The sequence below is a fragment of the Rhinopithecus roxellana genome, chromosome 15 (genome assembly GCF_007565055.1).
Source record: "Rhinopithecus roxellana isolate Shanxi Qingling chromosome 15, ASM756505v1, whole genome shotgun sequence".
Taxonomy (NCBI): Eukaryota; Metazoa; Chordata; class Mammalia; order Primates; family Cercopithecidae; genus Rhinopithecus; species Rhinopithecus roxellana.
In genome coordinates, this window is record NC_044563.1 from 86,110,824 (window position 1) to 86,391,393 (window position 280,570).

The 280,570-nt window shown below is 47.2% G+C and overlaps 12 protein-coding genes and 1 pseudogene across 37 annotated transcripts; 4 read left to right on the top strand and 9 right to left on the bottom strand.

The window, feature by feature from the left end:
• The first annotated feature begins 9,131 nt into the window (after positions 1-9,131).
• On the top strand, positions 9,132-13,791 carry SMPD1 (sphingomyelin phosphodiesterase 1). 2 transcript variants are annotated; one of them, XM_010383515.1, is made up of 6 exons: positions 9,132-9,710; positions 10,188-10,999; positions 12,010-12,181; positions 12,410-12,486; positions 12,689-12,834; positions 12,991-13,791. In XM_010383515.1, exons 1-6 carry the CDS (start codon positions 9,354-9,356, stop codon positions 13,398-13,400), a joined length of 1,974 nt encoding a protein of 657 aa, XP_010381817.1. In that variant the 5' UTR covers positions 9,132-9,353; the 3' UTR covers positions 13,401-13,791. The 2 variants fall into 2 exon arrangements, with proteins under 2 accessions (XP_010381817.1, XP_010381818.1); XM_010383516.1 differs by having other exon boundaries at positions 10,188-10,960.
• A 125-nt stretch (positions 13,792-13,916) lies between these two features.
• Positions 13,917-38,229, bottom strand: APBB1 (amyloid beta precursor protein binding family B member 1). 6 transcript variants are annotated; one of them, XM_030917440.1, is made up of 15 exons: positions 37,550-38,229; positions 28,855-29,586; positions 22,484-22,659; positions 22,328-22,384; positions 22,159-22,244; positions 21,985-22,048; positions 21,392-21,541; positions 20,900-21,027; positions 20,795-20,800; positions 20,395-20,509; positions 20,166-20,250; positions 19,809-19,892; positions 14,886-15,001; positions 14,573-14,749; positions 13,917-14,491 (listed from the first exon to the last, which is right to left on the bottom strand). In XM_030917440.1, the coding sequence occupies exons 2-15, from the start codon at positions 29,570-29,572 to the stop codon at positions 14,324-14,326; spliced, it is 2,130 nt and encodes a 709-aa protein (XP_030773300.1). In that variant the 5' UTR covers positions 29,573-29,586; positions 37,550-38,229; the 3' UTR covers positions 13,917-14,323. The 6 variants fall into 6 exon arrangements, with proteins under 6 accessions (XP_030773300.1, XP_030773301.1, XP_030773299.1 ...); XM_030917441.1 differs by lacking the exon at positions 20,795-20,800; XM_030917439.1 differs by having other exon boundaries at positions 20,395-20,800.
• A 17,171-nt stretch (positions 38,230-55,400) lies between these two features.
• Positions 55,401-65,262, bottom strand: HPX (hemopexin). Of its 2 annotated transcripts, none has more exons than XM_010383526.2 (10): positions 65,084-65,262; positions 64,875-64,933; positions 64,691-64,762; positions 64,389-64,507; positions 62,595-62,748; positions 61,659-61,871; positions 61,266-61,397; positions 56,132-56,262; positions 55,886-56,048; positions 55,401-55,746 (listed from the first exon to the last, which is right to left on the bottom strand). In XM_010383526.2, exons 1-10 carry the CDS (start codon positions 65,164-65,166, stop codon positions 55,487-55,489), a joined length of 1,386 nt encoding a protein of 461 aa, XP_010381828.1. In that variant the 5' UTR covers positions 65,167-65,262; the 3' UTR covers positions 55,401-55,486. The 2 variants fall into 2 exon arrangements, with proteins under 2 accessions (XP_010381828.1, XP_010381827.1); XM_010383525.2 differs by having other exon boundaries at positions 64,389-64,510.
• A 7,694-nt stretch (positions 65,263-72,956) lies between these two features.
• TRIM3 (tripartite motif containing 3) lies at positions 72,957-97,888 on the bottom strand. 6 transcript variants are annotated; one of them, XM_030918012.1, is made up of 12 exons: positions 97,695-97,847; positions 89,527-89,694; positions 82,378-82,604; positions 82,000-82,151; positions 81,613-81,793; positions 80,609-81,341; positions 80,384-80,487; positions 75,584-75,751; positions 75,203-75,371; positions 74,878-74,948; positions 73,652-73,792; positions 72,957-73,528 (listed from the first exon to the last, which is right to left on the bottom strand). In XM_030918012.1, exons 3-12 carry the CDS (start codon positions 82,453-82,455, stop codon positions 73,376-73,378), a joined length of 1,950 nt encoding a protein of 649 aa, XP_030773872.1. In that variant the 5' UTR covers positions 82,456-82,604; positions 89,527-89,694; positions 97,695-97,847; the 3' UTR covers positions 72,957-73,375. The 6 variants fall into 6 exon arrangements, with proteins under 6 accessions (XP_030773872.1, XP_030773870.1, XP_010381829.1 ...); XM_030918010.1 differs by lacking the exon at positions 97,695-97,847 and adding an exon at positions 96,974-97,179 and having other exon boundaries at positions 82,373-82,604; XM_010383527.2 differs by having other exon boundaries at positions 72,959-73,528; positions 82,373-82,604; positions 97,695-97,888.
• Positions 97,889-100,156: 2,268 nt separating this feature from the next.
• ARFIP2 (ADP ribosylation factor interacting protein 2) lies at positions 100,157-105,209 on the bottom strand. 5 transcript variants are annotated; one of them, XM_010383533.2, is made up of 8 exons: positions 104,871-105,209; positions 103,952-104,092; positions 103,605-103,701; positions 102,775-102,893; positions 102,372-102,593; positions 101,674-101,831; positions 101,352-101,526; positions 100,157-100,907 (listed from the first exon to the last, which is right to left on the bottom strand). In XM_010383533.2, exons 2-8 carry the CDS (start codon positions 104,048-104,050, stop codon positions 100,752-100,754), a joined length of 1,026 nt encoding a protein of 341 aa, XP_010381835.1. In that variant the 5' UTR covers positions 104,051-104,092; positions 104,871-105,209; the 3' UTR covers positions 100,157-100,751. The 5 variants fall into 5 exon arrangements, with proteins under 5 accessions (XP_010381835.1, XP_010381836.1, XP_030773877.1 ...); XM_010383534.2 differs by having other exon boundaries at positions 103,952-104,052; positions 104,871-105,120; XM_030918017.1 differs by having other exon boundaries at positions 103,952-104,134; positions 104,871-104,965.
• On the top strand, positions 105,094-120,814 carry TIMM10B (translocase of inner mitochondrial membrane 10B). Of its 2 annotated transcripts, XR_004053608.1 has the most exons (4): positions 105,110-105,202; positions 105,405-105,500; positions 105,688-105,932; positions 119,025-120,814. XR_004053608.1 is itself a non-coding variant. In XM_010383532.2 (3 exons), the coding sequence occupies exons 1-3, from the start codon at positions 105,158-105,160 to the stop codon at positions 105,862-105,864; spliced, it is 318 nt and encodes a 105-aa protein (XP_010381834.1). In that variant the 5' UTR covers positions 105,094-105,157; the 3' UTR covers positions 105,865-108,263. The 2 variants fall into 2 exon arrangements, 1 of the variants encoding a protein (XP_010381834.1); XM_010383532.2 differs by lacking the exon at positions 119,025-120,814 and having other exon boundaries at positions 105,094-105,202; positions 105,688-108,263.
• On the bottom strand, positions 111,239-112,903 carry LOC104678300 (annotated as a pseudogene).
• On the top strand, positions 119,547-196,500 carry DNHD1 (dynein heavy chain domain 1). Its single transcript, XM_030918015.1, has 44 exons — positions 119,547-119,678; positions 121,824-122,083; positions 122,363-123,200; positions 126,994-127,167; positions 132,851-133,054; positions 133,133-133,243; positions 135,248-135,404; positions 143,913-144,167; positions 144,278-144,415; positions 144,549-144,600; positions 151,811-152,076; positions 152,167-152,410; positions 156,358-156,515; positions 156,978-157,103; positions 157,194-157,470; positions 162,002-162,129; positions 162,231-162,429; positions 162,824-162,918; positions 163,505-163,712; positions 166,525-166,650; positions 166,971-167,068; positions 167,189-170,075; positions 170,272-170,449; positions 170,619-170,811; positions 170,990-171,278; positions 179,297-180,905; positions 181,084-181,292; positions 181,497-181,701; positions 181,777-181,879; positions 187,667-187,816; positions 188,071-188,253; positions 188,383-188,814; positions 189,023-189,494; positions 190,359-190,652; positions 190,902-191,054; positions 191,248-191,426; positions 191,556-192,521; positions 192,715-192,901; positions 193,115-193,237; positions 193,326-193,527; positions 194,487-194,578; positions 194,725-194,874; positions 195,095-195,900; positions 196,114-196,500. The coding sequence occupies exons 2-44, from the start codon at positions 121,951-121,953 to the stop codon at positions 196,462-196,464; spliced, it is 14,400 nt and encodes a 4,799-aa protein (XP_030773875.1). The 5' UTR covers positions 119,547-119,678; positions 121,824-121,950; the 3' UTR covers positions 196,465-196,500.
• Positions 196,501-208,462: 11,962 nt separating this feature from the next.
• RRP8 (ribosomal RNA processing 8) lies at positions 208,463-212,237 on the bottom strand. Of its 2 annotated transcripts, XM_010383548.2 has the most exons (7): positions 211,957-212,235; positions 210,420-210,783; positions 209,715-210,168; positions 209,492-209,621; positions 209,235-209,341; positions 209,055-209,151; positions 208,463-208,835 (listed from the first exon to the last, which is right to left on the bottom strand). In XM_010383548.2, exons 1-7 carry the CDS (start codon positions 212,053-212,055, stop codon positions 208,716-208,718), a joined length of 1,371 nt encoding a protein of 456 aa, XP_010381850.2. In that variant the 5' UTR covers positions 212,056-212,235; the 3' UTR covers positions 208,463-208,715. The 2 variants fall into 2 exon arrangements, with proteins under 2 accessions (XP_010381850.2, XP_010381848.2); XM_010383546.2 differs by having other exon boundaries at positions 208,463-209,151; positions 211,957-212,237.
• A 16-nt stretch (positions 212,238-212,253) lies between these two features.
• Positions 212,254-219,398, top strand: ILK (integrin linked kinase). Of its 7 annotated transcripts, none has more exons than XM_010383552.2 (13): positions 212,254-212,375; positions 212,811-212,945; positions 216,574-216,739; positions 216,922-217,017; positions 217,220-217,316; positions 217,407-217,490; positions 217,594-217,679; positions 217,822-217,931; positions 218,035-218,162; positions 218,254-218,375; positions 218,462-218,561; positions 218,674-218,804; positions 218,987-219,398. In XM_010383552.2, exons 2-13 carry the CDS (start codon positions 212,857-212,859, stop codon positions 219,134-219,136), a joined length of 1,359 nt encoding a protein of 452 aa, XP_010381854.1. In that variant the 5' UTR covers positions 212,254-212,375; positions 212,811-212,856; the 3' UTR covers positions 219,137-219,398. The 7 variants fall into 7 exon arrangements, with proteins under 7 accessions (XP_010381854.1, XP_010381852.1, XP_010381853.1 ...); XM_010383551.2 differs by having other exon boundaries at positions 212,263-212,375; positions 212,765-212,945; XM_010383553.2 differs by having other exon boundaries at positions 212,317-212,457; positions 212,765-212,945.
• On the bottom strand, positions 219,366-221,193 carry TAF10 (TATA-box binding protein associated factor 10). 2 transcript variants are annotated; one of them, XM_030918133.1, is made up of 5 exons: positions 220,489-221,193; positions 220,196-220,350; positions 219,913-219,977; positions 219,714-219,828; positions 219,366-219,536 (listed from the first exon to the last, which is right to left on the bottom strand). In XM_030918133.1, the coding sequence occupies exons 1-5, from the start codon at positions 220,718-220,720 to the stop codon at positions 219,447-219,449; spliced, it is 657 nt and encodes a 218-aa protein (XP_030773993.1). In that variant the 5' UTR covers positions 220,721-221,193; the 3' UTR covers positions 219,366-219,446. The 2 variants fall into 2 exon arrangements, with proteins under 2 accessions (XP_030773993.1, XP_010381862.2); XM_010383560.2 differs by having other exon boundaries at positions 220,474-221,193.
• Positions 221,194-221,306: 113 nt separating this feature from the next.
• On the bottom strand, positions 221,307-228,008 carry TPP1 (tripeptidyl peptidase 1). Its single transcript, XM_010383555.2, has 13 exons — positions 227,931-228,008; positions 227,743-227,814; positions 227,325-227,464; positions 226,163-226,313; positions 225,838-225,965; positions 225,512-225,690; positions 225,198-225,396; positions 224,857-225,045; positions 224,537-224,606; positions 223,975-224,095; positions 223,704-223,862; positions 223,397-223,522; positions 221,307-223,218 (listed from the first exon to the last, which is right to left on the bottom strand). The coding sequence occupies exons 1-13, from the start codon at positions 227,972-227,974 to the stop codon at positions 223,078-223,080; spliced, it is 1,719 nt and encodes a 572-aa protein (XP_010381857.1). The 5' UTR covers positions 227,975-228,008; the 3' UTR covers positions 221,307-223,077.
• A 1,864-nt stretch (positions 228,009-229,872) lies between these two features.
• Positions 229,873-263,761, bottom strand: DCHS1 (dachsous cadherin-related 1). The gene is made up of 21 exons (XM_030918135.1): positions 263,634-263,761; positions 247,852-249,759; positions 242,677-242,865; positions 242,348-242,579; positions 241,971-242,207; positions 240,604-241,629; positions 240,189-240,382; positions 239,885-239,981; positions 239,627-239,784; positions 238,556-239,420; positions 238,230-238,469; positions 238,010-238,135; positions 237,181-237,390; positions 235,336-236,214; positions 235,100-235,213; positions 234,717-234,928; positions 234,473-234,627; positions 234,149-234,279; positions 233,751-234,034; positions 233,272-233,410; positions 229,873-232,932 (listed from the first exon to the last, which is right to left on the bottom strand). Exons 2-21 carry the CDS (start codon positions 249,637-249,639, stop codon positions 230,321-230,323), a joined length of 9,888 nt encoding a protein of 3,295 aa, XP_030773995.1. The 5' UTR covers positions 249,640-249,759; positions 263,634-263,761; the 3' UTR covers positions 229,873-230,320.
• Between the last annotated feature and the right edge of the window lie 16,809 nt (positions 263,762-280,570).

A 280,570-nucleotide genomic window follows, 5' to 3' on the forward strand; every position in this document is an offset into this window, starting at 1 on the left:
AATAGAAAGGAAATGTTCAGGTTAAGATAAAAGATTGTGGAGACCAAGGTTCTTTGAAGTCTCATAGTGGCTGCCCTTAGAGACAACAGTTGATAATGTTTCCTATTCAGAGCTTTAAAAGGTGCTAGACTCTCAGTTAGTCTCTTCAGGATTGGGAGGGCCCAGAAGAAAAAGATCTGTCTGTGTTATTAGAGATTCTTTACAGATGTAAATTTTCCCCCATAAAGGACAACTTTGCAGGGCCATTTCAAAGTGGCCAGGGGAGGTGGCTCATTCCTGTAATCCCAGCACTTTGGGAGGCCAAGGCAGGCAGATTACCTGAGGTCAGTAGTTCGAGACCAGCCTGGCCAACGTGGCAAAACCCCATCTTTATTAACAATACAAAACTTAGCTGGGTGTGGTGGTGGGTGCCTATAAACCCAGCTATTTGGGAGGCTGAGGCAGGAGAATCCCTTCAACCCGGGAGGGGTAGGTTGCAGTAAGCAGAGATCACCCCATTGCACTCCAGCCTGGGCAACAAGAGTGAAACTCCATCCCACCCCCCCGACCAAAAAAAAAAAAAAATATATATATATATATATATATGTGTGTATATATATATATGTATATGTATATATATATATGTATATGTATATATATATGGCAAAGAAACAAGTTTTGGGGTAAATATTTTTATTTTCTTCTTTGTCATGTAATTTTATGCTAGAGTCAGACTGAAAAGTCAGTCACAATATATAGGGTTAAATAAAACCCATCTGATGAGAATTTATGGTTTGTAGGGCATGACTAATCAGACCCTTTCAATAGGAATTTGGGCAAGATAAGAAAAAATCAGAGGTTTGTCCTCATTAGGAATTGCCTCTTTAGAAACCCACTTGTGACTTCTGCTAATTGGGAGCATATACTCAGGGCAACTTGAATCTTCGCTTCCAAGTGCAGTCTTCAAACTTGGCCCAAATAAACTCTCTATAAACAAGGGAGGAGACCACCCCTTATATTCTCTTATGCCCAATTTCTGCCTCCAAAGAAAGAAGAAGTAAAAACCAAAAGGCAGAAATGAAATCCACAAGCAGACAGCTCGGCACCACACCCTGGGCCTGGTAGTTAAAGATCGACCCCTGACCTAATCAGTTATGTTATCTATAGATTACAGACATTGCATAGAAAAGCACTGTGAAAATCCCTGTCCTGTTCTGTTCCATTCTAATTACCAGTGCATGCAGCCTCCAGTCACGAACCCCCTGCTTGCTCACTCGATCACGACCCTCTCAAGTAGAGCCCTTCAGAGTTGTGAGCCCTTAAAAGGGACAGGAATTGCTCACTCCGGGAGCTTGGTTGTTGGAGATGTGAGTCTTGCCAAAGTTCCCGGCTGAATAAAGCCCTTCCTTCTTTAACTCGGTGTCTGAAGGGTTTTGTCTGCAGCTTGTCCTGCTACACTTACATTAAGTTTGCCTTAGATTTTTCCCTTTAGGTCGACATTTCCCAGAAGTTTTAATCAGATGAAGAAAGCTCCCAGAAGGTTTATTTCTGCCTCTATTGAATCTGAAATATCTTCAGCTTAAAATAATTGTTATACCAACTCTGGTGTTCTGAATGGATCCCCACACAGCAAATAATAGAGCCAGAATGTTGCATTTGTGAAAGGAAAATAAAAACTCAGGACCCCAGTTCACTATGCCAAAAGGAAAAAAAATAAACTGAAAACTGAATCATGCAAAAAGCTGCCTTTCCTTTTGTTTCTAAGCAGATAGCTACAGACAAAAGGTTAAATATTTACAAAATTAGCCGGGTATGGTGGCGCATGCCTGTAATCCCAGGTACTCAGGAGGCTGAGTCAGAAGAATCACCTGAACCCGGGAGGCGGAGGTTATGGTGAGCCGAGATTGCACCATTGCACTCCAGCCTGGGCAACAACAGTGAAAACTCTGTCTCAAACAAAACAAAACAAAACAAAACAACAAAAACAAAAAAACAAAAGGTTAAATATCCCCAGGTTATTTATTACTTTATCCTTTTAACCTTTATCCTTTAACCTTTATTACAAAAGGTTAAATATTACTTTATCTTATGAAAAGTGCCAGACGAATACATAATTGAGTATTTCCCTACCTGCTCCTTTTCTCTTGCGACATGTGGATAACCATACCCTTCCTCTTTCCCTCCAGTTCACTTTTCCCCTTTAAATATTGAAGCCCTCAAAATCATCTTTGGAGAAAGCCATAGACCACAGACTGTTTCTGCGATTCCATGTTTATTTCTTCCAGCCATGTCTTTAACCTTGTCAAAATAAATTTCTAAATTGATTGAGACCTGTCTCAGACATATTTTGATTGACACATTCAAATTCCTGTTCCAGCATTTACTAGCTAGCTGTGGGATCTTGAGCCACTTACTTAATCCTACTTTCCTTCTCTGTAAAATGGGGATAATTATACTCCTGACTTTGTTGTGGGGATTAAGTTAATGCAGAGTCCTCAGAAAAGTACCTGTAGAGGGTTATTCAGGCCAAGGGCCAAAGTTGAGGACTGCAACCCAGGGCACACTTGCACGTTGTCTCGGGGGAGTGCTCTGGACAACAAAAGAGGGGCTCACATTTGTAAAGAATAAAACGATGAATTAGGAGAGGAAGTGATTACAAACGTTGTTCATCAGGAATTCTCATTGTTTACAGAAATAACACTGGTTCAACATTGTTTAGTGCTTGGCTATACGTTGTTGAACTATCAGGTGTATGGCATTTAATGGCTACTTAGCATAGCAGGTCATTTCAAAAGATAATTACTTAGCTCAAAGAAGAGGGAGAGTGACTGTTGTTACATTTTAAATGCCTCTCTGGGCCTGATAGTTTAAAGGGCCTCATCTTCCTCAGATAAAATGGTTTTTGTTTTGTTTTTTTCATAGTACATAATCTTAAAAATGCATGGGAATGATTACTGTGAGTACTCTATCTGAGACGATGTCCCCAGAACTGGGGGGAAAAAAAACACTTGTAGAAATTATCAAAGGAAAGAACTGACAGGACTTGATAGCTCTGAGGATCCCTCAGAAGCACTCGCCAAACATCTTACGGTTTAATTGCTGTTCTGCCACTTAACTTCTTTGTGCCTCATCCTATCTGTAAGGAGGGGTAATAATAGTAGTTGTAGTTGTTAGGCAGGACTCTAGACCCAACATGGCGGCATTACCCAGCGTAGCAGGCCTTTTATTAAAGACTCCCTTCACCCTTGTACACACCTGCAGACTTACATGCATCAGAGTTCCGGCTGGGCAGTCACACTCCCCCATGACCTGCAGCTCACCTGCATTCCACAAGTTTGTAAACAGCAGTTTTGGTTGACAGTTTGCAAAGACCCCTTCCTCATGACCCTTACTCAACTCCTGCCCTAGTAGTGTCAAGACCCCCCAGGCCCTGTTTGCACAACCAGTTTCCCTACCTCTCAGGCTATAAGAAGCCCCTACCCTCCTCCCTCAGCGCGACTTCCTCGGCCCGCACCTTCGGACCGAGGAACCTCGCCCGCAAGCCCTAATAAAGGCTATTCTCACTGCCATTTGCCTTGTCTTCATTCCCGGTTTGGCTCCAGCCTCAGTTTACCTTTACATTTGGTGCTGAAACCTGGGAGGAGACCCCCTCCCCACACTCCTGCTGGGTCGGGCAGGCTCTCGTCTCCCCGAGCCGGGATCCCCTCCTCAAGCCTGGAGCCGTCTCACCAAATTTGACTCAATTCGATCACTGCTGGGTAAGTTATCCCCCAGTCCTGAAGGCTCCCTCCGGGAGTCCCTGTCCAAAACGTGCGGCTGCATCAGGGGCTCTCTCTGGTCAGCTGTGACCTCGGCACCGCGGACTAGGAGACGTCCAATCTCCCCAGGAGCCACCGTACCCCATACTCCACGTGGCAGTGGGAGGACGCTCCCATTGCCTCCAGACTGCCTGCCTTGAGACCATGGGAACTACCCAGTCCAAACCAAACTGAAAATCTCCTCTGGGGTGCCACTTGGTGAATCTCCAGACTTTAAGTCTCAACCAAGACATAAAACGAAAGTGGCTCATTTTCTTCTGCACAATAGCATGGCCGCAATATAAATTGGATAATCAGTCTCAGTGGCCTGCAGAAGGCACTCTAGACTTTAACATTCTCGCAGATCTGACCAACTTCTGCAAGACACTAGGCAAATGGTCCAAGATACCCTACGTTCAGGCCTTTTGGGACTTGCGTTCTTGCCCAGATCTCTGGGACCAATGCTCATTAGCTCAAGTTCTGCTTGCAAAGTCTCTTCCCTCGAGCAAGGAGAGGGATGATTCCTCCTCTTTTTCTGAGCCTCCTGACACCCTATCCCGGCCACCCCTCCAGTCTCCTACCCAACCTCCTCCTTACCCTGACCCACCGTTATCCCCGTCCTCGTCAATGCCTCCCCACCCTTCCCCTGCTCCTGTGCCCTTACCAAACATGACAGATTCTGTCTCCCTTACCTCCACCTTCTCCCCTTCCTCACCTGTCTCAGCCCCTACTCGGTCCAGGTCCTGTGTCCCTTACAAGAGGTGGCAGGCACCGAAGGAGTAGTCCGGGTCCATGTGCCGTTTTCATTGGCAGACTTGTCTAAGGTTGAGGAGTGTGCAGGCTCCTTTTCAGCCAATCCTACTCATTATATCAAAGAGTTTAGGTATCTATGCCAGGCATGTGATCTCACCTGGCATGACCTTCATGTCGTTATGACCTCAACCCTGTCTCCTGAGGAGCAGGAACGCATCCTAGCGGCAGCCAGGCAGCATGCTAATCAGGTTCATTTAACTGACCCTGCCATGCCAGTCAGCACTGAGGCAGTGCCCTCGGCTGAGCCCGACTGGGACTACCAGGTAGGGCAGGCAGGCCGCTGCCACCGAGACATGATGGTTCAGTGCCTTCTTGCCCGCATGCAGGCAGCCTCTAACAAATCAGTCAACTTTAACAAACTAAAGGAGGTAGTCCAAGGCGCATATGAAAATCTGGCTGTTTTTCTTAACTGGCTGACTGAGGCACTTATTCAGTACACCCGCCTTGACCCTGCCTCCCCTGCAGGAGGAACCGTCTTGGCCTCATATTTCATTTCTCAGTCAGCCCCTGATATCCAAAAAAAAATTTTTTTAAAGGTGGAGGAAGGCCCTTAAACTCCCATCCAGGACTTAGTCAAACTGGCCTTCAAGGTCTACAACTCCAGGGAAGAAGCAGCTGAGGCCCAATGACAGGCCAGGCTAAAACAGAAGGTACAACTCCAAACCCAGGCTTTGGTAGCAGCCCTGAGACCGGCTGGCTCCAGGAGCTCCCAGAAAGGAGGTACTACCCGAGTGCCACCTGGTGCCTGCTTCAAGTGAGGCAATGACGACCACTGGGCCAGGCAGTGCCCTAACCCAAAGGAGCCAACTCGCCCCTGTCCGAACTGTCGGCAGATGGGCAACTGGAAGTCAGACTGCCCCGACCTAAGGACAGTCGTTGCGTCTCCACATGACGACCCTCCTCCAGGTATTGGAGGCGCCTTCCAGCTCCTTGACACCAATGAAGATTGAAGAGGCCCAGACTTGGGGACCCCTCTCACTCTCACCGAGCCCAGGGTTATGCTCCAGGTAGCGGGTAAGTCCATATCCTTCCTTATGGACACGGAGGCTACCTACTCTGTTTTGCCTTCCTTTAGTGGCCCCAGCCACCCCTCCACTGTCACAGTCATAGGAATTGACGGCACTCTCTCCACCTACCACCAGGCCCCTCCCCTCCAAGCTAGGGGCCTCAGTTCACTTCCAACCCAACCAGTCCCCACACCTCACGTTCCTCTTCCCCCTTCTCTCACCTGACAAACCCCACCAGGCTGACCCCCCACTCCCGTTTCCAGTCCCTATTAACCCTAAGGTGTAAGACACCTCCACCCCAATCATTGCCCAGCACCACACTCCGGTCCACATCCGGCTAAAAGACCCTTCCAAGTTCCTCTCTAGACCCCAGTTCCCCATCTCCCTTGAACACCAACAGGGACTAAAACCTATCATTACATGCCTGCTCTGACAGCACATTCTAGTTCCCGCCAACTCACCATGCAATACTCCTATCCTGCCTATACGGAAAAGCTCTGGGGCCTATCGCCTTGTGCAAGACCTACGCTTCATCAATGAGGCAGTAGTCCCTACCTTTCCAGTTGATCCTAATCCATATACGCTCCTCTTGTGCATTCCCCCGGACACCACTCATTTCACTGTCCTTGACCTGAAAGATGCCTTCTTTACCATCCCTCTACACCCAGACTGCCACTTTCTGTTTACCTTCACATGGGAGGACCCAGACACTCATGTTTCTTCCCAGTTCACCTAGACTGTCTTGCCTCAAGGGTTCCGAGATGCCCCCATTTTTTCGGACAGGCACTGGCACAGGACATCCTCCTCTGCCCCCTTACCCATAGCACCCTTCTACAATACGTAGATGATCTATTACTATGTAGTCCTTCCTGGGAGTGCTCCCTTGCAGACAGTGCTACACTTCTAAATTTTCTAGGCGACCGAGGTTATCGGGTTACCCTGGCTAAGGCTCAACTTTGCACCCCTTCTGTCACCTACCTAGGCATTCTACTCACACCCACTACAAAAAGCCTTATGGCAGATAGAATAAGCCTCATTAAAACTCTCCAGCCTCCTCAGGATGCAGAAGAGATCTTGTCCTTCCTAGGACTAGTAGGGTATTTCAGGCATTGGATTCCCAACTTTGGGGTCCTAGCCAAGCCCCTCTACCAGGCTGCCAGGGAGACACCCACGAGACCGCTGTCCAACCCCTCCTTGGTTGCCAACTCTTTCAAGAAGCTTCAGGACTATCTCCTTTCTGCCCCTGCTCTCTGTCTCCCCAACCCCCTTCAGCCCTTTCATCTATTCACCGAGGAGCACCAGAAGGTAGCCACTGGCCTCCTAGCCCAGCCGGTTGGATCCACATACCAGGCTGTGGCCTATCTCTCCAAGCAGTTAGATCCCACAGTCCAGGGCTGGCAACCTTGTCTGCGAGCCCTGGTGGCTGCCACAGAACTTACCCAAGAGGCCCTCACTTAGGTGGTGGCAGTCGTCTGTGGCCGGTTAAGTCCTACCCTTTCTAAGCCCCTTACTAATCATTGGCTTCTTGCTACTCATAGCTCCCTGTGTTCTCCGCTTCATCCAGAACCGCATGAAAGAAATCTCCCAGGCCACTTTCAATCAGATGCTGCTCCACCCCTATACCCGAGTTCCAACCTCCGAAAAACCCCACGATGACCCACACCAGCAGAAAGCAGTCAGATGAACACGTCACCCCATTTTCTTTTCTTTTCTTTTTTTTTTTTTTGAGACGAGTCTCGCTCTGTCACCCAGGCTGGAGTGCAGTGGCCGGATCTCAGCTCACTGCAAGCTCCGCCTCCCGGGTTTATGCCATTCTCCTGCCTCAGCTTCCCGAGTAGCTGGGACTACAGGCGCCCGCCACCTCGCCCGGCTAGTTTTTTGTATTTTTTGGTAGAGACGGGGTTTCACCGTGTTAGCCAGGATGGTCTCGATCTCCTGACCTCGTGATCCGCCCGTCTCGGCCTCCCAAAGTGCTGGGATTACAGGCTTGAGCCACCGCGCCCGGCCCCATTTTCTTATTAGAAAGAGGTCGGAATGTTAGGCAGGAATCTAGACCCAACATGGTGGCATTACCCAGCGTAGCAGGCCTTTTGTTAAAGACTCCCTTCACCCTTGTACACACCTGCAGACTTATATGCATCAGAGTTCCGGGTGGGTAGTCACACTCCCCCATGACCTGCAGCTCATCTGCATTCCACAAGTTCGTAAACAGCAGTTTCGGTTGACAGTTTCCAAAGACCCCTTCCTTATGACCCTTACTCAACTCCTGCCCTAGACCCCCCAGGCCCTGTTTGCACAACCAGCTTCCCTACCTCTCAGGCTATAAGAAGCCCCTACCCTCCTCCCTCAGCGTGACTTCCTCGGCCCGCACCTTTGGACCGAGGAACCTTGCCCACAAGCCCTAATAAAGGCTATTCTCACTGCCATTTGCCTTGTGTCTTCATTCCCGGTTCAGCTCCAGCCTCAGTTTACCTTTACAGTAGTGACCAAGGGAAACTTCCCCTTCACCCTCTGAAATTCTGCTGAAAAATCAACCCACAAAAAACAGATTAATTGAAGAAAAGGCATACAAATTTTATTAATGTGTCCATGGGCCACCAGAGTGACTACCCACTTCCCAACTGAGTTCAGAAGCTTATGTGCCATCCAGGCAAAGCAGGTTACGGGAGTGAGGGGAAGAGGAATTCTGCTGAGGGAGAAGGAATGGATCAGGGAACAGATTAACTAGTAGATGATCATGTGAAAGGGTCTGTTCAGGTGTGATTATATTCTTGGTTTTATAGGAAGGGGAAGAAAAAAACAATTATTCCTTTTGATGGGTCTGGACGCTAGGTAAAGGCTTTGGGAGAAAGGGGGTGGGCGTAGGAAGGTCAGAGAGACCTTGAGGCTTAACTTAGTAAGTCAAACCACCACATTTTGGGTATGGATTTCTGGGCCCCAATATAATAGGTACTTCTTAGCGCTGTTGTGAAAATTGAAGATTATTAATTATAAAGTGCCTGGATTGGTGTTTGGCACATCGTAAACAACTCCATAAATGCTCGCTTTTACTGTCGTGGATACACAGAGGTGGGAGACACAATTGGGTTCCAGCTCATGTTATTGGCCCCATGGCTATATGGTCTTTAGGGCTTCCTAGTCTCTTCACCATCTCTAAGGTTTGGTTTACTCATCTGAATCAAAGGTGAGTGATTCTCAGGGTGACTCAAGGGTGCTGGTGCCAGTGGCAGAGCATGGGAAATCGAGGGAAGGCGCCTTCCTGTCAGAGGCAACACACCCAGTGGGAGGATACTGCCGGCCCTGCTCTCTCCTACCCTCCTTTCCCGAGCTAAATGCTGGGGTCGGTCTGGCAGCTATCCCGGGAATCTGAGCTCGGATTCGGACAAAGGAGGCGTCTTTCACCAACCACATCACATGGAGCACCAAAGCACGAGCACGGCCTCCCGCGGCTGTGACCTCAAGGCCGAGCCCCTGGTGACCTCAGGGAGAGTCCCCACCCCCACGGCCCTTGCGCCCTGGGGCAGGGCGGGGGCCTGGGAGAGGGGGCGGAATCGGGGCGGTCGCGGGAGCGCCCAGCCCGCTCCGCCTCCGCAGCGTTGACAGCTGCCGGCCGCCGGGAGATCAGCTGCCGGAGATCAGAGGAAGAGGAAGGGGCGGAGCTGCTTTGCGGCCGGCCGCGAAGCAGTCAGCCGACTACAGAGAAGGGTAATCGGGTGTCCCCAGCGCCGCCCAGGGCCCTGAGGGCCAGCTAGGGCCCATGCCGGTGGGGACGGGACAAACGAACCAGCCCGGTGTAGGAAGCCTGACAATGCCCCGCTACGGAGCGTCACCCCACCAGAGCCGCCCCAGGTCCGGCCGGGAGCAGGGACAAGACAGGACCTCCGGAGCCCCCGGACTCCTTTGGATGGGCCTGGTACTGCTGCTGGCGCTGGCTCTGGCTCTGTCTGATTCTCTGGTTCTCTGGGCTCCGGCAGAGGCTCATCCTCTTCCTCCCCAAGGCCATCCTGCCAGGTTACATCGCATAGTGCCCCGTCTCCGAGATGTCTTTGGGTGGGGGAACCTCACCTGCCCAGTCTGCAAAGGTCTATTTACCGCCATCAACCTTGGGCTGAAGGTGAGCGCTGAAGGGGTTGCAGTGGAGGAGGCCGAAGAGAGTGCTGGGGCTGGGGACTGGGGCTGATGCTGATGCCCTGGGGTCAGAATGCATCCCTGATGGAGAGGATGGCATCTACAATCCGTCACTGAGTTTGCTCCCCTTTGGGGACACCTGTGGCTACATGCCACCACCACCCCATTGTGACCTTTGTGAAGTAAGAAAATAATGCAGACAGTGCCTGAGAAAGTCAGCTTGTCAAGCAAAGGCCTCATGCCACAGGCTGCTGAGCTAAAGAGGAAGTGATGGCCTGGTGCTGCCTGAGTTACAGGGTAATATCTGGAAGGCAAAGGTGTGCACTGAGTTTTCTTCACCATGGTGCACTGAGTCCTGCCCAGCCCCAGTTTGGAAATGGAAGCCCAAGGGGTGGTGGCCAGGGGTTGGCCTGGTTCCTCTGCTCTGCCTCTGATTTCTCACCATGCACTCCTCCCACTGCAGAAGGAACCCAATGTGGCTCGCGTGGGCTCCATGGCCATCAAGCTATGCAATCTGCTGAAGATAGCACCACCTGCCGTGTGCCAATCCATTGTCCAGCTCTTTGAGGATGACATGGTGGAGGTGTGGAGACGCTCAGTGCTGAGCCCATCTGAGGCCTGCGGCCTGCTCCTGGGCTCCACCTGTGGGCACTGGGACATTTTCTCATCTTGGAACATCTCTTTGCCTACTGTGCCAAAGCCGCCCCCCAAACCCCCTAGCCCCCCAGCCCCAGGTGCCCCTGTCAGCCGCGTCCTTTTCCTCACTGACCTGCACTGGGATCATGACTACCTGGAGGGCATGAACCCTGACTGTGCCGACCCACTGTGTTGCCGCCAGGGTTCTGGCCTGCCACCTGCGTCCCGGCCAGGTGCTGGATACTGGGGCGAATACAGCAAGTGTGACCTGCCCCTGAGGACCCTGGAAAGCCTGTTGAGTGGGCTGGGCCCAGCTGGCCCTTTTGATATGGTGTACTGGACGGGAGACATCCCTGCACATGATGTCTGGCACCAGACTCGTCAGGACCAGCTGCGGGCCCTGACCACTGTCACAGCACTTGTGAGGAAGTTCCTGGGGCCAGTGCCAGTGTACCCTGCTGTGGGCAACCACGAGAGCACACCTGTCAATAGCTTCCCTCCGCCCTTCATTGAGGGCAACCACTCCTCCCGCTGGCTCTACGAAGCGATGGCCAAGGCTTGGGAGCCCTGGCTACCTGCTGAAGCCCTGCGCACCCTCAGGTACTTATCATCCATGGAAACCCAGGAAGGGAAAAAAAGGTGAATGAAAGTGAAGGGAGAAGGGAACCTGGGGCATTGTCTCTGATTGCTCTAGCATGAGTCCTTAGTGCTCTTCACCTGGCTCCCCTAATCTGACTCCACCTTCCCTTTCTACTCTTGCCAGACCAGGCTATTTTTTTTTTTTTTTTTTTTTTAGTTTAGTTTTTGTAGAGACAAGATCTTGCTATGTTGCTCAGGCTGGTCTCAAACACCTAACCTCAAGCAATCCTCCCACCTCGGCCTCCCAAAGTGCTGGGACTACAGATGTCAGCTACTGCTCCCGGCCCTCCTTTTGTTTGGAGGGGGGCAGGGATGGAGTCTTGCTCTGTCACCCACACTGGAGTGCAGTGGCACGATCTCAACTCACTACAGCTTCCACCTCCCAGGTTCAAGCCATTCTCCCGCCTCAGCCTCCCAAGTACCTGGGACTACAGGTGCATGCCACCACGCCCTAATTTTCGTATTTTTAGTAGAGATGGGGTTTCACCATGTTGGCCAGGATGGTTGTGATCTCCTGACCTCGTGATCTGCCCACCTCAGCCTCCCAAAGTGCTGGGATTACAGGCGTGAACCACCGCACCCGGCCTTCCAGCCCTCCCTTTCTACTCTTATCTCCAGCCACCCTCCTTCAAAGGTCTGGCAGCATAACCTCTCCATGCCCCAGCTGTGTCTTTGCTCATGTTGGCCCTCTGGAATTGATTTCCTGTTTTTTAACTGCTCCAATTTTTCCCACCTTATCCATCTCATGTCATCTTCCCACTGTGTGGCCCTTGCTTCCCATTCTAGCTCACTCTTATACCTCCACCATACTCCTGGAGTCCTCTGCCCTCAGAGCCTTTCTTTTGTGTCACACAGACCCAATAATTAGAACTGTTTGGTCTCCGGCTAGACTGTGAGCTCTTTGCAGGTGGGGAAGATGTCATGTATGCTTTTACCCTCCACCCAAATGCCCAGCACAGGAGGAACAGGATTGGAACAAGTGTTGACCTCTCATGTTTACTTTGTTTCAGAATTGGGGGGTTCTATGCTCTTTCCCCATACCCCGGTCTCCGCCTCATCTCTCTCAATATGAATTTTTGTTCCCGTGAGAACTTCTGGCTCTTGATCAACTCCACGGATCCTGCAGGACAGCTCCAGTGGCTGGTGGGGGAGCTTCAGGCTGCTGAGGATCGAGGAGACAAAGTGAGGGGGAAGTGGTGGGAACACAGTGGTGCTGGGGGACAAGCAGGCTTCTGTTGAGCTGGAGCACCTCTGGGCAGAGAAGTTTGATTTTCCTGGCATTCCCAACAAGTGTTCCCTGGGGGTTCAGCCCATGGTCACTGTTGAAAGCCTTCATTCAGTCCCCCTCTCTAGCTAGGGCTGCCTGGACCCCTGGATGCCCTGATTACCATCCTTAACTCTCCCTGCTAGGTGCATATAATTGGCCACATTCCCCCAGGGCACTGTCTGAAGAGCTGGAGCTGGAATTATTACCGAATTGTAGCCAGGTAGGAGGGAGATGAGGGTGGGAGTAGGGACAGGGTGAGTGTCTGAAGGCTGAAGATTCCCTTGAGCATCTCACCATCCCTGTTGTCCCATGGAGTGGGGAGACTCCTCACTAGAACAGGTTGGAGAAAGAGGGCATCCTATCTCCCCAGATCTCTTCCTACCCCTCCCTAGAATCTTCTGAATGTAGTATCTTCTGGCCAGGTATGAGAACACCCTGGCTGCTCAGTTCTTTGGCCACACTCATGTGGATGAATTTGAGGTCTTCTATGATGAAGAGACTCTGAGCCGGCCGCTGGCTGTAGCCTTCCTGGCACCCAGTGCAACTACCTACATTGGCCTTAATCCTGGTGAGTGAGGCAGAAGGGAGCTTCCCTTATCCTGGAGTTGGTGGGATAGAGGAAGGAGGTTAGAGCCAGAGCCTGCAAAGCATGGGCAGGATGTGTGGCCCCTCCCTGGAGTTGCCCTTGCTCCTTTCCCCTCCAGTCAGTCCCATTTCCTTGCAGGTTACCGTGTGTACCAAATAGATGGAAACTACTCCAGGAGCTCTCATGTAGTCTTGGACCATGAGACTTACATCCTGAATCTGACCCAGGCGAACACACTGGGAGCTATACCGCACTGGCAGCTTCTCTACAGGGCTCGAGAAACCTATGGGCTGCCCAACACACTGCCTACCGCTTGGCACAACCTGGTATATCGCATGCGGGGCGACATGCAACTCTTCCAGACCTTCTGGTTTCTCTACCATAAGGGCCACCCACCCTCAGAGCCCTGTGGCACGCCCTGCCGTCTGGCTACTCTTTGTGCCCAGCTCTCTGCCCGTGCTGACAGCCCTGCTCTGTGCCGCCACCTGATGCTAGATGGGAGCCTCCCAGAGGCCCAGAGCCTGTGGCCAAGGCCACTGTTTTGCTAGGGCCCCAGGGCCCACATTTGGGAAAGTTCTTGATGTAGGAAAGGATGAAAAAGCCCAAATGCTGCTGTGGTTCAACCAGGCAAGATCATCCAGTGGAAGAACCAGTCCCTGGGCCCCAAGGATGCTGGGGAAACAGGACCTTATCCTTTGTTGGAGCTGGTTTAGCTGGATATGGGAGGGGGTTTGGCTGCCTGTGCCCAGGAGCTAAACTGCCTTGAGGCTGCTGTCCTTTCACAGCCATGGAATAGAGGCCTAAGTTGACACTGCCCTGGGCAGACAAGACAGGAGCTGTCGCCCCAGGCCTGTGCTGCCCAGCCAGGAACCCTGTACTGCTGCTGCAACCTGATCCCGCCAGTCTGTTAAAATAAAGATAAGAGACTTGGACTCCAGACCCCTGTGTGACTGTACCAATTTCTTCCTTCAAGCAGGCAGGGCAAGGAGATGTTTGGAGCAAGATCATAACTGAGGCACAGGGTAATGGGGTTGATGGTGTGGTACAGGCATAGAAGGCACACAGCAGTGCAGACAGACTTTATTAGTGATATCAATACAGTAGAGGTGCCCACGGAGCAAAGGGAAGGGACCCATGCCTGGACCAGTCCCTTCCTCCTGCCCCTGCTGGGTCCCAGGAGGATGAGGCCTGGCCTGGGCCAGTTCCTCCTGTTCCACCTGAAACACATGGGGATGGAGAGCCAGGGCTGGCCTTGCTTCCTACTCCTCTTGTTACCACACCAGTGTTATGACTTCCTTGAAGGGATTAGATCTCTCCCTCCCCAGCTCCTAGGCAGGGAACCCTAGCTACTGGGGAGGGGCATATTTGGGAGGCCTGACGCCTAGGAATAGCCTCTAGACCCCTACCTGACCCACACCCTTTAGTTCCCTGGGGCCCGACACAAGCAGGTGGAGGGAAGGCAGAGGCTTCTTCATGGGGTATGGGTCCCCAGCCGTTTGGGCTTCAGGGAGCCCCACAGCGACTGAACACCCCTGCGGACAGTCCACCCTACACGCCGTGCCACGGACTCAGCAGGGGGTGCTGGGAGGCAGGAAGTGGAGGCCTGGGAACGGGCATCCAGACACTTCTGGTAGCGAAGCTGTGGAGGCAAGCGGGGCAGTCACTCTCCAGCCTGCCTCACATGGGGCCACACCACCACCACGCCACCCTACCGGCTTACCATGCACGCAGCCTGCACAGCCTCTGAGAGGCTGGCAGCATTGGGCTCGCACCAAAACATGTGGCAGCAGAAGGAGGCTGGGCCGGCAGCCATGATGAATGCAAACGTGTGGACATCTCTGCCCACGGCCAGGAAGGAGAGGAAACGCACCCGACACTCTCCCAGCACTGCCTCTGTCTGCATGGAGGGAACTCAGTTAAAAAGGAACACCACCCCACACTGTGTTCCACATCCATCTTAGCAGCTCTTCCCTTCACCCCCTGTCTCCCCTCCACGGCAAGGCAAAGCCACGACTTCTACCCCAGCTCTTTACCTGCTGGTGCAAGATGGTGAGGGTAGCAGGAGCCACACTGACATGACTTGGGGTCCACTGCTCACGGCTGCTGGAGGACAGGACTGACTCGAGGGCCCCATTAATCACATCTACCCCTAGAACATATGGACACAAGACACCACTGAGGGTAGAGAGAGCATACCCCAGCTCTACCCTAGAACTCTAGCTCCACCCAGTCAAACCCAGGGCCTTTGCCCCATCCCCACTTTGCCAGCCTACATCTTGGACAATGCTGTCCAAGTATCCCTTCCCTGGGGCCCCTGGCTTCAGTAATGGACATTTTCCTACTTTTTAAAATCTTGAATCCTAGGCTCGATATTTTCACTGGCTCTGCCTATTCCTCCACACTTGTGAACTGACTGACCTCCCAAAGTTCTGACTTCCCCAAATTGTGCTCTCTCAGCGCTCGTCACACTCAGACACCACATTGCTTCACACCACAATAACTCCCAAGTCAGCCCCTACAGGCCAGTCCTCTCCCAAGACCCAATTATTTTTTAAGTTAATCTATTTGAGGAGTGATTACTCTGTATCACACTGTGCTAAGTCATCACAGTGTATTATCTCATTTGTGCCTACACAACAACTTCACAACAGATTATTTCCATTTTACAAATAAGGAAATGGTAGAGATAGGTAACATGCCTTAGGTCACATCAAGGAATGGGGACCTGAGCTCAGGCAGTCTGATTTCAGAGCCTGGGTTCTTAGCCATGCCTTTCTCCTACCTCTTCTCTATATTACTAGTTTTCAGAACTACAAAGGCTTTCAAGATCTTAGTTCTACTCAAGAATGTCTATAATGTGCTCAAGGGCCAAGGAACCCAAGGTTCCTGACTTTTAGATCAATCAGATTTCCCTTATAATGCATGTTCTCCTCCACCTCAAACTGCTGTTAAACATTTCCCCTCATGGATCCCACTTTTGCTTGCACTCAGCAAAGCACCAAGGCAGGAGCACATGGTGTGGTGAAGGCATCAGTTCTAGTCCCCACACTTATAAGCTGGCCATGTGATCTACCGTCTCTGCGCAATGCCAGTGCAAAAGGCATATGCCTCCATGGTCCACTCCCAGGCCCTCTGCCCCTTTTAGTGCCTCTCAGCTCCCACTAGGAGCGGACCATGTAGACTCTTTGTGGGCAGAGGACAAATGTCTTCCTTGAATGTCTTCTCCCATCTTGGCCTTGCTCATCTTACTTCTGGCTGGAGCAAGGCCAAACTGCTCCCAAAAGCATGCGAGTCTTCCAAAAACTGGCCTCCCCAGAGCTGTCAAGCCTCATATTTTACTGCTCCCTGAGCTTCAGATGATTTGTGTAGCATTATTATTAACAAACAGTCTTGGCAAATGGCCTGCAAGGCAGATGGGGAATACAAAGCAAGAGAAGATAATGCCCTTGAGGGACACAGACTGCAACTGAGGGAAAAGCCTCTGTCTTGAGTGCCCTTTCCCCGCTGGACTGAGAAACTCCAGACTGTCATCCTTCAGGGCTCTGACTAGGTGTTCTCTAGGAAGCCATCCCTGCTGCAGGGCAGGGAGAAGACAACTCTGAGACAACTCTTACCACAACATCTTGTAACTGCTGGCAAACTTTTTTCCACCCTGGGCTTTGGCCATCTCAAGAACAGAAATGGAATTTAATTAATCCCTCTGTCCCCAATTCTAACACAGCGCTTATTTGCTGAAGAAATTCCAGATGCATGAGCAAGTCACTCTCAAGGCAACATGAGCAAATGCACCCAAACTGGTAAAACCAAGTGTCACAGAAGTGGATGGGCCAGGTCATGTTGCAGAGCGCTTAAAAAGCCAGGCAGAGGGGTGTGATGTTTATGACATTTAGGCCAAGGCAATTGGAAATCTCAAAGTTCAGTTGTGTGAAAGGGACATCAAAGTCAAACTGCTGAGTAGATGGGGCAGTGGGAGATGGAGCCCGGCCTCAGAGTCTTAGGAGGTTTGGCAGGGAAGCAGTGAAAGCAGTGGAGCAAGGTATGGAAAAAGGCGGTCAGATTTGATAACAACTCAGGACTAAAACCTACACCGTGACCTTGACCTCCAGCCCCACATGCAATCCCCCTTATCCTGCTGTGCTTTTCTTTTTTCTTTTCTTTTTTTTTTTTTTTTTTTGTATCAGTTGTTGCCTTCTAATATACTCCATGGTTTACTCATTTTATTGTCTGTCTCTCCTTGCTAGAATGTAAGCTAAATAAAAGCAGGGATCTTTGTCACTTTTGTTCATCAATGTATGCCAAGAAGCTAGAATAGTGCCTGACTCGCATCAGGCATTCATTACCACTTGTTGAATGAATGAGTGATTAATGAATGAATACTGCAGCTTCTGGAGGGGCTAATGTTAAAAAAAGGAGGTTAAAAAGGAGCATAAGATAAAGCAGGAAGTAAGTTTAGAGGCCACTTGTCCAAAAGTGTGGAGCTGATGGAGCAGTCAAGGGTCACAGGCAGTTGATCTGGCATAGGGAGGACCTGAGTCAAGTGGTAGATGGAAAGAAGCACATATGGGAATGGGGGTAACAACTGGAAGAGCCAACAAGGGTTTAGAAGTTGAGGATGAGAAGGAAGAAAGCAAAGGCATAAGGGTCAGCATGCTTTTCTCAACTCTAGCTCCAAGTCTTTGGCAGTGCTACTGAATCCAAATGAAATATCCACTCCACTCTGCAAATCCAAGCCTTCTTTCAAAACCTCAGTTCAATCCCCACCTTTTCTAAGAAGGGTCCCCTCTTTCAATGTAAGATTTTGGACATGAAAGTCAGCACAGTATGAGGGAAAGTGCAGAGAATTAAAGATGACCAGGGTTTGACTCCTAGGTCTAGCTTTCCTGGCCATGTAATCTGAAGCTAGTCTCATTTATTCATTAATTCATTTTTTTAATTCATTCATCAAAAATCTGTTGAGTTCTTCCTATGTGTCTTTTGACATGATACGCCACCACTTCTTCAAGTAGCCTCTTTTCTTCTTCCTGCCTCTCTCCTGTTGTCAGTATCCTTGGCAGTTTCATCCTCCACCCATCCACTGAATGTTGGAGGGCCTCAAGGCTATGACTAGCCTCATTTCCCTTCTCACTTCAGGATGCCCACTTTCCAGGGTCAAGCTACTCTACATCCATGGCTTTGATTACCTCTACAACCCAATAATGCCAAAACTTCTATCTCCAGCCCAGACCTCTCCTCTCAGCTCCAGATCTGTGAATCTAGCTGCCAACCTGACTTTGCCTCTCAGTTTCCCCAAAGGCACCTCACACTCAGCATGTCCAAATGTTAGCTTACAATCTCCACACTCAAATTGGCCTCTTCTAACATCTGCCACCTTGAAAGAAAGAATCCACTATCCAGAAGGTCCAACAGCCAGGAACCTAGGAGTCACCCTTAATGCCTCTGTCCCTCACCCACACTGAACCAATCACCGAGGCCTGTTGACTATACCTGTCGAAACAGCTCTGGAATCCATGCACTCCTCCTCAGCTCCATTGTTGTCCAAGATACTCTCATTACTGGCCAGGACTACTGCAAGGGCCTCCTAACTGAGCTGCTCACATCCACCTCCACCGGCCTAACAGTCCCCTCCATGAAATAGCCAAAGTGAGCTTTCAAAATTCAAATCTGATTAAGGCAAGTGCACTCTTGGAGACTTCAATAACTCCTTGCTGCTCTTAGGATGAAGAAAAAATCATTAACATAATCCCTGAGATCCCTGACCTGGTAGCCTGGCCACTGCCCGGCTCTCAGCCTTATCTTGCATTGGCCTTCTTTCAGTACCTTGGAAGTGCCAAAGTGCCTCCCACTGTAGATCCTGATCTTCCCCCATCCTACGCCCACCTCCATTCCACTTGACTGCATTCACTTCTATTCATTTTTTGGATTTCAGTTCAAATGTCACTTTCACAGGGAAGTCTTTTACGACCCCAGACTAGACGAAATTCCTCTGTTATATCTTGCTACTTTCTCTCAAGGAATAACTCACACATTTATTTGTGTGCTTATTTTATTAATTCCTGGTTTTTTTCTACCACAACCTTCTATAACCTCTATGAAAATGGGACTGCGGCCACTGTTCTCCCAGCGCCTAGTCCAGGGCCTGCCACATGGTAAGCTTCAAAGGTATTTGTTAAGTGAATGAACAAATAAATAGCAGATACTATGACAGCACTGAAATACAAGAGTTAACCAGATCAGGCCAGGCACAGTGGCTCAAGCCTGTAATCCCAGCACTCTCAGAAGCCGAGGCGGGTGGATCACTTGAGGTCAGGAGTTCAAGACCAGCCCTGGCCAACACAGTGAAACCCCATCTCCACTAAACATACAAAAATTAACCAGGCCTGGTGGCGGGAGCCTGTAATTCCAGCTACTCAGGAGGCTGAGGCAGGAGAGTTGCTTGAACCCGGGAGGCGGAGGTTGCAGTGAGCTGAGATCATGCCACTGCACTCCAGCCTGGGGTACAGAGCAAGACTTGTCTTTAAAAAAAAAAAACTTATTTGCAACAATAATGTATGTGACAATTATGCTCACTGTTTCCTTCTCCTGATACTCCCAGCCCACAGCTCGTGCTGTAACACTTAACCCAGCTACAGGCTGCTGTCTGGTGTCTCCAGTCATCTAATAGCTGCCTCCCAATCCCACCAAAGCTTTTCCATGGGATGAAGGAGTGGGGTCTCCCTCTGTGCCTGGTTCAGCACCACTCACGTGGCTGATGCTCAGCGAAGGCATGCTGACTGCTGCTATAAGCAGGACAGTGAATATAGCTAGGACAGAAGTACAGGGAGGTGGGATGCATTTTAAAGGGTAGGGAGACATGAACCATGAGGAAGGTCTGGTAGAAGAAGTATTGGAAGGCAGAGGGTAGGGGCAGAGCTTTAGGATCAAGGTAGCAGCCCCTGGGTACAGAAGGACATACATACCAACAGGTTTAGCAACAGGTACATTCCCCAGGTAATAGACTTGGAACTTCTGGACCAACTCATTCTTAGGCGCTGGGAATTCCACTATGGGAAAGAAGAGAAGGTTGATCATGGTGGCAAACCTTGCTCACACCCAGTCCCTACCAGCAGGGCATAAGCTAGACACTTGCCCAGCCGAGGTCCTACTTCCATCTCGTCCCCTGCCTCCCTTTAACCGGAGTCCCTCCACTTATTGGAGTATTCAGTCTTCATGTGTTCATTTTTCTATCAGCGCTGTCCAGGAGCTCATGCCTTTCCTTGAGTCGCCCACCTTTGCCAACAAATTTGAGCTAGACCTGGAGGGGTTTTGACACTGACCTTGGAAAGGGACATCCACAAGTTTAGAGTGGTCCAGGGAGAGTCCATTTACCAAGCAGCGGGCATTACGCCGATCGGCCATGATCTGAGGAAGGAAGGGAGGCAAGGAGCCAGGGAGAATCTATTAGAGCCTCATTGCCCTGGGGCCCCCCCACCCCACTCAGTAACCCCACCCACACCCTTGTAGTGTGAAGGTGGCAGCTAGTCCAGGGAGTGGAGGGGGCCGTGCCTTAGAGCAGATCTCATGCAGGCTGGTGGCGATGTTCTTGGCAGGTGCCTCACAGCGAAACACGTGGCACTTGAGCATCTGGGTCAGCTTATCACGAGCTACGTAGGCAAAGTCCCTGTTGGGGGAGGGGCACCTTAGTGTCTCCCAGTACCATCCAGTGCCAAGCCTGGTCCCCACCCCACCCACGTCCTCCCTGCCCGTCACAGCTCCTCCAGGGCTTCTGCCCACAGCTGGTCCCCCATAGGTGCTGTCTTCTGGAGGGAGGGTAGATAGGCAAGCATGCTGAGATGGAGGGTAATGGTGGAGCATAGCGGGTCGGAAGGGGCAGGGCAGAAGAGGGGAGCTTGGGTGCTTCCAGGCATCTGGTCCAGGTGCAGGAGGGGGAAAATAGGCACAGTACCTCTCTCTGGGTCCAGCAGCACAAGAGAGGCAAAGAACAGAGTTAGAGAGGAGGACTCTGATGCTGGATGAACTCCCACCCTGGAATCCCAGGCCCTGTTCCCACCTTCCACTGTCCCGCCCAACGCCCCACACGCGGATGCTGATGATGGGTTGGGCGTGCAGCAGTGCCTGGCTCTGTGGCTCCACTAGCTTTAGCGTCTCGTCCTCCAGCTGTAGTAGCAGATCCTTTCCCTGCAGGCCCAGAAGCAGGCACTCAGTGGGACTCCAGCCAGGATGGTGGCTGATCTCTGACTCCTGCAGCTCAGGGGATGTCAGCCACAGCTCTGGGGCCCCTGCTTTGGTGTCAGACCACCCGCCCTGCAGGCCTCACTCTAGTGGAGGTCACGTGTCATCTCTCACATTGACTCCACTGTTGTTAGGCTACCAACTCGCAAGGTCCTAGCCTGGGGTCACTCATCCATCCCACAGGGCTGCCACTTAGGGAGGGCCAATATGCCCCTTTCCCAGCCTGCTTGTGGGCAGGTCAGACCTCCCATCTCTCATAATTCCCTTCACACTCTCTCACAGTACCACCCCCGCTGGCTCAGGTCCTTACCTCCCCCCAGCCCCCAGACATGGGGTCATGCAGGTTGTTTTTGTGGTAAGAGAGCTGACGGATGCAATTGTTGACTGCCACACTGCTGCGTCCAGGGGCCAGCTCCTCCTCGGTCATCTCTACCCAGCCTAGGGAGCGCACGGCGAAACACTGCCAGACACAGAAGAGGGGCAGGAGGTAGAGGATCGGAGTCAAAACTGGAGAGCCCTCAGCATAGGACACAGCAGAGTTCCTGAATACAGAGTATGGCAGGAGGCATGGTGTTCTGAACTAAGATGGAGAAGCTCCCCAAACAGGATGTGGTTAGGGAGAGGGGGATGTGGTGAGGGTGACGGAGATATCATATGAGACCCTGGCTAGTACTAAAAAGCATCTGAACCAAGACTACGAGGGCCCCCAACGTGTCTGTTGGGCTGGTTGATTTAAAAATTGGAAGTGCCTCCAGCTCACTCACAGGGCTCTTTGCTGAGACTGGAAGAACTCCTAACTCAGGACCTGGGGACTGCACTGAGACCCCTCAGAGCACAATATTAGGGGCTGTCCTACACACAAGAGGGCCCTGGTCTCAGAATGGGTGTCAGTCTTGAACAAACCTTGATCCCTGGGTTGGTATTCCGTGGGGGAAGCTTCTCCTCCTCTTGGGGCAACGGTTCTGGGCTGGAGGCAGATGGTAATACTTGGCACAGGGCCCCCATAAATGGAGCTGTCCCAAGGCCCCTTCCAGACAGATCCATCCCACTGCCAGCCCACTGCATCTAGCAGCTCACCTGAGGCTCTGAGCTGGGAAGGTCAATGTCCCCTCCTCAGGTTCCTTCAGTCCCAGCTCCACTGGGGCCTCATCACTGGGTTCATCCTTGGGAAGGGGATTGAGGAATCAGGATCAAAGTGATGTACCTCCTCCAGCTATCCCGTGGTAAAGCAGGTCCCCTTACTCACCTTCCAAAACTCTCCATCCTCAAAGCCTTCTCCGTGAGCAAAACCTGTCCAGGTGAGCTAGGAGGAGGGAAGGGAGTAGTGAGCGAGTGTCCTATCCTACTCCAGCAGCACATACTCCCTCCCCTGGCCCAAAACCAACAGGCCTGTGAGCCTCACCTGGGACTCCTCTTGGGGGCTGCTCCCTTGTGAGGGGGAGGCCTGGCCGGGGGGTTCCCACTGGGTGGTCCCTGTTGGGATGTGCCAGTAATAGGTCCCTGAGGTGTCTTGGACCCTCATCCATCCAGCCGGCAGGTCGGAATCCGTCTCGAAGGCGGTGGGGTTCCAGAAGGAATCTGCCAGGTGGGAGGCTTGGTGAGGGTCAGCCTTCCTAAAGAGCAGACAGCTGGTGCCTATGCCCGGTCCCCTCTGAGACCCCATGGTTGAGAAGGGGTGGAGGAAAAGCTATACCACAATACAATTCCTGCTTCTGCCTAGAGCCTATAGTCTGGAGTCACCACATGTGGGGCCACCAGTAGAGGACATGGCTCAGGTCTCCTTCTGGGCCCTGTTGTTGGCTAATGTGGCCACACTGCAGAAAGGAGGAAGGCAGGGAAGGAGGAAGGAACGGAGCAAGGAAGGTTGGGTGACCCCAATTAACCACCTTTCATACATATCTCTATCTCAGTGAACACGAAGGGGAACACTTTTTAGCTCCTGCACACATACATGCACACACAGACACACAACACATACAAGCCCTACCACACACCTGTGTAGCCACAAACACCAGGGTATGCAACACAGAAAATGCCAGCACAGATGGCAGGTATCACACACAGGTGCACATGTACGTGCATGGGCAAACACACACACCAACCTTAGCCATACACTTATGCAGACACCACAGAGGCATGCACATGCAGCTAAACATACGAGCCCCTGTCACACAGGTGTGCAGATACCACACCACAGTGGCACCTAACACATGTGTGGGTACCATACATACAGGTGGACCCACACTCAGACACACGGCATACATCAAACCCTGCCAAATGTGTGCAGACACCACAGACGCTCACTTCCTGACCCTTGCTGCACACAGTTGCAAGCAAACATGTCATGCACATACACACACACCTCGCATCTGTGTCATACACCCTTGTCTGCCGGCAAAGCCACACCACTCCATCCCTGTAACCCGCTCATGCGTCCTCTAACTCTTCTTTCCCTGTCAGCACCACCCCACATGATGCCCAACCTCATGCTGCCCCTCACCTGGGCTGCTGTCCTGCAGGATGATGGCCAGGAAAAAGTCCTGGGAGAACGTGGCGCTCATTCCTGGCCCCTCCTGCCTCCACCCTCCCTCCTCAAAGCCCCTCCAGCCCAGCCAGCTGGGGCTCACAGCCTGGTGCTGGGCTGCAGAGAAAAACTCATCCCGCCCCCTTCTCACCAGGGCAGAGCGTCTGCCAGGCAAGATCCTCCCCCGCTTGAAGCTTGCTAGGGAGGGGCCAGGACCACCGTGCTAGGGAATCTCCTTGAGGGGGTGGGGAAGGGAGGAGAAAGGGAGGTTCATGAGACCCCAGCCCCTCCTGCTCACACCTCTTCTTCCTCACCCTGGCTCCCCTCCCCCAATCCTGAATCTCCATCCCACCCTCCAGTGGTTATCTCAGTGCCTAAGCCAAGCCCCGTCTTAGGGATACCAGGAGACAGCCCCTCAGGAATACCCCACCTGCCTGGGGCCCTGGTGGGCCTATAGCTCTCAGCATAAATAGGGTGTGGTTTCAAGGCCTTCGGGGATCCTGCCCCTGTCCAAAACCTGCACAGCAGTTTGAACCCAAGGGTGGGCTTTGAGCTCCTGAGCCCCAGCAAGCTTGAGGCTGGGCTTGGGGCTTCCCAGCACCACCCCCCACCCCTCACCTGCCAGGGCCCAGCTAGGCTGCAGCGTCTCCTCGGCAACCGCAGCACCAGGACCGGCTGGGAGCGCCCAGACTGCTGACGTGCTTCCCGTTACCAGGGAAACCAGGAATCCTGACTGGTCCAAGAGGCAGCACTAAGGGACAGGCAGTCCCAAGACCCTGGCTGCTGGGCAACCAGACAGAGCAGGGCTGGAAGTGGGCGTCATTACTCCAAGGTGGCTGCACTGGCTGCACACCTGATGAGTTATTCAGGCAGGGTGCTTCACCATCTTCAGCTTCCAAATGACATGGGCCCACAGACACCCAAAGAGGAGTGGCTCTTGCCCATCCACCTTCTAGGCAGCCATCACTGCCTCTCCCCGCCCCCACTTCCCCCTAACTCACACCCTATGGAATAAGGTTTTCAATAGGTGCCTGAAACTTAACTGAGGCTCAGGGAATACCTGCTGTTCCCCAGAGACCCTCCATTGCCTCAGGACTCTCATGCTAAAACCCTCCAGGAACACCACACCTAAGGCCTCCATGCCCTCCACAGCCACAGTCTGCTTCAGGAGGGCTGGACACTTCTGGAATCTGGGGACCAGTTCACCATCTCCTGAGTGACACACACCAACCCATCTGCCATCCCTGACAGCCTGCACCTTCCTGCTTCAAAGAGCTTCATCCTTCCGATCTGTCCTGGAAGGGCAGCTTCTCCCCGCTTGGCCATCTGGGAGGCCCTTCTGGAGCCTGGCACATCTCCCTCCAAGCACAGCCCACCCAGGCCTTTGCTTTCACATACATGCATTTATTCCAGAACGTACACCTTCACTCCTGCATCGATTCATGCAGACACTTACACATAAAATATATTAAATGTTCACATATCATTCCTTCCTTCCTTCATTCATTCATTCACAAATGCCTTTAGTGGCAAAGCCAGGTGTACTCACTTGCTCAGGAATCAGTGATTCACTTAATGCTCTCCCCTTCTCTCCACCGCACATAACTAACATAGCCCAGGCTACTAGCATTTTTTTACCTGGATCATTGCAAAAACATCATTAACTGGTCTTTCTCTTCCTGTCTGGTCTTCTCCAATCTCAGCTGCACACTACAGCCCAAATGATTCTTCTGAGATGCTAAACTAATCAAGTAATTTTCCAACTTAATCCTCTTAATTGTTTTGCACTGCCCTCAGGATAAAGTCCAAATTCCTCCCCAGGTTTTATGTGTTGTCATGAACCCCTGTCTGCCTCTCAGACTTAACCTCTGGCCACTCCCCTTCTCTCTCTTGGCTTGGGACATGCCCCTTGTCCTCTCCCAGCCCACCTCCCTTTCTCGGGATTTTCACCTGGCTATCACCTACCTCTCCTTCAGACATCAGTATACATGTCCCTTCTAAAACTGACCCATTGCCCTCTCCCCCACCACTCTCACAGGCAGGGTCAGGGGCCCCTCCTGGACTTCCCCAGCCCTAGAGAGCTCATCGTACTGATCATAACCTCCGGTTTCTTTCTTTGTCTCCTCACCAGGATGTCAAGGCCAGGAGGGCAAAAACATCTTTGCCTCACAGTCTACATTTCCAGCATTTAGGACAAGGCCTGGAGCAGAGTATGAATTCAACACAGGTAGTAAAGTTTATTCATTTATCATTCATTTAATTCATGAATTCATGCATTTATGCATTCAATCCATAGCTCTATGAATATCCTACAATAGGAAGGAGAAAATAATTTTTGTTCAATTCTAGCCTCATTTCTGCAGAAGCACAAACCTTCTCTGCAGCCCTCTTGGTCATAGCAACACAGTCATAAAAGAGTAATCAGTGACTTGGCCCCTTTCCTGGGCTGGCCCCCACCTCTATCCTCAATTCACAAAGTTTCCACCAGTGCAAGATCCTTGAGAATCCTCTCGCCCCTCCAACATCCTTGCTGAGGTCACTGCCCAACAAACCCATCCCAGCTCTTCAGCAATATTATCCTCCTATTCCTAGAAGCTTCATAGGTTATTCATAGTTGCAGCCACCACAGTGACCAACCCAGGGGCAACTGAGCAACTAGGCCTCTATCTGGTCACTGACTCATACCTCCTAGTCTTGCAAACTTGCAACCTACAACCTGCAGACTGATGCAAGCCTCAGACAGACTGTGTGTGGCCTGCACCGTGCTTTTTAAAAAATAGAATTTGCTGTTAACGTTTAGAAATTGGGCTATTTTACACCAATATCTAGTTTTCAGTTTCCCTTTAACTGGCTGCATTGAGACTACATTTTTCCTCACCCCAATCCCACATGTAATCAGCTGGAGTGCAGGAGGGGCTGTTCCTTTTAAAAGGAGTTGAGGCAATGACTGCCAAAGGCCACTAACATCACGAAAAGAGAGGCAATCAGACTTTGCCTTTGGTAGAAGTATTTAATACCACCTATGAAATATTCTTGCAAAAGCAAAACACAAAAATGCTCAAATCTGAATCTGATCAAGGCTCTAGAACTAACTACCAATTTACAGGAAATCCAGGGGAAGAGGAGCATGGTAAATATGACCACAGGAGAGAGTCTGAAAAATCCAGACCATAGAAAACCCAGGACAAACAACATGATTCTTCAGTTAAAAAACAAAAGCAAAACTGCAAGCAAAAAACAAATAGACAGAGGGGGAACTTGATCAAACGAACCTTTAAGAGATAGATCAGGCCAGACATGGTGGCTCACGCCTGTAAGCCTCGTGCTTTGGGAAGCCAAGGTAGGAGGATTGTTTGAGAACAGGAGCTCACGACCAGCCTGGGCAACATAGTGAGACACTGTCTCTACTTTTTTTTTTTTTCTTTTTTTTGAGATAGAGTCTCACTCTTATTGCCCAGGCTGGAGTGTAATGGCTCAATCTCGGCTCACCACGACCTCAGCCTCCCATGTTCAAGTGACTCTCCTGCCTCAACCTCCCGAGTAGCTGGGATTACAGGCGCCTGCCACCATGCCCAGATAATTTTTGTATTTTTAGTAGAGATGGGGTTTCACCATGTTGGCCAGGCTGGTTGTGAACTCCTGGGCTCAAGCAATCCGCCCACCTGAGCCTTCCAAAATGCTGGGATTACAGGTGTGAGCCACTGTGCCCAGCCTCAATCCAGCCTTTTTAAAAACATAAATATCAACTGGATATTTAATGAGACTAAGAGATTATTATTAAATTTTTGTAGGTACATTGATATTATGGTGGGTTTTTTTAAGAGTTTTATCTTTCAGAAATGCAAAAGTAAACTTTGTTGTTGTTGTTGTTGAAAAAGGGTCTCTGCCATCCAAGCTGGAGTGCAGTAGCACAACCATGGCTCACTGTAGCCTCGACTTTCTGGGCGCGGGTGATCCTCCCAGGTCAGTCACCTGAGGAGCTGAGACCACAGCCGCTGATGCCACCACTCCTGGCTAACTTCTTTGTATTTTTTATAGAGGCGGGGTTTTGCCATGTTGCCCAGGCTGGTCCTGAACTCTTGGGCTTAAGCAATCTGACCATTTTAGCCTTCCAAAATGCTGGGTTACAGGTGTGAGCCACTGCACCCAGCTGTAAACATTTATAAATAAAAGTATTTGCTTCAGAATAACCTACGCTGGGCCTAGGAATGGAAGACAGCCTGTAGGTAGCAAGATTAGTTATGTATTGATAATTGGTAAAACTGGGTCATGGGTAAATCAGGCTCATTATTCTTTTCTCCCTACTTTTGTATATGTTTGAAAATGTCCAGAATGAGTTTTTCGAAAAGGGACGGTGTGCAGCCCTAGGCTCATCTGAACTGCACGTTCTCTACAAAGATGGCACAGTTTGGGGTATGGGTATGGTGTCCGCTGCCTGGTGAGGATGGGGGTCTTTCCTAATCTTTCTTAGACCCCCATCTACAGAAATCCAGGGTCTCTGGATTGCCCATTATCTCCACCCTTTGTTCCTCAGCATTTCCTGTATTCTCTCCATGACATTAGAAAATGTGGAGACTCAACTGATTTAAATGGGACATATTTAATTATTGAGCCCTGGAATCCTAGTATCTATTCTCCTCCCCCTACCCAAAGGGTTTTCTTTTCTAACTTTTAGTCAATATCCTACTCCTGACAGCAGCTCCCCACAGACGTGACCTGTTAAAACGGGGCAGACTGTCCCAAGTGCACCTAAGTGCACTGTGCTCTGTGCTGTGGTGGCAGTGTAACACAGGGCCAAGAGCTCAGACCTGGACCCAGACCTGGTTTAGATCTCAGCTCTATTGTGATTTCAGCCTGTCTGTGGTCTTGAGAAAGCTACTAAACCTCTCCGGGTTTCTTTTTTGTTATCTGTAATATGGGGATAATCATAGTATTTACCTCACAGCTTTACTGTGAGGATAAAGCCTGAAAATGCTGAGTAGAGGGCCAGTTACCTAGTCAGTGCCCAGTAAACAAACTAGTCCACTTATCAACCATGGTGGCATGCATAATGAACAGATCCATCCATCCGGGCATGCATGATGGTCAGATCTACCAGAATGTCCAAGCACTCTCTGAACGAGAAAGCCTGCTGTGGCCTCAGGACATGGGCTCTCAGCTCACATCAGGCTGGCACTGGCCTCTATATAAGAGGCCTAACCTCTGCCCTCACACCCTCCCACATGCCCATGTCAAGTTCCACAAGGTACCTGTGTCCTCTGGGGAGCCATAGGAGGGGCTGCCCTGGGATAAGGTAGCCCAGCTTGAGTCCTCGTCACTGGCTGCACTGTTCCGCATGCCAAACAGCAGGCTGGCACTCTTGCTGTGTTCCCGGGGGCCATCTGTAAGGGCTTGGGGCCTGGGAGGGGCCTCCACACTCTCCAGGGGCTCAGGCAGCCCTGGGGGAGAAGATAAGTCCTCCTCCTCCTCTTCATCATCATCCTCCTCCTCCTCCTCAGCCTCCCCTGCCGCCTTCTCCTCTCCCTCATCTGGCCCCTGCTCTTGAGTGCTGATGATCAGGCCAGGTCCTCGTAGGCCTCGGTTGGCCGCGTTGTGGGCTGAGAGCTCCAGCTCAGAGTACAGGTGTATCAGGCCTTTGGGGCCCAAGGGTGCCATCTCAGGCTCCTGGCTGGCCTCCTCCGCCAAGGTCAAGGTCACATTGCGATTCTGGTCACGGTGGGCTGTGGCAGCCCGCCGGAGTTGGTTCTGGCCCTCTTTTAGCCACTTGGCATTGGCAGGGCCTGGCTCAGGCCCACCACCCTCCCCCATGGTGCTACGCAGGTCCTTGGGTCCCACAGCTGTGGCCTGCAGCTTGGCGTTGAGCAGCTGGTTATGGGCAGCGTGCAAAGGCAGGGGTAGGCTCAGTGTAGGGCCTCCGTGGCTGTTGGCATTAATGGCCGACTGGCTCAGTGATGATGGAACAGACATGGCCTTGGCAGCTCCTGTGGGGTGGGGAAGGGAGATGCTGTTGAGCCTCTGGTCCAGAACAGCAGCATCACAGCTTCTGCCCCAGGGCTATGTCCTGTGCCTCCTCATCTCCCTGCACTAAGCAGGCTAGCACCCATGGCTCTCTATCCTATGAGAATGACTGGGCTCATCTTCTCCAGCACTATCGTCCCCATCACAGGCCAGGCCCAGGTCTGAGGCCCACCCCATCCCTATATCCCCTGCCCTGAGGTTTCTGGGATGGCACAGCTGGTGCCTGCTCTGCCCTCGATCCCACCAGCAGGGCCTCCACACAATGGCTCTCTGTGCCTCCCCACCCCCCAGCTCATCCACCCAGGGCTTACTGTGCCAGGAACACCGCTGGAGTGGGACTGACTTGTGTGTTTTGGACACTGATCACTGACTGCCCCTCTCCTGCTATACTTCCATCCCAAGCCCCACCACTGTAAGCTCCTCCGGCTGTGTTCCTATTCCCATAAATCACTCAGCTCAACCAGCCCCAGAGCCCACCCCATACTAGGGACTGTGAGGACAGGAGCAAACAAGCTGCAGAACCAGCCCTACAGGGCATGGCCCAGGAAGGCAGGTCACAGAGGGAGGGTGCTCGGCTGCAATTCATGGCTCCTCTGGCCAGATGAAGCTACATCTCGGTGACAATTTCCATGAAGTAGCTCCCCTTGGGCACCGGTCCCTCTGCCAGCCCTTATAATGCCCTGTCCTGGATCACTATGGCTGCCTTTCCCCTGGGCCCTTCAGCCTTTCAGATCTTTGCTTTTTGGGGTTTTTGTTTGTTTGTTTGTTTTTGTTTTTGAGATGGAGTCTTGCTTTTGTCACCCAGGCTGGAGTGCAATGGTAGGATCTCGGCTCACTGCAACCTCTGCCTCCCGGGTTCAAGTGATTCTCCTGCCTCAGCCTCCTAAGTAGCTGTGATTACAGGTGCCGACCACCATGCCCAGCTAATTTTTGTATTTTTAGTAGAGATGGGGTTTCACCATGTTGGTCAGGCTGATCTCAAACGCTGACCTCGTGATCCGCCCGCCTCGGCCTCCCAAAGTGCTGGGATTACAGGCGTGAGTCACTGCGCCCGGCCCAGCCTTTCAGATCTTTGACCAAATGTCACAGCCTCAGTGAAGCCTTCCCTGAACACCCATTTTAAAACCACAGGCTACCTCGGTCCCTCCTCAGTAATCCCTAATTCTTCCCCAGCACCTGTCACCATCTGACAAGCCAATTTGTTATTTACTTTGTCTAATGATTGTCTCCTCACGACTACAATTCATAATCTCCGTCTTGGTGAGGATTTTGCCTTTTTGGTTAAAGGCCTAGTGCCTAGCGTAGTCCTGGCACAGAGCAGGACCTCCATTAATATTTGTTGAATGAATGTATGAATCAGTCCCCATTTCCTCCAGGCTTCACTTTGGCCTCTCCTCTGCCAGTGTCAGAAAACACTTTGGTTGTGTTACTGCGCCTCATGGTGCCCCACACAAACTCCACCTGCCTTTCAGGGAAGTGGACGTCCTGTTCCACAAGGCCAGCTCCCCTCCCGACCCCTCCCTCTGCCTCCTCACAGCCGTTTGTGGCTCAGCTTCTCGCAACCATTTGAGTCCCAACTACCCTTCCAGCCCGCCGCCCAGGGACCCACCCTCGGCCCCATTCTATCCTCCCCACTCTCCCTGACCTTCCAGCTGCTCTGCTGCTCTCCTTCCCGGACCCCCACAAGAAAGTGCTCTCTCCCTGGACTCTCACCAGCCCCTGATTTCAGTTATTTCTCCCTGACCAACCACTGCCCACTTCTCTCTCATCCTGAGCCCTCCATGCAAGCCGTCCTTCAGACAGCCCGTAACATTACTCTCTCCTCCCTCGATGGCCTGATTCTCTCTTCCTACCCGACCCTTCCACCAACACACAATTCTCCCTCACTGACCATCCCAACAAACACTGCACTGCGCTCTTTCTAATTCCCATTGTACAGACCTTTCTCCTTGATGTCTTATCTGAGAGTTCCCTATCTCCCTGTTCCTCCATAAAGGAGTTCTTTCTTTCCCCGACTCCCCGCTACCTCCCTTCCCTCTGTGTCCTCAGCACTGAGCTCAGGTGTTGCAGCTGCCTGAGCAAGGCTTGCCCATCTCTCCAGGCGCAGTGCGCCCAGGCTGGAGTGCAATGGCATGGTCTCGGCTCACTGCAACCTCCGCCTCCTGGGTTCAAGTGATTCTCCTGCCTCAGCCTCCTGGGTAGCTGGGATTACAGGTGGCCACCACCATGCTCAGCTAATTTCTGTATTTTTATTTTTTTTAATTTTTTTTTTTAGCAGAGATAGGGTTTCACCATGTTGGCCAGGCTGGTCTCAAACTCCTGACCTCAGGTGATCCATCCACCTCAGTCTCCCAAAGTGCTAGGATTACAGGCTTGAGACACTAAGCCCAGCCCCATAGCTCACCTTTCTATGTCTCTAGTTCCTCAGACCCTAGTGCGATGCTGCCCATACATCTGTAAAATGAAAAAGGTTTATGCGCATGTGTCTGCCTCACGTGTAGCTGTTGATCTGCTCAGTGTGACTCCTCCTGGCCAGTGAGAAAACTCATGGCCACTGGAATAAATGAAGAAAAAAATAGATAGCTCTGCCTCCTCCCAGAACCACAGTAATCTTCCAAAAATGGAAACCAGATTGTGTCACTCCCTGGTTCAGAAAATTGGAGGGCTCACCACTGCCTTTCGGATAATGTCTGCACTCGTTAGCAGAACACCCAAGAGCCCCCTTGAGCCAAACTCTATAACCTGTCAGACCTCTCCCCACCTCCCACCTCCTTTACACCTTATACTCCAGCCACAAGAAGTGTGGCAGATTCTGGAACATGTCGCACACTCTTAAAGCCCTGGGTCTTTGTTTATACTGCTCCCTCGGCCTGGAATTCTGTCTCCCCTTGTGAGAACCTCTGCTTGTATTTCAAAACTAACCTCAGCAGTCACAGCTCCTAAGCAGTCTTTCCTGTTCTCTCCCCACCATCAAGTGACTATTCTCTCCTTCGTGTCTCACAACATCCAGGACCACATTCGATCAGAATATCTGAGACGGTGTCTTACTCTATTTCACATTCCCATTACCAAAGAGAGTGCGCCGTGTGCCGCCACAGACTGGGCTGTCACGCAGAAGGAACGAAAGGATGAACAGGACAGACACAGGGGCTGGGAGGATCTATGAAGCTCAGAACTGGCTGGGAATAAATACCAAGAAAGGCTGTGTGGCCCAATGGGCTGGAGAGGAGCAAAGGGAGCATTTGGGAGGGTGTCAGAGAATGCCAAAGGGTCCCTGAGAGGGAAGTAAGATGGGACAGGAATCCTGGAGAGGTGAGGGCTGAGATCTAGGAAAAGGGAGTGAGGGAGGTAGCTTAAACCAACATCTTGGCTCAGACACTGTTCAAGAGTGGCATCTCCATGGGTTTCAGGAAGTAGAAGACTCCATGACTCTGCCATGCTCGGAGGACCTTAAGGATGGCAAACTCTTCTCTGAAGCAGTGGTGTACAGAGCCAGGTTTCTCAAAGGCCAGGCTGAGACTGACCTCCTTGGCATTAGGAGTTATGATCTGAAAAGGGTGCATGCGCTGTGAGGCTGAAACAATGAAGAGCCAAGTTGACTTCAGGGCAGCCCTGCCAATCTGGTCACCAGGCCAGGAAGTATTAGAGGAGGAACGGGGAAACTGTTTAAGTGCTGAAGCCTTAGCATCTAGCCTGAGGTGGTGTGGTCACCAACACCCCACTGCTCGAGGTCAAAAAGATGACCTCAGTCCAATTTTTTTAGAGAAGGAACACAACCTAATCTCTCCCCTCTCACTGGAGTTACCAAAGGATGCAAAGAGCCAAATGGGTTCTGGCTCAAGGCAGGGAGCTGGGCAGGGGCCTCAGGGCAAGAACTGAAAGAAGTAGCCACTAAGCCTGAAGATCCTGGTATCAGACCACAGGGGTTGGGGTTAAGTCTTGCTCCAAGTCAGAAGTTGTCTAATCTGACAGCTTACCATATGCCAGGCTCTGTGCTAGACACAGGTGAGAGTGATGAATAAAAAAGAAATGGTTCTTCCTCTGGAGGAGTTCTCAGTTTAGGGGGAAACAGTCATTGAATAACTTGTTACAACACAGTGTAACGCCAACATCTAGAACAGTGCCTGGCACCCAGAGCATTCCCTATTTGTTGACTGAATATCATGAAGGAGGAAGAGGAGGGCATTACAGGAACCTGGGGCTTGCTATAGCCAAGACATCAGCGAAGGCCTGCCTGGGACAAGGACATAACTCTCTGTGGGCCACCCCTCTCAGAGGATGATCTCCCCTCCTAATTCACAGAGGAAAGGGAAGCCATCCAACCGGGGAACATCTTGAAACATAAAAACCTAACCAAACTTCAGCACCTATCCCTTTCTTTCCTTCCCAAAACCAACTGCTTCACCTATCATTTGGATTCTTCCTATGATGCCTTTCCAGGAATTTTATACCACTGTTTATCTATTTTCTCCTCTATATAGTCAACCTCTCCTTCTCAATAGGATCCACTATCTCCCAACTTGACCTGACACTCCTCTAGAGCCACTCACTGCTCTTTCCTCCCCCATACAGGCAAACTTCCTGATAGAGTTGTCTCTACTCACTGTTGCTACTTCCTCACCTCCCACTCACTCCTCAACTCTTTCCAAATCTGCTTCCACTCCCAACACGACTCAGAAACAGCTCCTAGCAAGGTCAACATGACCCCTGTGTCATTCAATCCAACAGACACAGTCCTCATCTTGGTTGTTCTCCCAGCAGCATCTGACCCCATGAATCTCTCATCCAGCCTCTATTCGTGGCCTCCACACTCTCATCTCCACACTCCTCATCTCATCTCATCTTTTACACTTCTTGTTACTGTTTGCTGGGTTCCTAAACTCCTCTGCTGGCTCATCTTCCTCTATTGGCTGTTACATGCTGGAGTTTCTTATGGCTTATTCTCATGCCTTTTCCTCTTTCTTATCCTATAATCAGTATAAATAGTCATTCATGCCCACAGTTTCAGTTATACACTGATGATTTCCCAATTCAAATCTCCATTTCAGACCCCTCACCTGAGCTCCAGACAAGTACATTAAACTTTCTACTCAACATCTCCACTTGGATGTCTCAAGCTAATATACCCACTCGTGTTTCCCACTCCTACACACTAACTGGTCCTCTTTCAGGATCCTGCTTCATGGAATGATACAATCCATCCTATTCTGTGAATCTGAAGTAGGGGTACATCTTGACATGTCCTTCTCCAGCACTTGCTATGTTCAGTCCATCCATAGGTACTGATGATTGCCTCTCTGAGAAAAATTTCTGAACTGCATCTACTCTCCACATCCACTACAACCAAGGACAAAGACCTTAAGACAAAATTCTTTTTTTTTTTTTTTTTTGAGGTGGAATCCTGCTGTGTCACCTAGGCTATAGTGCAGTGGCAAGATCTCAGTTCACTGCAACCTCTGCCTCCTGGGTTCAAGCGATTCTCCTGCCTCAGCCTCCTGAGTAGCTGGGATTACAGGCACACACCACCGTGCCCAGCTAATTTTTGTGTACTTTTAGTAGAGATGGGGTTTCATCATGTTGGCCAGGCTGGTCTTGAACTCCTGACCTCAAGTGATCCGCCCGCCTCGGCCTCCTAAAGTGTTGGGTTTACAGGCGTGAGCCATTGTGCCTGGCCCTTAAGACAAAATTCTTTTTTTTTTTTTCTGAGACGGAGTCTCGCTCTGTCCCCCAGGCTAGAGTGCAGTGGTGCGATCTCGGCTCACTGCAAGCTCTGCCTCCCGGGTTCATGCCATTCTCCTGCCTCAGCCTCCTGAGTAGCTGGGACTACAGGCGCCCGCCACCACGCCCGGCTAATTTTTTGTATTTTTAGTAGAGACGGGTTTTCACCGTGGTCTCGATCTCCTGACTTTGTGATCCACCTGCCTCGGCCTCCCAAAGTGCTGGGATTACAGGCGTGAGCCACTGCGCCCAGCCAAGACAAAATTCTTAACATGGCCTAAATTTCCTGCTCAGTCTGGTGCCTGCCTTCCTCCTCCCTGCCCCTGGCTTTGGTCACTCTGCTCTGCAGCCTCAGTAACCTTCTTCCGATTCCTCAAAGACATCATGTGTTTTCCTTCTACAAGGTGTTTGCACATGATTTTCATACTGCCTGGGACCTCTTCTCCTACTCTCTAAGCTGAATCAACTTCTACTCACCCACTATATTTTAGTTCAAATGTCACATTCTCAGAGAAGCTGACCTCGACCCTCTCTCCCTATCCCCGTGACCAGTTTAGCTGCTGCTCTTGTGCGTTCTCAAGGCACCATACAGCTTCTCTTCATGGTATATATTACATTCATAATGTTATTCTTATTTGATTTTTCTCCTAGATTGTCAGCTCCAAGGACTCAGTCTCTTTTGCTCACAGTTATATCTTCAGGACGTATATAACACAGTGCCTGGCATATATTAGGTGCTCAAATCATATGTGTTGCATGAATAAGTGAGTAGAAGCATTTTTTAAAGGATCATTCTGGGTGCTGTGTTGAGAACAGTTAAAGGGAGGTAGGCAAGAGGGTATGCTATTAAAGTAGTCAAGGAAAAAAACAAAAGGTGGTGGCCCAGATTAACTTTGGTGGCAGTGGGAAAAGAGCAAAATGAATGGATTTGAGAAATATTTAGGCAGTGGTGACAGAACTTGGTGAAATGGGATGCAGAGGGTGAGAGAGGGGTTAATCTCAAGTCTTGCTCATGACTCCACATTGGCAAATAGCCATTTCTGAGATATGAAGAAAGAACATATTTGGAAGTAGGGTACAGAGAAAACCAGGGCAGATAATTTAGCTTGGAATCTATAGGTTTGGAATTCCTGTTTGTCTTTCAAGGAGATGTCAAGAGAGCAGCTGAATATATGAGTCTGGATTTCAGGAAAGAAGTCTGGGCTGGATATATAAATTTGAGAATCATTAGCATATATATGAAATTTGAAGCTTTGGGAGTGAATAAAATATCTGGGGAGAAAGAACAGAGAACGAGAGAAGACAGCTCGGGACAGAGCCAAGAGCCTTACCAGCATCTAAAGAGAGTAGGAGAGGAAGCAAATGAGAATGAGAAGAGCAGACAATGCTGTAGGGCAGAAAGCAGGAAAACGCTTCAATGAGAGTGAGTTGACATACCCCACCGAATACTACTCAAAGGTAAATGAGATAACAGTGTCTACTGGAGTTCTCCACAAGGAGGTCTCCGGTGACCTTGTCCTGGACAGTTTCAGTAACTGTCAGGGACACAGAGTGGAGTGATTTTAAGAATGAATGGGAAGTAAGGAAGACAGCAAGCGTAGACTCTGAAGGGTAGAGAGAGCTGGGACTACAGCTGGAGGGGCTCAGAATGCAAGAGATACACAGGCGGATACAAAACAGGTTAGGAATTGGCAGTGGGAAAACTGCTCCTACTGAGTATTCCTGCTAGTGCTAGGCCTCCTGGCTGAGCTGTGGACACAGCCGCCCCAGGGCACACCCCTCGGTCGCCGAGGGCAACAGAATGCGGCTTGACAGATCCAGGGCCTGGGACCCCTGCTGGAATCGGCGCGGCCTGCCAGCCCACTCCACTCCACGTCCCCTTCCCGGCCCTGGGCCTCCCCTCCCCCAACCCCCACCGCCCCTGGTTTCGCGTCCTCCATACCCGCCCCTAGTCACCCTGAGGGGCAGGAGGTAAAGGGCAGCGGAGGGGGCAGTGTGAGGGCCCGAGTGGACCCTGCGATGGTGGGTATGAGGGGACGCTCCGTAGGCGCGTGGTGAGAGGGCAGCCCGGGGATGGGGGATGGGGGATGGGGGATGGGGCCGGCCGGGGGACCCGGGCTGCCGCGGGGTAGGGGCTGTAGGGTCCGCCGGCCGCTGGGGATCGGGACGCAGCCACTGGGGCTGGGCCGGGGCAGGGACAGCTCCTACCTGCGCGGCGAGGCCCGGGCCCAGATGACGGAGGTGGCTCAGGCTGCGGGGTTCGGGCTCCGCAGCGGCTTCTCCATCACAACATCCCCCGCCCAGGAGCGCGCGGGCCGCGGGGCCGCGCCCCGAGCGGCGGAGGCGCGCGCGGGGGGAGGGGGAGGGGCGCCATCTTGGGGCGGGCGCGGGAGCGAGCTCGGCGGGCGCGGCACTTGCCGCAGCTTCCTGGGGACCTCACCCTGTAGGAGACCCTAGGACCTCTGCGAACCGCGCGTTCCAGCCCTTGCAGCAGATATCCCTGCAGCCGATTCCCTGGGACCCCCGCCTAGCGCGGCGCCATCCTCCACTACGATTCCACAGACTCACCCTGCGCGCCCCGCAGGGCCCTGGCCCCGCACCCCCGCCGGGAGACGCGCGGACTGGGCTGGAGCCCGAATGGCGGTGGCGGTGGCGGTGGCGGTGCTGGTGCCGGGCCGCTGCCGCGCCGGGAGGGATTCCGGGGAGGCAGCCTGCTCCGGTCCTGCTGCACCGCTACCCGACGTCCTGGTGGGGAGACTCTGAGGACACAGCGTTGCTGATAATAATAGCTGGTATTTATTGACCACTTACACCTTGCCGGTCTCGGTGTTAAACTGTTGACGCGCATTAATCTTCACATCAGCCCTGTAAAATCACCAGAATTATTATCCTCATTTTTCAGAGGCTGATGCTAAGATTAAGACAGGTAAAGCGACTTGCCCACAGTCACAATTAGTGATGAATTTAGACTGTAACTCCAATGTTTCTTGACACTGAAAGACCTCTGCTGCTGAACATAAAGCTGATATCAAGGCCTGGAAAATATCAAGAATACATTGCTCCCCCGTAGAAATTCACAAGGAAGGGGATATTGTGAATGAAAAGTGTAAAGATGTAAGGAAAGATGGTGGGGTGCAATATTTACTACAGGCCCTCCCTGGATAGTGGGATACATCCCAGTGGTCAGATCAGTGACCCAGAGGCCATCAAGGATAATAAGAGGTTATATTACCATCCAGAAAGCCCTACGTGCTAATCCCTCTAAGGTGCCTAAAACTAAAGATGTCCAAATCTGAGTTCGTTCTTTCTTTTTCTTTCTTTCAAGGCAAGGTCTCACTCTGTCACCCAGTGGCAAGATCATGGCTCTCTGAAGCCTCAACCTCCAGGGTTCAGGTGATCCTCTCACCTCAGCCCCCAGAGTACCTGGACCACAGGCATGTGCCACCGCGCCTGGCTTTTTGTATTTTAGTAGAGATGGGGGTCTCACTATGTTCCCCAGGCTGGTCTGGAACTCCTGTGCTCAAGCGATCCTCCCACCTCGGCCTCCCAAAATGCTGAGTTTACAGGCGTCAGACACTGTACCCAGCCTGAATTCATTGTTTCATCCCCCTTCATTAGTCTTCTAAGGAGTTTCACTGGGGTGAAAAAGAACCCTCTTCAACACACACACACGACACAACACACATCCCACACTGGACACAGCTCCATTCCATCCATTCCAGTGAATGACACCAACTACTGGTGGCTTCTCAAGCCGGAAGCTTCAAAGTAATCTTTGAATATACTTTTATTTTACTTGAGGTAAATATAAATGTTTTAATTTTTTATTATGGAAAATTTCCAATATATACTAAAGTAGACAGAACAATATAATGAACCCTCATATACCTATCGTTCAGTTTCAACAATTATCAACTCACGGCCAATAGTTTATAATGATTTGACAAATGCCTATGATATATGAACTGTGTATTAGGTCCCAAGCCAGGTGCCAGGGATCCAAAGACAGAATCAGATTTGACTGCATCTCACCTGGAGGAGATGACATCTGACCTGGGTTCTTGTAAGATGAAGAATTATCCAGAAAAACAAAGGTGTCTTCATTCATTCATTCATTTTCTTTCAGAAAATAATTACTACGTGTGAGGTACTGTCCTTGGTGCTAGCAACTGGTCAAGAAACAAGATAGTTCCGTCTCTCATATAGCTTGAAATTTAACAGGGGAAAGAGACATTAAACATGTAATTAGGAATGTGATGAGTATCTTGAAGGAGACGTACAGGGAGCTATGTGAGTGGGTTTAATTTGGCCTGGGAAGTTTAGGAGGCTTTCATAGGAAGTGACAATTCAGTGAGGGAAAGGGATGAAGGGTCAGCCAGGAGAAGAGAAAAGTATTCCAAGTAGCAGGAGAAGTACAGGAAGGTCAGTATGGGTGTTGATATAGCTTGGATATTTGCCCCGATCAAATCTCATGTTGAATTATAATCCCCAGTGCTGGAGGTGGGGCCTGGTGGGAGGTGTTCGGGTCATAGGGGCGGACCACTCATGGCTTGGTGCTGTCTTCCCCATGATGAGTGAGTTCCTGTGAGATCTGTTATCTAAAAGTGTGTGGCATGGCCGGGCGCGGTGGCTCAGGCCTGTAATCCCAGAACTTTGGGAGGCCAAAGAGGGCGGATCAACTGAGGTCAGGAGTTCGAGACCAGCCTGGTCAACATGGTGAAACCCCATCTCTACTAAAAACACAAAAAAATTAGCCAGGCATGGTGGTGGGCACCTGTAGTCCCAGCTATTTGGGAGGCTGAGGCAGGAGAATAACTTGAACCCAGGAGGCGGAGGCTACAGTGAACTGAGATCACACCACTGCACTCCAGTCTGTGCATCTCAAATAAACGAATAGTGTATGGCACCTCTCCCCTCACACTCTCTTGCTTCTGATCAGCCCATGTGGGATGCCTGTTCCCACTTTGCTTTCTGCCATGAGTAAAAACTCCCCTGGAAGCCGAGCAGATGCTGGTGCCATGTTTCCTGTATAGCCTGCAGAACTGTGAGCCGATTAAACCTCTTTCCTTTATAAATTACCCAGTCTCAGGTATTTCTTTATAGCAGCACAAGAACAGCCTAACGCAGGTGTGATAGTGGAGAATCGCATAAGATGAAATAGGAAGGTGGGAAAGTACCAGATCAAGGAGGGCCTTGTATGCTGGGCTAAGGGTTTGACCTTTATTTTAAGGGCAATGGAAAATCATGGAAGGGTTTGAAGCAGGAGAGGGGCATGTTCACAGTCGCATTTTAGAAGATCGCTTTCAGCTCCTGAGGAAGAATAGATAGGAGGAAAGCAAAATTGAAAGAATGTAGACCAGTTAGGAAGCAAGAGACCAGGTTAAAGATGATGATGGCTTGGACTCTAGTGGTGGGACTAGGGATGGAGAAAATTGCATAGGTTTAATAAATATTCAAGAGGTAGAATTCCCAGAAATCAGTGATCAATTGGTTGATTAGCTATGGAATTGTAGAGAAAAAAATGATATCCAGATTTATTTTTGATAAAATAAAAAAAAATTCAGAAGTATCACCCATTTACAGATAGCACGCCAAAATATTTGTCTTCCCAATCTCATTGAGCAGGAAGGCTGCAGTATTCAGGGAAATCTCTTCAGGTAAGAAGGACACAGATTGCATGATGAGGTTGAAGGGAGGAGTCTAATTAGCTAGGGATGCCCATGTGCAGTTCACATGGGCATCTTCTTCCTTATGTGTTTGACCCACAGGCAGTCTTACTGAATTCCTGATCTTCTCTGAGGTCTGCAAAGTCTCCTGACCAATGGGGAATCAACCTGTGCCTTTCACCCATCCTTTCTCTACTATAATCTCTTCCCTCTTCTGATGCTTTCTATGCTATGGGAGCAACCAATGAATAGCCTATGAGCCACTTCAGATGCTGCATATGGTTCTGACCAATGTGGGTTCCTCTGAGGCAGCAGTTTTGAAAATTATTACTTTGGACCTATCAGGAAAAAATTGAATTATAAGCAAATCCATCTAGAGTCACTTACCAAGAGTAGTGGCTTTATGCTATTTGGTTTGGCAGTCTAGCTAATTAGCATTACTAGACAGTTGGCACCCAAGTCACCTATATGAAAGTATAGAGCTTTCATCTCTATTAAAAGTAAAGACACTTCTGGAATGAAGGCAGCGTTATCCTCCACTATATATAAATACTGCTTTGGTATTGTAATTTTTCTTATGATTGATCTGACACACCTCTTTTCTTCTTGATGGTGGTTTTCATTTGGAACATGTATAAGGAATAAAGTCTTCCCACATACTACATGAAGTGGAATTCCTCAGTCAAATTCAAGACCTGGCAAAAATTTTCTCAATCCAATACCCTTCTTCACCAGAACTATTCTTTTGTTTGTTGGTTATGAAGAGATGGGGGTCTCACTGTGTTGCCCCAGCAGGTCAGGAACTCCTGCACTCAAGCAATCCTCCCACTGTGGTCTCACAAAGTGCTGGGATTACAGGGGTGAGCAACCAAGCCTGGTTCAACAGGACTATTCCAACAACCACCTAGAAGAGTATAGGGTAAGAAGAGAAAAGGAATGAGAACTGAATTCTGGAATGCCAGTGTTTAGGAGCCAGCACAGAAAAAGACAGTCAAAAAGAAACCTGAGAATTAGCAGAACGGTAAAAGAAGAATCAGGAAAGAGTACTGTCATGGGAGAAATCCAAGAGAGGAAAGACTTTCAAAGGTGAAGAAGTGGTCAACAACATCAAATGCAGAAAATATTTCCAATAAGGTCAAGGCAAAAAAAAAAAAAAAAGGTATCCTTTGAATTTGGCAACATGGAAGTTATGGATCCCCATGATTTGATCTGTATTAGCAGAAAATGGAGGCAGAAGCCACAATGCAATGAATTGAGCAAATGGAAAATGAGGAATTAGAACAAATAAGTGCAGAGCCCCCTTTTGAGAAATTTGGAAGAAAGAATAGACAGTAGTTGCAGAGGGATGTGAGATTCTCCTACATGAATCCTTGAAACAAAAAAAAGATTCAGTTTTTGCAGTGTGGAGGTTCCTCAAAAAACTAAAAATAGAGCTACTATATGATCCAGCAATCCCACTGGTGGGTATATATCCAAAGGAACTGAAATCAGTATGTTGAAGGGATATCTGCATGCTCATGTCCAAGACATGGTATCAACTTAAGTGTCCATCAATGGATGAATGGATAAAGAAAATGTGATTATAGACACAATGGAATACTTTTCCATCTTTAAAAATGGGGATATCCTGTATTTGTGACAACATGGATGAACTTGGAGGACACTATATTAAATGAAATAATCTAGACACAGAAAGACAAATGCTACATGATCTCATTTATATGTGGAATCTAATGAAGTTGAACTCATAGAAGTAGACAGTAGAATGGTGGTTGCCAGGGGCGTGGGGGTGTGGGAGGGGCAGGGGTGGAAGGGAATGGGGAGTTGTTGATTAAAGGGTACAATGTTCCAGGTAGACAGGAGGAATAAGTTTCAAGATCTATTGAACAACAAAAAGGCTAAAGTCAATAGCAATATATTGTATATTTCAAAATAACAAGAGAATAAATTTCAAATGTCTCACCATAAAATACTGTAGGTAGGTGAGGTGAAGGATATGTTAATTAGCTTAATTAATCATTCCACATTGCATACATATATCAAAACATCACATTGTACCCCATAAATATATATTATGACTTGCAATCAAAAATAGTATTAATAATAAAAAAAGGAAATTGAAAAATAAAATGAAATTTTCTGGTAAAATGAATCTCTCAGGTAAAAGAAAATATTCTGTTTTGTCTTTTTAATAAAAAGATAGTAGAGACTTGAACATTGGGTGTAAACTACTAAAAGATATCAATAGATATGATGGATTTGAAAAAAAAGAAAAAAGATGAGAGATCAGGGGATCCTGGAGGTGATGAGAGAGGGTGGGATCAAGGGCTCACATAGGAGAATTGGACACCTTACCTTCACAGACTGAAGGGAGAGGGGTGAGCACAGGGGTGCATGTAGAGCAAAAGGTGGGAGTAGCAGAGGTTGAGGTATTTAATACCTAGCGATATCTCTTTTTTTTTTTTTGAGACAGAGTCTCGCTCTTTCGCCGAGGTTGGAGTGCAGTGCACAGCCCTGGCTTACTGCAATCTCTGCCTCCCAGGTTCAAACAATTCTCCTGCCTCAGCCTCCTGAGTAGCTGGGATTACAGGTGCCTGCCAGCACACCTGGCTAATTTTTGTATTTTTAGTAGAGACAGGGTTTCACCATGTTGGTCAAGCTGGTCTCAAACTGCTGACCTTGTGATCTGCCCACCTTGGCCTCCCAAAGTGCTGGGATTACAGGCATGAGCCACCACACCAGGCTGATATCAATACTTTTAAACTCTTTAGCTGAGGAAGAGAAGGAGGGTTGGAAGGGGAACAAGAAAACCTTCACAAAGTAAGTATTATCCCATCATGAACATCTGTTGTTGCCATTATTATCTGCCCAGTAACCCTTCCCCCTTTTACTGGTAATAGCACATCTGTTGTCTTTGGAGACCCATCCCCTCCCCACTCTTTGTCCATGTGGTTCAGATGGGAACCATTGCAGTCCCACAACCCACTCAGTGCTCCGTTCCTAACCCAGGATTGGCCTATCTAAGTTAAAGTGATCAATTCAGAGATAGGCACATGACAAAATTTGAGCCAGTGAAAAATCAGATCCAGGAATTTTCCTGGAACTATTCGGCAAGAGGTACTGATAGAACATAAGCCTGAGGGACAACTTGCCACAAGGAAGGATGAACCTTCCTAAGAATGAAGCTAACTCAAAGAAAGCAAAGCAAGGGATGGAGACAGGTGCCTAACAATATGAATTTAACCTGTAGATTTACCTTTTCCATGAAGTCGACATCTGCCCATAGATTTTTTTTAGCTCTTTAAATCAATAAATTCCCTTTTTGCTTACATCACTTTAATTTGGATTTTTTTTTTTTTTTTTTTTAACAGCGTCTCGCCTTGTTGGCCAGGCTGCAATGCAGTGGCGCAATCTAGGCTCACTGCAACCTCTGCCTTCCAGGTCCAACTGATTCTCCTGCCTCAGTCCCCCAAGTAGCTGGGATTACAGACGCCTGCACTACACCCGGCTAATTTTTTGTATTTGTAGTAGAGACAGGGTTTCAGCATGTTGGCCAGGTTGTTCTCAAACTCCTGACCTCAAGTGATCCACCCGCCTTGGCCTCCCAAGGTACAGGGATTACAGGCATGAGCCACTGCGCCCGGCCTAAGTTGGGTTTTACTACATGCAACCAAGAGTTATAATGCATGTGAATACACATAGCAGATATTGTCTATTGGTGCTCATTCCCACGGAAGATTTTCTATAATCTTCTCTGCACCGCCAGGGCTGGAAATCTGAAAAACACATTTCTCAGACTCCCTTGTCAGCTTGGCTCCAATTAGGTCTGAAGGGAAAAGAAAGGAAAAAGCCCTTCTGTTTCTGGCAGTGCCTCTGGCACCATCAGCAGCAGTGGTTCCTGCCTAGCGAAAGTGGAGGTGGTTGCATAGCATCAGCAATACAAACCCCAATAGCATCAGTAGCTGGTGCAGATTCATGGGCTCCAGCTTCTGGATCTTTGAGTGATAACTTTTCTCCTATTTGCTCCTCTAAATCCAGATTTTGGGGTAACTGCTTTCCCTGGTTATGGTCTCCAAACCTTCTTGCAACTTTGTAACAAACTCCTTGCATTAAATCTTTCTCTACTTAGATTTTTAGAGTGGTTTCTGTATTCTTATTGAACACTGATTGATACAACATACATTCTTATTTGCATACTCATACACACACACACAGAAGCTGAGCGGTTAAAATTCTCATATCTAACCAGTAAGTGGCTTGGCTGGGATTGGAGCTCAGACATGTCTGATTCTAAAGTTCTCAAACTTTCTGACCTACAGTTGGTTTTTGTTGTTGATTTCTTTTTATTTATTTTATTTTTTTTATTATACTTTAAGTTCTAGGGTACATGTGCATAACGTGCAGGTTTGTTACATATGTATACTTGTGCCATGTTGGTGTGCTGCACCCATCAACTCGTCAGCATCCCTCAATTCATCATTTATATCAGGTATAACTCCCAATGCAATCCCTCACCTCCCCCCCCACCCCCGGCCATGATAGGCCCCGGTGTGTGATGTTCCCCTTCCCGAGTCCAAGTGATCTCATTGTTCAGTTCCCACCTATGAGTGAGAACATGCGGTGTTTGGTTTTCTGTTCTTGTGATAGTTTGCTAAGAATGATGGTTTCCAGCTGCATCCATGTCCCTACAAAGGACGCAAACTCATCCTTTTTTATGGCTGCATAATATTCCATGGTGTATATGTGCCACATTTTCTTAATCCAGTCTGTCACAGATGGACATTTGGGTTGATTCCAAGTCTTTGCTATTGTGAATAGTGCCACAATAAACATACGTGTGCATGTGTCTTTATAGCAGCATGATTTATAATCCTTGGGGTATATACCCAGTAGTGGAATGGCTGGGTCATATGGTACATCTAGTTCTAGATCCTTGAGGAATCGCCATACTGTTTTCCATAATGGTTGAACTAGTTTACAATCCCACCAACCGTGTAAAAGCGTTCCTATTTCTCCACATCCTCTCCAGCACCTGTTGTTGCCTGACTTTTTAATGATTGCCAATCTAACTGGTGTGAGATGGTATCTCATTGTGGTTTTGATTTGCATTTCTCTGATGGCCAGTGATGATGAGCATTTTTTCATGTGTCTGTTGGCTGTATGCATGTCTTCTTTTGAGAAATGTCTGTTCATATCCTTTGCCCACTTTTTGATGGGGTTGTTTGTTTTTTTCTTGTAAATGTGTTTGAGTTCTTTGTAGATTCTGGATATTAGCCCTTTGTCAGATGAGTAGATTGCAAAAATTTTCTCCCATTCTGTAGGTTGCCTGTTCACTCTGATGGTAGTTTCTTTTGCTGTGCAGAAGCTCTTTAGTTTAATCATATCCCATTTGTCAATTTTGGCTTTTGCTGCCGTTCCTTTTGGTGTTTTAGACATGAAGTCCTTGCCCATGCCTATGTCGTGAATGGTACTACCTAGGTTTTCTTCTAGGGTTTTTATGGGATTAGGTCTAACATTTAAGTCTCTAATCCATCTTGAATTAATTTTCATGTAAGGAGTAAGGAAAGGATCCAGTTTCAGCTTTCTACTTATGGCTAGCCAATTTTCCCAGCACCATTTATTAAATAGGGAGTCCTTTCCCCATTTCTTGTTTCTCTCAGGTCTGTCAAAGATCAGACGGCTGTAGATGTGTGGTATTATTTCTGAGGACTCTGTTCTGTTCCATTGGTCTATATCTCTGTTTTGGTACCAGTACCATGCTGTTTTGGCTACTGTGGCCTTGTAGTATAGTTTGAAGTCAGGTAGCATGATGCCTCCAGCTTTGTCCTTTTGACTTAGAATTGTCTTGGCAGTGTGGGCTCTTTTTTGGTTCCATATGAACTTTAAAGCCGTTTTTTCCAGTTCTGTGAAGAAACTCATTGGTAGCTTGATGGGGATGGCATTGAATCTATAAATAACCTTGGGCAGTATGGCCATTTTCACAATATTGATTCTTCCTATCCATGAGCATGGTATGTTCTTCCATTTGTTAGTGTCCTCTTTGATTTCACTGAGCAGTGGTTTGTAGTTCTCCTTGAAGAGGTCCTTTACATCCCTTGTAAGTTGGATTCCTAGGTATTTTATTCTCTTTGAAGCAATTGTGAACGGAAGTTCATTCCTGATTTGGCTCTCTGTTTGTCTGTTACTGGTGTATAAGAATGCTTGTGATTTTTGCACATTGATTTTGTATCCTGAGACTTTGCTGAAGTTGCTTATCAGCTTAAGGAGATTTTGGGCTGAGACAATGGGGTTTTCTAAATATACAATCATGTCATCTGCAAACAGGGACAATTTGGCTTCTTCTTTTCCTAACTGAATACCCTTTATTTCTTTCTCTTGCCTGATTGCCTTAGCCAGAACTTCCAAGACTATGTTGAATAGGAGTGGTGAGAGAGGGCATCCCTGTCTTGTGCCAGTTTTCAAAGGGAATTTTTCCAGTTTTTGCCCATTCAGTATGATATTGGCTGTGGGTTTGTCATAAATAGCTCTTATTATTTTGAGGTACGTTCCATCAATACCGAATTTATTGAGCGTTTTTAGCATGAAGGGCTGTTGAATTTTGTCAAAAGCCTTTTCTGCATCTATTGAGATAATCATGTGGTTCTTGTCTTTGGTTCTGTTTATATGCTGGATTACGTTTATTGATTTGTGAATGTTGAACCAGCCTTGCATCCCAGGGATGAAGCCCACTTGATCATGGTGGATAAACTTTTTGATGTGCTGCTGAATCCGGTTTGCCAGTATTTTATTGAGGATTTTTTCATCGATGTTCATCAGGGATATTGGTCTAAAATTCTCTTTTTTTGTTGTGTCTCTGCCAGGCTTTGGTATCAGGATGATGTTGGCCTCATAAAATGAGTTAGGGAGGATTCCCTCTTTTTCAATTGATTGGAATAGTTTCAGAAGGAATGGTAACAGCTCCTCTTTGTACCTCTGGTAGAATTCAGCTGTGAATCCGTCTGGTCTTGGACTTTTTTTGGTTGGTAGGCTATTAATTGTTGCCTCAATTTCAGAGCCTGCTATTGGTCTATTCAGGGATTCAACTTCTTCCTGGTTTAGTCTTGGAAGAGTGTAAGTGTCCAGGAAATTATCCATTTCTTCTAGATTTTCTAGTTGATTTGCATACAGGTGTTTATAGTATTCTCTGATGGTAGTTTGTATTTCTGTGGGGTCCGTGGTGATATCCCCTTTATCATTTTTTATTGCGTCTATTTGATTCTTCTCTCTTTTCTTTTTTATTAGTCTTGCTAGCGGTCTGTCAATTTTGTTGATTTTTTCAAAAAACCAACTCCTGGATTCATTGATTTTTTGGAGGGTTTTTTGTGTCTCTATCTCCTTCATTTCTGCTCTGATCTTAGTTATTTCTTGCCTTCTGCTAGTTTTTGAATGTGTTTGCTCTTGCTTCTCTAGTTCTTTTAATTGTGATGTTAGAGTGTCAATTTTAGATCTTTCCAGCTTTCTCTTGTGGGCATTTAGTGCTATAAATTTCCCTCTACACACTGCTTTAAATGTGTCCCAGAGATTCTGGTATGTTGTATCTTTGTTCTCATTGGTTTCAAAGAACATCTTTATTTCTGCCTTCATTTCGTTATGTACCCAGTAGTCATTCAGGAGCAGGTTGTTCAGTGTCCATGTAGTTGAGCGGTTTTCATTGAGTTTCTTAGTCCTGAGTCCTAGTTTGATTGCACTGTGGTCTGAGAGACAGTTTGTTATAATTTCTGTTCTTTTACATTTGCTAAGGAGTGCTTTACTTCCAATTATGTGGTCAATTTTGGAATAAGTGCGATGTGGTGCTGAGAGGAATGTATATTCTGTTGATTTGGGGTGGAGAGTTCTGTAGATGTCTATTAGGTCCGCTTGGTGCAGAGATGAGTTCAATTCCTGGATATCCTTGTTAACTTTCTGTCTCGTTGATCTGTCTAATGTTGACAGTGGAGTGTTGAAGTCTCCCATTATTACTGTATGGGAGTGTAAGTCTCTTTGTAAGTCTCTAAGGACTTCCTTTATGAATTTGGGTGCTCCTGTATTGGGTGCATATATATTTAGGAGAGTTAGCTCTTCCTGTTGAATTGATCCCTTTACCATTATGTAATGGCCTTCTTTGTCTCTTTTGATCTTTGATGGTTTAAAGTCTATTTTATCAGAGACTAGGATTGCAACCCCTGCTTTTTTTTGTTCTCCATTTGCTTGGTAGATCTTCCTCCATCCCTTTATTTTGAGCCTATGTATGTCTCTGCATGTGAGATGGGTCTCCTGAATACAGCAGACTGATGGGTCTTGACTCTTTATCCAGTTTGCCAGTCTGTGTCTTTTAATTGGAGCATTTAGTCCATTTACATTTAAGGTTAATATTGTTCTGTGTGAACTTGATCCTGCCATTATGATATTAACTGGTTTTTTTGCTCATTAGTTGATGCAGTTTCTTCCTAGCCTCGATGGTCTTTACATTTTGGCATGTTTTTGCAATGGCTGGTACCGGTTGTTCCTTTCCATGTTTAGGGCTTCCTTCAGGGTCTCTTGTAAGGCAGGCCTGGTGGTGACAAAATCTCTAAGCATTTGCTTATCTGTAAAGGATTTTTTTTCTCCTTCGCTGATGAAACTTAGTTTGGCTGGATATGAAATTCTGGGTTTAAAATTCTTTTCTTTAAGAATGTTGAATATTGGCCCCCACTCTCTTCTGGCTTGTAGAGTTTCTGCCGAGAGGTCTGCTGTTAGTCTGATGGGCTTCCCTTTGTGGGTAACCTGACCTTTCTCTCTGGCTGCCCTTAAGATTTTTTCCTTCATTTCAACTTTGGTGAATCTGGCAATTATGTGTCTTGGAGTTGCTCTTCTCGAGGAGTATCTTTGTGGTGTTCTCTGTATTTCCTGAATTTGAATGTTGGCCTGCCCTACTAGGTTGGGGAAGTTCTCCTGGATGATATCCTGAAAAGTGTTTTCCAACTTGGTTCCATTTTCCCCCTCACTTTCAGGCACCCCAATCAGACGTAGATTTGGTCTTTTTACATAATCCCATACTTCTTGCAGGCTTTGTTCATTTCTTTTTCTTCTTTTTTCTTTTGGTTTCTCTTCTCACTTCATTTCATTCATTTGATCCTCAATCGCTGATACTCTTTCTTCCAGTTGATCAAGTTGGTTACTGAAGCTTGTGGATTTGTCACGTATTTCTCGTGTCATGGTTTTCATCTCTGTCATTTCATTTATGACCTTCTCTGCATTAATTATTCTAGCTATCAATTCTTCCACTCTTTTTTCAAGATTTTTAGTTTCTTTGCGCTGGGTACGTAATTCCTCCTTTAGCTCTGAGAAGTTTGATGGACTGAAGCCTTCTTCTCTCATCTCATCAAAATCATTCTCTGACCAGCTTTGATCCCTTGCTGGCAATGAGCTGTGCTCCTTTGCAGGGGGAGGTGTGCTCTTATTTTTTGAATTTCCAGCTTTTCTGCCCTGCTTCTTCCCCATCTTTGTGGTTTTATCTGCCTCTGGTCTTTGATGATGGTGACGTAATGATGGGTTTTGGTATAGGTGTTCTTCCTGTTTGATAGTTTTCCTTCTAATAGTCAGGACCCTCAGCTGTAGGTCTGTTGGAGATTGCTTGAGGTCCACTCCAGACCCTGTTTGCCTAGGTATCAGCAGCAGAGGTTGCAGAAGATAGAATATTGCTCAACAGCGAGTGTACCTGTCTGGTTCTTACTTTGGGAGCTTCCTCTCAGGGGTGTACTCCACCCTGTGAGGTGTGGGGTGTCAGACTGCCCCTAGTGGGGGATGTCTCCCAGTTAGGCTACTCAGGGGTCAGGGACCCACTTGAGCAGGGAGTCTGTCCCTTCTCAGATCTCAACCTCGGTGTTGGGAGATCCACTGCTCTCTTCAAAGCTGTCAGACAGAGTCGTTCGGGTCTGCACAGGCCTCTGCTGCTTTCCCTGTTGTTTTTTTAGCTGCGCCCTGTCCCCAGAGGTGGAGTCTACAGAGACAGGCAGGTTTCCTTGAGCTGCTGTGAGCTCCACCCAGTTCGAGCTTCCCAGCGGCTTTGTTTAGCTACTTAAGCCTCAGCAATGGCGGGCGCCCCTCCCCCAGTCTCGCTGCTGCCTTGCGGTTAGATTGCAGACTGCTGTGCTAGTAATGAGGGAGGCTCCGTGGCCATGGGACCCTCCCGGCCAGGTGTGGGTATAATCTCCTGGTGTGCCCGTTTGCTTAAAGTGCAGTATTGGGGTTGGAATTACCCGATTTTCCAGGTGTTGTGTGTCTCAGTTCGCCTGGCTAGGAAAAGGGATTCCCTTCCCCCTTGCGCTTCCCAGGTGAGGCAATGCCTCACCCTGCTTCAGCTCTCGCTGGTGGGGCTGCAGCAGCTGACCAGCACCGATTGTCCGGCACTCCCCGGTGAGATGACCCCAGTTCCTCAGTTGAAAATGCAGAAATCACTGGTCTTCTGTGTCACTCACGCCGGGAGTTGGAGACTGGAGCTGTTCCTATTTGGCCATCTTGCTCCGCCCCTCCTTTTTTTTTATAGCTAGATGAAATAGAGGTTAAAGGGGGAAAAGAAATAAAAGTATTGTCAAGAAAGTTGTTCAAATAATTATAATTGTTTTTAATAGAGACAGTTTTCCTGTGTCACCCGGGCTGGAATGCAGCGATGCAATCATAGCTCACTGTGGCCTCAAACTCCTGGGTTCAAGTGATCCTCCTGCCTCAGCCTCCTAAGTAGCTGGGACTACAGGCACATACTACTACACCCTTCTAATTATTTTTACTGTTTGTAGAGACCAGAGTCTTGCTTTGTTTCCCAGGCTGGTCTCAATCTCCTGGCCTCAAGTGATCCTCCCAATTTGGTCTCCCAAAGCACTGGGATTAGGCATAAGCCACTGCACCTGGCCCAGGTAATCAATGTTGATGTTTAATTTGGGTAGGAGAAAAATAGCTCTTAGGGAATGGAAGACTGTGAGAGTAACAAAGTCAAAGAGCAGGAATGTGGGAGTGAAGTGAGGGAGGCACAAGGATAAGGGGCTGCACTCACAAGAGAGATACTGGAATTTAAGGCATTTCTTCAACAGGTGGAGCAATTGTGAGTGATGAATAGGTGAATAGGATTAAAATTGTGGCCGTAGTAATTGGATAGCTGGTGTGGGGACATCAGTCTGCAAAGCCTTCAGCAACTGAGAGAACATAGGCGGCGTGTAGATGATGGCCATTGGAATAGTAGGGAGAATGATATGGCTTGTATCCAAGAAGCTGAAGGAGAAGGAATTTAACAGCACAAAAAGGGGCAAAATGGTGCAGAGGTGCTGATACAGCTTCCCATCCACTGGGGCAGTTACAGGGGAAGAAAGAGGGGCCCTAGGGTACAACCTTTTCTCAAGGCTGGAGGTAAAGACGTAGAGATGTTTGTACCCATGGAGTATGTAAAGGACATAGGGAAGCTTGTTAGATATGGAGTATGACTCTGAAAACGTACCATGGAAAATCAGGGAAGAAGAGGCATGATGATGAGCCGGGAAAAGGGGCCATAGAGCAGTTTGGAAATGAGATTCCGCTCTCTCTCACCTTCATATCCAATCCATTGGCAAGTCCTATAGATTGTGTCTTCTAGATATTTTTGATCTGCCCACTACTCTTCACCATTGTCATGTGTCCAGGCCGCATGATCTACCAGACTAGCCATAGCACCACCCTCCACAATGGTCTGCCCATATCTGCTGGGGTCTTTTTTCACCCAGTATCCACTCTGCAGCAATCAGAGAGATCTTTCTCAAATGTAACTCTCATCACCTCACCTTCTTCCTTCTTGTCTAAAATCCCTCAGTTGGTCTCTAGTGCTCCCAAAATAGACAATATCCACGCTTCCTAGACTGCCATGGAAGGCCTCCTGTGAACTGGTATGTTCCTGTCTCCCTCTTCAGTCTCATCTCACCAGTCCCTCACACATCCCCTGTACTCCAGCCCTGTGGGCCCGGTTGCAGTTTGCACTCCTTGTTATCCCTTGTCTCCTTTCCTCTGCTCACAATGCTCCCTGGTATGGTAATGCATAGTAGGCAGTGAATATATATTTGCTAAAGGAATTGCATAAATTTTACTCATCTTTAAAAATTAAACTAAGTGTTTATCATATATGAAGCCTTTCCTAACCCCTTCTTCATCCTAAGTATTGCTGGCTCCACTCTCCTTTGTATATTGAGTCTTCCATCTTAGTGTCTATCTCACTTTATTGCATTTACTCAATGCTTTGTCTGTGTTCCCCTCCTGACTGTGATAGAGTGGCAGATTATTGAGGGTAGAATGGCACAATGCTCTGCACATAGGAGATGCTAAATGAGTGAATGAAAGAAGTATAAGTTGGACCTTTTTATGGTCTGAATATTGGCATATCCCCCAAATTCATATGTTGGAACCAAATGTCACTAATGTGATAGCATTAGGAGGGGGAGACTTTGGGAAGTGATTAAGTCACATGGGTTTCAACCTCATGAAAGGGATTAGTGTCCTTATAAAAGAGCCCAAAGGGAGCTACTTGTCCCTTTTCCACCATGTGAGAATACAGCAAAAAGGTGCCATCTTTGAAGCAGAACAAGCACTCAACAGACACTGAACCTGCTGGAGCCTTGATCTTGGGCTTTCCAGCCTCTAGAATTGTGAACAATAAATTCCTATTGCTGCTAGATTACCCACTCTAAGGTACTCTGTCATAGCAGCCTAAATTGACTCAAACCATTTCTGGGAGTTCCCTGGAGAGAAGCTAGAGGATTCCCTGCAAGAGAATAGGTGGGAGGAGAGGAGAAAGGGGAGACTTAGTACTCCTGCCTCCATAAACAAGAGGAAGTTAACCTTGGGTATCGGAGTTGCTGGATAACTGTTTAGACACCTCTAGGCTCCCTGGCATGATGCAGCAGTGGCCCCAAGTGTAGTACATGAACTTGATAAGGCCCAGACCTGAAACTCTGGCCTTGTCTCCACCCCTTAGACTAGCAGCCAACCCCATAAGGGTAGCCATCCAAGACACCATTAGGAAAGAAAAGTAAAGCTCAAGATGCTCCTAAGGAGTAGACCCACAACCCAGCTGCTTGGCCCCTAACCTCTGTTCTCAGCTTCAGTCAACTTCCTAGTTAGACCTAATCTGAGACGCTGTCCCCCAGCTCCCAGCCCTTCAGGCTGGAGCCACTCTATAGCCTGGCCTCCCAGTACAAAGCCTTGTGTGACAGTCAGAGCTTGTTAGCTTCTACTCTACCCATCAAAGTCCTACAGAGCAAAGGGCTGACAGGTTGGGAGGGGCTGACCCTAGATCACATGAGGCCATGAGCCACAGTCTAGGTCTATGTCCAGAGCCCCTTCCCAAGAGAGTTCAAGGGATGGGTTTGAGTCTATATTCATTGTCACTGGAAGGTGGGTGGCATTCTATCTATTTTATAGGAAAGGAAAATGAGGCTAGGACATGGAAGCTCAGAGTAAGGGCCCTCTGCTAGAATCTCAGGCTAATATTTGAGCCTGAAGCAAGCCAGCCTCCAATCTCAGCTGGGTTGTAAAGGCAGTGGAGGAATAGGGTCTTGTCTGAGACATAGCTACCTATAGTCTAGGCCCAATCCCCAGTTAAATCGTTGTCAGCAAATTTGGAACCCAAAGCCTTCACCAGTTTATGACCAGAAAATAACCAAGCACTGCAACCTCCTTGCAGGTGACATGTGCTGGTCTAGATGGTGCAGATATCCAGGAGGCTAATTGGGTAGGCCAGATCCTCTGTGCCAGCAAAACTCCTGAGGCTCCAGCAAGACTCCCAGGAGCCGTGCTCTGCAAATGTGCTTCATGGTGCCAGGTCCCTAAATCATTATTTCTCCTCTCTCTCCAGCTTGCCTCTGACACACAGCTGGTGTATTTCTGTTTTCCCGCTTCAACTTCATTCCACTTGTCATGCCTAACTCATGGCAACCCAAGCCATGAGTGGTGTTACTTGAATCACCCGGAACCACAATTTGAGGTCCCCCAGACTGGAGATCCTCCCCTACAACTCTGAGCCAATCCTCTTTGCACATGCTTAGTTGCCCCAGGCCCTGTTGTTTCTGATGCCTTGCGGCAGGGTTGTGGTCATCTATTAGCAAGCTGAATCAGAGTCCTAGCCCCACCTCTTACTTGCTGTATAAACTCAGCTGTTTCTCTTCCTACTGTGGTTCTCTTTCCTCCCACTATGTGTAGATAGTCTGCAAAAAGCCAGTTTATGATCTGGACCTAAGAATCATCTGTGCAGAGATGAGGTTTGCCCTTTAGTCCTCCCCTTCCTTGTTTCTCACAACCTTGTTTGAGCTCAAAAGCCTCAAAGGAGAAGTTGCTAACTTTTCAACTCAAAGAAAGACGTAAGATTGTTTCACAACCAAGGTCCCTTGATTCAAGCGAAGAAGCAATCTGTCTTTATTATGAGGAACGGGGGAGGTGAGGCCAGGCCAGACTCATGTCAGAAGGCCCCTCAGTGAGTGCAGCCCAGGAGACTGGTCACTTTCTGGGGCTGCGGAGGGGACTTGGCTGCATTCAGTTTCTCCACATCACTGTAGCAGTACAAATTGGGACCATGGATGAGGTACAAGCTGGGACCATTGGCGGAACATGAGTTAGGGCCAAGGGACTTTTCCAAACACAAGGCTCCGTCCACCTTCTCATGGGGCCAAGGAAGCTCTGTCCACGTGGCTTGAGCTCCTGACTTCAGGTCCAGCCACCACAGCCGCCGTCCTGGGGAGAAGGCACCAAACATAGCATGGCTTCCATGTCATGGGGATCCTGACCTAGGCCTTCTCATGCCCTGGTGGGGATCTATGCTACAGACAGGTAAGAGAACAAGCTGCCCCCTAAGCACCCAGAAACCCCTCACCTGCCATGATATGGAGCCGAGAAGACCCAGGGCAGACAAAGGCTGCATCCACAGAGTCCAGGATAATCCCATGAGGGCTCCCGACTTCCTTCTCCAGCCGCTTTGGATAACCGCTTACTAGGGTATAGCCGCCCTTTGTCAGGAAGACATATACCTGAGTGCCCTGGAGGACAAAGGACAGTAATCAATACAGAGTTGGATATGCTTGTCCCAGTCTCCACCTCAAGCCTCTTCCCCAATACACACCTGAACCAGATAGAGTTTTTCTTCCCAGGAAAAGGCAGCATCCACTGTTGAAGGACCCTGGGGCCACTGATGAGCAATGGGCCAGCTATGCCAGCCATCCCGGCTGGTGTCCAGACGCCAGTAGTGGGTCCCTGTAGAATACCATAGGTTGCTCTAGGGCAGCTGGCAGAAGCCCAGGCAGAGAAGAGGCTAGTGATGATTGCAGAAATGAGTCATGAGAGGGAGAGAATGCATCCAGAGACCAAGATGGAAGAGGCCAGGTGAGAAGGAGAAATAGAGCAAGACTTGGTCAGTAATGTTGGGCACTGTGGCCTGGTTGGAACTAGAATCAGCAGGTGCCTGAAAGAAAGGCAAGTGTGAAGAACAGTGGCTAAGTTTCCAGGTAAGGCCAACATCATGGGGTTGGCGGGCACCCCCTAAGGATCTCAGGTGTCCATGTGCAGAGATGCTGTTGTAGATAATGAGATACAGTGTCCAAAAGTTAAAAAGGAAGCACTGCTTCTGCTGAATGTTCTCACTCTGGCTGTGTTCTCCAGTCCCTCCCTGTGAGGTGGTGGGAGAGTGAGGGAGTAGCTGGGCTAGCACCCCATTTTTCTTCTCCTCTTTTCACAACAACTTATTAAGGAATTATCTAGGCTCCCATTTATCTTTTTTCCTCAATCCTCTTCTATTACACTTCTGTTTCCCTCAACCATTGAAATTGTTCTTATCCAGGTTGCTAGTATTCTCCAGTTTGCCAGATCTCATGGTCAATTCTCTGTTTTCATCTGACCCCACCTCTCATGAGCACTTTACTGCTCGCTACTTCCTTCTCCTGTAAATGTCTTTTTCTGGAACTTGGTTTCTGTGACACCAGGCTCTCCCAGTATCCCTCTTATCTTTTTTGACTACTCTTTTCTTCAACCTGATATCTAAATATTGGAATCCCCTAGTTTGGGCCTCTTCTCTTCTCTCTCTACCCTCACTTCCTTGGCAATCTCACCTAGTCCAGGGGCTTTAAATGCCATCTATGTGCTGATGACTTCCAATCTGTTCTTACCAGCTCTGACTGACCTCCCCTTTGAGCTTTAGGTTCCAAATCAGTGCCAATAGGCACCCAAAACCTAATATGTCCAAACTGATTTCTGCTCCCAACACATACACTCCCTAGTCCTCCCCAATTTTAGAAAACAAAGCCACCAGCCTCTCAGTTGCCGAGTCTGCAAAAGCTGAGTCATTCTTGAAACCTCTTTTCCCTGATTTATTTTTAAATAAATAAAAAAATCATTTATTTATTTATTTATTTAGAGACGGAGTTTCGCTCTTATCCCCAGGCTAGAGTGCAATGGCGCAATCTTGGCTCACTGCAACCTCCACCTCCCAAGTTCAAGCGATTCTCCTGCCTCAGCCTCCCAAGTAGGCTGAGATTACAGGCATGTGTCACCATTCCCAGCTAATTTTGTATTTTTAGTAGAGATGAGGTTTCACCATGTTGTTCAGGCTGGTCTCAAACTCCTGACCTCAGGTGATCCACTCGCCTTGGCCTCCCAAAGTGCTAGGATTACAGGCGTGAGCCACTGCGCCTGGCCTATCCTATCTATTAGTTAATGCTGTCAGCTCTACCTCCAAAATATATCATGCTGACTCCTCACTACCTCTGCTGCTATCATCCTAGTCTAAGCTGTCATCACCTCTAATTTGGACAACTGCAGGAATTGCTAGCTGGATTCCTTGCTTACATGTTTGTACCTTTATAACTTATATTCTGCAAAAAGTCAGAGTGATCTTTTATAAAAAATGAATTAGAATATATCACAGCCCTGTTCAAGACCTTCTGATGATGCCCTTTTATGGCTGAAAACCCTTACCAGGTCTAGGTAACCTGGCCACTGCCTTCCCTGCTCTTTCAAGTCACCCACCTGCTCTTTCTCTGTCTTCCAGCTTCACCAGGCTTCCTTCTTGATTCCTTGAAGTATGTGCTGCTCACCCTCCCTAAAATGCTTTTCCTCCAGCACACTGTGTGGCTAATTCCTTCTCATCACTGAAGTCTCAGCTCAAAAATTATTTCTTCAGAAGAGGGCCCTCATTCTCCTCACCTCTATGCCACTATCCTGTCTTATTTTCTTTACAATCCTTAATATTACCTAAAAGTATTCTCTTTCTTCCTTTCTCTTTATTATTGTCCTCTCACTTTAGCAGAGCCTATCAGGGCAGGCATCTCATCTGCCATGTTGACTACTGTATCTCAGTGCCTAGGACAATGCCCACTACTTATCAGATACTCAACAATATTTGTTGAGTAAACACCTAGTGTTCTTGCTGCAACCACAAGTTCTCTTATTAGCTGTGTACTGAGTATATACTGTTGACTGATATATCCACCTCCCCTGGGAGGTCTCCCACTGAAATTACCCTGCTCGGGAACCGTATTTATTTTATTTTATTTTATTTTGAGACAGGGTCTCAATCTTCACCCAGGCTGGATTGCGGAGGCGCAGTCATGGTTCACTGCAATCTCTGCCTCCCACACTCAAGCAATCCTCCTACCTCAGCCTCCTGAATAGCTGGGACTGCCAGTACATGCCACCACACCTGGCTAATTTTTTGTATTTTTAGTAGAGATGAGATTTTACCATGTTGCCCAGGCTGGTCTAGAACTCCTGGACTCAAGTGATCTGCCTGTCTCAGTCTCCCACAGTGCTGGAATTATAGGCGTGAGCCACCACACCTGGCCCAGGGGCCCTATTTTGAGAACCAGAGCTATGCTGCTTTGTGCAGTGAAGTAAGTGATGAGTCCCCAATCCATTAATGTAGCCAATACATAGGCTGGCAATCAACCACTTGAATGTGGTGTGGTCTGAAAATATGGACTGGGCCATTCAGATTCCCTCTCTGGAAATCTTACTAGGAAAAAAGAACAACTGAGGGAGGTATCAGTTAGATCTGAGACTGAAAGACCATGAAGTAGTGAGAAGGTGGAAAGAACATGATGGTCCATGTGCAAGCCAAAGTTGTGAAGAAGCAAAGAGAATACATAAATACCTATGAGGGGCCTGGCACCGTTATTTATGCCTGTAATCTTAGCACTTTGGAAGGCCGAGGCAGGCGGATCACCTGAGGTCAGGAGTTCAAGACCAGCCTGGCCAACATGGTGAAACCCCATCTCTACTAAAAATGCAAAAATTAGCTGGGATGGAGGTACGCGCCTGTAGTCCCAGCTATTTGGGAGGCTGAGGCAGTAGAATCGCTTGAATCCGGGAGGCAGAGGTTGCAGTGAACCAAAATTGCGCCATTGCACTCCAGCCTGGGCCAGAGAGTGAGACTCCATCTCAAACAACAGCAACAACAACTACTACAACAACAACAACAAAACTATGAGGCAGAGAAAGAAAAAAGATTTACCATGCTGTAGCTGGGTCATGTTGGTGTTTTTACCAAGATAGTGCATTCTCACCTCAGGTAGGAATATATATATATATATATAATATTATATAATATAATATATTATATTATACTATACTATATATATTATGTTATATATATATTATATATATATATGGGTTTTGTTTTGTTTTTGTTTTGTTTTGTTTTTTGAGACAGCGTCTCACTCTGTCACGCAGGCTGGAATGCAGTAGCATGATCATGGCTCACTGAAGCCTTGAAGTGGATGGGACTATAGGAACGCACTACCACACCCAACTAATTTTTACATTTTTTGTAGAGATGAGGTTTTGCCATGTTGCCCAGGCTGGTCTCGAACTCCTAGGCTCAAGTTGCTCAAGTGATCCACCCACCTCAGCCTCCCAAAGTGCTAGGATTACAGGCGTAAGCCACCATGCCCGGCCTGGATATATTTAATATAAAGTGTTCTCTCTATGCTGTGTGTTCTCTCAACAGCAATGGAACATACATGACAACACTTTTCATTTAGGAGTTCGATAGCATTCTCATTATGGCCACATCGCCTTGAAGTTCTGTGATCTCTAAATGTCTTGGTGTCTCTCTCTATTTCTGTGTGTTTCCTGTGGCCCTGCTTTCACAAGCTCTCACTCACTCTCTCTCTTTCTGAATTTCATGTTGTCTGTGTGTCCTCCCAATGGGCTCTCACCATGGCTGCGTGTTCTCTTGATACTTATATGTTCTTACTATGGCATATGTTCTCAGTTTAATGTTGTATTTTCACTAGAGGTGTGTGTTTCACCTTAGCTGTATGTTCTTATTATAGTGTGCGATTGCACATTCCACTGCTGTGGAGATTTGCTCTCCATGTGGTTATATATTTTTCAACAGAACTTGATAGTCGTAACTGGTCAAATTTGTCCAAGGGTCAGGAGCCAGAAAATTTTTGTGTGAAAAAATATTTTCACTATCGTATATTCTTACCACTGTCCTAATTATACATACATCTTAGGTTGGATATTGATGTGCTTGCTCACTACTCTTGGGGATATTCTCAACTGTGCAGCATGACTATTTACTGCCTGACTGAACTCAGAACAGCCCCTAGGTATTATTAGATGGTTTTTACCATCTAATACCATTGATGCCACAGGTCAAGGGAGGAGTATCTCCATTGGCTACTCAGAGGAGAAACCTCCACAGGCTAGTGAAGCCAGCTTCTAAAGGTCTAAAGTACCCAACACTTCTCAGCTGGTTCTCAGCAAGGAGAACATCTCATCCCCAGGCAGTGAGATACCCAGGGGTCTGGACATAGGAACCAGGAACCTGGAACAAGATGGAGTTCTGAAGATAAACAGGGGGAGTCAGAGGACTCAGAAAGATATGCAAGAACAAAGGGAGGCAAGGAGGTACAGAGACACATAGAAGTCCAGGGAGCAAAGGAGAGCCAGAAGGCTCAGCAGGGCATTGAGCAAGGAGAACACAAAGAGTCATAGGGGCCCAGAGAGGTCCACAGATGGCACAGCCATAGGAGGAGATGGCAGACAGGTGGATGAAGTTAGGGGCTTGGGCAATGACAGAAAAGATTGAGAAATATGCCTCAGAGATAAGGGATGCAGAAGGGCATGCAGAAGGATGGGGACAGAAGGGACAAAATAAGTGACACAGTGATGACAATGGAGACATGTGTCAAGGATGGGAGATACAAGTAAAAGAGATGTGAGAGCACACTGGGGGAGTTGGGGGCATCTCTCACCACTGAAGGCATAGGTGGCACCATGGTTGTCAGACATCAGTGCAGACAAGACTAGATGTGGGCTACAGCGCATATATTCAGGGCCATGGTGGGTACCGTTCCCATGGCCAGTCCCATTCCTGTGTCCATGGCCTAGAGAGAGAAATGGGTGAGGAGAACACAGAAGGAGGCCAGAGGTCAGAGTGAGGTCCAAGGTGGAAGAGATGGCTGGGGTTAGTGGGGTGTGAGTTTTCCCATATGAGGGCAATGGGAAAATTCAGAATGGAAATGGGGCTAGATTAAGGGCCAAGGTGTTGCACATGGAGTTAAGGTGAGAGCTAGGACACATGAGATCCACAAGCTCAGGGAAGGTGGATGAATTCTGACAGGTCTCAAGTGCTAGGACTTTCTCACCTCTGCCAGGGCAGGGCATGAAGTAGTCTCGGACATCCAGCGGGTACCTGGGAGGCACCTCTCCCGTGACAGGGTTGAAGCGCAGGAATTGGTTACCCTGGAAGCAGTAGTAGCGGCCCAGCCATCTCAGGGCAGAAGAGCAGTTCCCAACAGCTGACCAGTAACGCTTCTTCATGGTTCCCGTAGCCAAGTCCCAGAACCATTTGTGGTCACCTTTGTCCAATCAATCAACAGGCATTCGGTGAGACCAAGTTATACCCTCCTTTGTGCTTTCTCTGGGTCCCAGGATGGGCCAGATAATGGTACTGACCACATGGAGCTCACAACCATCAGAGAGACAGCTAAAGGAGAGTGATCATACACCAAAATTCAGCAGCAAAGCGCACAGGATCAGTTCAGCAAAGGCAGTGGGGGAGACTCAGGGAAAACTTCCCAGGGAAGATGATACTTCAACTGAAATCTGAAATAGGAGTTAAAAGGCACACAACAAGGAGAGATGGAACCCCATAGAGAGGAAAGATTCCAAAGCAGGAAGGAAACTGAGTGTACAGAGAATAGCGTAGGGTTTCTGGAGCTTAGTGTTAAGGTAAAGGTATGATAAAAGTCAAAGCTGAAGGGCCAGTAGGGATTTAGCCATGGAGAGCCTTGTATGTAAGACTAAGGAGGGTAGATTTGTCTTAAGGGTCATGGGGAACCACGAGGTTCAGTGAACCAAGAATGTAATTCACATAGAATCACACTCAGTTACCTTCACCAGAATGACTTCCTCTCCTTCCCTCACTTGACCTCTAGACCATAAGTGGCTTCTCTATTTCCCTTCCTTAAAAAGCCACATAGTGGCTCCACCACCACCATCACTACCACTATTACCATCACTACTGTCATCGCTACCAACCCACCACTACTCCAGGTTCTTGGATTCCAGCCTGGACTAACCTTGGAAGAAGAGGATGCCTTCAGCTTGACATTCTCCATGGTGACATTCCACGGCTGCATCCAGTGGGGATGGGATTCCAGGAAATTTGTCTTGGAGCAACTTTGGGTATCCTTTCTCCTTCTTTTCAGGAGGGTATACCCAGACTTTGTCCCCCTGCATTCAAAAGTACTCTCTTTTTGACTGTACATCCCCAGACACTGCCACTCTGCATTTACACACATTTTTTATCTATTGTGCTTATACAATATCCTCCTGTGGCCCCACACATTCTCAGTCCATCTGTGGACAACAATGTTCTGTCCTTTTGCACAATACACACCCTCAGTTTGTGCAAATCCAGTCACTATTCCTATAACACACACACCTCTAGCTCTGTACCCAGACACTCCTGTGGCACATTTATCTGCAACACCATCAGTGTTGACAAACATATCCACAAATGTTCATCCTGCAATCATCCATACATTAGTACATTCATTTCTTCATTCATTCATTCATTCATTCAAGAAACAGTCACTGAATAACTACTATATGCCAGGCATTGTGAGAGGCACTGAGGATGACAAGACTCTGTCTTTCACTTCGGGAAGTTCACTGTACAAAAGCAGAAAGGACTCCTACAATCCTAGCCATGCAACAACCAAGGTGTAGTGTAAAGAGCGCACTGAGAATATAAACGGAGTGCCTAAGTCTGCCTAGAGAACTTGTGGAAGGTTTCACACCACAGAGGAAGCACTGGGCCCAAGAGCTGAAAAATCAGCAGGAAGTTTCCAGGTTGACAAGTGAGGAAAGGGTGTAACCAGCAGAGGGAGCAGCATGCAGAGCCCAAACATGAGGAAGCAGTGTGCTCCAACTTCATGTAGATTTGTATGGCTGGCACACAGTGAATGTGGCCGGGGGAAGAGATAAACCTGAGAAGATAACCAAGGCCCAGATCATGAGACCCTGTGTGCACTTGGTTTGTAGTAATCAGGCACATTTTGGGGTCATTTACTGAAACAGGAAACACAGGAAGAAAGGTTGGTTTGTAAAGAAGATGCAAAGCTTCGTTTGGGGGATGTTGAATTTTAGATGCCTGTGGAACATATAATTGGAAAGAGATGTCGGAGTTCAGAAGGTAGATCTAGATCCAGTGTCCACAGCATAGATATTCCTCAGAGCCATGGTGATGATTGAGATCACTGAGGGAAGGTATATGGAAAGGCTAGGATGGATCCCCAAGGAACATTAGGGAACTGGCTGAGAAAGAATGAGACATTTGAAAAGAGAGAGAAAAGAGGCAGGAGGGAAAACAAAGTCAACAGTCAGGACTTCCCCAACCACACAGCACCTTTGGCAAGGTAGGAGAAGGCACCCCTTCCTCTGAGCAGACACAGCCTGGGTCACATGGGACTTCGCGAGCACAGCAGACTGGATTTCATGCTCCATATGCTCTTCTGGCCAGGTGCCATTGTGTTGGGAACAATTTGCCTTGCCCTTTGAAGAGGACTTGATACAGGGTCATAGAAGGCAAGGGAAGAAATTGCCAGGGAAAAAAGGATGGCCAGCAGTGTGAAGTACAACAGAATGGTGTAGAACTAAGACTAGGACTGAAGAATAGCCACTGGATGGTGTACCTGCCAGGCCCACATGCATGCACACTCCCCTAGCCTGAGCTTTTACAGGAAAGGAGGGCACATGGGAAAGAAATCTGCTACCTATTGCTATGGGCTCCATGCCAAGGCCATTTGGGGGAAGGGTCAGTGTCAATTCTAGACCTCTCCAGCCTGGCCCTGATTTTGGCCCAGCAGTACCTTGATCAGAAAGACACTGTTGTGACCACGACGGAATGCAGCATCCACAGGGCTGGTGAAATTCTTCCATGTCTCTGAGATTAACTCCCGGGCCCATTTGTGACTCTTCCAAACAAACTCTCCTGAAAAAACCCACACTCACTGAGGGGCCCAGTGAGAAAACTTTGACCTACTGAAATAGCTTGAGAGAAGCTGTCAGTGATACCCTCAGATAATTCCTAAGACCTCCCACAGACAGGGATACCCTTCATGAAGGAGAATAAGTCTAAGGTCCTAAATACCCCAACCTCAGTCCCTCCTACCTTTAAAAAACAGCATGGTTCCATTGTCATCCAGGGTGGTAGCATCAAAGCTCCAGCCATCTGAGCAGCGTTCTGGGGCGGAGGTAGGGAGATGGTAAAGTAAAAAACAAACAAACAAATGAAGGTGATAAAATGCAGAGACACAACCAGACAGATAGATAGACTTTGAAAGTCAGGGCCTCACCAGTCACGTCTGGGTCTGGCTTGGTCTCGCCTTCAGCAACATTCCCATGGGCACTAGTCCTAGGGAGAACAAGATAGATATCTGGGTCCATTGGGATTGATTCCTTTCCCATAGCTCCTGACCCCAAATTTGACTGAGGCCTAAAAACTGGCCCTACCTTACCCTAGCCCAGAACTCAATCCTTCACTTCTAGTCCCAGCTTTACTCACGGAGGAAGAGGGTTGGCAATGGCCAGAGACCAGCACAGGCTCCACAACCCCAGTGCAACGGGTGCTCCCAGTGCCCTAGCCATGCTGAGCTGCAGATGCCACAGGACAGCTCTGGGTGACCAGTTGAACTCTCTATATAAAGTTGGCAGCAGCACCACCCCCACCTCCAACTCCACTGGGAATGAGCTGTCTCCCAGGACTAAGCCAATATTGGCTGATTACATCACTGCAAATAAGGTCAGGGTCTGGACAGAAATCTGAATCCAACACTCCCTTTTCCTGGCAGCTGCCCCCCAACCCCCTTCAGCAACTTTCAAGCAGTGACTGGGTTACACTGCTGATGTCCAGCTGTGACTCTCACACTGGCAATGGGTCCAGGTGCCCACAAGAAGCGAGTAGACTGAGGATCACCTTTTATGACTGAGTTTATCTCCACAATGGGGGAGGTGAGAAAAGGAGGGAACTAATGTTTCTCTGTACTGTGTCAAGCCCTGCTCTAAGGCAGCTAGAGACAGCAATACTTACTACATTTAGTAACCACACACACAGATAAACTCACTTAGAAATGCTCAGAGAACAACTTTTTCCAAGCTTCATCAGGGGACTTTCTGGGGCATGCTCAAGCCTCTTCAGCTTTATCCTTGGGCTAGTGAGTCTGGGGACAATAATGTCTCACTGTTGTCAAATGTCCAAGCCCCATGCCCAGCCTCTCACCTTCCCTGACTGGCAAAGAGCTTTGCAAAAAGTGCCTGGAAGTGAAGGGTTGACAGTAATGAGACAGGAAGAGGAGGTGTCTCTCTTCCAGAGAGTACCACCACTACTAGTAATTAGTCTTTCTTGGTAGTTTCCACCTTGGGGGAAAATGTTTTATTTACCCAACACAGAACAAATAGAACTGTAACTGGGGTTTCACAATATTTATAACTGACTCCTGTTTAAATGCTACCTTCTCAAATGAAGCCTTTCTTGATCACGTTATCTAGCCATTTCAGACCCTTGCTTGTTTTATTTCACTTACTAAAACTTGAAATTCTTTCATCTGTCTACTTATTTGGTGATGGTTGTTGTTGCTTTGCTTTGTTTTGCCTGTCTTGTTTACCATTATATATCCCTGACTCCTAAAATAGTGCCTAGCATATAATAGTTGTTCCAGAAATATTTGTTGAATGAAAAAAATGCAAAAATGCATTTCAAGTACTGAGTAGTGTTGCTAGTGTTACAGTCAAATTTCTGACAATTTTCCCCTGTCTAGGGTAGGAGAATATTAGGAATTGGGGGTAGGTTATGGTAGTAGGCATAATGAGATCTAAGAGTCACAGACGCCCTTTATCTGACAGTCATGTTTCTCTCTCCAGTGTCTCAGCCCCACATCCATCTCTTCCTGGGATCTCCCCTGCTATCCTCAGTACTTCCTGGGCCCACTCCCAAAGCTGACCCATTTCTATGTGAGATTTGCCTACTGAGTCAGAAAAGAATTATGGGCAGACTCAGCTATGGGTCAGGATGAGGTTCCAGGACCCCTGCTCCTTAGCCAAGGCTGAAAGAACCCTGATCCCTCACAAATGGCTCCATACCCCTGACAGTCCCATATATAATCTTACCAAAAGTCTCAGATCCCTTTTCTACTCTGCAAAGTTTCCTTCCAACAGGAAAACAAAGATTCCGGAACCTCTGGAACAACATGTCACCAGGCCTCTACCATTAGGTTCGATGTCCTCTCATGACTTACAAATGAAAATGTGCTGTGAACATCATTCCCTCCTCATAGGTCAGTGGGCAAGGCTGGACTCTCTGAGTCCTTGGCAGCCTGGGCAATGCCATCACTGCTACAGCCAATGTCTCACACTCACCTTCTCCCCATTGCAAGGTATGTCTTGTTTCTGGGTGTTAGGCAATGGGAGCCACTATTCCAAGACTCCCCCTTACCTTTTCTTTCCCTCTCAGCCTCTGAAACCTTATATTCTCCCTCCTGAGCACTCCGTAACCCTCCATCAGGAATTTTCTCAACAACTTGTCTCCAGCTGTCAGAACCCTGCCTGAATCCCACAGATTTTGCTGGGCCTGCCTGTGGAGAGGGAAGCTTTCACCCCAAGAAACAAACACCCCACAGAAAACCCATAGTGAGTCTTTAATAGTCCTACTAGCTGACTTGCCAGTCCAGGGATGCAGTCTCCTTCTGGCCTAACAGGGCTGTTCTGAAGGCATACAGCACATATACTGGATGATCATTTTTCAGCTTGACCCCTTCCCCACACGGCCCTGGTCCGCCTCACAGCACGCCTGGATCCATCTATCCCCGAATACTACTTTATGGTCCCTTTTCACTGCTGCTTCCTAATTCACCTGTGTACCCCAGAATGGCTTAGATACCATTACTGGAGCTTCCTGCTCCACCCAGGGACTAGACCAGCAGAGTCATCTGCACTGCAGGCAATCCAGGTTGAAGTCAAGTTTTGGGCAGGAGTTGAAAGTAGAAGATTGTACGCATTTGGGAACCGAGGGCTATGAATATGTTGGCCACCCTGGTGTTGGTCACAGGGTACAAGCCAAGACTTCTCAGGGTACTCAAGACTCAGCAGCCTTGCTTCTCTTCCCTTCACTACAGGAGGCCCCTTCTGTGGGTTCTCAGTCCTTCCCAGGCTTCCTGCCTGGGCTGAGGAAATAAGCTTGTGGGTACTTGGGCCTGAGCACCCCCTGGAGGCCGCAGGAATCAGTGCACTTCCGCCCTTCAACTAGAGGCCAGAGCCCAGGAGTTTTTCCTCTCTGAAACTGGCCTCCATAGTGTTCGTCCCTCACTGCTCTCAGCCCTGTCTGTGCAGCCTTAGTGGCATGCACCCTTCTATGCTTCTTTCCCTTCCTCTGCAAACCTTGCTTCCCAGAATGGATTTGGGGACCCTAATGTCTTGCTTCTCTGGGAACTTGAGCCCGGAGAAATTCAACCGTCTCTTTTCCTGTGTAGTTTTCTCAATCCTCCTAACCAGCAGCTTTTTGACTTCTCCCAGAAGGGGTCTGAACATGAATCTGCAAATGTTTTCATGGACAGAGCTTCCTCCTGCGTTGCCAAGAGTCATAAGCTGGACACTGACCTACTATCCCTTGGAATGGCTATGTCCGTGTCCAGCCTGCTCTGCTGTTGATGAGTTCTCTGACCTTAGCCATTTCTCCTGGGTCCACTGAGTGCTAGGTGTGGTGGGCCTGAAGCCTGTGAGTGTATACTCCAGGGAGCAGGAATTGAATGTCCCCTTTCCTCAGGGGTAGGAGGCTTAGGGATAAAGCTCCAGGCAGCCAAAGAGCTTGCTAATCCCAGCTGACCCCTCCAACATAAACATTTCCTCTTGCTCAGTCTATAATGGGCCTTCTGAATAGTCCATTCTTGCTTCTCTATCAATAAATAGTAATAATTTGCTCATATCTATTGGATACACATGTCTGACACTTGATATGAATGATATCATATAATTCATATCATAGCACTTGCTATGGTTTGAATGTTTTTGTCCCCTCCAAATTCATGTGTTGGAAACTTAATTCCCAATGTGCCAGTGTTTGGAGGTGGGGACTCATGAGAGGTGTTTAGGTCATGAGAGCTCTGCCTGAGTAATGGATTAATGCTGCTATAAAAAGGGCTTTCAGAAGTGGATTCTCTCTCTTCTGCTTTTCTGCCACGTGATGAACAGCATTTGTCTCCTCCAGAGGATGCAGCATTCAAAATGCCATCGTAGAAACAGAGACCAGACCCTCACCACACACCAAACCTGCTGGGCACTTCGATCTTGGAATTCCCAGCCTCCAGAACTGTGAGAAATACATTTTTGTTCACTATAAATCACCAGTCATGGGCATTTTGTTATAGCAGCACAAACAGACAAAGGTCGTACTATTAGTCCCATTTTATGAACGAGGAAGCCAATATTAGGTATCTTAGCCACATCACATTGCTAGCAATTGGCAGAGCCATGATTTAAAACTTGGGTGCCTGACTGCTAGGGGTGTGTTCCTACAAGGATAGTGTGTTCTTAGCAAGGGGTTTGCTGGTAAATATTTAACAACTGCTCTCTAGAGGGGAAAAAGCACTGATTTGTAACATTTGCTGATTTTTGTGATATAAATACTCCTACCATGGCCAACTTTAAGCTACCAACAAGACATCACCAAATGTATAGTTGGGAAGGGATATACAGTAACACACTGCATGCAATATTCCTACCATATAGATATAAATAATCATAAGAGCACAGGGGATAGTAAAATAATTAGGAAGTAATTAGTTTTAAGTACCGATTATCCTTGGTTTTAATAGAATATATTTAAGTTTATATAGTTTGATTTTAAATAATAGCTGTGTTTTAACAACCAGCTCTCAAAATTCTAAATTTGACAATCAGCTCTCATGAGCCAGCTCCAGCACCCCAGTTTACCATGCTGCCTTTGTGTACAGGACAAGGATCCTACCTGCTTTAGTCACTGCTATATCTTCAGCACTGAGAACAATGCCTGAAATACTGTATGTATTTAATAAATATTTAATCCTGTTATTCCTATTTCCTAATTATACATAAAATCTGTCCATTTCTCTCTGCCTCTTTAGTAATACGAACACCATCTTTTCTTGTCTGACAATTGAAATAGCTCTTCTACAACACATTCTTTATAACAACCACAGTGATCTTTAAAAATGTATCTGAAATCACCTTATGCTCCTGCCTAAAATGTTTTCTTGAAGTCAGCTGTAATTTTTTTTTTTTTTTTTTTTTGAGACAGAGTCTCGCTGTCACCCAGGCTGGAGTACAGTGGCACAATCTCGGCTCACTGCAACCACTGTCTCCTGGGTTCAGGCAATTCTCCTGCCTCAGCCTCCTGAGTAGCTGGGACTATAGGCGCATGCCACCACACCTGGCTAATTTTTTGTAGAGATGGGGTTTCACCATGTTAGCCAGGATGGTCTTGATCTCCTGACCTTGTGATCTGCCCATCTTGGCCTCCCAAAGTGCTGGGATTACAGGCATGAGCCACTACACCCGGCCTAAGTCAGTTGTAATTCTAATGTATACACAGTCTTCAAGAGGAACAGTTTAGAGATGCTGTTTTCTGATTTTCATTCTCAATTCTCTCCCTACCCCACAGAATCACTGTCCAGTTTAAAGTTTGTTTCACAGGGTATCTCTTTCATTCTTATCACTTAAACTTTTTGGTGGTTTACTGTTATACTCCAAACCAAATCCAAGCTCTTTACCTTAAATGATCCAAGGCAGGCCTAATTCTCCAAACTTGTTCCTTTCCTCTCTCCCTCCAACCTCCTTCCTCTCTAGCCACTCCTGGCCTCCTTTCAGATTCTCAAACACATCCAGATCTCAACCCCTCAGGACCTTTGTACTTGTTTTTCCTTTGTCTGAAAATCTCTATCACCTCTTCTTAACACAGCTAGTTCCCTACCCACCCGCTCCAGCCCTACAGGTCACTGCTTAAAGAGGCCTTCCTTATTCACTCTACTTAACACTATATTCTCTATCATTGTATTCTATTCATTTCCTTCACAGCTTGAACTCAAATTGTTATTACACATTTAGTTCCTTGTTGCTTACTTGTCTGCCTTCTCCACTAGACTGTAAGTTTAATAAGGGCAGGGACCATTTCTCTGTATTCCCAGGGCCCATTACTCTGTCTGACTAATAGTAAGTACTCAACAAATACTTGTTCAATAAATAAATGAACCTGCAGACCACAAATGGCCATAGGGCTGTTCTGATCACCAGACAGCCCTATATGAGCAAAGTGTGAACGCTTGCAGGACCACAACATTCTGACAGCAGGGGCTTTGCTGTGCCCCCCAAATCTGTGACAATCATTCAAGACCTGGCCTCCACTGTCAGGCACTACTTTCATCTACTTGGCCCCAAGGCCTGAATTGGAAAGAAAATGCCCACCACGGCTGGATTTAGAAGGAACAGAATGACTCCACCTTGATGTACCTTTTCCATGGCATAGGAAGACTACCTAATCTGAATCTATGGAAATCAGCCCTAGCAGCCTGTTCTTAGGCTAGTAGAAAAGCCATTTGTGGCATCCCACCCAAGGAAGGTCACCCTTACCGCCTTTTTATTCCCCTGCTACTTTTAGGTGTTCACAATGTAAACATGTGAGAGGTTGAGAGCTGGAAGCTTTGAGTTTCCATTCTGTATTACTGCTGGTGCCTTGCTCAAGATAGGGATGGAGAAAAATAGAGCATCACCTGAGAGCTCTTGGGGAGGACTCCACTGGTGCTGAGCGACTGATAATTGAGCACACCATCTCTGCTGGCCAGGGCATGGGCTTAGGCAATTCCACTCATAATCAGAGCCAGAAGGGCAGGCTCCATCAGAGCGCCTGCACTAAAATAAATCTTCAGGGAGCTCATCTGTCCCTCCACCTATCTATCAGGTTTCTTTCTTTTGTGTGTGTGTGTGTGTGTGTGTGTGTGTGTGTGTGTGTGTGTGTTGAGGTAGAGTTTTGCTCTTGTTGCCCAGGCTGGAGTACAGTGGCACAGTCTTTTGTGTGTGTGTGTGTGTGTGTGTGTGTGTGTGTGTTGAGGTAGAGTTTTGCTCTTGTTGCCCAGGCTGGAGTACAGTGGCACAGTCTCAGCTCACTGCAACCTATGCCTCCCAGGTTCAAGTGATTCTCCTGCCTCAGCCTCCCAAGTAGCTGGGATTACAGGCACCCACCACCACGCCTGGCTAATTCTTATATTTTTAGTAGAGACGGGGTTTCACCATGTTGGCCAGGCTGGTCGCAAACTCCTGACCTCAGGTAATCCATCCACTTTGGCCTCCCAGAGTGCTGGGATTACAGGTGTGAGCCACTGTGCCTGGCCTATGTATCAGGTTTCAGCCAGTGGGCCAGAGAGGACCAGGGAAGTAAATATAACCAAGATTTCCATATAGTCCAAATGGGACCCCCTTGATCTCTACAAAGCCCCCATGGTCTTAGACAGATCCATGGATAGTCCCTCTTATCCTAGCCCCAGGAATTGTGCTATACCAGATCGATGTCTTGATCTTTTCCATGACCTCTCATGATCTACCTTCCCAGATCCAACATTCCTCAAATCTTGTTGAGTGCTTTCTCTGCCAGCCATCATGCTAGGTGCAAGGGGCACAAGGGTGAACAGGGTGCTATAACTTTACCAGTTAGGAGTATGACAGCTACAGATTCAAATCTGGGCTCTGCTCTTCATCAACAGTATGACCTATTTCTGTGAGCTTCAGTCTTTTGTAGAGAGAAATCATAGTACCTGTTTGCCAAATCATCACTGACTGCTCCTTTCAATTCTCTCCGGAGATGGCAGCAAAACCCTGGCAGACTAGAGCCCAGCAGAGAATGTGAGGACCCTCATTCCACTGCAGGGAAGGGGCAGGAATCTTGGAAAGGTGAGAAAGCGGATACATCAGGGCTCCAGGGATTCAGGGATGACTTTTAAAATTAGCCATGGAGTCTCCTACACATAGCTACCACCTGGGCTAGCCTCAATTCCCTTGCCCAGACTTGGACTTCAAAGTTGCTTTCATACCCTGAAACTGTTCTCTCTGCACTTATTGGCTGTGTGCTGGGCAGAGGTCATTCCCTCCCCCTACAACCCCACAATTCTTCCCAGCCCCAGGGCAGATAGGCAAAGGACTTGCCTACTTCTGTAGGGTCTGGGGATGGGGATATGGCAGGTGGCTCAGGGTCCCATGGGTTCACCCTTTCTTGCTTCTCTCTATGCAAGTTTCAAAACATCAGGACCTGCTTGGGAAGCTGGGTCCCTTGCCTGCCTGCTTGCCTACCTTTTAGTCCAGAGCTAGTCCCACCATCCCATCTCTTCACTGCAGCCCTGCCCCACAAGAACCCAGCAAAAACATCTTGGTGAAGACATTTATTTAATACGGGGGGTGGGGTATTGCTGTCTCTGTCAGTGTGTATAGGGTGGTAGGGAGACAACTAGAGGGACTTCTGTCCTGGAGTAGGAGGCTGTTCTGGCCCCAGGCTGGGGGATGGGGAGCAGACTGAGAGGGGAGGGGAGGTGTGAAAGAAGGGTAGGGTGAAGCTCTGCACACATCCTTGGGACCACAGTCCAGGCTCACCCAGTCACCAAAGCAAGAACCGAATAAATAAAGTGCAACCGTGGGGGTGGGGGTAGGAGAGGGAGGGCACCGGGCGCACCACGCCCACAGCCCACATTCAGTGCTGCCAGGTCTGGCCCACCTCCCAGCCAGACCCTCTTTTGTCCAATCACCCCAATGTCTGTCCCTCCACAAGCCAGGCAGGGCCTCTGTGCAGCTACTGGAGGTAGCGATAGGCTTTAAAGCAGTGGTTGCCAGCATCAGCCACCACCACGTGGCCATCCGAGGTCAGTGCCAGGCCCTGTGGACCATACAGTGGTTCTGCAGATGTGTTGATATAGGACAGGAAGGAGCCAGAGCTGTCGAATACCTGGGGAAGGAGTGGAGAATGGAGGGAGAGGCAAGATCAGGCAGATGAGTCTGTTTTGGGGGAATGGGCATATGGGACACAGCAGGAATCCTCCCCCTCATGTCATTTCCAGGCCTTACTCACCTGGATGCGGCTGTTGCCCCAGTCAGCCACAATGATGTTTCCATTGGAGTCCACAGCTACTCCTGTGGGGGCGTTGAACTGCCCATTGCCTTCGCCATGGGAGCCAAACTTGAAGAGGAACTCTCCATCGGCACTGTACACCTGGCGGGGGAAGGGGCTAGGGACTGGGGACCTGGCCTCAGGCCTTGGAGGAGGACAGGGTGAAGCCCCAGGGCTGAGGACCCCCACCCAGATCTATAGCTACAGCCCAAATCTGCTTCACAGGCTTCACATCAATGTGTCCTACTGCCTACTGGACAACTCTTGCTGATGTCTGTTGGGAATATCAAATCTAACAGCTCATTTTCTCTGGGAAATCAGTTCTCTCAGTTCTCTATCTCAATGACTGGTGCCACCCAGCTGGCCATGAGTCACTCTTGACTCCAATTTCTTCTCTGCTTGATAAGCCAATGAATTAACACAACCCTTGATTCCATCTCAAATCTCTCTCTCAAATCTACACCCTATGCATACACTGCCATGTCTTTCTCATGGTCCAGGCTCACATCATTTCTCATCTGGATCACTGCAAAAGATTGATCTTCCTGCCTCAGTCTTGCCTCAGCCTGAGTGATCTAAGACACCCAGGACTGCATCACTCCCCTGCCTGCAATACTGTGACTCTCCATAGCTCTTGGGAGGAAAGTAAGCCCCTTAAGGGGGAACACAAGCCTCATCCTCAGCTTTCACGGTCTGCTCCTCAAGTTGAGTCTAAACTACTTGTGATTTCTCAAACACACTATCAAGGTTCCCACCTCCATTCTTGGCTCTTCCTGTGTCTCAAACACTCTCGTCCTCCTCTGCCTTCCATTTAGTTCCCACTTGTGCTTGAGGTCCTCCTCACATAGTCTTTCCTGAATCATACATTTCAGTATCCCTTCCCACAGTTCCCTGTACCTTCCTATCACAGAATCTATTACATCATATTGAAATTTTTTGGTTACCTTTTTCTATTCCCTAGTAGACTATAATCAAGAAGACACAGAATACATTTGCCTTGTGCATCACTGTATCTCCAGCTTCTAGCATACTGCCTGGGACAAAGCAGCCATGCCATAAATGTGTAAATGTGTATTGTTTGAGTGAATGATCTCAAGGGGGAAAAGGAGGAGGTAAAATAGAGAGGAGTCTTGTGGAAGAGGAAAGGATGTTGGGACAGTGGTCACGGAGGGAGGGAGGACACTGACCTTCACTGAATGGTTATGGAAGTCCGTTACTACAATCTCATTCTTGTTGTTCACAGCCACAAAATGGGGCCCTGAAAATACAAAGTGGTCTTCAGGGCAGTAAGCTGGGACACCGAGTGGCATGGGGAAGAGTATCTGGGAAGATAAAGCTAGGGAGTTAGGAGAGGGGTGGGATCTCTAGGACTGAGATGACAGGGCTAAAGTATAGGGAAGTGGGATCTTCAGAGCCAAGATATAAGAGGAGAGGGCCTTTAGAGCTAGGGTATCTAGTGGAGGTCTCTGGAACAGGGGTATCAGCATAAATCTTGGCGCTGTCCCCCCATACCTGCAAAGTGGCGGTCAGTGGCCCCACGGCCCCCAAAACGGCCAACCAGTTTGCCATTGGGCTGGAAGGTAAAGACGCAGCAAGACTTGTTGTCGACCACAATGATATGTCCATTCCGGTCTACGGCCACTCCCTTGGGGCCCATGAGGCGGCCAGCTCCAATCTTGGTCTAGAGGAAGAGAATATCCATAAGAAGTTTTATTCTGACTAGTGGGGATAGTAGTCCTAACCCAGCATCAAAGCAGAACCTTGGGCTAGGGAAAGAACAGCGAGGAGGAGGAGGTAGGTTTGGATCAGTCCAGACCCTGATCACCAAGAGGCACTAGACTGGTCAGTTCAAGCTGGACACCAGGGTAAGTAAAGTGACAGCAGGCCTCTCACCTTGAACTTGCCCTCAGGGGAGAAGATGCTGACCCAACGGTTGTCATAGTCTGCCACAATAATGTCTCCATTGGTGTCCACTGCCACACCTGTGGGGCGCTGCAGCTGCCCAGGTGAGCGTCCTCGGACCCCAAAACGGAACTTGAACTGGCCCTCATTGGAGAAAACCTGGAGCAGAGGAGCAAGGGAAGGGAACAGGTAGGAGGGGTGACACTGTGGGCGCAGACAGAAGGGAGTAGGATCTTGAGGGAGGAGACCCCCCACCACCATTTATTCAGTCATTCAACAAGCACTTACTGACAAAAATCAAACATGGCAGCAGGTATGGGGGAATGCAACAGAGATGTGAATGGGGTTGTGAGAACATGAAGGGATGAAGGGGAATGGTGAGAAAAGGCTCCAAGAGAAGATGTCTCAACAAATAGCCTAATAAGGATGCCACATAAACCAAATTCGGCCAGAAAAGGAAAAGGAAAGGTATTCGAGCAGAGTGAGCAGATTGTAAAAGGCACAAAGTCAAGTATGGGCACCACTTGAGGACCTGTCCAGTGTGGCTGGACTGCAGGGAGCACCCAGGTGAACAAAAGAAGGAATTATGTTTTATCCTGGGTGTAATGAGGAGTCTCTAAACATTTCTAGGCATAGCAGTGACAAGATCAATTTTGCTTTTAAGAAAGAACATTCTGGCCGTAGGGAGGAGTCAAGCTGCCCAGTCAGAGGCTGTTGCAGTATTCCAGTTGAGAAACGATGATGGATTGGACCAAGGAAATTGGCTGGAGGGAAGCAGATGGACTCAAGACACATGTAGGAAGTAGACTCATGAGACTTAGTAGCAGACTGGAATGGGGTAGGTGAGAGAGGAGAATCTATACAAGAATTAGTTCATTCAGGCTATGGGGCTGACAAGGAAACCTTCCTCCTAGACAGAGTGAACCTTTCAACCTCTCCCTTCTCCAACCTCCTCCACTTTAGCTGCCCAATATGCTCAGGTCTCTCTGTCCCAAAAGCACCTCCTTTAATCCTCCTTCCCGCTTTAGCTAAGCTTTCTGGCTTTTCCTTCACAGTCAAAACATTACGCACTACGTAAGTCTCATACACTCTGCTTTGTTATAGGCTCTGGGGACACAAGATGAACGAGAGCCAGGAGCGGCCTTGGAGAACTCAAGTTCTGGGCATTGGCCTTGCTCTTGGATTCAAACCTGTGCCTTCCTTAATGGACTGGTCTCCCCGTCCCTGCCCCACACCAACCCCATCTCTTAGTCCTGAGGGCTGTTTAAACTGGTACCACCAACAGGCGTCCCTTTCTTCTAATGTGGGCCTTCTACTAAGCTCTTCTCTGGCTGACCAGCACAGCTCTTGGGTTCTGCAGTGGTCCCCTGTGGCAGGACAGCACTCATCAGTATGAGAAGGGAGATACCACGAGCTCCACAAGCTAAATAGAAGTGAGGGGGACTAAAAGGTACAGGTTCAGCAGTGAGGTAATGCCTCTCCAGTTTGAGCAGCTCAGGTTCTGGCCCAATACTGATGAGGCTTTGGGATATCTTGTTCTTCCAGTCCAATTCTATCCCACCCCTGACACCTGGCCAACTCTTACTCATCTTTCCATTCTTAGAATTTCCAGGTCACTTGTTCAGAGAAGACTTTAATGACCACCCTCCACCCTACCAAATCAATATGCACACATCAACTTAGGTCACCAGCATATATGCTTTACAGCTCTCTTCATAACAATTATCTTTTTGCAGCTAAGTAACTATTAAATATCAGTGTCCCCTTCTAAGGATGTAAGCCTCGCATGGCATAGGGACTGCATCTATTTTGTTTGCTGCTGCATTTACAGCACTGATATGGCATTTGGCACATAGTAGATATTCAACAAATGAATGAACTCCCCAGCTCAATCTCAGACCTGAACTGGACATCTCCACTTGAATGCTGCATAGCTATCTCAAACATCTGCAAAAGCGAATTCATCAACTTAAACCTGGGCCTGCTCCTGAACAGCAACACCATCTACCCAGTTCACAAAGTCCTGCCATTCTTGACATTTGACGACTCAGCAAAATCTGCCATTCTTGTTTCCTTAATATCTCTAGAATCTGCTGGTGTCCTAGTTTGGTCCTTAACATCTCTTTCCTATACCATGGTATCTGAAAGTAGATCCCTGACTTCAGGGATCTCACAGTCTAGTGGGGGAGAAAGACTTAAACCAAAATAAAACAAAACAAAACCAGACAAAAACAAAAACAAACCAGTGATTCCAGTAAAGTATGAAAAGTACAGCAGCAAAAGGCTGAGGGAACTGAGAAGAATGTGATTTAACATTCTGCCTAAGGGAATGAGGGAATTTTCACAGAAGAGCTGATAAAACTGGGAGCTTACACAATTACACAAGAATATAATATATACAAATCAAATCATTCATTCAGAATCACAAAATGTTTTTTGTCTTCTGTCAACTGATGCTGGTTCCACTCAATGAGGGGGTCTGCCTCATCCTCCAACATAGAAGGATCCAAAAGAGAAAACGGTCATGTCGTGAGGATCCCAATCCCTATGTACTGAGAGGAGGAGGCGGGGGGTCAGACCTCATCAGGGAGCCCAGCCCATGCCAGCCCTAAGGACTCCAGAGTAAGAGAAGCAGAAACTCAACTTAGAAATCTGAGCCAGGCTCCTAGCAGTGGCGACACAGAGGACAGGTGGAAGTAGAAGCAAGAGGAGGACTGCCATAGAAGTAGCAGGTGTTTGGAAGAGAGTGGAGCTATACCAAGTGTTCCCTCTTGATTGCCCACTCTGAAACAATGGGGAGGCCAGGTGCAGTGGCTCATGCCTGTAATTCCAGCACTTTCAGACACCAAGGCAGGAGGATAGCTTGAGCCTAGGAGTTCCAGACCAGCCCAAACAATACAATGAGACCCTGTCTCTACTAAAAATAAAAATAAAATAAAATAAATTAGCCAGGTATAGTGGCATGCGCCTGTAGTCCCAGCTACTTGGGAGGCTGAGGTAGGAGGATCGCTTTAGCACAGGAGGTCAAAGCTGCAGTGAGCTGTAATCATAGCACTGCACTCTAGCCTGGGCAACAGAGACCCTGTCCCAAACAAACAAACAAAAAATAATGAGGAAGCTCAGCCCCCTCACCAGGACAGACAAAGTGGCATTTATCTGTGCATGTGAGCAGGGAGCACACCTGTGTGTGCGCACAACAGAGAAGGGGTCCCAAATCTCAACTTTTATGCCAGGAAGCATTCCCAGCCTAGGGAGTTGGAAAGGAGCTGGAAGGTGTAACTGAGTAGGGACTCAGCACCACCTCATTACTCCCCTGCAATCCCCTCCTCACTATTCAGGCTGGACCCAAATGCCTTTTGTGCTGCACAGGGCCTCTCCATTCCTCTGCTCTTAGAAATAGGGTAGGAGTAAAGGCAGACTGGACAGAACTGGGAATATGGCCACAGAAGAGTCCCTGGCACTTTTAGACTGTTAGGTGAAAAGCAGGGGTCAGGGAGTAGCCATCACTGAGGGAAAGGACCTTAGCACAGCTGGATCAATGATATGAGTACTCAAGCAGGGTCAGGAAGTTTAAACATATAGGTGTTGAGAAGTAAGGATCTTCAGCAAAAAGTTTTGCTACCCAGTAAAATGTTTCAAAGAAGTAAAGTGCATGGTAGTTAGAAACAATCCCCTATAGGATAAAATAAAAATTCCACACTCCATCTCCAAAACCATTTACAATCTGACCTCAGCTACCCCCAGCTTCTAATAGTAATCTACCTTCAAGCCTGCTGGGCTCCTTCCAGTTCCCTGAACCACCTCCTCCAGCTCTTTCACACCTGCTTGCCTTTGTTTACAGCCTCCACCTGGATGATGATATTTTTAACAATAGCTAACATCAGAAGTTTCACTAGATGTCAAGTACAGTACATCATTTAACACTCCCCACAACCCTATCAGATATACTTTTCCTAATTTTACACGAGTTAACTGAAGCTCAAAGAGGTCATGTGACTTGTTAGTATGTGACACAGCTAGATTTCAAGTTCAGGTGTCTGGTTTCAGAGCCGGAGCTTTTAACTGCTCTGCTGTGTCAACTACCCTGGTACCCACTGTACTAGGCTCTGAGTTTTTACTACAAGAAACAGAAAGAAAAAGGCATATTTCCTGGCTTTGAAAAGGAGCTCACAGTGCAGCAGAAACCATGTCCATTCGGTGTGGTGGATGCTATAATCAGCTGTATGAGGTTATGGGAGAGGCAGTGGGAGGAACACCTGTGAGGTTATGCTACAACTTCTAGCCACTGAAAGATACCTGCTTTGGCCAAGATACCCCCATGTGACTGTCTAGCCAACCTGATAACTGCAGAGACTCCAGACAGACTACATACATTCAGGAGTCAGGCAAGCATGTTGGAAGACAGCAAGGGAGGGCAGGCCTGCATCCTGGCCACCAGGAGGAAAAGGGAGAAAGTAAGAGGCTCAAGGAGAGGCAGAAGGGAAGGAGGAATGAGCCAGATCTTTGCAGTCCAGGAGCTGACCTGGCCTAAGCCATGGCCTACAAAGTAGAGGCTACAAGCATAGTAAACTCTGGTTTCTGACTGAAGGTGCTGGTTACAGTTGTGGCCTATGGGAATGGGGTGGCCGGTGGGTGCATAAGGGGTGATCCTTTGATTCACCGCTCTTAAGGAACGGTACTATCTGCAGGGTTCCATCTTCCAGGAGGTGACCTGTGCTTTCTATCTTTTCAGGAGGCTGTAGCTTGAAAACTCTTATTTTGGTGGTGGAGTCGAGCGGTAAAGGTGCTTACCTGAATACACTGGTTGTTGCTGTCTGCTACCACGATGCGGCCGCTGCTGGCTGCGGACACACCTTGTAAATTGGTGAATTCACCTTTCTCCCTTCCACGACTGCCTGTGGGACGGGATGAGAGGGAAAACAAAAGAATTCACTCAGAGGTCATTTTGAACCTCCCTTCCCTCCCCACCCACTACCTGAGCCTGGCCCATCTGGCTCTGCCCTCGGCTGTCTGTACCAACACGGAAGACGAGCTCATCCTCAATTGGGTTGTCCTTTCGTTTGCCGCCTGTGCTGTACATGGAACTGGGCCTACGCACTGCCTTCTGGCGCACATGGCTGCCGGGGCCGCCAGGGGACTTGACACGGCGCTTCACATCGTCAGGGGAAGGTGGCAGGTCCCCAGGACGCAGGGCACGCACGCGGAAGGGGCTGCCGCGCACTGGCTGCCCGTAGAGCAGCACTGAGAGGAGCAGCTCGCCTTCCGTGCGCGCTGTGTACACCAGCTCATATGTGCCATTCTTGTGGTCCACCACTGGCACCGGAAGGCGCGTGCCGTCCGGACCGGTGATCTCTGCGCGCAGCTCAGCGCTGCCTGTGCGCACCAACCGCCCATCCTTGTCTTTGGTAGTGACAGTGAGCGAGGCAGGCTGGCCCACTAGCGCCTGGCGCAGGCCCTCTCCGGTGGCCACCGTCTCGTGTGCAGTGGCGCTCGTGGTGAGCAGTGCGCCCAGATTGAGCACCGATCGCCGCAGCCCGTCCACCTCAAGGACCAGTTCCAGCTGTGCATTCTCGTGTGGCCGCTCCGGGAATGCCTGTGCCGCCAATGCCGCCAGCCGCTCTCTCATATGCTTGCGCACCAGCAACACCTCCGGGGCCGAACCCAGGCGCAGTGCCTGCTCTGCGAAGCTGCAGCTACTGCCGATGTGTTCCTGACCCTGGCGCAGAGTGTCCAGCTGGGTTTGCAACACCTGAGGAGGGGTAGGGGGAGGAGTGGGTGAGCAGACTGGCACAGGGGGAGTCTCTGTGATTACTGAAGTTGTAGCACTGTGGCATAAAAGAAATACAGGAGGGTGCCTGTGGACAGAGGACACAGATGCCCACAGCACCTACTGAGGGCATGTGAGGAGGCAGAATATCTAGGCTGGGGAATGGGGAGCTGGTGTGGAAGACAGAGGAACAATGGAGGCAACAAAACCATTACAAAGGACGATGGTAGGGAAGGGTGAACACAAGACACACCTTCTGTTTGGCCCCACAAATGGTCTCCAGATCTCTGACCAGAGCCTGCTTGCGCTGCTGCAGTGCTTGCTCCAGGTCTTCGAAGGCTGCACTGATCTGGGCCAGGGCCTCTGCCTTGCGCTCCTGCAGCTGCTGGCTGATGCCCCCAACTAAGGCAATTGCTGCGGACAGCTGTGGCAATCTGGAGGGGGAACATCTCATGCCAGAGTTGCTGAGGGTGGCTTTGCAGAAGTTTCCCTTCTCCCTGGGGACCCTATTGCTGCCCTCGTGGAGATCTCCTTCCTGAGACCTCCCTGTGACTTCTATGTCTGCCCTTCCCAGACCCTTTATTCCCCTCCCACACCATCCCTGTGGCCCCACCAGCCCAGGACCCTGCCCAGTGCCTACCGGCCACGCACAGCCTCAAGCTGGCGCTGCAGGGCCGCCTTGTGCTGCTCCACCACATCCCTCAGCAGCACTGTGCCGTGCTCACGATGCTCCCCGGCACGGCACTCACCACACATGGCTGTCTCACAGGCCTCACAGTAAAACTCCATTGTCTGTAGTACAAGGACTCCAGTTGGGTAATGGCTAGACATCACACTTCTTTGTCTCCTCCCCTCCCCACCTGCCCTCCCTGCCCCTTACTTTCTAAGTGCACCCCCTACCTGGACCACTCATCCAGAGCAGTACCCTTTCACCCAGCCACTCGGCACCCCCCAGTGCCTCTCCTCTCCTCCCACCCCAAGTCCCGGCCTCACTGGGCCTCGCTTGGGCCCACCTTGCCTTCATGGTTGGGGCAGGAGAGAGGGCGGCCAGCCACTGCACTGAGGGGGTGAGGGTCCTCTGGGTCGTGGGACCCATCAGATGCCTGCTGCATTGCCTCCATGAGGCTGCTGATGAAAAAGTTGTTCTGCAGTGCCGAGACACCCTGCTCTGGGAGGATGGACGTCTGCCGGCATACTGGACAGGATAGCGTCAGGCTCTGGGCAGGGATATAGTTTTGGAGACACCTGTCCAGGAAGAAGGAGAGTCGAAGACCAGAGTGAATGTGGTAGCATAAGTGCACCCTTCCTTATACTTCCCATGGGTGCCGACCCCTTCCCTCACAGGTGTGCCATTACACTTCATTTTAAAACCTCTCTGCTTGACACATCTCATCTGCCAGCAGGTATAATGGCCTTGCCTCTTACAACTGAGGAACACATCCCTGACCCCTCTTAGAAGAGCAGACTATCCACATTCCTCACAGTGTGCACACAGGCTCAGCTTTCACAGGTGTTCACAAATGCTTCTCATAGGAATGTGCAACTAGGCACCCCCTGCCCAACTTCTTTAACTCATTAAACATTTACTATCTACTCTTGCCAAATTTATGCCAAGCTCTGGGGACAAAAAGATAAAGCACAGTGCCTACCCTTAAAATACATCCCACCTACAGAGAAAAAAGTCACAGGAATAGTACAGAAGTAAATAACATGATGATTAAGGGAATGGGTCCTGGAGCTAGGCTGCCCAGGGCAACACCCCGTCGGTCACCTGTTATACTGTGTGACTCCTGACAAGTTACATAACTTTGGCAAGTGAAGGACTCTTCCTTTGTAAGATGGAGAAGTACAGACTTCACAGAGTGTTAGAGGATTACATGTAAAGTACGTATTTATATTTGAAGAGAATTAAATGTAAAATGCCTGACTCACAATAGCACTATATATGGTAGGCTACTTGTATTACTTATTGTTAATATAAGGAATGATAGATACAGTGATAAGGAAATGCATCTGGCTCAGGTAGGTGAAGAGGGTGTCCAGGAAAGTCTTCAGAGAAGTTGATGTAAACTAAATCTTCAAGGATAAATAATTGTTAGCCTGACCAAAGAAAGGTGCAGGCAGAGGGGGAAGGGTAGTCCAGATACAGAAGACAGCAAGAAGCAGCATAGTATGAATAGGGAACTGTGAGCAGTTTGATGTGGCTGGCTAGAGACAAAGTCCAAGGCAAGGAATGGTGAGAGAAATCAAGGAGCTTAGAAGTTATCCCACCAGCAATAGGAAGCTGCCACAGAGTGGTATAGCCAGGTATGCATTTTACCAAGCTCCTCTTCACCACCTCTGTGTGGGGAGTGAATTTAAAGGGAATGAGACAGCAGATGGGGTGGAGGGGGGCGGGGGGGAGGGCAGCGAGGGCAGTGGCATCATCAGCTAGTTACCATTTATTAAGTGCATATGTGCCAGATGCCATGCTTTCTGATTTGTGTTTCTGTTAGCAGGAGGAAGGGCAAGTGGCCCAAGGTAACAACAGCAGTGGGTGCTGAAGCCTGTCTTCAAATGCAAAGTATGTGTTTAACCAGTATACTCTTATAATAATCTAGGCAGGAAGTGAGGAAGACCTGGATTTAGGCAGTAGTAATGTAGACTATGAGGTGGAAACAAATTTGAGAAGTGTTTAAGAAGGAGGGAAGGTGGGAGGTGTTGTCTGATTAGATATGGGGAAAAGGAAGGTGATGAGTCTTCATTGACTTCCAGCTTCCTAGCTTAGATAACTGAGTGGATAGTGGTGACATTCACTAAGATGAGAAACATAGAAAGAGGAGTAGCTATAGGAAAGTCCAGCCTTGTCCTGGTTGAATTTACTGTAACAATAAACATCCAGGTTGAGGTCACCAGTAGACAGTTAGGAGAATGAAGATTAGAGACAAGAGATGGGTATGCCATCAACATTTAGATGGCTTTGGTAGCACTGGGAGAGGATGAGATCAGCCAAGAAAGCATAGATGGTGATAAGAGAGAGGGACAGAGCACTCAGCAAAAACCGAATGAGGACGACAAAGAAGACCAGGCCGAGAGGCAGGAGGAGCAGCAGTGTTAGGGCAGAGAAGTGAGTGGTACATTTCCAGGAGGGAATGAGTAGTCATCAGTGTCAAAAGCAGCTGAGGAGTTGGGTAAGGTAAGGACAGAAAAATGTCTACTGAATTTGGCAAATGCGAGGGTACTTTGTCTGTAGGGAAAACAGGGAGGGAGTGGCAGAAGAAGGAAAGCTTGACTGCTGGAAGTTGAGTGAAGGGGAGCTTGAAAGTTCGAATGAGAAGGAGGTTGAGGGGTTGGATGGTGCTAGAAAGGGACAAGGTGACAAAGGGTTTTTATCTGTTTGGCATGGGAGTTTTGAGCTTGCTTATGCATGGAGGAGTCAGGAGAGAAGAAGGGGAAGAGACTAGAAAACTGAGAGGACAAGATCTTGAGGATTGGGGAGTGCAGAGGATTGAGGAGTGCCTCTGATTGGCCTGAAGAGGAGGACTGGATGTCAGTCTCTGAATGGAGGGAAGGAGGAAAGGAGAGGAAGATGTAGAGGGGTACAGGGGACACAGGAGAGTGAACGATGGAGGATTCAGGGGCCTGATGATGGCTCAGATTAGTCACTGATGGGAGGGCAGAGGACACTTACTAGAAACAGATATGAGAACTGAAGGCAGCTGTATTTGGGGACCTCAAATTTGTGGAGTGAAGATCTGCATTGTGCAAACTCTCCCATATCCTCAATCTCATGCCTTAATGTTTCCTATAACTTAGGATCTTAATTAAAATCTGACAAACACTATGTGCCAGGCATGATTCTAAGTGCTTCACAAGTATTCACGTATTTAATTTTTTTTTTTGTTTTTTTGGTGTTTTTTTTTTTTTTTTTTTTTTTTTTTTTGAGATGGAGTCCTGCTCTGTCACCCAGGTGGGAAGTGCAGTAGCACAATCTTGGCTCACTGCAACCTCTACCTCCCAGGTTTAAGCGATTCTCTTATCTTAGCCTCCCGAGTAGCTGGAATTATAGGCACATGCCATCATGCCTGGCTAATTTTTGTATTTTCAGTAGAGATGGGGTTTCACCATGTTGGCCAGGCTGGTCTTGAAGTCCTGACCTCAGGTGATCTGCCCATCTCGGCCTCCCAAAGTGCTGGGATTATAGGTGTGAGCCACCATGCCCAGCCTAACTTATTTAACTGTGATTTACTTTTCCCTGCAGTCCTCTCAAGTAGAGTGGTTTTTGTCTCACACTCCACACTCCTTAGGGCCAGAAGGTGGGCTTGAGCCCTCCCTCTTCCCAACTGGAACATTTCTAAACTATTCAACTCTAACTCCTTTGAAGCTCATGCCTTCTACCTATATCACTCCTTGTTATTGTCTCTGCTAACCTAATGGTTGCCCCCACCTCCATTTGTGGACATCTTTCTCTTAGCTCACTCTCTTCCTTCCATTACCCCCACCACCACTCTGTCATCATTCTCAGTGGCACTAACATCCATCCCCCATTGTGATTTCTTAATTCCTTGACCTTCTCATCCTCAATGATCTTTTCCCCCTTCTCATGCTCCCACTAACACCCATTTCTCATCAACTATCACTGCATTTCAACGATTCCACTCTATTCTTCAGCAGCTTTCTTCCCAGCTCACTGAATCTAGTGTTTCCCCATGCAAAATACCTTCTAATTCAGCAATATCCCCTTCCTATTTGTCAAGTGTACCTGGCTCTTTATAATCCATTCTCTCTATAACAGCTAGGGTGAACTTTTTACATCAGATTATTTCCCTGTATGTGTGTATGTGTGTGTGTGTGTGTGTATATATATATATATATTTTTTTTTTAAACTCCAATGGTTTCCCATTGCACTTAGAATAAAATCCAAACACTTTCCGAAAACCTACAAGCTCCCCCTTAAACTGCCCTTATTCTCTGCAATTTCACCTCATCCCACTTTCCTCCTCACTTGTCCACACTGGTTTCTTTTCTGGTATCTGAACATGTCCTGTCTACTTCTTCCTCAAGAACTTTGCACAGATTTTTCTATTGCCTGGAACAATCTGTCTCCTTCTTATCCTCAGAACTCAGGTCAAATGTCACCTCCTCAGAGAAGCTTTCCTTGATGACTATATAGAATAGTTCTCGCCCCGAACACCCCTACTTCTCTCTGTTTATATCCTGCAAAACATTAATACAAGCTGCAGCTCTCGTTTTCTTGATTGCTTACTGTCAGTGACTGCCCACTAGAACATACTCTGAGAGCAGAGACCAAGGGATACAGTGAGAGCTCTGCAGTGAAAACTGGATTCAGACCTCAGCCATGTACTTGCTGTGTAGCTTGGAAATATTTCTTTTATTTTTTTATTTGTTTATTTATTTAATTTGAGATAGAGCGTCTCTCTGTCACCCAGGCTAGAGTGCAGTGATGTGATCACAGCTCACTGCAGCCTCTACCTCCCAGGCTCAAATGATCCTCTCACCTCAGCCTCCTGAGTAGCTAGGACTACAGGTGCATGCCACCACACCCAGCTAATTTTTAAATTCTTTTGTAGAGACCACATCTCACTATGTTGTTTCTCAGGCTACTCTGGAACTCCTGGGCTCAAGTGAACCTCCCCCCTTGGCCTCCCAAAGTGCTGGGATTATAGGCATGAGCAACTGCACCTGGCCAGAGATATTTCTTAATTACCTACTGACTTTGAACCTTAGTTTCCTCCTCTCTAAAATGGGGATACCTGGGTGTGGTGGCCTGTACCTGTAATCCCAGCTACTCATGAGGCTGAGGCAGGAGGATCACTTGAGCCCAGGAGTTCAAGTCCACCTTGGGCAATACAGCAAGACCCTCATCTCTAAAAAAATAAAATTAAATTAAAAAATTAAAACAAGCTGGGCACGGTGGGCCTGTAATCCCAGAACTTTGGGAGGCTGAGGCAGGTGGATCACAAGGTCAGGAGTTCAAGACCAGCCTGGCCAACATGGTAAAACCCCGTCTCTACTAAAAATACAAAAATTAGCCAGGCATGGTGGCATGTGCCTGTAATCCCAGCTACTTGAGAGGCTGAGGCAGGATAATCACTTGAAACCGGGAGGCACAGGTTGCAGTGAGCCAAGATGGCACCACTGTACTCCAGCGTGGGTGACAGAGAGAGACTATGTCTCAAAAAAAAACCAAAAAACAAACAAAAAAAATTAAAATCAAATAATAAAATGAAGTTAATAAAGTATCTGTTGCAGGGATTAAGGAAATCAGTATGTATAAATCACTTAGCCAGTCTCTGGCAAACGGTAAGCATCAATACATGGTAGCTATTGTTATTAAAATTTCTCAGCCACTGATTTTCTCCAGGTGTGCTCAGTGATCTGGGCACAGGAGAAAGTGCAGAGATATCCAATTTTGGCTCTGATCCAACATTGAGCTTCTATTGCATGGGCTTTGCAAAGGATAAAGATGTGAAAGAACTGCAGGGGAGCCAGTCGGTCAGCCACACGGTCCAGGATGGGCAGGAAAGAAAGGGAGGCCAGCATGCAGTTGGTGACTGGGAAAAGAGGGAGCAGTCAAAGGGGCTAGACATTTATATTGTTATCAAAAGTGGTGTAATGGGAGTGGTGTAATGGGAGCCAGGAGTGGAACGTTGGAGTTTATGACTACAGATAAGATTCTGGATGATAAGATTCAGGGCATGGTTGGGAGGGAGTGTTAAGTGAGGTGGAATGGGGGACAACCCTGAAGAAACAGTTAAGAACCAACAGGCACAAGAGGGTGGTTGTCCCCAGGTTGACAGAAGAACTTGAATGGACAAGAAAACTGAGGCCATTTCCAGTTGATAAAGGAGAGTGGGCAGTGGAGCTGGAATCTCAAAGAGCAGGGCTGGCAGGGAAGCAGTATCCCTGGTGCAGAGCCAGGTTTCAACTGGAGCAGAAGGCAGAGGAAAAGTGTGGATAGAGGCAATGGTGAGAAGACCCAGGGACCAGGCCATCCAAGAAAGAACAATGAGAGATGAAGGCCCAAGAGAATACTGTCAAAATACAGATGCGATCACATATAAAACCCTGCAAAGGCTTCATGTGGCTCTCAGGGTAAAGGCAAAATTCCCTAACAGGTCTACAAAGCCCTAGATGGTCTGGCCTCCACCTACCTCTCCAGCTTCATCCCATGCTACTCTCAGTCACACTCACTCTGCTCTAGCCCCACCAGGCTTCCTCCAGGCCTCTTACCTGACTTATTTTCTCATGTCACATGGGTTTTTCCAATGGTCTTCCTTCTGTGCAGAATGCTCTTCCAACTCCCTTTACCTAGTTAACTCCTATTCATCCTCTGAATTGCTCCTCAGGGAAACCTTCCCTGATTCTCCAAACCATAATAGATTCCATATGCCAATCTCTCATAGCTCAGCACTTTATTTGCGGCACTTACTAAAAGTTCTATTTATCTATAATCTGGCTATATGATTATTTGATGACTATCTTTTTCTTTCACTAGACTGTTAGCTCTTTAAGAGTAAGCATTATAAGTGATGGGTACCTTAAATACCCTACTTGATTGTTACCCATTCTATGCTTGTAACAATATATCACATGTTCCCCGTAAATATGTAAACTATTGTGTATCCATTTTTAAAGAGTAAGAATCATATCTGTTTTTGCTCATCACTGCATACCCAATGCCTAGGACAGGGTCTGGCACATAGTAGTTGTTCAATAAATGAATATTTGTTAAATGAATAAATGATTGATAGAAGCCTAGAGGCTGGGATGGGTTGCCATTCACTCAGTACCTGAGGACAACAATGAGGACAAGCAGGGAAGGACAGACCTAGCTTCAAATATCCTCCTACTAGTCATAAATTGCTGATGCCAAAGCTGGTTGAGTCTCAACACTGTTTGATTTATCAGGTGGTGTCAAAAGCCGCCTTGAGGTTTGGGAAAGGGCAGAGAAGGCCCTATTCTGGACAGGAACCATGGCCCAGTGTTACAAGCTTATGGTTCTCTCACAGGTTCTTGCCCCCACAACCTCATTTCCTGCAGGTTGGGGTTCACCTGCTCTCCTCCCAAGTAAGCATGTTGCCCTCACCTACTACAGGTTTACACATGCTCCCTCAGGGGAGCCCACAGGATCCTCATCCCTCCCCAGTACACACATCCCCTCACCTCTCACAGAAGGTGTGCAGGCAAGGAAGAACCTTGGGGCACTGGTACCGATCCAGGCAGATGCTGCATACCAGGAACTGCTTGTCCATCGGCTGGACCTCTGGGCCAGGGCTGTCCTCCCTCTTTGCCATGGCGCCCACGGTTGGCTCCTGCCACTCACACCAGCCTCTGTACGGAGAGATGGTCAGCACCAGGGAGTCCAGCACTTCTTCTCCCCACCCAATCCCCGCCACTCAAATCCCCTGCAAAGAACTTGCCCCCACCTCTTCCCTGCTAGGGGCAAGACAGGGCAGTGACTGGAAGGATCAGGGTGATGTGACCCCTGAGCCTGGTGTTCTGTTTAAGAGCACAGACGTAGGATTAGACTGGGTTTCAAACCTGGCTCAGTCTCTCACGAGCTGTGTGAGTTTGGACAATTCATATAACTTATCTGGACCTCGGTGTCTTAATTTGTAATTACAAGAATAATAATTTGAAAATGTGACATAGTGTATATTGAGTGCATGGTACAGAGATGTCCATTTTCACTGACACACTTACCCTTCATCTCCTCTGCCTCCCCCAAATCCTCCTCCAAGAGACCTGAATGGAGTGTCTCTCCTTTGACTACCTGCAGCTCTTCCATTTATTCCCTGACCCACCTCTTAGCACAACTACCTGAAACTGCACTCTTTTTCACACCCAGTTGGTATCCAGTTCAGGACTGCTTCCTGAATATCTTAAACCATTGTTTCCAATCCCACAGCTACTCCCCCCCCCTCCAATTCAGGCGACCATCAGTTCTCTCCTGGAATACAGCAATAGCCTCTTAACTGGTGTTCTTGTCTCCTCACTGATACCTTTCCATCTATCTTCCTTGCAGCCAGAATGAAGCTTTTAAAATAAAGATTTGATCTTGTCACTACTCTCTGTTTAAATTCCTTCAATGGTTCTCCATTGTCCAAAGTCCTTAAATTGGCCAATGAGGCTTAACTTTGCCCCATACCTTTTCTACAACCTCATGTCTCATGAGTCTATGATCAATCATTCTTGCTGGTTTTTTGTTTTGTTTTTTTGTTTGTTTGTTTTCCTAGTTCCTGGAAAACTCCTTGTTCTCTTTTGCTTCTGGGAGATCACTCATTCGTTCTCTCTGTCCTGAGATCCTCTTCCTGGCCCCTTTTCCTGGCTGATGTGACACCTATGCATCTTTCAGGTCCCCATATAAATGTCACCTCCTTTAGAAGACCTTCCATGACTACCCAGAGTCTGGCTTGGGTGCTCTACCTCTGTGTCCCTCAGCACCCTGTATTTACTCCATCCTAACTCTTAGAAGCTATGCTGTGATTTTCTTGCTACTTCTCTGCTTTCTCCATTCCATGCAGTGTTCTTGAGGGTAGGCATTTTATTTATGTACTTACATTTTATTTTATGTTTTCATTCTTAGCACTTAGCACAGAGTCTGACATAAAGATTGACCTATACTTATTGAACTGATTTCAGGAATTCAATAAATATTTACTGCCTACTTTGCACAGGTGTTAGGAATGGAATGATAAAACAGATATGGTCACTGTCCCTGTGGTGGGGAGGTGGTGGCTAAAAGTAAACAATGGTGGCAGGGAAGTGATATAAAGAAAAAATGGATGCTGTGAGAAAGAACACTTTTGATTGGGTCATCAGGAAGGCTCTCCAAGGAGGTAACTTTTAAGCAGAATTCTGGGTGTATGGGAGAAAAATGGTATGGGTGAGGGTGAGAAACAACAGGGAATCAGGAAGGGAAATCATTCTAGGCTGAAGAAATAGCATAATAAAGGTCGTTATGCAGAAGGCTCATGGAGAACCTGAAAGGACTGTGTGGTTAGAGCCAAGTCAATAAAAGCAAGAGGTGAGTTTGGGAAGACAGGTGGAGATGAGATCATGAAGGACCTTATAACCACCATTAAGAATGTGATTTTGGCTGGGTGCAGTGGCTCATGCCTGTAATACTAGCACTTTCAGAGGCCAAGGCAGGAAAATCGTTGAGCCCAGGAATTGGAGACCAGCCTGGGCAACATAATGAGACCAATATCTACAAAAAATTTAAAAATTATCTGGGCATGGTGGCACCCACCTGTAGTCCCAGCTACTTGGGAGGCTGAGCTGGGAGGATTGCTTGAGCCCAGGAGGTGGAGGCTGCAGTGAGCCATAATCGTGCCACTGCACTCTAGCCTGGGATGAGACAAAGTGAGATTCTGTCTCAAAAAAAAAGTGATTTTATTCTAAGTTGGAGGGGGGGATGATGTGGTTTATAAATCAGTGAAAATAAATTAGAAAGCTACTCTGGCAGCTGTGAGAATTGAAGACAAAGAGAAGCAAGAGTGGACTCAGAGAAACCAGTTAGGAAGCTACCAAAGTTCTTTGGGTAAGATAATGCAGGGTATCATCTGAGCTACAAGCAAAAAGCTGGACTGATTTGAGAAATATTCATTGACCAGGCAAGATGGCTCACATCTGTAATCCCAGCACTTTGAGAGGATGAGGAAGAAGGTTCACTTGAGCTCAGGAGTTCAAGATCAGTCTGGGCAACATAATGAGACTCCATCTCTATAAAAATAAAATAAATAAAAGAGAAATCAAAAGGACATCAAGATGAACTGGGTGTGAGAGGGATGTCAATTATGACTCCTAGCTTTCTCATTTTAGCAAATGATGGGCCATGAATAGAGACAGTGAGAGCTGAGGTGGAGCTGATTTGGGGCATTTTGTTCTATGTATGCTAAGTACAATGTGTCTCTGTGATGTCCAGGTAAAGCTGTCAAGTGAGAAACAGAATACAGGAGCTCAAAAGTCTGGGCTGGTTACTGATTTCGGATCACTGGCATATAAATGGCACTTACAGCAATGAAAACACGTGAGACCACCTAGGGACAGAGGGCAGACAGTGATAAGAAAAGGGCCTGGCACAAGCGAGAGGAGCCAGCAAAGGTGACTGAGAAAGAGAACCCTGAGAAATGGTAGGAAAACCAAGAGAGTGTGAAACCAAAGAAATCAATAAAACAGTGCAAGAAAAAGAAGGGGTGAAATAAGAAACAGACTGAAAAGTGTCCACTAGATTTGGCTGTGGTGGGGTGACAGGGGCAGAAGCCACGTCAGAGTGACTGAAGAGTAAATGGGAGATGAAGTTAACACAGCAGATGTAGACAATGCATGTCAGGGATTTGGTCATGAAGGGTGGCCGAACAATAGCTGAATTACTCCAAAATAGGCAGTGAATAGGACCAGGTCACCATTGTCTGTGCTGTTAGATGCATTATGAGCCTTTTTCTAAAGACTGTGAATGAATGAATGAATGAATGAATGAATGAATGAATGAATGCAGGACGGAGTCTAGATTTGGGGAGGGATAGAAGGGCTGAGTTGCTGTGCCTTTTGTTTGTGTAAGAGTGGACCTGGGTAGAGTGGGAAGGGCATGCCTGAAAGTATCCTCTCCTGATGTGGACACTGGCATTCTGATGTTCTCTCTACAGTTGTAATGGGTTCTGGAGTCTGAAGACTTAATACCAGGAAAACATAGCAGGAGGGAGGACAGATTGAAGGTTGGCAGAAGGACCAGGAGGCGGGAGGCAAGCTGAAGCTTCTGTCTGGTGAAGGGAAAGGCTGGGAGGAAGAGTGGGAGTGGTCTGCTGGGTCCTGCTGGGGTAGCTGGATGCCAGGCTCCACCTCTCTCCAAGCCTAGGGGCTCTCCCAGACTATCACACAGGGGCGGGGATTGGGCTACGTCCAAGGACCAATAGCTCCTCCCCACCTCCTCCCCTTCCTGCTTCAGTTCCCCTCCCAGACTTACTGGGCATGCAGCCGCTGAGGCCACACCCCTGCCTGAATCTGAGATTCTCTTCCTCCCGTGGGGTCCTAGCTCTTCCATCCCACTGTGCTCTAGAGATTTGCCCCCAAGATCCTATAGGTGGTGGTTCAAGTGGACTGTTTATCACAGCGGACACTTATAAGGCCTTGGTCTCAGAGTTGGACTTCACTCTTCTTCCTCAGACTGCCTTCTGCTATCCCTGCATTGGTTATTCCCACCATCCTTTATGGCTTAGTTCTCAAGGCACCTCATTCCCTTATTCAGCATTCACTTGACACTGCTGCTAGGCCTGGGGACACAAAGACAAATAGTCACAGCTCAGCCTTCATGGATTCCACAATCTAATAAATAGGTTACTGCAATGCAAAGTGGTGAAGACCATGATGAGGAAGCACCAATTGTTCCAGGAGTACAAAGGTTACCTAACCTAGATCTGGAGCAGGGATGGGTCCAGAGGTTGGAGGCCAACCTTTCTCCTAAAGAAAGTAACTTTAGTAACTCCTAAAGAAAGTTACTTTCTCCTAAAGAAAGGACAGACACTGTGATGGGAGGGCTAAGAAACAAGATGGAGAGGTAGGCAAAAGATACATTATGCAATGCTTTGTTGGGCTTATCAAGGAGTTGAGACTTTACCCTTACCTGCTAGGGGATGAGGGATTTATCCAAAAAGCAAAGGAAAACCTTGGTAGTGGTGAGGGCTATTATGTACAGAGTGACAAAAGTACATTTTTGGCTGCTGTGTGGAAAATAGTTTAAAGGGCAAGGATGGAAAATTAAGAAACTGCCTTGATTAGGAGAATAGCAAAGAGAGGCCAAGATAAATGAATTTTGCAGGAGGATAGCAACAGAACTTGGTGGCTGGGTATTTACATATGAAGAGTTAGGGGAGAAGAAGGAATTAACAGACGATTCTTTGGAAACTCTCAAAGAAGAGCAGTTTGGATGAGAGGATGATAAGTTCGGTGTTTATCTTTTAAGGTTTTTTCATTTTTATTTTTAAGAGACAGGGTCTTACTCTGTTGTCCAGGCTGGAATGTGGTGTTATGATCATAGCTCACTGCAGCCTCAAACTCCTGGGCTCAACTAATCCTCCTGCCTTGGCCTGCCAAAGTGTGGGGATTGCAGGCATGAGCCACAGCACCCAGCTAGAGTTCAGTGTTTAATGTGATGAATCTGAGGTGCCTATGGGATGTAATTCAAGTGGAGAGGTCCAGTTGGCAAGATACGCTGAAGCCTAAGAGAGACATCTGGCCTGGAGACATGAATTTGGATGTTAGTGTAGAGATGGTTCCTGAAGCCATGGAAGTGGATGACATTACCCAGAGAGGGTAAAGTGAGAAAGGAGGGCCTATCCCCAAGGAACCTCAATATTTAAGAGAGAGGCCCAGGAAGCAGAGTCTGCAAAGAAGATTGAGAAGGCACAGCCAGAGAAGCAAGAGAATCAGGAAACAGAGATGTCATGAATGCCAAGGGAGACGAGAACTTCATGAACAAGGGAGTGAAATGCTGCAGAGGTCCCATTATTTAAGCCCAGAGAGGCTCTCATTAACCTCAGAGTGTGTGGTTTTCAGAGGTTGGAGGACAGGAAGCCAGATCCAGGGAGTCAAGCAAGAAGCTGATTGTGAACAAATGAAGACAGCCAGTGCTGACTCCACTAGATCCTGGACATCTGCAAAGCATGTATTTCAAGGCTTTTCAGTTTCTCCAAATTCTCAAACAGCATTAATTTCCCCCAGGACTTCCTCCTACAATCTCACAGGATTCCCAGTATACATGAATTACACAGCTGTGAACGGAGGTAACCAAGGCATTGTTGAAAATGGATGTGAGAGGCCAGCTAGGCTCACTTGCTTGCTAAAATAACTCACGTCTACTCACTAGCTTCCAGGTTTATCTGATCATTTGAGACCTCAAAAAAATGACAAATGACTGCAGGTTACAGTCTTTGGGCTTTCTCTGAAACAAATGAAGCCTTGGATGAGGCAAAATCCTTAAAGCCAATGAATCCTTTACATAAGATTGGCAGGGAAGCAAAGCAATGAAATTCATGGCCATCTCCCCCAACACTGCCAGACTGAGTAAAGTGAATGAACCATTCAATCAGACTTCTCTGGGCACATTGTGGGCCAGGTCCTTCAGCTGAGAAATGAAGACACAAAGCTGAATCAGACACACTCCCTGTCTTTCACAAGTTTTTAGACTAATGTGAGAAACAGAAATGGAAACACGTAACTACAATGTGATAAGTACCATGATATTGACATGTTCAAATTGCTAGAGCAGCAAACTGGAGGAAGTATCTAACTCTGAGGGTGGTGTAGAATAAAGAAGGCTTCCAGAGGAAGGGGTATTTGAGCTGTCTTGAGGGACAAATAGGACATGGATACGTACATTGGGGAAACAATGAGTAAAGAAACAGAAACAAGAGAAACTAAGAAATATGGACCAGATGGACAGACTGCAAATCTCAAAAAGGCAGAGGTTACACATGATGCTTTTACATCCTAAAAGCATAAAAATAAATAAATCTAAAAAAATAAATATAAGACACCACCACTCACCTACCCACACAAGCCAGAACCCTGGCAGTCTTCTCAATTATGCCTTTTCTTTCACCTTTCAGATACAAGCTATGACTACATCCGCAATTCTGCCTCTGAAAATGTGGCTAGGTTTAAAAAGTGAGGAGATCTAGGATCTAGTCTTGACACTGTGGCTAACACCACTAACACAAGGTGAAACTCTAGGCAAGTTCTGACCCCATTCCCTTACTTGTAAATTGGGAGAAGAGGGGTGCTTTCTCAAAATCTGAGACTCCCAAGGTTCCCTCTCAAGCCAAGAGTCTCTACAGATACCACGAGCCCATGAATAAATCCCATCTTGTACTACCTTGATGATTTGACTTCTAGTTTTCACTGTTAGGCTAAACGTGTTAGAGGATGGTCTTAGTTCCCTCCCCTCCACACTCCCCTATCACACTCCCCCCCCCCCCAAATAAATGTTTGCTGAGTTTTAAGTCACCTGTGACACTCTACGAACGCTCTCTATTCTAACCATAGGGTTTTTCTGCTTTTTCTGAACCTGGGCTACACTATCTCAACTATGGACTTTTTGCTCAAGTTCTCTCAGCAAGAATGCCATTGTCTCCTAAGTGGCTGTGGCAGTACCTGGCATGCAGGAAGTACTCAGTATATGTTGGTTACAGGAGAGCCCTGTTTACATCTCTGCAGTTCCCTTTCATCAGAGAGAGATGCAAAAGTAATGGCAGTAACAAGACAGTGAATAAAGTCCCAAGAAGAGAGACCTCTGCTTATATAAGGAAGCTTTTCCACAGCAGAAGGTAGCAAGTGCTCTGTCACTGGAGGCATACAAGCCCAAAGAAGCAGGGCTCCTGTCAGGCCTGCAGCTCTGATTCCAATTCTGCAGCAAATCATCCCCTGCTTAGGGGATGAATGGGCACCAGTGAGCTAGACAGACTGGCCAGGAGAGACCTGTGATATTTTCTGCACCTGCTCTGACCTCCCAGATGTGATCTTCCTGCTAGGGCCAGTCCTGAGTTTCTGTTGTCCACATCAGAGAACCCCCACACCAAGAACAAACCCAGGGCCTGCCCTCAGTCGAACTGACCTCCCTGGGGTGCAGCCTGCCCCTCCAACCTGCAACCATCTGTCCCTGCAGGTTTGCAGCCCAGGATCTGAAGCCAATTCCAGAAGGGAGGAGGTCAGAACCAGGGAGGGGCCTGGGGTCCTCCAGGCAGGGCTCAGGCTACAGGAGAACCAGAGGGGTCCTTTCCCACAAAAAAACAGCCTCCACATGAGGCTTCCTGTCCACAGAGCAGTGCATGGGGAGGAAAGGGCGTCCTCCATCCTGACTGGTGGGCCTGTGGGTGCCAGAGGATGGAAGGGGCGGGGGGTGGGGAGGGTGGGGGTGGGGAAGCAAGGGGTGGAGGTGTCTGCGCCAGGGAGAAAAGAGCCCTTCAGACAAGCTGGGCCACAATATTCCAGAGTCCCACTTAGCACCCACCACCACCACCACCACCACCACCCCCCCCCTCGGCCGCAGCGTTCAGCACCCTCCGCCAACACACACAAGCTCCCAAACCCCGCGCTCCTCCAAGGAACCATCACCCATCCACCCGCGCCTCCCCGCCTCAAAACAGGGACCTCACGTGAGCAGCCACAGCCCGCAGAATCCCCCTGCTGCTCTCACGGACATGGACACGCCTCACGTGGGCAGAGAGAAGCACAGCTTTTGAAAATCATCCGTGCCCCCACCCACAGACGCTCGGACCCAGACCCGGGCTGACAGGAATACAAACGCACCCTTGGGGCCCGCCCGTCGCACTCACCGCGTTGGAGCAGGATGCGAGGGCAAAGCCTGGACTCCGGCCACTCTGAGGGGCCCGCGGCGCTGCTACTGCTGCCAGCGCCCGTCCGCCCGGCCCTGCCTGCGCCTCCGCCTGTCCCCGCGCCGGCGCCGCCGCCGGACTAGCCGCACAGGCCGGAGGGAGGGGCCGGGGCGGGGCTGCGGACCGGCCGGGGGAGGGGGCGACTCCAGCAGGGAAGACCCACCCACACCCCGCCCACCGCCGCGGAGGCCCCGCCCACCTACCGCACCGGCACGCCCCTCCCCAACGTCCCAATCTCCTGGGGACTCTGCCTTCTTGGTGCTGCTGGGGAGCCGGCGAGACGGATCCCGGATCTCGGATCCCGGATCTCCGCCAGCTGCCTCCGGCTCCAGGAAGGGCGGTGTAGTCGGTCTCAGGGACTGAGATGAGACTCAGTCAAGAAAAGGCAGCTGGGGCAGCAGGGATTTCGGACTCTGGGTGCCTGTCCGGGCCTCCTGCCTCCTGGAGGCGTCCTTTCCGTCTTCCTTGGAGTGCTCCTATGGAATATGCTAGTCTATCGCCTGACCAGGAATATGTAGAAACCGTCTGTACCTTAGCACGATCTCTGGGCGGCAGAAGGGCAGTACCCAGAACTCTGGGAGGAGTTAAGGGGTAGAAAGGTGGGGGATTTGATTAGGCTTTGGGTGCTTCAGGAGCCACCTCCTGAGGAAATTCTGGTTCAGACCATCCAGCGACTCCCTTCCTCACACCAAAGACACTGGGCAATTCTCAGAATCATCACCTTGTGCAAAAAGCAGCCCCAAGTGGAAACTAATTACAACGGTTTACAGGGTTATTATGTGCCAGACACAGAACTAGCCACTTTACATATATTATTCAATAGTCAGTAGGTAGCGTCTTTTATTGGCCTTATTTTACAGTGGAAAATATAGGGATCTGGCTCCCCAGACATTAGCCCTCATCACTCAGCTAGAAAGTGGGCAGAACCTGGAGTTGAGCCCTGTTTTTAGGCCCTACAACCAGCATTTGGAGACTCAGTACCTTACATGTTGAAAAATCCCCAGTGGCCCGTTAAGTGGCAGCTCATATGAGGACCACCTTCTTTGCCCCAAAAATCAAGCTCTTGTCAGATGACTGCAGGCTGACCAAAGCCCAGAAGACTGCCTGGGAGCTGCAATATCCATGACAAAGGGCAAACTCAGGCCTGTGAGGATCCCTGCACTATGGGAATCTGCTGAGTGGGTCGTCCCCTTCCTCCAACCTTCCAAAGTTGGGGAGAATCCTGAAAAATTCTAGTTTCCTTGGCCAAAGGGTATTCAGGTGATGACACCTGAGCCCTGACAAAACCGAAGTGCTGTTAGGGAGCTTTCTTGTGACCTCTCCACAAGGTTCAGATTTAAGCTAAAACACCTGATTGCAGCAGGAGCTTTGGGAACCGGGCAAAAGTCTTTAACCAGCCTGCAGTCTTCACCTAGCCATTCCCTCTTCATTTTTCATTCCAAGCAGTTCCTCCTAGTTCCTATTCAGAGCCTTCATTATATGCTGGCCTGTCTGCCTGGGATGCTCTTCCCTTTACCCTGCCTGTTTGTCATCTACTCACCCTTCAGGTCTCAGCTTTTTTTTTTTTCTTTTTTTTTTTTTTTTTTTTTTTTTGAGACAGAGTCCTGCTCTGTTGCCCAGGCTGGAGTGCAATGGCACAATCTCAGCTCACTGCAAGCTCCACATCCTGGGGTCACACCATTCTCCTGCCTCAGCTTCCCAAGTAGCTGGAACTACAGGTGCCCGCCACCATGCCCAGGTAATTTTTGTATTTTTAGTAGAGACGGGGTTTCACCTTGTTAGCCAGGATGGTCTCGATCTCCTGACCTCGTGATCCGCCCGTCTTGGCCTCCCAAAGTGCTGGGATTACAGGCGTGAGCCACCGCGCCCAGCCCGGTCTTAGCTTCCAAACTGACATCCTCATTTCCACCCCAGTCCATGCCAGATGCCCCTCCTTGGTGCTCCCATAGCACCCTGTACTTCTGTATCCTAATGCTTATCACTGTTTTGTAGTTGCCTGGTTATCTGTCTCTTTCCCCCAATAGGCCCTAGGCGCTTGGGCAGGGACCGTGTTTTATTTACTGATGTTTCCCCAGGGTCTAACGCAGTGCCTGGCAAATGAAAGCACTCAGTAAATATTTGCTGTATGAATCAATGCATTATGGTCAGCAAACCCAACCCCCTCTGGATCTGGTGCTCTTAAGATCCATAGCTATCTTGGTGCTGGCTAAAGGACAAATAAAACTTTGGCTCCAACTGGGGGTGGGAGAGAAGACTGGGCCTTCAAACCATCTGTGAAACCTGTCACTTCAGCTGCCTGGCCCCAGCTCTTGACTTGATAGGGTTCTGGTGTATGATTAGACTCAGCATGTTTCCACCCAGGCCACCCTCCTAGAGTCCCCCACAAATTGACCTCGCTGGGCCTGCTTTTATGAAAGGTTTATTCCTAGTGCTAGATCCCAATCTTCTTGGGCTCTAAGCACAATTAAACTGGGTGGGTGGGTGAGGGTAGGCCTATTCAGATGCAAGGCCAGCAATGGGGCTCCCCATTATCCCCACCCCTTTGGTCCCAGTCCCCTTCTCTGCAATGGGCACGCATAGAGGAGAGACAAAGGGTATTAGACGCAACATCATTGGCCCAGGGGAGTCTGAGAAGAGCTGCCATTGGCTGACAGGGCATTTTGAGGCTCTGTCATTGGTCAGGGGGCACACCCCAGCCTTAAGAGTGATGCCATTGGCCAGGGAGTGGTTTTGTCATAGCCGTTGGCTGTGGAGTGGAAGGAAAAGATCTGGGAATGAAGCCCTGTGGCCAAGAAGATAGACAGGGCAACAGCTTCTGGGCCTCCAGGCCCTCTTCCCACCATAGCAATGTGGGCAAAACTGGTGTCAGGCCCCAGCCAGAAAAAGGAGCCCAAGCCAGAGGGCAAGTGACAAGGGATGTCCCATGTCCAATCTCCCACACCCTGGGGCTGCCCTTCCCAATGTCCTTCTTGATAGCCGAGGTGGGCTGGGAGCAGCTCACTGCTCCTCTAGCCAGGAGGGTTTCTCAGCTCCTGGAGGCCGCAGCTTGATGTTGAACTGCTGCAGGGTCTGCTCCAGCTGTTTCTGGTTCCCAGCAAAGTAGGCGGACACGGCATTGTGGAAGAGCAGCAGCTGCTTGTGCATCACCTTGATCTGGGGGTCCAGCAGGGTCAGCTAAGGCTGGACTCAGGCGCCCTTTTTGAGGGTCTATGAGCCTGAGCCCAGGCACAGACCAGGGGCACAACGACTCTGCTCTGATGGTGCTTTTGGGGTAGGGGCTGAACTCTACCCAGGGAGTCAGAGAAGGGTCAGTCTGATGGAAGAGACCTCACTGGATTTGTTGAGCCTAGGGTTTTGGTACCCCAGCTCAGGAGGTGATTTTTCCGTTATGTTCCTGGGACCAGTAGCCAAATCCTCCAACGGGAAAGGGCCAGGAATTGGAGGGAGGGTGATCTGGAAAGGCCCAGGGGTTGAGGGGGTAACATTCTACTCCCTAGCTAGGCTGCATTTCCTCATTCAATAATGGGGAGGGTCTGAGGGGAAGGTTAGTGTCACAGATGGAAAGGTGGGCTAGGGTCAAGGGGGTGGGGTAGGCACCTTGTTTTCTTCCAGGAACTTGAGCTTGATGGCCACATCTCCCCGCAGCTTCTCATACTTGTCCCGATGGGCCTGGAAAGTGGCCTGGGCACTCTCGAGTCGACCACGTGTCCCTGCATCCCGGGGGCCTAGGCTCAGCTCCTCTAAGTCTGTTCGGTAGGCATCATATTCCAGCCTGGGAAGGGGGTGATAAAGGCTGGTCTCCACCCCTTTATCCTCAAGACATACTCTCCTTTCCTTGCTGAATTCTTATGCCCCAATGCCCAAATTTCCACCCATGCCAGCCAACTCCCCAAACCCTAAGCCCTGCCAGTGCCCACACCTGGCAGCCTCATACTGTTTCACAGTCATGAGCGTGTCTTCCATGGTCTTGGTGACCAGTGTGTTGATGCTAGAGACAAAGAAGTTCACAGCTCCTAGCAGCGTTTCCCCATTCTTGCATAGCAGTTTCTGTGTTTCTGCATTGTAGCCAAACTCCTCCTGAGGGCAGAAGGGAGGAACAGACCTTGAATAATACTACCTACCTGACTGGAGCTGTAGAGCCCTTCATTCCCCTCCTCCCCGGGCAGGAAACAGCCAGCAAAACTGGAAGAACCAAGGACTGCCTCCAGCAAGGCTCTTTTAGCTAGAAAGTCTGTGGGGTCACCCTGGGGATACCTGGGGTAGGAATGTGGGTGGTGGGCATTCTTGGATAAGTTCACAAGACTGGAACAGTCTAAGAGCTAGTGTGGCAAGCAGGACAGGGGCTCTGATTAGGCTGAGCACTGAAGGCATTCTCCCCAATGCAGAGAGGGGTTATTTGTGAAGCACCTAGTGTGCCCCCTCCCCCACCCCCTCCAACTTCTGGACCTCTGTACAAACCCTTAGGCTGCCTCCACAGGTGAGTGCTGCTGGGGGTAGGGCTGGGCCCACCCTGAAGGGGTTCTCCCTGTGGGCTGCAGGAGGGAGGGAGGATGAGGAATGACTGCCTGGGAGGGCCCATGCCCAGTTCCCCCACCCTCTTTGGTCTGGGTGAGGCACCTGAAGCTCTGGGGACTTCTGGCTGAGGTCAGCAAAGGCATCACCCAGTGCATGCTGGGTCTGCAGCAGGCTGTAGAGGTGGGCTGTCAGTGCCCGGCCCAGCTGCAGGACACTCTCATACTTGCGCTTCGTCTCACGCAGCAACTCAATCTGCAGCTCTAGCTCCAGGTCCACAGTCCGTGAGCCTCGACCAAATCGTTCTGATAACAGTTGCTTTGTGCACTGATTGGGAAATGGGGGAATAGATCAGAGATCCTAATAGCCTCCCCACACAACAGGTATCTACCCCAGCACCGCCCAGGCTCCTACTCTCAGCCACAGATGGGATATTACGATCATGAGGAAAGGGGAAAAAGGTACCCATTAACGAGTTCTGAGGAAGTGAGAGGTGCTCAAATCCTACCTTATAGGTGTTGATGCCCCATTTCTTGACGATGTCAAACTTTTCTCCAGCAATGCCCCGAGCCACCTCATCTCCAGGGCCAGCAGGAGTGGTGCTGTGAGATGGATGGCGGCCAGACCCTAAAGGATCAAGTTCTCTGACACCAGCCTCTCTGATACACCAGACACCTCTGTGGCCCCACCCATGCTTCTCTCCCAGCACATGAAATTGACTTCCCTGAAGGAGATGCTAGAGACAACTGGATTCTCCTGTTTACTAGGAGGAACTCGGACCTTGCACAGTGATAACCAAATCCTGATATACATATGGCCTCCTTGGAGGCCAGAGGAGGGGTTTGCAGGGAGTTGTTGGTGTATAGGGGCAGAGGAAACAGAAGAAAATACACTGAGTTTGGGGGCAGCAGGAGTCAAGGATGGTGGGTCATGATAACAAGAAACCTGGTTGCATTCCCATGTGGAATCTTAGTGTGAGATTCAGGGCTGTTTGTTCCTCTAAACTTTAGAATCTAAAAATTCTGAGAAGCCTCACAAAGTTCCAACTCGGCCTCAAGCTGTAGAGCAGGGGCATTCCTGTGAAGTAGGTCTTAACTTGACACAGGTGGTGGCAGGGAAAGGATGAATGAGCCATTTCAGGGGCCAAGTGGCAAAAGGGAAATGGATGGACAATGCTGGGAGTTGCTTTTGGGCTGAGGAGAGTCCATGGGGTTCCTACAAGCAGAAGTTCCTAAGATCTCCAGACATAATTCAAGCTTTCCTAGACAGATCCTATGCTTCCCCAAACCATTCCTGTCCCCTCCTCCACCCAAGCTTCCTGTTTCTGAACATTCATACCTGTGGGGATGAGTCCATCACCAGAGCCCCCATAGCCACCAGACACAATGCTGGTTTCATTGAGGTTGGGTCCTGACACCATCACTTGCTGGAGGTCCTATAGGCCAGAGAAGAGGGGTTGCTTCAGGAACATAGGGACTGCAGAAGCATTTTGGAGGTGGGAACAAGTTTGGATTCAAGCATCATAAAGACACTACACAAGGGAAGTCTGCACAGAATCAAAATGATATGTAAAATTAAGGGAGTCAGATAAGCCAGGGGAAGGCTACTGGAATGGAGGGTGAGAACCCAGGATTTATAAATTGGATTCCTAAATTGAAACAATTAGAAGAATCAAACAGAAGCACCTGCTCCAGCCCATCATCTTCAGGAAGCTGCCTGGCTTCGCCGTTCCCGTGGATAGGGATCTCCATTGTGGCTGCCTTCCCTAGGATCCCGTCCGTCATGGCTAGGAAAGGTATTGGAGTAAAACTCTCCACCCCAGCACCCTGCAAAGCCCAACACAGAAGTTCTGGGCACTGGCCAGCACTCTAAAAGAAGAAGGCCTCCTCTGTCATTTCTTTAAAGGCTGTCCCAGGGTTTGAGTGTCCCAGCGTTTGGTCATCATTCCTTTCTTCAGGTATATGTATTTCTCCCCTCCAAAATGCACATTTGTACACAGGCACACCAAAGCACGGTGTCTTCTCACAAGCCCCCAACCTCACCAGGACTCTGGTGATTATTCTACACTCATTCAGTCATTCAGCAGACGTTTAGTGAGTGCCTACTATGTGTCGGGCACTATTTGTGACAATGAAAACACAACAGTGAAGAGGGAAAGTATGCTCTCTTAGAACTTATCTCCATGCAGGCGTGTTTATGCTGAGCAGGAGATGAACCCTTTCCAGGGCTCAGGTCTTCACCCCCCATTCAGGTTTGTTCTCCATTGCTTGGCCTTTCTCACTCCTTTAGTGTTTCTTCCCCCTTCCTTCAGGGGGTCTCCCCTCCTCCGTCTCATACACCTCCTCTTCCTCGGGCCCTCCCCACCAGACCTTAGTTAGATCAGTTGGTGTATGTTCCCAGTCTCTGGCAAAAGCATGTCTTTCCCAGGATATCGGTGATCCCTTCCACAGTCAGTTATGTCTCCCAGGTATGTGAGTCCCCGCCCCCACCCCCATACACCTGGACATCAGGTGTGTCCTCATCCTTCCCCAGGGCTCGGGGCATCTTGCCCTCTGGACAGGTTTGTGCGTTCAACTTCCCGTCGCCCAAGCATGTCCCTCTCACCTCGGGCCGGGACGCTCTTCCCCTCAGGGCGCCAGGCCCGGGCCGCGCGGGGACCTCGGGCTCCAGTTCCCGTCGCGATCCTAGCAGCAGGTCAGGGACTCGGCGGAAGTGACGTCCTCTCCGGGCAGAAGAAGCCGGCCACGTCGCAGATTATAAGGGCGGAGGTGACGTCGCAGCCGGGGCAGGGCGATACTCTACCTTGGTTCTCGAGAGCAGCGAGAGGTTACTTCCGGGGCGGCACCGAGAAGCTGAAACGGAAGTGGCGTAGGGCATGCGCCCGTGGCGTGATGGAGCAGCAGCAGCAGCAGCAGCAGCAACAGCAACTGAGAAACGTGAGTGAGGACTAAGTCATTTCGGGGCCAGACGTTCAGCTCGCATTCCTGCACACATCGCCTAAACCCCATAGAGCCAAGGATCTGAGGGCTGGAAACTTCGGGTTATGGTTGCGCGGTCCTGGGAAACTTTGGGCGGCGCGACCTTGAGTAGAAGTGTGGGGCACATATCGCTGAGTTCGTGGTCCCCGTTTTCTCCCAGCTGCGTGACTTCCTGTTGGTCTACAATCGGATGACAGAACTCTGCTTCCAGCGTTGTGTGCCCAGCTTGCACCACCGAGCTCTGGACGCTGAGGAGGTGGGGGACTGTAAGGAGGTTACGCTGCAAACAGTTTAGCGGTAGACTGCTTCCCTCCTCACCCCACTTCCCCTACCTCTGGTCCTGGCCTTCCCAGACCCTCACCCCTAGGCTGTGCATGGGGAAGGAAGGAGGCGGGCCCGACAGGACACCTTTATCCTCTGCTTAAACCCTATCTTCCTTCTAGGAGGCCTGTCTGCACAGCTGTGCTGGGAAGCTGATCCATTCCAACCACCGCCTCATGGCCGCTTACGTGCAGCTCATGCCTGCCCTGGTACAGCGCCGCATCGCAGACTACGAGGCTGCCTCGGCTGTGCCAGGCGTTGCTGCTGAGCAGCCTGGGGTCTCTCCATCAGGCAGCTAGCGATCACCAATCCCAGGAGGGAAGGCCCTGGATGGACCCCCAGATTGAAGGACCCAGTGGACCTTAGGGTTGGTGAATCCTAAACGGAGAGAATTCGAGGTTGCCTGAAAGCTGGGTGTCCTTGCTCCTTTTCCTGGAGCCAATATAGTCGCTTTTTACTCTGTTTGATTTATATTCTGGGCAAGGAAGCTTTGCATGCTTTATTGGCATAATCCTTTGTTCTGTCGTTTAGCCATATCTGCTGGCTTCAGCCCTGGCAGCTGATAAATTGTCTTCTATATGTAGAAGGAAAACCTGAGTATTTGCAGGCATCTGGTTAAAGCAGGGTCTGTGTGTACAATTTTAAAATGAGTAATATGTCAGGCTTTATCTTAGTTTATCTTTACAACAAAACTACGAGTAAGCGGTATTAGCCTCACTAAACAGATGAGGAAGCAAGATTCCAGAATGTACCAGAAGGCCATTTGATACAACAGGAGATTGGTTCCTGCCCAGGTGACAGAAAATGGGAGCTCTGTCTAGTTGTCCTTAAGTCTGACTGACTTCAATGGCTTATAACCATGAACCAAGTATTTGTTGGTTCATAACTGTTGTTTTGTGAACTATGTCTTATATGTCTAGAATTCTGCTGGATCTAGGGAAAGGAGAAGCTGTTGAAGTACAACGGATCAAAAAACCACAGGGCTTTTGGGCACTGCCTCCTTGAGAAATTAGTGGCCACAGAAGAGAGATGAAACCTGTAAGAAGTCTGGAGTCTTGGAACTTCAGCCATTTCCCCAGTTTGTTACTTTCTTAGTATGTACAGTCTTCTCAGGATGAGCAGTAAAACCTTGGAACAAAGGTCTGTGTGCTTGTCTTCACGGGCAATCAGGAAGGGAGAAAGTTGGGGACCATATTCTGCAATACAGCCAAATCTGAGGAAGAGAAACGAAGGGAGAAGTAGATGGCAATGGTTATGATAAAAAGGATAAAACGAAATCTTCGGGACTTCCTTAATGCTACCTTAATGTTTCACTGCTTGTCTAGAATCTCCTAATTCCAGCTTTCCATCATCCGCCCCACATTGGTCTCATTGAGTAATTCTGTGATTTCTAATTCCAGCCTCTTCATTCTTTTCTCATTATTGCCTCCCCTGCCCCCCAACTTTGTGTAATTTACTTCTGTATTCAGCAGCCTGAATAGCATATCATTCCATCACCCCATTTTCTTGCCACCCTTGGCCACCTTTTTGTATCATTCCACTTATTCTGTCTTTTCTATTCCTGCTAGAGAAAAACAGTTGTGTAATGAATGCCACTAAATACTCAAGGCCTCCAACCTCGGCCTAGTCCTCACACCAACACGCACCTTTATGGGTTCCTGGTCCATTTCCTTCTCTAATTACCATGGCAGTTATTTTACACCTTCACGGCTGTCTTTAATCCCATACCCCACCCTCATCAGGTGACCCTGTTTCGTGATTTAGAGGAATTGAAGCTCTTAGACATTGGTTTCCACAGTAATAATTTTAAAATTTCTTAAAACTACCCACAAAGCAGATGTTCTATCCTATCTACAGAGCAGAAAATTGAAATTCTCAAGTAGGGTATTAAAGTACAGATCTGACTTTAAAGTCCATGTTCATTTTAACACACCAGGCTGCCTCTTAAGATAGTATTTATTGAGCACCCACTTTGTGTAGGTTCTGATTTTCGTAGATATCATGCTTTATCTTAATCTTTACCACAACTATAAGTAAGAGGTATTAGCCTCACTTAACAGATCAGGAAGCAAGAATCCAGAATGTGCCAGAAGGCCCTTTTATACACAGTTTCTTTTTCTTTTTCTTTTTTTCTTTTTTGAGACAGTCTCGCTCTGCTGCCTAGGCTGGAGTGCATTGGCGCGATCTAGGCTCACTGCGACCTCTGCCAACCGGGTTCAAGCAGTTCTCCTGCCTCAGCCTCCCAAGTAGCTGGGATTACAGGCATGCGCCACCACTAATTTTTTTGTATTTTTAGTAGAGACGGGGTTTCACTATATTGGTCAGGCTGGTCTTGAACTCCTGACCTTATGATCCGCCCACCTCAGCCTCCCAAAGTGCTGGGATTACAGGCATGAGCCACTGCGGCCGGCCTATACAAAGTGTCTTATTGAGAAAAGTGGTTCCAATCATGTTTTTTGCTCCCTTTAGCTGCCATCTCTTGAACAGAGATGTTAGGAAGGTAAAAGTTGCTGACCAGGACCTTACCCACTGAGTGGCATTCTGTCCTTGGGAAATATAAATGCAAGTAAAACAGGTTTGAACTTCTTAACTTCCAGAAGACAGGAGGATGGGACCTGTGATAGTGTGCTGCTGGTGAGAGGACCCTTCCACATCAACATGTGTGTGTATCCTTGGAATCAACTTCCATTGTGAATTATCTGCTCCCGTCCTTCCATGTCACATAATAGTAATTGCTAAAAAAGAGCTAGGAGCATATATCTGTCTGACTCTAAAGCCTTTGCTCTTTGAACTTTGAGAGCTTCTGTCTGTACTTAACCTGCCTCTAGGCATGAAAAAACAAGTGTCCATCAGTCTGACCTATCTCTTAATCCCTTTCTTAAAATCTCAATCTCTTGTCCTGGTTCTTTCCTGTTTCTAAAAATGTTCAATGTTCAGGAGAAAAACTTTATTCCTACCACTCTGCCTTCCATAACCTGGTCCTCAGGTCTTGCCATAAAGTGATAGCCATTGGCATAATGGGAGCAATGTGATATTCCAAGCACAGCACTAAAGAATAGATGTTAACAAGCTTTATCATATTATCATAAACATAAACATTGGAGATACTCTGGTGTTCCTGCCATTGTGACTTCAGAACTGCCCACTCCTTTGCGAAGTCTCATTCTTTTGAGGCTGTTCATCCATACAACCCTTTCATTACTTGTCTACCACTCTCATTTAGTACTACTCTCCTGCTACTTTACTCTGAATAGCTAGCCCTTGGTCTTCCTATCCACTCCTTGATATTTTAACATTTACATAGACACTTTATTTGGTGTTTTGTCTCTTAGTTATTTGGCCCAATCTTTGATGATTTCCACTCTGTCTTGGCCACTCACTCTGTTTGTCATGTCTTGGCCATTATCACCACCACAAACTGCTCTATCTTCAAAATACTTGCACCTTATTTATTGACCATATTCCTTCCACTTGGTTTGTTGAACTATTCCATCATTCTCTGATTTCACTGCAACCAATGCTTCTACTTTCCATTAGTACCTTCCTTCTTTAGATTCCTGTATAGTTTAAACTAGTGGTTTTCGTGCAATAGGCTGAATTTCCTTGCCTTTCATCTCTTTTTGAACCCTTAAATAAAGTGAAACTTACCTGTACCTGCATTTGGACAGCTAAATGCCACCCAAGGAAACAACTGTGGAGCAGATTGATATCACTATGAATCCATGGTTTTCAGCTTCAAATGTAGTCTCAGCCCCATAGTCCTAGATTTTTCTAGTCATTTTAACTTTTCCCTGCAATAACTATTTCAAACCAACATTCTTAAATCTCTTATCACTCCCCCACACCATTATCTTCACTTTATGCAAGTAACTATTTCTTACCTCATAGACAAAAATAGAAGGTATCGGTAATTCTCTCAACATCCTCCAACTTACCCACACGTATGCATCATTGTTTTTCTTGTCTAAACAAGGCAAGCATACCTCTGCCTAAGGCCAGTGCTTATTCCTGTTTTCGGAATCTTAGTCCTTCCCTCTTGGAGGATCTTTGACTTCCACTTTACTGAATTCTTCTCATCGGTGTTTAAACATGCTAAAGACCCCTGTTAATAAACCACTTCATATCTCATTTCCCCTCCAGTTATGCTTCCATCTTTTCTACTTTACAGTTAAACTTCTCAAAACAGATAGTTTGGGCCTCTCCATTTTACGAGTCATTTTCCATTTGCATTCCTCAACCCAGTCCATTTTGACTTCTACAACCCTCATTCTATTGAAATGGTTCTTACCAAGGTCACCTTGGTGATCACCTTCCAGTGGTTATTTCCCAGTCCTCACTACCTCACTTTTCAGTAGCATTTGGTGTAATTTTCTAGTTTCTTATCATTGATACTCTTCCATTGGTATCTTATTGTACTGTCATGGTTTTACTACTACCTCTTTGACCACAGCTGCTTAGCATCCTTTGCAGGCTCATCTTCCTCCCAGCCTTTAAATTTAAAAGTTTCTCTAGGTCCTGTTCTTCTCAGTCTAATTTTCCTAGGACAGTTTCATCCCCACTCTGAACTTCAGTTACTGGTAACTTCCAGATCTCCTCCAAGCTGTTTGACATCTCCACTTAAGTATCTCAAAAACATCCCAAATTCAACATGTTTCCTAATAAACTATCCTATGCCTGGTACTCATCCAGTTGGGGAAGATAGAAGGCATTTCCCTTTTTTTCCTATCACTCAATTGCCAAATCTTGTGAGTTTACATTTCTAAATATCTCTGGATTCTCACTACCTCTCTCCACCCTCACCGTAATCTCCCACTAGGATTATTGCAGTTGCTGTGCTTCCAATACACACTTTTGTATCCCTTCAATCTTTTCTTCACTCAAGCCATAAAATAAAAACTAATGCTTAACCTTTGTAATAGCTTTCCATTCTTAGGATAAAAACTGAGATTCTAAATATGACCTACAGAGCCCTGCATGATCCAGCCTCTGTCTACTTCCAGCTTTATCTTATCGGTAACAAACAATGGACTGTCAATACTATTTGCTGAATTTATCAAATCACACTTCACTCTTTCCTTCTGTGCTCTAGCCACACTGGCCTTCTTTCACCTCCTCTAAATTGTCATATACTGTTTCATCTCAAGGCCTTTGTATGTGCTGCTTCCTGGCTTACAATGCTTTCCGCCTTTATCTACTTCTCATTCTTGAGATCCTAGTTACTATTTCCTCAAATAACTCTTCCCCAGACTCCAGCTCCCATAATTCCTCATGCTTTTGGTATATCACACTTTTTTCAATATATTTTTCAAATTTTACTTTGAATGATGTTCATTATAGCATTTGAAGGGGAGGATCTAAATTCACACAACATGGAAGACTCTAAAATACACCCATTAAACTGCTAAAAAATAAATTGAGTGGTGAGAATACAGCAGAAGTCCAGTTTAGATTCTGAGTGTTGTCACCATGTGATTCTTCCAAACTTATATCTGGAACTCCTGGAAGCTATTTCATATTCTGGTGGAGGGGCACAAAACCACAACATGAGAAGGAATTAAGTCCTGAATTACTGGCTTCATCACATCCACTCTCTTTACCCCGGAATGGCACAAAACAAACAGTTACCACACCCTGCAGACATTTCGGTGTAAAAGAGGTGATGATTAACTGGGGTGGAAACAGATCATGAAGATGTGTCTAAAAGAGTCCCTTTCAAGTGAGTTTGCACACACCATCAAGCAACAAGCCTATCATTAATTAGGGTTAGGAAACCAAGGTTCAATTCTCAGGAAGTCACAATTTCATTCATTTACTCAATATGAATTTACAAAATGCCTACATATTATCAACTTCCACGTGCAGTCATTTCTAGATAAAAAAGAAAACTGGCTTCTGAGGAGGGGCCACCAAGTTGCCTCCCCAAGTCTATAGCTGAAAGGACGTTTTTTTGAATTGGGTTTCTTCTCTATCTGAAAGGGTAACATTTTAAAACTGAATTATCTTTAGCCTGGAAATCTAACATACTTAGCCTGAAAGTCTAACATTTAGCAATGCTTGCATCCCAAACATACAGTAAAAGATACACTAAATTCTAAAGGTAGCTCTGCTGCAAAATAATGTAAAAGTAAATAATTGTACAGTATTTATGCTCGAAATTTCAGTTCCAGACCTAGTGTGTAACCACTGGCATTGTTATTCTTGCCATCCAGGACAGCTGACAGTGTCATTTTGATACCTGGCTTGAGGGTCTCAGTGTATTCTAAACCTATTAGGCAAGAGTTGTTCACTTAGCCAAGAAGGAGGTGTCAGGGTTGATCAGATACTTGGGTATTCCAAAGTGAGTGTTTGTATTAGTCTGTTTTCACACTGCTGGTAAAGATATACCTGAGAATGGGTATTTTATAAAGAAAAAGGTTTAATGGACTCATAGTTGCACGTGGCTGGAGAGGCCTCACCATTGTGGTGGAAGGCGAAAGTCACATCTTACATGGTGGTAGGCAGGAGAGAAAATGAGAGCCAAGTGAGAGGAGTTTCCCCTTATAAAACCATCAGATCTCGTGAGACATTCACTACCATGAGAACAGTATGGGGAAACTGCCCCCATGATTCAGTTATCTCCCACCAGGTCCCTCCCACAACACATGGGAATTATGGGAGCCATAATTCAAGATTAGATTTGGGTGGGGACACAGACAAACTGTATCAGTGTTACTGTTTCCTGCTGTCCATGTGAAATTGACAGTGGTCTCCAACTTGTTATTTACCTTCTGGTAAATGGAACCACCAAACTCTCCCATTTTCACATTAGTGTGAAGCTGGAGTTCATCAGACTCGTAGCCAACTGCAAAGTTGCTCTGGGTCACTCAGGAGTTTGCAACCTCAAAATTTATCTGGTAGCCAGCCAGCCACCCTTGTAATCCAGCACCAGAGCGCCCCAGATTGAAGGCCGAGCGATGTCAAAATCCAGGTTACAGCCCAGGTTGATGTGTTTCTGCTTGTACCTGGTGTTGATGTTAGCATTTTCCCCCACTGTTAGGTGACAAGGATGAATCGAGGGTCAGCTTCAGTCCACTTGCAAGATGATCTTCCACAGTAATCTCAGTCCTAGTGTTGTTTCACTTCGTAAACATCAGCCCATATTCAGTCCATCTGTACTTGGTCTCCAGACTGCCTGTCACTTTGGTGAATTTCAGTGTTGGTTGAGCCTAAGCTTACAAATTCCAGTGCATTCTCAGATTTTGTTTTCAAATCAAGTTTTATTAGGCCATATCCATAGCCCTTGGTGAAGACATTCCTGGCAGATTTGCCAGGATTGGCATACTTGGGTGGCACAGTCATCTGCTCAGAGGTGGTGGTGGCAGGCTTGGCGGCAGCTATGACAGGGGCTTCGTTGGGGAGGCATGGAGCAAAGCAAGCAGCCGGTGTGTAGTGCTTTTAATGGTGTTTCATTGTATACCTCATAAAGTCAGAGTCCATGACTGTATTGCTCACCATTGTGTCCTTATCACAGTGCTTGGCATATAATGTGTGCTCAACAAATATTTGTTGAATGAACATCTTTGAATCTTCTCCCAGCTCAATTTACTATTAATATAACTAAGAGAAAGGCTTTTTATCAGAAGAGACAGAAGTGAACCTGCACATCTAACCTTTGATGTTATGTCAATGATTTAAAGATGTTTTACACCCAAAATCTCAGTAGGTGGTATCTTCTACCCTTAATAAAGTCACAGATCAGCCAACATCTAAAAGACCCCATCTGGAGCAAATCACTCTGCCATTCTAGTTTCCATAGTTTCCACCTAATTTCTAAGTCCTATAGTTCTGCTTAAATATCTCTTGAACCCTTTTCCTTCTCTCCATCTTCATTGTTATTACCTTAACCAAACTTTTTATCAGCTCTTCTTTTTTTTTTTTTTTTTTTTTTAAGATGGCGTCTTGCTCTGCCCAGGCTAGTGTGCAGTGATGTAATCTTAGCTCACTGCAACCTCTGCCTCGCCTCGCAAGTCTCCTGCCTCAGCCTCCCAAGCAGCTGGGATTACAGGTGCCCATCACCACACCCAGCTACTTTTTGTATTTTTAGTAGAGATGGGGTTTCACCATGTTGGTCAGGCTGGTCTCAAACTCCTGACCTCAGGTTATCCACCTGCCTTGGCTTCCCAAAGTGCTGGGAGTACAGGTGTGAGCCACTGCGCCCGGCCCCTTAAAATTTTATCAGCTCTTATACAGATTACAGCAGCAGTCTCCTAACAGCTTTTGTTGTTGTTACACTTTAACATTTTTTTAATTTAATTTTTAAAAAAGGAGCCCCTCCAGCTCCAGCACAGAGACACAGGCTCAACAGAGTGCTTCCTAATAGCTTTTTGTCTTGAGTCTGGACCGCTTTTGATTAGATAGGAATTAGCTTAGTTACATGTAATAGAGATTCTGTTTTTCCTTTTCTGGGTATGCCCCCACATTCATCTATATATTCACATATTCCACAGATATTTGAGTGACTGGTTTTACCAATTTTAGTGTAAGCCCTGCAGATACAGAGCTGAACAAGAACATTTAATCCATGTTCTCTTGGAACTTAACGTAGTTATGTGAAGGTTAATATAGGACCAGTAATCACAACTGTGATGAATGTTATAAAGAAGAAATGTGTCTTGTAATGGAAACATACAGTAGTGCAAACTTTTTCTGTTTGAGGAATGAAGGAGAGCTTCACTGGAAGTGATTTTGAAGCTGAAACCGAAAGGATGAATTAAAATTAACCAGACAGACCTGTCATGGTGACTCACACCTATAATCCCAGCACTTTGGGAGGCCAAGGCGGGAGGATCGCTTGAGCTCAGGAGTTCGAGACCAGCCTGGGGAACATAATGAGACCCCCCCCCCATATCTATAAAAAAAAAAAAAAAATTACAAAAACCAAAATATGCTGGGCATGGTGGCACATGCCTGTAGTCCCAGCTACTTAGGAGGCTGAGGTGTGAGGATTGCTTGACCTCGGGAGATTTGAGGCTACAGTGAGCCGTGGTCACCTCACTGCCCTCCAGCCTGGGTGGCAGAGCAAGACCCTGTCTCGAAATAAAACAAACCAGACAAAAGACAGGGAGAAGATCTGTCCTCCTTCAAGTCTTTGCTCAGATGTCACCTTTTTATTAAGGCTTACTCTGATTATCCTATTTAAATGGTAACCCATACTCCTCTTAGACATTCCTGATTCCCTTTGCTTTGTTTTTTTCCATAGCACTTATCACTTCTCACATGCTATGTAAGTTTATTCATTTTATTCTTTTTTGGTTTTTTTTTGTTTTTTTTTTTTTTGAAATGAAGTCTTGCTCTGTTGCCCAGACTGGAGTACAGTGGCTTGATCTCGACTCACTACAACCTCCATCTCCCAGGTTCAAGCGATTCTCCTGCCTTAGCCTCCCAAGTAGCTGGGACTACAGGCACCCATCACCACACCTAGCTAGTTTTTTGTATTTTTAGCAGAGATGAGGTTTCACCGTGTTAGCCAGAATGATCTCAATCTCCTGACCTTGTGATCTGCCCGCCTCAGCCTTCCAAAGTGTCATTTTATTCTTTATTATCTGTCTCTCCCACTGGAATGTAAGCTCTGTAACTCAGGAATTTTTGTCACTGTTTCTGTTTTGTACACTGATATAACTGAACATTGTTTTGTACACTGATATTACCAAACACTGAAAACAGTGCCTGATGCAGTTGATACTTAGTAAATGTTTGTTGAGTGAAAGGAAGCAAGAAAGAATAGTCCCAGAACAAATGTATAGAACTTGCCTTTAGAGAGAGAAAGAGCATCTCTAATTGGTAACAGGAAGGAGGGAGGAATGGATAAGAGCAGATCTAAATGTTTTTAAAATTTGGCATTTGGAGATTGAGAGAATTCCTTTTATTTTATTTTATTTATTTTATTATTTTATTTTATTTTATTTTATTTTATTTTGAGACAGAATCTCACTCTGTTGCTCAGGCTGGAGCGCAGTGGTGCCGTCTCTGCTCACTGCAAGCTCTGCCTCCCAGGTTCACACCATTCTCCTGCCTCAGCCTCCCGAGTAGCTAGAACTACAGGCGCCGGCCACCATGCTCGGCTAATTTTTTGTATTTTTAGTAGAGCTGGGGTTTCTTTTTTTTTTTTTTCTTTTTTTTTTTTTTTTTGAGACGGAGTCTCGCTCTGTCGCCCGGGCTGGAGTGCAGTGGCCGGATCTCAGCTCACTGCAAGCTCCGCCTCCTGGGTTTACGCCATTCTCCTGCCTCAGCCTCCCGAGTAGCTGGGACTACAGGCGCCCGCCACCTCCCCGGCTAGTTTTTTGTATTTTTTAGTAGAGACGGGGTTTCACCATGTTAGCCAGGATGGTCTCGATCTTCTGACCTCGTGATCCGCCCGTCTCGGCCTCCCAAAGCGCTGGGATTACAGGCTTGAGCCACCGCGCCCGGCCGAGCTGGGGTTTCACTGTGTTAGCCAGGATGGTCTCAATCTCCTGACTTCATGATCCGCCTGCCTCGGCCTCCCAAAGTGCTGGGATTACAGATGTGAGCTACCACACCCGGCCCCGAGAATTCCTTTTAAATAGCATGTGATGGTTAGTTTTGTGTGTCAACTTGGCTAGGCTATAGTACCCAGTTATTTAATCAAACACTAATTTGGGTGTTACTGTGAAGGCATTTTTATAGGTATGGCTAACATCTACACTTAGTTGACTTTAAATAAAGGAGATTACTCTTGATAATGTGGGTCAGTTGAAAGCCTTCAGAGTAAAACTGAGGTTTCCCAGAGAAGAAGAAATTCTGCCTCAAGACTCCAGCATCGGGCCAGGTGCAGTGGTTCACACCTGTAATCCGAATGCTTTGTAGGCCAAGATGGAAAGATTGCTTGAGTTCAGGAGTTCAAGGTTTCACTGAGCTATGATCTGCACTCCAGCCTGGGCAACAGAGTGAGGTTTTGTCTCTAAAAAAGTAAAAATTTAAAAAAATTAAGAGGAAAAAATAAGACTGCATCATTAACTTCTGCGTGAGTTTCTATCATGCCAGCGTACCCTACAGATTTTGGACTTACTGGCCCCCACACATGTGTTAGCCAATTTCTTAAAATGTATCTCTTTATATGAATGCATATTATTGATTCTGCTTCTCTGGAGAATGCTGATTGATAATACAGCATCTCCTTTTTTCAAATAGAAGATAAAGTCATCATCTGAGAATAAAGCAGAAGGAAATGGAAGATGAGAGAGTACAAGAGGTTTGAAATACTCATTGCCCAGAATGGAGGAGTGAACTGACAAAAGAAACAGAGTTTTAGGCAGTGTTGAGGGTTCAGCAGAGCTTACTGAACAGAAATCCTTTCTGTCTTTGTCTGAAGAGCTTTGATTTTGTTTTGTTGTTGTTGTTTTTGTTTTTTGAGACAGGGTCTTGCTCTGTCCTTCAGGCTGGAGTGCGGTGGTATGATCACGGCTCACTGCAGCTTTAACCTCCTGGGCTCAAGTGATCCTTCCACCTCAGTCTCCCAAAGTTTTGGGATTACAGGAATGAGCCACTGCACCCACCTTTTTCTTGTTTCAGGCCTGTTGTGACTCAGGTACTCTTCCTTGCCCTTTCATGAAAGAGTTGTCCATGCTCTTTATTCATGCCCTCACTGAATCCTTTGTCTTGTTCACGGTTATGTCAAGATGAATAACAATCAAATACTAAACAATTATATCAAATGTCAACTGGCTCTATTCTAGACTCTATTACCAGGCTCTATTCTAAAGCATTTTGTGTGCATTAATTCACTTAATCCTCACAACAATACTATAAGGTAGACATTATTATCTTCATTTTCAAAAAGTGAAACTGAGGTAAAATATCCCATGACTAGTAAGTGATGAAGTTAGGATTTCAATCCAGGCAGTCTGATTCCAGAGCCTATCTTCTTACTCACAAATGAAGATTGTTATACATTCATGTATTTTTTTTCCACGAATATTTTCTGATCACGTACTCATGGTGCCTAGTATAGGAGCTGGGGATAGAGTAGGCAGCAATCAGAATCTCTGCTACCATGGAGCTTATATTTCTAGTCAGGGGAAATAGGAAATAAATAAGTGTTTATATGAAATGGTAATAAGTGCTATGGAGAGAAGTAATGCAGGTAAAGAGAATAAAAATGTTGGGGAGAGAGTTGCTATTTTCTGTTGGGCAGTTAGGAAAGAACTCACTAATAAGGTGACATTTGAGCAGAGAATTAAAATGAAAGAGTAAGCCTTGAGAGCATCTTGAAGAAGTGTTCACTCTTCTACTGTTCAACTAGTTGTGTAAGCCACTAGTGGTTCCCTAGTATCCACTGTCTCCCTCTTTCTTTACGAAAAGAACCTCTAAATTTTCTTTTGGCATATGACCACTGAAAATAAAGATTAGATTTTGTAGCTTTCCTTACAGCTAGGTTTGATCATGTGATTGATGTATGCAGTTGCCAGGCTGTGCCCTTAAAGGGTATGCCTTCTCCTTTCCTTTTCCCTCCATCTTACTAGTTGGGATGGGACCCGGCACATGGTGGTAAATTACTCTGGACCTTAAAGATGAGAACTACTTCCTTCGAGAAGGCAGAACAACTAAAAGCTACCATGGTAGCCTCAGAGTACTTATATTTGGATGGTTATGTGAGAGAAAAAAATAAACTATCATGTTTAAGCCATGATATTTTGGGTCTTTTTATTACAGCATTTGTGTGGTAGGTAGAAGTTTTAGATCGGGGTCCCCAACCCCCAGGCCTCAGACTGGTACCAGTCATGGCCTGTTTGGAACCAGGCTACATAGCAGGTGGTGAGTGGTGGGTGAGCAAATGAAGCTTCATCTGTATTTACAGCCACTCTCCATCACTCACATTATTACCTGAGCTCTGCCTCTTGTCAGATCAGTGGTGGCATTAGATTCTCATAGGAGCATGAACCCTATTGTGAACGGCCCATGCTAGGTGGCATGCTCCTTATGAGAATCTAATGTCGGATGATCTGTCACTGTCTCCCATCACCCCCAGATGGGATTATCTAGTTGCAGGAAAACAAGCTCAGGGCTCCCACTGATTCTACATTATGGTGAGTTGTATAATTATTATATATTACAATGCAATAATAAAATAAGTAAAGCTCACAATAAATGTAATGCATTTGAATCATCTCAAAACCATTAACCCCTCCCCTGGTCCGTGGAAAAATTGTCTTCCACTACACTGGTCCATGGTGCCAAAAAGGTTGGGGATCACTGTCTCTGAGATTTCCTGCTCTCTAGTATATATCTCCCTAATATATCCTGCATATTCCATGGGATTGTGAATATGACAAATTTTTCTTACGTGATTAGATTATAATATATGGCATAGTTGACTGTAAGAGCGATTGTCTGGGTGGGCCTGATCTAATCACATGAGCCACATGAGCCCTTTAAAAGCAGAGTGTTTTCTTTATGGTTGCAGAAGGGGACATCAGAAAAGTGTGAAGCATAAGAAGAGTTTGAGGCACTATTGTTGGCTTGAAAATGGAGGAACCACATGTCAAGGAAGACAGGTGTCCCCTAGGACCTGAGAGTGGCTCCTGGCTAATGGCCATGAAGAAAACAGGGACATCAGTCTTACAACTGCAAGGAACCGAATCTTGCCAACAACCATAAGAGCTTGGAAGTGGATACCCCCACAACCCCCACCCGCTAGAGCCACCAGATGAGTAGCCCGGTCAACATCTTGACTTCAGGCTTATGATACCCTGAGCAGAGAATCCAGTCAAGTCATGCTGGACATCTGATCTACAGAACTATGAGATACTAAGTAGGTGTTGTTTTTAAGCTGCTTAGTTTGTTATAACTTGTTATGCAGCTCCAGAAAACTTGTGTATTAGTGAGGGTTCTCCAGAGAAACAGAACTGATAGGCTGAGAAGTCCCACAATCTGCTGTCTACAAACTAGAGAACCAGGAAATCTGGTGGTGTAATTCAATCCAAGTTTGAAGGCCTGAGAACCAGGAGCACTGATGTCCACGGACTGAAGATGAATGTCTCAGCTGAAACAGCAAATCCACCAGCTGCCTGTTTAAATTCTGTTTAGGCAACAGATTGTACAATGTCCATCCACATTGGTGAGGATGATCTTTACTTAGTCTACCTATTCAAACACTAATCTCTTCCAGGAATACCCTCAAAGACACACCCAGAAATAATGCTTTACCAGCTATCTGAGCATCTCTTAGCTCAGTCAAGTTGACAAATAAAATGAACCATCACGGCCAAGCATGATAGCTCGCACCTGTAATCCCAGCACTTTAGGGGGCTGAGGTGGGAGGATTGCTAGAGGCCAGGGGCTCGAGACCAGCCTGGGCAACATAGTGAGACCCTGTCTCTACAAAAAAATAACAATCATAACTTGTGTATCTCCAAACTGATACATAAGCAGACAGCACAGCATGTATGTAGTCTGTGAGGTGGGAGTATGTCTGGTGTGATGCAGGCACAGCTGTAGTAGAGTGTGAATATGGACAGAGAAGGCTACAGAGGTAGCAGGCAGTTATCAGCAATTTGTAGGCCATGATAAGGACTTTGGCCTTCAGTTGAAGGAATTAGATAAGGGGGCATTAGTGAGCTTTGAGCAGAGGAGTGATAGGATCAGCCTATATTTGAAAAGGATCACTGGCTGCTCTAAAAAGAATAGATTATAGGGGCAATGATGAGAAGCATGAGAAGGGTTTGAGGCAAGGAGAACAGTTCGAGGGCTGTGGAAAACCCAGGTGAGAAATGACAGCAGCATAGACCAAGGTTGTCATACTTAAGATTGTGGGAAATAGTTGGATTCTGGATATATTCTGAAGGTACAACCAACAGAATTTCCTGAAGGATTACTGATGGAGAGAGACAGAGAGAAAGAGAAAGGGGGGTAGAGAAGGGGTTTGGAAGAGGTCTCAAAGCTGACTCTAGGGTTTTGATGTAAGAAACCAGAAAGGATGGATTTGCCATTGACTGAAGTGGGGCAGACAGTGAAAGGAGCAGCATTTCTTCGGTGGGGAGAGGGTGGTTAGGAGCTTGCTTTTGGACATTTTAAGTTTGAGATACCTATAAGCTCTCCAAGTGGAGACATTAAGTAGGCAGTTGGATATGGTAATCTGGATTTCAGAGGAGAGGTGGGGCTGAATTTGTTTTTTTTATTTTAATCATTCACTTTTTTTGTTTGTTTGAGACGGAGTCTCAGTCACTCAGGCTGGAGTGCAGTGGCGCGATCTCACCTTCCGGGTTCACGCCATTCTCCTGCCTCAGCCTCCCGGAGTAACTGGGACTATAGGTGCCCACCACCACGCCCGGCTAATTTTTTTGTATTTTTAGTGGAGATGGAGACGGGGTTTCACCGTGTTAGCCAAGATGGTCTCGATCTTCTGACCTCGTGATCCACCCGCCTCGGGCTCCCGAAGTGCTGGGATTACAGGTGTGAGCCACCGTGCCCGGCCTCATTCAACTTAATTTTTAAAAAGCCCCTCCATAAGCTCTCCCCCCAAAAATCCCTCCCCCCGTGCCAAATAGATGTTGAACTTCTTGAGATCAAGGATTTTGTTTTATTCGGGCTTCTCGTGGGGAGGTGGGATAGGGTAGATGGATACGTTGGGGGTGGGGATGGGGAAGTACCAAAGACATACCAAAGACCTGGCACTAGTTTAGGCAGTGTATGGATATAAACACCTGCTTACGACACCCTCTGGATTGCTAGTCTCCTGAGTCAATCGTGCTGCACGTTCAGACCCGGCCTGGTCCCCTGCAGGTCCCTGTCCCAGGCAAGCCTCAGCGCACAGGTTCGGCCTCGTTCGGCCCCTCCTGGCTCGGGCTCTCCCCTCTCGGCCCCGCCCATATCGGACCCTGGCCCCTCCTCTTTCTGGCTCCCCCGGATGTTTCTGGCAAAGACTCAGTCCTTCTGGGATCTTGTAACGGTTCTAACTGCTGGGTGCGGGTGGAGCTGCGGGGTGAGTCCTCGGCTCGGGATCCGTTTCTCTTTGTTCCCCAGGACCCGCTCTCGCCCCTGCGCTCAGGACCCCCTCCCACAGAGTCCGCCTCCTCTTCCCCGCGTTCCCAGCCCGCCTCCTTTGCCCCTTCTTAACGTCTTCCCCTACCCGCATCCTGACCGTCATTTGCCGTGCCTGCTCCTCGACTTTGTGTCTTCACGACCTCCTTAGCCTGTGGGCGAAGATGTCATGGGACTGGGGCTTTGCAGCCTCTGAGTGACGACCTGTTAACCCGTTTTTCAGGCGATCGCCAGCTCCAGTGCAGATTTCTTGCTGTGACTGAGGTTCAGAGTGAACTCTGTCGGTGTGTCAGTTTGCCTCTTCAGGTGATTGCACGTGTGTGTGCCAGTCTCTCCGTGTATGGGTGGCTATGATTAGGGTGAGCCTCGGACTGGAACTCAAGTCTAAGTTCATTCACTGCTCCAACAGGCACTCTTCCATGAAACCTCATCAGAAGATCGGGCTCTCTTCCCTTGCCTTGCCTCCTAAATCCCCTAGGCCAGGTGAGGGGGACAGGGTATTGGGAGTTAAGAAGGAACTCTTCTGCCAGAAGGGCTCTCACCTCTGTCTTAGGCCTGCTCCTTACCAGAGTCTTTGGGGAAGCAGTAGGGAGGACCTGAGGGTCTCAGGAAAGGCTCTCGGCTGATCTGGCTCTGCTCTGTAGCTCCATCTATTTCCTTGTCCCAGGTCCTTTCTTCTTCCTAACCCCATTGACTCTGACCATCCCCTGCCCAGAACTTGAGGTCCCTTCTCTGGCCCCTCTCCTGGGCTGTCCCATGCAGGTGAGGCCTGGCATCTGGCATCCTGGAACTGGCAGTTGGAGCCTGAGCTGTGGGCAAGGTCACTTCGACAGCAGTTGAATGCCCAGCTCCTCATGGTCCCAGAGGAGAAGAGGGTAGGTTTGTCTTCTGATGAGACATCATCTGATGCCCTTAAGTCTTGGCACTCCTTATGTGTCTTGGACAGCAAAGAAGAGCCCTTGGCTTGTCAGCAGAAACAGAGGCAGTTCGTGAAGCCAGCGACTGAGTCAGAGCAGCCCACAGTGCTGGAACTCCTGCTAGCTGAGCTCCGAACTCTGTTCTCAGCTGTGTTGCAGGACAGTAGCCCTGCAGCTTGGCGCTATCTGCATGCAGTACTGGGTCTACTGCCTCCATATCGTGAGTTGCTAGTTGGCCACCTTGATTTTCTGCCCTTCCTGGAGCAGCTGTACTGCTGGGCACCCTGGGTCCAAACCCATCTCCATCTGGACCTGCTAGGTGCCATTAACCAGGCCTTTCCTCCAGACAGCTCTTTGTTAGACAGTGCTTCCCATGCTGACTGCTGTCCCCAGAAGCAGAGGCTCCATCACAGGCCCCCATGCCCAGCTTGCCCTTTTGTGCAGGCCCGGTGGAGTAGGCAGCAAGTAAAGGAGGAGCTGGCCACCTGGCTGCGACCATTGACACTGCCCGAGCTACAGCGCTGCCTGGGCATTGTTGGTGCTCAGGTGGCCCTAGAAGAGGCTGTGTGGCTGGATGGACTTAGTCTCCTTCCCTTGGCACTGGCAACGGACATCCCTGTACAGTATGAAAGCAGTGACACTGACAATGCAGAGGAGGAGCCTGTTGGAAGAAAAGAGACCAGGTAAGTGAGGGACTCAGTCTAGGGCTTTGAGCAGAGGAGAAAAAGGAGCTGTTTTATGGGTGCCTGTAGGGCCACTTGGAAATTTAGATCCAGCTCTCTGTTGATCATAGGGATTAGCCCAACTCCACGCAAAGCTAGTGTAAGGCTACTTTTCTCTTCCTTTTTCTCTGCAAAATAAACCCAGTGGTGTTAGTGTTAATCCCCATGGAGAAATACAGAAATTAATGAAAATCAGAAGTCAGCTATGAGGCAGCCAAAGCTTTAGAATAACAGCTTGACTTTTCAGTTTCCAGGCTTCTTTCTTAGATGATGTCAGAAGTCTCCTTAATTCTTTTTCTGTAATTCATTCATAATCACTTAACATTGCCCAGGCCTACCGTGAGTTGATTCCTGGATGCTGGGTCTTTCCCTCAAGGTACCCCTAGGGAATGCATGTCTGAGTGTCCTTACCACATGTATGTGGGTTAAAACAGCTCCAAGGCAGAGTGGAGTTGGCAGCACTACTGGATAGAATTTCATTTTGACCCTTCCAGAGTCTTCTTGTCCTGCCAATGTGGGCACTCTGGCCCCTTGAGTGATTATTTTTTTCTTTTGTTTCTTTTTTTTTTTTGAGATGGAGTCTCACTCTGTTGCCCAGGCTGGTGTGCAATGGCGTGGTCTCGGCTCACTGCAACCTCCGCTTCCCGGGTTCAAGTGATTCTCCTGCCTCAGCCTCCTGACTAGCTGGGACTACAGGCATATGCCACCATACTCAGCTAATTTTTGTATTTTTAGTAGAGACAGAGTTTCACTATGTTGGCCAGGCTGGTCTCGAATTCCTGACCTCATAATCTGCCCACCTCTGCCTCCCAAAGTGCTGGGATTACAGGTGTAAGTCACTGCGCCCAGCCCTGTTTTTTTCTTTTTAAAAATATCTGGCTATCAGAGCTCTCTACAGGATTTCAGAATGCTTACAGAGACCTTCTCTTCTCAGTGTTCTTTAACTGTAGATTTTTTTTTTTTTTTTTGAAACAGAGTCTCACTCTGTCACCCAGGCTAGGGTGCAGTGGCCTGATCTTGGCTCACTGCAAACTCTGCCTCACAGGTTCAAGTGATTCTTTTGCCTCAGCCTCCCGAGTAGCTGGGATTACAGGCTCATGCCACCATGCCCGGCTAATTTTTGTATTTTGGGTAGAGACAGTGTTTCGCCATGTTGGCCAGGCTAGTTTTCCAACTCCTGGTCTCAAGTGATCTGCCCACCTCGGCCTCCCAAAATGCTGGGATTACAGGCATAAACCACCGCGCCCAAGAGAGTTCTTTAACTTTAATCTTGGAATTCTCCTTGTCCTCTGACCTCATTTTCTAGACAATGCTTTGTAGCTGTCTGTGGCACATTTACTGTTTGGGAAGAAGGCTAATTTTACCTTTAATTAAGCTTGACTTCCTCAGTTTTTGCTGTTAGTTTATGGCTAGGTCAAGTCTTTCCATTAAAGCCTAATGTTGGATAGATAGGTAGGCTTCTGGGGTGCTGATGGAAGGTGGCCAATGCCACAAATTTATGGTAGGCCTATCGGAATCTTTTCCTTTTTCAAAGAGCTGCCCTGTGCCCTGAGTACAAGTTTCATTTCCTAGGGGAACTTAACTGAATTGGCATGGGCTGAGATGTTGGGAAGGGATCAAGTTCTTTGTCCTACCTTTGAACCTGGCAGTAAACCTCTAAGGTCTAGCTAATATGGCTTCATTTGCATTACTTTCTCCAGGAGTGGCTTCCCAGGCATTCATTCATTTAATAAGTGTTGGATAGCTACATTTATTAGGAACTGCAAGATTCTAGGGATACAGAAGTGAATGAGACAGACTCAATCCCTTCCCTTGAGGTATTACAGTTTAGTTAGGGAGAGATAGTTAAGTTGATAACAAGTAAAATATAATTACAAATTGTAATAAGTGCTATAAAACAAAAGAATACTGTCTTTTGCTTGGCTGCTCCTCTGGGGGTGGGAGAGAGAGAGAAAGAGAGGGAGTGTAGTTAGGGGAAAGTACTTGTGGGGAATGTTCAGTTCTAGATTAGATTAACAAAAACATTGTTGCAGGTTAGGAGGTGAAACAGAGTTTCAAGGAGGAGGGAGCAGTCAGTAGTATTACATGTTAAATGAGACAAGTAAGAAGAATAAAAGTGTTCATTGGCTGCAGTAATAAGGAAGAGGTTAAGTTTTGTGGGGAGGAAGCTAGATTGTGGTGCATTGAGGAGTGAATGGAAGATGAAGTGGAAATCGCATTTTACAATTTTTTTGTGAAGCTTAGCTTGAAGGGAAAAGACAAATAGCAGGGCAGCAGCTTGAAAGAATTTTGGTGTCTGGGTAGGAATTTTTTTTTTTTTTTTTTTTTTTAGAGAGAGATGTTGATAGCCCTTAACATAGTGCTTGAGAAGTAGGTGCTCAATAAATATTCATAGACTAAATTAATAAATAGACTCAGGTAACAAGAAGAGTAGATTAAAAATATGTCATAGAGAATTAGGGATCCAGAGCACTGATGGAGGAATCAATCTTACAGAGAAGAAAGGATACCTCTTCCTCTGAAATTGGGGGACAGATAAGTGTGTGGGAAGGCAACTGAAGTTGAGGGAATTGGCTAATGGCTAAAAACTTCAGCTTTCTCCAGGCAGGGAAGGAGACAGAGAATGGGGTGGAACTGGGAGCTCAGCAGGGCTTGCATGGGGTTAGGGATAGCAGTTTGAGAGGCCTGAAAGAGGTAGCTGCCTGAGGACTTGTGTGAAGACATCAGAGCAGAATGAGCCCACAGCAGATTGGACACCAGGAACCTGTAGAGGAGCAAATGTCCTTGGTTTTGTGATCTTCTGAATATACCATATCATATAGGACTTTGTTGAGAAAATGAACCTATAAGAGCAATTATACCATTTAAGATGTCCTGATCTAACACAACAGTTCATCAAGGACATATTTATAAAGGTTATAAACCATATTGTTGATATGAATTCTAGAATAGGATTGCACTGTTATCCCTGGGGAAATTTGTGTTGATCTAAGTTTGGGTCAGTTAGTGATACTGGTATATTCTGACTGGCTAAGTCTAAGTTAAATCATTCCCGAGTTTTTTTGTGTGCGCTCTCAGGTCACCCTGACTAAAAATTATTAGTCATTCGCTTTTGAGTTAATGGTAACATACCAATTTTCTTGACCAGAATGCAGAAGAGTAAGAGGATGAGCGTATTGGTGCAGGCTTGAGGGGGCCACCATTAGATCTTGGCAGGAAAGGAAATAATATGAAGCTAGAGGTTGGGTAATGGTGGGGGAAGAGCAGAAAATGTAACAGGCATGGAGATCATTCAGGGTTGGAAAGCACGTATAATGGAATCAAAGATAGAATATTAGATCTGAAAGGCTAAGAAGGTTGAGCTGGGAGGGGAAATCCAGTACTGTGGGCTTACATAGCAATGAGTTGCGAAAATAAAGTCTTCCCGTTATTTGTACATAATATTATGTAATACTGACTTTACGGTAATTACAATCAATCTAGAATGATTATTTGTTTATCAGAAAGGGAGAGGTTGCTCACACACACGTTTGTGTCAATATTGTTGCCTAACTGTGTTGCATAATGCACTATATTTGCCCAGTATGTGGTATCTTTGAGTATAGATGGTAGTCAGGCTCTGACAATGCCATGTCAGGTCTCCTCAGGCACCTGATCTAGCTCCTCCTTTCACTAGTCAACAGTGGCAAGGCCTCCCTCTAAGGTACTTGACCTTTTTGCTCTGCCTTTTCTCTCCTGACTTTTTGTCATACAGGTCTCAGCTTGACTATGAAGTTCCCAGGGAAAAGACCCTCCAAAAGAGCGGCACTGGCTTCTCACCTGAGACTTCCTTCCTGGGTAGCCAGGTGATGACTACTCTGAAGACAGAGAGATACCTGAAGAAGATCCACTTCCTCTATCTCAATGTGGCTCCCAGCCGGTACTTTAGGTGAGAAACCTATGTCCAGGCCCCTTCTCCTCCCGCTGCCTGGTTTCCTTCTGTGCTATCTTCCGCCTCTTCTTTCTCCGCGTGTGCACCCCTCTCCCTGTCCTTTCTCCACATACTCCTCCTCTGACTCCAGTGTCCCTCTCTCTTCCCTTCTCCTCAGCCTCCTCCTCCTTTCCACTCTCTACCTCCCCTTCACTCCCCTTTGCTTTTGCAGCCTTTTGTCTTACACATCCTTTTGTCACATTTTGCTCTTCTTTATTCTATCCTAGAATGATAGAAACATTTGTTCATAGCCTCAGAAGTAAATTTTATGATGATCTCTTCCACCTCCAATGGAAAAATCATGTGTTTGTTTAAATCTTTGCAGTGTCAGGAAAATTTTTTTCCAGGCATCTTGTTCCTTAGACTGAATCAAAGTCTGCGTTCTTTTAACTTCTACCTCCTGGTTCTAGTTTATCTATGTGGCTGTGAAAACAGGTCTCCTCCTTCCCCATGACTCAAGAGGCATTTATTCACTTCCTCTCATTAGATCCAAATCACACCTACTTTTAAAAATTTATTCTTCTTATTATTATTTTGAAGCAAGGGCTCTATCACCCAGGCTGGAGTGCAGTGGCACAATCATGGCTCACTGCAGTCTCAATCTCTCTGGCTCAAGCAATCCTTTCACTCAGCCTCCTGAGTAGCTGGGATTATAGGCATGAGTCACCACACTCGGCCAGTTTTCTAAAATTTATTTTTTGTAGAATGAGGTCTCACTATGTTGCCAGGCTGGTCTCAAACTCCTGGGTTCAAGCCTCAGCCTCCCAAATTGCCAGAATTACAGGCATGAGCCACCATGCCCAGCTCAAATCTCACCTATTTTTAAAAGCCCTATTCAAGTCCATCTGCTCCCAGAAATAATTGTAGTAATTGCCTTTAACCAGGCTCTTCAATATATTAGGCACTGTGCTAATAAACTCATGACATGGGTTACCTAATCCTCATCTACCAGGTAGGTGCTATTATTATTTCAGTATATGAGATGAGTGGACTGATACATAAGAGAGGTTGAGTAATTTATCCAAAGCTACATAATAAGTGGTGTAACTAGGATTTAAACCCAGGATTATCTTAATCCAAAAGTTTATGCTCTTAAGCAGTATCTAATACAGTCTCCCAAAGAACCTTATTTCCTGCACACACTGATCTCTTGAACTTAGGTAGCACTAATGATCAATATCATTCATTCATTTACTGATCAATTCATTTAATGTTCACTAAGAGCATCTGCCAGTTATTAATTGATTGTCTGTTGATTCTAATTCTCCTCCTCCCTCTCTGCTTTGTGATACTAGGGCTGAGATTCTGCAAACTTTTTCTCTTTTTTCAGCTGGCCTCCTATTAGGTTTGATTAATGGAGAGTGCTAGGATACTGGACAGCAAGATAAGAGGGGAAGGGACTTGCTGCTTCGTTTGCTTGCTTTTTCTGCCATCATCGCCTCAGCAATGGTCTTTCACCCTGGCATCAGCACTTTCTTTTTTCTTTTTTGAGACAGAGTTTACTCTTGTTCCCCAGGCTGGAGTGCAATGGCACGATCTCGGCTTACAGCAACCTCTACCTCCCTGGTTCAAGCGATTCTCCTGCCTCGGCCTCTGAAGTAGCTGGGATTACAGGCATGTGCCACCACACCTGGCTAATTTTGTATTTTTAGTAGAGACAGGGTTTCATCATGTTGGTCAGGCTGATCTTGAACTCCTGACCTCAAGTGATCCACCCGCCTCAGCCTCTCAAAGTGCTGGGATTACAGGTGTGAGCCACCGTGCCTGGCCCAGCCAGCACTGTCTGAATCAGCCTTTTCATAACGCTGAGAGGTACCAACACCAGTTGGTAGCCCCTTTCCTTCAGAGTTCTTTTTGTTGTTGTTGTTTTCTTTTTTTAGACAGTCTTGCTCTGTTGCCCCCGCTGGAGTGCAGTGGCAGGAACACAGCTTGCTGCAGCCTCTACCTTCTGGGCTCAAGTGATCCTCCCACCTCAGCCTCCCATGTGACTGGGCCCACAGGTGCCCACCACTTTGCCTGGCTAATTTTTAAATTTTTTGTAGATATGGGATCTCACTTTGTTGCTCAGGCTGGTCTCGAACTCCTGGGTTCAAGCTATCCTCCCTTCTCAGTCTCCCAAAGTGCTGGAATTACAGGCATGAGCCATTGCACCCAGCCCCATTCAGAGTTTTGAGTCTCAACTCTGCAAGGCCCCTCCTCCAATCTCAGCTTCTAATAACCCAAACCTCTTTCATTTGTTCCTCTAGTTCTGGAGCTTTTTTTTTTTTTTTTTTTAAATGGAGTCTCGCTCTGTCGCCTAGGCTGGAGTGCCATGGCGATCTTGGCTCACTTTAATCTCCGCCTCACAGGTTCAAGTGATTCTCCTGCCACAGCCTCCCAAGTAGCTGGGATTACAGGCACCTGCTAATATGCCTGGCTAATTTGTGTATTTTTAGTAGAGTCAGGGTTTCACCATATTGGCCAAGCTGGTCTCAAACTCCTGGCTTCAAGTGATACACCCACCTTGGCCTCCCAAAGTACTAGGATTACAGGCATGACCCACCGTGCCTGGCCTCAACATCTTTTCAAAAACATATTCTCTTTATTAAATTCACTTTGTTGAAATGCCTAGTATGGTTTCTATTTTACTGCCTGGACCCTGGCTAACACGGTATCTGGTATTATGAGTGGCCCCAGGAAACTAGCCTCTAATATAGGATCTTCTTTGATTTGGTAATGTCCTTGGCCTAAAACAGTATTGAATTCCTTGCTAATGGGAAATAGGATACTAGTAATCCATGACACATAGTGGCATCACAATTAATTAAATTATCACTTGTGGTTGAATGTGATACTGACACCTAGTAGCTGCTACACTTGACTGTCATGGCTGTAATGATAGTAATGGTGACAATGTGGGATGGAATGCCTACAAACCATAGTGGAGAGCTTACAGAAAGCAAATGACAAGCATAGGGCTTTAAACTATTAGCATCTTTTATAATCAGAGAAGCATCACGATCAAAGACAATGAGGCACATAAAGAGACAAGAAACTATTGACAAGAGAACTAAAAAGGCAATGGATGATTACAGGGCCAGGATCTGCCAAAGAAGGAAACCCGTTGCAATGAGTTCAGTATTTGGTGCTGCTTTTCCCCAAACAGAGGCACCTCTCAATTCCTCTCAATATAAAGGTAGTTAAATGTCAATTTTGCTATACGTTCCTGAGATACTGAAAAGAGGAGCCAAGCTTTCAACAGACTCAGGGAACTAAATGAGCAAAAGTTGCAGTTCAGGTCCCATACCAAGGAGGAGGTATATTTCTGGTTCCACTTTACTCATGTGTTGTAGCCATTTGGGGTCTCGACCCGAAGCCTGGGGGATTACATTTTTGGGTTCTCTGATGTGTTATACAGATATTATATTTCATGTATTATCCAGTTTCATATGTTATCCAGATAGTTGGCCTAGTTTTTCTAGTTGTTCTCAAGTGGGAATGTTGGTCCAAATTTCTAGTGCACCATCAATAGAAAGAACTTTTTCACTTGTTTCATTTTATTTCTTTATTTGCTATGTAATAGGTTTTTTAAATGTGTTTGAATTTATCAACATTTTAATTGCATTTTCTTCAGTGTTTGATTTACATTTAGGAATTTATTCCTTCACCTCCTTTATTCCTTGAGTCTTTGCTCAGCTGTCACTTCCCCACCCTTACCACCCCATTTAAAATTGCACTTCTCCCCTGGCACTGCCAATCTCCCTTTGCCTGCTCTTTTCCCCCCTCCCTGTTGTTAATGATGTTTATCATCTTCTCTAGTAGAATGAGAGCTCCATCGGGGAGGGGTTTGGGTTTGTTGTGGTTAATGATGTATCCTCAGGGCTTAGAACAATCTGGCATAGAGTAGATACTCAGTAATATTTGTTGAATGAATGAGTGAACTAATTGCCCAGATTAGGGAAAGATTTGGTGGGAGTAGATACTGAGTTTAGTACAGAACTTGCTGAGTTTCAGATGCAAGCAAGACGGTTGAGATGTTGTGAAAACAACTGAATGTTTGGGTCTGGGACTCAGGAAGATATTGACTTCCCCCATCTGCTCTCTAGTATCATGTCATACTCCAGTTGATTCTGAGCCCTTCGAGGACAAGGACTATATACAAGTCATCTTTATGTCCCCATCGCTGACCACAAGACTTGAACAGAGGTACAACTTGATAAATGGTTTAACTAAGTTCCATAAAGGCAGGGAGTGAATTTTTCTTGAACACTGCTGTATCCTCAGTGGCTTACACACTGCTTGCCTTATTAAACATTTGTAGAATGAGTGAATTTCCTCCAAAGGAGTAGTGGCCATTGTGAATGAGAAGGGTACTCCATAACTCCTGGCCCTACACAGAAACAGCAGCCTCCATTAAGTAGGCCATAGGAAAAGGAAATACCTCTTGGGAAGAGCCAGGGCTCAGTTAACATAGGCAGCCTCACTGTGGGAAGCTAAATGGCCCACTGATTAAAGGAGGGCATGAATCAGGTAACTTTGGTTTTAAATCCTGTATTGTTCCCTTAACCGTCTTGGGCAAAGCTTTAACTTCTCTTTGTTTCAGTTTTCCTATCTGTAATTTGGGGATATTAGTACTATACTTGAGACACTTTAGTAACTTTGTCAAAAACAAAGCAAGGTTTTAATATGACTTGACTTAGTGCGTCCATTCTGGTATCTATCTAAATGTTCTTAAGTCACTTGCTTAACAATGTTTTCTAGAAAGCTGAGAGAGATAAGAGATAGAGGAGGGCTATTTTATCTCTTAGGCATTATAGGACCTACGATACAGCTTTTAAAGTGCTAAAAATATATGTAATACTTAAAAATATTGCTGGCTCTGAGTTATATAAAGAAAACAGAAAAATACAAATAAATGCTTTATTAAATGTATCTAAACATAGCATTATGCTAACTGGCCTACTGTAACTAGATACACCTATTATATCACTACGTATATATTGCATTTAATGTGGGATATAGGTGCATTTTGCTGAAGTAAGAGAACCCAAGACCAACTAAGATTTTTAAGATGGCTCTGAAGGTACTTGTCTAGTTAACTAGGTTGCAATTTTCCTCTTTATTTGCCTGTTTCTAATTTTCTAGTCTTCCTCTGCTTTTCTCCAATCTTGGTTACTCCACCAAATAACATTCTGATTATCTCTGCATGCATACCCAAGTATGTATGTATTTTATCATTTCTAGAAATGAGAATTTTTCACATTTATCATCTCTAAAATTATGATGCATCTTACAAATTGATGGAATATCTTATTAGAAGCATTTTTATCTTAGCATTTCATAAGATAATGCTGCAGCTTATGGTGGACAGTGTCTTAGATTTGATGGGATGTAAGATATCTGCGTGTGAAGATATTAATTTCTTGGAAATGGCTAGGTGCCTTTTTCTTTCTTCCCATCTACCTTTGGCTTTGGTTTCTTAATAATATTTGTTTCATCTTTCTAGTTTAAAAATCATTCTGTTCTCTTTCCCCCTTTTTCTCCTTTCTTCTGCCTGCCTTCCTGTTTCCCTTTTTCATCTCCTCTATCCTCCTTCGGTCTCTTAAAGTCTGACCAAGTTCCCAGGGCCTTCACTGATCAGAGCTCTTTTTTTTTTTTAAAGGCCTTACAGCCTGATGGTGGTGCCACCCGACAAGGTGAATCCCGAGCACTACATCTTCTCTCCCTTTGGGATCTTGCACGTACATCCTGTGGAAGGTAGCGAGACGATGACACTGGGTACCTGGCACCATCACTGTGTTCTCTGGCAGCAGCTCCAGTTCATTCCATTCTTTAAGTATTACCTCTTACGCAAGTCCTTTACCTGGTAGGTAATGACAGATATGTGATTTGGTAGGAAATGGATGACAGCAACAGTATATTATCACTGACCTCTAATTTCTAGTTGGAAGAAGAATGTGAGATTGCAGGGGCTGCATCGACTCCGGAATTTCCTAGAGAATCATCTGCTCTTGGCTGTGCCCCACTTTGGAGCTGGGCTACTCCATATTAGTAGGTGAGGTATTAAAAACACAACTTCATTGAGTTTTTAAAAATTAGTTTTACTAAAGGTAATAGTATGTTTGTTGTAGAAAATCTGACAGATACAAAAAAGCACAAAGAAAAAAACCTTTAATCCTTCCAACCACTATGAACATTTTGTTGCATATCTTTCTAGTCTTTTTTCTATCACATATACAAAATGTGATCATACCTTACATACTGTTAAATAACCAGTTTTTTGTTTGAATATATATTCTGAATATATATTCTGAAAAGATTATATTCTATTTCATGAATAGAATATATTCTCTATGGAGAATATATGCAATATTCTCCAGGTAATTATATATCTTAAACCACTTGCTCTCACGTAATTATGTGTAATGTCAGATCTGGGGGTCTAATTCAGTTGTTTGAATCCAAACTCTCTGTTCTTTCCAAGATATTACTTGGATACTTTTTTTTTTTGGAAAAGGTTGGTTATTCCTATTTTCAGTATTTCCTTGCTTTCCCTACACGACTCCTCAGCTACTCTTAGGTATATTCTGTGATAAGAGTTGCAAATTCAGATGCCTAAAGGGCCTAAGCAGGAAGTATTGAAGGAATGCAGTGGTTTAGGTGGAAGACATTAGGGAGCATGGGAAGTGCAATCTGGAGACTGCATCTAAAGAGGATAGTCACTACTCAGTTCCAACTAATTGTTGCCATTTAGGAATATAGGTCCAGTGTGATCAGCCACCTTACATTTCAGGATTTCCTAGAAGTCCACATTTTGTTGTGAAATTTCTCACTTTTAACTCAAATTTCAACCAATTTTAACTCAATTTTTTTTTTAAACAGAGTTTCGCTCTTGTCACCCAGGCTGGAGTGCAATGGCGTGATTTTGGCTCACTGCAACCTCTGTCTCCTGGGTTCCAGCAATTCTCCTGCCTCAGCCTCCCAAGTAGCTGGGATTACAGGCATGCACCACCATGCCTGGCTAATTTTTTTTATTTTTAATAGAGGCAGGGTTTTGCCACGTTGGCCAGACTGGTCTTGAACTCCTGACCTCAGGTGATCCACCTGCCTCAACCTCCCAAAGTGCTGGGATTACAGGCATGAGCCACCACACCAGGCCTTCAAATTTTTATTAAAACACTGTATGCTAGCCAACTCTTAGTGACTCATTTTGAAAAACTTTTCCACTGAATTTAACCCAGTTTGCAACTTCTGCTCTAGGGGGTTTCATCCTCCAGTCTAGCCTAATCATTATAGTGTAATTAAGAGCATAAGGGCTTGGGAGGCTGGACAGATCTTATTTAGACCTTGAGTACTAGCAAGGGACTTTAGTATTTGAGCCTCAGTTTCCTGATCTTAAAACTCAGATAAAGATTTCTACATTTAATTCTGTAATGAGAATTAAACAAGACTGTGAATACGAAGTGCCACATTCAGTATCTCTCAGTTGACACTGAATAAATGATGCCCACTGTGACCATCCTGTCTGATAGTTAGGAGTCTTTTATCTTTTTCAAGGATGTTTACAGATGTGGAGTTCTCTGGGGCTTGGGAGGTGTGGATAACAGGATTGGGCTTCCTCAGGGATGGACAGCCCATAGAGAACTTCCAGTTTCATCACATTTGATCCTAAAATTTACCTGTCCACCTAGACTTTTAGGACCCTTAGTTTTCTCTATTCCAAGGAAGAAGGCTCGGCTCTTAGAAGAGACTTATGCTCTTCTAAGTCAGATCTTGGTACCTATTTGACCCTCTCTTCTAGCAGAGAGATCACTAGGTATAAGCACTTGCACATACCCCAAACGTTTTCTCAGCTTGTATAGCTGAGAAAGCAGCTTTCTGGGCTTATACTCTTTCAGAGAACTCTTGAGAGGGAGCTGTCACTGTTGGTCACTGTTGGTAATGTTACAAGCTCTATAACTATTTGTGCCCTCTGAGGTAAGTTAGGCTGAGAAGAGGTCAAAGGTATCCAAGGAAGGATTGGGATGCCAGCTCTGACCAGCTTAGTCCTTGATTCTAGGCTTCTACAGGAGCTACACTCTGTATCCTGGCTACCCCAGGAACTGGATCGGTGCTGTGAGCTGCTGGACCTGCAGAAAGCTCTAGCCAAGGAGAAGCATAAGGCTCTACGACTGCTCCATCATTGCCTGAACCTCTGCACATCCATTCTTCGACTGGTAAGAGGCTCTAGTTTATTGTAGACCTTTTCTCCAAGTTGAGCTCCCCAGAGTTTCAGCCTCCTTTCATTAAGTTTCTCCTGGAATCCACTGTGAGACCTGGACTCTGCAGTTGAATCAGAGCCATTTTCCTGCCCAGCAACAGCAGTTTCTATTCTCGGATGGACGAATCAATAACAGGTGTGCAGAGGCTTAGACTCAACCTTTCCCTACGGGTTGATCTTGATCTAGGAGCACGGAGGAGAAGGAATATATCAATGTTTATTTTGTCTGTTGTTTATGCCGACCTTTGGGAATTAGGGTATTTGAGAACAGGAATCCTGTCTTTTATGCTGCTGAGCTTATCTTTGAACCTATCTTGAACCTTTGGAAGGCCACTGTGGTTAGTGGAAGGATGCAGTGATGGAATCCTTCCTAATTATGCGTATGTTGCATCTGCAATGCACACCCCCTGCCTAGAATTCTGGGAGGCCCTCCTGTATACTTGCCTCTTGCCCATGGCCTGTTACCATGGTTTGTTGTCAGGTGGGGCTGGATATTCACACAGGACTATGGCTAATTACCATGTATAGATAGTCCAGTTCTGAGAGAGGAGGCCCACCCAGATTTTGTGAAAATAACTAATTAATGTGAAGGAGGTATACCTTGCCTGGCTTGAGCCAGGTTTTGGGTTCTACCTGTTGCTCTGAACTCCATCAGAGGAGGTTAATCACAAAGGACAGAACTCTGAAGTCCAAAAACGGCCTCAACTGCAAGGAATTTCTTCCTTTTTTTTTTTTTTTTTTTGAGATGGAGTCTTGCTCTGTCACCCAGGCTGGAGTGCAATGGCACGATCTCGGGTCACTGCAAGCTCCGCCTCCTGGGTTCACATCATTCTCCTGCCTCAGCCTCCCAAGTAGCTGGGACTACAGGCGTCCGCCACCACGCCCGGCTAATTTTTTTGTATTTTTAGTAGAGACGGGGTTTCACCGTGTTAGCCAGGATGGTCTCCATCTCCTGACCTTGTGATCTGCCCGCCTCAGCCTCCCAAAGTGCTGGGATTACAGGTGTGAGCCACTGCACCCGGCCGACTGCAAGGAATTTCTATTCCTAGGAGGAAGCAATAACTTCTGTTGATTGCTCTTGGATGAAATCTTATTTAAAAATACCTATAATAAAACATTTTCACAAAATTTTGAATAGTCAAATTCCTTCCCCTTCTAAGAATTACCTATCCTCCTTATCCTACTCTGTTTTCCTTTTTCTGTCTTCCTTCTCACCTTTAAAAATACTATATAATTTGCTTACTATTTTTACTAATGTCTCATGATAGATTGTAACCTCCACAAGGGTAGAGATCTTTGTTTCATTCATTGATGTATCCCAGGAACCTAGGGATATTATTGAACGTCTTTGCACAAAGACGTTCAATAACAGCTCCACAGAGTTTAAAACCTTGGATTTAACAGAACCTCTGCATATTTTACAAGTTTGTATTGATTGGACTCTTCAGTGATATCTTCTATGGATGTTTTAGAAGTGTGGCTAAAAAGGAAATTCATAGTCTGTCTTCAGGAGGTTTAGAGGAAAGGGGCTAAAGGCATCAGCAATATCAGGATCCTAAAGCCAAGGTGCAGGAGTGAAAAGGAGACAACAGCCTCTAGCCTCCAGGTAATAAATGCTGGACCTGCTGTTCTACCAAGCTGAATGAGGCAGGAGATGGGGGGTGAGCTGCTCCACAGCCTTTGTCTACCTCTTAGTTCCTCAATCCTACCTTTAATGCTACAAAAATAGTTATAAATTTTTGAAATCCAGTAGTCAATTTTTTATATGAAGGTATAATTCATATACAGTAGACAAATTTTAACTGTACAGTTGTTGAATTTTTTGCATTTGTATTTGTATTGCTATATATTTGTATACCCGGATCATGATAGAAAACATTTCCAGCATCCCAGCAAGCTCTCAGGTGCCTTTTTCACTGATACCCCCACAGAGGTAACCAGTACTCTGACCTGTGTCACCACAGGTTAATTTTGTCTCATTTTGAATTTCATATAACTAGAATTGGACAGTGTGTGCTCCTTTTTGCCTGACTTTTTTCAGTCAACATTATGTTTGTGAGATTTATCCATAATGTTGTAGGTATCAGTGGTTCACTCTTTTTGTATAGCTAGGTAGTATTTCACTGTATGAATGACCACAATTTATATATTCATTCTCCTATTGTGGACATTTGGGTTGGTTCCAGTTTTTTGCTATTATGAATAATACTGCTATGAACATTCTTGTACATGCATGTCTTTTGGTGAACATAAGCATTTATTTTTTGTGGATATATATTCCAGGAGTGGAATTGCTAGAATAGAATATATGTATGTTTTACACTGCCAAACAGTTTTCCAGAGTGGTTGTACCAGTTTACATTTCCATCAATGATGTTGATTTCCAGCTGCCTTTCTTTCTTTTTTTTTTTTTTTGCGACGGGGTCTCACTCTGTTGCCCAGGCTGTAGTGCAGTGGTGCGATCTTGGCTTACTTCAAGCTCTGCCTCCCAGATTCACGCCATTCTCCTGCCTCAGCCTCCTGAGTAGCTGGGACTACAGGTGCCCGCCACCACGCCCGGCTAATTTTTTTTGTAGAGACGGGGTTTCACTGTGTTAGCCAGGGTGGCCTTGATCTCCTGACCTCATGATCTGCCCGCCTTGGCCTCTTAAAATGCCGGGATTATAGGTGTGAGTCTGGCTGTGTCTCCCAGGCTGGAGTGCAGTGGTGTGATCTCAGCTCACTGCAACCTCCACCTCCCGTGTTCAAGTGATTCTCCTGCATCAGCCTCCCAAGTAGCTGGGATTACAGGTGTGAGCCACAATGCCCAGCTAATTTTTATATTTTTAGTGGAGACAGGGTTTCACCATCTCAGCCATACTGGTCTTCAACTCCTGATCTCAAGTGATCCACCTGCCTTGGCTTCCCAAAGTGCTAGGATTACAGGTGTGAGCCACTGCACCTGGCCTCAGTTGCCTTTCATTCTTACCAACACTTATTTTTTTCTTTTCCCTCCCTCTGTCTCTCCTCTCCATCCTTTCCTTTCCTTTCCTTTCCTTTCCTTTCCTTTCCTTTCCTTTCCTTTCCTTTCCTTTCCTTTCCTTTCCTTTCCTTTCCTTTCCTTTCCTTTCCTTTTTCCTTTCCTTTCCTTTCCTTTCTCCCTACCTCCCTTCTTTCCTCCCTTCCTCCCTTTTTCCCTTCCTTCCTTCTGTGATTTTGTATTTTGATGTAATTTAAAACTTATTAGAATTGTAAGGATAGTAAGATAAACTCTCACATATCCTTTATATAGATTATTTTTCCCATTTGCTTTATTGTTTATGCTCTTTCTTTTTGTCTAAACATGTACACATTATTTTCTAAATCATTTGAGAGTAAATTGCAGGTATCAGCTCCCTTACCCCTGTCTTAGTTTTTTTTCTGTTGCTATAATAGAATACCAAAGACTGGGTAGTTTATAAAGAATAAAAGTTTATTTGGTTCATGGTTCTGGAGGCTGGGAAGTCCAAGAGCATCTGGCAAGAGTCTCATCCCATGGTAGAGGGTCTCACATAGTGATGAGACATGAATATGAGACAGAGAGAGGAGAGGGGAAATCAGGCCAAACTCATCCTTTTTATCAGTAATCCATTCCCATGATAACTAACCCACTCCCATGATCAAAACATTGATCCTTTCATAAGGGTTGAGGCCTCTTGGCTAATTACCTCTTAAAGACTCCATCTCTTAAAACTGTTACTATGTCAATTAAGTTTCCAACACATTAACTTTTGGGAGACACATTCAAATCATTCAAATCATAGCAACTCCTATATATGTCAGTATGTTTTTTCTGTGAATGAGGACATTTTCTTTTATAACTATAGTACAATGATCAAAGATTAGGAAATTTCACTTTGATACAACTCTGTTATCTAATCTCTAATCTTTATTCAAAGTTTGGCAATTATTCTAATAATGTCCTTTATTACTATATATTTTCGTTCTTCAGGATCCAAACCAGAATTATATATTGAATTCAGTGCTCACTTCTCTTTAGTCTCTCTCATATGGAACAGTTCCTCAGCCTTTTTTCTTTTCCTTACTTGCTTCAAGGCATGACAACTCTACAGTACGACTGGAACATTCCAAAGCCTCCTTCCCCACTCCAGATCAGATCAAAAATAGAATTTAGCTGAGATCTTGCTGGGTACTTTCCCCTTCTCTTTTCTGCTTTGTTTACTCCCTTAGAGGCTCTTGTTTCCCTGAAGATCATTCCTTCAATAAATCACATTTCTCCAAATCCCTGTCTCAGAGTCTGCTTCTAGGAAACCCAACCTAAAAGAATATGTATTAGGCCAAGCTTATTCACTGTTGTATTCAAATATTCTATAGACACAATTTTTTTTTTTTTTTTTTTTAAGTCAGGGTCTCACTCTGTCACCCAGGCTGGAGTGCAGTGGCATGATTTTGGCTTACTGCAACCTCCACCCCCTTGGGCTCAAGCCATCTTCTCACCTCAGCCTGCTGGGTAACTGGGACTACAGACATGGGCCACTATACCTGGCTAATTTTTGTATTTCTTTTGTAGAGGCAGGGTTTTACCATGTTGCCCAGGCTGGTCTCGAACTCCAAGCTCAAGTGATCCTCCCACCTTGACCTCCCAAAGTGCTGGGATTATAGGCATGAGCCACCACACCCAGTCAAGACATAGTGATTTTTTAACCTCCTTTGTCTTTCAATTTCTGAGAGATATATGTTAAATATCCCTTCCTACCTACAACTATAGATTTGTTCATTTCTGCTTGCTGTTCTTTCAGTTTTTGTAACATGTATTTTAAAATCATTTTAAAATACATGTTTTCACTCTTTTGTTTTGTCATAGTACTCTAATCACTTTGTTTGTTTGTTTGTTTGTTTTGTTTTTTTTGAGACGGAGTTTCGTTCTTGTCGCCTAGGCCGGAGTGCAGTGGCATGATCTTGGCTCACTGCAACCTCTGCCTCCAGGGTTCAAGCAATTCTGCCTCAGCCTCCCGAGTAGCTAGGATTACAGGTGCCCGCCACCACACCCGGCTAGTTTTTGTATTTTTAGTAGACATAGGGTTTCGCCACATGGGCCAGGCTGGTCTCAAACCCCTGATCTCACGTGATCCGCCCACCTCAGCCTCCCAAAGTGCTGGGATTACAAGTGTGAGCCACCTCACCCCGCCAATACTAATCACCTTTTTTTTTTTTTTTTTTTGAGACGGAGTCTCGCTCTGTCACCCGGCCTGGAGTGCAGTGGCCGGATCTCAGCTCACTGCAAGCTCCGTCCCCCGGGTTTATGCCATTCTCCTGCCTCAGCCTCCGGAGTAGCTGGGACTACAGGCGCTCGCCACCTCGCCCAGCTAGTTTTTTTTTTGTATTTTTTAGTAGAGATGGGGGTTTCACCGTGTTAGCCAGGATGGTCTCGATCTCCTGACCTCGTGATCCACCCGTCTCGGCCTCCCAAAGTGCTGGGATTACAGGCTTGAGCCACTGCGCCCGGCCAAATCACCTTTTTATGTACACCATAAATTATGTATTTATTATGTTTGCTGTCTCCCTCCTCCTGGAGGGGCAAGGACTTAAGTACTCATTCACTAATATATCTCTAGTGCTTACTGTAGGGTATGCCATTTAGTAGGCGCTCAATTGAGTGAATGAATGACAAGTATGAATTTTTATCCATATCGTTCCCAAGAAGAATAAGAACCTTGGCATTATCGTACTTTTCTTTCCCTTCTCTCTTCCTCCCATTATGCTTATATTGACATCTCCTGGAATTTTCTTCGAGATTGTTATGAACATTCTTGTTTTGTAACCTACTCATTTGCCTTAGTCCACTCAGGCCTCTATAACAAAATACCATAATCTCAGTGGCTTTCAAACAACAAACATTTATTCTTGGAAGCTGGGAAGTCCAACATCAAGGTGATGACAGATTCAGAGTCTGGCAAGGGCTCAGTCCTCATAGGCAGCACCTTCTTGCTGCAGAAGGGACTAACCAGCTCTCTGGGGCCTTTTAAAAATAAAATTAACAAATAAAAATTGAATATATTCAAGGTATAAAATGTGATGACTTGATAGATGTATATATTGTGTAATGATTACCACAATCAAATTAATTAACACATCCATTACCACACAGGCGGTACATTAGATTCCCAGAACTTGTTCATCTTATAACTAAAAGTTTGAACCCTTTGAATAGAACTATCATATGATCCAGCAATCCCACTTCTGTGTATATGCCCAAAGGAAATGAAATCAGTATCTCAAAGAGATATCTATACCCCCATTTTTTTTTGCAGGATTATTCACAATAGCCAAGATATAGAAACATCGATGTGTCCATTGATGGATGAATGGTTAAAGAAATTGTGATATTAATACATATATACAATAAAATATTATTCAGTCACAAAAAGAAGGAAATAATGCCATTAATGGTAGCACATATGAACCTGGGGACATTATGCTAAGTGAAATAAGCCAGACGAAGAAAGACAAATACTGTATGATCTGGGAACTTTTTTTTTTTTTTTTTTTTAAGGGCACTAATCCTATTCCTGAGACTGGAGACCTCATGACCTAATCACCTCCCCAAAGACTCCACCTCATAATACCATCACCTTATGGGTTCAGATTTCAAAATATGAATTTTGGAGGGACACAAACACACAGGCCATAGCACTATTTAAAATTAACAATATATCTCACAAATTTCTTTACCCACCAAATCTTTTGTAGAATACTTTATCCTCTTGGATTCATTTTCCTCTGCCCGGAATATATTAATACTATTCCTTATTTTTTTTAAGGGAGAATCCGTGGATGGAAAATTTTCTGAGTCTTTGTATATCTAAAAAATGTTTTTATTTATCCTCAAACTTCAATGATACTCTGACTAGGCATGGAATTCCAGGTTTTTTATTATTTTTGAGACAGAATCTCACTCTGTTGCCCATGCTGGAGTGCAGTGGCATGATCAGGGATCACTGCAGCCTCGACTTCCCGGGCTCAGGTGATCCTCCCACCTCAGCTTCCCGAGTAGCTGGGACTACAGCAGTTGATACCACGCCCGGCTAATTTTTTGTATTTTTTGCAGAGATCAGGTTTCACCATGTTGCCCAGGCTGGTCTCAAACTTCTGAACTTAAGTGATCCACCCTCCTTGGCCTTCCAAAGTGCTGGGATTACGAGCATGAGCCACTGTGCCAGTCCTAAACATTTTTTCTTATAATTTGGATGTTATCACCCCTAGTGTTGGTGCTTTAAAAATATATACTGATTATGTTCTGTGGTATTAGCAATTATTATTGTTGTCATTGGTATGGTTTTATCCTAATAGCACTCAGTAGGCTCTTTCAATGTGAGATTATACATTCTTTTTACAAACATTTACTGTGAAACTACCCCATGCCAGGGCCTGTGTTAAGCAATAGAAAAATGAAATAAGGTGTAACAAGATCGCCTCCTAAAGGAGCTTACAGTGTAGTCGATGAGTTATATAAATAACAAAATCATGGTGCACTGGACTAAGGGTTATGAAGTGGGAAGCACTGGGTATTGGGGAGTATTTTTAGAACATGGAAGAGAACACTTCACTTAGTCTCATATACAAAATCATCATACGCATAGGGCATGTCTGTATTTGATGTCCCATGCTTAGGACTTAACTGTCTTATGCTTGGGTCTGAGAAGATTGGGGCTTGAGCTCATGGATACCAGAAGTACAATTCACAGACACCAATCAGTTCTAATCACAAGCTCTAGGGAGCATCAAAAGGGACAGGAGAGCATGGAAGACAAAGGATCCATCTGGCCAAGCATAACTTTCTGGTACCTCTTCTCTGTTCCTCAACAATGAAAGCCCAGAGTGTTGGCAATTGTCAGCAGCCTTTATAGGCTGAGGAACCTCCCAGATCTGAAAGAACCCACAAAAAGGCTCCCAGGCTCTTATTCCACATTCCCTCTCCTCTAATAGAAAGTCTATATCAGTGCCCAGAAACAGCTTCTATTGTAACATAAAGCAATATCATTCTACTCAGCAGGCCACATCACTTGGCCTAATTATTACCCAGAGTCCATATCCTGAAATTATTATTTAGCCTTATTCATCCCATCTTTTTTTTTTTTTTTTTTTTTTTTTGTCTCTTCTATGCATTGTGAACTTTTACATTTACATATACACAAATTTTCTATTTGAGTTTCACCCTGGGGGTTTTCAGTAGACAGGCCTGGCCTACCGTATTAGCACATTGTGACCTCTCAATATATGTTCTCTATTTCATATCTTCTCTGGTCACTTAAAAATTGAGGGGGTCAGGTGGGGTGGGGGTAGACTCTGCTAAAAAGGAGCCCTCCATGTGTATATCTAGGTTCTAGGTCCCAGACTCCAGGACCTGAGAGGTTGCACAGACTAGTGGGTGGCTGGTTTGCTCTCCATCCCCCATCTCTGGTGAGTTTCCACTCTATGCTTACAGGTTCACGAGGACACATACCACATGCAACAGGGCCTACAGGAGCGAGTGCAAAACTGCGACAGGATCAGGGCAGGCCAAGGCTCCATATACCTTCAGAGGGTACAGCACAAACAACTGGAGCAGAAGTTGAAGCAAGCAGAGGCCTGGTGGCTGCAGCTGGGAAAGTTTGCCCGCCTGGTCGACTACATGATTTGTCAGAGCCTCATTTCTATCTTGCAGGAGCAGATAACCTCTTTTGTGGCCAACATCCTTCAAGTGAGGTGGTGGGTGGCATATGTGGAGGTGGCAGGCAGTCCAGGGCCAGATGCTGAGGAATGTATACTGACATCTAGCCCCTCGACCTTTCCTGACCCTTTTTTTTACAGGCCCCAAGGCAGAAACCCTTTCTCTCATCACAGCTGGTCTTTGATGATCATGACCAACTGTCTCATGTGCCCCGTGTTGAAAATATGATTCAGATTCTAACTGGAGGCTTACAGTCTGTCAAGACCTCTGCCTTGCAGGTATTCTGGATTGAGCAGAAAGCTGGCTGTGGGAATTCCCAGTTCCTATCCTCTGAGTAATCAGACTCACAACCTGGTTTGAATCTCTCATTGTTTTCCCATTTCTGCCCCTTCTCCATATCCTGACATGAAGGTAGTACAGTCTGCAGACCTGAAGACCTCTTCGGATTCCCTGTATTCTGAAGGTATTCAGGGAGACCTAGGCAGGGGGTAGGAAGGCCGAAGGAGGGTAAGGGCACAAGTACGAATGGCATGGGAAGAAGACAGGAGGTCCAGGCTATAGAGTCAGGCATTGGGTGTGGATGGAACAGCTCTAACCTGGGTACTGCACATGTGTGTTGTGGGTAGAAAGGTCAGGGAGTGTTTTTGCTCACAAATTCATGTGCTTCTGTGTATGTGCGTGCAGTGAGAGGGTGTATGAAAGAGTGTGAGTATATTGTCCTTCCAAACCTGGTTCATCCAAAACTCTGTGAGGTTTTTCTCCAGTGCCATAATTGCATTTCATTTACTACTGAACTTTATTGCTAAGTAAATTTGTTCTTGTTTGAAGAGCTCTGCTTGCTCAACACTTGCTTTATGTCCTATAGCTCTCTTTCATTTCATATGGATTAATTCATTAGTATTATTGAAACATTTCATGGTTACTAATTATTATTATCAATCTTCACACTTATTAACCATCAGGGTGGAAATATATCTTCACATTTCCCTTATTTAGGATACTAATGCTGTCACAAATAAAATCATTAAATGCAATCAGTCACATCTGACTCATCGATACTTTTTAATTTCCCCATTCAACTTCTATCTGTTCATTAAGAAGAATTAAAGACATAACATTAATTTTAGGAAATAGGTGACAAGGAGCAAAAAGGTTCATTGCAAGGATTCTGTGTCTTTTACAAATTATACACCAGTTGGGGCACATTATTTTCCCCATATAAATTTAGGTTAATTGATAGAGACTATTGATATTTGTGGGGTTTTTTTGTTTTTTGTTTTTTTTTTTGAGATGGAGTCTCGCTCTGTCACCCAGGCTGGAGTGCAGTGGTGGGACCTCAGCTCACTGCAAGCTCTGCCTCCCGGGTTTACGCCATTCTCCTGCCTCAGCCTCCTGAGTAGCTGGGACTACAGGCGTCTGCCACCTCGCCCGGCTAGTTTTTTGTATTTTTTTAGTAGAGACGGGTTTTCACTGTGTTAGCCAGGATGGTCTCGATCTCCTGACCTCGTGATCCGCCCGTCTCAGCCTCCCAAAGTGCTGGGATTACAGGCTTGAGCCACCGCGCCCGGCGATATTTGTTTTACATGGCGCTGTGGAAAGAAGTAAGGCTCTGGAGTCAGACTCATTAGTTTACTAGTCTGCAAAGTGGGAATAACAAACATACCTAACCTGAAGAATTATTTTAAAGATTAAAAGAGGTCATGTGTCTAGTATGGTGCTCAGCACATAGAAATACGTGCTACAGATGTGCCTTCTTACTTTATTAGTATTAAAGATGTAGATAAATCAGACATTTCACCATATTTTCTCATCATATGCAGTACTAATTCATGTTATAAATATGCTGTAGTATTTTTTGAATGGTTAAAAGGAGCAAAAAAAACCTCTTGCATTTTTATTCTAAATTCTAGTGAAGCTGAAAATATTCACCTTCCATGTCTTAGGTTGTCCCTTCTGCTTTTAAAAAAGCACACAGACTGGTATGTTTAGGGGTGAAATGTCATGATGCTTGTATCTTACCTTCAAAATGTTTAGGGGAATGAAAAGATAGAAGGAAAAACAAATAATGCAATGTGACAAAATGTTAATTGTTGAATCTAAATGGATGGATAAGGGTATTCATAGTACCATTTTAAAACCTTTCTACAAAATTTGAAGAAAAAAGGGATCTGAATGGAAAATCAGATTAATAGAATGGAGTAATCAAAACCAAAGTTCTTTTTGTTGTTAGTTTGTTTTCGAGACAGGGTGTTACTCTGTCACCTGGGCTGGAGTGCAGTGGTACAGCCTCAACCTCCTGGGCTCAAGTCATCTTTTTGCCTCAGCCTCCCAAGTAGCTGCAACTGCAGGCACATACCACCATGCCTGGCTAATTTTTAAATTTTTTGTAGAGATGGAGTCTTGCTATGTTGCCCAGGCTAGTCGTGAACTCCTATCCTCAAGCGGTCCTCCTATCTTGGCCTTGCAAAGTGCTGGGATTACAAGCATGAGCCACCGTGCCCAGCCAGAACCAAAGTTCTGTTGTCCTTAAATTCTTTAAAAAGAAGAAAAAGTTTTGATTTGCATTTCTCTAATGATTGATGATATTGAGCTTTTTGTTCATATGCTTGTTGGCCGCATGTATGTCTTCTTTTGAAAAATGTCTGTTCATGTCCTTTGCCCACTTTTTAATGGGGGCCATTTTTTTTTTCTTGTAAGTTTAAGTTCCTTATAGATGCTAGATATTGGACCTTTGCCAGATGCGTAGTTTGCAAATATTTTTTCCCCTTCTGTAGGTTGTCTGTTTACTCTGTTGATAGTTTCTTTTGCTATGCAGAAGCTCTTAAGTTTAATTGGATCCCATTTGTCAATTTTTGCTTTTGTTGTGACTCCCACTTATAAGTGGGAGCTAAATGATGAGAACTCATGGACACAAAGAGGGGAACAACAGACACTGGAGCCTACTTGAGGGTGGAGGGTGAGCAGAAGGAGAAGAACGGAAAAAAACAATTATTGGGTACTAGGATTAGTACCGTGACAAAATAATCTGTACAAAAAACTCCTGTGACACGAGTTTACCTATATAACAAACCTGCACATGTACGCCGGAATCTAAAATAAACGTTTAAAAAGTGGAGTACATTTTGAATAAATGTAAAGAAGTAGCAGTTAAAACACTACTAGTAGTCTTTAAAAAGGATGCATCCAACTGAGAAAACTTTTACTTAAATGAGGCAAAATTCGTATGGCCTTTTAACTAAATTACAAAATAATTTCAGTAGCCCCACTTACACATAAAAGTATGAAAATTAACTCCTTTTCAATATAAATGTATACATTGACTAGATTCTAATCACTAAAAGAATACTCAGTGTATTATTAATAAAATAGTTGCAACATATTCTCCAGTCTTAAACTGTGTTCTCCAATATTTTCCAGAGAACATTTTACAACTAAACAAGAGAGTATTACTATTACTATCTGACGTCCTTACAATCTTATCAGATGTTTTCTGCAGTTCAAAACTCAGAAAGCACAATCAGATAATCACTTTTCTCATCTGTCAGATGTCAAATTCAAAAACCTTAAACTTTAATATGGCAATATCCTATTAAGATTGGAATAACTTTTTGATATTTGAGGTAAGATAAATCTGTTACACTGAAAAGAGACGAAGAATTGCTTAATTTTAATTATATAATCTCTTGATATACATTTTGGTTGGGATAGCCAACCAAATAGCTATGATTGATTCAGCCTCTCCTGTAGATTGCATGATTTATTCATAAGCTATGGCAAGGGGATATGTCATGGTGCAAAATAACTGGCTTTTAGCTACGGGCAAGGGCAGATCCTCTTAGAAGGTTGTGTATGGTGGGGGAGGTTGCAGTCTTCAGCTATGCTTGTGTTTGGCTATAAACATCTATTATATGGGCCTGAGTATGGGGGTTGATTTTGGATTAAGTAATCTTAACTCAAAACTATGTACACACCTATAACTAGAAAATTCATGATGCAGCTAGATTCAGCCACAGTGGCCTAAACAATGACAAAAACAAAACAAAACAGGAAGTCTTGAAGTAGGTGCTTCCAGAGCTTGTTCAGTGGCTCAGAAGTAGTCATAAAGTACCAGGTTCTTTGTATCTTTCCGTCACTCTTTCCTGCTTTTAGCTATATTTAAGAGCCAATTCTGTAAGAGAGGTATGTGTGGCAGAGGAGGCCACAATAAAATGGTTTTTGTTTTTTTGTTTTTTTCATTCTCAGGCTTGTTGCCTCATAGTTGCAAGACAAGCTGTAATGTCAAGCATCCCATTCTCAAGCAAAATCAGGCAGAAAAGGAGAGGCAAGATTAACAAGAGAGCTCTGTGTCTGACTCTCACTTTTTGCCAGGAAAAGGAACCTTTTCCGGAAACTCCCCGTCAGACTCACTTTTACATCTCACCATCAAAATCTGCGTCATGTGTCTACCTCTAGCTGTAAGAAAGGCTGGGAAATCAAATGACTGACATTCTCAGTGTCTTATGGAAGGCAGTTCTCCAACCATAGAGGAAGGGAGAAGGGAATAGCTATTGGATAATCAACCAATGTGCCTTCGGAGTTCCATTCTTCAGGTAGACTCTGTCCACCTGGCAAGCAAGAGAATCACCAGCAATCTCTACATCGTCATTTCATACTATACTCTTTCCCTTCTATCCCTCACTTAATCTTAGTTCAATATCTTTAAGCCCGCCAGCAGTCCTTGTGTTGAGATATTTCTAGTGATTTTGTTTGTCTGAAGGTCACTTTTTACTAAATTTCTCAGGAAGCGCTTGTAGGAACAAAATTCTAAAGTCCTTGTATGTTGATAACAATTTGTACCTTTTGAAAGTTAGTGTTGCTGAATATAAAGTTGTTGGTTTATACTTTTTTCCTTTGCATATCTTAAATATGTTATTCTGTTTTCTTAGGATATTATGAGTTGGTATCAAAAAGCCTCTGATAATCTAATTTTATTTTCTTTACAAAATCACTTGTTCTTTTTGCCTAGATTTTTTTTCTTTTTTATTGAAATCTAGTTATTTTAGTTAGAATATGTGTTGGTATTGAACATTCTGGGGAAGGATTCTCAGGTATGTTCTTTCAAAATGTGGCTTTATATCTTTTTTTAAATTTCAGAACAATTTTTCTGAATTACAATTTTTAATATTTGTTCTCTTCCCTTGCTTTGTTTTCTTCTTCAGGGAATCCTGTTACTGATACATTAGATCCTTTTCACCCATCCCCAATATTTCTCCCTTTCTCTTGAAATCTTTTAAAATTTTTAAATTTCCTTTTTAGTTGTATAGTTACCTTATTTTACCTTCTATTTTTCTTAAGAAATTATCTTTTGAGTTTGTTTGCTCTTATGTCCCATTTTAGTTAAATTTCTATTATGAAATTGTTTATTCTTTCATTTCTAATTCTTTCCATAGTTCTGTCACATAATTTCTGAGTTTTTCTAATTCTGATATGTGTCCTCTCATGACTTCTATCATGTTTCTAGTGTCTTTTAGCTTGTTTTTAAATAGGCTATAGTTTTGTGTGGTTTTCGACATGCTTTCATTGTCTCTAGGGATTTATTCTACGCCTTGCTTTGTTTTTTTCTTATAAAAGCTTGGTATGGGGTTTGATGTTGATACTTTTCTGCTGCTCATAGAAAACTGGAAATTTTAGCTTTTCTTAACTTTCAAAAGAAGACTTGGTTCAAAATAGTTCTCTGACCTCTGAGTTTCACTTTCTATTGTTTTTCTGTATTAAAAAAAAAAAAAAATGATGGCTTACTTTTTGAGGTTTTCTGGTTTTCCTCCCCTACCTTCATCTAGACTTTTCCTTTTTCTCTATGGCTGCTCAATCCTTATTCTACTCCCAGGATTTTCTCCATGACGAGCTCTGTCCCAAAAGGGAGTCCTGACTGTTTGGTTTCAAGAGTACACAGGACATAGATTACTTAAGCTTCTATAGACCTTACCTCACCTGTTCTTGGAGGGGTAAAACCCCCTTCCAGTTTTACCTGCTATTCTCAAATGGGCCCTCTGCCTCCCCGTAAATGCTTAATGGCTGTTTGGGGGTTTTCTTATTCTTAGGTCCATCTGTTGCTTCATTGTTTCCCTCTGCATCATTCATCACAAATGGTGATGTCATGTGTGTTTTGAGGTTGCAGGTGGTTTGACCCTACCTACTTGTATTTTGGGATTTATGAGGATCCCTTGTCCTCATTTGTTAAAAAATGTTATCCTTGCATTTTTGGTTTTACTATCTAATTGTTCTGTCATTTTTATGTGGGCATTTGGGGGAGATTTCAAAATGATGCTGCCATTGCCATCATCTTCTCAGAATCTCTTCTGGCATTTTTTTTAAAGGATCGTTCTTGTTCTTATATGGAGCAGACTGCAAGGTGTAGGAGGCAAGGGCCAATGCAGGGAGAAAAGTTAGAAGGCTTTTGCAATAATGCCGTAAGAGATGATGGTGACTTGGGATGGAGGAGGAGGGCAGGTGGTGGTAAATGTGGTGAGAATTGGTGGATTCTGGATGTATTTTAAAAGCAGAGACAGCAGGATTTTTAAATGGGGGGATGTGTTGTATGTGAAAAAGAGTCAAAGGTGACTATAAAGATTTCAATTGGAGAAACTGGAAGAACAGAGTTTCCATTTACTGAAATTGGAAGACTGCAGTTTTGGCGGGGAGGAATTAGAGTTCATTTTGGCTCTGTTAAATTTGAGGTGCATGTTAGACACCCAGATAGAGAAGTGAAGTAGGCAGTTATTTAAATGGGGTTGGAGTTAAGTGAGAGATCTGGGCTGCAGATAAATTTGGAAGCAAATAGATGGTACTTACAGTCATAAAGCTGGATGAGATTTCCTGGAGAGTGAGTACAGTTGGAGAAGAGAAGAGATCAGCTAAGAGTACTACAGGGCTTGGGTGTGGATAGTATGGCTCTTATTTTTGAACATTTTAATTATTTCCTTTATTTTGTGTGAAGTTTTAACACAAATACTAAACTTGTCAATTAACCTGTTCCTAAAGAGTTAATGAGTGGCTAGGTTCAAGAATATTCTTTAAGACAGGTAACTGAGGACTGGCATGTTCAATATTCCTTCCCACCAACTCCTATGTTCTGCAGATGCCGGAGACTACAAACTACACTTCCCAGACTCGCCTGCAGCTAGGTGTCATATACAATTTAGGATCCACCAGTTAGAGCTACAAAAGACTTTGATTCAGAATTGAATTAAGTGGGGGAAAATCAGGGCATATGCCATCCATTCTGTGGATCATAGCAGAGGCAGTGTGTTTTGTAGTTGATGGTGTGACAGTGACATCCCATTTTGCCAGGCAGCATGCAGCGCTAGATGCTCAACCTAGAGTGGTTTTGTATCTTAGCTCTTCTAATTATTCTGCAACCCATTTAATATTCTGTAATAAGTCCCTCCCTGCTTAGACTAGCTAGAGTAAATTATGTTATTTGCACATGAACCCTAACTAATAAATCCCCTCCATGGGTCTGGTATTTTACATTTGTAATATAGATGTATGTGTTAACTCACTCATGAGCAGAGAATGGGTGTGTGTGTGTGTGTGTGTGTGTGTGTGTGTATACACTGAGGGCAAAGAGAAGGGAAGGTTGTTTGTGGGCTCTGGAGGGTACTCACGGACAATTATGGCATGTGCTCCACTAGAAGAAGATGAAGAGGAGGACTCAAAAACCGAATTTCTGATGCCCAAGTTCCAGGGTCAGCCCAGCGATGCTGTGAGCATCTTCTGTGGCCCGAATGTAGGATTGGTATGGCCCTGGAAGTCTCACCCAATTGCTGGTATCTTGGAGGTCCACGGGTATCGGCTGCGGGGCCAGTACTTCCCCCGCAATTATAAGCAGCTGGAGGAAGACCTGAACAACAACCCTCAGATCCAGCAGGCACTGAATATACAACAGGTGCTGCTGGAGGTGAGAACAGTGGTTTAAGGGATAGGGTACTGCCCACCAATTCCCATTATAGCCACTTGCCTCTGCTCTAAACACCTTGTCTGCCCTTAGGGTGTGCTGTGGGAGGTACAGGAATTCTGCGGGGAACATCATTGGATAACAGGCATTTATGAATTCCTGCAATCCTGGGTGCCTCAGAAGCTGGAAGACATGAGAGGTGGTCCCATCAAGAACTACGTGACACTGGTGAGCCGCCTAAATGTTTGGCAGGCCCGTGTCTCCAGTATGCCTATCGAGTTGCTCACAAAAGGCAAGTTGCTGCTACTTAGCTGCCGTGATGTACAGACAGAGATGGGTAAGCACTACTTCTCTTCCCTCTCCTCCTTCCCTTTTCTGTACGTCTATTCACATGGCCTGCCTTGGTCCTGGAATGTCCTCCAGAGACCTTTCGGTGCGGGCCTCTTATTGGACCTATGAAGCCTTCCAAAGCCCGATGGCCCTTTCCTTTGCCATCCAAGGTATGCTCACTGCAGAGGCCAGCCTCTCTGTTTTGTCTCTGCTCATATCCTGTATTCCTTAGGAATCATGTTCCTGTGCTTGGGCTACTAAGCTCAGTGTCTTTACAGAGATTCTTGGGAATCTAGGGTGCCTTCTCTCTGCATGTAGCAGAGTGAAATTTATACTACAATTTGCATGTGTAAAAAGCTACTCTCTAACTGATCTTGTCTTACTCTGTAGTCCTAACTTCTACTGGTAGTGAAAGAATGTAACCTTTCCAATTAAAGAAAGCTCCTTTCATTTAAAGCAGTCACTTTTGGTCTGATTCAGTCTATTTGGGGTATCTGGGCAACTGAAAATTTATACTATAGTTCTGGGTTATTTTTACTCTCAAATGTCTTTTGCTCCCTGTTCCTTCCCAAGGTGCCACCTGTACTGGGGAAGGCTGGTGGGCTGGCTTCTGAGCTGTAATACTTCCTTGCCTGGTCTCTGTCCTCCTGACATTGCTGCTTCTGGTGCTGTTGTGTCCTGGGCTGGTAGAGCTGGGGTGTGTTTTCTTGGCCTTATAGGGACCTGGAGTGTCTATCTTTGCTGACCCGTCCTTGCCTTGGCATTTGCTGGCATAGCTGATCCTTGGGGTTTTAGTGAATCCTTCATCCAGTCTCTGTCTTAGGCTGGCTACCCCACGGCTTTTGCTTCAGGGTCCCTAGCCCCTCAACACAGGAACTTCATCCAGGCCACTGGCTATCAATTCTCTGCTATCCTCTGTATTCCCTGCCATTTGGGAGTTGTGGGAAACTGGTAAGCATTATATCTGCCCCTCTTTTTACTACAACACATAGCACTATGATTTCTACTCTGCTGTGACTATTTCATGTTAGCAAGGGGCACCCTAAAAGATAGTCTCTTCGCAAAGTTCTATATAGAAAGTGGGGCTCAAGAGCATTCTACTATCTATTTTCTCCTCATCCTATCTCAGGTTCCCTCCTCTTGCCACTTCCTACCCATACTAAGCCAATGCCCAGTTGTTGGTATCCCTGGGTCTCTGAGAAATCTGGTTTATGACCTAGTCTTTTATCCTCTTTCTCTTTTCCCATGGGAAGGATATCTCATGCTATTGTGTACTAGCTAGTGCCTCAGCCTAGGAGTTTGCCATAGAGAGGCTCACAGTGGGGTAGATTGGGAAGCCAGTGATTTGTTCTTTTCGGAAATATGGAGGTTGTTCTCTTTCCTCACCTAGCCTCAAGGATGGCAATAGCCAATAGTATCTACTTCCTGTGAAGACTAGATTCTGTTGGACCCATGGCTTCCCAGACCTGCTTTCTTTATGAAGGTTAGAAGCCACTGGGGCCTGGAAAGAGTTTGCTTGAATGCTCTGCTTGCTTAGCCTTCCCTGTCTTGGCTCTCAACAGAGGAAAACACATGTATCATTAGGTATCCAATAGGCCACTGAAACTCCCTGCTCTTGTACAAGGGGTTCGGGCTGGCAAGGCAGGAACGGGGAGGACCTATGATTGTTTTGCCTTCTCTCTGGTCCTGTTTTGGTCAGGCTTTACTTCACTGCTGCTCCAGAAAACTCATTGTTGTTCTAGTTTTTTAGCTTCTTGATCCTCAGTTCAAGACCCACTAGCCTCTTCAAGAGGAGCAGGTGGAGAGAAATAAGCACTGGATTTAGAACCCTGTCTCTGTTTTTCACTTGCTTGGTAACTTCAGATCACTGTGTTTTAGTTTCTTGATTTGTAAGCTAGGCATGATAACACAGTCACTCACAGGGTTATAGTAGGGATGATTAAGTGAGATATTATTTGCAATACTCCTAGCATTGAGTGTAGTATGCAGTAGGTGCTCAATAATTTTTTTCATTTCACCTTATCCCCTTGTGTCTACTCTCATCCTTCTTGCTGATCAAATTTTATCTAACCCTCTAACTTAACTCTGTTGTTTCTCTTCTTCCTGAGCTCGCTTGAACAATGAATGGCGTAATTATACACTCTGATGAATTAGCTTCACCAGAAACTTGGAGTCACCCTTTACTCCTCCCTCTCCTTGATGTTACTACATCCAATGTGTCACCAAATCCTTGTCATTCTTTTGCCCCCTAAGTATCTCTTAAATCTGTTTTTATCCATCTCCAGCTTCTAATCTCAAGGGAGTCCTGGTATACATATATATATATATATATATATATATTTTTTTTTTTAATCAATGCATTGCTCCTTTATACCATATGGTGTCACTGTTGAGCTCCCATCTGCCTTCATCTGCCTGTTGCTACCGGTCCAAAAGCAGCACCATAAAAAAAAAAAACAAAAAAAAAAAAACGCGGCAGCATTGCAATGGCCTAGTTACTATTATATTCCAAAGGGACAGTGTGAAAAAGGATGAGTTTAGATCTTTGTGTTCTGTCTGACATAGGTTGTCCCTCAATAGGCTTCCTCTCAGTAGGTTTTCTCAATCTCAGGTCTTAGTACCCAGTCGTCTTGGTTACTTCCTCCAAGTCTCTGAAAGTGACATGCCCAGTATGTCTCAATTATCTGTCCCCCAAACTCACTATTTTACCTTCTAGTTGCAGAGATGCTGCTAATAGAGGGTTGGCCAGTTTACTTCACACATAATATAAAATATATATTTAAATACTTTATATAAACATATTTTATATATGTTTACATTTATATTTATAACATAAACATATTTGTATTTAAAATATAATGGAGTGGAGCCATGCTGCCTGAGTTTGAATCCTTGCTCTGCCACTGTGTGATGTTAATCAAGTTACATAACCTCTCTGAGCTTCAGTTTGCTTATCTGTAAAATAATAGTATTTACTTCAATGGGAATTTGTGAGGATAAAATAGGTTAATATAATTAATGTACTTGAAATAGTGTCTGGTATGTAGAAAGCACTCTATACTCTATTTGGTGTACCAGATTTTTATATTGTATTTTCCCATCCTGTGCATATTTTAACATCTCTGAACTTTAAAGATGTCTCCTGATTGAAGATGTGTTAGAGTTTAGATGGCATCAGTTTTTTCTTTGTTAGTGGTATGTAAAATAATGGTGCTTCTTACAAGCAGATCTTAGATTTCATGAGGTATCATATGAGTGTTATCCCTGCCCTCTGAGATAATAAAGTTGTTCATACTGCCAAGGGCAACTTCCAGGATTACTTTCTAGCCCCTTTTCCACCTGAGACATTCTTTACTTTAATCCTTAAAAACAAAAGGCAGATCATACTACCTTCTTGGTCCCACTTCTTCTAGAGCAAGGGCAGTAAGACTCCAAAAGCAGAATATTTTTATCTCTGCTAGGGTATTCTGCTATTCACAAACATGTCATTTCCATACACTTGCACACACCATTCCATCTTTTTGGAGCATTAACTACTCAACACATCCAACTCCAATGTTCCTTCTCTGAAGGGGCCTTGCCCAGCCTTCTCAGGACACCCCCTGGCACCCCCACCTCTTAACTATGCTGGCTGAAGGCTCCCAGGCACTCACAGTGGATTTATCATTCTGATTTGTGATTGCTCATTTATGTGTCTGTCTCTGCCTCATATTATGAGCTTTTCAGGGTGGGGAAACTTTCTGTCTCATTCATTTGCTCTTGTCTACCGGTATAGAGCACAGTCCTCAGTGCATAGCAGCTGACTGGACATTGCGCAGGGATCCAACAAGCATTAAATGAGATAATTCATGGTCCGACCTGCCATTCAGCCTACTCCCACTCTGGATCACAGCACTGTCCCCAGCACCCCTTCTTTTTTGTGCATCCCCTCACACCTTACTCTCCTGTCTCCAGAATCCAAGCTGGACAGCATAAGGAAGGACATTCTTGCACAGGTGCAAAATGAGTGCTGGAGCCTAAGTCAAAAACTCATGACAGAGCTCACAGATTTCATGCATGTCTTCCGAACCATCAACTCAGATATTCACGCCATTGCACAGTGCACCCAGAAGGTTGGCTCTCCCCATCCATCCTTCCCAGCTTATTCAGGGCCCATCCTGCTTAAAAGCTCAGTGCACTGTCTTCAGGTCTCTGCTGAGCTCCCAGCAGGGCCTGATGCTCTTAAACTGCTCACCTAAGAGATCTACCCTTGCTAATTCTTAGCCTGTCCACGTGGCCCTCATGTCACAGGGAGGCCCTGGTGTGATGAGAGAGTTGCGCTCTCTGTGAGTCAGATAGAAAATTGTTGCCTTGTCATCAAGGTAATGGGGTGGTGGGTGAGAAGTGGACCCTTCACCAGAGAGATCTGGGTCAGAGAAGGATTTGATCCTAGATTGCCCCGGATACCAGTTGATTACAAGGCTGTAACTGGGTCTGGAGACTTTACTCCAAAAGGTGGGAGTTGCCCTCAGGGGTGGGCCCAAAGAGGCACATAGGGTTGTGGGGTTGCTGGTCTCATGCTGTAGTTCCTGCAGTTGAATGAAGCCAATGAACAGTACGTCGAGCTGGAGGAGCGAATGGAATACGTACGGGCACTCCATGAACTCATCCGCAACCATTTTAGCCTCTTTAGTGCTGAGAATGAAGCACTGGACATCTCGGTGAGAAGGCAATTCGGGAAGTCACCCATCCCTCCCCGCCCTCCTCCCCCACGACCACATCTACTCCACTGCCCTCTGCTTGCCCCACAGCTTTTGGATATGTGGGAGGCATTTCAGTTTGAGAAAAGCCAGGCTTCAGAGTTCCTGCTCAGCAAGCGACATGCCATTATACCCAAGCTGCAGCAGCTGATGGCAGCAGCATTGGCAGAGCTGGAAGGCCTGCTTGGGAAGGCCCTCTCTGGTCCCTTTATGGACCCCACACAAGATCAGAGGAGTACTGAACACCAGCTCATCTCCCTAGAGCGTCAGTTCCAGAACACAGTCAGCGACCTCAGTGAACTGCACCACGCTTATGCCATCTTCACTGGTACTGAGGATCCCCGCACCCTCCATTATCACTCTGTGATAGACCCTTCAACTGAAACAAGAGTTGGAACTCAGGGTTCTGTGTCCTGTATGATCCCAAGCAAGCCTTGGGAATCACATACCTTCATTGGTGTCTTTTATAAATGAAAATTTCAGGACAAAAACATCATATATTGACCATGGCAGGTGTTGTGCTTAGGGTGGGGGCATGGGGGCTCACAGTCTGATAAGGAAGGCAAACGAGTGAATGTTCCATCAGAATGTGATAGGGTCAGGGGCTAAAAGCATGTGCAGGAGAAATGTAAGGGTGCCCTCCTTATAGAACTTAGCCTTTGTGTAGCCCTGTTCAACACAATCCTACACCAGCCAGCAGACCCTAGATAAGAGTAGGTCTTGATGTTCTAGCAGATTACCTCCTCCAGCCAATGTGGTATAGAGAGGAGGCTACTTGAGTGCCTCACTAATACACAGGAGGAGACCAGGACATAACTATCGGTCTCAATTCTTCCATACAGTAGTGCAGGTAAGCTGGTTCCCTTCTGTTCTTAAACAACTCTGTGGGCTCTGGAAGGAGACCAGAGCAAATATAAGAACTGTTACCAAACAATTGAGACAGGATCTCAGGCTAGAGTGCAATGTCATGATCACAGCTCACTGCAGCCTCAGCCTCCCAGGCTCAAGCAATCCTCCCACATCAGCCTCCTGAGTAGCTGGGACTACAGGTGTGTGCCACGATGCCTGGCTAATTTTTGTATTTTTTGTAGAGATGAGGACTCACTGTGTTGCTTAGGCTGGTCTAAAACTCCTGGACTCAGGCAGTCCTTCTGCCACAGCCTCCCAAAGCACTGGGATTACAGGTGTAAGCCACTGCGCCTGGCCTTCCTTCCAGAATTCTTATGTTTGTTGGATTTACTGAATCTCTCTCACTGATTTTATCTTCTTTATCATCACTCATTCTTTTATTTTTCTCTGAGTTCTGGAAAAATGTTGTGAGCTTGTTTTATAAGCTTCCATTTCCTATGGCATCACTTTGTGTTTCTATTGCATTTTAAAACACACATTTTGCATGTGTATGCATGCTTATGTACACATGTATATGCATGTAACTGTATGTTTATGTGTATATACATGTGCACACATTTGCTATCTCTATCTGCTGAAGAGGACACGAAGCAAAGAAACCACTGTAGCAAGAATCCATATTGTGCTCAGGTCTTAGTTTCTTTTTTTTTTTTTTTTTTTTTGAGACGGAGTCTTGCTCTGTCGCCCGGGCTGGAGTGCAGTGGCCGGATCTCAGCTCACTGCAAGCTCCGCCTCCCGGGTTTATGCCATTCTCCTGCCTCAGCCTCCGGAGTAGCTGGGACTACAGGCGCCCGCCACCTCGCCTGGCTAGGTTTTTGTATTTTTAGTAGAGACGAGGTTTCACCATGTTAGCCAGGATGGTCTCGATCTCCTGACCTCGTGATCCGCCCATCTCGGCCTCCCAAAGTGCTGGGATTACAGGCTTGAGCCACCGCGCCCGGCCAGGTCTTAGTTTCTAATACCATTCCCCATTAAAAGGAACCAGAGCTCCTTAGAGAAATGGATGATTCCAGGGCTGTGGCGGGGTAGGTACAAGATGAACCTAGAGTGTCTTTTTATACCAGAAAGTAAGAAAGTATTAAAGTGTTTTAAAAAGTGATGGGAGCATATCGCAAGGATTCAGAAGGGATACCAACTGGCTAAATCTGGAACAATTTGATCACCAAAGTAAGTAGAGTAATAAATTCTAAGCTATTGAAGTAAAGGCATTTATTATCCCTAGTAATAATAAATAGATAATAAGAGAGAAATGAAGACTCATGCTTACAGTAAAATGCCAGGAGCTGACTGGCAAATGTGGAAGGAAGGCTGGAGTGGGAAAATTATTATTTTGTAGCCATCATGGTAATTACCAAATCAGATAAGGATCAATGGATGCCAAATCTAGGGCAAATTTGATAAGGAGCAGAATATTTGCACTATCTTAGAGAGTTTCTCCCAGAGATCACTTATTCACTGTACAAAAAAAAAAAAAAAAGAAAGAAAGAAAAAGAAAAAGAAACAACAATTAGTGGAGAAATCAGACAATTTGACCAGCTGATTAAAAATTAACATCACCAATGAAGGACATAGGGACGTCATATGCCTTCAGATGTAATACTGGAGAAGGATACAATATCATTTATGTAGTAGTCCAGCTGAGCATGAGTATCATTTTTAAAAATCATAAAAACACAACATGAGGAACTTTCTGTGAACAAAAAATTGGCAAATAGGGACTGTATACTTCAAAGATGTCTGTTACAAAAGCAAGAAAGGCTATGGAAATGTTCCAGATTAAAGAAACTAAGAGACATGGCAAATGCAGTACCTGCCCCTGGACCAGATGCTATAATTGAGGCAAAAAAAAAAAAAAAAAAAAAAAAAAGCTATCTAGGACATTATTAGGTCAACTGACAAAACTGAAATATGGACAGTAGATTAAAATATTGTGTCAATATAATATATGAAATTGGGAATTGAACTGTGGTTATATAAAAGAATATCTCTATTCTTAGGAAATGCATACTCGAGTATTTATGTAACTTGCCCTTAAATAGTTCAGAGAAAACATTGTGTGTGTAAATATGTGCATACACATGCCCATGCACAGAGCATGTGAATGCAAATGATAAAGCAAATGGGTAAAATGTCAACAAAAGGCAAAGATAAACAGTATAGATATATATCTATACCTATGGAAGATAGAAGGTACACAATTTTTTTTTTACTACTTTTTCCTACAACTTTAAAGATCGGAACTCATTTTCAGATAAAAAGTTTTAAAATGCATCGAAATTATCAAGTAGATACCACAAAATGTCCATCAAAGGACATTTGCTCTTAATCCCCAGTTTGTTTTTATCTTTTCATGTGTTTGGAGATATCATGTCTGCTCTTTCTTACAGATGAAGTTGTTTATTTGTCCAATATTTGATGTTGAAACAACTGCTGTCAAAGATTATATGGGACTCTAGCCATATCTTTGAGTTTAGACAAAGACTGGAAGAATTCAGATTTACTGTCATTTTACTTTTTGTCAGATCAGAGCTTTGATAGCCTAGTGATTCCAGCTTTTTAATATTCTGAGATCTCCAAAATGGATGATGTGCACATGTGTAAGATGCATAAGGCCCAGCGTTTGGGTGTGACTCTATCACTTTTTGTCCCACTCAAGTTAATGAGATGTCTGTTGTCTTTTAAGTAAATTGCAAACCTCGATACTATAATTATTGTTAATTATAAATTCCTTTTGACACATATCTCACAACTGACTATAAATAATTGATTTAATTGATTAAGAACTAATGTAGTACCCTGTGAGATGAAGGGGTGGAGGATAATGGCCAGAGGTAAACATGACAGGTCCTCTATGTGGGCCAGATCTTTTTTTATATTCATCTTGCTGAACTTTCTCTTGGGCTGGCAGTTCATTCACTCATTCATTCATTCATTCATTCAACACATATTTGTTGACAGACCACTGTGTACACTAGGCTTGAGGTACGTCAGTGAACAAATGACAAAACGCTTTTCTTGATGAACCCAAACTTCTAGTTGGGAGAGAAAGACAATAAACAATGACAATAACCAAATTCTGTAGTATATAAGAAAGTGATAAGTGATAGAGAAAAAAAAGTAGAACAGGGTAAGAGGGGTCTAGAATGCCAGGGAGGGTATCTAGGAATTTTTAACCAGATAGCCTGCATAGGCCTCATTAAGAAGATGCTGTTTGGCTGGGCTGGTGGCTCATGCCTATAATCCCAGCACTTTGGGAGGCCGAGGCGGGCAGATCATGAGGTCAGGAGTTCGAGACCAGCCTGGCCAACATAGTGAAACCCTGTCTCTACTAAAAATACAAAAATTAGCCAGACGTGGTGGCATGAGCCTGTATTCCCAGCTACTCACGAGGCTGAGGCAGGAGAATCACTTGAACCCGGGAGGCAGAGGTTGCAGTGAGCTGAGATCACACCACTGTACACCAGCCTGGGTAACAGTGCAAAACTCTGTCTCAAAAAAAAAAGAGAGAGAAGATGCTGTTTGAACAAAGACTTGAAGTTGGTGAGGGCATGAGCCATGTGATTCTTTGAAAGAAGAGTGTTCCAGAAAGAAAGAAACTGCCAGTCAAAGGCCCTTAGCAGGAGAGTGCATGCCTGGTGCATCTCAGCAATAGTAAAGAGTCCGGTGTCAGTAGACTAGAATGGAGTGAGTGAGATGGAGACTAATAAAAGAGGAACTCTTCCCTTTCACTGCCATCACATTTTCTCAGATGGTCTTTCCTTGGAGTAACTGTTCCTTGGATTAACCCCACCTCCATTGTTGAGCCAAACAATTTGGAACTCCACTTCCCCTATCCCCAACCATCACTTTCTGGACCCTACCTCTGTCATTATGGGCTCTTGACTGATCATTCCACCACCCCCCTACCAACACTGCAAGCAGCCCAGGTCTCAGTCAGTCCTCCCCCACAGAGGATGAGACTCCTGTGCCCTTGCCAATCTGTGGGACACGTCCTATTGTGCAGCAGCAGCGCATATGGCACCTGTACCGAGTCATCTCTGAAAACATCAGCGAGTGGAAGTGCATGGCTTTTGCCAAGGTGCTGACACCCTTCCTTGGAGCTCTTGTCTGGGAGTGGAGGACTACAGTGGTGCGGAAGGGGAAGAGTCTAAAGCTGACAGTGAGCTCTCCTCCCTGCAGTTCAGCTTAGCTATGGCCCAGGAGAAGACAGAGGGCTGGCTGACAGAGGCAGCACGGATGAGCACAACGCTGGGGCTGAACAGCCCTGTGCTGCAGCACTGTATGCGCATCCTGGGGGAGTTTCGCAGCTACCTGCCCCTGCTCGCTAAGCTGGGCAGCCTCCAGCCACAGAGTCTCAACAGCCAGTGTCTCCTGCGAGGTATGTTTGGTTAATGTCAGAGGAGGGGGAAAGGTTAGAGCGATGCAACAACTCAGTTTCCTGCTGCTCCTGCTGGAAATACCTTTCCTCCCCAGGTTTGTCCCTACCTTTCCCACATATTACAATCTCTTTTCCTCAACTGGGACAAAAATTTTTAACTTCCCTTACTACCTCCTCTCTGCTGATGGTGGCTGGGCTTGGGCTGGGGCCTTACCTCTGGGCTCTGAGTTGTGCTCTAGACCTTGGGTTCTAAACTGTTGACTCTGTGTTGTGCTCTAAGATCTGCTATCTGGGGTCTGAGCTGGGCTGGGCTGGGCTGGGCTTGGGATATGGGATATGGGCTGGACTCTGCCACATACTGGGTGTTGCTCTGACTTGTTTTCTCTACCACCAGCCCTTGGGCTGGGCAGTCTCCAAACTATAGAACTCCTAACGCTGGGCCAGCTGCTTACTTATCCACTGCTGGAGTTTGCAGATCGAATCAACCAGGTGGGGCCTGCAGTACGGGGGCGAGAGAAGTGGTCCAAAGCCAGGACCTGTAATAAAGCCAGTCAAGGCCCAGCAGTCCCTTTAGACAAGAGGGTGGTGGGTGTTTGGCATGTGATTTAATGGGGGTTGAGACTGCTAACCTGCCTGAAGGGCAGGAGCAGTTTCTTTAAATCTCCAGATGGGGATTCCCTGGGTGCTTCCAGACTCCCTGTGACTGAGAGTATGTCCCTGATGGGGGAAGGAAGTGGGTGGCAGCCCCGAAGTTGTGGGTGAACAGAATGGCAGGTGCCCCCCAACACTTATCTTGTCCCCAGAGGGCATGAGCTGATTGACGTATTTGCTCAGCTGGAGCCTTGCAAAAGTAGGTGGGGGTTCCAAAGCAGTGACCCCAGGGCAAGGTAGTTAGATGCTACTGATGGTCTATCTTTGAAGCCTGATGGTCCCCCTCTCCCTTCATCTCTGAGACCTCCACTCTCCTGAGCCCTGACCCTTGAGTTCTGCCTCAGATCCAATCCCCAAGTCCCAGCTCCAAGCCTATCCCCTAATCAGTTACCCAATCCTGGTTCCTGAGACCCAGCTGTTCCAGGTCTGGCAAAATGAAAACGAACGAATTCATGCCCAAGAGACTATACGGCAGTTGCAGCGGTACTGGGAAGTGCGCCAGCTGCGCCTGCTCAACTTCATCCTGCATGTACCCTACGAGCCCCCAGCCTCAGAGCGCTCCAAGAGGCAGGTGCTCCGCAGCCCCCAGTGGGAGGTAGTGGACAAAGATAGTGGCACCTTCATCCTCTCAGGTGAGACTCAGTCCTTGTGACCTAGTGAAAGCCCCCTGCTGGGGGCCATTTTCATCCACCATATCCATCAAGCCCTGGCAGATCTGATTCTCTAGCCAGGGCCCCATCCTTACTAGACAGCCTGAGACAGTCTGTTCTGAGACAGTGTCTTCCATGTAGCCCCCTACTGTCTTAATCTCCTTGTGATCCCCTTCCCCTAACCTGTCTCTACTCAATGCCTGGGTCCTTCAGCAAAGGTCCTTCCTCCCCTTTCTGCCTACACTCAGAAATTCCTCATGGTCAGTTATCTACACCTTTCAATGCTCTGTCCTCTAGATTGCACCCTGCTGTCTAATTTTATGCCTCATTCATTAATTCATTTCTTTATTCTCTCCCTCATCAAACCTGCATCCTCTGTGCTAAACTTTACACAGGAGACCTTGAGACTTACAGACAGTATCCCTGTCCCTCAGAGATTTCTGAGTCCAGTGAGAGACAGACAATATTATAGGGATAAACAAAATGGAGCACCTTACCGAGGGCAGTAGAATCTCAGAGAGAGGACCAGCTCAAAGAACCAGAGAGAGAATCAGAGAAGTCTTCTTTAGGTAGAGGCCTTATGCTGACTCTTTGAAGGAGTAAGAGTTTGCCAGACTTGCCAGGTGAGAAGGGCAGACCAGACAAAGGGAACAGCATTTACATAAGCATCCGAGATGATATAGCTGGGGCATTGCCAATAGAGGAGAAATTTTCTTATTCAACACAACTGGAACCCAGTTGGTGAATCCAAAATCTAATGATGCACACATAGTTTAAGATTTTTATTTTAGCAAAATATATGCATGTACATTTACTAACCTTTTAAGCTAATGACAAGAGCTTTTATTTGATTTGATAGTTCCTCACTGCCTTTCTTGCATTAATGCATTGTCTACTATTTCTGCTTTCACTTTCTGTAAAGCTGGGCAGCAACATGAAGACACTTTTAAAGTCCCTATGAAGGGAAGGGCCTTAGCTGCAGGAGCTGGGCACTGTATGGAGAGTGGGAGGTGGGGAGAGGACTTCCAAGGAGATTGAGACAGTTGGGAGTTACATAGAAGACACTGTCTCAGAGTCCAGAGCTTTTCTAGATTTTTATTATAAGTTCCCAGTTTATAAAAAATTGATTTGCCTATACCTAATAGCATATGTTTAATCAGTTTGCCTTTACTGAAGCTTTCTGTGGTTTCCATAGAAACAGCAACTTTTCCCCCACCAATGTGTCAGTGGTTGTTACAATATTAGATTCAACTCTTTACTTACAATCACAACATAATTGACATAAATAGATTTGCAAACACACTCTTATTCTTAGTGTGCACACACTTTAACTAGTGGAAGCAAAAATGTTTGTATCTTCTAAAGAATAGCTTGAAATCTGTGAGTTTCAGTTCAGTTAGGGCTTTAGTCGGTATATTTGATGGTAAGAATGGGGAGCATGAGCTTCTGTTTCTATTTCTCTGTGGCTGGATCCCAAATAATAGTGGAGGAGGAGATGGAGCAGATGGAACTGGAGAGGATCAGATCATGCAAAGTCTTGTGGGTCACATTAAGAATTTACTCAATAACATGAAAACAATAGAGAGTCACTGTATGTTTTTTGTGGGTAGTAACATAATCAGATTTTAGTTTAACAATGTCATTCTGGTTTCAGTATGGAGAATGGATTGAAAGGAGGCAAGGAATGGCAATTGAAAGATCAATTAAGGGATGACTGGTATAACCCAAGTGAAAAATATAGAACTTGAGGTCTGTGTGGATATGCAGAGGAAAGTACACTTACACAGGTAGCTGTGTGGAGGGCTGTGGCCTGCATCATATCCCATAGGGCATAAAAGATGGGCCTCTTTGCCTTCTCACATGGGGAAGAGTAAGGGAAGGGGATAGACAGTTTTCTTCCACCAGGGATGTCTGGAGAATTTTACATCTGTCTGAGTAAACCTCCTTTCTTGATTGTTCTCTCATTTTTACCCCAATTAGTGTCCCTACCTCATTTCCAGCTCTAGTCTCACCAAGCACTTGTGGCATGAAGGGATAACTCTTTAAGCAGCACCAGGGAGCCAAGTGCTAAGACTGGAGAGAAAAGTTTGTTCTCAGCTTCTCTACCAGGACCCCTTTTAAGACAGAATGGGCATTTTTGCTATAGAAATATGACGTAGGGTCTTGGAGCCATTGAGCCCTCTTCCCAGGCTACAGGCCCTAGTTCTTACAAAGCACTTCCATGGAGTTAGCTTGATACTCACAGCAGCTAGTCAGGGAACTCAGCTGGCCTGGAGTCTGCCCACAGTGCCTTGGGAAAGGAGGAGCTTCTTTTCTCACCATTTTGAGACCCAAGTGCTTTATAGGCTCTACATATTGACTGATGGAATCCTTAAAGGCAGAAAGGGCAGCTGGGCATGGTGGCTCACCATGGTAATCCCAGCACTTTGGGAGGCCGAGGTGGGTGATCACCTGAGGTTAGGAGTTTGAGACCAGCCTGACCAACATGGTGAAACCCCATCTCTACGAAACATATAAAAAATTAGCCAGGTGTGGTGGCACACACCTGTAATCCCAGCTACTCAGGAGGCTGAGGCAGGTGAATTGCTTGAACCCAGGAAGCATAGTACAGTGAGCCGAGATCGTGCCATTGCACTCCAGCCTGGGCTTTTTTTCAAAAAAAAAAAGGAAAGAAAAAAGATAGCAAGGGCATCAGGGTCTCTGTAACTGCCTCTCCTGGAAGGTGCTCCTGGTCTGCTCTTCTCTCCCCCAGCCCCGGCCCTTGCCCCTGCCAGTTCAGCTTTTTCTGTCTTAGATTACAGCAACCTGCAGGATTCCATCCAGGAAAGTCTTCAGGTGTTGTCCAAGATCCTGGCCATCCAAAAGTCAGGAGACTTAAACAAAATAGCTTTAGAGTGGATGGCCATCATGCATGGCCTGGGTAAGTGCAGGCCTCTAGTCGGGCTGATGGGTGAGACCTGAGGCAGGATGTCCCAGAGGGATGGGAGTGAGAGGTGGAGGTTGGGTGGGAGAAGATATGAAGAATAGAGTGAGGACCTCCTTCAGGGCTGTTTCTTGGGATGAAGAGACCAGGTTTTTATTCACAGTGAAAATTTTTTCTCCCTCAAGCAGAGTCCCCGAGTCCTGCTGGGCAGAGTATTTTGCTTGGGCTGGCGGGGCACCTGAGAGGTCAGGAGCAGGGTGGACTCCTCTGCAGAAGGTAGAACCCTAGTGTAAGCATTTCTCTGGCTGCTTACACAGGTGCCCTGCTGGAGGTGTGGCTGACTTTCCAGCAGAAGTGGATTTTTCTGAATAAAGTTCTGCATGAGATGAAGATCCAGTTTCCTAATGCTGACCTGGTAGGGAAGGGGGTTAAGGCAGAGAGGGCAAAAAGGGTTCCTGAATAGCAGGGCTCTGCGTGGGAAAGGGGAGCTGCCACTTCATATTGGCCCTCACTTTTATCCTCTCCCCCACCACAGAACTCTCGTTTCAAGGTCATGGACGACCAGTATCGAACCCTGATGCGCATCTCTGTAGCTGACCCCATGGTTCTGTCACTTGTAGTGCCCAGTGCCAAGAGGAGCCCTTACTTCCAAGGCCAGCAGCTGCAACAACTGCTGCAAGCAGGATCGGTGGAGCTGGAGGGCATCATCATGACTCTGGAGAGCGTGCTCTATGGAGTGTGTGCTCACTTCCCCCGCCTCTTCTTCCTTAGTGACAGTGAGCTGGTAGCCCTGCTGGCTGCTCGACTGGAATCATGCGAAGCCCAGCTATGGGTACGACGCTGCTTTCCTCATGTGCATGGTGTGAGGTTCAAGTCTTGCCCAACTGGTGAGAAAAACATGGATGATTGGGAGTCAAGCCCAAACGCACAGACTCAGGTGGAGGCACTTGCAGTGCTAGGGGCGGGTGGGGAGGAGGTGAAGCTGCAGGGTCCCCTTCCTCTGCATCCAGATCTCCCTAAGTGGCTGGCCTCTCTGGAGAAATGTCTGCGCTTGGCACTGGTGCACATGCTGCAGGGCTGTGTGACTGCTCGCCTTGCTCAAGGCCCATCTCTAGGTGAAGCCCTCAAGCAGCTGCCCAAGCAAAACAAGTTGTACCTGCAACTGTATGTCCAGCACTGGATCGATTTAGTCCAGACCTTCCCATGGCAATGTGTGCTGGTGGCAGAGGAGGTGGTATGGCGGGCCGAGATGGAGGAAGCTCTGCTTGAGTGGGGTACCCTGGCCATGGTCTCCGTGCATATGCGCAAGCTTGAGGTACTAGTGAATTTTATGCGGGCCCAGAGGGCTTCCCAAGGTGGACAGTCCCTGCCTTCTGTCCGCCAGACCAGCCTGCTCAGTGCCCTGCTGGTCATGGCAGTGACTCACCGGGATATAGCACAGCTGCTGGAACAGCACCAGGTCAGTGATCTCACAGACTTTCACTGGGTCCGCCAACTCAAGTATCACTTGGGTTCACCTCACATAATCCCCAAAAGCCCCCTACAGAGTCTTAAGACTACTGCATCTTCTGAACACTCTCTGTCACCAGCAGCATGCTGGATAGATGTGCTAGGCAGGTCCTTCCTGTACAATTATGAGTACTTGGGACCTAGACTAGGGCCTCTACCCAGCCTCCTGCCTGAACGGCCAGCACTGGTACTATTATTGGCCCTAGAGGAGGTGGCCTGTGGGACCCTACTGGGTCCTAATGGTGTGGGCAAGAGAGCTATAGTGAATAGCCTGGCACAGGCCCTGGGCCGCCAGCTGGTGATGCTGCCCTGCTCACCTCAGATAGAGGCTCAATGCCTGAGCAACTATCTGAATGGTGCCCTGCAGGGTGGTGCCTGGCTGCTGTTGGAGAAAGTTCAGCAGCTTCCCCCTGGCTTGCTCTCTGCCCTGGGCCAGCGCCTGGGCGAACTACACCGCTTGTATGCCCCACTGTACCAGGAGGCTTCCCGAAACACAAGCACCATAGACCCCACCCAGCCCCAGCTCCTTGGCAGTGGCTTCTTTGAAAAACATCACGTGTCTATGCGCCTTGGCTATGGCTGTCTCCTGGTACTGCGTGCCCTGAGCTCTGCTGTGCCTGCCAACCTGCACCTGCTGCTGCGGCCTGTGGCATTGGCATTGCCTGATCTGCGGCAAGTGGCAGAGCTGACTCTGCTAGGTGCAGGGATGCGGGATGCCTTCCAGATGGCTACCCGCCTATCCAAATTCTTCTCTCTAGAGCATGAGCTGGTGTCTGGGCCCCTGCCCTGCCGCCTGCCACTGCTCAAGCAGATACTGGAAGACACAATACAGACACTAAACGTGACCAAGGAGGAACCGAAGTGCCAGCAGCCTCGCAGCCTAGCTGCCATTGAGGAGGCTGCCCTACTGCATGCCCTACTGCGCTCACCACTGTTTAGCGTTCTCAGTGGTCTCCACCTGCACAACCTCCGAGGGCTGCTGTGTGTGCTTTTCCCTAGCGCCAGCCAAGTGCTGGCAGAAGCTATGAGTTACAAGCTGATGAGGGCACTGGTGGTGGAGGAACTGCAGCAGGTAGGTCTGCATCCCAGCCCTGACATTTTGCGGTCCTTGGAACAGTTGAGCCAGGCCCTGAGCCGGGCCTCAGGCATTCTGCTCCTAGGCCCTGCAGGCAGTGGCAAGACCACTTGTTGGCACAGCTTATTTAAGATCCAGAATCGGCTGGCAGCCATGGAGGACACCTCAACCCAAGGCTGCCAGCCTGTGGAAATTACCCACCTGTACCCCAGTGGCCTCAGCCCCCAGGAGTTCCTGGGATGGCTAGAGGGCTCCTGCTGGCATCATGGCATCTTCCCCAAGGTACTTCGTGCAGCCGGCCAGTGTAACAACATGGGCCAAAAGAGGCAGACAGAGGAATCAATGGGGATCCAACACTGGATAATATGTGATGGAGCCTCCAGTTCTGCTTGGCTAGACTCCATCACTTGCCTCCTGAGTGAGCTGCCGCAGCTTAGTCTCCCCAGTGGACAGCAGATAGCACGACCCCCAGGCACCTTTCTCTTGATGGAGGTGGCTGATGCAACAGGCATGTCCCCCACAGTGGTAGGCTGTTGTGCTGTAGTCTGGTGTGGTGGAGAGCAGACTTGGCAGTGTATACTTAGTGCCCTGATGGCATCCCTTCCCTATGAGTACCGCCTGCAGCACCAGACAGTCGCTGAGCTCAACCACATGGCTGAAGTTCTGGTGCCTGCAACATTCCGATTCCTCGCGCGCCAAGGTGTCAGCTCTCTGCTGCAGGTACACGGGCAGCAAGCTGTTTGTGCAGGTGTGGCAGAAGTTACCAGCATGGCACGCATCTTGCATAGTCTGCTTGACGCCCACCTGCGCCTAAAGGAGGAGAAGGCCCCTGGCCCAGGTGGGAAGATGGAAGGGCTGGCTTGAGAGAGATGGAGCCTTAAGGGTAGCTGGGGTATATGGCTGGAGCCTGGGGCATGTGTTCTTTGGTGGACCTGGGCCAGGAGTGAGAAGTAATAGTGTCAACCTTTTTTCTTTCTTTCACCTTCCACCTTCTTCTACTGGGGCTCCTATCGTGGCCCTGGCAACTTTTGCAGAGGACCTCAGCTGTAGTGATCCTGTGGCCCAAAGCTTCAGGTCTTCAAAAAGCAGCTTTCTAAATCAGTCCCAGGTTGACAGTGACGATGTGCCAAATAAGTGCAGGGAACACTTGCTGGCTGTCAGCAGTTTTCTTTTTGCCTTGATCTGGGGCTTTGGAGCCCACCTTCCCTCCAGGTACCTACCGGGATGGGGGATGGGAAATGCAGAGGGCTGAGATGGACTGGCCCATGGAAGTAAAAACCCACATGACATCACTGTTAGGGTATGGTGGAGTGTGTGAGTGTGTCATAAATGGAAGTGTTGTAACTGTCTGACGCTTTTGCCTGTGTGTCCATCTGAGCAGGTTCTGGCCCGTCTTTGATACCTTCATAAGGGATTCTATTAGTCGCCTCTCCAACTACCCAGAGCCGCCACCCTCAGCCTTGGTGTTTGATCTACATGTAAGCCCTGAAGATGGAACACTGGTCCCCTTCACTGGCCAATACCTGAGCAGCCACATCAAAGGAACTTTGGGCACCTTTCACCCTTCTATCCAGGTATGAGGACAGTAAGGCAAGAGCTAGGGTTAGAACTTCAGGACTTACTTTTGGGGGTAATCCATGTTCGAAGATCAGCTGAGGCCCACTCTAGGACAAGTCCCCTAGACTTTTATTTTCAGCTAGATTACTGTCTTATACTGGAGGTGCTGCACTAAGTCCCACTTCTGTCCTGCAGACTGAGCGGCTCTTGTATGTGGTGGACCTGCTTCTGTCAAGGGGGCAGCCAGTGCTGCTGGCTGGAGAGGCAGCAACAGGGAAGTCAGTCTTTGTGGAGGTGCTGGTAGAGCCACATCACCCTTACATATACAGCCCCATCCACCCTGCCCTCAGTTCCACACACCTCCGTCTCCTGCTGAGCAGAGGAATCCAGGGCCAAACACAAGCCAGCCCACCGCCTGGGCATCACCAGGATTCTAAAGCCTCCCTCCTCTTCTTGCTGGAGGATCTGCACCTGGCCACTTCTGGTGAGGAGTTGGGAGGAGGGAAGGAAGGAGCTACTGTCATCTCTTGAGATTATAAAATCCCTAGCAATATTCACTGATTCTCCAATATATGTCTATAGATCTAACTTTAGTGTTCTGTTCTTAATATCTTCTCATTCTACATATGCTCCCTGAATAATCCCATCCACTCTCGTGGCCTCTTCTCTGCTTTGACTGCTAAATCTCTGTCTCCAATCTCGCCTCTTTTCTAAGCACCAGATCTGTATATCCAGCTGTCTACTGTACGTCTCCGCCTTGTTGTCCTGTTGGTACCACAGATCCAACCCTGAGCTCATCATCTCCCCGCTGCCAAAATCTGCTCCTGTGTGTCCTCTTAGTTTCACCATCCAACCAGTCATGTAAGCCAGAAATCTTGTTGACATCTCTTTCTTCTTCACCAATATCCAGTCACCATGTCTTTTCAATCCTACCTCCTACATATTTCTTGAATCTTTCCACTTATTTCCATGGTTCAGATGATCTTTACTTGGAAATCTGACAAATGCTCTTACAAAGCTTTCTGTGATGAGGCTTTCTTCTGTGTCCTCTTACACTCTCTCTAATTGGGCTCAACAGGTCAGGCTTCCTTTACACCCTGGGATTGCTGTCTTCTCTGCCTTCTTTATGTGGATAAATCCTACATATTCTTTCTAAATTACCTAAGGCAGTAGCTTCTCCAGGAAGCCTGATCCATAGGCTCGGTTAGATATCCATCCTGTGCTCTGTACAATAACCTGTGATAACCATGATTTCATGATTGTATGCTTGCCTGTCTGTCCCTTTCGCCACACTTGGAGATTTATGAGAACAGAGAACAGAAATTTGTCTCATTCATTTTGATAGACCCAATAGGAAGTAAGTGCTCAATAAAAGTTTGTAGAAAACAAGATAACAAAGGAAAGGAGAAAAATCGTGATGAAAGTTTGGGATACTAAAGTGTAAAGTTTCTAAAGTGGTGTGCCTCTAGATGATGACAGCTTCTAAATATGGCCATGGGATTGGGAAGTGAATTTTAGGTAGAGGTTGTTGGAGTCAAGGAAGTCAATGGGCTAAAGCATTGGATAGTCTATCCAGTTAAACAGCGAAGTCTCTTATGAGATGTAGAAAACTTGAACCAGATGTATTAGTACTTAATAATAGCTGGTACAATTTATTGAATATCTACTATGTGCTATATGATATGTCTGTGTCATCTTCAGTGCTCATAAAAGCCAAGTAAGATGGAGAATTTTTGCAATTATTTTAAAGATAAAGAAACAGACACAGAGATTTTATAACTTGCCCAAGATACCCTAGCTATTAAGTGTCAGAACCAAGATTAAAATTCAAGTGTATTTGGTTCCAAAACCTGTAGTTCCTTCCAGCTATATTATTTGGTCTTTGTAGTGAATTTGCACAAAATTAGAGACAATAGAAGGAGTAAAGAGTGGTACAGTCAGATACGTGAAGAGATTTCAGCTGAGAAGAGACTTCAGCAACATTGTAGAGTGAAGAATATTACTACTGGCAGAATGTAAAAGATGTCCTTGAGTGACAACCACCAAAACATCTAGTATAAAATAAAAAATGAATAGACATGCCAACAGAAACCCCCAGAAAATAATGTGACCTGCTGTCAAGAAGAAGCAAGCAATAGAATAGAAACTCACCCTGAGATCTAGCTATATGCTGTCCAAAAGATGCACTTTAAATATTAAACACAGATAGATTAAAAGAAGTTTTGTAATGCAAAATATTTACTGCAGAAATAGTTTGCATAAGGAAGTTGATGTGGCAATATTAGTACCAAAGCACTTTAAGACAAAGGATATTACCAGAGATAGAAAAGGACATCTCATAATTAAAAGATTCAACTCATCAGAAAGACAAAAGTCTTAAATGTGTCCACACCTAAAACAGACATTTAAGTATATGAAAAAAAGCCAATAGAAACAAAAGCGAGACAGTAAATCTGAAAACATAGTAAGAAATTAATATGCTTCTCACAATAACTGGTAAGACAAGGAGCAAGAAAGTATGGACTTTAAAGATCTGAATAACACTAGCAACACACTGACATTTACAGAACATTATACTCACCAACTGCAAAGTGCACCTTCTTTTCAAATGCACATGAAACATTCACCAAGATAGACCATATGCTGGGTTATAAAATAAGTCTCAACAAATTTCAAAGCATTAACATTTTAAATATTTTATCTGACCATAACAATACAAATATTGATAAGATGCCTAGAGAATTTCCAAGTTATTTAAAATTAAAAAACACACTTCTAAATAAATTACATACCAACAAAGAAATTACAAGAGAAATTAGAAAATGTTTTGAACTAAATAATAATGAAAACAAAGCATATAAAAATTTGTAAGATGCAACTAAAGGTTATAGTTCTAAATATCTATCTTAGAAAGAAAAGCTTGGAATCAATGACCTAAATTTTCAGCTTAAGACTCTAGAAAAAGAAGAGTAAGTTATACCCAAAGCATTTAAAAGGAAATCAATAATAAAGATCAGAGCAGAAATCAGTGAAATAGAAAAACATACAAACAATGGAGAATATCAACAAAGCCATATTTTGTTTCTTTGAAAAAGATAAAATTGACAATCACCTGTTAACACAAATCAAGAAATAAAAAGGAAAACATAAATTTTGAATATCAGGAATGAAAGAGTTTTTATTAAAGATATTTAAAAGTATACAAAGGGAACCAGGGCCAGGCAGTGTGGCTCATGCCTGTAATCCCAGCACTTTGGGAGGCTGAGGAGGGCAGATCATGAGGTCAGGAGATTGAGACCATCCTGGCCAACACGGTGAAACCCCGTTTCTACTAAAAATGCAAAAATTAGCTGGGCATGGTGGCATGTGCCTGTAATCCCAGCTACTCGGGAGGCTGAGGCAGGAGAACTGCTTGAACCAGGGAGTTGGAAGTTGCGATGAGCTGAGATCACACCACTGCACTCCAGCCTGGCGACAGAGTGAGACTCCATCTCAAAAAAAAGAGTGGGGGGAGCCATGCATGATGGCATGTACCTGTAATCCCAGCTACTAGGGAGGGAGGCCTACGCAGGAGGATTTCTTGAGGCCAGGGGTTCAAGACCAGCCTGGGCAGCATAGTGGGACCCTCATTTTTAAAAAAAAGAGTTTTAAAAAATGGATAATAAGGGAAAATTATGAAAAACTTTATGCTAATAAATTTAGTAACTTAGATAAAATGGATACATGCTGTATTAGTCTGTTTTCACACTGCAATAAAGAACTCCTTGAAACTGGGTAATTCATAAAGAAAAGAGATTTAGGCCGGGCGTGGTGGCTTACGCCTGTAATCCCAGCACTTTGTGAGGCTGAGGCAGGTTGATCACTTGAGGTCGGGAGTTTGAGACCAGCCTGGCCAACATGATGAAACCCCATCTCTACTAAAAATACAAAAATTAGCTGGGCATGATGGGGGTCACCTGTAATCCCAGCTACTTGGGAGGCTGAGACAGGAGAATCGCTTGAACCTGGGAGGCAGAGGTTGCAGTGAGCCAAGATCGCGCCATTGCATTCCAACCTGGGTGACAAGAGTGAAACTCCATCTCAAAAGAAAAAAAAAAGTAGGTTTAATTGACTCACAGTTCCGCATGAATGGGGAGGCCTCAGGAAACTTAAAATCATGGCAAAAGGCGAAGGGGAAGCAAGGCACGTCTTACATAGCAGTGGGGTGGGGGTGGGGGGATGAGGAGACGTACCATCAGATCTTGTGAGAACTTGCTCACTATCATGAGAACAGCATGGGGGAAACTGGCCGCATGATCCACTCACCTCCCACGAGGTCCCTCCCTCAACATAGGGGGATTACAATTCAAGACAAGATTTGGTTGGGGACACAGAGCCAAACCATATCACATGCCTTACAAAAACATAACTTGTCAAAGCCTGACCAAAAGAAGAAAAATAATAGAAAATGAACAGCCTCATACCTAAGAAAAGTTTGAATGCATAATAATAAATGTTTCCAGTCCCAGATGGTTATACAGTTGAATTATATCAAGTATTTAGAAAAGGAAGTACAACTTACACATACTTTTTCAGAAAACGGAGAATACTAAGCCATGACGAAGACATTTCAAGAAAAGAAATAAACTGTTATCTTTCATAAACCTAAATGCAAAAATAAATCCTCACTGAAATATTATTAAATAAAATTCAGCAACATACAAAAATAATAGCATCTTAAGACCAAATGGAGTCTATCCTGGGAAGGCAAAGCTGACTAAACATTGAAAAATCAATCAGTGTAACTCACATTAACAGAATAAAGGAGCAAATGAGTAAGTAATGTTAGTAGATAAAAATCACTTGACAAAATTCCAACACTATTCCATAACTCCCAGGATATTAGGAATAGAAGATAACTTTCTCAATTTGATGAAGACCGTCTATTATACTTACAGCTAAATACATACTTAATGGTTAAATATTGAATACTCTCCCCCTAAAATCAGTTAAAAGGCAAGAACATACTCACTGATTCTATTCAATATTTTACTGGAGACCACATCGATGCAATTAAGAAAAATAAATAAAAGCTTTTAAAATTAGAAAAGACAAGTTAAAACTGTCTGTATTGGCATATAATATGATTGTCTACATAGAGACCCCAAAGAAATATTTGTCTAAAACCCCATAAAACTACTACAATAAATAAGTCATCAGGGTCACAGGATACAGAACCAATCCATTGAAATCGTTTGTATTTCTATATCCTAGTAACAAACCATTGGAAATTGAAATTTTAAAATATTACTTAAAAGTCATTTAAAGGCCGAACGCGATGGCTCAAGCCTGTAATCCCCAGCACTTTGGGAGGCTGAGACGGGCGGATCACGAGGTCAGGAGATCAGGACCATCCTGGCTAACACGGTGAAACCCCGTCTCTACTAAAAATACAAAAAACTAGCCGTAGCCGGGCGAGGTGGCGGCACCTGTAGTCCCAGCTACTCGGGAGGCTGAGGCAGGAGAATGGCATGAACTCAGGAGGTGGAGCTTGCAGTGAGCTGAGATCTGGCCACTGCACTCCAGCCTGGGTGACAGAGCGAGACTCCGTCTCAAAAAAAAAAAAAAAAAAAAAAAAAAAAAAAAAAAAAAAGTCATTTAAAAGGATAAAATACTTAGGAATAAATTTAATGAAAAGCATTCAAGATCTGGACACTGAAAATGACTAAATATTGCTGAGATAGAGGAAACTTAAATAAATGGAAAAATTTATGATGTTCATGGATCAGAAGAGTCAGTATCAATAAGGTCCTCGTTCTCCCCCAAATGATCTATAGATTCAATGCAATGCCAAGCTAAATCTTAACAGATTTTTTTGGTAAGTTGACAGACTTATTCTGAAACTTATATGGTAATGCAAAAGATCTAGAAGAGCCAAGCAACTTTGAAAAAGAATGAAGTTGGGGCACCTACACTAGTGATGTTAAAACTGGCTCTACAGTTGTAATGAAGAGAGTGTGGTATTGGTATAAGGATATACATATAGACTAATGGAATAGAACAGAAAATCTGATAAGTAGTCATATATGGCCAGTTGATTTTTAATAAATGTGCCACGATAATTCAATGGGGGGAAAGGATAGCCTTTTCAAAGAATGGTACTGGAACATCTGGATATATGCATGGAAAAAAATGAACCATGTATTCTACCTCAAAATATAGATAAAAATAAATTATAGATGGATCACAGACCTAAATGTAAAAGCTAAAACTATAAAATTTTTAGAAAAAAAGTGGAGAAAAATCTGTGTGACCTTGGTTAGGCAATGATTTCTTAGGGCACAAAACCTAAATTTTATCAAAATTGAAAACCTATGTCCTTCAAAAGACACTCTTACGAAAATGAAAAAATAAGCTATTGACAGAGAAAACACTCATGATACATGTATCTGACAAAGGACTTGAACTCAAAATACATAAAAACTCTTACAACTCAATAAGAAAACAAACATCATCCAGTGTTTTAAATGGACAAAAGACTTAAACAGACAACACTTCACAAAAGATGTATGAGTGGCCAATAGTATACGAAAAGATGCTTGATACTATCAGGCATCAGTGAACTGCAAATTTAAACCACCATGTGATAATTAAGAAGACTGACAATAACAAGTGTTTTCAAAGATGTAGAGCAACTGAAACTCTCTCACTTTGATGGTGAGAATGTAAAATGGTACATCCACTATAAAAAAAATGCCAGTTTCTTAGTAAATTAAATGTTACTTAACATATGACCCAGCAATTCCACTCTTAGGTATTCACCCAAGTAAAATGAGAACCACATATCCTCAAACTTAGTATACATGAACGTTCACAGTAGCATTGTTCTGTATAATGGTAAATCCACATATACACCCAAATGGCTCCAGGTGGTGGCAAGAGATAAGAATTTAGAGGCACCTCTCTCCCACCTAGCCGACTAGTTCCCTGCTTTCCCCCCTTTCCTTTAAAAACAGGCATTTGCCTGAAAACTTAAAATGACCCACACCCTATTTCCTTATATATACTGCCAGTCCCTCCCTCCATTCCTCCTTTCCTCCCGCATTCTCTCTGTCTCTCTCTCTCTCTCTCTCTCTCTCTGACTCTTCATTGCTGCCTCAGGTGACATGAGGATGGAAGACTGACCTCCTGGCTCATTATGCCCTCCTTGCACAGGATTAAGTAAAAATCTTTGAACTTGTTTCCTGTTGTTGCGGTGTATTGAATTTGTCCTTCTATCTAAAGAATCAGAGCAAGCTTTCTGTGTGAAGGACTCTCTGGTCACAGGTCAGACAACTAGGCATTAGGCAGTCCATCAGATAAAAGAAGTATCCTGTGAAAGGCACACTGTAAACCCCCACACTCAGCTCCCCTTTATTTCCTGTTAGGGCAGGGTTGTTGGCTGCTCTGGTACTAGAACACCAGTTTAACTGGGGGCTCTCAGAAAAATACTACTCAGGAATAAAATGGAACAAACTACGGAAACACTCAAAAATGTGGATGAGTCTCAGAAACCTGCTGAGTAAAAGAAGATAGACATGATCAAGTATATACTGTATGATTCTATTTATTTGAGGTTCTAGAACAGACAAAGCTAACCTATAGTGATGGAAATCAGATCAAATAACAATGCCTGTGATGGTGGTGGCAGGGGGATTGATTGACTAAAGGAGCATGAGGAACTTTCTAGGGTGATGAAAATGTTCTAAATATCATTGGGGTGGTGATGACACAGGTGTGTGCATTAGTCAAAACTTGCTGAACTGTACACTTAAAATGTATACATTTTGTTGTATGTAAATCGTGTCTTAATAAAGTTTGTTTTTAAAATTTATTATTATTATTTTTTAGAGACAAGGTCTCACTCTGCCACTCAGGCTGGACAGTGCGATCAGAGCTCTCTCAAGCTCTTGTGCTCAAGTGATCCTCCAGCCTTAGCCTCCCAAGTAGACAGGTCTACAACACACGCCACCAGGCCCAGCTATTTTATTTTTCATTTTTTGTAGAGACAAGGTCTTGCTATGTTACCCAGGCTGGTCTTGAACTCCTGGCCTCAAGAAATCTTTCCATCTCTGCTTCCAAAAGTGTTAAGATTACAGGGGTGAGCCACCACACCCCAGCCTAAATTTGATTTTTTTGTGTGTACATGTGATATAACTCTATTCTCTTTGAGTGAAATGATTGCGCTTTCCCCCTAATTGTGGTCAGATCTGGTTTCTATCCTTCTCAGCTTCCAAATAGGATAGGGAGCTAGGATCTAGGGAGAAGGAGAAGAGATAGGAACTAGGGAGAAGGGAGAAGAAATTCCTCAATTTTAGGGAGAATGTGGGGGAGGGAGAATAGCTTACTCAAATGTGATCGAGTCTCAACATGTCAGATTCACAAAATTCCTTTAGAACCATGTGTGGCAGGAATAGAAGGAACAGACTGATACTCTCATGTGGACTTTTACATGTCCTCATTATTATTCCTCATGTCCCATAGACCCAGAGAAGAGCTGCCAGCCAGTGTTGGAGACTCTGCGCCAGGCCATGGATGGCACTGTGTATGCCCACAGCACCTTGGAACTGCAGACACTGCAGCCTACAGTCAATTTCCTTGCCACTGTCACAGTCCCAGGCTACTGTGAGCGCCCACTGTGTCCACGCCTCTTCCGACTCTTCACAGTCCTGGCCCTGGAAAGCATGACCCAGGCCACCCTGCTGGACAGACATGTGCCTATTATTCAGGCTTGGCTTGAGCGTTTCCCTTCTGTGGAGCGGGAGTGTGCTCTGGCACGAGCCCTAGTTAGGGCCTCAGTAGAGGCTTGGGAGGCTGTGTGCAATTGCTTCATGCCTTCACCCCTCCACCCACACTACCACTTCTCCCTACACTCTGTGAGCCACTTACTGAGCAACCTGCAGCTGCTGCCTAATAGAACAGGCTCCCGAGGCTTTGTGGACTATCCCAACCACCAGGAGCACTTGCGCCGGGTGTCAGGCCTGCGTGGCACTCGTCTGACCATTATGATGGCCACACGCAACGTGGTGCGTCTTTGGTTGCATGAGGCACAGAGAACCTTTTGTGACCGGCTGGACAGCCCTAGGGAACGCTCCTATTGTGCCAAGCTGCTCCTAGTAGTAGCTCAGAGTGTCTTCTGCTGTGGTCCAGGGCCCCAGAACCTGGGCAAGGACCATGAGGAGGATGAGGAGGAGGAGGAGAGGGTACCCGAAGTAGAATCTGAAGGGGAGTTGGCCCAGTGGGAGGACTTCAGCAACAGCAACAGTGAAACAGAGGAGGAAGAGGAGCCTTATGGACTTCAGGTCGCCACAAGCTCAAATTCCAGTGACCCAAGTCTAACACCATCTATAGGACCAGTAAGCAGAGGGATGAGGGAAAGCATAAGTCACAAGATAAGGCAAGAGAAAGGCACAAGGGCGTCCAACTATAGGCTCCAGGTAAGGAGATCATTCAAGACTCGGTGGCAGAAGGCACCCCAGATGGACCTGGTCTCACCCCTGTTATTACCAGTGCTACTACTACATCCCCAGGAAAAGCCCTCAGACGTGGTCTTCAGTCAGGAGCTGACACTGGGGCCTAACTCTGAAACCCCCAACTTGTACCTGGAACGGCAGTGGGAGAAGCTAGAGGAGCAGCTGGCCACCTCAGCTGCTCAACTGAAGCTGAGCTCCCACCTTGCCCAGTGTCATTCCATGGCACAGCATGTGGCCCGCCTGGTCCGGGTGTTGGCCAGGCCCCGGCAGCATGGCCTGCTGCTTTCGGGGGCTCTGGGTACTGGGCGCCACACTGCCATCACTCTGGCTTCTAGTATATGTCAGGCCCATTTCTTTCATCTACCATCTGGGTCAGAGGAGGCCATTCTCCAATGTCTACGAGATGCCAGCTGGCATGCTGGCTTGTTAAGCCAGCCAGTGGCTCTATTGGTACCCAGTGGTGTGGATCTCACTACACTTCATCGCCTCCTGGCCCTGGCAACCTCAGGCAGTTTCCCTGGCGAGTACACAGAAGCAGATTTGGACCGCATTGAAGAACACTTCCCCAGGGAGAACCTTGGTGTCAAACAGAACATCAAGAAGGAAATGGTGTTGCAGAGGTGAGGCCAAGAACCCCATACCCGAGTCTGCTCTGCTTTTACTCTGTCTTGGCCAAAAGGAATTCTGTGGGCTGCCATGAGGGCTGAGAGATTGGGGCTAAGTGGTCTGGTTGGGACTAGGGCCAAGAGGGGCAAGCAAAGGTAAAGGGGAGGACATTAGCTGAGCCCTGGCCCATAGGTTCCACCAGCAAGTGTGCAGCCACCTTCACCTGTTCTTCCTGATTGGAGATAAACAGGCCCACAAGCAGCTGCCCTCCACCCTTTTCCTGAGGCTCCTTCAACTGGCCACTGCCAGCATTGACCGCTATGAACCCTGGGACCAAGCTGCCCTGGTCAAAGTGGCCCAGCATCACCTGGAGGGTGCTCGGAGTCTACCCCTTGATGATGGTGAGCCCTTTTTACTTGTCCTTACCACTCATCTTTACCAGGCTCTAATGAGGGTTATTACCTAGATCAATCTCTCTCTCCCTCTAGAGCCTACAGAGCCCCCTTCACATTTCCTACCCTTCTTCTTGAGTTAGGAGAGGATCCCTTTCCTTTCCTGTTTTCCTACAAGCTCACGAAGTGAGGCTAAAGCCATGCCCATTGCAGGCTCCTGGAAGTACCCAGACCTCCAGGCCTCAATTCCCAGTGTGGCCAAAGCCATGGCTCTTATCCACCTTTCGGCCACCCACTACCATGAGCACCTGTGCCCTGCATTGCCACTCGTCACCCCTAAGACCTTCCTAGACTTCCTGGACACTTTCCTGATGCTGCAGCAACAGACAATCCTGAAGATTAAGAACAAGGCCCAGCGGTGAGTGGTCCTGTCCCCTGCAATGGAGCTCCTTCTGCTCCTTTGGGTTTCCTCACCAGCACATTGTATTTCCAGGGTCCAGAATGCCTTGGAGAATCTGAGAATGCTGATTAAGGAGCATGGTACCCATGCCAATCTGATCTCTGACTTGGAACAGCAGCTGAAAGCCTCCAGCAAAGTAAGGAGACGATTTTGAGGCTTCCATTATGGTGTCAAAGCAGAAGCCCAAAAGGGGACTTGAAAGGAAGCAACCAGAATGAACCTTAGTTCTTGTCCCCCTAAGCTTCCCCTTCCCCTAGGAAATCTCTCTAATCTCTGCTGCCTCCTCCTTTACAGCTTAGGTTCAAAAGTTTCCCATGACACAGCTAAGATCAGATTGATTCTTCATAACGTGTGAAATCCAAGCATCTGCTTCTGGTTGCCCCTAGTACCTTGATCATGAGAAGTTCAGTATGCTTTAGATTCCCATGGGGGTTGGGGCAGGGATTACATCTCGGTCACCACTCACTCACCTCTTAGAATTATCCTCTTTTTCCGTAGCACTTTGTCCCTATACCCTTTCTTCCACAAAAGCACCAAACAAACAAAACTGTTGTGTACAGTGAGGACATGTAGATGGGTGATGGCAGCAGGGAGAAATTTATGCTATAGCATAGAACCACAAGTAGATTTATAATGGTATACTAGACAAGAGTGTCCTGAATTTTCTTATTCACCCTCCTCTACCAGGCATTTTCCAGTGACCAACTTTTCCTTTCCTCTCTCATCTCTCTAATACCTGCTCTACAATGTTTCTGAGCCATCCCATTTTTCCTTTAGCACACTCTTCTAGTTGAAACCTCAAAACCTTTTGCTGTCCTCCACTCCTATTCAACATAGTGTCGGAAGTTCTGGCTAGGGCAATCAGGCAAGAGAAATAAATAAAGGGTATTCAGTTAGGAAAAGAAGAAGTCAAATTGTCCCTGTTTGCAGATGACATGATTGTATATTTAGAAAACCCCGTTGTCTCAGCCCAAAATCTCCTTAACCTGATAAGCAACTTCAGCAAAGTCTCAGGATACAAAATTAATGTCCAAAAATCACAAGCATTCTTATACACCAGTAACAGACAAGCAGAGAGCCAAATCAGGAATGAACTTCCATTCACAATTGCTTCAAAGAGAATAAAATACCTAGGAATCCAACTTACAAGAGATGTAAAGGACCTCTTCAAGGAGAACTACAAACCACTGCTCAGTGAAATCAAATAGGACACAAACAAATGGAAGAACATACCATGCTCATGGATAGGAAGAATCAATATCGTGAAAATGGCCATACTGCCCAAGGTTATTTATAGATTCAATGCCATCCCCATCAAGCCACCAATGAGTTTCTTCACAGAATTGGAAAAAACTGCTTTAAAGTCCATATGGAACCAAACAAGAGCCCGCATTGCCAAGACAATCCTAAGTCAAAAGGACAAAGCTGGAGGCATCACGCTACCTGACTTCAAACTATACTACAAGGCTACAGTAACCAAAACAGCATGGTACTGGTACCAAAACAGAGATATAGACCAATGGAACAGAACAGAGTCCTCAGAAATAATACCACACATCTACAGCCATCTGATCTTTGACAAACCTGAGAGAAACAAGAAATGGGGAAAGGATTCCCTATTTAATAAATGGTGCTGGGAAAATTGGCTAGCCAAAGTAGAAAGCTGAAACTGGATCCTTTCCTTACTCCTTATATGAAGATTAATTCAAGATGGATTAGAGACTTAAATGTTAGACCTAATACCATAAAAACCCTAGAAGAAAATCTAGGTAGTACCATTCAAGACATAGGCATGGGCAAGGATTTCATGTCTAAAACACCAAAAGCAACGGCAACAAAAGCCAAAATTGACAAATGGGATCTCATTAAAGAGCTTCTGCACAGCAAAAGAAACTACCATCAGAATGAACAGGCAACCTACAGAATGGGAGAAAATTTTTGCAATCTACTCATCTGACAAAGGGCTAATATCCAGAATCTACAAAGAACTCAAACAAATATACAAGAAAAAAACAAACAACCCCATCAAAAAGTGGGCAAAGGATATGAACAGACATTTCTCAAAAGAAGACATTCATACAGCCAACAGACACATGAAAAAATGCTCATCATCACTCGCCATCAGAGAAATGCAAATCAAAACCACAATGAGATACCATCTCACACCAGTTAGAATGGCAATCATTAAGAAGTCAGGAAACAACAGGTGTTGGAGAGGATGTGGAGAAATAGGAACACTTACACTGTTGGTGGGATTGTAAAGTAGTTCAACCATTATGGAAAACAGTATGGCAATTCCTCAAGGATCTAGAACTAGATGTACCATATGACCCAGCCATTCCACTACTGGGTATATACCCCAAGGATTATAAATTATTCTACTACAAAGACACATGCACACGTATGTTTATTGCAGCACTATTCACAATAGCAAAGACTTGGAATCAACCCAAATGTCCATCTGTGACAGACTGGATTAAGAAAATGTGGCACATATACACCATGGAATACTATGCAGCCATAAAAAAGGATGAGTTTGCGTCCTTTGTAGAGACATGGATGCAGCTGGAAACCATCATTCTTAGCAAACTATCACAAGAACAGAAAACCAAACACCGCATGTTCTCACTCATAGGTGGGAACTGAACAATGAGATCACTTGGACTCGGGAAGGGGAACATCACACACTGGGGCCTATCATGGGGAGGGGGAGAGGGGGGAGGGTTTACATTGGGGAGTTATACATGATATAAATGATGAATTGATGGGTGCTGACGAGTTGATGGGTGCAGCACACCAACATGGCACAAATATACATATGTAACAAACCTGCACGTTATGCACATGTACCCTAGAACTTAAAGTATAATAAAAATAAATTAAAAAAAAGAAAAAAAAAAAAACCTTTTGCTGTCTTATACAGAACAATCTTATTCTTTGAATAAACAGACTTCTTATATCTGGCTAAAATTGGTGATGATAGGGCTTATCATACCTTCTAAAGCCAAATACTCCTAGCTAAAGGTGTTTTCCCAAACTAAAGAGCAGTTTTGCTTTTAATAAGAGGAGTTCTAAAATAGCACCTTTTCTTCCTACTACACAAGATTTTGATAAATGTTCTGGTATAACTTCAGAGCAGTGAACTAGTGCCCATCTCACACTCAGATAATCTTTCTACTAGGGTTTCAGGTCTTAAGCTCCTAATACCTAGCGAGCTCTTCTAATGACTGCCCTTAGGGCTATCATCCAGTGCCACACAACTCCAGATACATGGCATATGTCTACTAATATAATTTTCATTGTGTTTGATGTAAATGGTGTCCCCTGGAGTTTTAAAGGTACTGGTGCTCCCCTACTATTTACCACCTAGGATGAACAGCTTAGATTAGACCTCAAGACTCAGTTAAGTTGCAAAGAAAGAAAACAAAGTCAAAGAGCAACAGAAATCCCCTTTCCCAGTTTTTTGCCCTACATTTTCCCAAGATGATTAATACCAGGATTGTTGATCTGGTTTAGGGGTGCTAGTATTCCTTGATCTGTGAGTCAGTTATACCAGAGCAGAACACAGTAAGCCAAAGATCTGGAGAAGAGATGTTCGTAGTCTTAGGGTCATTCAGAGTCAGATCCCTTGGTCATTCAATCAATAGCCATAATAGTGTGTACTTGTTCCAGTGTTCCCCACCCCAAGAAATGGCATTACCATCCACTGAGCCAAATCCCAGGACTCAGTCTGGGCCCCTCCATCTCTTTACTCTCTTATATTCAACTGGTTAATTTTTTCATTATTGCACTCAACAAAAATTTATTTTTTGTTCAGGCATTTCTTAATATTTATGTCTATATTAATACATGCCTACATTTACATCTAGATGGAGGGATAGATAGATAGATAGATAGATAGATAGATAGATAGATAGATAGAATCCTTGCCACACCTTTCTGAGGTAGCTATTCTTTTCTCCCTTTACAGATGAGAAAACAAAGATCCAGAAAGGTTGGGGAGACTTCCCTAACCTTGTAAGGTTGTAATGAGGATTAAGCAAGATCTTACATGTATAGTATTTAAATGTGCTGGCACATAGTAAGAGCTCAATAAATGTTAGTTACTATTAATATTAGGTTAGGCCAGGCACAGTGGCTCACGCCTGTAATCCCAGCACTTTGGAAGGCCAAGACCAATGGATCACTTGAACTCAGGAGTTCAAGACCAGCCTGGGCAACTTGGCAAAACCCTGTCTCTACAAAAAATTATTCAGGCATGGTAGCACCTATCTGTAGTTCCAGCTACTCAGGAGTCTGAGGTGGGAGGATCACCTGAGCCCGGGAGGTTGAAGCTGCAGTGAGACATGATTGCACCACTGCACTCCAGCTTGGGTGACATAGTGAGACCCTGTCTCCAAAAAAAAAAAAAATAGGTTAGGTTGCTTCCTAATAAGAAGAGATAGGGCACTATCCTTATCTTCATGGTGCTTATAGTTTAGCAGAAGATATACTCATCCAGGCAATGACAAAACCATGTTATAACGGAGTAAGTTCAGAGTGCTCTAAAATATTAAGAAAAACTTTCTAGAGAAAGCAGAGTGCCCTGCTATGCAGCACAGAGCATGTATATAACATGGTAGGAGCTCAAAAACATTCCCTAACTATGTAAACTAAGGAATAAAGTACATGAAAGTTGATTACTGAAACTTAGGTCAGATTTGATCTGTGTTTGAAAGGGGCCAGGTTGATGTAACAGCATGTGAAAGGCCTAGAGGCAAAAGAGCGTGTGCCACATTGGAGGAACTGAAAGTCAGGAATGGCTGGAAAGTAGCGTGCTAGGAGAGAGAAAAGAGATGAGATTGGAATGATGAGTAGGGGTCTGGTCATGGGGGTATTGTCAATCAAATGTAGAAATGGCAAGTGTTAATGACAATGATTCAGCTTTTAGAAAACCAGCCAGGCTGCAGTGGGGGGATAAAAGGAGGGGAGTAAGAATAAAAACTGAGAGACTAGTTAGGAGGCCAGTGCAGAAGGTGAGGAGTGAGAGGGCCTGAGTGTGAGTGACCAACGTTGGGAAAGGCAGTGTACACGAGAGGCATTTAGGAGGTAGAATTGAAGGGCCTCAAAGATGGGCTGGATTTGGGGGATACAGGAGATGGAGCCAAGCGTAACAACTCAGTTTGTTCCTTGGGAAACTTGAGTGTATCTTGCCACCATTCTCTGAGAAAAAGAATACACAGGAGAGGAGTCAGATTGCAGGAGAGCTGAGGAGGCATAACCAAATACATTCATGTGGGGACATGTGGAATCTGAGGGGCCTGTGAGACACCCAAGAGATTTCCACTAGGCAGATGAATACGTGGTATGGGGCTGGGAGGGAACCTAGCTGGAGAGAGAGATTTGGCACTTGGAACATAAGTAGGAATCAAAGCCATTAGATTAGAGAAGGCATTTATAAGTGTAGAGTAAGAAGAGAAAGGAAGCTCTGAAAAAATTGATGAGGAATAGTTAAGCTCACAGAGGAAGAGAATGAGAAAGAGCAGCCAGAGAAGTTAGAGAAAGCCCAAGGAGAACACAGTATCACGGAGGCCAACAGAGGGGGATGCCTCAAGAGGGAGGGAACTGTCTTCTGTGATAACTGCTGCTAATGGGTCAACTAAAATATAGAGTAATGTAACGTAACTGTTACACACATAGTCTTTGGGTGAAGCGGCTGCAGAAAAAGCAACCACACATTTGGGGCTGCATTACTAGATATGTAACTCACGGACTAATAAGTGACAGACCCAGAGCTCAGCCTCTCTCTGTGGCCTACTTGGAGTTCAACGTGGTCAGTCTTTCAAGTGAGGAGTATGCTAGAGTCCCGGGATCATAGGGTCTTCTGGGGTGTTTCCACATGGCTCAGGATCTGGAACTGCAGGGCCTGGATATCTCTTTGCAGAGCCTCAACATGTTTCAGCAGCAGCTAGAGCAAAGCAAGCTCCTATACAAGCAGCAGCTGGAAGAGTGTAGGCATCAAGAGAACCTCATTGAGAACCTGGCCAAGCAGCGGGATGCCCTGCAGGCTCAGCAAGAGGCTTTCCTGGAGCAGGTAGGCTCTTCCTGCCGCCTGCCCTGCACTGCTCCTCTCCTGAAAGAGGGCAATCCCTCTAAGGATACCAAGAGGAGAGGATGGAGTGACTCATCATGGAGTCTTCTGGGGGGGAGGGGACAAAGGTAATAGGATGGCTTGGGGAGTGACCTCTCATGAGGACTCCAAGGAGGAGATGATCCCCCTAGAAACACCTTGAAGGAAGAACAGAACATCTCAGGAGCTCACTTTAGAAGGTATCTCTCCTCGTTTAGATGAGCAAGGCATTTCTGGAGCCTCTGAGCCAGCTGCAGGTGGCTGACTTTGAGGAGATACGGAGCTATCGAGCACCACCAGAATCTGTGGTCCGGGTGACTGATGCAATGTGTGACTTGTTCCACCGTGAAACAGGCTGGGCCAGTGCCAAACAGCTGTTATGCACTGAGGATTTTTATCAGGTAGGAAGGGTGGAGCACAATGAAGGAGGATAGGGGAGGCATAAAAGGGAGACTTGGCAAGGCTAAACTGTTGGGTCAAGGTCCACAGCATCTGTGTCTTCCCCATCCCTTTAACATACATCCTTCCAGGAGCTGGTGTTCTTCCCCAAGGAAAAGATAACAGACTCAGAGCTGATAAAGTTACATCTAATTCTGAAAGCTCCAGGTATGAGCGATGTAGCCCTGCGGGCAGTGAGCCGACCTGCAGCCAGCCTGGCAGCCTGGCTCTGGGCTGTTCTGCACTATGGGCTGGCACATTGCCGGGGACTGCCCACGGGCCTGCTGCTGCAGCAAGTGGAGGCAACACTCATTCGGGAGCAGGCCCGCCTGGGCTACTACCAGTTTCAGGCCCAGGAGACCCTGGAGAATAATTTGGCCCTGGCTAAGATGGTGGAGGATGCCCAAGCTTCCCACAACTGTGTGGCAAAGACGCTCAATCAAGCACAGCGTGGGCAGTATCACAAATGGCCCATGAAGGCTGCACTGCTCATGCCTATGCATGCCTGGACTATACAGCTCCAGGTAACCATCCCTCTCCCAGACGTCTCCCCCAAAGTTCCTTTTATGCCACTCCCCCGCTCCTCCCTGTGCCCTCACTGCCTCCCTCTGTCCCTCTCTGCACTCCTCTCCATGTTTTCCTCCAAACCCCACCTTGCCCTCCCTCTGCCATATCTCTCCCTGCACCCTCCTCACTGGCCTACACAGCCTCTGGTCTTCCTGTCCACTCCAGAAGCTGAAGGGACGCTGCATGACTGTGTTTGGAGATGCCCTCCTATGCTCAGCTGCCATCATCTACCTGGGTCCCTTCCCACCACTGCGGCGCCAAGAGCTACTGGACAAGTGGTTAGCTCTGTGTAGGGGCTTTCAGGAGGCCCTGGGCCCAGATGATGTGGCACAGGCACTGAAGCAGAAGCAAAAATCTGTCAGCATACCACCAAAGAACCCCCTGCTGGCTACACACTCTCCCTTCAGTATTCTGTCTTTGCTGAGCTCTGCATCTGAACAGTACCAGTGGGACAGAAACCTGAAGCCACAGGCAAAGTCAGCCCACCTGGCAGGCTTGCTTCTGCGAAGCCCCACCCACTACAGTAGTTGCCGTTGGCCTTTGCTGCTTGACCCCAGCAACCAGGCCCTCATCTGGTTGGACCCGCTACCTCTGGCAGAGAATAGATGCTTGGCACCAGCCCCCACTGAGGGTAGAGGTAAGCAGACATAATAAATTCAATGCTTCCGGAGTATCTGAACTACCCATCACTCAGCCTCTTGTGGTCTTTCCCTTCATAATGAGGACACTGCATTTTTGTGATCAGGATGTCCCAGATTGCACCAGCCTATACTACAGGAATCAATTTGGTCACATTTATTTTTTCTCTTTATTACAATGATTCTGAATCTACATGACTGATTGGTCCATGATCTTCCACTTCCCTGGTCTACTCAGCACTACCCAAATGTATCCAGTGTTCAGAAATCCTGGGTAATATTTCTATTGGCTCTGTTTGGATCGGGGACCCTTCTGGGTGGAGTATTGGAAGGAACATTTTCTAGGAGAAGGAATAGAGTATTTCCCAGAAGAAGAGGCTGGGGATTGAGTTTGTGAGAAAAATGTGACCTTATTTGGAAAGGGGTTCTTTCAGAGTAATTAAGTTAAGGACTTTGAATGAGATCACCCTGATTCTTATCTGGATGGGCCGTAAATCCCACAAATGCCCTTACAAGAGGCAGAAGAAAAGGCATAGAAAATACAGAAGAGAGGCTGTGGGAAGATAGAGGATGAGTAGGATCCCTCCCTGGAATTTTAGAGTAATAATTTTGAGAGCCAACATTTATTGAGTGCTTACTATATGCACATCTAAGTGTTTTCTATGTATAATTTAATTTATTCTTCACAGTAACCTTGTGAGGTCACCACTAATATCAACCTCATTTTGTAGATAAGAAAATTGAGTCATAGAGAGCTTAAGCAACTTTCCTAAGATGTCTTCCCACAGACCTTCCCTCATGAAATGGAGCCCTTGAGTGAATTCCTCCCCTAAGAAGAGCTCCTCCGAATCTTTCTGCCCCAGGGAAAGGCCTCATGAGAAATCAAAACACAGACAGTAAAATGGACATGAAAGAGGAAGATGATGATAGTGAAGAGAGTAATGAGGCTAAGGACCAGACAAAAGAGCAGAAGGCAGAGGAAAGAAAAAATGAGCAGGAGAAAGAGCAAGAGGAAAATGAAGAGAAAGAGGAGAAGACAGAGAGCCAGGGGTCAAAGCCAGCCTATGAGACTCAGCTTCCGTCTCTTCCCTACCTCAGTGTTCTTTCAGGTGCTGACCCGGAGCTAGGTTCTCAGCTCCAGGAGGCAGCTGCTTGTGGTGAGAACTGGTCCCCACCCACCCTGGACCCCTTTTGACTCACCCCATTCTGTGACCCCACAGGCCTCCCACACCTCAGTCTAACCTCAGTTCCCATCCTTCATCTCGGGCACTAACTATATTGAAGCGTCTTGTGGAAACCCTCCTATCAGCCACAGGGAAGCTGGTCGGAGCCAGACCTCGTGGATGGGGAATGGGGATCATGGGCGCTGGCATCGTGGGTAGGGTTCCTTTGCCTCCCTCTCATAGGCCTGCCTGTGCTACTGACCAACGTGGAGCTGGGTCTAGGGTGCCAAGAACTGCAATGGCTTCTGCAGCGGGAGCAGCTGAGTCCACCCCAGGTGCAGCCTGGCTTCTGTCTGTATCTCAGCACCACCCTTTCCCTCTGTGCTATGGAAAAAGGTGAGGCCCAGAGGGCAAATTGTCCGCACAGTTGTGTGGACACACTAGGCCCTCAGCACCAGCCCTAAGAGGGCTTCACTCAACCTGGCCCAGAGCAGGCTCAGGTCTATAGCAGGGAGCCATACTCTCTGTCTACTCTACCCCCTGGCTCTGCCAAGGGGAAGAGGTTAAGCATCTCCCATGTTACCCCAAGTGCTAGGTTGTGAACTGCTAAAGGGGCTGAATGTGCTGGATCTGGGCCTGAACATGAAAATACTGGAAGAACAGATGCTGCATGAAATCTTGTGCAGAGAGTGTCCTGAGCTCGAGACCCGCTGGCAGGACCTAAAGATCAGAGCCCTAGATACCTGCAAGGCTGTGGAGGCTGCTGAGGTGCTTAGGGGCTCAGTCTGTGGGTTGAGATGAGTATTGGATGGACCTGGGTAAGGGGGTGGAGATGAATGTAGATGTTTGGGGACTGCGGGAAAGGGCCAGATTCATCCAACAAATGAGTATATGCAGGAGCGGCTGCTGACGATGCTGCTGTTCCAGAATCCAAAGCGTCAGAAGCCAGCCAAGTTTCTGCGGAACATGGTGAGGGCCCAAGGAAAGCTATGCCAGCTGCGTGCCCATTATGAAGAGCTAGAAGGGCAGAAACTACAGGAAATGGTATCATGGGCACCCTATCGGCCTGTGGTTTGGCATGGAATAGCCATGGTAAAGGCCCTAAGCCAACTGCAGAACCTGCTGCCACTTTTCCGTATGAGCCCAGAGAAGTGGCTGGCAGTCACCAAGCAGGCTCTGGATAGCATGAAGCCACGTGAGATTAATCACGGGGAGGACCTGGCCAGTCATCTACTGCAACTGAGAGCACACCTGACCCGCCAGCTGCTGGGCAGCACTGTGACAGCACTGGGCCTTACCCAGGTACCGTTGGTGGGTGCATTGGGTGCTTTGGCTCTGCTGCAAGTGACAGGGAAAGCATCAGAGCTGGAAAGACTGGCACTCTGGCCTGGACTAGCAGCCTCTCCCAGCACAGTCCACAGCAAGCCAGTCTCAGGTGTGACTCGACCGGCCTGGCTTGGGCCAAAAGCCTGGCATGAATGTGAGATGTTAGAGCTGCTGCCCCCATTTGTTGGCCTGTGTGCCTCCCTGGCAGGCCACTCCAATGCTTGGCAGGCTTACCTGTCGCTGTCATCCACAGTGCTGGGTCCTGCACCTGGGCCTGGGCCTGAGCCACTTAGCCTCCTCCAGAAGCTGATCCTGTGGCGCGTTCTGCGACCTGAGTGCCTGGCAGGTGCCCTGGCAGACTTCACCACCAGCCTCCTGGGTCGGCCCCTGGATGAAAACATGGGCGCTCCCACCTTGCCCTTTAAACATAGTCGGGCTACTCAGCCCATGCTGATCTTGTTGCCACTGCCCGGCCACCCCACAGCCACTCTGCATCCTCTGACTGTCATCCAGAATCTGGCTGCCAAGTATCAGCAGGTTTGAACCTAATCTTTTGGTCACGGAGTGACCAGGTTCCTGTAGGCTGGGGAGTGGGGACCCCCTCCAAGCATTTTCATGGATCTTTCTGTACTACTTAGGGACTTTTGGGATAATGGTAGCATTAGTTTGGGTCCCTCGGGTCACCCTAGGATCACTTTGAGTCATGCCGCCATCTCTTTTTTGGTCCCAGGGGCAGAAGCATCTGCAGGTGATAGCCCTGGGCTCTGAAGTCTGGGATCCAGTCTCAGTTGTGGTCAGCACTCTATCCCAGGCTATGTATGAGGGGCACTGGCTGGTGCTGGACAACTGTCATCTGATGCCCCATTGGCCGAAAGAGCTGCTACAGCTCTTGCTGGAACTGTTAGGCAGAGCCAAAGGTGAGTTTATTGCCTAGATTGGCTGCCAGGATCCTATCCTACACTTGGGCCTTAGCTTGAAATCTCAGGACTCATGGCCAGTGACCTAGCACCAAACCTGTCCACTTGGCCTTGTAGCTGACTCCTGACACCCCTAGCCTCAAGTCTGATCCCTAGACTTCTGCCTGACCCTCTTTACCCAAGGACTGATCTCAGACCCTTGTCTGACTCTAGTGGTTGCAGACCTGGAATCAGAACAGCTTTTAGGCCAACCTGAAAGCAGGAATGTATCCACTGTTCACAGAGATTTTCGTCTTTGGCTTATTGTGCCTGCAGAGTCTAGTGCTTCTTTGCCAGGTGAGGAGCTTAACCCCCTACAGGCTCTCAAATTGGAAGTGGGAGGGCAACTGTGCTGTGCTGACTCAGCACTGTCCTTCCTCCCCAGCTGTACTGACTCAGCACTCCATGCCTGTTTTCTGGAACCAGTCCCTGGAGCTGGGCCATGTTTTGATTGACAGTGTGGAGCTAGCCCAGCAAGGACTCTACATGCAACCCCCCACCCAGGCACTACCTCTGCTTCTCCTCCATGGCCTCCTGCTACACCGGCAGCTCTATGGAACGAGGCTGCAGGCACACAGGGGGCGTTGGTGAGCTGCTCAGTCAATCACTCAACAAACATTGAGTATCTTCCGTACGCTGGGATGAGTAAAACTAATTCATCCTTGGAAGCTCCAAAGAGCAAGGGCAAGGGGAAGTCAAGGAAGGCTTCTCCAAAGACTTTGAGATTTTACTTTGAATTGAATCTTAAAAGCAGGGGCAAATCAGGTAGAGATGAACTTTTCTGAGCAGAGGGACCTAAATTCAGCAGAAGGGAGGAGACTTGAGTGTGGTTGACATGGACATGCTGGATGTTGAGGAGGGAGAAGTAAGGCTCATTATAAAGGGCCTTTAAGACTAGGGCAAGGTAGGCCAGGCATGGTGGTTCACACCTGTAATCCCAGCACTTTGGGAGGCCGAGGTGGGCAGATCACGAGGTCAGGAGATCGAGACCATCCTGGCTAACATGGTGAAACCCCATCTGTACTAAAAATACAAAAACTTAGCCAGGCATGGTGGCGGGCACCTGTAGTCCCAGTAGAAGAAGAAACAATATCCTTTTTGTGTGTTGGAAAGATCACTCTGGATGCAATGTGGAGAATGGACCAGAGGAGGCAGGACTGGGGACAAGCAGAGCAGCTTTAGGAGACTCTGGAAGTCTCCAGGGAGGAGATTGTGGTATGGGTGGTAGGGTGGTAGCCATGGAAGGAATAGAGAATAAATATGGGGTGAGGAGGAAGGAGGAGTCAAGGATGACTCTCAGATTTTTGTTTTAGATAATTGGGTGGCTGGTGATACCTCTCACTGAAATAGGAGGTGGAACAGGTTTTATGGGGGGAAATGATGATTTCAGTTGAAAGCAAGTTGTATTTGGGGTGCCAAGCAGCAATGACTAGTGAACCCTCATGGGCCTGAAGCTCAGGAGAGAGGTTTGAACTCAAGAGAAGACTTGACAGTCCTCAGCATACAGATGATATGTGAAACCCTGCTTTCTGCTCCCCTTCTCTAGGAGTCAAGTGACCCTAACCCAGGTTCTTCAGACCCAAGACCAGCTGTGGGCAAGTCTTAGCAATCCCCATGCTGCCATGCAAGAGCTGGCTGGTAAGACCCTTCCTGTCCCCCTTGGAGTCATCAGCCCCCAGGAAAGCCTGGAAGAGGGTGGGGGTGGGATATAATTCACAGCTTTGGTTTTGGGAGTGGTGGAAACTGAAGGTACTGGAACTGAAAGGCTCTAACCTCATCTTCAGCTTCAGTTTTCTACGGGGGTCCTCTGGGGGACACTGAGGACAGGGAGGCCCTGTTTAGCCTCACACAAGCCTGCCTGAGCCCCAGTAGCAGGAACTGGGTCCAGCCACACACACCCCAGTCTTTGCTGGCCATGCTCATGCCCCTCCCAGGTAAGCTTCACTCAGTTATCTGTTTTGGGGTAAGGAATAGTACAGTGCAATGCTACCCACCACAGAAATGTGGACAGCAGTCTCAATAAAGGTATATGGGGGTAATATTCATATTGTTATGGGGGGTGATGGCAGTAAAGGATCAGAGGAAGGCTTACTCTCTGGAGTCTAGGGTGGGGAGAGTCCATCTTGTCCCTCACCCGTCACCTCTATCCCCAAGAGCTAAGGGAGCTGGATGCAATGGCAGAGTGCAAGGCCCAGATGCACCTACTGCCCTCACCACCTGAACCCCGGCTCTGCGGACTCAGTGAAGGCCCCCAGGCCTGGCTGTTGCGACGCCAGAGTCGCCTTCTCTTGAGTGCGCTGCAGCGGAGTTCACCCGTGTGGGTTCCTGAGACTCGAGGAGGCGCCCAGCTCGCAGAAAGGCGACTGCGGCATCGCCTGGTGCAAGTCAACCGGAGGCTGGAGTCACTGCAGGATCTGCTGACCAACCTGGTTCGCCAAGACGAGTCTGGCGCCCCGAAGTCAGTGCTGGGGCCGAATGCGCGGCGGCCCCTGGAGGGCGTCTTAGAGACAGAGGCTCTGGAACTGAGCCGGTTGGTGGGCACGCTACAACGCGACCTTGATTGCCTGTTGCAGCAGCTGAAGGGCGCACCCCCGTGCCCCTCCAGCCGCTGTGCTGCAGTGGCCCACGCTCTCTGGACTGGCCGCCTACCCTTGCCTTGGCGACCTCATGCGCCGGCCGGTCCGCAGCCGCCCTGGCACTGGCTGCGACAGTTGTCGCGCCGTGGGCAGCTGTTGGTTCGCTACTTGGGCTTGGGCGCGGACGCGAACAGTGATGTACCAGAGCGCGTCTTCCACCTGTCAGCCTTTCGCCACCCGCGCCGCCTGCTGCTGGCATTGCGTGGGGAAGCTGCCCTGGACCAGAATGTGCCCAGCTCAAATTTCCCTGGTAGCCGAGGCGCGGTCTCCAGTCCGCTCCCGTATAAACGTCTGGAGATGAACAGCAACCCTCTGCACCTCAGGGTATCTTCGCGCCACCCCTCGTTCGCGGTTCCAGTACCCTCAAAGTCTCTAATTACACCTCGCAGTTACCCCTGCTTGGTGATCTTGCCCCTCGGTAACCCTGCTAGCTTCTCTGATCTCGCTCTACCACGACGTCCCAACCCCCAACCCCCACTCCCCACCTGCCACCTCCCAGCTTCCTAGCCTTGCCTGACCAGCTTCTGACGCCCCCAGGTGGAGAATGGTCCAAACCCCACGGTTCCAGAGAGAGGGCTGCTGCTGATCGGGCTACAGGTCCTACATGCGGAGTGGGACCCGATAGCTGGAGCCTTGCAAGACAGTCCTTCCAGCCAACCCAGTCCTCTGCCTCCAGTCAGCATCAGCACACAGGCCCCAGGCACCAGCGACCTGCCACCCCCAGCCGACCTGAGTGTGTACTCCTGTCCTGTGTACATGGGAGGGCCCCTTGGCAACACTAAGCTGCAGAGCAGGAACATTGTGATGCATCTGCCCCTACCCACCAAGCTCACCCCCAACACCTGTGTCCAACGGAGGGTCCACGTGTGCAGCCCACCCCTGTCTTGAGCCCATCTACCAAAATAAAGTTGTAGTGATTCCATGAAAGATTTCTGAGATATGGGGGTAGAGCAGCAATCCTTTCCAGAAGGTTTTCAATTTACTTTGCCCAGATTCTTTGGAGGAATCACTATCTATAGTGGTTCCTATAGCAGTAATAGTCTTACAAAATGTATTTCTTTTGTCTTTTAAATTTTCATTTCTCTACAAAATGAATTTCTTAATAAGACTATAAGGCTATAGCAGCAATAGCCTTAGAAATGTATTTCTTAATAAGATCTGAAAGTCAAAGATCTGCCTTCTTCACACCAAGAAGGCAGAATGTGACACACTAGGGGAAAGATACAGTGTGCATAATTGAGAAAAGAGGAGGTATAGTCACACTGAAGGTAGAAGAGGGCATGTGCCTGGCAGCTGGGAAGGGGAAAGTGTGGGTACACTTGGGGTGGGGTGGGGCTTGGTATTAATCACGCATCCAAGAAGCTAGGCAGACCCAGCAGTGGCTGACACACGGAATCCTAAATCCTTGCCCCGCTCTCTACTGTGGTCTCAGCACTTGTGCTAAATCCACAATGGTATGTTTGAAAGGAGAACATAAGCACTGAAAATTCTTTCTTAAGGCATTTAGTGGTGTTCTTGGCAATGCCTCAATCCTGCCCTACCACTCGTTCCTCTCCTATGATGGATTCTCTCAGTGAGTCATGCATATGAAAAAAACCAAGTAAGATACAAGGTCCTATGTTCATTCAACAAGTATTCATTGAGCACTCCTTGGAGCCAGGTATTCTTCTGTGTGCTAATAGGGTTATTCTAATGTAGGGCAACAAGCAATAAAAGGCCAACATATAAATAAGTTTGATGATTTTGAAGTCCTACAAAGAAAACAAAATAGACGGATGCGTCAAGAGGATATGTGATGAGAGGGGAGCAGTTAGTATAATTTGAGTGGTCAGGGAAGCTTTCTGCATATTTGAAAGTAGCTATTTAAAGATCCAGAAGGAATATTCATTCAGGTAGAGCCCTCAGTAGGTACAAAAGTCTTGAGGTGGGAACAACCTTGAAGTGTTCAAGAAACAGAGTATGCAGCCAGAGCATGGTGGGTGAGTGAGGGGCAGAGTGACCCAAAATGATGGAAAGATATAGAAAGGGGTGGCTCACGTGGTCTTGGTAATGAGCCTGTATTTTTCAAAAGTATAATGAGAATGTATTGTCAAATAGTAGGTGGGAGATTATATGATCTAATTTGCATTTTTTCAAAGGTCACTCTGCCTGTTCTATGGTGGATAGATGCTAGAAAAGCCAGGGTAACAAGGCGGAGGATCTATTTAGACCCAATTGAGGTAATTCAAGTAAGGGATATTGGAGTTTGGGCAAAGGTCTTAACAATAGAGATGAAGAATTGACAGATTTAAGAAATATTCTGGAGGTAAAACCAGCAGGACTGATGGAATGGATGTGGAGAATAAAGGAAGAGGAAGAATCTAGGGTGATTTGGATTGTAAGCTTGAGAAACTAGGTGTATCATGTGTCATTAACTGAGATGGGAAATTTGAGGAAGCAAGCAGCTGGAGCTAAGGAATCAAGAGTTCTGCTGCTTTGATATTTTCTGTTATTATTAGTTGCATGACTGCATGCTATGCCAGGGCAAGCCTGTCTGACAAAACTTGAGTTAGAGTATGGCAGTACTAAAGTCCTATATGAGCTTCACTCCTTGCCCCCAAGCACCAAAACTTATGTAGTATTATTAAACTTAGCTCCCTTGCTCTTTGGCTAGGTACCAGCTACATGGTGGGAGGAAATGCAAACAGAAGTCTATATAGGCATACCTTGAAGCTATTGTGGGTTTGGTTCCAGACCACCACAATAAGGTGAATATTGCAATAAAGCAAGTCACATGAACTTTTTGGTTTCCCACTGCATATGGATTACATTTGCACTATATTGTAGTCTATTAAGCATGACATAGCATTATGTTAAGTTAAAAAAAAAAAAAAAACAAAAAACAAGGTATACCAGCCTGGCCAACATGGCGAAACTCTGTCTCTACTAAAAATACAAAAATTAGCCAGGTGTGGTGGTAGGCGCCTGTAATTCCAGCTACTCAGGAGACTGAGGCAGCAGAAGAATCTCTTGAACCTGGGAGGTGGATATTGCAGTGAGCCGAGATTGCGCCACTGCACTCCAGCCTGGGTGACACAGCAAGACACTGTCTAAAAAAAAAAAAAAAAAAAAGGTGCATACCTTAGTTTAAAATACTTTATTGCTAAAAATGCTAATAATCTGAGCCTTCAGCAAATAGTAATCTTTTTGCTATTAATCTTTTTTGCCTTAATATTGATAGCTGCTGATCAGGGTGGTGACTGCTGAAGGTTGTGGCAATTTCTTTTTCTTTTCTTTTTTTTTTTTTTTTTGAGACGGAATCTCGCTCTGTCACCCAGGCTGGAGTGCAGTGGCCAGATCTCAGCTCACTGCAAGCTCCGCCTCCCAGGTTCATGCCATTCTCCTGCCTCAGCCTCCCAAGTAGCTGGGACTACAGGCGCCTGCCACCTCGCCCGGCTAGTTTTTTGTATTTTTTAGTAGAGACGGGGTTTCACCGTTAGCCAGGATGGTCTCGATCTCCTGACCTCATGATCCGCCCGTCTCGGCCTCCCAAAGTGCTGGGATTACAGGCTTGAACCACTGCGCCCGGCCGACAATTTCTTAAAATAAGACAACAGTGAAGTTTGCCACATCAATGGACTCATACTTTCTTGAAGAATTTGTCTGTGGCATGTGATGGTGTTTTACAGCATTTTACCTACAGAACTTATTTCAAAATTGAAGTTAATCCTCTCAAACCCTGCTGTTCCTTTATTAACTAAGTTTATATAATATTCTAAATCATTTGTTGTCATTTCAACAATGTTCACAGCATCAGAAGTATAGATTCCATCTCAAGAAACCACTTTCTTTGCTCATCCATAAGAGCAACTGCTCACCCATTAAAGTTTTATCCTGAGATTGCAGTAACTCAGTCATATCTTCAGGCTCCATTTCTTATACTAATTCTCTTGCTGTTTCCACCATATCTGCAGTTACTTCCTCCAATGAATTCTTGAACTCCTCAAAGTCATCCATGAGAGTTGAATCAACTTCTTCCAAACTCCTGTTAATGTTGATATTTTGACCTCCTCTCATGAATCAAAAATGTTCTTAATGGCATCTAGAATGGTGAATCCTTTCCAGAAGGTTTTCAATTTCCTTTGCCCAGATCCATTGGAGGAATCACTATCTATAGTGGTTCCTATAGCAGCAATAGTCTTACAAAATGTATTTCTTTTTTTTAAATTTTCATTTCTTTACAAAATGAATTTCTTAATAAGACTATAAGACTATAGCAGCAATAGCCTTAGAAATGTATTTCTTAATAAGATCTGAAAGTCAAAATTACTCTTTGATCCATGAGCTGCACAATAGATGTTGTGATAGCTGGCATGAAAACAACATTAATCTTCTTGTACATGTCCATTAGAGCTCTTGGGTGTATTGCCAATAGCAGCAAAATCTTTAAAAGAATCTTTTTGTTCTGAGCAGTATAGGTCTTAACAGTAGGCTTAAGATATTCAGTAAACTATGTTGTAAACCGATGTACTGTCATACGGGCTTTGTTGTTCCATTAAGAGAGCACAGACAAAGTAGATTTAACATAATTCTTAAGGGCCCTAGGATTTTCAGAATGTTAAATGAGCATTGGCTTCAACTTAAAGTCACCAGCTACATTAGCCCCTAACAGAAAGTCAGCCTGTCTTTTGAAGCTTTGATGCTACAATAAGTCGTAGATGCCATCTCCTTCCAACAGAAGGGTGTTTCATCTATATGGAAAATCTGTTGTTTAGAAATTTTACACATTTCTCAAAAGAAGAGACACAAATGGCAAACAGGTAAATGAAAAGGTGTTCAGCATCATTAATCATCAGACAAATGCAAATCAAAACTACAATGAGATATCATCTCACCTCAGTTAAAATGGCTTTTATCCAAAAGACAGGCAATAATGAATGCTGGTGATGATGGGGAGAAAATAAACTTTTGTATAGTGTTGGGGGAATGTAAATTAATACAAGCGTTGTGGAGAACAGTATGGAGGTTCCACAAAAAAGTAAATAAAGAACTACCATATGATCCAGAAATCTCACTGTTAGGTACCCCTCTCCCCAAAAAAGACAAATCAGTATATGGAAAATGTATCTACACTCCCGTTTATTGTAGCACTATTCACAATAGCCAAGATACGGAAGCAACCTAAGCGTCCATCAAAAGACGAATAGATAAAGAAAATGTGGCACATATACAGAATGAAATACTATTCAGCTATAGGAAAGAATGAGATCCTGTCACTTGCAACAACATGGATGGAACTGGAGGACAGATATTAAGTGATATAAGCCAGGCACAGAAAGACAAACTTTGCATGTGATGGCAGCGTCAGGCCGTCTGGAGTGGCCGCTGCCATCACTCTGGCTGCACAGGGAGGCACAGCCAGGGCTACATGCTCCATGGAGCCAGCGGAAGCTCCCCAGGTGCTGTTACAGCCGCCCAAGCCACAGCTGTGGACCCAGGCATCCCTGTGCTCTCGGGACCAGGAGCAGGCGGGAGCCCCGCCCTCCTGGGCACAGCTGCAACCACCCAAACCAAGGCTATAGATCTGGGCCTCGGACTCCAAAGAGCAGGCAGGAGCCCTGGTCTCCTTGCGTGGCTTTTCCCTGCTGTCGGCACTTCTCCGATCTCACAGCACAGTAGGAGCCAAGCCCAGACATTGTTGTCATGGCCCGGCCGGGTGTGCACATGCTCAGGGCAGTGCTGCCACGTCAGCCCCCTGCTTCCTCGGCCCCCTCTGGGCTTTGGGCACCAACCAGCATAGAAGGGAAACTGAGGGAGGCGCTGAGAGCAGCTTGGTGCTGGCCTGCAGGCGCCCCTTGGCACCTATAGCCTGGGCGCCATGAACGGTAGCACTGGACCAGCTACATGGATTACACTGGTTTTTTATCTTTTTTTTTTTTTCCAGCTGCTAGCCTCTCCCTATCTCCCCCTGCAACTCCCCCAATTCCCTCCCCTACCCACCCCCACCCCCACATTCTGGCTGTGTTGCTATAGCCGGGATTCTACAAACATTTCCCAGAATCCATTGCCAAATTTCCTGTTAGGGTCTGCCAATAGGATGCCCTAAAGAAACCCTGAAAGAGAGGAGACTTCATTCCTGTTTTCCAGTTGTCACATGTTCTCAGCTGCAGACATCTGGCTTCTGCTAGCCAGTTCTGCACTCAACATCAACTTGCCACACATCTCAGAGATATTAGCAGCAGTCTGACTACCCACTTGGCAATCTGAGATCAGTCATCCCTTGCTTTCCCACCCCCAGGGCCATGCCTTTCCTCAGAGTTCGTATAAGCACCAAGATACCCAGAGGGAGCTTCTCCCATAAAAGTCAGTATCAGTCAAAGAAGACCCCTTCTCTGAGCTCCTAGTTTCTGGTAATCACATCACCTCTTCCCTTTTGTTTTCCCAGGCCTTGGAATATTCTGATTTCTGCAGTTACTAATTTTTGAATTACAACAGCAACTTCTTTCTACTCTTTTAGTCTTCTAATACTTGTAATTAAGTCTCTGTATTAAAAGTCCTCCTCTGGAAATACTTAGTGTGGTTTCCATTTTCCTGACTGGGTCCTGACTGATAACATGAATGAATATTAAAAACACAGTTGAGTGATTTTAAAAAGAAGACAAGATTTGTAGACAATACTCCATAGAAATAAAGCACACACAAAAAAGGAAATTTCACATTTAACAAGAATATCTGTATAAAAGAGGAAGTTAGAGTTTTTCAGTTGCCTAAGATCTTTGGACAACATATCGAAACTAATGACAAGAGGTGATAGGAACCAACACATTCCAAATAAAGGTACTAGATATATCCACATGAAGTTTATTTTAAGATAGTAAAGCTGATCCAGAAGATGGCTACACTTTCTATTGTATATGAGATTAGAAATAAAAGATTCATTGATGGGAATCTTTAGGAATAGGGATAACTTCTCCCTGCAAGACAAAGGAGTAGTATGCTCCCTTCATTCTAGTGGAGCCCTCCTGAGTGAGGAGGGCTCCAACAGAACCATTTGTAGATATTAGTGTTCCCATGTGAGGGAGAGGCATTACATTCATTCAGCATTACATTCTCTAGATAGAGACTTGCTAAGCTCAGAAATGTACAGACCCATCTCCATTTGGCCACCAGGGTGGAATGTGGCATGGAGGATTCTTGGGAGAACATAACCTGAATCACTTATTAGGATTTGGAGCCATGTGAATTATAGAGACTGGCACTTCTCACATATGTAAGAGTCAGGCTGGCTGGGACAAGGCAGGGTGAGAAAAGCAAGCCGCTGGCTGGGTTGCACTTATAGTTTGGCAGGACAAATATGTATGCATTTCCTGTAGGTTCCATGAAAGGTAACCAGTCCTGAGGGTTTGCTGGGGCCATTCCCAGGAGGGCTGTGTACGAGGGTGAGGCACTTTAGCACAAGGAGGCTGTGGATACATTGTCAGAGTCAGGGGCTGAAGAGCTGAAGGGCAGTGTGGGCTGTGCATCAAAAAGAGGCAACCAAAGTCAGTTAGTGCTCCAGTCCTCATGGAGAGCTCCAGAGAACCCAAATAGCTCAAACAGGAGTCAACATTTAAATGCTTGTCTGCACAGAACACACCAATGGTACATTAATCACATAAGTTGAGACTTTATCCTCTAATATGCCCTCCTCCATTCCAATCCTAGAGGAGACAGAGGAGGTAAAGAATGAGTGAAATAATGACCATGTTCTCCCAAACCATTGAGGTAGAGGAACAGCAGCTTTAAACTGGATGAGTTGCTGGCAGGTCCCTGAGATGTGGCAAAGGGTGGGGATGAAAAACATACATACATACATATGTATCTGTAATATTATATATTATACATATAATTGTTTTATTTATTTATTGAGACAGGATCTCAGTTACCCAGGCTGGAGTACAGTGACACAACCATAGCTCACTACAGCCTGAAACTCCTGGGCTCAAGCAATCCTCCCACCTCAGCCTCCCTAGTAGCTGGGATCACAGGTATGAGTCACTGCACTTGGCCCAAAAACATATTTAAAATGTTAATACTTTAGATTGGTTTCAGTCATGTTATAGGGAATAATGGAACTTATTTATACCGGAGTATTAACAATGTAGAAGGACCCTTGAAATGAAGCCAAAAAAAGGGGGCTGTGGCAATTAGGGAGACTTCCAAGAAGTCTAATACTAAATAGGGCATCCCTGCTTAATCAATAACACTTCATTTCGTGACTGTGAGACAAGAAAACTACAGAGACCTCATCCCTAACATCCTTCAGCTCCTGAACCAATGCCAAGTCACCTAACTCCAGGTTATATGAGAAAAAAAAAAAAATAATCTGCTTAGGGCATTCTTTAGTGGGATTTGTTTTTCTGGTCACAGACACAATGACTGATTTTAAAAGAGTATCTCAACTCCCTATTGGGAGTATATGTTTTCCCCTGATTTGAAATTCAAGGGACAAATAGAAAGTGTTGACTGGCATCTAGCAAGATAATTAAATATTTGAAACACCCTGAAGGAAACAAAGAGGGTATTGTGGTCAAGAGTAAGGTGGACAGGATACCATAGAAGATATATCCAGTGTATATAATAACTGCTAAAACACCCTCAAAACTCACGAGCAAAATGTAATCAGGTTTATTTTCTTGTTCAAAGTCCAACATGGATATTCTTGGTCAAGTAGCTGTTATGCTGTAAATAGTAACTCAGGTATTCAGACTTCTTCTATGCTATGACTTCAACACCATCAAAACATGTGCTTCAAGGTCACCTTGAAGAGGAAGGAGGAAGAGAACATGGAAACGGCTCAGCCACCCTTTAACTGCCTTGGTCTAGTATTGAAACATCACTTCCACTCGTTTTCCACTGGTGAGAACTACTCACACATGCCTAGATGCATGGAACTGGGAAATGCAGTTTACCTGTGTCCACAAAGAGGACATTTCGGTGAGCATCTGCCAGTTTCTTCCACAGAAGCAAAGGTAATAGTGGTATGAAGTCAGGAAGATGAAAATGAGCTACTGGGGAAACAGTATTCAAGGAAGTTGGAGCATGTGCAAAGACTCTCAGTACAAACAGTTTGGAAAGCTTGAGGAGTACAAAGCAAGTCTGTGTGGCTGGAGTTTTGTGAAAGGGGAGGAGTGGGTTAAGATGCAGATGGTGATGGTGATGGAGGCCTGGGCAAGATCACATAGGGCCTGAAGAGTTTGTCTTTTGTTCTCGAGGCAGTGAGAATCCATTGAAGGACTTTAAGCAGAGAAGTGACATAAGCTGATTTGCATTTTAAAAAGATCACATGGCGTGTGGAAAATTAATTGCTTTGGGGACAGGAGTAGAAGCAATTAGACCAGTAAGGCAGTTACTGCAGGAGTTGGGTATCCTAAAACCAGATGGCTGGTCAGAGAATTCACCTGGATGAGAATTCATCTGGAAGGAGGATGACCTACGGATCAAAGGTTCTAATTACTGGTCTCTGTGAAAAGCTGTAGAGAGTTTTGTGCAATTACATACATGGTTGGGTTTGGAGCTGAGTGGTGTCTCTGCCAAGATCATGTTGTTTCTTTTAGAACTGTGTTCCCTTAGGACTATATTACGGGAACAAAAGCTGGAGCACACCAGTAACTGCAGAAGCAGTAACTTTATTTGGAGAACTCTAAAAGGGACGCTGAACAAGCATGAGGCACGGATAACCAAACCCAATTTTATTCTTGTCTCTTACCACCCCTCCAAATTTTATTCACTGGGAGGTACTCTCCCTGCTATGGAGAAAAGTTGCAGCTAGGTTGTGATGTTCTTGATAGTCCTGTGATCAGTTTAAGGAGCAAACATCTCAATTAGAATGTCTAATCCTGTGTAACAATAATCTGCAACTGTTGTAGTTTTAAATCTCTTCCCCTCCCAGCTCTGCCCCAGCTAAGTCTAGAAGCCTGCATTGGGAAAGGGCGGAGGGATTGGTATGCTCTTTGCTCTCCTCAGCGCCTCTCTACCTAATCACTGCTGATTGCTCTGGGCCCAAGTGATGAGGAGAGGTAAGGAAATAAATCAGTCTGGCCTGACTGGGTATTTCTATGCCCTGTGGGCCTGGAAGATACCTCCTCTCCCCCATTCTCACTCTCAAATGATAAACTGGCTTCCTGCTTCCTGAAAAAAAAAAAAAAAAAAATCAAAGCAACCAGAAATGAATTTCTGGGGCCCTATCAGGAACTCTGGAAGAGGGCTTTCACAATGGAGCAACCTCTTACCACTCCCATTTACCTCAAACAGGCCCTCCACATTACTCAGCAATCCTTACCCCACTGCATTCTGAGTTCTCTCTCATCTCAACAGCACTCGACAGCTAACAACCTGCCCATCCTCCCATATTAAAAAAAAAAAAAAAAATCGGCTGGGCGTGGTGGCTCACGCCTGTAATCCCAGAACTTTTGGGAGGCTGACGCAGGCCGATCACTTGAGGTCAGGAGTTCGAGACCAGCCTGGCCAACACGGTGAAACCCTGTCTTTACTAAAAATACAAAAATTAGCTGGGTATGGTGACTTGAGCCTGTATTCCCAGCTACTCGGGAGGCTGAGGCAGGAGAATTGCTTGAACCAGGAGGCAGAGGTTTCAGTGACCCGAGATCATGCCACCGCATTCTAGCCTGGGCCACAGAGCAAGACTCTGTCTTAAAAATAATAATAATAACTCTCCTGGTTTTACTCCTACATCTTTGGGTGAACCTTCTCCTCTTCCATCACCTTTACTGGTTCATTTTCCTTTATCCATCCATGACAGGCTCCTCAGTTCTAATCTGAGCCATTTTCTCTTCTCATTGTCTTACCCTGAATATCTCATCTATTCTGACTTTAATTACCACGTCTAGGCTGCTGATTCCCAGACCCCTAGCACAGATCTCACGCATGTCCCACTTCCTGAAATCCAACATTCTGAATGGCATCACCAGCCTACCCACAGTTGCTCAAGCCAGAACCCTGGAACTTACTTCAGATTCCTCTCTTACGATCCTCGGCATCCCACCAATTCTACCTAATGAAGTTCTCCTGTCTGTCTACTTCTTCCATCATGACTAGTCAACAGTGCCCTCATCTTGTGCCCTAGAACCTGGGTTTCTATAACACCCCTGTTCTCATCCATCTCACTCAAGTGGACCCTGTCATTTCTTATCTCTCCCTAGGTGAATAAGTACACTGGCAATGTCTCAAATGACAAGCTTTGGGAATATAAAGATAAATACAGCTTGAGAAAACTACAGCCAAATGCACAAATGAATCACAATGCAATATTTAGAAGTTGAGTAGCACTCTTCACATAGTACTTTCAGAGTACAGATGAAGAATTGATTTTGCTTTGGGAGTAGAATAGGAAACAACTAGGTTATTTGGAAAGGTGAGCAAACTGCCAGTCAGATGAGTATTCAGCAGAAAGAACAGTACATGTAGAGGCACTGTGCAGTGCCTGCTTAATGATTCACAGCCCAGCCTCCAAACATGCCCTCTGGCCTACAGCCTGTTTCAAAACCTCCATCCCCTTATTAAAGGCATCCAACTGGCTTTAGGGCCATAGAACCTAAGGTCTCCCGATGGGTACTGTCAGGTATTCCTGGAAACAAGTACAAGAGACCATATCTTTACACCTAGACACATGGCAGATACCTTCTCGGGGAGGCCTAGAATCTATCATTCAAACTCACCTTCCTTCAGCACCTTGCCTATAGCTTTCCCAGGACATGCTGATCTGAGTCCACTGCAAGGCAGAAACAATGGACAGACTCTTCCACCAATGAACAGCCCAATGCCCCGAACCCCACACGGCATCAACAAGTTGTTTATGAACAGAGACCCAGCTCCCTCACTACCCCTCCAAAGACAGAAGCTCAGAATCTATTAAGAGTCATTAAATAGCCTATGAAGTAAGCCTGCTGAAAGGCCTAGCCTCTCCCAGAGGCTTCCTTAGTCAACAAATCCATTCTTTACCCCTCAGCCTCCAACCAGCCTAGGGAACATCTTCAAAAAACAATAAGGCTTACAACATATAGTAGTCATAGCTAGTTTACTGAGCACCTCCTATGTTCCCAGCCCTGGCTACAAATTTCCCCAGTTAATCCACACAACCACCTTGCAAGATAGAAATTCTACCATTTTCCAAATAAGGAATGTGATACACAGAGATTAAATGACTTTAAGTGCCTCTAGGTAGCAGGCCAGGAATTAAATCCAGGTCTACCTGATTCCAAAATCTGTGCTCTCAGCCATAAACATTCCAAAGTCCCACAGGATAATTCGTGTTGGGAGTGCCTTGATGCTATATGGTTCCAAAGATGGAGATGAGGGGAGAGGGGAAAGATAAACCACTAGAAATGCTCAGTACAGGGACATCCAAACAGTCTCAAGCTGGTGGCTCAGACTGATGTGTTGAGCCAGGATGTTGGTGGACTACCAGTTGCCTCAGGGTCAAGCAGCAACAGCTGCCTGTCTGCAACCTTGAAGGCCTGGGCAAACTGAAGCTGAAGGAGCAGAAACTATGAGTGAGCAGAGGAAGCTGATCTGTAGACAGATCAGATGACAGCAGAGTGGAGATGGCAGGACAGAAAGGCCATGTGGCTTCTTACTTGGAAAGAGGAGCCAAACCTAAAGATGCCTTGAATTCCAAACCATCTTGAATTATAACCAAGAAGGCTACAGTAGAGCAAGTCTGAGAGGTTTTTTTTTTGTTGAGACAAAGTTTCGCTCTGTCACCCAGGCTGGAGTGCAGTGGCTCAATCTTGGCTCACTGCAAGCTCCGCCTCCCAGGTTCACACCATTCTCCTGCTTCAGCCTCCCAAATAGCTGGGACTACAGGCGCCTGCCACCATGCCCGGCCAAGTTTTTGTATTTTCAGTAGAGACGGGGTTTCACTGTGTTACCCAGGAGGATGGTCTTGATCTGCTGACCTCATGATCCGCCTGCCTTGGCCTCCCAAAGTGCTTGGATTACAGGCGTGAGCCAACGTGCCCGGCTGAGTCAGCGATTTTATCACTTTGTCCTGGGGGTCCACCAGGAACCAGGTCTTGGCTTACAGCCAGGCTGCAAACAGTCCTCACAGTTCTGAGCCTGGAGTTGGAGCTCTGCCTCCCCTTTCAAGGAAGATCCAGAGGTCACCTGTGCTTGTAGAGACATGGATGAAGCTTCAGGCCTGAAAGTTGAGCCTTGGGTCCTACCTGAGGGGGCCCAGTCTTTTGGAAATCAAACAGGAAGAAATGGCTGTTGGTCAGGTCCTAGGGGCAGAAAAGACCCAGTGAGAACCAAATCCTCATCCCAACTCCTTAAAACACCTCCCTCTACGTACTGCCTCTGCTCAGAAAGCTTCCAGGGCTCCCACCTCCGTTGGGGAGCAAAATGTCTGTTCCTGTGCGTGAAGCCTCCTTCCTGAACACCAGTACCCTGAAAAGGGCCACATGAGACAAAAACAGGTACAGACTTCTTGGGGCCCTCACCTTGGAGACAATCTTGAAGCCCAGCTTGGTCATAGCCCGAAGAAAGGTCCAAACATCCTCAAAGCGGCTGCTGACCTCAGCCACTTTCAGGAGACCCCTGAGGACAGAAAGTTCTGTGTAAATGCACAGAGCCATGCATGCACACTTACATACATCCATCTGTGCCCTGGGGGCTCTTACCCTGGCTTCAGTACTCGATTTGCCTCCTCTAAGAAGTCCCTGATGTTGGTTCCCATCAGTGAAAGGCAAAACACAGCCACATCCACAGACTCATCCTCCAGAGGAACCTGTGGAGAGTGAGAGTCTTGTATATGGCACACAGTGCAGAAGAAGAAAGCCAGCACTGAGACATCAGGATGGGAAAGGGGAAGGAAGGGTTAGAGATTAGCATATGGAGGTTGGGCCTAGAGCACAAGCCAGGTAACATGTAAGTTTACCTGGGCCATGTCACACACAGTGACCCGAGGATCCAGAGAAGCCAAGTCAAAGCAATGCACAGGGTTCCGGATACTTGAAGCCAAGCGGCAATCCCCACAACCGAAGTCAGCCACCACTAGGGATGCAGGCCTGAGAGTGGAAGGCAAGGGTCACATATTGGTCTGATCTGAGCCTATTACTGACCCACCACATGGCTTCTCACAGTGCCTGACCCCCATTCACCGCTGGCGAAGATCTCTGGCGATGCAGTCCACTGGCTGCAGTGGCCACTTCTTCACCTGGCTCTGGAAGCCGCGGTGGTAGACAAGAAAAGCCTCAGGGTCTTCCTGGAAGAGACGCTGTGCAGCACTGCTGGGCCCTGAGTACAGCTGTTCATTGAGGTAGCGAAATCGGGCGCCATCCAGCCGCTGTGCCATGCGGGCTCGCAAATCCCCTGCCCGAGCCTCATGGCTGTCTGTCTTGGAAACAGGAGGCACCTCTGTCTTCTCTGTGGGGGCCTCAGCTGGAGCCTGGCCTGGCACCTGAGGTGGCCGAAACTTGTTCTTATGTCTTCTTTTGTTCTTTTGCTGGTTCCGCCACTGCTTGCGGCTTAATGTACGAGGGGGTTTAGGGGAAACGGACCCAGGGCTTTGCTTCGGTGGATCATTTGTAGTACTACCCTTCCAGGCTTTGGGACCTGCAGGGAGGGAGATGGGAAGGTGCACCTGAGGCAAAATCTCTTACATTCAGAGTCATGGCAAGTCATCCCAGCCATACCTCTGTCTTTGAAACAGTGACTGTGGCCTGCATAAAAGTACTTCTTATTGCCTGAGTACACCATTAGCCCCAATTCTAATGGCAGTCGATAACCTCTGTTGTATGTAGAATCAGTTGACCTACTCCCTACCCCCGCCCCCGACACACACACATATACACATCCAATGGTACCTGTTTGGTCAACACCATCCAGGTGCTGGGCTGAATTTATAGGGGCATGTTTCTGGTACTTCCTCTTTCTTTTCTCTTTTTCAGCAGAGTCACTGCCAACAAGAGCCTGTTTGTGGCATTTCTTCTTCCTTTCCACTTCTTCCTCAGAGTCACTGCAAGGTGGGCCCTGTTTTTCACATTTCTTCTTCGCTTTCTTCCCCACTTCAACAGAGGCACTGGCAAACGATGCCTTTTGGGGGCATTTCTTCTTCCTTTCCTCCTCGTCCTCTTCAGAGTCACTGCTAGGTAGGCTGGGGGGATGCTGGGAAAGAGATGCTCCCTCTAGAGCCCGTAATGTGGCCAAGAGCTGGTGGTCCTTGGAGCCCTGGGGGAAAACAAGGGGTGACAGTGGGTCTAAAGAGAATGGATGAGGCCTAGAATAAGAAGGGAGAGATGTCGACCTGATTCAGACTAGCAGAAGCAGCTGAGTTCTTCCCAGTCAAGCCTGCCAGAATCCAGAACTTTCATGTCACCACCCCAACTTCTGGGAAGCTGGAGAGCAGAGAAACCACCTATCCCACTTTTTTCAATGTGTAAATGAGTTAATAGAGGTTTTCCCAAAGGAAAGTGCTAAGGCCACAAGCAACAAGACCAAGGCCAGAGACCAGGAGTTCCAAACCTTCACCTTGAGCTTTTGCCTCCAGTTGATACAGTCCCAAAAGAGGTAAGGAGGTTTCTGAACAGGAGGTACATGATCACACACGTATATTAAATATTTAACATGTCGCTAACTGCAGTGTAGAAAAAAACGGAAGGGGAGAAATTGCAGAGAGGCCAGCGGCTTGGACAATGGTAATGGGGCTAGGGGATGAAAAAAGAGGAAACAAAGCAGGTCGATTCCAAGTTGGAGGCGGACTGAAGCCTAAGAAAAGCCTGAGGAAGTACGGCCCTCACATCTGAGAGGCTCAAAGGAGAAGGTGTACTGTCGAGAAGGCTGATTCTGTGTTGAAGTCCTACTGGGTAATCCTAGGCCAGGCACTTACCTTGATTTTAAGTTTCCCACACCCTCCCCTGAACAATGATACTGACAACTCTTACTTTCTCCAATCCATCCTCCACACTGTAACCAATGATCCTTTCAAAATACAAATCTGAAGAAATAATTCCATTGCTTAAAACCTTTCATTGGCTTCTATTCTAATATATGCAAAACTTCTAATCTACCTCTTGAACTTGAACAGCATCCCTTCTCATTTACTCTGTATTCCAATCACAAGGATCATTTGTGTGTGTGACTCTAACAGAACATACTCTCTTGCCCCAGGCCCTTGTATGTACTTTTCCCTGTCTGAAGAACCCTCTTCGCTTCCCCAGCTTCTACTCAACAACTCTCTCTGACCCAACGTCAGTTTCTTTTGGAAATTCTCGGATCTTCAGATCAGGACTCGCCCTCAACGGTGCCACAGGTGTCCCTCCCTGCAATACACACAGCGCTGGGATCCACCAGCGTCCGCTTCGCGGTCTGAAACAGCTCCCATCGCCTCTGAGGGTCACTCACTCTGTATTGCAAGGCAGCCGCAGGCTGAGGTCGTGAGATTACGGGCCCGAGGCCCGCGGCTACTGGGGCCGCCTCGGCCCACTCAGGCTCTTCGAACATGAGGGTCGGGAGGGCAGTGTCGCGGAGTCCCCGGTCTTTTCCACGTGCAGAGCTCTTCTCTGGGAGTCGGAGCGCTCAGACCCGCCAGAACGGAGCCGGAAACCAAAGCGTGACACCGAAGGGTTGCTAGAGCGGCCGGCGCGGCGCAGCGAACCATCGAGTTTAGCCAGCCGCGGCTAGAAGGGCAGGGAGGCGGTGGGAGGGGACGGACGGAGGCCCGCGCTGCCCAAGAGCACCAGGGGCGGGGCGGGGCCGGCGGCAGGCTGCGGGCGCGGCCGGACGGGAGTTCCCCGGAGAAGGAGCCTGCAGCCCGAGTCCCGGTGAGTGCGAGAGGACCCGCGCCCCCTGCCCACGACTAGGGGTCCTGCCAACCTGTCACCCATCACTTCTCCTGAGTTCCAAGTAAGGAACGGAGCCAACCCTGGGGAGGACCCCCCCAGTCCCCTCCCCCAGCGTATACGGATCCTGAACCTCCCCACTTCCCCCAGCTCTATTCGCGGATAGGGTCTAGTTGCCTACTCTCGGACATCCGTTAAGGAGACACTACCTCTTAGGAGACACTACCTGCCTCCCCTGACCCGCCTTTACCTCGCCCCTAGAGGACACAGCCGGGTATCATCCCGCAGCCACAAACACCTTCACAGACCCCCACTAGCCGGGGACGCAGCTCAGGCCCCTTACCCCCAACACAAACACTTCTCTCCTGTAGAGGATAAAGCTTGGAGTTCATCCTCCTTCCCTGGATCACCCCACAGTCCTCAGGCTTCCCCAATCCAGGGGACTCGGCGCTGGGACGCTGCTATGGACGACATTTTCACTCAGTGCCGGGAGGGCAACGCAGTCGCCGTTCGCCTGTGGCTGGACAACACGGAGAACGATCTCAACCAGGGGTGAGCTGAAGCGGTTGGTGGATGAGAGGAAGGCTAGATATCTCTTGGCTACGTGGAGTGGAGTGCTCATGTCTGGTGGGGGCTCCTGCCTTTGCTAGCCAGTGTAATGAGTGCTAAGCACAGCCTGTGGGGGGCAGAGGGTCTGGGCAGAGGGTCTTCACAGAGGACGCAGTTTGAGCTGAATCTTGACTGCTGAATGAGAGTTTCACAGGGAGAGGCTCCAGCCTCAGTAAACTGCATGGGCAAAGGCTAGGAGGCAAGGCACAGAGCAGAGAGAACAGGAAATTGTCTGGAGTTCCATATAGCTGGAGGATAGATGATCTCTGTGGGTCGGAGCATTGGGTACAAGAGGAGAAGAACAGGACATAAGACTGTAGAGGTCTGCAAGGATCAGCCAGATCATGCAAGCATATTTAGGCTATAAGAAGGTCTTTATTTTAAAAGCAAGGTTTTAAAGCTGTGTACTGACATAACGAGATTGTCCATGTTTCAGTATCATCTTGGATGCTTTGTGAAGAGCAGGTGGAAAGGAGGCAGTTGCCTAGTTCATCGTAGAAGTAATGATGTCTTGGACTAGAATTAGGGTGAGTGAAAAAGAGGAGTGATCAAATTCCAGAAGTCTTTAGGACAAAGAATTGTGGAACTTGGTGGGGAGTAAGGGCAAAGATGAGGACCAGGGTTCTGGCTTGGGAACTTGGATAGATGGTGGCTGTTTTTACTGAGATGGAGAAAACTGGAGGATGAGGCATTCTGTTTTGGACATGTTAAAGTAAAGGTGACAATGCAGTAAGGTAGAAATGTTGAGTGTGTTGTTACGCAGATTTGCAATTCAGGAGAGGAATCTGACTTGGAGACACAGATTTGAGAGCTATTAGCATATAGATGATACTTGAAGACATGGGTGTGAAGGAGAATGTCTCAGGAGCGTGGAAGGCAAGAGGTCAGGGGACAGGAAGCCTGCACGACTGAAAAGGAGCAGCTGTAAGTTGAAAAAGAAATAGGAAAATGTGTCAGTAAAGCTTAGAGAATGTTTTAATGAAGGGGAGGTGGTCAACAGCAGTTCAGGCTACTGAGAAATCAAAGAACATTAATATTTTAAAATAGCCATTGAACTTACAATTGGGATTTTTTTTTTTAAGTTCAGGGGTACATGTGCAGGTTTGTTATATGGATAAACTCATGTCATGGAGATTTGTTGTACAGATCATTTCATCACCCAGGTATTAAGCCATAGTACCCATTAGTTGTTTTTCCTGATCCTCTCCCCCTTCCTATCCACCCCACTCTGGTAGGCCCCAGCGTCTGTTGTTCCCCTCAGTGTGCAGTTAGGATGTATTAGATGATCTGAGTATTGTTTCAGAATAAGGGGTGGAGAAATCAGACTACATTGGGTTCCTTCATTTAAGAGACTATGATGAACACCTTCTGTGCTGGGTGCTAGAGTCCAGAATCTGACATAATCTCTGCTCTCAAGACAGCAGATTTGTGGCAGATTGAAAAGTAGGCCAGTTGCGGTGGCTCATGCCTGTAATCCCAGCACTTTGGGAGGCCGAGGCGGGTGGATGACGAGGTCAGGAGTTCGAGACCAGCCTGACCAACATATTGAACCCCCGTCTCTACTAAAAATACAAAAATTAGCTAGGTGTGGTGGTGTGCGCCTGTAATCCCAGCTACTCGGGAGGCTGAGGCAGGAGAATCGCTTGAACCCGGAAGCAGAGGCTGCAGTGAGCCAAGATCATGCCACTGCACTCCAGCCTGGGCCACAGAGCAAGACTGTCTCAAAAAAAAAAAAAAAAAAAAGAAAAGAAAAGTTGGGAGGTGAGCAAATAGTGAAAGGGAATGTAGACCAGTTCTACAAGGTTGGCTGAGATAGGAAGGCAAGAAGAGCAGTAGTGATGGTGACTCAGGGTGGCAGATTCAAATTCTTTATTTTTTAAGATTGGTAGAGTTTAGTTTTTAGGTTTGACAGGTCAGGATCACCTGTCATCTTAGTCTAGACTTCACTGGTTCCCATTAGGTTCTACACTATTTCTCTTTAATACTTTGCAAAGTCATTTGTTCCATTTTTCACATAATTCTCAAAGGGTACCCTGATAAAGACAGTAAGCACTGTTACTGTTTTGTTGGTGAGGAAATACAGGCTTAGGCAGTTGTCCAGTGGACCTAGCATCTAGGAAGACTCTAGGAAGATGTTGCCAGAAGGAAAAGGGGTGGCATTAATGAAACTGGATGGTTGTGGTGCTGGTTTGAGGGGTAAAGTATGGGGGCCTAAGTTGGCTGTATGCTGGATATGAAGAAGGGGTTAATTCCTTGCAGGATTCCTTGAGATAAAAGTCCAGCCCCTGAGGTGGCAGGCAGCTTGATAGTGAACAGAACCCTTGTGCCCATACTTTTGCCCCCAGAGTTTGGCCTGCCCAGTACTGGAAGCTGATAAGTCAGGGCACAAATTAAAGGTCTAGGAGGCAAGACCAGCTGATAAACAGGGGGTGTAATGCTTCCTGGGGATATCCCACCTCTAGGGAAAGCTTTTGGCTATTTCTGTGTTAGCAGATGCCAGCAAGTTGTGGAGGAAAATGATTAAGTAAAAGGCCACACCCCCAACCCCTTCAGCTGTAGGGGCATCTGGATGGCCAGACCCCTGATCAGCTCCAAGCCTTGCCTAGAGTCGCACACAGGAAGTGACCACAGCTCTAAGGCATCCGGAGGCTGCTGGCCCAGACCACGGACCGCCCCCTGTTCCACCCCTTGAATCTGCAGCCCCGAACTAGAGGGAATTTCCTTTTATGGCCCCAGGCTGTCAGGCAGGCCCAGCTCCAAACCAATTGTTTTGTTTTGTTTGTATACTTATTTTACTTTATAAAATACATATCTCTTGGAAAAGAAAAAAATAAGGTATCGTTTTCATCCCAAAACAGCCATTCTCATTTTCTTCTGTTTTCTGTGCACAGGATTGCTAAGTAAGGGAATCCTGCTTTGCATGGTGGTTTGTTATCTGCCTCATCAGTAGTCAAAAGGATTTCTCCTTTTCAATATAAACCCTTCCAAAACATCATTTAAATTCCATTCCATTTTTAGATGTTAGTTACAGTACCAGAGCCAAATAGTAAGTTTGTTCCCTCTCCTTTAAGTTGTGGCCTGCCTTCTCCAAGACACCCTACTCCCCAACTAACATGCACCAAACAGCTGCTGTCAATCCATTCCCTCACGAAACTTAAAATCTAACAGACAAGACAGTCCACTAACAGATTTTTACAATCCAGTGCGACAAGTGCTGAAGTAGGGGGATATATAAGATGTGGTGGAAAACGGAAAGAACCAATAGATGTTGCAGAAGGGGTGCAGGAGAAACCAGGGGAAGAGCGCTACGACCTAATGAAATGAGATGTGGGATATGGTGAAGATAACAAAATTTTTTATAGAGGTTGTTGAGGTATATAGGTGGTTGGTTTGGTTTGAAGCTCAGGGGAAGGTCTGAAATGGACAGCTTTGGGAGTTGCTGGCGTGAATGAGAATCACAGTCCTAGAGAGGTAAGCCTTCCCAGAGAGTATGTAATTATCAGTTTTTCAGGAATCAAAACCTTTGCCCCATCCCACCTCCAGCTCAATGACCATTGCCCCTTCCTCAAAGGGACGATCATGGCTTCTCCCCCTTGCACTGGGCCTGCCGAGAGGGCCGCTCTGCTGTGGTTGAGATGTTGATCATGCGGGGGGCACGGATCAATGTAATGAACCGTGGGGATGACACCCCCCTGCATCTGGCAGCCAGTCATGGACACCGTGATATTGTACAGAAGGTACGTACAAACCCTTTCGTCATCCACATCACATACATGCCATGAGGATCAGTCACAGGCACTGTAACATACAGCAGAAAGTATGTGTACTCTTCCCCCTTTTCCTGTGCCCTGACACCAGTATCTCATTTGAGACTGACTGTACCTTCTGCCTCTTCTTTTTGTCTGGCCATGGGGTCCAGCTATTGCAGTACAAGGCAGACATCAATGCAGTGAATGAACATGGGAATGTGCCCCTGCACTATGCCTGTTTTTGGGGACAAGACCAAGTGGCAGAGGTGAGTACTCAGCCCTCAAGTCCTGAGATGGGTAGGAAGTAAAGTCAGCCTGGGTGGGAGATTTTGGAACCCTCAACCCATTCTGTCAGTACTACTGTGTGACACTCACAGGATTAAGTACTACATTTGTGCATTCATGGTTGGTTCATTGACTGCCAGCGAGGCAGCAGCGGCTCTCATCATAATGGCCTTTTCATTCCAGGACCTGGTGGCAAATGGGGCCCTTGTCAGCATCTGTAACAAGTATGGAGAGATGCCTGTGGACAAAGCCAAGGCACCCCTGAGAGAGCTTCTCCGAGGTCCATCTCCCCACCCCCTAGCTTGTGTCTTGTCCCTTCCCACCTGTCTTCCCCCTCTGTACCACAGCTCACGTTGGTTTTCTTCCCTAGAGCGGGCAGAGAAGATGGGCCAGAATCTCAACCGTATTCCATACAAGGACACATTCTGGAAGGGGACCACCCGCACTCGGCCCCGTGAGTCACCACTGTGGGAAGAAGGGTTGTAAAAGGAGATAATCCTGGCCTCTTGGGCCTGGGTTAGGGTGAAGCTGGGTACCTGACCTGCCCACACTCTTAGGAAATGGAACCCTGAACAAACACTCTGGCATTGACTTCAAACAGCTTAACTTCCTGACGAAGCTCAACGAGAATCACTCTGGAGAGGTGACCCCTGCCCTTCTTGCCCTTCCCTCACTAAACCCCCATAAATTACCTGCTTTGTACCTGGTTTAAGTTTTTCCTCCAGTTAGTGGGCAAGGAAGTGGTAGCAACAGTAAAAGCCTCCTAACCTCTACCTGTTCTTCAGCTCTGGAAGGGTCGCTGGCAGGGCAATGACATTGTCGTGAAGGTGCTGAAGGTTCGAGACTGGAGTACAAGGAAGAGCAGGGACTTTAATGAAGAGTGTCCTCGGCTCAGGTAGTGCAAGGCGTAACCTGGAAGCTGCTAGTTCCAGGGAACCCTGAATAGCACTGAAAGAGATCTTTTATACTGGGTCTCAACCACTCGCTCCCTCTTCCAGGATTTTCTCGCATCCAAATGTGCTCCCAGTGCTAGGTGCCTGTCAGTCTCCACCTGCTCCTCATCCTACTCTCATCACACACTGGATGCCATATGGATCCCTCTACAATGTACTACATGAAGGCACCAGTGAGTAGGGATGTTGAATTTCCTTGGGGAGGAAATGGGAGAGAGGGTGCATGAGCCTCTCTGAACTATTTGAACTTTTGCCTCCTCTCAGATTTCGTCGTAGACCAGAGCCAGGCTGTGAAGTTTGCTTTGGACATGGCGAGGGGCATGGCCTTCTTACACACACTAGAGCCCCTCATCCCACGACATGCGCTCAATAGCCGTAGTGTAATGGTGAGGCCACAAGCTCACTCCTGGCCCAGGCCCCAAAAGCCCTTTGCCTATCTATGACTTATCTCCTTCTGTTTTCTCTTCCTCAGATTGATGAGGACATGACTGCCCGAATTAGCATGGCTGATGTCAAGTTCTCTTTCCAATGTCCTGGTCGCATGTATGCACCTGCCTGGGTAGCCCCTGAAGGTGGGTGAAGTCATCATGTTGGGAGGTGAAAAAGGACCACCTCAGAAGTAGTGGAAGGGGGCAGAGACAGGAAAGGCCAGGGGGCCAGAACAGACAAGCCCTATCCCTCTAGCTCTGCAGAAGAAGCCTGAAGACACAAACAGACGCTCAGCAGACATGTGGAGTTTTGCAGTGCTTCTGTGGGAACTGGTGACACGGGAGGTACCCTTTGCTGATCTTTCCAATATGGAGATTGGAATGAAGGTGAGAGCAGAACAGCATACATTTGTGTTGGGGGAGTGGTTGGTTTTGGTGAAAGTAACTGTAGTGGCCTGGGCTCCTCCCATATTTATTCAGATATACAGTTATCCTGTCCCAGGGGCCAGTGGCTTCTCTCTACATGACAGACTCAAATTGTGAGGCTCAGTTTTTTCTTGTATTCACAGGTGGCATTGGAAGGCCTTCGGCCTACCATCCCACCAGGTATTTCCCCTCATGTGTGTAAGCTCATGAAGATCTGCATGAATGAAGACCCTGCAAAGCGACCCAAATTTGACATGATTGTGCCTATCCTGGAGAAGATGCAGGACAAGTAGGACTGGAAGGTCCTTGCCTGAACTCCAGAAGTGTCAGGACATGGTTGGGGGAATGCACCTCCCCAAAGCAGCAGGCCTCTGGTTGCCTCCCCTGCCTCCAGTCATGGTACTACCCCAGCCATGGGGTCCATCCCCTTCCCCCATCCCTACCACTGTGGCCCCAAAAGGGGCGGGCTCAGAGCTTTGTCACTTGCCACATGGTGTCTCCCAACATGGGAGGGATCAGCCCTGCCTGTCACAATAAAGTTTATTATGAAAACAGGCTGGTATGGGGACATGGGGACAGACAAGTACATTTAGGTTGGGTGGTTCAGGTGAAGTAGTGCGGCTTCTTCACATTGATGCCATACTCGCTGAGGGCAGGGGTCAAGTCCTCCATGGTTAAAGTATACTTGCGGTCCTGAGGGAAGAGGGAAGAGCACCAACTGAGCACAGGAATCCCAGCCTTCAATCCCAGATGGGTGACCCTGAGTAAGTCTTACACCTCCCCTAGGATTCAGTTTCCCCAAAGGGGTGGCAGGATAAGCTTCCACTGTTGTGGAAAGTTATTAGTGATTCAATGAGCCTCCCCTCACACCTTGCTCTTGCTCCGGGAGCTGCCAGAGGCTGTGCCCTTCATTTTGCAGTGCTGTAGGGCATCATTGGCAATATCTGAGATGAATTTCTGGGCAGCTAGGGAGATGAGCCGAATTCTAGAGAGAAAAAACTTAGATGAGAAGGAGATGGACAACACACTGCACAAGCACCCAAAACTAACCTGCGCTGGGTTTACTCACATGCGTGGGTCTGAGGCCTCAAAGCCAGCACGGTTCAGGTAGTAACCAGTCACTGCATCTGGGATCTAAGAAATCAATTAAGAGAACTGTCAGCAGAGTGGGAGGAGGGTGAGGGAAATGTCGGATAGACCTGGTTATCAGGAAGCTCACGGTTTGGGTGAGCAGAGGGCAAAAACAGAAGAGTGACTAGGGGAGCAAACATCAGAGGATGCTGAAAAGCAAGGAGATGTGGCTGAAAAGTTGTGACAGCAGGCTAGGTGGCCTTGTTGGGGCGGAAGCCCACCGTAGGCGTGTAATCCTCCAGCTGCATCAAGAAGTCCACCAAAGGCGTGCTGGACACCACCGGCTTCACGTCTCCGTTGGCCGCGCTCGGCAGTACGTAAATCCCGTTAGACATGGCCCCCTCTGGGGGCGCCGCGCCACCCGCCGACACCGGAGCTGGAGGAGAACCAACAAAATGAGACACAGAGGTGGGTGGCGCAGGGTCCCAGCGAGGTCTGTCTATATCCTCTGCCCTCACCCGCTGCTGGGCCCAGTCCAAGACGCTTCCCTTGCCCTCACCCGTCCGGCCCTCACCCGCCCCACGCCGCTCAGCTGGCTCCCCGGCCCGCGCCGCCAAGGGTCCCGTGCCCCCAGCAGCTGCTCCAGCCCCAGGCCCCCCGGCTGTCCCCGCGGGGCTGGCCTTGTTCTCCGCAGCGGTGCTGGCGGGCAGCGCGGCGGGAGCCGAGACCGGGGGCGCCGGGCCCGGGGCCGAGGCGGCGGAGGCCGGCGCCGCCTCGGGGTCCGCGCCGGAGCCGCTGCAGCTCATCGGGCCGGTGGCAGAGGCGGCGAACAGAGCCGCTTCCGCTTCCGCTCGCGCCGCGCACACCCCGGGGTGACGTCACGCGCCCACGACTCGCCCCGCCTGTCACTGTTAGTGCTCTCCAGCCCGCTCCCCGCCTCCTCCGGTAGTGGGTTTGCGGGTTAGAGGAAATAGGCTGAAGGGCGGAGACCAAGCCCTGGCGAACTGCGCTGCCGTCGCCATTCCGCCCTAGCCTCTGCCGTGCTCGGTGGCGATTCCGTCGAGACCGGAAGCAGCGTGGGTCCGGGACTTTTCCGCCGCTCTGGGACACCTCATTCTGTCTGACGCTGAAGACCTTGCTTCGAGGTTTATGGCCCTACATCCCTCTACTACAGGTTACCTGCCTGTCTGCATCGTTTCAAGTTCCCTTATTCAACCTTGTAAGGATTCATAGTGGATTTGGAAAGCCCCCCGCCCTTCTCCACCAACTGCCCCGAGAGGTGGGGGCAGCAGTGGGGCGGCACACAGTGCTGCTGTAGGAGGAGGAGGGGTTTCAATCTGAGTCAACAACGTGTGCAAAAATCACAACGAGTGAAAGGCGTGAGGTTTTCAATGTAGCAGATATTTAATTCTTATTTGCCAACTCCTAAGCTAGGACCTGGGAATACAAAGTTACATAGAACACGATTCTAGTCCTCTAAGCACCAACGGTCTTGGAAAGGAAGCCAGACGAGTAAAGTGGCTATTTCAATACTATGTGGTCGTTACAATACTAGAGGTAGACACAGGGGTCGCAGTGCAAGGGAGGAAGGGCGTTAACATTTGCCACCTACTTCCAGGTGCCAAGTACTCTTATCAACATTATTCCACTTTATTCCCTGGTGATTATGAAAGGCAGGTATTAATATTCCCACTTAACAGACGAGGAAACAGCCTCAGGGAGATAAACTTGCTCGACCCAGTCTCTCTCCTAGTCCATATCAGAACCAAGATTCAAACAGGTTTTGTTTAGAAAATCTAGGATTTTTCAGCCATACCAAAATAAAGTAGCCTCAGGGAATCAAAACATTCACGAGAGAAGGTGACTTCTGAGCTGAGTCTTGTAAGAATTCTGGAAATTAACCAGGCAGTTTGTATCGGGGTGGTATTAAGGGGACAGAACAGCTTGGGGTTTGGGGAGGGAGGAGGAAAAATGATTTGTTACTTAGGAACAAATAGCAAGGAAGGTTTGTGAGCTATGATTGGGGGAAGAAGAAAAAAAAAAAAAGCCTGAGCTCTATCCAGTAATCCTTGAAAGGTTGTCATCCAAGTGGCCTGATGGGATTTGCATTTTACTCTGGAAGATGATTTGGGGATTGGCCAGAAGTAAGGACACTGTATTTTTCAAGAGAATGTAGCCCTAAACTAATGTAGTAGCAGTGGGGATATAAGTGGATAAGTTCTAGATATACTTGGGAAATATCACTGGAAGGACTTGTGGACTGATAAAGATATATTTAAGAGGTACGAGGTGCAGTCAGTAGGACTTGTTGATTGAGGACTTGTTGATTGAAGATGCGGTGGAAAGATGACACGGATTCTGGCTTGTTTGGAAAAAGCATACCATCATTTACCAAGAAGAAACCAGAGATGGAATTGTTTGGGTTTGGGAAGGTGGAAGATGAAATGTTGAGTATCACACATCTTACATTTGAGGTATCAATCACTATTGGATAGAAAGTCTTATTTAGTGAGATGGTAATGGTTGTAGATGTCAGTGATTTGTTCCAGGGGACAATGAGTAAACTGAGAAGAGCAAAAACCTACAAATGGAGCAATGAAGGTCAGCATTCCATGAAGTAGCAGAAGCTGATGAGGGAGGAAGACAAGAGTGGTCAGAGAAGTTAAGGCATGGAAGCTAAGTAAGGAGAGGGAGTGGGCAACTATGATGGAGAGGCCATAAAGCAAAGATTGAGAAGTATGCACTGCAGGCCATTGTTTCTGGATGTCAGGGTAGGAAAGAGTAAAAGGTGAGAGTAGAGGTCTCCTTGCAGTGAATTGGGTAGTGAATATGAAGTGAAATAGTGCACAGAGTCTGTACACAACCCTTTAGAAAAGCCTGATTGAAAAGAGAAAGATGAGATGCAGAGGGAGCTGCATTCAAAAAAATGCTAGTTATAGCATCTTATTGAGGAATCTAAGGCAGGAGTAGGGAGACCTGAGTATGATGGAGCATGGTAGGGTTGGGAGTCAAGTCAAGCTCACAGCATTTCAGGGTTAGGCAGATAAGCTGTCTGCAGCAGTCAATAGTTGAGGGTTCAGCAGGGCTTCCAATAGGGCAGAATAAGGGACTGAACTGCCAGCTTCAGGGCAGGGGACAAGCCATCTCTCCTGATAGGAAAAGGTCAGGGGTTGAGTAGAGTCTTCAGCAAAGCTGGGAAGTTGGGTGTTCCCCAGCCTGTTACAGGATCCCAGCCAGGGCCAGAGCAGAAACCCTGGCCCTCCACCTCTTCATCCAGACAGGATGCATGGCAGCCATGGGTTACCTAGGGAGGAGACTGGCATCAGATCTGGGCCTGCTAGTACCAATACTTAAAGAGTATACCTCCTCATCCTGTATTCATATTTCAGAGGCTGTTCCATACCACCCAACTGCCCCCAAGTCCCCCTTAGTACTCCCCATAGTTGTATGAAAATGTCCACACCCTTCCCTTCCATACTCACATCAAAGAGTCCTGCCCCATGCTGCTGGTAGAGCCTTGGGTTGAGAAAGCCAAGAGGGGGGCGGCCACTGAGGATTCTGTGCTCATTGATCAAGGATAGAAGCCCCCCAAACACTGGAGTAGAGGCCTGCAAGAGTGAAGGTACAAGTAAAGGTCAGGGGTTCAGAGTGACTGGAATTTTTAGGGGGGTGATGCTTTAAAGTATCAGACATCTTTAAGGAGTCAGGGGTTCTGGGTGCAAGGTACTCAAGGTGTTAGGGGGTAAGGATAGTTCCTGAGTTAGAGTTTGGAGATGGGCTGATTCTCACCGAGGTTCCGGACACCCATGGAATGGGCACTCTGTTGCTGACCACCCAGTAGCCATCGGAAAGTGCAGCCACATCTGGGTAGGCACGGCCACTGGCATTGAAGTAAGTGGATGGTGGAAGGTGGGGGCTAGAGCTCAGGAACTTGGCTACAGCTTCCTCCTGAAAGGCATTTTTGAGTGAGTATTGGCATGTGGCCTGCCCAGCAGTCAGCTGAACTGAGCATCCCCCATCCTCACTCTTACCCTGCATCTATGCACATAAACACATGTACCTGGTATGAAGGCCGTGGGAACACATTGCTGAAGCCACCACCACTGATATAGTCAACGATTTCATTTGTGATGAGGAAAGGTTCCTGGAAGGATGTGCCTCCCACTGTGGTGACATAGGGGCTGAGGGGAGAAGACAGCATTCAGATAGTAGGGGACCCAAGGGGACCTCCAAGATATGTGGGGAGGGTTGAGTATAGCCCAGATCTTGCTGGAGGAACTAGACTCTATGGGGAAGCATCTATATAGGATTGACTAAGAGATTTTGAGCCTTCAAGGCATGGTCCGAGGTGACTGTGCACACGTTTCTCTACAGAACATCCACCAAATCTTCCACTAAAATGCCTGGGGACTGAGGAAAAGGAACAATGGGAGCTATATCCCACACAAGAGATTTGGGGCCTGGACCTACAGGAAGAAGAGACAGGAGTGCAGCAACCAGGGCAGGCAAACCTTAAGGCTGAACCACAGGAGCACATGGTGGGGTCAAGACAAAGGTTCTACATCATGAGATCACAAGTGAAAGGTGGTGGTTATACTTGAGTGGTAGGCTAGAGTACTTACCTGGAGGCAGGGAAGGTAGGGCGGAACTGGTGTCTTCCAGAGACAGACCAACACCCGGCCCCACTGTCACCTAAGAGAGACCAAGTGTAGCACTCATATTAATTGGTCAGGGCTTAGTATGTGGGTTTGATGTCAGAGAGGAAATTTATGTGTCAGCTGTTACTGCAGGAGGTCAGAGTGTAGAGGTCAGGTCAGTGGTCCCTGTTGGAAGGTCTAAGTTCAGATTATGAGTCAGAGACCAGGCTCAGGGGTCACTGTGGGGTCAAAGCTCCCAGGTTGCAGGGGTGGAAGGGTTGCCTAAGTTTAGGGTAGGAGGTCACCTGAGGCGAAGAGCAGGGTGAGACCCCGAGCAGCAGCCTTCATGAGCTCCGTGTTGACCCGCTGGATATAGGCGCTGCTGAGGGAGTCCTCCTCATCTCCATAGCTCACAGTATGCACATGTGGCAGGGCTGACTCATTACTGAGCAGTATGAGCCACTGCAGGAAGGGCTCCTGTCCCTCATGCCGGCCTGGATTATTATTTTTTTTTGAGGGATGGGCACAAAGATAGTCATTGAGGGTTGTCAGGATCTCTCTCCAGCTTATAGCATTCCCTTGAGGGGGCAGGGATCAATACCCATCTCCCACCCTCTTCCCCACTGTCCAGTCCTCTTGGCAGTACCAGGGCTACTGTAGACCCAGGTGGAGATGTTGGCGCCAGCACTCATCAGGTACTGCACATCTAGACTGGCCTCAATCCCGGCCCGGCCCCGGCCTTGTTGTCCAACCACACGGGTTACTGATGCCTGATGTGCAAAGTTGCCACCGAAGAGGCGCATGAACTGAGCCAGGTCTGAGTCATGGAAATACTGCTCCAGGAACTATGGAGGGAGTCAGAGCAGAGGTCGTGGGTCCGAGGGTGAGTCCCAGTGTGGCAAGGCACTGAGGACACTGTGTGGAGGCTCTGAGGACCCTGGGACTCTTTGCTTGGCTCACCTGGGCACAGGCTTGGCTGTTATTGCTGGTGCCAGAGCCCACATCTTGTGAGGTCAAGTTATATCGCTTACGGATCACAGAGGGGGTCACCCCCAAATGCAGGCCTACAGTCCCTGTCACCTGCGGCTCAGGACGTTGCCTCAGGGATGATGTTGGGGGAAAACGGTGCAGTCCCCCCACTGTAGGGAGAAGTCAGGCTTGAGGAGATCTTATAGACTGTAATGCCCACCTTACTACTCACCCTACCCCCAGTCTCCAAAGGCATCTAAACTTCCCCAGCCCCTGGATCTGTCTGCCCCAACCCCCATTCACCCCATAGGTGTTACCAAAGTCCACATGGGGGGCCAAGGCCTGTGGAAGCTGGTAGGGATGTGGGGACCTTACAACATGGGTCTCTGTAGGTCCTCCCACATAGTGATGAAACTCAGCCCCAGGGAGTAGCAGCTCTGCTTGTCTGGAGGTCAGAAAACAGAGGTCAGAAAGCTCAAAACGGAACAGAAGAAGCTGCCTCTGAGCATCCCTGGGCAGTCAGTCACTGTCTCCCCATGCATCAGCTCCCACCCACAAGCCCCAGCAAGCTCTCAGCTCCCTCCCATCCATCTCACTGAGGGGATGACTGGTGCCCTCCATGGTGAAATCATTTCCTCTCACCGGATGCTCAGCCAGCAAGTCAGAAAGTCCTGTGTGATCACAGAATGGCACTTCTGGGCTCCGGCTGCCAAGAGCCATTTTTGCACTGTGTGGAGGGTCAGTGGGGATGGCCTCACCAGATCAGCCACATTCTCTAGGGTCAGGTATTTTCCTGCAGGGATTCAGAAGAGGCACTTGCCCTTATTCATTGCTTTCCCAAACTCCCCGTTTTAGACCTCAACTATGAAACATCAGGACTTCCCAAAGCCTGGATCAGGGTAAAGGAGGGTTGTGTGTACAGGTGTAGGGTGTACTTGGGGAGCAGAGGAAGAAAACGTTGGAGACACTTGAAATGCCATGGCCAAGAATATGGATTTACCCTAAAGGCCAGTAAGTTGCAAATGTCGCACCACAGCATGTATTGCCATGATCATGAAAATGAATGAGATTAATACATACAAATTTTCCATTTTAATTTTAAGCTTATGTCCAGTAAATGTTTTCAAATCTTTTGGCACTAGTTATCCATTTTAGCTCAAATTTGCATACTTGTTGATTTAAAGCTTAACACGATGGTGAGTCACTGTTTCCTGCCATGCACACTAGTGTCACACTGCCCTGTCCCCAGCCTCTGCAGTTCACATGTGCACACTCCCCCTGCTGTGAAGGGCTTTAACCAGGAGAAGGAACCAATCCATTCTGACTGTTGGAGAGACTGTTTTGAAGCAGAGTGGGGGAGTACAGTGAGGGGTGGGTTGGAGGGAGGAGACTGCAGATCAGTTGGGGAGCTGGGCAGTAGTCCAGGAGTGGGAATAAATGAGTGAGTTGGTAGTAACAAAGGACAGCAAGAAGTAAACTAATCCAAAGGCTCTTTGGGAGTTAGAACTGGCAGCCTTAGTATGTGAACAGAAGAAATTAGAATGGATTCGAGGGTAGGGGAAGGAACTTAAGTTGTACTAGATGCTATTTTCCCGTTTGCCTGGTAGCTAGTAAGTAGCAGAGTCAGAATTTGAGTTCATATTTGATCATAAAGCCTATATGCTGAACCACATCCCCTTTTAGGTTTCTAGCCTGAGGAACACAAGTGTCTTGTCAGGCCCTGACATGATCACCATCCCATGCCCAACCCAGCCTTCTGTCCCTCCACTGCATCCCACATCCTGTCCTCAGTCCTGAAAGGCACCATATTGAGGAGAGTTGGGATCCGACACAGCCTGCACCAGCTCCGAGAGTCTTTCCAGGTTCTGCTGTCTCAGGGCAAAGGTGAGACTTAGCTCTTCCTCAGGGTCCGCACGGCCCAGGGACACCCAGCCTGGGGGCAACCTGTAGGGTCAGGGGTCAGGGACATGGCTTTGGTTAGGGTGGAGATGGAAAATATTGGTCATGGAAGGTTCCAGATTAGGAGCTGAGACCTTGGGTAGGATCCTAGGAGCAGATACAGATCACATGAGGTGAATGATAGGGGACTGAGCCTAGGAACCTAGAGATGAAACTATGGAGTGTGTACTAGGAGCTGGCATGGGAGTGAGAAGCTAGGACCAGGACAGTGAGAGACAGAACAGGGTATGGGGAAGGGGGTGGTCTGTGCTAAGTCAACTTACGTTCTCCGCTGGTCGGGCTCCGGGCTGTAACTGCATTTGCCAGAGAGGATGAGGGCAAAGAGCCCCAGGAGGCTGTAAGGGCAGCAGGTGGGTTTCAGTGGGAGCTACATTGTCCTTGTGTTCCCACCCTCCCAATGTGTGCTCCCCCCAACGTGATCCCTTTCTCCCCAGCCCTCTCAATTTCTCACCAGGCTTGGAGTCCCATTCTGCCCTTCCGCAGATCTGCTGTCATGTGACAGATCACATGAACCCTATATTCCACCACCACTAACCCTCTGCCTAGTAACTAGTGACGGTGCTGGCTCCTCCCTTGTGTGGGTGGTCCTGAATGCTAGGCAAGGGTGGGGCCGCCACTTGGATTCTCCCCTCTGGCCAGTCAAGCGCTGAGTAAGCCCAGGGCTCCCCACCTGCGTCCTGAGCCTGGTCCCCTGGGAATCACCACAAGTGAGTAGGCTCTAGAGACCTACAGACTGGGGTTCTTCCTAGCTATATGATATCAGCAAAATAACCTCTCAGAGCCTAGGTTTCTGCATTTACAATATGGAGACTTATATAAAAGTGATCTGCCTTGAAATATTGCAGTGAAAAAATTTTTTCCTCCTTTATCCTCTATGTCCCCATATTATCAATTTTGTGTTCATTTTAGGACTACATTTATGAACAGAGTAGAGTTTTTGCAAGACCAGGATCCTTTTATTCAAATCAGTTTCCAGTTTTAAGTAGCTTCCCAGGAGATCTACAATCAGCTGGGGTCCTGTTTATTATGGGTTCCCAAGGTTTTCAAGGAAATCAACTTTGTTCCAAGGGCCACGGAGGAATCTTGCATCTTGTTTAGTGGGCTCAGGTGGATAAAATGGAAACAGACCTTTGCTTCTTTCTAATGGTAACTCAAAGCCCACAAGGTCTGAGTTTACTCCTTCGAATTGGGGTCATTACAAGAAGATTTTCAATGAGAGTTAAAACCCTGAGGATTCAGTTCCCTTCCAGTCTTCCTAAGTATTATTTTCCCCAAAAAATCCATATGGAAGATGGTGTCAGCAGTGTCATTTTAACTTCCAAAACCATTAATCCTATACTCATGTGAAATCCCTTGTTCTGACCTCAATACTTTTTAGATAGATCCCTCTACTCTTGCTGTTGTCCTACAGGCCACTGACATCCATTAACCTATAGATCATATCCCCACGCTGAAGATTATGGCACTTCACTTTTCTCTCCATCCCAATTCCTGCGATCATTTGACCTAGATGATCAAATTATCTAGGTAAAAGACCCATTCAACACCCTAACCTTCCATTTCTTCATCTCATTAAACCCAAGGAGCATTACCTTCACTTCACTGAAGCAAACCAGTCCCATGGCTACACTTGGGCTTGCTATCTCTCAAAACTGCTCTACCTTTGAAATTATAATTATAGAATCCTTTCTTAGACTATAAACTTCTGTTTTTTCAAGCTATTGTTTTTCCTCACTCCTATTAATCTGACTTCCTCCTGTCCATTGATTCCTCCAGTTTCCCACTAAGCTTGGATCCTAGAGCTGTATTTACTAGCGTCATGCTCAGAAACATTTCTCTTTGACCACTTTTTTTTTCTTCTAATTTCCTCAGTCCCATGAACTTCTCAAACATTGGCCAATCGCCTTTCCCTCACAGCCTGGCTCCCCCAAAGAACGGTCTACACCAGTGGTTCCCAAATCCCTTTGTATGACTGTGAAAGTTTACACTGCGATAAAGCAAGACAGCCACCTGCAGAAAGCCTGACATGACAAAGGCTCAACAAATTGAGCTATTATTACAATGTGGATATTTAGTGGCCCCAAGAAAAACAAATAAACCCCTTGACTGCTCTTGTACCCACCCCGACTTATTTTAAAAAAGAATTTCGGGCCTAGAGCTGGTCATCCCCAAGATCCCCTCTCCCACTCAACTGATCCCTCTCAAGGCCCTGCTGGCCTCTTGCCCATATTAGAAGGAAAAGATTAGCTGCAGAGAGATGTGATCATCAGCCTCAGGCTAGGCTCCTGAGCTCCCAGTGCCATCCCCACCCCACCACCCCTCTGTGTCTCCTGAGGCATCCACAATACTCTGCCAGGTGTCTTCCAGTCATCCCTATAGAACAAAGCTGGAGACTGGATACAAATTGCAGTTTATTAAGGCTCCAGAGTGAGAATTGGCACTTGGTTCTGGGCAGGGGCAGGGGTGTCAGTGGAACCCAAAGGAGCTAGGTCCAAACATGTTGGAGGGACCTCCTCCATCCCCCTACCCCCAATAAATAAAGTCTCAGCTCCATCTCAGGGTGCTGGTGCAAGGCAGGGAGCCCTCACTGAGGAGAACCCAGGGCTGCTACCTCCTTCATATTTCTCCCCACATTGGATCTGGTCACAGGTCAGTGACCAACAGGACTTCTGTGGTCCTAGTGCTCTGAGGGGGCTGGGGAGTTCAGGGTGGAGAGCTGGGGCCTGGTGGTGGCCTCCCCATAGCCAGTCATAGTCCGAGGCTGCCCAGGGCAGGCTCAGAGTGGGACCTGCATTGGGGACACTATGCGCATCCCAGGTCGGGGCCCAGCCTGGGCCACAGCTAGATGTGCAGCTCCGTGTCATCAGGTGGCTCCAGGCCAGACTCTGTGCTGAGTGCCGAGGCTGAGGGACCCTGGGCCACCCCAAATGGTGAGACAACGGGTGAGCGAGCAGCCAGAGGAGACAGAGAGGGTGAGAAGCTGGGGGACATGGCAGCTGAGGACAGGGAGCCTTCATGGCTGATGGGGGAGCGGTGAGAAGCTGGTGGGAAGATGGCCCGGGCTGCAGCTGTGTTTGCTGGCTTGGGGGGCACAGACTTGGCTCCTGGGTGGGCCACGGCAGTGATGAGGGGTGGTGGGTCGATACGGGGAGCTGGGGGACATGGCCGAGCTTCATCCTTGAGCCGAGCGATCTCTGTGAAGACACTGGCCAGTGGTTGGAACTGAGGGCACCAGCTCAGCAGGTAGTCCCAGTTATAGCTGCCACGGAGCTCCTCCTCACCTGCCACAATGGCTGTCAGTGCACCTGCCACACATGGCTTGCCATCTGCTGGGAAGCCGTAGTCCCCAGTGGGTGCAGGGCTCAGGCCACAGCCCCCCAGGAAGGCTGTGGCAGTGGCTGGGGGCCCCTCCTCTCGATAGAGAGTGGCTCCTGCACCTGGCAGCAGCAGCCCTGCCTTTCGGCCCTTATACCAGGTGTCAGGGGCAGGTGGCTCGCAGGATGTGTCACTCAGTCCATCTGCATCCTGCTGGATGCCTGAGTCAGGGCCACGGGCAGCCAGAGAGGAGGCCACACTGGCCACACGGGGGAACTCATTGATCATGCGGATCTCATCATCCTCTGCAGCCTCTGCTGAGCCTCGGCCACTTGAATGTGAAGGGTCCAAGGAGCCACCACGGGGGTAGGGTCCTCCAGCTCCTGGCCCACCATAGCTGGGAAGAGTCTGGTGATAGAGGTGCTCAGAAGGTGGTGGACTAGGTGGCTCCCGGCCCACTTTGTGCAGTGAGCCACTGGCTAGGGGTGCCGCCTGTGACATTGGGCCAGGGGCTGCCTCAGCCTTGCGGCTACGGGCCCGAACAAGTCCTAGGACAAGGGCTGCCAGTGCAAGCACCACCACAACTCCCAAGGAGGCTGCTACAGCCCCTACTAATAGCAGGTTGAGGTCAGGTGCCAGGCCCAGTGCGGTGTGGGTGATATCCACGGTCACAGGCACTGTGGCACTCCGGGAACCAGGCAGAGGCCCCCGTGCTATCACCTCCAGCCTCAGCTCCCGTGGTGCTTCCCGCCGGGTCCGGCCCCCACCCCCAGTGGTGGCTGTTCCACTGCCTGGTGCTCGACTGTCCACCCGCAGGTACAGGGCACCTGTTGTCTGGTTAATACCAAAATAGGGTGAAGAGGTGGCAAGGGAATACAGAACCAGGCCATCGGCACCCCCATCCTCGTCTGTGGCCTGCACATGACCCAAGCTGTGGCCACGCCGGGCACCTTCGGGCACTTGGAAGTGGAAAGTTGGTGCCAGAAATACCGGGTCATACTCATCCTCTCCAGTCACCAGCACTGACACAGTGACAGAGGCTGAGAGATTCCCAGCATCAGCAGCACCCACCAGCAGCCGGAAGCTTTCTGTGTGCTCGTAGTCAAAGGGCACTCGTGCACGCAACTCCCCTGTTGAGCTGTTCAGTGCAAATGCCTCACGGCCCTCAGGCCCTGGCCCAGCCTCCAACAGGCTGTAACGGAGCTTCCCAAAAGCCCCAGCATCCCCGTCGATTGCATGCAGAGTGGTCACGAGAGTGCCTGGAGGCTGATTCTCGGCCAGGCTGGTGCTGAGTAAGTTCAGTGGGAAGGCTGGGCCATGATCATTCACATCCTGGACCTCAATTGTCACTGGTGCCAAAGCAAAGTGTGCACCAGCAGGGTCAGCAGCCTGTACTACAAGCTGATGTTGAGCCTGGGTCTCACAGTCCAGGGCATGGGCCAGTCGCAAGGTGCCTGAGCTCTCATCCAGTTCAAAGAGCCCTGATGGGTCGCCTGAGCTGACAGTGAAACGCACGAGGCCATGAGGGCCAGGGTCAGCGTCAGAGGCCTCTACGTGCAGCAGCTCAGCTCCAACAGGTGTGTCCTCAGGTACTGCCACACGGTAGGATGCTCGGGTAAAGACAGGTGGGTTGTCATTGACATCTAGTACAGTGACAGTGACTGGCACGACTGAGCTTTGGGGTGGCTGCCCACGGTCAGCTGCAGCCACTGTTAGATTGTACTGTGTCAGGCTTTCAAAGTCTAGAGGTTCAAGCAACACCAGGCAGCCCAGTGCCTGGGGCCCTGGTCCAGCACTCTCCCCAGCCTCAGCCAGCCTGGGTTCCAGCTGGAAGACTCGGCCCCAGTTGCCACTGATGATGCTGTAGTCCACAGCGGCATGGGTGCGGCTTCCATCAGCATCTGTAGCCTCCAGGGTGAGCAGAGTGGAGCCAGGGGGTAGGTCCTCAGTCACAGCCACACGGTAGTGTGGCAATGTGAAGCTCGGGGCGTGGTCGTTCTGGTCCTGCAGTTGCACATGCACTGTGGCTCGTGCTGCCCGGCCTGGAGTCCCGTGGTCTCGTGCTTCCAGCACCACATCCACTGCTCCTGACCCGTCATGGCCCAAGGCCACTGTTCCCACTATTGTGAACAGGGTCCCTGAGATGCGAATGGAAGGGAAAGAAACATATTCAGCAAAGGCTGTGAGTGAACAGAAGAGTGACCCTTCAGGATCTAGGAAATGGTTTTGGAAGTTAGACTCAGGGAATGGCCTATCTGCTGGGAGACAAGGGGATGGCCTCAAGGATTCACAGCTTAGGGAACAGCTTCTAGACATGCACTCAACAAGGGGCTTACAATGAAGACAGAAGGGAGGAAATGTCCTCCCTGGGACAGACATCCAGGAGTTAAAGAGTTTGAGTAACAAATTCAAGGAATGAGGTCAGATTATAGCGTAACACAGTCAAAGGCAAGTGGCAGATCCTGGGAAAGACGCACCATTGTTGGGGTCAACACTGAAGCCATCAGCAGGGGAAGCCAGGTGGTAGGAGATGTGACCATTGGCACCTGAGTCCCGATCAGTGGCAGAGACGGAGAGAATGGCACTGCCTGGGGGTGTGTGCTCAAGCAGCATTACCTGAAGTGTGAGGAGAAGTGCTTACGGCCAGGCTTCCCATTTGCCCTGCTGTCCATGCAGCCTGTTCTGGAGCTCGCTTCCTTGAGCCCTGCTTGGTGTCCATTCCAATACTTGGAATACTTGGAGCCCCTATTCCTAAGTATTCGAATGGGAAATGCCCACCTTCTCCCCTTTGTGGGTACAGGATGCAAAACCAGGATGTAGTTCACAGGACTTGGGACCCTCCCATTCCCAGATCAGCTCCAACGTCCAGCCCACCTCAGCAGCTGCTAGCTCTGATACTTCCCTCCAATAGGAACAACCCAGGCCCAGGTGAAGGTGGATCCAGGGGTGTCAATACCTGGTAGAGGCTCTGTGAGAAGGCAGGTGCATTATCATTGACATCCTCCACAAGTACTGTGAGGTTGGCACGGCCCTCATGAGGCCCATCATGCGCCAGCAGCTGCAGCTGGTAGCGGTCACACTGCTCAAAGTCCAGGGGCCCCGTGAGGGAGACACGGCCTCCATAGCGGCCAACACTGAAGGGATCCTGGGGCCCAGATGGGCTCAGCACATACCATAGCACCGGTCCTGAGTCCACATCATTCCCTGTTACCTGTGCAATCTCTGAGCCCAATAACGCATCTGAAATACACAAGACAAATGTGTTTGGCATGGACACAGCCCCACCTTGAGCCGCAGGGTGGAGAAAAATGTCTCTCTGCCACCCTTTATGCCACCCACTTTACCCAGTCTCACCTTCTGACACTCGGAGCTCCCAGGGCTGGGGGATAGTGGGGCGATTGTCATTGGTGTCGATGACCATCACCGTCAAGGTAGCTGAGCCCACCAGGGCTGGGCTCCCTCTGTCTGTGGCCATCAGTACCAACCTGGGTACAAAGCACAATCATCGGGTGGAGCATGGCAATAAGGGGGAACTCTGGGCAGGGCCAGGAGGACTCAGGACAGACCTTAGGGCTGGGGAATTCAGGATGTGGCCAAGGGACTGAGATGGGTTCAAGGCAGGGCTTTAAACTGGACAGGCCCAAGATAGGGTCTTGGGTCCACAGGGCCAGGACTCACCGTGTTTCGGCCCAGATCTCACGGTCCAGGATGGCTGTGGTAGTGATAGTGCCTGTGGCTGGGTCTACGTGGAACAATCCACGTGCCAGCTGGGATGCAGCCAGACTGTAGGAAATCTGTCCTCCAGAGCCTTGATCCAGGTCATCTGCCTCCACCTGGTGAGGGTAGGAGGCTGCTGGGACTGGTCTGGCCATAGACAAGTCTGACTAGCCCTGCTCCCCCATCTTTCCATCACACCCCACACCTGCAGCAGGGGCCCCTCCAAGGGCCGGGACTCAGGAAGGAAGGCCACGTAATGGGGCCGCAGGAAACGGGGAGCATTGTCGTTGGCATCTTGCAGGGTCAGGGTCAGCACAGTGAAGGCAAAGGCTCCTCCACTCTCTGCCTGCAGCACCAGTCGCAGTCGTGGACTCACCTCGAAGTCCAGCCCCTCTGCTGAGAGAACTGTGATGGCACCTGGGGGAGGCAGAATGCATCAGTGACAGCTCCCTTTGCTTGCCCTGGAGCCTCCTTCTCTGAGACCCCTTACTCAAGGATAGCCCTTCACCCATCAAAGGCTCCTCTGATGCAAAGAACCTGCTTCCGCAGTAGCCTGTCCCGCACAGAGCCCCTGCTCCTATTCCTTACCTGTACTAGGCTGGATGGAGAATGTCCCTTTCTCATTCCCACTGAGAATGCTGTAGGTGATGGGTCCATTTGTGCCTCCTGCATGGACAGCCCTCGGGGAGACAATAGGAGTCCCTGCAGAAAGAATGGTATTGTTGGACTGCGAGCGTGAGACTGGGAGAGTTTGGGGACATTTTCAATGGGCAACCCCGGCCCATTTGGGAGTTTGAATCTGGGAGAAATGGCTGGGAACCCACCTGGGGGCGCATTCTCACGAATCATAGCCTCACTGCTAGTCCGGGGAAAGCGGGGTCCATGCTCAGCTTCCCCCTGCAGTCCAACAATGATCACACCAGTGGCAGAGCGAGCTGGACGGCCAAGATCAGTGGCCACAATGAAGAGGACACGATCCCGGGGGCCTAGAACTACAGGAGAGCGGGCCACACGGATTTCACCAGTGTAAGAGTCCACAGTAGTGCCAGGAGGTGGTGTGCCCGCCAGTCGGTACAGAATGGAAGCATTGGCACCAGCATCACGATCTTCAGCTCTCAGTGTGGCCAGAGCCAGAGTTGGGGTACTGAAGCTGGGGCCTGGGCGGGGCAGGCGTAGGCGCAGAGGACTGGTGGGGAAGGTGGGTGCATGGTCATTGACATCACGCACCATGATGGTGACAGACACTGTGGTGCTTAGGGGCCCAGCAGCTGCACCATCCACTGCACTCACAGCAAAGGTGTAGCTGGGACACTGTTCTCTGTCCAAGGCTGCAGCTGTGCGCAGTTCTCCAGAGCTAGGCTCCAGCAGGAAGGCTCCTGCTGTACCGGCACCCAGGTAGTAAGTCACACGGCCATTGGCTCCAGCATCAGGGTCATGAGCTTGTAGCTGCAGCAGCAGGGTCCCTGCAGGCACATCCTCCGGCACCTCCACAGAGTAGGCAGGCACAGGAAAGGCTGGAGCATGGTCATTGGCATCCAGCACTGTCACTGTCAAAAGCAGCGTGGCACTGAGAGCTGGCTGGCCTCCATCCCGGGCCTCTATCCTCAGCTGGAAAGCTGGTTCCACCTCTCTGTCTAGTGGCCTCATGGTGCCAAACTCTCCAGAAGCAAGGTCTAGGACAAAGGCTCCTGATGGGTCCCCATCTGCAGAGAAGGGCATGCACATATAAATATACATGTGTCATGGGGATGGGGGTGATTGACAGACAACAGCAGAGAGAGTGAGCATGTGCACAAAAGCAACTGAACTTATGAAAGAAAGGAAGAAAAACAGAAAAACAGAAATGGAAAGTAACAGAAGATACTGTAAAGCAGCTGGTATCATCTGTGTGTGGTCTGGGAACCCCAGGAGTCCCCCAGGTCCTTTTCATATGCATAAGATCAAAATTATTTCATAGCACTACTAAGCCATTATATCGCCTTTTTATTCTCATTATCTCACAGATGTACAGTAGAATTTGCAGATGCTCTATGACATGTGATGACATAATGTCTTGGTTAATGGAATGTGTGCTTATGTATTCTTGTGTTTTCTAGAATATTCTAGATAGAAAGTTTAGAGCATGAATGTGTGTGTCTTCAGAGATTCAGTTTGTTCTGGCTATCTTCAGTTATACCTGCTTTAATCTCTGAAATTAATTACTGTCCAACAAATTGTTACTTGAAATCTTAGTATTTCCTTGTGCTTACACAGAAATACCGGCAAGCTGTATACTTCATTGGCTTGTTTCACAATCATATTTAACATCATCTCAGTTTTATTACCTAATACAGTAAATACTGATATAATCCACATAAAAACTCTTTAGGGTTCTCAAAAATTAAGAGTGTTAAGGGTTTCTGGGACCAAAAAGTTTGAGAACGACTGCTCTACAGGGAGAAACAAATGAGAAAGAAAAGAAATAGGAAGATAGAAACAGAGACACACAGGGAGATAAAGGGCATGGAAAGAGATACCCAGATACACTGGGTGTAAGCATGAAAGAAAAGGTGGACGATATCACGAGGGAAAAGGAGACCCAGACACATGCACTGAGGCTGACAGTAGCCAAGGAGGAGCAAGAACCAGGCAAGTGGGTGCTGAGTTAGTGGGAGTGGGAAGGTTCTCACCTAGGATGCGGTACTGCAACTGCCCATTGGCTCCCACATCTGGATCAGAAGCTCGAAGCATGGTAAGGGTTTGGGGGTCCTGGCCCTCAGGCACCTCCAGAGAGAGATGGGTACTCCCAAAGGTTGGTGCATGGTCATTCTCATCCTCCACAGCCACTCGAACAGTGGCATGAGTTAACTGGGGAGGTGAGCCCCTGTCCTGGGCATACACTGTGGGAAAGCAAAATCAATGATCTAGTCTGCTCTCATCACATGGAGAAATCCACACCACATAGTGGTCATATACGTTCATTAGGCGCACACAAACCAGAAAATGTCCATCTCTCCATACTTCCCAGGCACACATGTGTCATGCATACATAAACATACATGTGTCCTACCTCCCATGCTTGGTGCATGCAAGATATATCTTGGACTAGTGGTGGTGTAACAGGAAAGGCACTAAATGAGGTATGAAAAGATCTGGGTTCAAGTCCCAGCCCTGCCACTTCCAAGCTGCATGAGCTCGAGCAAGTCACTTGACCTCTCCAATATTCAGTATCAATATGCTCCTCTGTTAAATGGCTGCGGTATCTGAGGGAGGCCTGGAGGGCATAGCTGTGACATTATGCATTTTAGAATTTGTATGGTCACAGTTGTGGCAGTCTAGAATTCAGTTCACCTTGCACCCTGCCAAACTCTTGACTCCCCAAAAGGGTCCAAAAACGTAACAGAAGCTTTGTGGCATTAGGCAAAAACTTCTAGAAGGTAGTACTTTGGGTATTCTGTCCAGGTAATACTGGTGTTTACAACACCTCACTCAGGCTTTTGGGGTGCTGTCAACATGTACCTGTCAGGTTGATCTCCTCCTGCTCCTCTCGATCAAGGGCCCGAAGAGTCGTGAGAACACCAGTGTCAGGATCCAGAGAAAAGCTTCCGCTAGAGACGCCTCCATAAGTCACTTGCCCGTTGGCCCCTGAGGAGGGACAGCATGGAGGGCGATCAGAGGGTAAAAACGCTCTTTCTTGCCCCAGTCCATCCCACTCATAATTCATCCCCCGAGGTCTTACCCAGGTCGGGGTCGGTTGCTCGCAAGGTGAGCAGAGATGTGCCAGGCGGGCTGTTCTCACGCAAGAGGACGCTGTACTCCTGCTGCTGGAAAGTAGGCGCCTCGTCGTTGACGTCAGCGACACTGACGGTCAGCACCTGAGTGGCCGAGCGCGGCGGGGAGCCGTGGTCTGAGGCCACCACTGTCAGTACGTGCTCAGCTCGTTGTTCGCGATCCAACGGCTGCACCACGGACAGCGCTCCTAGGTGAGCAGTAAGGCAGGTTGGTGGGGACCTCAACACTCCACATCAGCACCTTCCTCGCCCTCACCCTCAACCAAACTCTCACCAGTGCTTGAGTGCAGCCGGAAGTGTCCGTCCCCGCCAGATGCCAGCCGATAGGACACGCGTGCGGCCTCGCCCAGGTCCGGGTCCCGGGCTACCACGTGCAGCGCCGCGGGCCCAGGCGGCTGGTCCTCTGGGAGGCGCACGCGTGAGGGCGAGGCGAAGACAGGCGCGTTGTCATTCTCATCCGTGACGAAGACGCGCGCAGAAACGCGCGCTGCACGGCGGCGGCTGGCGTTGGCTGGGCGATCGATGGCTTCCACCAGCAGCAGCAGCGCGGGAGTGGTCTCTCGGTCCAGGCCGCGCGGAGCGCTGAGCGCCCCGGTGCGCGCGTCCAGGCGAAGCGCCGGCACGGGCGGCTCCTGGCGCAGCAGGCGGTAGCGCACGTCACTATTGGGGCCGGGGCCGTCGGCGTCCGACGCGCGGAAAGTGTACAGCGCTGCGCCGGGCTCCGGGTTCTCGGGCAGCGCCAGCGCCAGCGGATCGCGCGCGAAGGCGGGCGCATGCTCATTCTCGTCCTGCACGCGCACCTGCACTCGCAGCAGCCGCGCTCCAGCGCCTCCCGGCCCCTCAGCGCGTACCGTGAGCGCGCGCCACGGTGGGCCTGCTTCGAAGTCCAGGGGCCGCGCCAGGTACAAGCGCCCTGAGGCCGCATCCAGCGCGAAGGTGCCCTCGGGATCGGCACCACCCACCAGTGTGTAGGTGAGTGCGCCCAAACCTGCGGGCTCTGGCGGTGCCACCGAGCCCAACAGAGAGCCAGGCCGCAGCCCCTCAGCTGCTGTCACCGTCAGCACGACAGGCACTGGTGCCGCTGGGTCCAGCTCTGCGAGATCTGGGGGCGGCTCGGCCAAGCGAGCTGAGGGAAGCACCTGTTGTGGACCGGGGAGGGAGAACAGAATTGTGAGGGCCAGTGTAAAAGGAGATCTGGGCTGGCTTCCCAGGTGGTAGGAAAGAGTGGTCAGAGTAACCTTACTACTACTGGAGCCCAAAGACTCCCATGAAGCTGGAGCTACTGAAGGGGACCTACAGCGGTAGCCAAGGGGAGGTGGGCAGACTGTGGGAAGGGCAGCCATACCTGCACCAGCAGCTGGAGGCTGGCACTTCGAGGAGGGCTGCCTTGGTCGTGAGCACTCAGTGTCAGCACATAGTGGGGCCGCTCTGCTCGGATCAGGGGAGCTGCAGTGAGCAGCTCCCCTGAGTGAGGGTTCAGAGAGAAAAGTTCTGAGCCGGGACCTGGGGACAGGCAGAGGAAGATGAGGGCTTGGGGCCCAGAGTTGGGCAGGCCATGAGGGCATGCCATCACCCACCAATTCTCTTCTCTCCACTCCCATACCAGTTAGCGTGTACAAGATGGTCCCATTCTCTCCCTCATCTGGATCCCTCGCTTGCAGAGTCGTCACCAGTGTTCCTGGAGGCACGCGGTCTGGTACCTGTGGGAACACAACTCACCTAGTTGTCTCTTTCCTGTTCTTCAGACAACTCAGGATAAAGCTTCCCTCACCTGTGGGCAGGCAGAACCTCTTTTCGGCTCTCACACCCGATCCAGGAGGCAGTCTCTTACCTACGTCTACAGCTCTATGGGGAGATCCCTATTCTCTCTCACAGTTTTCAGGACAAAGTCCTGCCACTTCACATACCTGTATAGGGAGGCCGCCAGCAGCAGCTCCTGAAGCCTGCAGGAAGGTGGGGCTGTTGTCGTTGAGGTCAAGCACTGCAACATGCACAGTGCCTGTGGTGCTGTGGGATGGACTCCCTCCATCCTGCACCTGCACCAGGAGCTGATAGGTGCTTTGCTGCTCACGGTCCAGGGTTTGGAGTGTGGTCACTTCTCCTGGGAGTGCAAGAAGGGGATCATGTATGAGATATTTAGGGATGCAGAGCCTGAGGCCTGCACCTAAGAAGCTGGGGTTTGGGGAGTGGGGGAGGGAATGCCAGGGCTAAATCCTCATTCTCAGGGGTGAGATGGGAGCTGGGGGTTGGGAATACTGTCTGGATATTCACCAGGCTGGGGATAAAGTTATGGGGTCTCAGGATTTGGGTCTCTGTGCTCACCAGTCTGAGGGTGGATGCGGAAGGCCTTGCTGTCTTCAGACAGTTGTTGCAGGCTGTAGGTCAGACGTCCATTGGGTCCCGAGTCTCGGTCAGTGGCAAAGACTCGGCCCACGCTGGTCCCTGGGGGCTGGTTCTCAGCCACAGCCAGGAAGGTGGGATCCTCAGATAAGCGGGGACTGTGTTCATTCTGGTTGAGGATGCTGACCCTCACAGTGGCTGTGCCTGTCTGCTGCCCCAACTCAGCTTTGGACCCAGACACTGCCATTACCTTCAGTATGTACAACTCCTGGGCCTCACGGTCCAGCGCTGCCCGCACCCATAGCCACCCACTCTGTGGCTCCAGGCCAAAGGGGCTACTTGCTCCCTCTGCTGCAAGGTGATAGGTGACAGGGCCCCCATCTGGTGCTTGGGCCTGCACTTGCAGGACCTGAGTTCCAGGGGTGGTGCCTGAGGGCAGGTCCACACGGTAGGTAGGGCTGTCGAATTGGGGAGCCAAACCACGGGTTCCCACATCCTGTACCACCACCCGCAGTCGAAAGTGGCTGGTGCGTGGTGGGGAGCCCCCATCCCGGGCCTCCAGCTCCAGCTCATGGGCTGGCCCTCCTGAGGGTCCCAGAGGCCTCATAAGCCGTACATGGCCTGTGGTGGGGTCCACGGTGAAGGCTCCACCACCCCCAGCAAGCAGGGTAAACGTGACTCGACTGTTAACACCTGAGTCGGGGTCAAGAGCCCGCAGTGTATAGATGGGAGTCCCTGGGGCAGTGTTTGGTGGTAGCAATACCGTGTCTTCAGGTGCAGGAAAGGCAGGGGAGTTGTCATTCACATCATCCAGCAGCACACGCACCCGAGCTACAGCGAAAGCTGGGGGGACTCCACTGCCTGCTCGCACCTCCAGCTCCAGTACCGGTCCCAGTAGCTCCCGGTCCAGAGGGCGAAGTGTTTGCAACAGCCCCGAAATCACATCTAGGGAGAAGAGTCCTCGGGGATCCCCACCTGATAGGGAAAGGGTCACAGGTGCCAAGCGACCTAGGGAGGACAAAACGGGATCAGGAAAAAGTCCCTTATTGAGTCAGGACCCAGATTCTGATCCCAAGAAGGAATGGGCAGTGCCCACACCCATGCCTTTCAAAATATTAGGAGGAGGGGTAGGGGTTGGCAAAGAAGTTGGTTGGCACTGAGGTGACATTCCTGTGCCTCATGAAGCAGTGTGCCTGCACCGTGCCTAAGGTGCTGGGCATTGGTACCAGAGTGTTTTATACTCCGGGGCTATCTGCGCTGTGATACTCTAAGGTACCTTCAGATGGTGCTGGAGGGTTATACTGGGGTATTTGGGTCTAGCACCAAGTGGGTATAAAGCTAAATGATACCTGGTGGGTTGTGTGCCTGGACTATGCCCACACTGGTGCCTGGTGCCACATCCTCTGGCACAGAAAAAACATACTGTAGTTGCTCAAATATGGGTGGTGTGGGGGTTCCAGGCACAATGCTGATGTTCACTCGGGCACTGGGTTCTGTCTGCAGGCCACCTCCATCCTGAGCCCCAATCTCCAGCTGCACCACAGAGTTGGCCCGTCTGGCCAAGGGCCAAGCTACTGTCAACAGCCCTGGGAGGAAGGATAGAAGCAGAAATATATAATGAAACTTACTAGGGCCAGAAAGGTTATGGAAGAGGTGGGTAGGACATCATTTAGGCAGGTGGGGAGGGAGACCTGGGGGAAGGCCCCAGGAATGGGAGGATCCTCACCTGATTGCTCATCCAATGCAAAAAGTGGGGGGCTATTGCCAGCCAGGATATGGTAGGTGAGTCGCCCATGGGACCCCTGGTCAGGGTCATGGGCACGCACCCTCAGCACAGCTGTGCCTGGTGGACTCTGGGCACTTATACTGGCAGCATACTCCCGTGGATAAAACTGAGGAGGGTTGTCGTTCTCGTCTGACAGAAACACCTTCACATATACCATGGACTTGAGGCCTCCCTGGTGGGACATGCAGCCACAGGTCGGGTGAGCCTTGTCTGGCCCGGGTGAGTGCTCTACCCCAACATCCCAACCTACCCATGGTCTACTGACTCACCCCATCCACAGCTGTCACTGTGAAGTCAAAGCTTGAGGGCCCCTGGTCACGGTCCAGGGTCCGGGTTGTGCACACATCACCACTGTGGGCATCAATGCGGAACGGGGGAGATCCAAAAGACCCAAGTCCAGCACCCAAGGAATAGGAGAGGAGGCCAAACAGGCCACTATCCGCATCTGTGGCTGTCACCTAGGGAGAGACTGGGGTGAGTGGTGTCCCCTCTTGTTTGCCTAGTACAGTGCAAGGTACACAGTAGGTGCTTTACCCGTATTTTTTTTCACTGAGTAAATCGACAGTCTGATCATCCCGCTTTGTAACAAAACCTTCTTTCACACTAAGTTTTATACATTGGGTACACATTAGGCCCTCAATAGTGGGTTAGCTGGTACTGACAACTGTAGCCTGTGACAAAGTGCTCTTTGTGGATATAAGGACCTCAGGGTCATGATATGCTGCAACAGGAAGCTGGAGAGTTCCCCTTTCTCAGCCAGAAAATGTGCTTAGAGAGAAAGCTGGCCAAGGACTGCTGATTGTTGCCCAGACCCTTGATAGAAATGACCTGTGCATTGTTTAGCCTCCTGAGAGACACCGAGACCCTGCCATGGCTGAACCCTGGAAACAGCTTCTGCTCCAACTCTCTACTGTGGCTGTGGGCCCGGATATCCCAGGAGACAGACTTCCTCTGCATCAATCCTGGCAGGCAGCAGTACAGCTGCGGCACCATCTCCAGAAGCTGTTAATGACCTTTGCCCTCTGACTCGCTGCAGGAAGAAAGCAATAAACAGTGGTCCGGGGAAGTTGTCAGGAAGTGACCCAAAAGGCACAGGGGCCACTGATTGGAAATGAGCAAGGCAGAAGTGAATTTCCTGGCCTGCACAACCCCTGCTCAGAGGTTTCACTGCAAATATAGTCTCCTTTTTCAGCAGATTCTCAGCTCAGCATCTCAGTCCGACCTTGGTCAGCTCCCTCTCCCCTTCTGCCCCAAAGCCATAATAAACTTCATCCCTCTCCTCTTGCCCCCATCCCATCCTTTGCTCTCATCACATACACTATTTCAAGGAGAAAAGAAAGACATTTATCTGTGAACTCTCTAAACTTCCTACCAGCCTCCAAACTTACTCCATATGCCCATCCCAACCTCCTTCCCAGGTGTACCTCCTGCTTTGACTTTTTAAAACATACATTATTTATTTAATTTTATTTTTGAGACAGGCTCTCTGTTGCCCAGTCTGGGGTGCAGTGGTGTGATCCTAGCTCACTGCAACTTTGAACTCCTGGGCTCAAGCAATCCTCCTGCCTCAGCCTCCTGAACAACTAGGACTACAGGTGTGCACCACCATGCCTGGCTTGTTTTTTTATTTTTTGCATAGACAGTTTTCAGTATGTTGCCCAGGCTGGTCTCAAACTCCTGGCCTCAGCCAGTCCTTCCACCTTGGCTTCCCAAAGTGCTGAGATTACAGGCGTGAACCACTGTGCCTGGCCTTTATTTATTTTGTAAGACAGTCTCTCACTATGTTGTCCAGGCAGGTCTGGAACTACTGGGCTCAAGTAATCCTCCTGCCTCAGCCTCCCGAGTGGCTTGGATTACAAGGATGCATCACCATGCCCATCTCTCCTGCTGTGACTTCTTGACACTACTTTTCCTGCTTCTCCACCCACTGCTTCCCCCATCACCACTGCCAGTCTTCCTCCATCTCCCCTTATCTGCCTGTTCTTAGACACTGTTCCCTGGAATCTCTCCTTGGCCTCTTCTCACTTCACACACTCTCTCAGGGCCTTGTCTTTTACTTCAACCATCGTCTATACTTTCACTCTAGACCACTCCTCTGAGATTTCCAAACTTGTACATCCAGATGGCTGCTCAGCACCTCCACTTGGATGTCCCACAGGCACCCTAAATCCAACCAGCCCAAAACTAAACTCATGATCATTCCAAACCTGCTCTAATGATTCTTCCATCCACACAGTTGCTAAAGCCAGAAATCAGTTCTTCCCTTTTTCTCACCTGCTATATCAATCAACCAGGGATTAAGTAAGTCCTCATTAACTCTATTTGTCTGTTTCTCTCCATCACCATTATCACCATTCTGACTTAGGCCTGAGTTGTCCTGAGTTATTGCTCCCCTGCATTATTTTGACTGCCTTCTTATAGAGGTCTGACCCTCTGATCTGTACTCTACACCAGGGTTTCTCAACATTGGCACTACTGACCTTTTGGACCAGATAATGCTTTATTATGGGAGCTGTCAAGTGCATTACAGGATGGTTAGCAGCATTCTCAGCCTCTACCCACTAGATGCCAATAGTATACCACCAGTTGTGACAATCAGAAATTTCTGTAGATATTGCTAATATCCCTTCTGGGGGGCAAAGTCTCCCATGGTTATAAACCACTGCTCTACATCGACTACCATTTGCATAAACAAATCTGATAATATTGCTCCTCTACTCAAAATCTTCAGTATTCCCCATAGTAAAAAGCTCAAACCCTCTGACTTGACTGAGCCTCCGTGCACTCTCTTCCCCCACCCTCCCATCTCCGGTCTTAACTCCAGATATCCTGAACCCCTAGTAGGCCCTTGAACAAGCTGGGCCCTCCCACACCTCTGTGCACCTCACCTCTGCTTGGAAGCCTTCCCCCATCTGATACTCTCATAAATTGCTCATTCTTTAAGTCTCAACTCAAGGGTCCCTTCTTTCGGGAAAGCACTCATACTGCCTATCTGTACCTCATATATATCCCCAAATGGAAATGTTTTTATTGGAATGAAACTATTTCTTTGCTCATGAATCTCCCCTCTATAAACTCCTTAAGATGAGGGGAGTGATGCTTTCATGACTGTATTCCATGTCTCTAATACAGTGACTGGCACATGGTAGACATTCAATACATTTATATTGAATAATTCAAACATTAAGACTTCTTGTAACAGCCGGGCGCGGTGGCTCAAGCCTGTAATCCCAGCACTTTGGGAGGCCGAGACGGGCAGATCACGAGGTCAGGAGATCGAGACCATCCTGGCTAACACGGTGAAACCCCGTCTCTACTAAAAAATACAAAAAATTAGCCGGGCGAGGTGGCGGGCGCCTGTAGTCCCAGCTACTCGGGAGGCGGAGGCAGGAGAATGGCGTGAACCCGGGAGGCGGAGCTTGCAGTGAGCTGAGATCCGGCCACTGCACTCCAGCCCAGGCACAGAGCAAGACTCCGTCTCAAAAAAAAAAAAAAAAAAAAAACAGTTGTAAACCCCAAATGGTCATTTTTACCCCCCATTCCCTATGGTTACTAATAGTAAAAACTCCAGGAAACCACCTGGAGAGTTGCCCTCTTGCTTCAGGCACTAGTGAGGAGAGAAGTTTGGAAGCCATAGCCCATTGGTCCTGGCCAAGAAGGAGAGTAAACACATGGAAGAGTGGGTGGTGGAGCTGCACAGCAGCAGGCGAGAAAATATGCACAGTCTGGCCAGAGGACAAGAGGTCAGCCAGGCCCAGAGCTAGCCTGGAAGTCTATGCCGTGAGGAGATGTTCAGGAGTCTGGTGGAGTTTGGTGACATAAGGACACCAAGCACCAGCCTCCTAAGAGGACTCCCTGCCCGCTATCCTCTCTTCTGCAGCCATACTCCACAGTGCAGTCAAAGCAATCTTTCTAAAAGACATATCAGATTTGCTTAGAGTCCTTCACTTGCTCCCTATGATTTTAAAGATAAAGTTGAATTTGTGACCTGGCTCCTATCTACTGTCTTGTCTCATCTCCCCTGACTCTTTCTCATCAGTACAGCTGATGCCAGCCTGAACAATACAATCTCCTGAACACGTCCTGGTATTTGTTCAGCAGCTCCTTCCTTAGGCTTGGAGTCTCTGGTCTGCACACTTCATATTATCCATTTGGCAAAGTTTCATTAGTCCTTCAAGGCCCCTCCTCTGGGCTTCCACAGCATTTATATGCCACCTGCTGCAGCACTAGTTACTGATGTGTCTCCCTATCTAGACTGTGACCACCCTGGGAATAGGACTGTCTCTTTTCTTTGTTCTCTGGGCTTAGCACAGTGCCAGGCTTACAATATGTAAATAAAATCTTGAACATATGAATGAAGGAACGATTTCTCACACACCTGCTGATCCAATCACCCTTAAAGCCAGATAGCTAACTTAATAAAACCAAACCTGATCATTCCCTTCCCAGATCAAAGAAATTCAGTGAGCTCCTTGAGGTCAGGAGATCAAGACTATCCTGGCTAATATGGTGAAACCCCATCTCTACTAAAAATACAAAAAATTAGCTGGGCGTGGTGGCAGGCTCCTATAGTCCCAGCTACTCAGGACGCTGAGGCAGGAGAATGGTGTCAACCCAGGAGGCGGAGCTTGCAGTGAGCTGAGATTACGCGACTGCACTCCAGCCCGGGTGACAGAGTGAGACTCCGTCTCAAAAAAAAAAAAAAAACAAAAAAACAAACAAAACAAAAAAAAAAAAAACAAAAAAAAGAAGTTCAGTGAGCTCTTTTGCTTTCCAAGTAGTCCTAACCCCTCAGTGCTTGGTGTTCAAGGACTTCTGCAGCCTGGTCTCAGAGTGCCTTTCCCGTTTCATGTTCCCTCCACTTTTCTAGGCCTGACTTGCAGCCAGTCTCTGTCCTTCTCAGCCTATCCGGGGTTCCTGCCTCTTCCCCTGAGAGGACTTCCTGCTCTGGATATCGAGATAATTCTTGCTATCGCTCATTCTCATGTCTCATCCAAAGTGTCCTATTAAGGCTCAGCTCTGAGGGCAGGGATAAGGATTTCTTCCAGCACAGCCCAGCACTTGACAAGAAATGGAGGGCCTCATAAATTCTGGTGTCTTCTTTGGGGAACAGAAGCCACATCGGTATGTAGAATCTCCATCTCTGCCCTGCAGAACAGCTTTGAGACTTTCACTTCCTGACAACACAAATCATTTCTCCACTAGATCCAATCTTAATTTCCTCACCTGCCAAGACTATCTGCCTCAGCTCTTGCACCTGCTTTCTCATCTTCTCATTAACCCTCACCCTCTGCACAGATTTTGGAGCTTACAACATAGGGCAGAACCCTCTAGCATAAGTCACCATCAATAGATGACCTTGTAAGACTTTGTTCCTGCTCTGAGGTCCCCTGTGGCTCTCAGATGCCCCCAACTGTATCTTGCTATGTGCCAGGCCTACCCACCTGAAGGAAGCAAGTTCCAGGCTGGGTGCCCTCAGGCAGCGAGGCATTGTAGAAAGTCCTCTGGAATTGGGGCTCATTATCATTCACGTCTTGCAGGGCCACGTTAACTGTGGCAGAGGAGGCTAGAGGGGGCAGGCCACCATCTGTGGCCACCACAGTCAGCTGTGGCTGAGGTTCCAACTCATAGTCCAGTGAGGCAGCTGTAGTGATAATGCCTGAGGTGGGGTCAATGGAGAACCAGTGGGTGTGGGCGCCAGGGGCTAGGCTGTAAGTGACCTGACCATTGGTGCCTTGGTCAGGATCCCGAGCAGTCACCCGCACTACAAAGCTGCCAGGCAGCGCAACCTCAGGCAGGGGCTCAGGTTGGTAGAACTGGTGGTCAAAGGCAGGTGCGTTGTCGTTGACATCAGTGACGTGCAGCACAAAGGCAGCCTCAGCCCGCAGCGGAGGTGAGCCTGAGTCTGTGGCTGTAACCCTCAAGTTATAGGCATCCCTCTCTTCCCGATCCAGCCGCCGAGCCACACACACCAGATAGATGACACTGTCTTGGGTGCTTAGGGCAAAGTGGCCCTCTCCACCTTCCAGGGACACATTGACATGGGCAAAGTCACCATCATCTGGGTCTGACACAGAGATGCGAGCAACGAGCTGTCCAGGTGGGGCGGCCTCAGACACTTGGGGGGAGCCATCTGCACTAAGAAAGATGACAGTCATGGAGGGCTGATTGTCATTGGCATCTCGCACATGCACGGTCACAAAGGCCGAGCCCAGCTCAGGGTGAGCCCCACCATCTCGTGCTTGCACCACCAGTTCATGGACCCGCCGTTGCTCAAAATCGAGTGGCCGCTCTAACTGCAGCAGCCCCGTGTGCGCGTCGATGGAGAAGGGTCCGTCACCCTCGCTCTGCCTCCGGTTGATCTCATAAGTCACAGCCCCATTGGCACCAGCATCGGCATCAGATGCGAACACCTGCAAGACAGGACTGCCAGGGGCCAGGCTCTCAGACACCACAGCATGATAGCGGCTCTGATTGAAAGCCGGAGCATGGTCATTGATGTCCAGCAGTGTCACGTCCAGCAGTGTCTGGGCCCTCCGGGGGGGTGAACCACCATCATAGGCCTCCAACTGTAGCATATAGTGTGAGCGGTTCTCTCGGTCCAGTTCCCCAGTAACTACCAGCTCAGGCACTGGGGCCCCATCTGGACCGGGGCGTGTCTCCAGCCGGAAGGTCTCTCCAGCCCCATCACCAGATAGTGCATAGCCCTGGGTTCCCAGATGCCCAGCATCTGCATCACGAGCAGGCTCTAGTGGGTAGCAGGTGCCAAAAGCTGTATGCTCAGGTACCTGCAGGGCAGCCCGAGCCTGTGGGAAGGCTGGAGCATGGTCGTTGATGTCAGCCACTCGCACTGTAACTTCCACGGTGGCACCATCAGGAGTGACTGCAGTGAAGCGGTAGCGGTCCCGCTGCTCACGGTCCAAGACACGGGCTGTACGGACAACCCCACTGTGTTCGTCAATGGCCAGGTCTGTGCCCACACCGCTGCCCTCCTGGGCGGAGATGAAGTACATGAGAGGAGCTGCCGTGCCTGCCGGAAGCCCCGCACTGATGTCCCCAATCAGTGTACCCGCTGGCTGCTCCTCATCAATCTGCAAGTCCAGGCTCCCAGCCTGAGCCCAGGCACCTGGCACCCCAGCTCCCAGCAGCAGCAGCAGCAATGGTAGCAGGTGGCGGGGCCTGGGGCTTTTCCTGCCAGGGCAGGAAGGCACAATGCCCGGCTCCTTCTGCATGACAAGGGTAGTCCAGCTGTGCCTTGGGCTCCAGCTCCAGGCCAGGCTCTGGGCCCAGCTTGACCTCAGACTTTGGGTCAGGTCCCACTGAGGCAGTGGCTCCAGCTCAGACTCCTTGACCTGGGAGAAAACAGAAGGAAACAGGTCATGACAGAGGAGGGATCAACAGTCCAGATAACGTGGACAAGGCCACATCAATATTCAGACATGCTCAGCCCCCAGCAGACCCTTGTGCTGACTCACACTCATCTTGGGCCACATGGATCTCTGCCTCAGGACTCTATGGGGCCACTCCAGTCTTCTCCTTGGCAGATCCCATCCTTTCCTACCCTCAGCAGATTTTTCTGCATCCTATTTTTTTTAGGTCTGAATGCCCACAAACTCCCTTCTTCCTATTTCTAGGCTTAAAAATATGGACATTCTTTTCTCATTTTCTTCTCATCCAGAATTAATACTCGCTTCTTCCAGCCTCTATAACCATGTATTTGGTAACCTTTCCTGAACTGTCAACCTTTTCCTCTCTCCTGGAGTTTTCCATCAGTACTACATATGCTCAAGTCTCTCTCTCTCTCCCCACCCCCAACTCTGCTAGAAAGGAATGATGTTGTTCCCTTAGCTCTACTTCCCTACTCCCCTCTCCATTCAATAAGAGATTGAACACCTACAATGTGGAGGCACTGATGATACCACAGTGAATAAAGGAAATGGTCTCTGGCTTCAGAGAGCTTATAGTCCATGAGTTGAACAAGTAATTACAAGTGTGATAAGAGTTGTGAAGAAGACGTACATAGAGCAAGGAGGGATATAAGAGAAGCAACACAGGCAGGGAGTCAGGGAGTCCATGTTTTGCCTAAGAAGTGACATTGAAGTTGAGATCTAAATGACTAGGCGCTAGCTAGGCAATGGTGGTCAGAGAAGGGGATATAGAAAGGAGAGAAGGACATTCTAGAAGAGTGAGCAGAATGTGGAAAGACTTAGAACCCACAGTCAAGGTGGGGCTCAGAGTGTCTGAGGGTGGGGTGGGGTGGGGTAGGGGGGCATGTGTGTGAAGCATAGTGCTAGGGGCAGAGGGTATGAAACAAGACAGGGACTTGTAAGCTGCATTAAAGATTCTGACATTATCCTAAAGGCAAATGGAAACCACTAAAGCACTTCAAGGAGGAGTGCCAGAATATGACCTATATTTTGTGAAGATGGCTATTGCAGTCCTTTGGAAAGCAAAGATCATGCAGATCGGACAGTGAGGAGGCACTTATGGGCATCCAGGAGATGACACTGCTTTGATGGTAACTTGGATGAGTGTAAGCAATGAACATGGCAAGAAGTGGATAGGTCTGTGGTGGGGTTCAGGAGGTAGAGAGGCCAGGCCTGCTGACTGCTTGAAGGCAGAGGATGAAGGATTGGGAGAAGTCAAGGATGATGCCCACATTTCTGACCTGAACTACCAGCTGGATAAAGGTGTCCTTAACTGCTCAGAAAGAAAAAGAGGCAGGGCAAGGGACCAAAGAGGGGTGGTTCCTCTGGGTCCAAAGGGAGCCAGGGTTTCAAATGATGCTTAAGATCAGGAAGGAAACACCCTAGAGCCCCTTAATTTAGTGAGTAAGTGAGAGAAGAATCTGTGGATAAGTGAGAGCAAAGACTGAAGATGGGACGTAGTCACCAGAGGGAAGAGGGACATTCAGAAGCTACAGCCCTTTCTGAAAGGTTGTTTCATTTCCCCCATTTTCTCACTTCTCACACTCTCCTCCCTTTATGCAGTGAGGCCTCCTCTCTTGTGACACTGCTTTCACTAAGCTTCCAAACATCTTCATGTTCTACGTTGGCGGCCACCTTTTTATCTTCCTTTTATTGGGTCATTCTGGAACACTGAAACACTGATCACTGGCTCCTTAAAATCTCTTCTCTTAGGTTTCACATTGTGACCCCACCTCTTATTTCCATCATGCTTCCCTGCCCACTCCTCCATCTCCTTTGCAAGTTCTTTTTCCTCTGCCCACTCCTTCACAATTGGTGCTCTTGGGGTTCAGTCCTGGGCAGCGTCTTTTCCCACTCTCCACACTCTGCCTGGGTGATCTTACCCACTCCCATGCCTTCAGTTCAAATGTATCAATCATTTTTTATGTGCCATCTATTTGCTAATGACTTTCCAATCTCCAGCTCCAGCTCTGAAGAGCTCTGGAGACACATGTCCAGCCATATACTGGGCTTTAGTATCCCCAGCCATCACCTCAAACTGCTTCTCCTCCATTCCTATTCCTGTGAATAGGGCCACCATCTATCCAGGTATCCAACTAGCAGTCCAGAAGCTCTCCTTGTGTCCTTGCTTATCTTCAGTCCTGATTTCCAATTAGTCACGTAAACCCCACCACTTCAACTAGACATGTCTCAGGTCTTTCCTGTTTCTCCTAACTGCCACATCCCAGTCCGAACATCTCTCCTTGTGATTCCTGTAACAGCTCCTCACTGGTCTTCCGCTTCCTGGCTTGGGCCTTCTGATCCATCTCCACCTGACTGGAGATACCTACAAAACTCTCACCAAACCACTCCTGATGAAAGGTTTCCACTGGTTCCCATAACTGACGGCAGAAAACAAATGCCCCTCTACAGAAAGAAAGGCAACCACACAAACTTGTGTCTACAGTGTCAAGAGGTTCATGGACACTAACTAGGTATAGAACTTCTGATCTACAAGATAAAGTCCAACTTCCTTAACATGTCTTCATGATCTGAGCCCTGCCAACTTCTCCACAGTCCCTCACCTTTACTTCCCCCACCATACCTTGCACTCCAACATGAAATCTATTACCATGCTCCTTCCTTGCTGCTTCCTAACTCCTTGCCTTGTATTTGCTACTGTTTTGTCATGAGATATCCTCTAAAAATCCTCTCCACATAATCACTCCCTCCTGCCCATGCAGTGCCTATTATACACACTACTGGGCTCCCATTACTTTTGGTAAACACTGACAATAAATGGCACAGCAGCCTCAATTTGTTCATGTGTCTGCCCTCTGCACTGGATTGAAGACTCCTTGAGGGCAGTGACAGGTCTTGGTTAGTCTCTTGATTCTCCAGGATTTAGTAGAGTTATAGCAAGAGCAGGCAGCCCGTGCTAAATGAATGGTCAGAGTCTCATGCTTCCACACCATCACACTCACATAACACACTGATAGAGACACATCCATGGTCATGCCAACTGAGACAACATACACAAACATGTGAGCCCAGGACCCTGAGGCACCTTAGTCAGTCCTGTGACTACACAAATGTGTCCTCAGGTCTTTACAGATTTGCTGTGCTGTAGGACCTCCTTTCCACAAAGAGAGGTGGGCTTCTGACTCCCCTATTTACACTTCTGACCCACCTCCTCTCTCCCATCTGTGTGAAGCAATAAAAAGAGCAGGGGCTTTGGAGCTTGGACTGGGTTTGAGCCCCAGGCTGGGCATTATGTCCGTAATCTGTAAAATGGCTATGGTGACACCTATCCTGTGGGGTTTTGTGAAAATTAGAAACAATGTAAGAAAGGAACACAGAGCTGGGTATTTGCTAGACTCTCTTTCATGAATTCCCAGCACCATCCCCTGATAGGCCTCCTCTCTGCCTTCATCCCAGCTTCAGAATGCTGGGGTTGTATGTGTGCCGCATGGAATAACAGGTCAGAGGGATTCAGAACAAGGAGGTCAGGTGAACCCAGGCCTGATTCGAAGAGGGGAGAGGATGAGAGTACAAGGATGGTTCCAGGGCCCAGATCAGGGGTCTAGGCCCAAAGGCTGGGCTAAGAGTCAAGGGGTAAGAATGGCCCTATTGATTTAATCAGTTAGTGGAGAGAAAGCAGTCATGGTTTGGAGGGAGGGAAGATAATAGTGAGGCCAATGTGATTATCATACTCTGTATTATAGTTACCTGTCTTCCTACCCAGACAAGTAGCTGTTTGTCAGCCCAGACTGTATTTTATTCATCTTTGTGTAGCATGCAGCATAGCATATAGTACATAATAAACACGTTTTCTGAATGAAGAAATCTATGAATGGTATGAGATAAATCTCAGGTGAATGATTAGCCTTCAAGAGGAGAGACTCAGGTCCAGGCAGATGCCCTGTATGAAAACAACTCCTTCTCCCAACCTGTGCTCCTTCCACTGCAAACTCTTGCAGATCTCTTTCACAGTGGACACACAAAGGTGCACACTCACAAAGTCACAGCCCCATGCACTGCCTGGCACTCCCTCTCTCACGCTGTCAGGCTTACGCAGATGCATTCTCATGCAGGCAGATTCACATGCACACAGGTACATTCAACACATGCTCATACACACGTGCACAGAGGCTTGCTTTAACATATACACAGCCAGCGCACACACACAGAGACCGTTTCCCATATATATGCAGAAGCACATTTTCCACACAGATGAACCTATTCCTTCACGTGGAACCCACCCACACATATATGCAGGCTTACATACACACACACAGAGAAATACACACACAGAAAGACACTTTCTCACGGCCCTCACACCAAGAGGTATGTTCACACCCTCTGTTATGCCCCCACATACACACACACACACACCCTCCACATACACAGGCCCAGTGTCACGTATGCACAGACTGACAAGGCGAGCATGCATTCACACTTGAAGACCCACCCACACACAGGCATGCTCTCACACATGCTGCTGGGGCACTCGTGGTCAGCTCTGCGGCTGCAGCTGTGACCTCCAGGTCCCTGGGGCCTCTGTCTGGACTGTGCCTCATCACTTCCTGCTGCAAGGCTTCCAGTTCCAAACTCGAACTCCAGACTCTCTCCCGAGACCGTCTCATGCTCACTCCAGCTCTCCTCTGCACCATCTCCCCAAGTCCGTCCAGTGTTTCTCACTCCTCTTCTCTGAGACTGGCTCCTCCTCCCTGCTCTTGTCTCTTTCCCTATCCAGGTCTGTCCCGTCACTTCCCCCAGATCTGGCCTGCCCCTCCGTCTTGTCTCTTTCCCAGTATGTGCTGCATCCTGCCTAGATCTGTCTTCTTCCTTCCCCCAAATCTGTCATGGCTCTTCTCCCACCTGATTCTGCCTTGCTACGTGCCCTCACTCTGTCCCCAGTCCTGCTACTTGGTCCTCTGACTCCATCCTGCTCTCCTCCTCCATCCCCACATCTGGGCCTCTGGAACCACAGCTGGTTCTCATTAGGAAGGGGAGGGGCAAGACTGTTCATTGGGGCCTGAAACGTGATGTCAATTCCCCCTCCCTCACTAACAGAGCCCCCCTCACACCCCCAGCCTCTGTGTCTATAGGACCTGGAAGCAGGGTGAACATGGGAGAGGAAAGAGAGGTGGGCTGGTGGGGAGGAGCAGGGGGACTACAAGGGAAGGGGGTGCTCCAGGAGGAAGTAGAGGAGTGACCCGAGACGCTGAAGGGGAAGCAGGCTGGGGGAGCTGGCACCACCCAGGCCTCTTCCCTCAACTTCCTGTCCCAGGGCCAGCAAGGGGCAGAAAGACAACAGGGGTGAGGAGGGGCGCCACGAAAGGCAGATAGGCTAGAAGTGGAGGAAGAAGAGGGTAGCCTCAGTGAGCAAAGGGGTGAGGATACAGGGCCAGGCATAAAGGAAAGAGGAAGTGGGAAGAGGTTCCGGTAGGGGGATGACAGGGAGCAAGACTGAGGGAGAGTGACTGTGTATGGCAGAGGAAAAAGGGAGCGGCGCTAACTCAGAAAGGGGAGGTGAGTTGAGGCAGGAACAGCCCCAGCCCCACCGGTGCGTGCTGAGCCAGAGCTGGAGGAAGGAGGAGGGGGCTCAGGAGGGAGGAGGAGACAGCTGACAAATTAGCTTCCCTGGATATCCCTGGGACAGCCCCATAGGACGGTGGCCAGAGCAGTGCCTGGGCCTGGCTCTGTCCCTCCTGAGGACTAGTTCCCAGGAAGTACTCCAGGGAGAGGCTGAGGACAGATGTGAGCAGAAGAGGCAGAGGAAAAGTCTATTTTCTGAGCTTTTATGGTGTGCTGGGCCCTGTGCCAAGCAATTCACAGACAGTATCTCATTTAATCACCATAACAACCCTGTGAGGAAGGAATCCCGGCTTCCATTTTTAAACAAGGAAATTGAGACTCAGAGTGAAACAATTTTCCTGAGTTAACACAGCCTTAATTTGGTCCCAGGACTATGTAGTCTATGTTGCCTGAGATTTCCCTCCTCCTCAGGGAGGAGGGATAGATGGAGAGAATAAGAAATTACAGGGAAGTTGAGGCGACAGAGTCCTGGCAGGACAACAGAAGCCTGAAAAGGAAGATAATCTGGAGGAGGGAGGTGAAGAATGAGGCTTCTGGGAGAGTCTGGGTTGGCAGCGGTAAGGCTGAGGATACAGATGTGAGGAGGTGAAGGTGAGAAGACTTGGTCACTGACTCTCCAGGAAGATGAGGGAGTGGAAGGACTCTAGACTGCAGCCTGCCTACCAGGGTTCCGGCCAGGTTACTAAAGTGGTTCCATTCGGACACTGCAGAGGAAAAACCATTTTGGGGGGTGACTGTTGGGATCTCCATGTGGAGATATTCAAGCACAGTTGGGTTTGCAAGCCTGCAGCTTAGCATAGAGACCAGGGTTGGAGATTTGGACGTCATGGGGTAACTGAAAGCTGTGGCCTTAGAGACTCCATCAGATAGAATGTGTAGCGTGAGAAGAGAGTCTTGGACAGAACCCTGAGAACTAGTTACATTAAGCGGCAGGTTGAAGAGATCTTTATTTTTCCTGGGGACAGTATCACAGAAGTTAAGGGGGAAAACATTTCAAAAAAAGAAAGGGATCGATAATGTCCAATGTTGCTGAGAATTCAAGTAAGATAGGGGCTGAGAAGTGGACACCGAATTTAGCAGTGAGGCAGTCTCTAGTGATCATGCAGAAAATTGTGTCAGAAGAGTACTAAGGGTGCAAGCCTCTTGCAGTGGGAAATGAGAAAGAATGGATCAACCAGTAGCTAGCCATAGACCAGACATCAGCACGGATTCATTCACCAATACATGCTTACTACACCCCTAGAACAGGGAGACAATATATCATAGCAAGGCAGGACAGGATAGTGGTTAAGATGCAGACTCCAGGGCCAAGCCAGCTGGATTTGGTTCCCAGTTTCACTTACTGGCTGTGTGACCTTGGGCAAGCCACTTAGTTTCTCAGTGCTTCCATTTCCTCATTTATAAATAAGGACAATAATAATACCTACTACATTGTATTTGGCTGTTAGAGCAGTGTCTGGCACATAGTAAACTTCATAAGTATGTGAGCATGAGATATTATTATAGTGGTTAAGAAGGCAGGCTTGACTGTCAGGCTGGAGTTCAAATCCTGACTCGACCACTTAAGCATGAGTCTAGGCAAGTTACTAAACATTCTAAGTGTTAGTTTCCTCTTAAACCTCTGGGGTTTAAAGTGCTTACCTTAAATGGTTGATATGAGAGTTAATGAAATAATTCTAACAATAAACATAGCACAATGTCCAGCAACAGTGAATGCTCATTAAATGTTAGCTGCTGCTGTTGTGTGCCACACACACACAGTAACTCTGCAATGTGTTATTTCAGAGATGAGGAAACTGAGGGCTCAAAGAAGGTAGCAGAGAGATATTTAGAATGATCTAGAATGCAGTTCTGACAGACTCCAAAGCTAGTGCTTTCTATTAGACCACATTGCTGCTCTGCTGGAGGGCTCAGGATGCCCAGATAAAAGGTCATATAACTGGTCAGGCAGCAAAGCAGGGAAGGAGAATGATCAAAGTTCTGTTTTAGGAGAATACATCTGGCAGTGTGTGCAGGGTGGGTGAGAGGAGGAGGAGCTCAATGTTGAGAAATTGTCAGTCCAGGTAGAGGGTCAGGTGAGCATGGGGACAGGTGGTAAGAGAGGGGACGGAACATGGAGGATGACTGGAGGCCTCCAGGAGACAAAGAAAAAATGGAGAGGGGAGAGGAGGTCCTAGGGTATGCATGTGAAGTGATTCAATGATAAATCTGTTATTCAACAAATACTTGTTGAAGACTTACCATGTGCCAAATGCCATACTAAGCACTAGAGATAGAAGTGACATGGACAGATCAAGTCCTTTCCTTCATGATGTTCACAGGTAGGGAGACTTGGCAGGGATAGGCAGGGCAGGGTGAGGGAGCTGGGGCACGGGGTAGTGACACTCAGCAAGGTGCCCTAAATTCTGACCCTGACAATCAGGGTCTAGGCTGTAGAAGAGGTCAATGAGGCCAGAGCTAGCAGAAAAGTTGGAGATGTAGCAACCAGAGATGTCAAAATAGAAGAACAAATTTGGAAAAGTGGGAGGCTGAGGGTAGGACAGCATAGTAGAGGGGCTGAGATGTTAGAAGTAAAATTAACTAAGTTAATAGTTGAACACTTAATAATTTTCCTTCTGAATCCCCAAAACAACTCTCTTAAGGAGATACTACTACCTCTCTTTTCACCTAATGAAAGGGGAGCTCAAAGAAGCTAAGTCATCCAGGCCATAAATAGTGTGGCTGGAAAGTCTAAAGTGTGGCTCCCTCTCCCTTCTTTCTTCTCTTTCCTCCTTCCCTTCTTTCTTTCTCACCATCCATAGAGAGGTGTGATCTAGGCTCTGAGAGATAACAAGCTTCTTCCATCCAGTAGCTTAGAAAGAGAAAAAAATAACAAGGACATCGCAGCATACTAAGTGAGCAGAGAAGGGCTTGGAAGTTCTAGGTGGACCTCCTGGAGGAGGTGCCCTCTCACCAGGAGACACAGGGAAATGGAAGCCCCTCCCAAGTGGCAGTGGTTGAAAGTGCCCGGTGTCAGAAGGTTACCTAGGGAAGATGGATACGGGAAGATGAAGGAAGGAGGGTCAGCAGGAAGCTGGGAAGAAGCTGGGAGACAATAGCGTGAACCCCTGGGAGGAGCTTTTGCTAGCAGATACCAGGGCATCAGAGAAGAGAGAGTCCAGTTTTGCCTGTGTTGCCACTGACAGGCAGGACAGGGAAGAGGAAAAAGGTACAAGAATCAAGGAACCTAATATGGGGAGGACTGAGGCCAGGATGCCAGGAGTTGGAGGGCTCAGGGCGGGTGAGTCCGCAGGGTAAAAGGGCATTTAAAGGAAGGAGCAGTCTGGGACACCTCTGGGGAAAGAATCTGGTGAGGCACTGTAATGCCTTGTAGCCTGGCACAGCTTCTGTGACAGGTCACAGTTTCTGCTTCTTTCATCCCTTCCCAGAGCCCCAGTAGACACCTGGCTCAATGGATTTGGGTCTGCAAACTTCTGGTACTTCTTAAATATTTGCTAACTGAATGAAAGATAAAGTACAGATAAGGGTGAGGAAGAGGTTTGAGTGAGACGAAGGAAGGATAAGTTGTAGGTGAGGGAAGTGGAAGTGTCTCCAGCAGAGTAAGTGGGTAGTGTGAAAATTTCTTAATTATGTGGGCAGCTCAGACTAGGTGTCAGTCTTCTGAAGAGTGAACGCGGGTGAGGGATGTGCTGTGAGGTACCCATGTATTCATTCATTTTGTTCACAGCAAAGCACCTGTGTGGGACCCTGAGTTACAAAGATGAGTAATATGCACTCTTGCCATCAAGGAGGTCCCAGCGTGGTTTAGGGAGACAAGACAGGGAAGAGGTAATGACAACAATGAAACACAGAGTTCAAGCCTGCCTGGTGGAGTCATTAAAGGCAGGGTTTGAGACCAGATATGAGGAAGGGAAGGGATAAGCCAGGAGGAGAAGGAAGTGAAGGGCCTTTCAGGCAGGCAGAGCAGTATTTGCAAAGGGCCAGAAGCATGGAAAAATGTAGTGTCTTTAGTGAACTACAGGAAATTCAATATGGCTGAAACTCAAAATGTGAGGGGGCTAGGGAAATGGGACAGGTGATGAGACTAGGAGGCTTGGGGAGGTCAGGCTATGATCTCATAAGCCTCATTAAAAATAAAAGATTTTGTTCAAGGAAAATGGAAGGCATTTGAATAATGCTGAGCAGGGAGTGACATAGTTGGATTTGTACTTTAGGAAGCTGTCTATTACTGCAATGAAAAGAATGGATTGAAAGAGGGAAGAGAAGTGTAGAAAGAAAAGTTAGGAGGCTCTTGCAAAAATTCATGTGAAAAGATGGTAGATGAGGGCAACAGCAGATGTTGATGGAGAAAGGGGATGGGATATCAGAGATTGCTGGAGAGAAGATAGAACCAACAGGTTCCAAGGGATTTTTGGATTATGGGATATGTGGAGAAGGGAATGGTTATAGTTAATTTCTGGGATTACAGCTTGCAACTGAGTGGGGATGGTCATTTGAGGGAGGAAGGAATGATGAGATCAGGTTTGCACATGATAAGGGGTCTGCGAGCTATACAGTAAACAGCGGGCATGCAGCAGGTATGCAGAAATGGGGCCTAGAAGAGAGATGTTTGTGAGTCATCAGCCTATAGATGTTAATTAAAGCCTTGCAAAATGAATGAAATTGATTACCTAGAGGTGTGTATACAGTGAGACAATAAGAAGGTCCAAGTCAGAACTTTAAGGAACAGTGACATTCAGGGGGCATACAAAGGATCCCTCAAAGCAGACTGAGACAGAATAGCTAGGAGGAGCTCCAGGGGAGACATGTACCATACTGTAACTTTCCGCTTATTTGCCTGTTAAATGTTCATGGAATAAAATCATGGCTCAGAAGCCAAACGACAAGAACAACTCAAAGAGAAAAGAATGGTCAATAATGTCAGCTCCTCCCGAGAGGTCAGGCAGTTAGGACTTTTGAGAAGATCCTCCAGATTGAGCAGAAGAGATGCTACTTTCTCCTAGGGAAAGCAGTTACATTTGAGAGGCAGGCACAAATGGGAAGTGAGGAAGTAGGAACAGCTATATGCAGAAGACTCTTTCACAAAATGTGACAGTGAAGAAAAGTGAGGAAGCCTCTTAGCTAATGAGGTATTACAGGGTTGGCTAGGAGAGGAGATAGGAGAGGCTGGAGGATCTTTATGTCCTTCCAGGAGGAATGGGAGAAAGGAAGGAACTGGAGACATGGGAAACACATGGAATAATCAGTTGAGTGAGGTCCCTGTGGAAAGGGAAGGGGATGGGATCTGTAACACAGGTAGAGGATTGGCCTTAACTCGAAGAGACACCACTTCATTCTTATAGGAAGGAAGGAGAAAAGATTGAAGAGGATGCAGATAAAATTTGAGGGAGGAGGCAGAAATCTGAGGGAATTCAAACCAGATGGCCTCAATTTCCTCAGTGAGCCAGAAGACCAGGTTGTCCACTCTTAAATCCTTCCTTTCCTTCACCACCCCCGCCCCACGTGTGCTTTGTCACTGAGCCCTGCTGATCCCACTGCCTAAAGAGCTCTTGAAACCATCCACTTTCTCCTCTACTGCCACTACTCCAGTTCAGGCCAGTGTTATACCCTCCTGAGTTTCTGCAAGAGCCAACTGTGTTCCTTCTCAGGGTCCTTCTCCAGTTGCCTCATGGCAGTCAGAGTGGTATTTCTAAAATGAATCTGATCATATCGCTCCACAGCTTCCAATGATTTGGTAACTCTCCATTATTCTTGGGTTAAATGAATTTCTTTCTGTGGTCTCCTGGACCCTGCATGGTCTAAGCCTCCATTTACCTCTCCCACAGACTCTCTCCCTCTCGTCACCTCATGTTGTAAGTGTCAGGCTCACTGAACTGCTTTATCCCTCACATGCACACTATTTTCCTTTACATGGGCTTTTACATGCTGCTCCCTTGGCTTGGCATATTCTCCACCCACTCCATCAAGTTTAAGTTTAAATGCCACTTCCTTCAGAAAGCCTCTTCTGACTTCCTTATATTGGCCTAGGTTACTCTGCTGTGTGCTGCTATATTACAACACTAACTTCACAGCCTGTAAGCTCCATGAGGATAAGGACCATGTCCATTTTGTTCATCCTTGTGCTGCCAACTCCTGTCACAATGCCTAGCAGAGTAGGTGCCTAGTATGTGTTTGTTAAATGAATGAATTAGTGTATTGATTAATTAATCTATTGAAAATAATGGTGTGAGGTATGTGGGGTAATGAGTGTGAAGAAAATAGAAAAAATTTCATCTATGTATTTATGAAGGGCCCAGTTGAGGTTGGAATTTTTTAGAAGTATGAATTTATAGAAGCATCCCCTCGTGTAGTTGAGAAATCATTCTAGTTAGGGGCAATAATTTGAGGGATGAGTTTGGAAGACAAGGAAACACAGTGGCCAAGGAGTGGTTAAAGGGATGATCCCTCGCATATGAGCTGGAAAGAAAGCACAAAGTCAGAAAGGAATGGAGTAGGAGAAAAAAAAGAAGTCAAGGGCAAGAGGTCATTATGAGGTTAAAGAGTGTGATAGGAGTGAGAACATTTGAAAGTTGGAAGGATATAGGAGGCTGTGGGTAGAGAGGGGAATGCAAGAGTTTAGAATTTTAAAAGTGGAATAGTTCTACAGAGTGGTCCTGGGAGGGAAGAAGAAGGTAACAGGAGCTACAGAGGTCGAGAATCTGTGAGGCTGTGGTGTTGAGGGACACTGAGAAACCATGGCAGGATACACTATCCAGATCTCGAAGTTTTCAGGGAACAAGAGGGTGTGCCTGGGAGATCTGCGTATGAGAAGGGGTGATGGTGTGAGCATGATAAGTTAAACACAGTTTATTCAGCAGGTGGGACAGTTCTTCCTGTGGTGTGCATGTCATCCAAGACTATCTCCTGGGTTTGTACAAGTGGCTGTGTGGTAAGGGCAACTGTGGCACAGCCTCCTGTTAGTGACAGGCCTCTGGGACATCCACTATGTATGTGCAGCTCCAAGGAAGTAAACCTAATAAGATGTGCTGTGACAGTGCTTCCAATGGATGTGGATTGCAGTGACAATGTCTCCTGAGAGGTGCTGGTCTATTTGTTTGTTGCTGGTGACAGTGTCTCTGGAGAGTGTTGGCAGTAACAGTGTCTTCCATGGTATGTGTTGGCCTTGACAATGAGCTGGTGGGAGTATGTTGGTTGCAACATTTCTGCTGTGGGTGTGTGTTGTCATGAGAGCATTTTCCATAGGTGTGTGTTGGCTTGATAGAGTCAGCTGTGGGTGTGTGTTGGTTCTGACTGGGGGTGCTTCCTGGGGGTGGGCTTCCTGGAAGCGTGTGATGGTTGTGAGGGTATCTCTCGAGGATGTGTGTTCCCTGGGACTGTGTCCTCTTGTGGCTTGAGTAGGGCTATGACTGTGTCCCTATGGGTATTTGAGAAGTTGACATAAGCGACAATATTTTTCTGGCCTATGACCTTGTGGCTGTGGGCCCAGCCTGCCACACTGAGTTCATTGTGCTTCTAGACCTCCATCTCCCCACCCCCTCCACGTGGGACCCACGCCTGTGGTGACCTTGCTCTGTCCCCTGCACGGGATTCTGAGCTGGGTATCCCGGACACAAACTCCCAGTCGCTCGAATCTCCCACTGCGTGACCCCCCTGCATCCACTTCAGGCTGTGCCTTCCTCTCCTCTGCTTCTCTGTACTTCTCCCCGCTCAGTTTCTTTGTCTCTGTCTCAGTTGGTCTCTGTCACACACCCATCCTCCACATTCTGACACATGGGCTCCCGCAAAGCGGGCAACACACCCTCACAGGGACTCCCTCACCATGACACACGCTCCTTCTGACCCTCACACCCTCTGAGTGACACGCACATGCACATACAGTCAGAGAGACACCCAAGGACACACAACCTCACAGTGACACGCACTGACACACTCCGACGATGCACTGGCACATAACACTGTCGCACCCCACAACCCCGGCGCACGCTCACGCCGCCACCCTCCCCGACTCGATGACACACGCACACAAAGACCCCCAGGCCCTGCCCCCACGCTCACGTTCACGCCTGCCCGGGTCCCGCAGGCCCAGGCCCCCCCCCTCCCCCATTGTCTCCGGCTAAGAACAAAGCCCCCGGCTCCGCTGCCGCAGCCGCCGCAGCCCCGGGGAGGCCGGCAGGCAGGGCGGGCGCGGCCGGACGGGCTGGGCGGGCGCGGGCACTGACCTCCGCGCGACTCCGGCTCCCTCGCCCGGTGCTGGGGCGCCGTCCGGCCGCGGTCAGCCCCCTGGGCAGCGCCCGCCCGCGCGGGGCCTGGGGGCGCGCATCGTCCGCAGTCGCTGTCTCCGAGGCCCGCGATCCCCTCCCGGCAGCCGCCGTCTGTCCGCGCGCCCTTGGCCGTCGATCGGTCAGTCCGCTGACGCCCGGGCGCCGCCTCCTGCACAGCAGCCCTGCAGAGGATGCGAGCCTCGCCGCCGCGGCCCCGCGCCCCCTCCCCCCCCCCCCCCCCCCCCCCCCCGCCCTCCGCTTGGTAACCCGAGCCCCCGCCCCTCCGCCCGCGGAGCCCCGGCCCCCGCCCCCACCCGCGCTCCGCGCCGCCGTCTCCCGCTTTTCCCCCGGCGCCCGCCCGGCCTCCCTCCGCCCCTCCCCTTCCCGGCCCCAGGCCCCGGCTCCGGATCCGGCCCCAGCGCCGCGCCGCGCCGCGCCGCGCACCCGTCCCGGTTCCCTTCCCTTCTCCCTGTCACTTCTCCCGTCCTCTCCTCCGATTCGGTTCTCTACGCCCTCTAGTCTCTTCCCCTTCTCTCCGCTCCCTGCTGCTCACCTCCTCCTCTTCCATCTTCTTTCCATCCCCTATTCCCCTCTTCTCCCTCACTGCCCTGGTCTCCCTCTCGCGCCTTCTTTTTCCCAACCGTTATCTCCATTCCCCTCTGCCTTTCTCCCATCCCCTTCTTCTCGCCCCTTCTCCATCCTTTTCTCCCCACTTCTCCCCTTTCTCTTCTCTTTATCCCTTCTGCTCGATCTCTCTCCAGCCTCTTCACATCATATTCTCTCCATCTCCTTCCCTACCTCTTCTCTTACCCTCTTATTCCTATCCCTTTCTCCCCGTCTCTCCTCCCCACCTCTTTCTCCCCATCCCCTTCTCCCTGTGTCTTTCGCCTCACCTCATCATCCCCTTTTCCTCACTTCTCCCCATTCCCTTTTCTCACCCCTGCCCTTTTCCTTACCCGATTTTGCTTCCCCTTCTTCCTTTATAACCTCGGCCTTCTCCCCTGTTAGTCACTTTTCATTATCCCATGATTTCTATCTCTTTTCTCTCCTTCACCCCCAGGCTCCCTTTTCCCCACTTTCTCTTTATCCCAAATTTGAGGGTAGAGATCGGGAGGTATTGGAAAGAAGAGCTTCGGGGATGGTGGTCCCACTCACAATATACTCCCTGGAAAATAAAGTGAGGAGGAAACCGGGCAGGAAAGTGGGAAGGGGCTCAAAAAACCAACTTGGGAGAGAATATGGGGAGAGGGGAAATCATACAAAGACAGAGAGCAAGCAATCTTAAAGGAACTGGGAGAGTTCTGACTCCTGTCCGTCCTTCTTCCTTAGGACTGCGAGTAGACTGTAAGAAAAATGGGTTTTCTGGACCTGAGATGTGTACAAATGGCACAAAGAAAGCAGGAATTTCTGTGGAGAAGGAACAAAGTTTCAGTTGAAGAAGAAGAGAGTGTGATTTTGGAAGAGGAGTGAGGGAGAGGTTGGGGTCCTTGATCATATCCATGGCTCTGGCTTGGGCAGCTGGGTGGATGGTGGTGAGGCTGGCTGTGCTCCACAAAAGGAGCAGGAGGAGGCTGCAGGGGGTTGGTATGAGGAGATGATGACTGTGACTTGGAGCTGCTGACTTTGAAGTGCTGGTTGGGTAGGTAGGTCTGCAACTTAGAGGAGCGGTCTGGGATGGACATAAATATTTGGGAGTCATCTGCAAATGCCGTATAAGCTTGAATATAGGGTGAGGTTTTTGCTTTTTTATTTTTCCAAAATCATCCCTCAGGAAAGAGGGAGTAACCTTATATTTGAGTCCTTACAAAGTCTCTCATATTACAGGGTTTGCTCTCATTTACTTTATTTTGAACAACAAACCACTGGATAGGGAAGTATGGTATGGTGACTAAGCTTGTGGACTCTGGAGCCAGACTCCCTGGCTCGGGGTCCAGACTCTCCTATTTACAAGCTGTGTGGCTTTGGGAAAGTTACTTAACTTGTCTCTGCCTCAGCTTTCTCATCTATAAAGTGGGCCTAAGGATTAAATTATGTAATATATATAAAGCACTATATACCTGGCACTATATAGTAAGTTCCCAATAAATGCTAACTATTTTTACTGTTTGGGTAAGACCCATTAACCTGAAATGTCCTCAACAATGCTATTTTGGATGTATTGTAGTCAAAGAAATTTAACACAGCTTTGGTAACTATTCCTGGTAGTATGACCTCATAACTGCATGTGTTGGATGTCTCAAAATATGCTTTTTAAAGATTGCTTTAAAAAGCAATACAGTAGTACTTGGAAGAAGTTTCTGGGATGCCGAAAATGTTCTATTTCTTGACCTGAGTGGTTATATGGACCTGAGTGATGTTTCACTCTGACAGTTCATTGAGCTGAGCACTTATGATGACTTGTGGCCTTTTCTGTATAGATGCTATATTTCAGTAAAAAAGTTAACAGAAATATAATTTTTAAAAGGCATTACATTAAGTGATGTTTTGAAGTCATGAATATACTCAGGCAGGGTGCATGCAAAAAACCAACTGCCCTAGTGTGATGCAAATGAAACTTGGGACTTAGGATAAAGTTTCCAAGGACTGCATCCTCTGTGAATTCAAACTGTGCTGTGGCCTCTCCCAAGCCCTTCGCTTAGACTGAAGAGGACATCTGTTCTGGGAAAACATGTAAGACGGCTGAAAAAGTGATCCTAATGATGAGAAAGACACTGCCTGTGTTAAGAGTATGCATAAAATTGTTTAATAAGTTATAAGAATGGAAAAGACAATATCAATTATATATTTTTATATGATATATGAATTTAAATATATGTACAGTAAAGTCCATTAACTCATAGAAGTACACTTTTGATTGTTTCATCCTCATCCTTAAAGTTTTACATTTCTAGGTTGGTTGAAAAACTTTTTGGATCTTCTCACTGGGAAAAAATAAAAAATTACTCTTTGGGCAAGACTCATTAACCTGAAATGTCCTCAGCAACCCAATTTGGGTTGCTTTGTATACGGTAAGCTATATTGTCTAGTAAGTGTGACAAATGGTAAGTGAAGGTAAGGGAGTGAATGATATTGCTGAGGGAGAACATATACATTAGGAAGAAAAGAAGGTCTAGGACAGATGCTGAGAAGCTCCAACATCCAAAGGTTGAGAAGAGAAGGAGCCCTCAAAGGAAAGTGAGAAGGCGTAGCCAGACATGGAGGAGAAAGAAAGGGAGGTGAGTGGTGCCACTGAAGCCCAGGGAATGGCCACGGAAGAAGCCATGAAGTGAAGAGAGGTCATTAGTGTGGAATGACACAGAGGAGGCCAGTGAGGTAAGGCTGAAAAGTATCCACTGGATTTGGCTGGGGCCTAGGGAGCAGGCTGGTGACCTTGGGGACAGTGTGGTAGATGGAGTGGTAAGGATGAAAGCTAATTAGTGCTCAGTAATTAAGGAGTGAATGGAAGGTGAGGAACTGAAGACTTGGAGTAGAGCTTATTCTTTAAGGAGGCCTAACTACAGGGGTAGAGAGAGACCTATAACTGGGGTAAGGGACAGGAGTTTCAGGGGATCAGGAAGCTTTTCAAATAGGAGCATCTAAATTCATTTATTTTCTTCCTTCATTTATTGAAGACACATTTAAGTGCCTGCTATGTGCAGCTTTATAGTTAAAATATATAAATTAAGACATGACTAAGGAACTCACGGTAAGCTGTAAAGACAGATCTGCCAACTGAGAACAGAAGGTACAGTAGAGGAGAGCATGGGGTTGTGGATATAGGGGGTTTCCTAATCCAGACAGGGGCTAGGACATCAGCAAATAGTGTCACAGAGATGACAATGGAACTGGATTTGAAGGATTAGAAGCATAGCGGAGAGAAAAGTTAGAGAAAGGACTTTTAGGCAGAATGAACAGTGACATGTTCAAGATCACAAAAGCATGAAAGAAAATAGCTCTGGCCATGAAGTGTGGCATCCAGGCTTCAGTGGTGGTGGTCCTGCGCAGACCGGCTTGGCTGGAGTGTTGAGCATATGGGCTAGTGTGGGAAGCAAAAATAGGAAAGCTAAATGGAGCCAAATCACGGAAAATGTGTCATGCAAATGGTCCAGGCTCTGAGGAGCCATTGAAGGGTTTATTTAATAAGATAAATGAAATGGACAGGTTATGTGTCATCAACATAATTTTGGCTATTTCCCAGCTTATAATGAGGGTCTAAAGTAAGGTAGTGATAGTAGGATTAGAAAAGAGGAGTAAGATAAGAGAGAAATTACAGTTTAGAAAACTACTACAAGTAAAGGGTGTAGCATGGGAGGATTCTAAGATGGCTTCTATGTTCTTGGGTTGTACATTAGTAATGCTACTTAGGAAGCTGCGGAAGCAATAGAGAAGCAGGTTTGTGGGGAGAAGGTAAGATGATGAGTTGGATTTTGGATATATGAGTTTAAGATGCATGTGAGATATCCAAATAAAGATGTCTAATAGGTGATTGAGTATAAAATTTGGAACTCAGAAGAGAGTTGAGCTGAGGGTAGATATTTCAAAGCAGTTAGTATGCAGGTGGTAAAGTGGTATCGTGCAAATGCATGTGGCCTCCCACAGAGATTATGAAGTGAGAAGAGCATCTAGGCAGCCTTTAAGACATGGGCAAAAAAAGAAGAGTCATGAAAGAGATTGAGAAAAAGCAGGCAACAAGGTAATACTTAAATAAAAGTAGTATCTTGGCCGGTTCAGTGGCTCATGCCTGTAATCCCAGCACTTTGAGAGGCCAAGACGGGCAGATCATGAGGTCAGGAGTTTGAGACCAGCCTGGGCCAACATGGTGAAACCCCGTCTCTAAAAATACAAAAATTAGCTGGGCACAGTGGTGCATGCCTGTAGTCCCAGCTACTCGGGAGGCTGAGGCAGAAGAATCCCTTGAACCCAGTAGGCGGAGGTTGCAGTGAACCCGAGATCATGCCACTGCACTCCAGCCTGGGCGACAGAGTGAGACTCCTTCTCAAAAAAAAAAAAAAAAAAAAAAAAAAAAGTAGTATCTGATGTGTTATCATAGAAAGAAAACGAAGAAACAACCACTAGAATGAGAGTTCTCATCAGGGTAAAAATATTGCAGGAAGATGAGTCTGAGAGGTCTTCATTGGATTCTGGAATCAGGAGACAGCCAATGATCTTCGTATCAAAGGATAGGAGGGGAAAGACACCAGACCACAGGGAGGAAAGGTGAAGTGAAAGTAAAACAATAGTGATGTGTGCGGAAGAGTGAAAAGTTGATTGCACATGAAAGAAACCCAATTTGAATTCATTTAGGAAGGAAAGGTATATTTATTGGCCCAGATAGCTAAAGTTGGGAGACGATTGGCTAATGGAACAAGAAACTGAAAGCCCATTAAGACTTTCTCTGTGTCTTTGGTTTCTGTTTTTCATTTCATTTTATTTTGTTTGTCAGCTTCATTTTCTCCTACTGATTTTTTAATGAACTTTTTATTTGGGGATAATTTTTGATTTATAGAAAAGTTGCAAAGATAGTACTGGGAGTTTCCATATACCTTCACTGAGCTTCCTCTAAACATTGGTATATTGTTATTATTATTACTATTATTATTATTATTTTGGAGATGGAATGTCACTCTGTCACTGAGACTAGAGTGCAGTGGTACAGTCACATCTCAATTCAACCTCAAATTCCCAGGCTCAAGCAATCCTCCCACCTCAGCCTCCCAAGCAGCTGGGACTACAGGCACACACCACCACACTCGGCTAGTTTTTGTGTTAACAAAGGTCTCCCTTTGTCACCCAGGCTGGAGTGCAGTGGTGTCATCATGGCTCACTACAGCCTCAACCTACTGGGCTCAAGTGATTTCTCCCACTTTAACCTCCACACACCCCCCACCTCCCTCCCCTGAGTAAATGAGACTACAGACACTCGCTACCACCTGGCTAATTTTTTGTATTTTTTGTCGAAACAGAGTTTCATCATGTCGGCCAGGCTGGTCTGGAACTCCTGAGCTCAAGCAATCTGCCCGCCTCGGCCTCCCAAAATGTTGGCATTACAGATGTGAGCCACCATGCCCAGCCTAGTTTTTTTATTTTTTAATTTTTTGTAGAGTGTAGGGGTCTCACTATGTTTCCAAGGCTGGTCTTGAACTCCTGGCCTCAAGTGATCCTCCCACCTTGACCTCCCAGAATACTGGAATTATAGGCACGAGCCACTGCACCGAGCCAGTACGTCATTATTAACTAAATTCTAGACTTTGTTCTGATTTCACCAGTTTTTCCACTAATGTCCTTTTCCTATCCCAGGATTCAATCCAGGATACCTTGTATTTAGTCATCGTGTTTAGTTAGTTTCCTCTGGTCTGTGACAGTGTCTCCATCTTTGCTCTTTTTTTTAATGACCTTGACAATTTTGAAGAGTACTGGCTAGGCAATTTGTAGAGTGTCCCTCAATTTGGATTTCTCTGCTGTTTTCCATGTGATTAAACTGGGGAGAGAGACTACCACAGAGCTGAAGTGCCTTCTCTATATTTCATATCAGGGGGTGCATGATATAAATGAATTTTCACGGGTAATGTTAACCTTAGTCACTGCATTAAGATCTCTCCCTGTAAGGCTACTTTCCCCCTTACTGTATTCTGTTCTTTAGAAGTGAGTCACTAAGTCCCATACTCAGGGAGGGGGAGATTAAGCTCCATCTCCTAGAGGGGGTACGTATGATATGTATTATAACATAATATACTTTATTTGGAATTCTTCCCTATGCAGATTTGGCTCTTCTCCTCTTTCTTACTGATTTTTAAAATTAGTTTTCTAATCAATATTATGTATTTACTTAGTTTAAAAAATAGGCCTTATAACAAAAACCACAGATCAGAAATCCTGGGGAAAGAGTCTGGATGGCCTGGGGCCGGAGCTGACTTATATGCCCATCCAGATCAATCTTGGGAGCAGGGGGCCAGGTCACTTAAAAGACAGCAGCTCCCATTCAGACTGATTATTAAAAATGCTTTGGCATACACGTGCCCTTTTGTTTAGGGCATACTTTCATCCGTTCTTCTGTTAATTGACCTTTCATTTACCCTTCAGATCTCAGCTGAAGCACCACTTCATCACAGATATCTTCTTTGACTTCTTTAGGGCAAATCCCCATATTGTCATAGTGCCTGGTACTGGCACACTGAAACTCTGTCTTGACAAAAAATACAAAAAATTAGCCAGGTGGTAGCAAGTGTCTGTAGTCTCATTTACTCAGGGGAGGGAGGTGGGGGGTGTGTGGAGGTTAAAGTGGGAGAAATCACTTGAGCCCAGTAGGTTGAGGCTGTAGTGAGCCATGATGACACCACTGCACTCCAGCCTGGGTGACAAAGGGAGACCTTTGTTAACACAAAAACTAGCCGAGTGTGGTGGTGTGTGCCTGTAGTCCCAGCTGCTTGGGAGGCTGAGGTGGGAGGATTGCTTGAGCCTGGGAATTTGAGGTTGAATTGAAATGTGATTGTACCACTGCACTCTAGCCTCAGTGACAGAGTGAGATTCCATCTCCAAAATAATAATAATAATAATACTAGTAATAATTCCCATATTGTCATAGTGCCTGGTTGTCATAGTGCCTGGTACTTCTCCTCTGTGGCAGTTATCACAGTGGCAAGTTTACATTCATTCTAGCATGTGAATATTTGGTTAAATGTCTATATACTCCACTAAATGGTAAAGCTGGTTTGTTCACCACTGTAGCACATACATGCACATAGGTGATGTTCAGTCAATATTTGTTAAGTGAATGGCTGACATGAAGGGGGTGGTTGTTTCAGAATAAAGAAAGGATGTTAGTGAGACAACAGAATCAAGTACCGTTACTCAGTGAATGCAAGAGAAAAGAGAGAGGATAGATAACCTAGGTGGGAGGGTGGGGTGGGGTATTGGCAGGAGGAGTGGGAGCAGAAAGGGTTGACAGAGAGCTCTTTGGAAGAAGGCAACAAGAGCATGTTTAATATCGCAGGTAAGGAGCTCAGAGAGAGAACGGAGCAAGGCCCCAGAGGAGAGAGGAGGGACTGAAGAATTAAGCATCACAACAAAGAGGGATTGGTCTTTGCCAGGAAGAGAAGTACCTCCTCCTTCAAGACTGAAAAGGAAGAGGAGTGGGGTGCAGATAAGGGCATGTGTATAAGTATGTGGTAGTTGGGGAGGAAAGCGGACAGGGCAGGAATTTGAGGCCATTATACCTGATGATCTCATTCTCTCTAGAGAGGAGTTGGGATTTTGTGAAAAATGGGCACGAGGGAGGCAATAATGTTAGAAATCTTGAAAGTTTTAGAGGAGTGAAGACACTGTTAAGGGGAGTGATAGCTGGTGGCCTTACAGGCCTAAAAGAGCAAGGAGTTGAGGATACTGGCAAGAGAACAAAGGATAGAGACACACCTACACCTAAGTCCTTGATGAAAAAGAGGGAAAGTCATTTCATGACAACACTGAGGAGGGTAGAGGCTTGTGTAAGATGGCATAATTTCAAAGGCTGAGAGGTGAGGATGGAGATATAGTTGTCTCTATTTAGGCCTTGGGAAGCCTGGAGAGTCGTGACTCCTTCCCTCTTCCTTCCAAGATACATGGAAATACGTGCAGAAGGGCAGTACTTAAGCAAAGCCAGTTCTCTTACACAGGAAGTGGAGGCTCAGAGGTATATGAAAGGCCTGAGAATTCAGGAATTTGTCACCATGAAATGGAGGTTTCAGAATAGGAAAGATTGAGGGTGAATCTATGATGGGAAGGGCTAAAAGGCAGGGAAACAGTGGGAGGGCCAGTCAACTAGGGGCAGGGAAGGGCACATCAATGTGGCGATGACCAAATGAGAAAGGAGAGATGACCTGAAAGGCCTACCTCGTGAATGATGATCCTGAGTGACAGGATGGAAAGCAGACAGTTTTCAGTGGTTCTGTTAATCTTTTGTTCTTTCCTAGTGAGATGGAGGCACTGGGTAGCATTAGTACTTGGTTTCAGACTGCTCCAAGCTTTAGTTCAAAATACTTGTAAGTTACAAGTCATTAAACTCCTTGGTACAGCCCAGCCCTGGAAGAAGTGAGCAGGGGTATTACAAAAAGAATGGCCAGAGTCCAGCACTGTTTGAATTGGGATCTTTCAAGAGTGAGGATGTTTTCTAGGCTCTGAAGGACTTCAACTCCCTGTAGAGGCTCTAGGAAAGGAAAAGGAAACTCCCTATACTCTCCCACAGAGCAAGAGCCAGAGAAAGTAGAAGGAAATGGAATCTAGAACATAGGTGGAGGACTAAATATGGAGAAGAGGAAGGACTCCTATCCACTGGGATGGGAAGTAAGGAAAGCCAGTCCTGTGGATTTCAATTTCAATCAGAGAGTGATCAGTTTGTTGGAACTTACCAATTTTGTCAGTTTACCAAAAGTTGGTTTCTTTTAGTTATGTGTGAAGTTTACAACAATTTGCATGGTTGGGCTGATTTTAACTACTTTTAATGATTTCTACAAAGTATCAGTTTACAATTTTTAGTTTAGTTTAGTTTAGTTGCACTTTTAATTTATTTGCAGCTGTTTCACTGAAATCATTTTGCCATGGCTTGCCAAGGTTCAGTGTATTCTAAGTTTTTCCTTATTTTGGATCTGTGACTTTGGGGAATGGGAATTTCTTGTGCATTTTACTCTGCAAGTGTTGTACAATGACTCAAATGTCAAAAATTTCATATACAATCTGGGAGGGGGGGAATTCTCTCTTCCAAAATATTTTCAATCCAATAGTTTTCCTTTTTCTTTAATATTTTTTGTGCATTTGTACTTTCAGTAGAAATGGAGATATGGGCTGAAACATAGCCATACTGTATTTCCATACTTGTTGGTTGGTAAATCATATAATAGTGACTACAACAAGTGATAAAATTAATAATATAAATTATATTATAAACTAATTAGTCAAAGACAATTTTTCTAAGATACCATCATGGCCATTGATAAATGGGTCTCCTGCTATAGTGACATCTGAGAAACATTTGCAAAATTTCTGTCAGTTCCATTTGTATCACAGTAGGAATACTGCACTTTAGGAGCATCCCTGCTTCTCCTTACTGTTGATTATGTAGTTGTTACTACTTCTAAGTAGTCAGGTTTTTACTTTGGCTTTATTACTTTTCAAAGTAACAGCTTTATTGAGATATCCTATATATACCATAAAGTGTATCCTTTTAAAGTGTACAATTCACAGTAATTTTTAGTATATTCACAGAGTTGTGCATTATCACCACTATCACATTTCAGAGTATTTTCATCACCCAAAAAGAAACCCCACACCCATTAGCAGTTACTCCATTCGCTCTCCCCTCAGCTCCTCGCAACCAATAATCTACTTCCTGACTCTATGAATTTGCCTATTCTGGACATTTCATATAAATTGAATCATACGACATGTGGCCTTTTGCATCTGGCTTCTTTCACTTGGCATGTTTTCAGTATTCATCCATGTCATTGCATGTATCAGTACTTCATTTCTTGGCCGAAGATATTCCCTTGTATTCATGTCACATTTTGTTTTTCTTTTCATCAGTTGATGGACATTTGGGTTGTTTCCACTTTGGGGCTATTATAAGTAATGCTGCTATGAACACTTGTATATACATTTTTGTGTGGACACATCTTTTCTCTTCTTGGGTAGATACCTAGGAGTGGAATTGTTGATATGGTTATAACTCTATGTTTAACATTTTTAGAAAATATTTGAGAAAATTTGCCAAACTATTGCTAAAGCAGCTGCACTATTTTACACTCCCACCACCAGTAAATGAGGGTTCATTTACTGGTCAAACAAGTGTCAAACACTTGTTGAGAAGGATGTGGAGAAACTGGAACCCTCATTTACTGTTCATCATTTTGCTGTTATCCAGGTGGGTATAAAGTGGTATATTGCTGTGGTTTTGATTCCCATTTCCCTAATAACTAATGATGTTGAGCATCTTTTTTTATTTTATTTATTTATTTATTTGTTTATTTATTTATTTATTTATTTTTTGAGACAGAATCTCACTCTGCCACCCAGGCTGGAGTGCAGTGGTGCAATCTCAGCTCACTGCAATCTCTGCTTCCCAGGTTCAAGCTATCGTCCCACCCCAGCCTCCTAAGTAGCTAGGATTACAGGCATGCACTACCACGCTCAGCTAAATTTTTTGTATTTTTGGTAGAGACGGGGTTTCACTATGTTGGCCAGGCTGGTCTCAAACTCCTGACCTCAAGTTATCTAACCGCCTCAGCCTCCCAAAGTGCTGGGATGACAGGCATGAGCCACCATGCCCAGCGGAGCATCTTTTTAAAATATGCTTATTGACTATATGTATATCTTCTTCTGTGGTTTCTTTCAAGATTTTCTCTTTGTAGTTTCAATATGATATGCCAAGGCATAGATTTTTTTCAATATTTATCATGCTTGGTATTCTTTGGGCTTTCTGGGTCTGTGGCTTGCTGTCATTAATTTCAGAAAATTCTGAGTCATTATTACTTTAAATATTTATGTTCTTGCTTGCTTGCTTTCTCTTTCTTTTCTTTTCTCCTTCTTTTCTTCCCTTCCTCCTTCCCTCCCTCTCTCTTGCTTCCTTCCTCCCTTCCTCCCTCCCTCCCTCTCTCTCTTTCTCTTTCTCCTCCTCCTCCTCCTTCTCCCCCTTCTCTTCCTCCTCCTCCTCTTCTTCCTTCTCTTCCCACTCCCCTCCCCTCCCCTCCCCTCCCCTCCCCTTCCCTTCCCTTCCTTCCTCTCTCTCTCTTTTTCTTCTCTGGTGTTCCCATTACATGTATGTTACACCTTTTGTTATTGCCCCACACTTGGATAGTCTGTTTCATTTTTTCCCCCATTCCTTTTTTCTCTTTGCTTTTCAGTTTGGAAAATTTCTATTGATATATCTTCGAGCTCACTGATTCTTCCCTCAGCCTTGTCCACTCTACTGATGAGTCCATCAAATACATTATTTATTTCTATTACACTGTTTTAAATTTCTAACATTTCCTTTTGATCGTCTCTTAGAGTTTCCTTTACTCTGCTTACATTATCCATCTTTTCTCGTATGCTATCCAGTTTTCCCACTAGAGCCCTTAGCATATAAGCATACTTATTTTAAATTTCCAGCCTGATAATTCCAAAATCTGTACCATGTGAGTCTGGTTCTGATGCTTGCTTTGTATTTTCAGATTTTTTTTTTTTTTGCCTTTTAGCCTGTCTTGCAATTTTTTTTTTTTTTTTTTGAAACTGGATATTATGTATCAGGTAAAAGGAACTGAGGTAGACACGCCTTTAATGTGAGATTTTATGTTTATCTGGCTAGGAGTCAGGCTGTGTTTATTACTTGTTGTAGCCGTGGTGTCAGAAGCTAACACCTAGTGTCCTTATTTTTGTCTTGCCTTTTGCCTTTGGGTTTTCCTAGAGACTCCTTCTTTTTTTTTTTTTTTTTTTTTTTTTTTTTTTTTTTTTTTTTTTGAGGCGGAGTCTCGTTCTGTCGCCCGGTCTGGAGTGCAGTGGCCAGATCTCAGCTCACTGCAAGCTCCGCCTCCCGGGTTTACGCCATTCTCCTGCCTCAGCCTCCCGAGTAGCTGGGACTACAGGCGCCCGCCACCTCGCCCGGCTAGTTTTTGTATTTTTAGTAGAGACGGGGTTTCACCATGTTAGCCAGGATGGTCTCGATCTCCTGACCTCGTGATCCGCCCGTCTCGGCCTCCCAAAGTGCTGGGATTACAGGCTTGAGCCACCGCGCCCGGCCGAGACTCCTTCTTAAATAGGGTCTGAGGCTTGCAGTTCTTTTAGCTGTAACACTTGTTATTATTATTCAGGAGCCCACTGATGCAGTGAGAAGGTTGGGGTGGATATATAGTCTTATAATTATGTCTCAGTCTTTGAATGAGCCTATGCCCTTGGGCTATGACCTTGCCAAGTGTGTCTCAGCACTTGTCCACTCCACCATAGAGAGACAGGAAGGCTGGATAGGGCTGAGGTTGGGTATTTCCCTTCTCCCATGTTGGTTAGGCTTTGGTAAAACTCAAGTTGGTTAGGCTGTGGTAAAACAGTTTTCTTTGAGGGCAGGCCTTGTTAAGGAAAACAGAGAGCTCTGGGTATATTTCACATTTGTTACTTTTTCTGTCCCCCTGCTAGATGCATGAGGAAATTTTCTACAGTCTTTACAGTGAGAACCTGGTGGGGCTTCCAGTTCTTGCTAAAGCAAAAAACTGGCTATATATCTTCTTTGGAAAAAAATCTCTATTTAAATCCTTTGCCCATTAAATCTTTTTTTTTTTTTTTTTTTTCTTGTTGAGTTGTTGTAAGGATTCTTTTTTTTTTTTTTTTTGAGATGGAGTTTCACTCTGTCACCCAGGTTGGAGTGCAGTGGTGTGATCTTGGCTCACTGCAACCTCCGCCTTCCAGGTTCAAGGGATGCGCCTGCCTCAGACTCCCAAGAAGCTGAGATTACAGGCACCAGCCACCACACCCGGCTAATTTTTTTGTATTTTTAGTAGAGACAGGGTTTCATCATTTGGCCAGGCTGGTTTCAAACTCCTAACCTCAAGTGATCCACCCACCTTGGCCTCCCAAAGTGCTAGGATTACAGGCATGAGCCACCATGCCAGGCCGTAAGGAATCTTTAGATACAAGAATTATATACCTAGATACAAGTTCCTTATCAGATGTGTGATTTGCATATATTTTCTCCCATTTTGTGACTTTTCATTTCCTTGATAGTGTGCTTTGAAGCAGAAACATTTTTAATTTTAATGAAGTTAGATTTATCTGATTTTCCTTTTGTTGCTTGTGATTTGGGTGTCATATCTAAGAAATCATTGTCCAAGGTCAATAAATTTACCACTGTGTTTTCTTCTAAGAGTTTAATAGCTTCAGCTCCTATATTTATTAGGTAAATGATCCATTTTAGTTAGTTTTGGTATATGGTGTGAGGTAGTAGTCCAATTTTATTCTTTTGCATGTGGATATCTAGCTATCTGAGCACCATTTGTTGATAAGACTTCTCTTTTATTTAATTTTCTTATCATTTTTGTCAAAAATGAACTGAACATAAATGTAATGGTTTACTTCTGGACTCTCAGTTCTATTCCACTGATCCATACGTCTACAGATGCTGGTACCACACAGTCTTGATTATGTTGTAGTAAGTTTTAAGAATTTAAGGATTGGTTTAGCAATTTCTACAAAAACATAGCTGTGATTTTGATAAGCATTATGTTGAATCTGAAAATCAATTTGGCATCTTAATAATGTGATATTTTCTAATTCCCGAACATATAATGTCTTTCTATTTATTTAGGCATTTTAACGTTTCTCTCAACGTTTTGTAGCTTTCAGTGTATAAGTCTTGCCCTTTACTTTATTCCTGAGCATTTTATTCTATTGGATGCTATTGTAAATAGAATTGTTAATTTCCTTTTAGAGTTGTTTCTTGTTACTGTGCAGAAATACAGTTGATTTTTGTATTCCCATCTTGCTGAACTTATTTATTAGTTTTCATAGGGTTTTTTTTTTTTGTAAATTCCTTACGATTTTTTATATACAAGACCTTGTCACTTGCAAGTAGATAGTTTTACTTCTTCCTTTGCAATATAAAAGTCTTTTATTTATTTTTCTTTTCCAGTGGCTCTTGTGGAACCTCTAGTACAATGTTGAGGCAAGAGTGGACCTCCTTGTGTTATTTTTGATTTTAGAGGGAAATCATCCAGTCTTTTAATATTAAGTATAATGCTAGGTACAGTTTTTCATACATGCCTTTTATCAGGTTGAAAAAATTCCCTTTTTTCCTAGTTAACTGGGTGTTTTATGATGAAAAGGTGTCCAATTTTGTCAAATGCCTTTTCTGTGTATACTGAGATGATTATGCGGTTTCATTTATTATTCTCTTGATATGATATGATGTATTATATTAATTGATTTTAGGATGGAAAACCAATGTTGCATTTCTGGGCTAAACCCCACTTGACATGGTGGTAACTCTTTTTATAAGCTGTTAGATTCAGTTTACTGGTATTTTATTGAGGAATTTTGCATATTCACGTGAAATATTGATCTGTATTTTTGTTTTCTTGTTACATCTTTGTCTGGTTTTAGTATCAGGGTAATTAACTTGCCTCATAGAGTGAGTTGGAAAGTGCTCATTTCAACACTTTAAATTCAGAGACTTTTATCATCTTGATCAAATGAGCATTATCTATTTGTTTTAGGCATTTGAATCATAGGTGTCTGAAATGTGTATTACACACAAAACTGACATTCAGTGGAGCTTGACTGAAATCCACTGTGCAATGAGTCTAATGAAGAAACTGGTAAAACTAAAACTAAACTAAGTCAAACTGAAATCAATTGCAAATCTTAAATAACAGAATCCATAAAGCTGTTAAACTTTTCCATGCAACACAGTTGCCATGAACTTTATAAATTGCTGATATAAACAAACTTTTGAACTGATAATTTCACCAATTTAGATTTTGGTGTCCAAAGGCAGATTTTTCTAAGTTGATAAATTTGGAAAATTTGGTGAATTGGACTTTGGGTAGCTTGGTCATTGGGTGAACTGTCTTCAGTAAATACTCTTTCAACTAATTGCCTAGTTTGTGGGTACAGATAAGGATCACAAGGACAGGGAATTGAGAGAACTTTGCCTACAGACTCCTTTTTTTTTGCAAAATAGGCAGTGAGGTTAAGTGCTGACAGAGGTGAAGGTGAAGTAGAGGGTTTAAGAAAAGTGGAGAGAGGCTGGGCAGGGTGGCTCACACCTGTAATCTCAGCACTTTGGGAGGCAGATCATCTGAGGTAGGCAGATCACTTTGGTAGGCAGATCATCTGAGGTCAGGAGTTTGAGACCAGACTGGCCAACATGGAAAACCCCATCTCTACTAAACTACAAAAAAAAAAAAAAAAAAAAAAAAAAAAAATTAGCCAGTTGTGCTGGCACATGCCTGTAGTCCCAGCTACTTGGGAGGCTGAGGTAGGAGAATCCCTTGAACCTGGGAGACGGAGGTTATAGTGAGCTGAGATCATGCCACTGCACTCCAGGCTGTGTGACAGAGTGAGACTCCATCTCGGGAAAAAAAAAAAAGAAAAAAAAAGGTGGAGAAAGTTTGCAGGACTCAGTGAGGTGATGGAACTGGGCAACCCAAGCTTGCTCAGTTGTGTTCAGGACCCAGCTCTGTTGGTGCCAGTTCTAATGGTTGTTGATGCTTCTTGTTTCTAGGAGCGTTCAGTGAAGAAGGCACGGGGTAGAGAAATCTGGCAATTAGTAGGTAGGTGGGAGAAAAAGACAAGCGGTTCAACAGGGCATGGCATGAGAATGGTGGTGTTGGATCATGACATCCAGCCTGGGCTGAAAAGGAAGAAAGGCCTGGTACACAAAAAGATAAAAGAGAGAGTCCAAAGGACTGGAGTTTCAAGAAGTTAGAGGTTTAACATCTGTGTGTAAGGGGATGAGGGAGCCAGAGACAAGAAGCTGGGTTTACAGAGTGAGGTTCTGGAGGGCAAAATTTCAGGGGTAAAGCAGATTTCATCACGAAAGGGGCAGAGGCCTGGTAAACAGCGTGGGCTAGTTGGATGGGTTACTGGAGGTGAGGACAATGAACAGTGGGGCCAGAGACTTGGATGGAGCAACTACATGCATGGGATGGGGCAAGCACAAGGATGGAATGATAGCAGGTCTTGGGATGGTGAGCAAGACTCTAAGACTAAGACCTCACTGAATCTGTGAGTGATTAGGAGCTGTCTTCTCCCAACCCCAAACTCCATTAGCCCAGCATGAATGAACCATCTTGTCATTAAAAAGGTGGGATGGGGGAAGGCAATCTTGTTCTCAAGTGTTTGTAGAACTTCTGTAGAGAGGTCTTTACCTTCCTGTATTTGCCTATTTCTGCCAGCTCCGTATTGACTACTCAGTCAGGTTTTGA

What these genes read in the sequence shown, in the direction of transcription:
- SMPD1 (XM_010383515.1), top strand. Translation starts at nt 9,354, where the DNA reads ATGCCGGTGGGGACGGGACAAACGAACCAGCCCGGTGTAGGAAGCCTG. An exon ending in ACCCAGGAAGGGAAAAAAAG is followed by an intron (nt 11,000 to 12,009) that starts GTGAATGAAAGT and finishes ACTTTGTTTCAG; the next exon opens with AATTGGGGGGTTCTATGCTC. An exon ending in CTACATTGGCCTTAATCCTG is followed by an intron (nt 12,835 to 12,990) that starts GTGAGTGAGGCA and finishes ATTTCCTTGCAG; the next exon opens with GTTACCGTGTGTACCAAATA.
- APBB1 (XM_030917439.1), bottom strand. Translation starts at nt 29,572, where the DNA reads ATGTCTGTTCCATCATCACTGAGCCAGTCGGCCATTAATGCCAACAGC. An exon ending in TTCCCAGCTCAGAGCCTCAG is followed by an intron (nt 22,049 to 22,158) that starts GTGAGCTGCTAG and finishes ATCTGCCTCCAG; the next exon opens with CCCAGAACCGTTGCCCCAAG. An exon ending in TGTGGATGTCCCTTTCCAAG is followed by an intron (nt 19,893 to 20,165) that starts GTCAGTGTCAAA and finishes TCTTTCCCATAG; the next exon opens with TGGAATTCCCAGCGCCTAAG.
- HPX (XM_010383525.2), bottom strand. Translation starts at nt 65,166, where the DNA reads ATGGCTAGGGCACTGGGAGCACCCGTTGCACTGGGGTTGTGGAGCCTG. An exon ending in ATTGCCAACCCTCTTCCTCC is followed by an intron (nt 64,934 to 65,083) that starts GTGAGTAAAGCT and finishes TGTTCTCCCTAG; the next exon opens with GACTAGTGCCCATGGGAATG. An exon ending in AACCATGCTGTTTTTTAAAG is followed by an intron (nt 64,511 to 64,690) that starts GTAGGAGGGACT and finishes GGGTTTTTTCAG; the next exon opens with GAGAGTTTGTTTGGAAGAGT.
- TRIM3 (XM_030918010.1), bottom strand. Translation starts at nt 97,161, where the DNA reads ATGTGGAGGCTGTTTTTTTGTGGGAAAGGACCCCTCTGGTTCTCCTGT. An exon ending in CTGCACACCTTCTGTGAGAG is followed by an intron (nt 82,605 to 89,526) that starts GTGAGGGGATGT and finishes CTTCCTGGACAG; the next exon opens with GTGTCTCCAAAACTATATCC. An exon ending in GCCCCAACCATGAAGGCAAG is followed by an intron (nt 82,152 to 82,372) that starts GTGGGCCCAAGC and finishes CTTGTACTACAG; the next exon opens with ACAATGGAGTTTTACTGTGA.
- ARFIP2 (XM_010383533.2), bottom strand. Translation starts at nt 104,050, where the DNA reads ATGACGGACGGGATCCTAGGGAAGGCAGCCACAATGGAGATCCCTATC. An exon ending in GGGGCATCAACACCTATAAG is followed by an intron (nt 102,594 to 102,774) that starts GTAGGATTTGAG and finishes TTTCCCAATCAG; the next exon opens with TGCACAAAGCAACTGTTATC. An exon ending in AGAAGTCCCCAGAGCTTCAG is followed by an intron (nt 101,832 to 102,371) that starts GTGCCTCACCCA and finishes TTCTGCCCTCAG; the next exon opens with GAGGAGTTTGGCTACAATGC.
- TIMM10B (XM_010383532.2), top strand. Translation starts at nt 105,158, where the DNA reads ATGGAGCAGCAGCAGCAGCAGCAGCAGCAACAGCAACTGAGAAAC. An exon ending in AGCAACAGCAACTGAGAAAC is followed by an intron (nt 105,203 to 105,404) that starts GTGAGTGAGGAC and finishes GTTTTCTCCCAG; the next exon opens with CTGCGTGACTTCCTGTTGGT. An exon ending in GAGCTCTGGACGCTGAGGAG is followed by an intron (nt 105,501 to 105,687) that starts GTGGGGGACTGT and finishes TCTTCCTTCTAG; the next exon opens with GAGGCCTGTCTGCACAGCTG.
- DNHD1 (XM_030918015.1), top strand. Translation starts at nt 121,951, where the DNA reads ATGATTAGGGTGAGCCTCGGACTGGAACTCAAGTCTAAGTTCATTCAC. An exon ending in TTGCAGATCGAATCAACCAG is followed by an intron (nt 162,919 to 163,504) that starts GTGGGGCCTGCA and finishes CAGCTGTTCCAG; the next exon opens with GTCTGGCAAAATGAAAACGA. An exon ending in AGTTTCCTAATGCTGACCTG is followed by an intron (nt 167,069 to 167,188) that starts GTAGGGAAGGGG and finishes CCCCCACCACAG; the next exon opens with AACTCTCGTTTCAAGGTCAT.
- RRP8 (XM_010383546.2), bottom strand. Translation starts at nt 212,055, where the DNA reads ATGTTCGAAGAGCCTGAGTGGGCCGAGGCGGCCCCAGTAGCCGCGGGC. An exon ending in CGGCTGCCTTGCAATACAGA is followed by an intron (nt 210,784 to 211,956) that starts GTGAGTGACCCT and finishes GTTTTCCCCCAG; the next exon opens with GGCTCCAAGGACCACCAGCT. An exon ending in GCCAGAGATCTTCGCCAGCG is followed by an intron (nt 209,622 to 209,714) that starts GTGAATGGGGGT and finishes TTCCACTCTCAG; the next exon opens with GCCTGCATCCCTAGTGGTGG.
- ILK (XM_010383550.2), top strand. Translation starts at nt 212,857, where the DNA reads ATGGACGACATTTTCACTCAGTGCCGGGAGGGCAACGCAGTCGCCGTT. An exon ending in GAGAACGATCTCAACCAGGG is followed by an intron (nt 212,946 to 216,573) that starts GTGAGCTGAAGC and finishes CCTTCCTCAAAG; the next exon opens with GGACGATCATGGCTTCTCCC. An exon ending in GACCACCCGCACTCGGCCCC is followed by an intron (nt 217,491 to 217,593) that starts GTGAGTCACCAC and finishes CCACACTCTTAG; the next exon opens with GAAATGGAACCCTGAACAAA.
- TAF10 (XM_010383560.2), bottom strand. Translation starts at nt 220,720, where the DNA reads ATGAGCTGCAGCGGCTCCGGCGCGGACCCCGAGGCGGCGCCGGCCTCC. An exon ending in GGCGGGTGAGGGCCGGACGG is followed by an intron (nt 220,351 to 220,473) that starts GTGAGGGCAAGG and finishes GTTCTCCTCCAG; the next exon opens with CTCCGGTGTCGGCGGGTGGC. An exon ending in GAGGCCTCAGACCCACGCAT is followed by an intron (nt 219,829 to 219,912) that starts GTGAGTAAACCC and finishes TTTTCTCTCTAG; the next exon opens with AATTCGGCTCATCTCCCTAG.
- TPP1 (XM_010383555.2), bottom strand. Translation starts at nt 227,974, where the DNA reads ATGACAGCAGATCTGCGGAAGGGCAGAATGGGACTCCAAGCCTG. An exon ending in TCCCAACTCTCCTCAATATG is followed by an intron (nt 226,314 to 227,324) that starts GTGCCTTTCAGG and finishes GAATCCCTGCAG; the next exon opens with GAAAATACCTGACCCTAGAG. An exon ending in GGCCCCCCATGTGGACTTTG is followed by an intron (nt 225,691 to 225,837) that starts GTAACACCTATG and finishes TTCTCCCTACAG; the next exon opens with TGGGGGGACTGCACCGTTTT.
- DCHS1 (XM_030918135.1), bottom strand. Translation starts at nt 249,639, where the DNA reads ATGCAGAAGGAGCCGGGCATTGTGCCTTCCTGCCCTGGCAGGAAAAGC. An exon ending in CTGGCGGCCTCCCTATACAG is followed by an intron (nt 239,982 to 240,188) that starts GTATGTGAAGTG and finishes GTGTTCCCACAG; the next exon opens with GTACCAGACCGCGTGCCTCC. An exon ending in AGCAACCGACCCCGACCTGG is followed by an intron (nt 238,136 to 238,229) that starts GTAAGACCTCGG and finishes GTCCCTCCTCAG; the next exon opens with GGGCCAACGGGCAAGTGACT.